Source organism: Homalodisca vitripennis, chromosome 2 (genome assembly GCF_021130785.1).
Source record: "Homalodisca vitripennis isolate AUS2020 chromosome 2, UT_GWSS_2.1, whole genome shotgun sequence".
In the NCBI taxonomy this organism is placed as follows: Eukaryota; Metazoa; Arthropoda; class Insecta; order Hemiptera; family Cicadellidae; genus Homalodisca; species Homalodisca vitripennis.
The window spans coordinates 14,679,497-14,967,854 of record NC_060208.1 but is presented as its reverse complement, the minus strand read 5'-3'; the positions used below and the strand labels follow the sequence as shown (position 1 = coordinate 14,967,854).

At 36.8% G+C, this 288,358-nt stretch overlaps 3 protein-coding genes across 5 annotated transcripts; all 3 read right to left on the bottom strand.

Moving 5' to 3' along the window:
• Positions 1 to 28,481: 28,481 nt before the first annotated feature.
• On the bottom strand, positions 28,482 to 35,658 carry LOC124353585 (renalase-like). Of its 3 annotated transcripts, none has more exons than XM_046803490.1 (2): positions 35,405 to 35,658; positions 28,482 to 30,330 (listed from the first exon to the last, which is right to left on the bottom strand). In XM_046803490.1, exon 2 carries the CDS (start codon positions 30,186 to 30,188, stop codon positions 29,163 to 29,165), a length of 1,026 nt encoding a protein of 341 aa, XP_046659446.1. In that variant the 5' UTR covers positions 30,189 to 30,330; positions 35,405 to 35,658; the 3' UTR covers positions 28,482 to 29,162. The 3 variants fall into 3 exon arrangements, with proteins under 3 accessions (XP_046659446.1, XP_046659445.1, XP_046659447.1); XM_046803489.1 differs by having other exon boundaries at positions 35,304 to 35,655; XM_046803491.1 differs by lacking the exon at positions 35,405 to 35,658 and adding an exon at positions 34,170 to 34,512.
• Positions 35,659 to 56,678: 21,020 nt separating this feature from the next.
• LOC124353584 (unconventional myosin-IXb) lies at positions 56,679 to 190,279 on the bottom strand. The gene is made up of 19 exons (XM_046803488.1): positions 189,411 to 190,279; positions 102,763 to 103,053; positions 100,192 to 100,352; positions 89,059 to 89,230; positions 86,217 to 86,389; positions 84,686 to 84,845; positions 82,615 to 82,731; positions 80,479 to 80,714; positions 78,023 to 78,172; positions 76,629 to 76,769; positions 75,662 to 75,835; positions 73,613 to 73,802; positions 69,577 to 69,748; positions 66,897 to 67,108; positions 65,159 to 65,363; positions 63,696 to 63,856; positions 61,195 to 61,382; positions 60,359 to 60,458; positions 56,679 to 58,424 (listed from the first exon to the last, which is right to left on the bottom strand). The coding sequence occupies exons 1-19, from the start codon at positions 189,499 to 189,501 to the stop codon at positions 58,267 to 58,269; spliced, it is 3,252 nt and encodes a 1,083-aa protein (XP_046659444.1). The 5' UTR covers positions 189,502 to 190,279; the 3' UTR covers positions 56,679 to 58,266.
• A 73,862-nt stretch (positions 190,280 to 264,141) lies between these two features.
• Positions 264,142 to 266,556, bottom strand: LOC124355543. The gene is made up of 2 exons (XM_046806706.1): positions 266,447 to 266,556; positions 264,142 to 265,193 (listed from the first exon to the last, which is right to left on the bottom strand). The coding sequence occupies exon 2, from the start codon at positions 265,186 to 265,188 to the stop codon at positions 264,142 to 264,144; it is 1,047 nt and encodes a 348-aa protein (XP_046662662.1). The 5' UTR covers positions 265,189 to 265,193; positions 266,447 to 266,556.
• Between the last annotated feature and the right edge of the window lie 21,802 nt (positions 266,557 to 288,358).

The following is a 288,358-nucleotide window of genomic DNA, read 5'->3' as shown; positions in this document are numbered from 1 at the left end:
TGCACTATCATAAAACGGGTGAAAGGATTTTATTTTCAGAATTTGAGTAAGGAATAGACTACATCCAACAGGCAATAATAACTATCACCGGATTGCACATACAGCTGTATTCGCCTATTCTTGGCGATGATGTTTGCTCATATTTTTACCTTAATGTATACATTTTTTTGTTCAGCTTTATATAATATTAACAGTATAATACTTTTGGATTCCATAGAAGCTTTTTTGTACAGAATAGGATGAAATGTTTTGTTTTAAATAAAATTGACTACCAAAAGATTTGATTTTGAAGGAAAATCTGGTTTAAAAATAAATATGATGTGAGAGGACGTAGAAGTTTATAACATTGTCAAGTTTGTATATATCTGATCTTCTTAATTGAGGTTGTCACTTAACACAGTAAACCTAGATTCATGAACTTCAATTTAAAAAAACTATGTTTGTTAACGAAAACGAGTACATTTTTTGGCTATAATGTCCATGAAAATATTAGTCAGGCTTTGCACGTAGATTATATACGCAATAAATATGTTTTAGCTGTTTTCCTAGGTATTCATCCCTCAGTTGCTTTCTCGAAGTTTAGTGCTCGATATCTTGGTAAAGAAGTTCAGGTTAATGACGATTGCTGGGTTGATGAGGAATTTCGTTTGTACATTTATAAAATAAAATAGTAAATTATTTTTCAGAATTGGTGCTTTTTGATTATGCCCTGAAGCAGGGGGATAGTTTGTTGTGCCTGTACATTCTTCAATTCGGAAAGGGGAATAAAGTACAAAAAGTGCTGAATTATATTTGATAAAAAGGTTTCCTTTTAAAAAGTTATGTTGCACGTTTATAAATTAATACATTTTAAAAGTTTTTTATTCTTAAATATATTACAGTCCATGCTATTTAGAGTTTTAATTAGGCAACTGATGTATTTCAATGTTACAAATTATTATACTGTACAAAATCTATACTGTATATTAATAATCAAATTAAAAATAACTGTAAATCAAATTTTGGTGATTATGTATTAGACAGTGACCATTGCTAGACAAATATTGATAAGAAAATGAAAATTCTAGATAGAAAAAGGAAAGTAGATGCATTAAGCGGAAAAGAAGAATTTATTACTACATATCTAAATTATAATGAAGAGCCTCATAACATTGTAGGTAGCAATATGAAAAAAGATAAAAGGACTTTATGAAAAATAAAAAATATTAAATACAGAATAATAATCACAATTATTATAAACGGTTGTCATACACATTTAACTTCTGTTAATATAGTCCAAATTTGTAAATTTAGTTGTTTATTATTTACTTAGAGGTTAATTTGCACTGATGATGATTGAATACCGAAACACGTGTTTGGTAATAAAATATTTAAAAAAGGGTTTTCGTTGATTATTCGTCATAGTATACTGTAAAGTATGAAGATTTAAAAATTTAAGAATTTGGCGAATGAATAAAAATAACTTATTATAAAATATTTAGGAGCAGACTTAATGAATATTCATAATTGATTGTCTACTGTTAAATGCCGTGAAATCCTTTAAATAAAAGATCGAGGAAACCGCACAGAAATCTGAAACCCAGAAACATTTCCACTGTAAGATCTGCTGCATTTGCCATGTATTTGGGGACATTCGTGTAACAGAACACGAGAAAGCCATTCTGATCTGAAATGGATCGGAGAACTCCATTAAAGAAACGCCAACGTTCCTCACTTTCTACTTCAATTTTAATGGAGTGCTATTGAGTGGTACAGAGTAATCAGCAAACACACTGTTCACGGAACACATTGATTTGCTGTCTTTAGCGGTACTTGTTTTTTAAAACGTATCCTTTCTTTGGCAACCGTCACGACAGAAACAAGATGGTGGTAAAAAGGAAGGGAACAGGAGTGGGCCTTTTTATTATTGTTTCATGCTAGATGAACTTCTTAAAACCATACTGAGACTCCGCATTGGTTTATCTAAATATCTGATCTGTTTAATACTTTTGGTTTTCTTTTTAGTTTTTTTTTTCAGAATGGGCAACCAAAGCAGGCTAATCTCTACTGATGATTGATTGATTGGTTGGTCTGCAAATTTAATATCTGTAGCCTCGATTTCCTTTTAAATAAATGGGGTTCCGGATGTATTATGTTAGCTTCATCTCAGTTCATATGATGGTCTTCGGACTAACAATAGTGTGCAATTTTTTTACTTTTCTGTTAGACCCTTTCTTTTGTTTTCTTTGCCTTATTTTATCCTTACGTTTAATGGTCTAGTTAGTTACAGAAATGTTATGTTAATGATTTTTACACTTAGCACACATGATCCTACTGCTCCTATATAAGACATCTAGGTATGATGTATTAACTATCTGAATGATCTATATTAACGACGGCTTACTTCTGTACGAGTCACGTAACCATTCTTCTGCTGACCAAATTTAATTTCAAAGAAAGGATACGTTTTAAAAACAAGTACCGCTAAAGACAGCAAATCAATGTGTTTCCGTGAACAGTGTGTTTGCTGATTACTCTGTACCACTCAATAGCACTCCATTAAAATTGAAGTAGAAAGTGAGGAACGTTGGCGTTTCTTTAATGGAGTTCTCCGATCCATTTCAGATCAGAATGGCTTTCTCGTGTTCTGTTACACGAATGTCCCCAAATACATGGCAAATGCAGCAGATCTTACAGTGGAAATGTTTCTGGGTTTCAGATTTCTGTGCGGTTTCCTCGATCTTTTATTTAAAGGATTTCACGGCATTTAACAGTAGACAATCAATTATGAATATTCATTAAGTCTGCTCCTAAATATTTTATAATAAGTTATTTTTATTCATTCGCCAAATTCTTAAATTTTTAAATCTTCATACTTTACAGTATACTATGACGAATAATCAACGAAAACCCTTTTTAAATATTTTATTACCAAACACGTGTTTCGGTATTCAATCATCATCAGTGCAAATTAACCTCTAAGTAAATAATAAACAACTAAATTTACAAATTTGGACTATATTAACAGAAGTTAAATGTGTATGACACCGTTATAATAATTGTGATTATTATTCTGTATTTAATATTTTTTATTTTTTCATAAAGTCCTTTTATCTTTTTTTCATATTGCTACCTACAATGTTATGAGGCTCTTCATTATAATTTAGATATGTAGTAATAAATTCTTCTTTTCCGCTTAATGCATCTACTTTCCTTTTTCTATCTAGAATTTTCATTTTCTTATCAATATTTGTCTAGCAATGGTCACTGTCTAATACATAATCACCAAAATTTGATTTACAGTTATTTTTAATTTGATTATTAATATACAGTATAGATTTTGTACAGTATAATAATTTGTAACATTGAAATACATCAGTTGCCTAATTAAAACTCTAAAATAGCATGGACTGTAATATATTTAAGAATAAAAACTTTTAAAATGTATTAATTTATAAACGTGCAACATAACTTTTTAAAAGGAAACCTTTTTATCAAATATAATTCAGCACTTTTTGTACTTTATTCCCCTTTCCGAATTGAAGAATGTACAGGCACAACAAACTATCCCCCTGCTTCAGGGCATAATCAAAAAGCACCAATTCTGAAAAATAATTTACTATTTTATTTTATAAATGTACAAACGAAATTCCTCATCAACCCAGCAATCGTCATTAACCTGAACTTCTTTACCAAGATATCGAGCACTAAACTTCGAGAAAGCAACTGAGGGATGAATACCTAGGAAAACAGCTAAAACATATTTATTGCGTATATAATCTACGTGCAAAGCCTGACTAATATTTTCATGGACATTATAGCCAAAAAATGTACTCGTTTTCGTTAACAAACATAGTTTTTTTTAAATTGAAGTTCATGAATCTAGGTTTTACTGTGTTAAGTGACAACCTCAATTAAGAAGATCAGATATATACAAACTTGACAATGTTATAAACTTCTACGTCCTCTCACATCATATTTATTTTTAAACCAGATTTTCCTTCAAAATCAAATCTTTTGGTAGTCAATTTTATTTAAAACAAAACATTTCATCCTATTCTGTACAAAAAAGCTTCTATGGAATCCAAAAGTATTATACTGTTAATATTATATAAAGCTGAACAAAAAAATGTATACATTAAGGTAAAAATATGAGCAAACATCATCGCCAAGAATAGGCGAATACAGCTGTATGTGCAATCCGGTGATAGTTATTATTGCCTGTTGGATGTAGTCTATTCCTTACTCAAATTCTGAAAATAAAATCCTTTCACCCGTTTTATGATAGTGCATGTTAAAAAATTTAAAGTTAAATTTAAAAAATTGGTATGGTTATGAAAAGTGCACAGGGTGCGTACTATTTAGTAATTTTCATACCAATTCCATCGGTATCTTTTTCAAAGAAATTCGTCAACGCATAAGGGAGCACGATTACTTTATAGCTATGCTTGCACAAGCCGGGAGAAACTAAGATTTTTTCCTTTGATACGCATCAGCTGTTTTAAATAGGTTATACAAACTTTACATTATACCAACTATTTTGAAATTTCTAACTGTATTTTTTCCAACAAAATCTGTCAACGCGTAAATGAGCGCGGCTACTTTAAAGATACACTTGCCTAAGCCTGGAGCAACAAACAACTGATACCTCTCAACTGGTACATGTTTGGTGTTCCCAAGTAATGTTTGGTGCTTTTTTAATATTTTCTCCTTCCGATAAAATTTATAATTAGCTATGACAGTAACAATTAAAAGTCACACATTAACGAACAATGATGATGTTTTTGGAGTATTATAGAGATATCGCCTACATATAAAACAGCTACGCAGTATTTAATACAAAACTATAATTTTCTTGGTGAAACATGGGAGGGACCTTATTTTAGAAGAGGTTTTCTACAATTCCAATAACCACAGAGAGACTTAATTAAAATATAACACTAAAAGGTCAAAGTGATTATAAAGTGTGTATAAAGTCACCATCACAATAACTTTTAATATTATTGTATTCCGTGTTTAGTAGTTATTATTATTGTACGACAAAGTAACCAAAGTTCCTTTTAAGTTCGGTAATGTTTTTAAACAATGTTACATAGTTTATGAGCTTACACGTAATTAACCTGTTTGTTATTTAATCTGTGTGCAATGGATTCAATATAAAATACTCTTATATAATATTTCAACATCAATTCTTGTATTTTAAATCGATAATGTATGCCCGCATTCTATGTTCAGAGACTAAATTAAATTAAATTTAATAAACTTTCTGGACTACTTTAAGTACAATTCGTTTAGTTCTTCTGTATGAAGATCTCAGCTTGAGGGTAATTTAGAAGATTATGTAAGTTCTTGACAGTTTTTGATAATGGTTTCAATATAAAAATACTAGTATTTAATATTTTAACATCAATTCTTGTATTTAAAATCAATAATTTATGCATGTATTCTATGTTGAAAAACTAAATTAAATTAAATTTTATGAGCTTTCTGGACTACTTTAAGTACAAATCGTTTAGTTCCTCCGTATGAAGATCTATCTGAGCTTGAGGGCAACTTAGAAGATCCTATAAGTTCTTGACAGTTCTTGATAAGGGTAGTGATAAGCTTTCTTGTGTGCGCTGCATCGCCTCGGGTCACATCGTGTTATAACGTGAAACAGGGCATTTATAGGCATGATAATTCCCATTCCTTTATTGGGTTTCCTTAATTAAACTACGCAGATTTCAAATACTGGTAGCGTAGTTTTATAACTTAGTTCAATGGTCAAATCCGGTTAAATATTTAATTTTACAATTTACATGTAAAGTAGTCTGTGACTTATATAGAAAATTATTTCGGAGGGCGTGACGCACTGGGTGGTTTAGGATGTTTAAAAAAATACTATCCAAAAATGGGGCTCGAGATTCCCTCCAATGAAATTCTTGAGTTTTGAGACTTTATAATTGGTTTCTGGCTTTAAACATTACTAAGAGCAATTTTAATGTTTCTCTTTGAAAATTTCTGGAGGGGTCTATAGCGCGCTGAGCTCTCTCCCTTATATACGCCCATGAAAGTAAGTGAGTGTTCATCCTACACTTTCCAATCATTGCAACATAACTTTGTTATAATGATTTTTAATAATAGTTTGATGTACTCACCTTTATGTTTAGTGTATTATACACAACTGGCTGCGCAGCATCTCTTCGTATTTTTTGTTTGGCTAACATTTTGTTGGTAAACATAACATGAAAACCTACTTAGTTTATTGTTCTTTATCATAGTACGAGGAACTTAATATTTAAATAAGAAAACAGGGATGCACCAAACTGTGAGTAAGAGGTTTCGCTAAAGTTGCATGCAATATTTATATTCATGCATGCTCATTACATTCTTCAGATGTCCTGCGGAGAGACAATGAGACAGAACGGACATTTTATACCCTACCGCAGACTAAGTAGGAGTTGTGCAAGACTTATGAGTGATAGGCTTCGATGACGGTCAGCCAAATCGCATGGTTGGACATGCACCGTCATTAAACTATGCAGATATTGAATTGCTTTCAAAATATTGAAACCTACAGATGACATCGTGCTATGTCAAATGATAAATCTCATATCATTGTGCTCTACTCTGTTAAATAAATTATTTATTGTGCGTATTCCCGTTCCCATCATGACTACCCATGAGACCAACGCTCAACCAAATTCCATGGAGTGACTTCCACCAACATCGAAATCGATTTTGTCTACATATGGAAAGGAAGACTACCCATGAGACCAACGCTCAACCCAATTCCATGGAGTGACTTCCACCAACATCGAAGTTGATGTTGTCTATACAAGGAAAGGAAGCTTAGGCAAAATTTCAAGTTGAAGGGTTAAGGAATATACAACAACTTGAGCCAATGAGTTTCAGCTATTCGACTAAATAAAATCTCACCACTGAATGGAAATTAAAACATATAGTTTATCAACTATTATAGTTCAGTTGGTTTTGAGAAGGTAAAGATTTGTTTTGCTATTTCAAATTTAAAATTCTACGGTGGAGCCTGCATATGTGAAGATTTCACAAACTGGACTTGGGTTACTAAAATACTGGCTCCATAAATTATAAGTTTGAATAGTTTGATACGTATTTCTATTCAATTACCGTATTTTATGCCAATAAAAGTAAATATCCAATGCTTATGCTTGTATTAAACCATTCAAAACTTTTTTCCAAATTTTGTATTAATCAAAATACTTATCCTCCAAACAAAATTGACAAATTACACATTTTAAATATATTCATAGTCCTTAAAAATATAAACAAATACAATATTTGGTTTTGAAAATATGTGTGTATAGTAAATTATATTTCAAATTTTGTTATTTGAGAAATATGCTCACATGGGTTGCAAAGCCTGTGTGTGAGAACAAGTCAAAACAAAAAATGTTGATGGACCTTGAGCCAGTTTTAGTATAGCTTAAAAGAAATTATTAAGTCAATACAAAATAAAGTCAAAATAATTTTTTTATCAAAATAAATATGAAAGTAAAGTGAAAAATTATTTGGTTAAAATAAGTGAATGGAAATTATCGCAAAAAGGAAAAAGGGACAAAACTAGAAACTGTTGGGGACTATGACCTCAGATGGACATTGGTGCAACTCTTTGTTAACAAACGGACATTGGAAAAACTGTGTAAAATATTCACAATGCCTTATCATAGAGGAACGTTATCTATATTTATTGCATCATTATATTGGTTCGCACATGACCTTCCCCCAGAAGATACACACACACGCGCGCACGCACACGCACACTTGTTACATGCGGGATCTCCACTCTCACTATATTACTTCTTCACAAAGACATACTTATACAAGCCAAAAATACGAAAAATAAACCTTTAAATAAATTTAAAAATTCATAAATTCCCCAGTATTGCAATAAAGAGCCCTAATAACTAACTAAAGTAGCATTTTAACCTAAAAGTAATTACATACTTCGTTACAGACTACAGATTAATTAAGGCAGTAAAAAAAACGCTGTTGGATCATTTTTAAAGCCCCTTTATTTAATTCCTTGTTTAATCACATTGTTTTTACCAACAAACATTTTTAATTAATATTTATCTAAATAGCTTAAATAGTTTTAGAAAGTTAAATACTAAATAAATTACTAAGTTAGTTTATTTTTTACTATTCAGTTTTTTTATACTCACGAAGAAATTCTTGATACCTTTAATTAAATCTTAGCAATCTAGGCAAACTTAATTATCATTAAGCACTATACTCGTTTTCTTCTTCGTGTCCTGTCAGCAATTACTGGATTCTGAAGGAAGTATTGCACCCTTGATAACCCATTTATAAATATATTAAATACTAAATTTTAAATAGCTGTTTTACCTTACAACAAAATGAGCTGAGTGGATCGAGTTGAAAATTTTAACGAACGGAGGTTAAACATGGGATTATAAGCAAGCATGTATCCGTTTATATATTATGATAACTATCTACACGCTCTTGCTTCAATGTCCTATTTAAATGCATGTAGGAAAATAAATTGTTAAAAGTGGCTATAATATCTTGTTTATATTTGCAGTCTTATTAATAACGGTTTTTATTTACACCAATTCCAATATCACTATTAAGCCCAGAGTCTATCCAGGTGTAAGAAGTTTGATTATGTTTGCAGTATGTGATTAGTAGTCTATTGTGCTGCAAATAACAATGACAAAATTGTTCTCTTACTGTTACTGCAGATAGCGTCAGCAAGAAACATAAAGATTTGATTTAATGAGGATATTAAATACGAGTACGTTAAAGAATATACCACAAATCAGATTAATTAAAAAAATTCAAAAGGTATGTTATTGTTTATATTAAACCACAGACTGTCTTAAGATGTGTAGGTTTCAGCGAAAATTTGCTGCTGCTTCTCCTTAGCTGAAGAGACGAACGAAGTTGAAACGGAAAGTCATCACAAAAAGCTTGGCTTCTGACTGCTTTTCCTCAAAGAACAAGTTTGCTTTAACATATGACCTAAATGCGTTTTGATGCTTCAGAGTGACATGTCCTAAAAGGATGAGCGAGCTCTGAACGAGTTTCGGGTCCCAAGTGAATAACCGACCTCTGTGTGAGAAAGCCTTTTCGCTTGATCGAAATGTCTTGCAAAATGAGAAAAAATATATAGATCCAGCTTGCGACTGATCATGTTTTAGTTCTAATACAGAAAACATCAGCATATTGAAGTAGCCATGGAACTTAAAAATTTGTTTTACAGCTGGTACTGTTTGTTTTTTCTCACCACCCGTCCTGATCCTCACGGAGTTGTGGAGCACAAGCGGGTGACCGCTCTCATGCGAGCTTTGGATACCTAAAGAGTTTTCCTGATCTGTTTGTGAAAACATGTTCACAAAGTCTGAGATTATCAAAATACGGTATTCTGGCAAATGTAATGTTATTGTTACTTTGGGTTGTTATAGAGTTCAGTGCTGCTACATTGATAGCGTGGTCCCTAGAGTAAAGATCAAGGAAATACGAGAATTCGGCGAAGAACTATTTTAATGCAGACACCTTTTTTACAGAGTTGTGAGCTGTGAAACTGATAAGCATGGCTGCTAATGTGAAATTCTAGAAAACTAAGTATAATGTAAAATTGTTCTGCTTGCCATCAAGGTCGGCAAAAAGACCAACGTAAAAGTATTCGCTTACGCTTAGCCAAATCCCAAAGAGTGACATGAACCATCATGGTACTCATACATACTGTTCCACATATAGAAATGAAACTTCTTGCAGAATTTTAAGTCTATAGGTTAATTCGCTTTCGAGATATCGTGTCTAACAGAATACAGGCAGTCAGAAATAAAGTTTGTTCGTTTATACAATTGATAAACTTCGTTTAAGCTCGGCTATAATATACTTTTTTATATTTTTACCGCAAACTACTAAGCTATAGTTTCGAAATATTGAATTAACTTAGTATAAACAACAGACTGATAATTATGTTAATTAATATCAATAGTTAAGATTACAAAATTGTGCAAGGCTCCATTATGTAAGTTGGTGTATACTAAAATATGGCTATGGACCCTGCCTCACAGGACATCCCCATAGACGTCATCTCTGCTGATACTGGGTTCGCTTACCTAAATGGTTACTATCCAAGTACTAAAACGTAAATTCTGTGTCCTTCCTGAACTAAACAAACTGCAAGGGTGGTTGTACTAACAAGAGGGGGGTGACAATAGGTTTGTCCCTCTCCTTTTATTCAGAAACCATAAAAATATCTTATTACATATTGCAATATTTTTCCTATTGGGTTCTTAACTAAAATTTGAATTTAAAAATAAAATCTTTAAATAATTTTCGGATCTATTGCTCGTTTTTAAAGGTCCAATTATTTTTCTGCTTGAAAGTTTTACTGAAGATTTTAAAGAAATAAAGTGTTAATTATAAACAAATAATTTTTAATCCTACACCAGAACACATTTTTTAAGTGGTATAAGTTATCTAAACCATGCTTGGAAAAAGAAAAATTAGTGTCACAAAACTTAACCTTTGGTAAACAGCAGAAGAAACTTATTCAACTGGTAAACAAATAAACTTAAAAACTAGTCAAAAGAATTTATTACACATTTATTTATCTTTACACTACCCCAAACTTCAGAAACTTAAACCATGCACTATTTTTAAAACAATCTTAGGGCTGCGATATAGAACAAAGAATGGAAAATATATTCCTTTTTAATATTTTTAAAAGTGATTCCCTAGAGGTAACTTATTGAAAACTTTTCAATATACAAATGTTATTTCCTCTGCTTGAATAAAGAAACTGATTAATTGGTTACAAACAAACCAATTGGCTCTGATAAATTCCTAAATTACTGCATAAGGAGAAAAATCTGCTGGCGGTGACGTCACATTTGTTAAAGTACAAATACGACCTATCAACACCACTAATCTATGTTAACCGTTAGAATTTCAAAAGTACTTCATATAATACGATTTAAACACATTAAGTGCATCCACAACTTTTCAAACTACGCATTGCAATACAATAGTTTTCTAAATCTAAAAAAACATGAATAAATTAGGAATTTTGTTACATCTGTAATACAACGAACAGTTAAAATGCAACAATAATCGGTTAAAGTTCCAATTATATAGTATTTAAATCAGTAATTGCAAATATTTGTAACACATATTATATTTCAATAGAAAGCAAAACGATATTAAAACTGTATTACGCAATTGTTTTACTTTCTCTCTCTATACGTGGTATTACAATACGGAATGAATTGAAAGTGGTATAACGATATGGTCCGTACCGATGTCTGTAGCACTGGACTTTCATTCCAAGCGAAAATTCAGCTCTTAGACTGGGGAATGAATGTGATAAGAGAAAACTGACAGGGAGGACTATATTAGTTGAAAATGTTTAAAATTATTTAAATAAATGAATTTTACTACAGTAAAATAATACTAGTAGTAAATAGTATTTCAGTCGAATCAGTTCGTTGTACTGAAAACGTTTTCTTCACAACGTGTTAAGGTCAAAAAACCAGATTGTTTACGTGTTTACCAATCGTTTTCACTCAACTGTGCAGACAACCTTCCTCCAAGTGTTCTTTGACTGAGGTATGTAAACTACAGTTTGATCAATCACTCATGCTTTGTCTACCGAAGGGATTCAGATTGTTTACGTGTATGCCACTCGTTGCACACAGATGTTCAGACAACCCTCCCCCATGTGTTCTAAAACTGAGGGATGTAAACTATAGTTTGATCCATCTCTCATGCTTTGTCTACCGAAAGGATTCAGATTGTTTACATGTATGCAACTCGTTGCGCACAGCTGTTCAGACAACCTTCCCCCATGTGTTCTTTGACTGAGGTATGTAAACTACAGTTTGATCAATCACTCATGCTTTGTCTAACGAAGGGATTCAGATTGTTTACGTGTATGCAACTCGTTGCACACAGCTGTTCAGACAACCTTCCCCCATGTGTTCTAAAACTGAGGGATGTAAACTACAGTTTGATCAATCACTCATGCTTTGTCTACCGAAGGGATTCAGATTGTTTACGTGTATGCCACTCGTTTGCACACAGATGTTCAGACAACCTTCCCCCATGTGTTCTAAAACTGAGGGATGTAAACTATAGTTTGATCCATCTCTCATGCTTTGTCTACCGAAAGGATTCAGATTGTTTACATGTATGCAACTCGTTGCGCACAGCTGTTCAGACAACCTTCCTCCATGTGTTCTGAAAACTGAGAGATGTAAACTACAGTTTGATCAATCACTCATGCTTTGTCTACCGAAAGGATTCAGATTGTTTACATGTATGCAACTCGTTGCGCACAGCTGGTCAGACACCCTTCCTCCATGTGTTCTGGAACTGAGGGATGTAAACTACAGTTTGATCAATCAGTGATTCTTTGTCTACCGAAGAGGTTCAGATTGTTTACGTGTATACCACTCGTTGTACTCAGCTTTTGAGACAACCTCCTTCATTGTGTTCTTTAACTGACAGATGTAAACTACAGTTTAATCAATTGTCCACAAAAGGGGATCAAGTTGTTTACGCGTATGCCACTTGTTGCACAACTCCACCAACCCCACTAAGGACTTAACAAGTTTTTTCCGGAGTAGTATGAAGGACTGAACATTTTTCTGCGTTGAGCCTAATAACATTGTTCACAAACCATGTTGAGATAGTTTGAAAGTCTGTGTTTTTCTGATTAATGGTAGTTGCCATTTTCTCAGGTTCAAACGCCAAATATAGTTAGTAGTTACCTGCATATAAATGAGGAGAAGTGTACAAACTGAACATTACTGTACTGAGACAAATACCTTGAGGTACACCTCGCTTTTCAAAGAGAGGTTTAGAGGTCTCGCTGCTAAGCTTGGTGATCGGCTGTCCGGCTTTTAAAGAAGGAATATAGCCAACTTATCAGCCATTCACCAATACTGTAACTATCCATCTTAGCCAACAACATTTCATATTTGAACGAGTGAAACGCTTAAAACAACGAAGCAAAAAAAAATTGCTGTATTTGTCTTTACCCTGTGCTTCAAATAAGTTATTAAACAAATTAGTGAGGGCTGTGCAAGTAATGTGGTTTCTCGTAAATCCTGACTGCAGATTTGGCAGAATTTTTTCAGTAGCAGGACATAGTAAGTAAAAACCGTGTACAAATGGTTGCCTTATACTCGTATAAGTGCTATAGCCTTACGTTAATACTTACCTTACCTTAGCCTTAAGGGATGTTTACATATTCTTGTCACTGTCCAGGTACACCGTCGCTATCAACCACTACACAAATTATATCAGCCAACCAGTTATCTCCCTTTTTATCTCTTCCAATTTTGATGACTAGCCAGATTACTGCTATACTGTACTGCGCATGTAATTAAGTAAGACATGCCCCATTTAGGAAAATGAATCACTGCACTAAGTGTAATATTCGAATACGATTGACAGCCTATTTTATATGCCAATAAACCAATAAAGACGCCTTCCAAACCACAAACCTTTTATTTATAAGTCGTATTAGAGACTCATTAAAGTACTCTTTTAATGAAAGAATGTACATATTGTATTTATTTACATGTGCAAAAATAAATGTGTTTTCCTTATGTTTCATTTGTTCGAATGATTATTATAGTGAGCTTCAATATATTAGCTAGTAGTATTTTAATAAAGTAAGGTTATATGGTTTTACGTTAAAACTGTCGGAAGAAAATTTCCTACTTAAAAATATAATAGTTACAATAAAATAAATTTAGGATATATACGGGTATTCGAAACAAACGGCATTGATATATTGGTGTTTTCAATCTATTAGCCAATTCAATGTAACGAGACTATTGTCAATCAAACGTGTTTTATTAAAACTATAAGAAGAAAATTGATTGCTATTTTGGGTTTTATTTGTATTTCGTTGAAATGCATTTTTATTGGAGCGAAATTCTTTTCACTCTTAGAATGGAATAATATAGTCGACATTTGACATAATGTCTGTTTGACCTTTATAGACTAAGAAATTATTTGACTAATCAATTTCAAGTTTGGTATGTAGTATTTTTCCACGTAGAAGGTTGATATGCTATGCCCATTGATGTAAATCACCATCAGGTGGCGCTGCAAAATCTAAAAGTTATCAAAGCGTCTGCATATTAACTGCAATCAAGAGACAGTTAAAAGTAAAGTAAGGCACAGTTACCTATATTATATTGCCAACACTATTAAAAGTTTAGATGTATATTTGTTTACAAATTAATTTCTGGTTGAACTTAAAACTTGAGTGTTTAATAGTACATGTAAGTGTGCAATAGCTATAATCATACACTTTTGACAAATTTTCCTCAACGAGGCAACAAGGTAAACTCTACTTCGGCGTTGGAAATATTATTTACGTGAACCAGAAGTGCTCATATACGTGCAAAGCTTACTAAAAGCGTGCGATGATGTTGTTGTGTGCGTGTGCGTGTGTGTGTGTGTGTGTGTGTGTGTGTGTGTGTGTGTGGTGTGTGTGTGTGTGTGTGTGTGTGTGTTCAAGCTCAGATCACGTGAGCGCTCGTAAAGGTTAGCTGTAACTTTGTTACTATGATAATCTAATGTTAATTTAAGTATATCACGTAATAACATGTAATAGATAAGGACAGGGTGTCCTCCAACTAAAAAGAAATAAAAAGTTATCTAATTATAGTTATTTAATTAGAACTATTGGTAGCTACAGAACGATTAATCATGGATGAGATGTGGTGAGCTGCCATTGTTATCAGCCAGCGACAAAGCCACGTCAGTTTTCGGCATAGCAGCGCTGAGATAACAATAGTGACTGGGACTGAATGAGTGATCATCCTTCTATTGTCATTTATGGAACGGGGGATTAGAATTATTCTGATGTACGAGTATGTCATATGATAATAGTTAGACGTTCTCAACTTTCATCTATGTTAAAAAATAATAAAATACACTGCTGGTATATTTCGTAGTGGGATTATTTTTAAAGCATTCTTTTCTATGACATTTTTTCACAAACACCAAATTACTCTATGTTTTCAATAACTGTAATACGAGGTCCGTTTTTTTTCAACATCCGATCCAACGCAAACTCGTCAGACGGATCGGCCAGCAGAGGAGCGAGAGGTCAGTCTGTACTATCCTATCACCACGATAAGACCCACGGTGCGCTGAGATCTTAACCTCACTTCTGCCGACTTGTTCGTGAGATATGGACATATCGAATACTTCTTGCTATTGGTAATATATTACTTCAATTACTATACTTATCATAATTAATCGTCCGTTCATATTCTGTATCGTTTTTTATATGTTGTGCCACACTAAATTTACTTTATAACGTATTATTCTTGGTATTCTTTTACTTTACTTACTTTCTTACTTAATCTATGTTCGTACAATACGGACCTAACGTTTAAATTGTGTGCTAGTAGTTCTTTTACTTTAACTTTACTATCTTACTTAATCTATGTTCGTGCAATACGGACCTGACCTTTAAATTTGGTATTAGTGGTTCTTTACTTTACTTACTTTCTTACTTAATCTATATTCGTGCAATACGGACCTAACCTTTAAATTTGGTATTAGTGGTCTTTACTTTACTTGCTATCTTACTTAATCTATGTTCGTGCAATACGGACCTAACCTTTAAATTTTTATTGGTATTAGTGGTTCTTTCCTTTACTTACTTTCTTACTTAATCTATGTTCGTGCAATACGGACCTAACGTTTAAATTTGGGTATTAGTGGTTCTTTACTTTACTTACTATCTTACTTAATCTATGTTCGTGCAATACTGACCTAACCTTTAAATTGGTTATTGGTATTATTGGTTCTTTACTTTACTTACTATCTTACTTAATCTTTGTTAATATGATACTGACCAAACATTATATATTGTTCTTAGTGTTGATATTACTTTTGTTCATACTATTTTACATAACATACAGTGTGTGTTTACGGTTTGAGATAGCTTTTATTTAGATAGAGATCTAGGTAGTTACGCTTTTGTGTGAAATCCTTTTTGTTAATTGATGATAGTAAATATCTTACACATCTGTAACATTTTATTTCTAATTCTCAATTTTGTTCGGTAATGATGATTTACTAAATGCTTAAACTTTACCACCATCTTATGTGATAGCAATATATCTGAACCAAACTAACATACATAATCCATAATAATAAAATTTAGACCCCTGGATCGAATCCCCGCTTGATTGGGCTCATCTAAGGTATGCGATAAGTGTAATTCTTAACAGTAAATGGTTGTGTTGAGAAAAGACACGTCACAGAGTGGTGTTGTACGTGAGTAGATGGTGTTGTACATGAATCGTGTCAAATTGTACAGATGGCTGAATGTCAAATTCAATAAATAGCAAAGCTGAAGCCATTCGGCTATTTTTGTGGGTGGCAGTCAATATTGTGAGCATCCAGCAAGTAAAAGGCATTTTGTAGCCTAAACGTTCTAAAACAATAAAGAAAAGGTCTTGACACTTTTGGAAATACCAGAGAAAAAGCAGTTATTGTGAATTTACCCATTTCTCTAATCACTTTGTCAATTTGTTCATCAAGGCCATAACGAACGTGCGTCCTTGGCCTCCTTGCATCTTGAGATCTGTTGGTTGGCAAAGAAAAAAATTCCAACTCCAATTCGAATAATATTTTACTGTATCTCTGAAAATGTCTTGTGAACATTAAAATTTAGAGAATTTTAAAACTGCTAAAAATGCATAAATACTCATTTTAGATATTCTAACGAAGTGACATGGGTTTTAGAGTCTTTTACTTTGTTCCTACTATTGTACTATCAATATAGAATGCAGGTTAATTGATTGGCAGTTTCGTTGTAAAAATGCTTGATTCTTGCGTGAGAATGTTTAGTGCTGTTTGACTCATGACAGTAATGATTCTTCACTCCCTATATCGGTAATGTAGATTAGCGTGGCAAACCACTATAATGGAAGAAAACGATATTTCATGTCATCAGCATTACATTTGTTGTACAATGCCACTCACTGCAAGTATCGATAAATCTATATTAAACTGCTTAATGATTCCGTGAAATTCGACATCTGTTACGTACTGTTTGATTTATGGCAATAATGATTCTCCATTCCCTATATCAGAAAATGTAGATTAGCGTGAACAATCAACTATATTTCACGTTACCGGTATTAAATTTTTTGTACTATGCCACTCACTGCATATATTAATAAAACTACTGCATATTAAACTTACTCGTTTTACTTCAAAACGCCTATAAGTAAAGCCCGTAATCGTCATGAATTAAATTCCCTAGATAAATCAGAGTAACACACACAACGCAATGTTGAAATTGTGAATGAAATCTAATATGGAGCATATTTTTATATTCTCTATGAACTTGAATACAGGTTTCCGTCCTTTAAATGTTGATATCTTAATTGGTTATCTAGCATTTGATACATAGGCAATTTAAATTTTATTTTTTTAATATTTATGGAGAAAATATAGGCTAAAATATTTTAGAATTTAATTATTGATGTCAAAGTATAGGTAAATTATTATATGAAATTTCTCAAGAAAGAGTTTTTTCTTAAGTCAGTATTGTACAACTGTTAAAATATTTTTTTTATTTTGCTTAAAAATTAATAAAAAACTAAAATATAACAAATAATATATTCTAAAATATTCTGCGAATATCTGATCCAATTTGATTCTGCGCGTGGAATTTACATAAAACTTAATCATCACTAAGTTAGAATATTTGTTCAAGCACAGTATGTGTAATAAGTCTGCTTTAAAAGAAAATTGTAAACATAAATAATTGTTGTTTTGGGCCATTTGAATCTTATATTACTGAAGAAATTAACAATAATAAAATATACGAGTTTGAATAATATTAAAAAAATGTAGTACGAGAATTTTCGAACTAAGTAACCAGTGAAAATGTTCTACTCATTTCTGTTTTGAACTATCCAACCGTACAAAGCCAAACTTGCTAGAACATCCACATGAACACAGTTCAGCGCTGAGAGTGAGTAGGTCAAAACGTCAGCATCCATTGTTCTGTGTACAAGGTCTGCTGACTGAGCTCGGCCTTTGTTGCTAAAGAACTGTTTGTATTATTGCGTATAATTGTGATATAAGGTGTTTCCGTTATGCAAACAGCAATTTATAAGCTTACTCTGCATTCAGTTTTGAGTTTGTAATCACAAGTGTAAAACTTAACAATCATAAAGCGACGATTAAATTCTGTCAGTTACTAAAAATCTTCAAGAAATAAATCTTTCAAGTTTATTTATAAATATAATTTTTTAAGGTAATAGCTACAATTACTAGCTGGACCAATACATATTCAAGTTACTCCTTTTTTAGAAGGCAAGAAGAACGCTTGACGTAACTTCTGGCTGTCGTCTTTGAAATATTACGGTAACGGTGCCTTTTACAGTTTTGATGTTTAATTTTGAATATAATTATATCCGTAAGTGATCTGTGTTTGGGTGCCGTTTTAAAACGTTTGAATGCTTGGAGTCCATGGAAAATTACATAACCAAGTGAGTCATTGAAATTATATTTGTAAACATATCCATTGTTGGAAAATGATGTTTCATATTGTGTTAGCACCTAATTTTATAAAACCTTTACCGTTTTATTCTACGGTTTAAAAGAATTGACAAATTTACACATAATTATTCCCTTTGGGACTTTGAACAGACGTTTATCATCATACTTTTTCAGATATAAAAAGTAGTAGGCATTTTTTAAATCGGTCGGAGTTTATTTTGAAGTTTAAGTTTAACGTGGTAAGTTCGTAAAAGAATTCTCCAATATAAAACAGTTTGCTCCCAGTTTCCATCTCTAAACGATTTAATTATTGACACTGACTAACTAATGTATCATGTGAAATTTTTGTATGCTTAAATTATATATATATATAAATACATTTTTGCACAATAGTTAGGTGTTGGTATCTAAGGTACATGATCTGAGAAATTGTACAAAAGAAGTTGCTGCAGACAAATTACTTTACAAACTTGTATCCTGGTCATAGAAAAATTTTGTCAGTGATCACCTGTAACGATGGAGTTTTGATGTCACCTTCCTGTAATCATATAATTCAACGGTCTATATACCATCCACAAGGGTTGCAGAACTAGATTTATAATTTAGTAAGCATTATATGAAGGAGACTGTGACAGTGCTACGAACGGTCTTTAATAACGTCAACATCTGTTGGTTCTAAATCAGCTTATATGTCTGTTGCATGGTGTACCGTAGAGATAATGTTTGGTAATTTCACAGTTTTTCAACGGAAAGTACACATCAAACATGGCACTTTAAGAATTGTATTTGCTCATATTTAATTATTTATATATAATTTATCGATATCTTATAACACTAATTGGCGTTTATAGCGTCTAATGGCAAACTATATACAGAGTGTCCGGGAACTTCTGGACAAAGGTATACCAAGTTATTACTGAGTTCAAGTAAAGAAAAACATATCTTACCATACGAACATGAGTCTCCATATCCCACCATATGATCTAAGAGATTATTTAGTTTCCCATCTGACTGTCTGTATGTGTTTTTCATAAAAAACTAATATCTCAAAAACCTATAAGTTAAATTATATTTGATTAAGCTCACATGTCCTATGATAACAAAGCCAGTTTCTGAACAAAGTATCATGAAAATATCTGTAGTATTTTCAAAATGTTGGTCATAACAACTTTTAAACTTTGAACATCTTAATAACTAGCAGTTTTTCATAAGAACTACAAGAACAACAGTTTTAAAGGATAGTATCATAAATATAATGACATTCAACATGATTGAAATTCAAATAATAAGTAATTTAGAGCAGAACTACTAGCCGAAGAAATATGGCCCACATTGAGAGATGATGTTTATTAAGTTTTTGTATTGTTGGCTATTCGCTGAAAACCACTAAATAAGCTCTGAGTAAATTTTCTCTAAATTAAGTTAATTATTACTCGATTCAAATAATGTAGGTGTCATTAGATTTTTTTAAATACTCTAAAAACTCGTATTTATGTAATTATAGAGAAAAATTGCTGGTTTTTAAGCTAGTTAAAAGTTTAGGACTTTTAATGTTCGCTATTTTGAAAAAACTAAAGATAATTTTTTGGGCAGTTGTCATTGTTGCTGATATCCCAAATACGAGGGTCTACCTTCCATTATAGGTTAAGAAGAGGTTAGTGATACAGGGGCTCCTCTTGTTATTTTCTTTAAAAATAATATTTAACATTTGTACGAGTAGCATAGTTCCAGTAATGATTTTATTATTTTACACAATACGCCAGACAGGACATTAAATTAATATTAAAATCACATATGATTAACAATTATTAAAATAAAATTCACTTTTTGTATTTAATTTTGTGATGTGTACGACTAAGATAGAATTGCTATCGAAAGGCAATCACAAAAATAAAAGTTTTAAGTATTGGTTTGTGTGTTCTAAGTGCAATTGAGATATTCAGTGTTGATAACTTTGAAAACTCGTACACATTTGTAATCATTTAAAAAATTATATTTTGAAAATACTAAAATTTTACACTAGGAGCGTAGGTGGATATGTAAAGATAGAGAGACCTTTCATTTATTAAACAATCATTGCCTGTTGAAAGCATTGACAGCTTGAAGTTGGCGATCTTCTTGGCGAGAAATCACAAATATGGGATCGAGTCATATCGGATAAAACGTTTTGCATGGAGCTATTCAGCTTATCACTTTACAGAAAATGTTGGTAATGTTTATTGCAGCTACATATGCAATCATATTTCTCTTTTTTGCCACCGACACAAATTTACTAATGTCGTTAAATTAGGCTCCCCGAATACTTATATATTAGCTTTTATATTGAGAATAACATATGCTGTATACGGTCAAGAAATTAAATAGAATTGAGCTCTTCATGATAAGAAAAAGGAAACATTAATTTTATTGTACAATAATATTTGGTCAATGGCAGAGTCTGTTTTAATACTTGGCTGTAGAAACTACCAAGTTGGTAACAGCCTACATCGATATGGCAAAAGCCTTCGACAAGGTCGACCACACAATTCTTGTGGACTAAGTTGCTGGGTTACGGAGTGGCTGAACCTCTTTTGTCATGGATTTCTAGTTATCTTCAAAAACGTTCTCTTGTCGTGAGGATCGGTTCCACCACTTCCAGTCAGTTCTCACCCGTCTTCAGGAGTTCCACAAGGTTCTTTGCTGGGACCTTGCCTCTTAAATGTCTTTGTCAATGACCTACTAGACAGATTAACTGTAAAGGCCTTAACAATTTTTCTGACGACCTGAAGATTTTCATTACTGTGTTCTACACCAGAAGACTCTCAAGAGATTCAAAATAGCCTTTCCGAAATTGAGGATTGGTGTGTCAGGAATAACATATCTGTAAATCCCAGTAAGTGCTTCTTGTATAACCTATCACCCGCATCAAATCCCCAGTCATATACGTATACTCCATTTCTGGTACATCCATTCCACGGTCCCAGTGTATAAAAGACCTAGGGCGTTATATTTGCCAGCGACATGGGATTTTCTGGACATATAGACCACATCAGTAGCAAAGCAAACAAGATGCTTGGTTTCATAGCAAGATTCTCCAGAGGCATCGACAACCCTTCTGCTCTTCGCTCTCTGTATTGCTCCCTTGTGAGACAGCTTGTGGAATATGCAAGTCCCCGTGTGGTCGCCTTACACTGTTGGCAATAGGACGAGACTGGAGGCTCTACAAAGGTGCCCTTTTCTTCGGTTGATTGGTGTCCGGCTGGGTTTTTACCTAATCTTGATGTGCCTGTGGAGGAACTGTCCAGCAATCTGAACTTGTCAACTCTTGCCCTGCGACGTGACGTGGCTGATGTTTTTCTTCTCTGGAAGATAGTGAATGGTCACATGAAACTGTCCAGATCTCCTAGCTGAAATCGACCTCAGAGTTCCTGCAAAACACAAGATCTCGAGATCTGCTGGGTCGAAGATACCACTCAACCAACTTCGACTTCAACAGTCCTTTTGCAAGGTTTATTCGCCTGGGAAATCGGGTTGCGTCTGGGTGTGACCCTGTTCTTCGATGGACTTCACCCAGGTTTCGTCGGCAGGCCTCCTCTCTTCTTTCTTTTCTGTGAAAGACTAGAAATTTTGAGACCTAGTTAGCTTTAAGCTGTGTTAAGTGCATGTTCATTGTATTATATGTTGTATTTATTTAATTTCTACTGTTATTTATTAAATGTTATATATTATATTTTTATTTATTAGCACTATTTATTTATGTTCGCTCTTATCAATCTTACAATTTCGTTAGCTAGTTTGATTGCTTGTTTCCTGTTGCACAGAGAGTTTTTATAAATATTCTTTCCTTACGTAATTATTTATAATTCTACTTTTGTTGATATCTACCTATACTTTAGTTGTTTTTTTTATTGTTTTTTATGTAAAGTACAATTTATTTGAATCATTTTTTCTGAGTTGTTTCCATACTTGAGTAATATTATTGTTGTTTGTTAATCTTTATTTTTTATTTTTTGTTATGTTTTGGATATTTTATTAACTTGTTATATCTTTAGATACTTATTATTTACTATCAAATTTTTTGTATAGGCCTACCTATTTTTGTTACCTTTATGTAGATTTTTCATCTGATTGTATTAATTTTTTTTCTCCCGCTGTATTCTACCATCTATGCTTTGTCTTTGTAAATTGGCTGCTGCCGTTGGAAATAAATAAATAAATAAAATAAATAAATAAATACAATAAAGTGGACATAAATATCCAGAGTTTACGTACTTCATTAAACTCCCTAATTACGAAAATCAATTATTTACCAAAAATCTTAAATTAATTTGAAAATGTTTTCCAAAACATCGTGAAAACATATGAGAGGAATAATAAAGCCGATTCGCCAAGTTTTCAAAATAGTGGTAGAAAATCCTTGAAGGACTTAACATTGTAAATATTGGAAATAAATTTGAAAACACAAACTATTTGACATTTGAAGTTACTTCTGGAGCCGTAATTATTAACAGAAAACAGGAAATAGAGTAATCCCCGTGGAGACGAGTGCTGCCGGATGGTTTGTAACTCGTCAGATTTGCATAAACGGTAGAATTTAATAATTAGACACTGGCACCCGCTGCAGATCTTTCTGCTAGGTTGGCGGTTAAGCGACTTTTCAGTGTTTTAATATACTATGGGGGTGGGGGGGGGGGGGGGTGGGGGGGGGGGGGGGTGGGGGGGGGGGGGGGTGGGGGGGGGGGGGGGTGGGGGGGGGGGGGGGTGGGGGGGGGGGGGGTCAAGTTCTGGTGTCTGGGCGCTCCTAAAACATAGACACACGCTTCAGGTTTGTGACCCAGGAGAGCTGATTGTTGAAGCAAAGGTCTAGTGTGTAGGTTGGGTCTAGGACTTTTCCTCAAGCGTGACGGGAGCAGCTAGGAGTTAGCAGGAACTAGTAGAGGGCTCACCGAGTTCGGTTGGGGGGGTGTGGTCGGTTTCTTAGGATTTCTTTGCTAGTATAAGCCGGAAGAGATAGTTGTTGAGTCAAAAATTAATTATGAAAACCAATTTATCACGTTTAGTATATAACCGGATTGACAATGTGTTAATACTGGTTTATTGTATATGTAATAGCTAATAATGGAACAGCTCACTCTAAACCGTTTTACATTATATTAACCAAAATGTTTTGAATGCGTTATTTAGTGACAAGTGAAACCATTTTAAATTCTTAAAAAATAAATGTATTAGATTTTTTCTTAGCTAACAAAGCTGTAAGTGTAATTTAATCCTGTGACAGAAAATTAGTCTATTCTGTTTGGTACTTCCGTGTCATAACTATAACCTTTACTCAAGTTACATTGGGCCTTTTTATATTCACTTCAAAATTAAAATTAACAGGATTATCAAATTCTAGATTTTCATTTGAATTTTGCATAAGAAACGTTTCCAAAAACAATTAGTTGGACTTTATTAAAAGATAAATTAAATTTAACACTGTCGAATATGAAAAAAAAAAAACAATAGAGTAGATGCGCAATGAGATTTGGAACAACAATAGAATCTTTGTTTACAAGATATTTAGCAAGATTTTATTCCAGAACTTTTATTTCTTTTTCAATTATTATAGAACCCATCATTTCATTTTTACAATATAATAACAATGAAATTGAGGTAATTATTTCGGAAATACAAGATTGTAGTGAAATTGATACTGAATAAATAATAGGAAGTAGAATAAACAATAATAATATATAAATATTTATTACTTTGATATTTAGAAGTCAGTGATCATTGTAATCTATGAAATGTAACAAATATTACAAAAATTAATATAAAATATGAAATTTTTTATTAAAGTATGTCATATTATTGGAAAATATAAAAAATAAGTATTTATTAATTATAAAACTTGCCCTACTTTTTGAAGATATATATTCACAGCCTCTTAGAAGAAGTAGTCACTTCTGTAGTCAGTCCCGCAACTGCCTTTCCATTATTTATTTATTTTTTTCTATAGTATATTTTTATAGAACACATATTTTTAATAAATACACAAACTATATTTGGTCTGGATAAAAATTTAAAATACATGATTTAATTTATACCCTAACATAATCAATCAATCAATCAGTAGGCTTTATTCGTGAACAATAAAAAAAAAAATAAATCTAAGTAATACATAAGGTTATGTCTCTTCTTGGGATGTTCTACAGGCATGTCACAAATTCTTCCAGGCTGTATTGTGGGCGTCCCACGTCCTGACCTCTGGGCGGGACCGTTTGAACAGCCGTGTATTGAGGCGGTAGTAGTAAGTTTATGAAGGCGTTCATTTTACCGTAATAACAAATACTATTGAAAAATATTGATAATACATTTTAACACAAATAAATGTATTAAAATATTTATTTTTCAATAAACGGCACAAAGAGAGCTGTTTTTTTTGTTTAAAGCATTATGGCATAATGACACTTATAGACGTAATACAACAAGTTTCATAGGTTACTGTATTGTAAACATTTACGTTTATATGTAAAACGCTGTCTGGTAACTTGTTCTTCATTAAATCTTTGTCTTACTCTAATTAAATATTTTATTTATATTTAATCCTAAATTTTTAGTCTTTCTTTAACTAATAAATATATTTCATGCTGTCTAGGCCGGTAATTAATGTATTTTGTTTATCATTGAATAGTTCTGAAAACATTTCGATGGTAAATTGGATTCTCCTTCTTCGATAACAATTTAAAATTTACTTGGAAAATTTCAACAGATTTCTGGATATTGACGTTTACATCAAGAAAGGTTACTTGCAACACAAAATTAATGTAAAACCTACTAAACACTTTTCAATATCTACACTACAACAGTTGTCACCCTGTATATGTAAAAAGATAAATTCCCAAAAGCTTGGTTACACGAGCAACCAAATTATGCAGTGAGAGTGAAGATCTTAAAAATTACTTTAGTAACATATGATGCTATTTTAAAACGAGGATAATCCTGAGAAGCTATTGAATGAAAAGCTACAGCTCAATAAAAGTAACCTTAATAATAATTATGTCAAAAAGAAATATTATGATGAGCCTAAATTAATAACACAAATATCATGCTGGTCTCTACAAAATTAACAACATTTTTAAAGTAGCTTACAAAATTTCTTCAAAATTCTCCACTGATAGATCTCATTTCTAAAAGGTATTCCACGTATTGTTTTTAAAAGACCTCCTATCTTAAAGGACATTATATCGAAACCAAAATTACCAGCTGATTCTGATGTGGAAAACTAAATTTAAAGGAGCACATCCATGTAATAAATTGTTAAATTTTTCTTTTTGCTTTATTTATTTATTTAACCCGTACTTTGCCCTTGCTTTACTAGCCATTGATATAAATAAATTAAACGTTTGATTTACAATAATTGCTATTGAGTTTATTTGTCACATACAGGGTTTTCGTGGATTATACTGCCGTGGGGCACATAAAACAAATTATATCCAACATAGGAAAAATTGTGGTACATGTTAAATTTGAATTTATACAAAAATTGGTTTAGATTTTGAAAATTTGGAATCATAAATTGGGTAGATCTTACTTGAGTTCAAATCCAGTTTTACTTTGTATGTTCCATTGACACTTATTCATCTTCCAATCATCCTTGTCAGCTTAGTGTACATTTAATATTGGTAGTAGTAATCTTTGCAGATCTGAGAGTTCTGGTTGTCATCCAATATTCAAGTGTTCATCATCTAGTAAATGTCCTTTCTGTTCTTGGATTCAAAATCGAGATTCACCAATTTAATACAAATAATAAAAGTATTACTGAATTTAATAACTCAAATTTTTATTAACTTTGATGATAAAAGCTTCTTCTCAGTCTCCTATTAAGCCATCATTCAAAAGAATAAAATTCCATTATTGTAAAGTCACTAGCTGATCTAAATTCACTTTATAACTCCAGGTGTTGTAAACTTACTTTGCATAACAATCTCCTTGATATTAAGATTTAATGTATTCTGTGGTATTTGGTCTAAAGAAATTATTATATATTTTTTTGTCTGATGATTCAATTTTACAATAGTTTATGTATTTCTATCTTAAATATATATATATATATATATATATATATATATATATATATATAGGTATAAAAGAAAACAAAAACACGTTTTCTTTCAACTCGAAAATGCTTAATATTTTACGCTACTTTTCAGTAACATTATCAAAAGCATGTATAAAATAAAATATAAACAAATATATATATATATATATATATATATATATATAATACATATACAATATATCACTATTCCCATTTCAAAATAATAGACTAATATCTACATTATCTTCAGTTTTAATTTTGATCCTTTCAGGATTATATGAATGTATCGCATATAAAAAAATGTGGAACATATTTGGTAACTACAAGGCAAAGTGAGAGTGTTTTTAAGACTCAGCCATAACTCACCCTAGAAGTGGCAATGCTAAACTTCCAAAGTGGCAAGCTCTTTTTGGCCACTTTGCAGAGTATTTTTTAGAAATTCACCAAAAATATATTTTTTACTCTAACCTAGTTATGTTGCATACTGAATTCTTCAGAAAGAGTTGAATTTTTATATTATGACAAAGTAAAATGATTTCTTGAACCCTGAATTGGACTTATCATGTGAAAAACCAAAATATGTTGATTGACCGAACTAAAAAAAAAATTGTAACTTTGACACTTTGTAAAAAATAATAAAAACATAGTTACAGAAAATCCATTATATACCAAAGGTAGAAACAATAATTACCTACAAATACCAAAGGAAAAAGTTTGAAAATTATAAAAAAATAAATAAAATAAATGAAAAAATAAAATTTTTTTGCAAAAATAGCAAAAAAAGTTGTTTTGTTTGAAACTGGTAAAAAAAAATATATATATATATATATATATATATATATATATATATATATATATATATATGCTGTAGAATCTTTGCATACTATATTTTATTTTGAAGAGAAAGTGTTTTTCTACAGATCTACCACATCAGTTTATTACAGTAAATTATTATTTTTTGTTTTTTGTTTGTGATCAAACTTGAAAATGAAATTTGGTACCAGGAAACAGTGAATAAACAAACTAACACAAGATCGTAAAAACAATGCCAAATTTATTACAAACCAAAAAGATAGACCAATGTTATAATAATAAAGAAAAATATATAGCTATATGTACAAGCCAAGAGAAACGAAACAGTCCACGTAGGCCTACTCAGCTAGTTTTGCCACAGACCGCGGGAGAAAACTTAGGATTATTTCAGTTAGTACAATTGGATTATTTTCATCGTGATGTTGATGATGGATACTATATAAAATGTATTTAAAATTTAGTGGTGAACACAACTGTGCAAACTAGGCATAAAAATAATTATCGGTTGCCTAGCAATAAGCGGCAATGTGAAGCGACTTCTAAGACGTCGCTTGCCACGTCACGGCGGCGTAAATAGAACGTCTCAGACGTCGCTTGCCACTTAGAGGGCTAACCACTTAACTGCACTTTCTGGTTATTTGGCAAGGGCTAAAAGCCAGGAAGTTGTATGATATGGAATGGTATGATGTAGAAATACGTGCTGGCAAGGGCTTATATGTGAATGACGTATAACCTGGTTTGTGGTGAGAGTTTGTGTGTGGGATAATATGTTACAATGGCTGGTGTAGTTTTGCATAGAACATATAAAAAAACAGGTACAATAGTACCTAAGATAAAACGTAATCTAAATTAAATGTTAACATGATTAAAACTTTTCTATTAAAAGTAACTAATCTGTAATATCTAATTTCAACCCATTTCGAGACTTCAGACATTTATCCATATCAATAAAATCAAAATAAACATATTTCAATATTATAAATTTTGGAGGTCCTAAGTTATGCTTAAACTGCTAGCATCTGAAATTTGGACTATTAATTAAAACGTAAAACTTATTACAACAGTTGATAACTTGTCATTGTGAACATATGGTGTTGGTTTCAGAAAACTAACCTCATACATTCACATCTCATCTATGAAACATGTTATCTCTGTAAACAATATATCCATAAGCAATCTGTAAAAAACAGTGTTACTAGAGCAGCGCGAACCAAAATACTGTAGACGAGTCATGAGAAGATCCCTGGCCCAGTACGGTTCAGCTGTGTATTGTTGTGGTATCACCTTATTTTGCAGGCACTTAAGTCAGTAATATCATCTGCAACAATAATTATAGTTGGAATCACAAGAGATGTGATTAGCGCCTTGAATTTGCTGGTATGCAAAGAGACCAGGGGTCATCTCGTGACTCGACTATAGTAGTCTGATGAGGTGTTGCCTTATCTCTGTTGACCACCAGCTGTTCCCTGTCCTTGAGATGGATCATTTTCTCTTACACGTATAACTAGCACCAGTGTTGGGCGTTGGGTGCAGAGGGAAGATTAAAACTTTTCAGCCACCAATCGGACTATTTTGGTACGGGCGGCTCTAGTAAATATTTACACACTTTGTTTGTGAACTATGGTTGGACTGTTAATACTACCATGAGGTAGATTAATTATCACAACCAGTAAATCCTTCATTCAGCATTTTAGGTTACAGTAAATTTTACCCCTTGTAAACCCTTTCCAATTGAAGAGATGATTTATGAATCTAATTAACGATACTATGATAATTGTAGTATTTCTTTTAATTTCTTGCACATTGCCTTTGCTGACTGAACACAGTTGTCAAAGTTTGATCCGACAAACCCATCTCCACCAACAAGCAGAGGAGGGGTGGACGAGAGCAGTAGGTATCCCGGGGCGTCCGGATACGAGTTCGTCACTTGTGAATATCTCCACTTATGGCACTTCACTGCTTTCGGTTCTGGCCAACTCGGAAACAACATTCTCACCTGTGACATCAACAACTGTTGAATGTCTTCAATATTGTCATCAACGTGTTTCAACCCAAATCCCAATGATGTGTGAAAAACCACAGCACACAAACCATCAGGCTCGTTCCGCTTTACGTTATCGATCGCAATGTATCTAAATATTGGATCTTTATCAATGTATTGTGCTCCCCATTCTTCATTAATTTTATCCAGGAAGAAAAGTACTAATACGTACCTAGAACTGTAAGTAACACTTTTTAAGTTATTAACAACATCAGCATTTAGTTCAGATTTTATTGTCCCTTCGAGTAATAGCAGTTGGGGTACTGGCATTGTTAAAATCACGATGTCAAAATCCTCCTTTTCTCCAGTCTTTGTTTCAACTGTCCATTTATCGTTTACTCTGTCTATTTTTGATACATGGTGATGAAACTTGGTTTCATTCAACTTGGCTCTCCCAAAGAAATTCTTTACCAAAAATCCAGACCCTTTAGGTAACACATAGTTCCTGTTGTTCCCTTGAGGTCTCAATCCGACAACTAAACATTTTAAAGGTTCTTCTAGTACACCTTCACTGATTAAATCATCATATATGTCACAATTCGATTTCATGTATTCTTCTGTTGTTGTAATGTACTGCGCACCTATGTCTGCAGTACAGTCACTGTTCAGAGGACACCTGCTTGTTGTCATTCTGCCACCTGTACCCCTCGCTTTGTCCCACATCTTCAAGTTACATTCCGGAAACATTCTTCTCAATAATGTTCCGGTCACTGCACTGGTTATACCGCCTCCTACTAGTAAAATCTTCATAATGAGTGACAAGTCCAGTACGATGAAGTTTATGAGGACAGTCTATCTAATTAAATAAACCTAATATATTAATACTTCATAGATATTTTTAATGATGATCACCTCTTATCTGATCAGTAGTGCAGCTTTTTTAAACCAATACCTGAAAATCACACAAATATTTCAATAAATAGTAATTTAGTACATAAATACATATCACAATAGAGTAGTTTTTGCTTTATAAGAGTTATTTGGAAATTAAAATTAGAAGCGCAGTAATTGACGTAATTTTAAGTTACATGAATATCAAAACACTTGTGCACCAATTCCCGGCAAGTTAAATGACATTATTTGTCGTTCGTTGACTATTACTTTTCAAACTAATGGCCAGTCCTAGTAGAGCCGTGCAAACAGCGCCATGCCAAGTGCTCACACTCAAGCACATAAAAAAGTCTTCAGTGTTATTTTACATACTTTTCATATAAGGTTATTTCATTAAAATGGCCTCTGTTAACTGGTGCCTTTAATTAACGGTAACTCCAATTTCTACTACAGTAAATTAAATATATATGGTTTTATAAAAAATAACTACAACATGACAATATCAATTAAATAAATTTAATTAATACATTCAACAAAATTAATAAACAAAACATCCATATGAATTAAACGGAAATAAATTCTTATTATTTTCGTTGTACAAATTCTTCCCCGCATTTAGGAAATTGTACAAAATGATGGATTCTCACCAGATAACTTTGTTTTGGTTATGTCAGTAATCTTCCAAATTGAATGTTATTTCTGTAATCAGGGAAATTCCACACTGAATAATAACACTTAGTTTCCTTTTTAATTCTCAACACATTTTGCTACTTTTTGAGTAAAATCTTCCTATTTCAATAAAAAAAACATTCAACACTTGTATAAACATGTTCAAAAATTGAACGATACATAACAAGTCTTTGTATTTAACAGCTATTTTCAATATTTTCATTGTATTCGATTTTATTAACAAAGGTATCAGTTGATCATTCCTGTTGTTGAATTTGCTTGAGTTCACTTTGATTCATTATTTTAGCCTCTCTTGTACAGTTAAATAATTTTGCTTTTGCATAGCCCATCATTAAGTGATCCGTTGCGTCCAAATTGGATATGTTTTTCCCTTGTAAGTATTGACCAACTTTGTCAACGTTGTTGGTCCCTGGCTGTAGTTTCCTTTTTTCCGTACTTGGTCTTGAGACAACACTAGCACTATTTTCGAATCTTTCTCTTTCTGGTGATTATTCTCCACGAAAGTTTCCTCGATTTCTTCCTGGATTGAAAATTTCTCCAGAGTCATTTACGTTTGAAATAGTTTTTTGCCATTGGAAGCAAAGGTTTAAATATCTCCATCTGGGTGGCACAGGGCCTCGCTATATAGTTTTTTCTAGTCTGTCCAGTTGTAAGTTTTCGTTCTCTTAAGTATTTCATCAGAGCAGGGAAGCCGTAGCCCACGTTGATAATTAGAGGCACTCTTATCACCCCGATATGAACTTTATTTGGTACTTTGGGATTATACCGACCACACTAGTATGAAGAACACAAAAATATAAATTTATAGAAACAAACATGATAGAACGAAAAAACAACCTCTTCAATTACAAAATTACAAACTTACAAGCATTTCCAGGTATTGTGATCGCTGTTATCTTATCTTTCTCGAGAATCCTGATTACGGCAGGCCGCGCGGCATCACGTGATTTGCACGGTACATAATTGCCTTTCCATTACAATTCAATTTATATTTCTGATTAGCCCCTCTAGAATTTGATATTTTACTGATAGGTACTATCTCGAAGGGATGTTTTTCTTTCGTCGACATCAGCGCGGGGCAGCACCGAAGGTGCTGTCAATGCCCGCGCTGATGGCCGGAGGCACTCGCATTTTGGGTGGCGGAATGTGATCAAGAATAAAAACAAGTTTTTTAGTGTATTTTTTAATAAAGAGTTTAGTTTGGTAAATGATTGTTTTTTTGTTGAATTTTTTTTGTGTTTGGAGAAATGTAGAGGTAAAACACGGAAGTACAACAAAGCGATGCACCAGCTGAACGGCGGCGAGACTGCAATCACGTTATCTACTAGACGCTCGACTTTGACCTCTGTCTGAGGATGGGGAGGGGTTTGCGATAAGACAATTCCTGTTTTATATGAACGAAATATTGTTCTACGCTTAATCTAGTAATCAGTAGAAACGAAATGTGAAATAACGATTCATGTCTGGGTGTGGTCGGTAATAATCCCAAAGTACCCTTTATTTATTCTTAGAAGGTCGTTATAATACTATAGCCTACCGTTGTTCTTTCAAACTAAAAACCAAAAAATTTCCTCAATACACTATTATTGTTATTTTATCTATTCAATGTTGGCAAGATGGCTTATGTCAGTTTTTACTAATAGACTAAAGGAAAATTTAAAAAATATAAAAAACAAAACAATTGTTTTGGAAAGCCCCTAAAATTGTTCAACTACACCAAGTTAAAGAAGTGATTCTTAATTCTTAAGCTAAATGGGCTGTCAGTAAAGTCTTTGGCCATCGGCGTGGGCTATGGCTAGGTAGTGCCCCACGCTGATGGTGATGAGCAAAAACCACTTCTTGAGGTAGTACCGATAAGTAAAATATGAAATTTAGAAAGGCTGATCACTAATGTTTGAGAACTAAAAATATTACCAACAGTTAGGCGAGTTGTAATATTTTTAGTAATAATTCTACAGCATGAGGTCAATGACCGCCATAATTCAATTACACAACGAATTTGAATTCCCGTTAACAAATAATAGAAAAAAAACACCTGTTTCCCAAAACAACACAAAAGAGAAAGAACAGTGTGTATCTCTTGAAAGTAACTATGCAACAAGACCAAATTATTTCGAAATTAATAAATTTCATCATAGATATAAACTATGGCCAGAATCTTGATAAACAGGAAATCATACCAAAAAACATCTTAAATTACCCTCTCAAACACAGTTGGTAACCTACATTCTCCTAAATTCCTTGTCCTATTTTCATGTGAATGATGATAAACCATTTATACCCCTCCTCTTATATCTACCGGTACCACTCCTTAGATTGCAATCCTGAGGTATAACCTGAATTTAAACAAGCTAATAATTTCTATTCAATAAATGGTTTCTCAGTGCCTAAAAATAATGTTCACTATTTTAGAAAATTGTTAAAAGTAATTTTAGTTTGTTTTAAGTAATATGGGTAAAGTAAGTATGCTGTAGGCTATTCTTTACTATTATTTTAAACAATAATAATAATAGCCAAATCCGCTAGCCTGAATTACAACAAGGCAACATTAAGCCTCTAACAAATTAAAAATTAATATTGTACTTTTACCTCACATTACTAATATTTAAAGGGGCCTCTTCACACTATTTGTTAATTTCTCAAATACTTATTAAATGACACATATAGGTAGTAAACTAATGGTTGTAGACTAATGAAATAAAAGGTAGGAAAGGCCTAAGAAGCTAAAAAGTATATTCCTCCCTAAAGGGTGAAAATCCTTGGTAGGGTGGTAAGTCCTCAGGTGCAGACGACACTTCAATAGAGCGTTGAACTCTCAGATATGACAGTTAGCTCTTGGGTGAAATGTAAACCCTTGAGTAATACGTTTGGCTCTACAAAGCAATAAGCCCTAGGGTAGGCAAGAAAGTCAGGTAGTTACATTAGGTAAGTTAAGTTATTGTAAGCTTCATGAACAAAATAACATTTCTATACTTTTGTTCTCATATCTTTCTCAATAGTTCTTTGGTTTAAATATAACTATTACAAGTCTAAATTATAGGATTAAGGAATTCCCTGCATTGGGGAATTTACTTCCTTTTGCAAGCATCTTTCTTGTCTTGACTTACTTTTTTGTATTTAATATCGCTACACTATGACTAGGCCTACTTTTCACAATAACATAATAAATAAATCAGTGAAGTGGAACTTGTAAACAATTATCTAACTCACCTTAATTGTTGTAAATTAATTAATTTACTTTACTGGAAAATTGGTATCAGTGAGGTTAATAGCAAAAATAGCCAATCAAAATTGCAATGTTATTAACATATTCTGCTCATCCTCCTCAGCAAAAATATAAATGGCTTTGGGAGTTGCAAGTCACAAATAACTTTAGGTATTTTTATGATTTGAAATGTAAATGTCAATTTCTGGTACTGTACTTCTAGTTATAAATTATTTTCAGCGATATCTGCTCTCAATCGCTTATCTGAGTATTCTGTGATTAGAATGTTTTAGCAAAGCAGTACCCTTCACTGCCTCTTCAATAACAATGGTGTCTATTTACTCATATGACGTTATCGTTATGGTACATTTGATTTGCTTATTTATTAAACTTCTTTGATTTTTACACAATTTATTCGGTGCTGCCCCCCGCTGATGGCCAGAGGTACTTGTGTCAAGCTAATATGAACTTTTATTCTAAGGACTAAATTAATAAATGTTTTTTTATCACAACGTATTAAGCAAAATATATTAATAAATGCCTTTTAATAAGGTCAAATTCTCCTGATTTCAGAATTATTGTTATTTTACATATCCAAAGATTGCGTAACGATAGATGTCAGCAGCAACCAATATGAGGTTGACGGTCATAACAAGACCGTAAAACAATCTAATATAACTCCGCACAAGAAAAGTTGTGTTTTATTTTTAATACTCTATAACTCTATCATTTGTCATTTGCACCCCAAGAAACCTTGTATCGTTTTGTTCAGGAGGATTATAGCAATACATTGATAATGGCACTATTTGTATTTTGCCAGACGAACATTAACTTCACAATTACCAGAAAATTTTAACGTTGTTACACTAATTTAATTTTTTTTTAGTTTTAACTTTGTGTATAGAAGAGTTAACTAAAATAATAAAATTGTGTTTAATAATAACCTCAGAGTCCAGATCATTAAAGCCTGTAAATTCCATTCACAGAAAACTAGTAGGTTGTGGACATTTTTGAAATTGTAGAACATTTGGGTATTAATAAAACCGCAATCTTAAAAATTATATGGAACTTTAAATTATTATAATAATTTTATCCAACTCTAAAATTTACTTTTCAAATTTAAACCAATTCGTCCTTACCACTTTAGATGTATTAGTAAAAAAGAAATAATGGCGATACGGAATATGAAATTTACAGATATCCCACTTATAAAAACAGATTCAGAACACACTTTTCAAACCTTTTTTATCTCCGTGTTGGTGCCAATACCAATATTATGATGACAAAGGCTAATACGAAAGCCTAAAAGCTTCTTTGGATTGAACACTTGAAACTTCTGTGCTGAACACTTGTTTGTTTTAGTGTTTCCTTTTTCCTCTCTATTTAGAATAGTGTTGAGGAAACCGACTAGTCGACTACCTGTTTGTTCGATTAGTGCCCAAAGTAGTCGATTGATTTGACTGATCGTAGATAAACCACTAATTATTAGTCAAACGAATTACTTTGCGTTTTCAATTTACTGTAAAATGTATCAGCTGACTTTGTTATTTGGTGAACATGTATTGTATTTGGTTCTGTGAAATTTGTTATAAACTTGCTTTTTTCTCGTGAAATAGTTCACAAATTGATAATAAGGACTGTTATTAATTGATTTCGTTTATTTTGATAATAATTTGATGTAGTTTATTGTTCGTAATGTAATGTTTTTTGTTCTTCCTGTTACATAACCTTGTCTTGTTTGTGTTTATGTTTTGATTGTTTACGTTTTTGTAGACTCTTATGAAGCAAACAGGTTCCACTTGTGAAAATGCTTTCACTGATGATAGTGCTCATGTTCTACATGATCACAGTTATAATCAGACAGCAGTAATATCTACAGGTATTCCAAACTCCCGAAACTCTGAGGAGAAAGAAAGTAATGACGGCATCCACTGGCAAACAGTGACTGGTTCATTCAAAAGACTTAGGAAATTGGTTTCAAACGGTCCCGACTTATCGAAGGAATTGTGTTTCAAACCCAAGTAGCTTCTCATTAACTACAAATAATCGTTTCGATGCTATTGGAGGGTCAAATACGATGGATGAGAGCACCACATCGACGCCACCGTCTCATGTTGGCGAGGATAAACCACCTCCGATCTTCGTACCCAACGTTTGTAAACGTTAAGAGCATGATAAACGGCTATTGAAACTGTTATCCCAAATGACAACTACACATTTAAATGCCTCAGCCAAAACAAATTCAAAGTTAATATTTTATATAATTTACTCCATGTAAACATAACTAGATCATCTGTTATTTTTAAAGAAGATGTTAAGTAATTGTTTATACATTCTCATTGAATATGTAAGGTTATCTAGTTGAATTTTGTTGATTAAATTGTAATGAAACTAAGAAAACCTTTTTACAAACTAAGGCTTTAATCAACAAAATTCAACTAGATAACCTTACATATTCAATGAGAAATGTATAAACAATTACTTAGATTGTTGGGTTGTTGGGTTGTAGATTTATTGCGGGGGGTGACTTTAATGCGAAACACACCATGTGGGGCTCTCGGCTGTGCAATCCCAGAGAGGCCGTAATCTCCTTAAGACTATCAACGACAATAACTATCAATATTTTTCTACGTGAGAACCGACTTATTGGCCTACTGATCCCTTAAAAATTCCTGATTTGCTTGATTTCTTCGTGACTAAAGGTATTTCCCAAACGTACACACGTGTAGAATCTTGTCTTGATTTATCCTCAGACCATTCTCCATTGATCTTCACTTTAAGTTCATCTGCCATTACTACAGAGGGTCCACTGCGGTTAAGTTCTAAATATACTGACTGGGACCAATTTCGATCTCTTCTTGATGAAAACTTGCATTTACACGTTTCCTTGAAGACAAATGGTGAAATAGATGAAGCTGTTGAATTGTTTAACAGGACAGTCCAGAAGTGTGCTTGGCAATCAACGCCGTATCAACGAAATGGAACCACTAATGGCCTGAACTACCCTCTTAGCAAGAAAAACATTGCTCAAAAAAGAAGACTTCGTAGGATTTGGCAAAATTCCAGGAATCCTCGTGATAAAAACAACTTCAATAGAGCGGCGCGGGATTTGAAACGTTTGTTATCTATCTTCAATAATGAAAGGTTTCATGTTTTTACTGCATGTCTAACTCCTACAGAAGACACGAAATATTCAATGTGGAAAACTACTAAACACATGACTAGTCCAAGAGTGCCGATTCCTCCGATTATCTTGCCAGGTGGTGGCTGGGCCAAGAACAACAAGGAGAAAGCTGAAGTATTTGCTACGCATTTACGCGATGTGTTCAAGCCCAGTGACTCAGCTCAAGCTCCTGACCCAGAAATTGAATACTTATTAGAATCACCTACCCAACTATCACTTCCTGTTCAGCCCTTTACTCCCTCTGAAGTAACTGAAATAATTGTGAAACAATTGAAGCCGTACAAAGCTCCTGGGTATGACCTCATTACAGGAAGGATTTTAAAAGAACTGCCGAGGAAAGCTATTATGTTTTTGACTTTTGTCTTCAACGCAATATTGAGAATCGAGCATTTTCGAGCACAGTGGAAAACTATCGGAAATTGTCATGGTAGCTAAACCTGGGAAGCCTCCACATCAGGTTAGTTCTTATAGGCCCATAAGTCTATTGCCTGTGACTTTAAAAGTTTTTGAGAAGCTTTTTCTAAAACGACTTCAGCAAATTATTGATAGCGGCAACCTTATCCCCAACCATCAGTTTGGTTTCCGCCAGAAAGCACTCTACCATTGAGCAGATTCATCGTGTGGTCAATGTAGTGAAGGAAGATCTGGAAGCAAAAAGATACTGCTCGGCTGTCTTTCTTGATATCAGTCAGGCTTTTGATACAGTTTGGCATGAGGGTCTCCTCTATAAATTAAAACTACTAGTTCCTCATTCTTTCTTTAATGTCATCAAGTCCTATTTGTCAAACATGTTTTTTCGAGTCAAATTTCAAGACGAATACTCCGACCTCCACAAAATTGAGGCGGGCGTTCCACAAGGCAGTGTATTGGGTCCCATCTTCTACACCCTCTTCACATCTGACATACCTGTACGAGCCGATGTCACCATGGCCACCTTTGCTGATGATACCGCTATACTAGCCTCTCATGAAGTCCCAGAAACTGCATCCCAACGACTACAATCTGAGCTGGATGACTTGTCGGAGTGGCTTGTGAGATGGAGGGTGAAGGTTAATGAAACCAAGTCCACTCATGTAAACTTTCACAACAAGGCCTGCTAACTGCCCACCTGTCTCTCTTAATAATGTCCTCCTCCCCCAATCTGAAGAAGTGAAATATCTGGTATGCATCTAGACCGAAGACTAACTTGGCGTTCTCATATCTGGCACAAAAGATTATTTTATTAAACTCAAAATTCAAAAAAATATCCTGGCTTCTAAACAAGAGGTCGAAATTAATCATTAAGAAATAAGTTGTTAAGTATACAAGGTGGATTTTGAAACCTGTTTGGACTTATGGTATACAGCTTTGGGGTACAACCAGTAACTCCAACATCGAAATTCTCCAAACGTTTTCAGTCTAAAAAACCTTTGGAACATCCTGGAAGCTCCGTGGTATATAACTAATCAATTAATACATCAAGACACCCAAAATTCCCACAGTAAAAGAGGAAATAACTCGCTACAGCAAGAAGTACCAAGACAAGCTGTATTCTCATCCGAACTATCTTGCGATGAACCTGTTGGATGATAGTGCGTCAGTTACACGTCTGAAGAGACACTCAATCCTGGACTTACCTCTTAGGTTCTAATTTCAAACTTTCTTGTTTTATTTGTGTTAGCTCTATCGCTGGATAGAGTCTAACTCGTGTTAATTTATTATTTTATCTAATTTACTTATTGTTCTAAGAATGTCTGAACAGATTGTAAATAAAATTGTCAAAAAAAAATACTGTAGCTTTTTGCAAGAGCTTGCATTTGTAATATTGACGACTACTACATTTAGTCGACTAACGACTAGTTATTTATACATTAAAAAAAAGATGTGAACTTGTTCATTTGATAGTAATGTTAACCTTCAAATATCACAACAGTAGACCGTAAAACTAACTATATAGTTTAATTCAGTTTAAATTTAGAAGTTACTTTTTCTACCTACCAAATAATTAAAGCCCTTATATTAAAAGTATAAATTAGGTATTAAAGAGAATGCTCAAGTTTTGTAAAATGGTACTTGTATTTGTCTATGTTAAATTACAAAATACCTGTGTACTCACTTTACAGTAAGCTACATTGGTTTGAGTTATACTAATTGTATTGCATATTAGAATGTAAAAACAATATTTATTAACATTTTGTGGAGCAAGTCTACTACTATTATTTGATACTTTCCCGTCTACTGAAAAAAGACTCTCAGAAGGGACTGCCGTTGCTGACAACCGTAGTAGTACTCTTTTGCAAAGCAATACATTTCTGAAATTACATTATTTTTAAATTTCTTAAAATGGAGGAGAGCAGCGTGTTTTTATCAGTTAAAGGTTCCGTAAAGTTAAAGGTTTCTAGTAAGTTCCAAATACTATAGAACAATAAAACAACACAATATGCAACGGTGCGGTAAACTTCTTTTCATGTCAAGACAAGAAAAACTTCTGGAGGATGTCAAATCAACCAGAATAAGAGCCATCTCAATCTTGTTGGAGAAATACTATAGAACCATAACAACACAATATGCAACGGTAAACTTCTTTTTCATGTCAAGACAAGAAAAACTTTTGGAGGATATCAAATCAACCAGAATGAGAAGCCATCTCAATCTTTTTGGAGAAACCTGGTTGTAGGAATCATGTTGAGTTGATATAATGAGTCGTAGGGCTGACGTGCCTCAGCATGAGAGCTACCCATATTTTTCAATAAATGACACTGTAATCGTTATTAATGAAATTACTCTGTAATGCATTATAACTTACCTTTTTTTACAAGAATAAGGTCTGGTAACGCTCCTATATATTATATTTTCTACTAATGCTTCCGACGCAATGGCGAAAGAAACCACTAAAAACCTTTCTATAAGTGTGTATATATTATAATATTTTATTGTTCTCTCAGGTATTTGTGATAAGACTCTTATAGAATTTTTATCTCTTACATGATACTCGTAGCTATTTCGAGAGCAGTGATTAGTGTGGGCCTGAAAGACAACAATGCTCTTCCATTTCGTTCTGGTGTGAACACTATAGCGTAATGAAGCTCTAATAACTTTTTCTTTAAAGTAAACTTTAAGTGCCTTAGTAACACATTTTCCATCGATTAAATCTGGAGAGAGTGATTTTGTTTCGAAAATGTTTGTAGTGGCTATAGCTTTATAAATTTTAATATAGTGAATACTAACTAACATTTTCTTTTTCATTTGGAATGAAATGTGACAATTTATCAACTATAAATAAATGAATAACCGTTTTCCATGATAATACACGGTAGTGACTGCCAAATATGATACTATGAACAAGTCCCAATTGTGTCATAGCTTAGTTACTTTTCATATTGTGAGGAAATGTGGTTGATTTACATTCCAAAAATAAGGCCCACAGTAGGATTGTTACAGTTTCCAACAAATTCTTTTCATCTCACAGAACCTAAATTTTAAATCTCTATTTACCGTAACTATTATCACCGAACAATTGAATATGGTTATTTTTCCTGTTGCTTATTATGGAGTTTTTTCATCAGTATCGTAGGCTATGTTCGTATATCCACAGGCAACAGTTAATTTCTAAATATTTACTTATGAAATAGGTCAATATTTCACCTGACAAAATTTTGTAGGTTTTTCTGTGTCCATAATCTGATATTGTAGAGCTTTCGTTCTTGCACCTACATACATTATAAGAATAAAGAAAACTGGGCGATTACTGCATCAAACAAAATAATTTATTAAACTCAGACTCAAGAAAATCACAAAAAACACGTGATGTTTCTCATTTGGGTTTTAAATTGGAACTTGACATCCTTCCGATATTTCAGCATTCTCTTACAATCTGAGTGCCGATGGACCAAAACTCGTCGACTCTTCTTCAATCTTCCATCGGACACTTCTTGTAATAAAGCAAAATTATAGTACTTAGAGGGATCTGTATTAGAAGTATATTATATGAACATGTTATTTTGTATAAACACTTACAAACTAACACTTATTGTAATTTTCTCAATAAGATTATACTTAAAAATAAAATAACTGGAAATTAAAATAACTATAATTAACAGTCAGTTATCGTTGTGCACCACTATACCCAAAAAAACGTGTAAAAATGATTAATAGAAAAGAAAAAGTTATCATACAAAGAGTATAACATGGTACATGTGTGAAATTCTATTATTCTTTCAAAATCCATCGTCAATAACAAATTTTAAACAAACAAAATGTTGTTGTAGACCTATTTCATTTTATACTTACAAGAACATTCTGTATTTTGCGTTTAGATTCTAATATAGACCCTCATGAAAAAACAAAAACAAATAAAGGTTGACGTTATATTAAATTATTTGAGATAACCCAGATGACTTCGATTTATTAAATAAAAATAATTATTTATTAATCCATTAAGTGCTATAATATACAATAAATCGTACATATGTACTTATTGAAAAACTACTCGTCTTCGTATTTTGCCCCAGACACTTTTCTTGATCCAAGGCGCAACGGCGGCTACGTCGGCCATGATGGAGGGTCCAGCTTCTGAAGAACACACTGTTCCTACCACACTCAATGCTAAGCCCCATAGAACACGTTCTTTTACAACAAATGGATCACCTGCGTCAACCCGTTTAATGAGGTGGGGGGGGGTGGGGGGGGGGGGGGGTGGGGGGGGGGGGGGGTGGGGGGGGGGGGGGGTGGGGGGGGGGGGGGGTGGGGGGGGGGGGGGGTGGGGGGGGGAATTGATAAAGATCCAATATTTAGATACATTGCGATCGATAACGTAAAGCGGAACGAGCCTGATGGTTTGTGTGCTGTGGTTTTTTCACACATCAGTGGGATTTGGGTTGAAACACGTTGATGACAATATTGAAGACATTCAACAGTTGTTGATGTCACAGGTGAGAATGTTGTTTCCGAGTTGGCCAGAACCGAAAGCAGTGAAGTGCCATAAGTGGAGATATTCACAAGTGACGAACTCGTATCCGGACGCCCCGGGATACCTACTGCTCTCGTCCACCCCTCCTCTGCTTGTTGGTGGAGATGGATTTGTCGGATCAAACTTTGACAACTGTGTTCAGTCAGCAAAGGCAATGTGCAAGAAATTAAAAGAAATACTACAATTATCATAGTATCGTTAATTAGATTCATAAATCATCTCTTCGATTGGAAAGGGTTTACAAGGGGTAAAATTTACTGTAACCTAAAATGCTGAATGAAGGATTTACTGGTTGTGATAATTAATCTACCTCATGGTAGTATTGACAGTCCAACCATAGTTCACAAACAAAGTGTGTAAATATTTACTAGAGCAGCCCGTACCAAAATAGTCCGATTGGTGGCTGAAAAGTTTTAATCTTCCCTCTGCACCCAACGCCCAACACTGGTGTTAGTTATACATGTAAGAGAAAATGATCCATCTCAAGGACAGGGAACAGCTGGTGGTCAACAGAGATAAAGCAACACCAAATCAAAATACTGTATGCGAGTCACGAGATGACCCCTGGTCTCTTTGCATACCAGCAAATTCAAGGCGCTAATCACATCTCTTCAGACTCCAACTATAATTATTGTTGCAGATGATCTTACTGACCTGCAAAATAAGGTGATACCACAACAATATTCAGATGAACCGTACTGGGCCAGGGGTCTTCTCATGACTCATCTACAGTATTTTGGTTCGCGCTGCTCTAGTAACACTGTTTTTTACAGATTGCTTATGAATATATTGTTTACAGAGATAACATGTTTCATAGATGAGATGTGAATGTATGAGGTTAGTTTTCTAAAACCAACACCATATGTTTACAAATACAAGTTATCTACTGTTTTAATAAGTTTTTATTAATTACAGTGTCCAAATTTCAGATGCTAGCAGTTTAAGCATAACTTAGGACATCCAAAATTTAAAATATTGAATATGTTTATTTTGACTTTTATTGATATGGATAAGTGTCTGAAGTCTCAAAATGGGTTGAAATTAGATATTACAGATGAATTATTTATATTAGAAAGGTTTTAATCATGTTAACGTTTAATTTAGATTACTTTTTACCTTATTTACTATTGTACCTGTTTTTTCTATGTTCTATGCAAACCTCCACCAGCAATGTGGTACATCATCCACACACAAACTTTCACCACAAACCAGGTTATACGTCATTCACATATAAGCCCTTGCCAGCACGTATTTGTACACCATACCATTCCATATTATACAACTTTCTGGTTTTTTGCCCTTGCCAAATAACGTGAATGTGCAGTTAGGTGGTTAGTTATGGCTGAGTCTTAAAAACACTCTCACTTTGCCTTATAGTTACCAAATATGTTCACATTTTTTTATGTGCAATACATTCATATAATCCTGAAAGGATCAATATTAAAACTGAAGATAATGTAGATATTAGTCTATTATTTTGAAATGGGAATAGTGGTATATTGTATATGTATTATTTTATATATATATATATATATATATATATATATATATATATATATATATATATATAGTTTTTGTAGGGAATCAGTAGTACTTTGTGTTATTTTATGTTATTTTGTATTCCTTATGTTTTATTTATCATATGTTTAATACTATTTGTAGTTAGTATATAATCAATACTTTAACCTTTTCAGGGGTTTGGATTGTCATATGACTGTTTTAAAAGGGTAATAATATATTATATGATATTCATTGTGTTTTTATTACTAGTGTATTTTGAGTAACTTCAGAGAAATTGTTTTCTTCAACACCTACGCCATTTCATGTTTGTGGTGATGACCTGTTAACACAAAAATAAACATTGAAAGTGAAAACAATATTATGAATTTAGTGAGAAGTATTTAAGTATATACAAAATGTTTTTAACAAATACATTATTGATACATTAATTTTTGAAAAATTGTACAGTTTTTTGTTTTAAGTTTGTTATTGACAATGGAAGGTTTGAAAGGATAACAGAATGTTGGACATTTGCCATTACTATATGTTACGAAAAGAATAACGCAACACTTCGAAGTTTGGAATCTATCCTTTTCGTCAGGTGGGGAGGTATACATATAAAAATAAAGAACAGAAATAAGAAAAGGGTTGAACATACATATCCAAAAGCTGCTTGGAGTCCAGTCTAGACGTTGTCATTGCACAGTATACAGGTCCCAAGCACAAGTCACGAGTATGAGAATCACAATCGCACATCACACCAGCACAGGCTACAGTGGGATACTAACAGAATGGATACTAAAGTGTTCTTTATTTTTGTATGTATTAATACCTCCTCCACTTGACGAAGAGGATAGATTCCAATCCTCAAAACGTTGTGTTATACCCTTTATTACAGTTTATTAGTTCAAAGTGCACTAATACCTCAAAATACTCTTATAATAATTAATCAGCCTTTAAATTAACTAAATGTCAAATTTGTCCTAGTTAAAATTGGTTTCTGTTTCACGGATAAAACCACAGATATTTGTCTCATTTGATATAATTTCCTTCAATCAGCCATTTCTTACCAATGGATTCTGTCTGTCAATACAGATGGCGATAAAGGTTTTATTGTATAATTTTTCTTCTTGAGTGGTTTTAGACTGTCATTCCGTTGAGCATTTTATTTGTATTTAGCCAGTTTCTTCTTAGTATCATCACTTCAGATTTAACATTTATTTTAGCCTGTTTCAATTCCACGTTTTTTTGTTTGAGTTGGTTGACATAATTAATATTTTACTGTATGTTTTGGTGGTCCTTGAGTTGAGCCAACTCCTGCCCCCTGTTCTCATTATCTTTTCCTTGTTCTAACTTAAAGCTTATTCTTGTTTAGTCAATATCTCAAATTTTATTTTCTTGTAAAATGACAGAACTTTTCATTTGAAATGAGATTTTCAAACTATTCTTTTATATATATAACATGTTTTTCATGGAGCTCCACAGCTCTTTCATCAGTTTCGGATATTTCAATAGCAATATTTGAGATCAACTTCAGTTCTTCTTGTGTTTCTTTATGGTTGTGTGTAATTTACCAATTTGTGACAGACTTTCTTTAAAGATAGCCTATGCCATAGTTAACTAATTTGTTAAGTTATTGATAATCGTATTTTTATTTTGGAGTCTGGTTTTTTATCAGAATTTTTACTTAATTTATCTGCCAACTGAAGGCACAAACTGTCTTTCTCTGTATCAAAGCATGACATTTTTGTTTCATTGTCTTTTACGGTTTCTTCAAGACTATCAATTGTCAATGATAGTTCAAGAATAAGTTCAGCTTTATTAATGTAGTATATGTTCAGTATTATTTCTGTATAATATCTATCGTTGGTTTTTTGTTTAAAGTTTGTTATTAACGATGGCAGGTTTGAAAGGATAATAGCATTTCAGATATAGCATTTTCCATTATAATATTGTCACCAAATCCAACTGGTGCATTTTATAGCAAAATTGCCAAAACTCTTCATAAACATAGAGAACATTTTTCAGACGAATTCAGATCTAAATTAAATCCTCATTATTTCAAAGTCCCATATATGTATGACCTTCCTAATATCCACAAACCTGACATCTCTCTCTGATCAATAATTAGTTCTCGGAATTCATCGTGTCAAGAAATATCTAAAGACTTCTTGGGCATCCTAACACCACTTGTAAGAAAAATTGACTCTTATTTAAAATTCCAAAGGCTTCATTGAGAAGTCAAAAACTTTAAAAATTACTGAAACCAAAAGGCTAGGTAACTTTGAAGTTGAAAGTCTGTTCACTAATGTACTAGTTCCAGAACACTCAAAATAATTGAATTTCAAGCTAAAAGATGATCAAACATTAAACGAGAGAACAAAACTTTCCATCCAAGTAATTATGGAGCTATGCACTCAATACGATAGGATATGTATCATGAACTAGAGGGTAGAATTTACAATGTACAAATGTACAATTACTCTTTTGATTGGGCAAAATAGGATGCCATTTGATGATTCATACTCCTGAACTGGTTAACGTACTTAGTATAATCAACTGTATTATTTTAAACATTGATTGCATCTTTGTTTTGTTTCATGTGGATGTTATTTAAAAGCAGGCACATGTAAAATTACAAATGTATTATACTAATTGCATGCAATAGAACACTTATTTTTATACCTTTATAATACAAGTAAACATAAGGTTAATTAAAATGATGTGAACCAGACACTATGATTTTTTTTATAACCTTGTTTTTCATTAAAAAGTAACTAGATTTCAGTGCTGCTGCATTTATTGCTGAGTGTTGGTAGATTAGTTTATTTCATATCCCCGTTCTTTATACTCCCATAAGTTTTGACAATAACATAAAGTAATTAGTTTCTGAGTGAATAAAAGCTTTTTACTCGTGCAAAAATATTTTCTGCATGTATTCACCATCAAAATGTGTTTCACCAAGTGTATCCACCATCAAAATCAAGAGCTTTTGACTATTCTCAAGAATACCTGCAAGTCCAAAAATTATCATTATCTGTTAATACTCTTCCCCAGTACTTTGATTGTTCACTCTATCTCTTGTTTGGTCTCAGCTGAATGATTTACAACAGTGTGTGTTCATTGTATTGTGAAACAATGGTCAATCTTGAAAAGCTGGTCAGTGCTCTTAAAAGTGCTAGTCAAGTGCTGCTGCTGGCTAGAGTGCAGTGATCATGAGAGTGGCTACTATTGAAACCCTCATTAGTGCGTGATCATAACTTAGCATGCTGCTCGTATTTTTTACATAGTGAGCAGTGGCTACTATTGAAACCCTCATTAGTGCTGTGATCATAACTTAGCATGCTGCTCGACATGTGAGCCAGTGGCTACTATTGAAACCCTCATTAGTGCTTTCATTATAACCTTAGTGATCATAACTTAGCATGCTGCTCGTATTTTTACATGGTGGGCCAGTGGCTACTATTGAAATGCATAAGTGCTTTCACTATAACTTTAGTGAATCATTCCTTTGCATTTTGCTACAGTTGAAACAAGTGCTCGTATTGTTACATAGTGAGCCAGTGGCCACTATTGAAAAGCTCATTAGTGCTTTCACTATAACTTTAGTGGTCATACCTTGGCATGCTGCTACAGTTGAACAAGTGCTCGTATTGTTACATAGTGGGCCAGTGGCCACTATTGAAACCCTCATTAGTGCTTTTACTATAACTTTAGTGGTCATATCTTGGCATGCTGCTACAGTTGAACAAGTGCTTGTATTGTTACATAGTGGGCCAGTGGCCACTATTGAAAAGCTCATTAGTAGTGCTTTCACTATAACTTTAGTGATCAATCCTTGGCATGCTGCTACAGTTGAACAAGTGCTCGTATTGTTACATAGTGGGCCAGTGGCCACTATTGAAATGCTCATTAGTGCTTTCACTATAACTTTAGTGGTCATACCTTGGCATGCTGCTACAGTTGAACAATTGCTTGTATTGTTACATAGTGGGCCAGTGGCTACTATTGAAATGCTCATTAGTACTATCACTATAACTTAAGTGGTCATACCTTAGCATGCTGCTACAGTTGAACAAGTGCTTGTATTGTTACATAGTGGGCCAGTGGCCACTATTGAAACCCTCATTAGTGCTTTTACTATAACTTTAGTGGTCATATCTTGGCATGTTGCTACAGTTGAACAAGTGCTTGTATTGTCACATGGTGGGCCAGTGGCCACTATTGACACCCTCATTAGTGCTTTCACTGTAACATGAGTGGTCATACCTTGGCATGTTGCTAGAGTTGAACAATTGCATTTATTGTTATGTAGTGGACCATTAGCCACTACGGACATGCTCACCAGTAGATATTTATGGATTTTCAAATGTAAATGTATATGTTAAGGGAGTTATTTATATATTAGATACTTTATTATATTTGCATAACGTCTTACTTTAACAATGTGTCTTTCCTAATGTATCGAAGGTGGTTAAAGTAAGACCTGTTTACAAGAAGGGAGACAAGCTGAACTCTACCAGTTACCGCCCCATATCGTTGTTGTTAATATCCAGCAAGGTATTTGAATACTGTATAAGAACACCTATCAATTATATTTATGTATGTCAAACAAAGGATACTTATATAAAGAACAGTAGCATTACCTCAGAAGAGTACTGATAATACAATAGAGAGCTGTAGTCAGGGAACTAGGAGATATAACAGTAACAGTTACATACCGGTACTCAAAACAGTTCTAAATTCTCTTCCGACAGAGCATAGTAGAACTGGAGAGCATCACTGTTATAACACAAGAAATAGACACTACTTCAATGTCACAGCACTTGACCTATCCTTGTACAAAAAGAAAACATCATATAAAGGAGTAGCCTATTTTAACGCCCTCCCAAATTACCTGAATAAAATCCTAGTAGAACATTTGAAAAAATCCCTTGCAGCTTGGCATATTTTACACCTCTCAGAAATTCCTGGACTGGATAACACACTTTCTTTAAATTTATAAATAAGTACAAAGTGTTATTGTAAGCTGACTTCATTCCTGTATTGCTGAATATTCTAGACTTGGATAACACTTTTTTTGTCATCACCATTATTGTAACCTGTCAAAAACCCAAGTGCACTACCCAAGTATTATACGTGTTCTTTGGTATTTTTGGTCTTGATCAGACTCAAAGTTTACAAAATCGTAATTTGTGCTAACGTAAATGATGTTGAAATTTGTGAAAATTCCACAGAATAAGCAAATATTTTGTCTTTCTTAATTTTTAAAATTTAACACATAAAACAAAGAGTGATGCTCATTTCATTTGACATCATGGAACAGTCTCACCCATCTTCTTACCATTCAGTCAGATTGTCCACATCACAGAGCTAATTTTACAACCCACTACATACAAGTGCCACAAGAAAACTACAAGAAGTGCATTCAACTTTATAATTAGTCAGGGTTACTGTCATGCATGTTTGCAGTTGCAATTGCAATGGTGTGACAGCCCTAAAAAAACTTACTTAGTCTTAGATTTATTGTCTTTTTGTTTTTATTCTTTACTTGAACGTTCTTAGTTTGTAATTACAGTTTATATTACAACATTTGTTTTGTGTTGTTTGAATTAATAATACAGTGGTCTAAAAAAATTATATGTACTTGGTGATGATTTTTAAATATCGCTGCATGATTTAATCAAATTTGTCAAGTACAACAAATCTTAGGACAGCACTTTCTTCAATAATATGTTCGTATGATTTCTTGAATTGATACCATTTTTATACAGTTGGTTATTGTTAATAAAGTTTCATTTTTGCATAGCAGTCATTGCATTTCTCACACTTAGCTGAACATTATTTATGAGAACATAATTATTAATTATGAGAAAATCCCTTTATGATAACAGTTCACGGTGTTATTGTTGATTGAGTTTTCCAGATGTATGACATACGGATGCTATAGTGAAGACCTCTTTAATAGTACGATGAAATAATTTTAAGTTATGATCAAAATTGTTTTTTTCCATAACATTGCAATACATCATTAAATGTTACATTAAAAGTTTATTATTGTTATATATAATTTAAAGACAGCATTACGGCCAATATCTTTTATTTCAAACATGCTTTTACTCTTCATTCCCACATATATTTACAAGGGGACAACCCATAGGCAGGTGCGAACAAGGTCCAACACTACGAAAGTATTTAGGTTTGCAGATCAATATTATAAAATATTTTTATTATTATGCTGTTATATATTTCAGAGCATTTTCATAAATACATCTGCTGTTCCAGCAGTCTAGTTTGGTAGTGTTGCTACTACACCTATATAGCATACACAATATACTGTCATTTACATTCTACTCAAATTCTACATTCCAACTTAAATTAAGGCTCGTACTAAAAGTTTTGCACCAGAGCTAAGGTTTTTATATTTACAGACAGTTATTGCTAGGAAAATAATGAAATTCAAAATTCTTTAGCACTGCAATTACTACAAAAATGAACTATCAAGAAATATTGTAAGTGCCTCTTGCAGACATTAGCCTACTGAAACGATAATTAGCGTCTGATCAAATTAAGTTAATACACTAAAACTTTGATGTACGCTGATAACACAACTGTCATCTTCGACAACCATTCACTTCTATGCCTGAATACATTCATTGCTGTTAACATGGCATATCAATATTGCAATGGGAGCGATTTAGTAGTAAATTCTTCTAAAAATAGCCAATTAGGATTTGGAAGAAGAGCAGGGCAAATCAATTGTATGTGATGGAACAGAAGTCAACAAGGTTGATCAAACGAAATTCCTTGGGTTCATAATTGACTATAGGTTATCTTGAACTGCTCATATTGATCAACTATGTAGTAGACACAAGGCACATTCAAATAGATCAAAGGAATTGGAGACCTAACTAATAGACTTACTCCCTAATTTACACTGTTTGAAACTTAAAGATATGGTCGTATATTATGAGGAGGAACTTCAAAAGCCAACATGAACAAAATTCTAACGCTAATAAAAAGCAATTAAAATACTGCGAACATCCATAATCTAGAAAGCTGTAGAGGAGCCTTTTAAACCCTAAATATCTTAACTGTGACAGCTCTCTACATCCCTATTTGCTTATTGAGAGAGCAGAACAGCAATTTCATAGATTTCCAGGTTGAAAACCAAACCTGTTATGCATTGTATGACAGCTATCATAGTGCATTAGTCTACTGATAGCAATCATATATCTCCACTTGCTATGTATTGTATGACAGCTATCATAGTGCATTAGTCTACTGATAGCAATCATATACCTCCACTTGCTATGTATTGTATGACAGCTATCATAGTGCATTAGTCTGCTGATAGCAATCATATACCTCCACTTGCTATGTACTGTATGACAGCTATCATAGTGCATTAGTCTGCTGATAGCAATCATATACCTCCACTTGCTATGTATTGTATGACAGCTATCATAGTGCATTAGTCTGCTGATAGCAATCATATACCTCCACTTGCTATGTACTGTATGACAGCTATTATAGTGCATTAGTCTACTGATAGCAATCATATATCTCCACTTGCTATGTACTGTATGACAGCTATCATAGTGCATTCATTAGTCTGCTGATAGCAATCATATACCTCCACTTGCTATGTACTGTATGACAGCTACCATAGTGCATTAGTCTGCTGATAGCAATCATATACCTCCACTTGCTATGTATTGTATGACAGCTATCATAGTGCATTAGTCTGCTGATAGCAATCATATACCTCCACTTGCTATGTATTGTATGACAGCTATCATAGTGCATTAGTCTGCTGATAGCAATCATATACCTCCACTTGCTATGTATTGTATGACAGCTATCATAGTGCATTAGTCTGCTGATAGCAATCATATACCTCCACTTGCTATGTATTGTATGACAGCTATCATAGTGCATTAGTCTGCTGATAGCAATCATATACCTCCGCTTGCCCAATACATATAGACAGATTGTGAATGGGTTAGTTAATAAGAACAAACAGGTGGGTACACATTTGTTTAATAAAAACATATAAAAATACAAAACTTATATTGAGCTATATGTACAAAAGTCGAGTTTTATCCACTAAAAACAGTTACACAGTTGCAACAATTATAATACTAAATAATGATTGTTCACTTGAGCTGTTACAAACTACAATAATACTTAACAAATTTGAAGTGACAACGTTGAACAGTTAATATTTTTTAAATTTTATTTTACAGTTTGTACTTTGAGAAACCTTAAACTTTATATTAACATTATTAGAGCAGGTCATTTGTTCAAAATCGCTGCCCAATTCATTTTGCAATGAATTATTTCTCTTTTATACCTATGTATTGTGTTCTTAAATATATTTTATTTTCAATACATTTATTTTATCCTGTGCAGTAATATTAAATGATGCCAATCGTTAAAGATAAAGAACTATAAACTATAAAACTTAATCATATTTAGTTTATTGAAAAGTGAGGTTTTGTGAGTCTCTTCTGAATGGGTTTCTGACAAAAGTCGTAATAAAAGTAAACTTAAAATCGTCCATAATACTTTGTCATTAATAAAAGCTTCCTCATTGTAATGGTACAAGTGATTCAGTACATTAATTTTTACCAATGATCAAGGTATGTGAGTTGTTCCAAATTTTGATGACCAACTAGAGCCCTGCTGCCCTTCACCATTCTCTGCTTAATGAAAATTAAGAACCGTTCATTTAGTTTTAAGCTTGTTTGTTAATCGCTTTCATTAATTTAGGAGCTACAGTGTCAAATCAATGCAGTTTGAATTGAAATTTTGGAAAGACAATTCACTTGATACAATAAAATTGTTGGATTGGTTCTGTAGGGATCACTCTTAGAGAATATGAGGCCTTTGATAAGAGTATTTGCCAACAACATGGATTTATGGAAGCCTTGGAGGAAAATAAATGTATCCTATGACAAGGATATACGTACTCTTGATCATAATTTTACAATCACAGAAAATAAACTTTATGCACTTACAGAGTTAAAAATGAAATAATACCAAATACACTGCCTTAACAATGATGCCTAAGATAGTTCAATGTCAGTGCTGTAATTGTAGTATATTAAATTACTTGGTCTAACTTTTGAGTGTGGCTGAACAGTCTTATAATGCCACTGCACTGTAAGGCTTCTCCTGCCGTAAACTTTTAAATACTAATATCTAGTTTATTAGTTTAGCCCAAGATGGTGTAGGAATGCTTTTCTGTTCCTATTGATGAGTAGCATCTTGAAATTTTCGTTTCTGGTATGATAGGGATACAACTATCTGGAGTTGGGACCAAGCCTATTTTATTTCAGATAATTGAAATTTTGCCTAAGACAGACCACCATTAACCCGTTGCAGAACAATTTGTGTGAACAATTTTGTAAAATATAATGATAGCAAATGTCCGAAAGCTTATTATCCTTACACTTCTGGTAATCGCATAGGCCTCTGAGAGACAGCAATGGTGAGCTGTTATCTTGCGTTGTTTTATTCTTTCGCTAAATAGTATTCCATATTTTAATCGAATGACATATTTTGTTCTAAAATAAACACATTTTTTAAATTGATTTTCAGTATTACGAGAACACAATACAAAGATATAATTTTGGCAAAAGAATATAGAATCTGTTGTGAAAAATAATACTAATTATGATTCTAAATAGTTCGATTTATAAATTCAGAACACTTGTAACTACAAACCCAGGGCAGATTCTAAACTTAGCAGCTGTAATACTTATACTGCTAAGTATTTATTGTCTTGAAAATTTTTTTCGTTATGTACCAGGAATATCTGGCCTCTATACATTATAATATGAGTACAATTCTGACAATGACATAAGAGACAAGTTGTTTTTTATAATGGTAGATTAATTTTTATATTTTTGCACAAAAGGCAACATATTAATTGAATATTGAATGCTTAATTAATGGTTATATTTCCAGAAAATTCAAAGAGCAAAAATAGTTTCCCCAGGACATTGATCAATATGTTATATTGCTCACTAACTTTAAAATATAGTGGTACATGGATAATTTAAAACTTAAAGAACTGGTAGAAAAATTAAAGGTATCTACGAAATTTATTTTCTCAGTGGGTTTTGATGAAACAAGTGAATTAATGTTGGAACCACAGTGAATTGCTTTTAAATTGCTGCTTAATGCACTGTATCATTATACTGTAATAACAAAATAATCAATAGTGTTAGCAAAAAGAAAATCATTACATGCAGATCGTACAAATTCACTCTGGCAGGTACAATACATCTGTGATGGGTAGACAAAGACATGGTGTGGGGGATGGGACACTGACCATATTGTGGTGAGAGACCCAGTGAGTAGCATGGTGGAGGGGACATACTATTATTATCCATTATACTCAGTGTGACCATTCTGACAGAGTGTGAAGTACAATACACTTAATACTTCTCCCAAACATTCAAACTATCTACCCATCTGTAAAATTTGAATTATCCACACCACTGTAATCTATGAATGTACAGATTTGATGGACATTTTTCTTTCTATTCAATAACGTTTTTTACTTTTAACAATATCACATTTTTTACTTCTAACAATATAAAATTTGTCTATTTGTAAATTAATGAGAGCACCATCGAAGTGACAGCCAAACTCTTGAGTGGTATACCTCTCTCTACTAATTCTTGAATTCGTATGTTAACTTGTAAAACTTGCTTATGGTAAGAGGCTAGTTATTTACGCAATTTCAGTTTTAGGAAATTTTTGGTCAGAAAAACTGTTCTGCTCACCTAAGAAAAGGGAAAATTAGAAATTTAGTTTATGATTTAGTATGAAAAGGGAAAATAGTTTATGATTTGCCTCTAATTTTTAAAATCCATATAAATGTGTCTTCCAAGCTTAAGAAAGTTTAATTCAGTTTTTAAACTGTTAAAAATAATGGAGGGATGCTAGTAGGACTGTCCTAAATTGCAACAAACACAACTTTTTTTAGAGGTTAGGATCACTAACCTGTTCTAAGTGGTCTTGTAAGACAACACACAGCATGCATGCTAGGGCACGTTGCACATTATTGACGTACTAAACAAATTAAAGTTTGGGAGTCAGCTCTAGTCACATGACTTCCTTTTTGCTGTGATAAAAACACTAATTGTTTAAATTAACACTAGCGGTTATAAATCCGCTTGAATAGAATATCTAATCATCTATACTAACTGTTTAAGATTTCACAATTTTGATTTGATTTAATGTCCAATCTGTAAATTATCAAATAAAGTTAAACAAGTATAAATTCATCAACAATGTATAAACTATATCTATCTAAACATACACTTAAAGTCTCATTTTAAACATAATAAATATATACATAACAACTGGATAAGACATATAACTATTTATAATGGTGTTGGTTCCTAAGTTAATAACTTATGAGAAACTTATGGCAATTTCTTTGACAATTACAACTAAATAAAAAAAAACTAATTTTAATAAGTACTCTACTTAAACCTAAATAGTAATTCGTTTCAGCAATATAATTTGTTTAATGCATGTTACGGAACACCGGGACAAAGTAACTACAATTATGAAGCTGAAACTATTAATACAAAATTTGCTGCTGGCTGAAATTTCACTACTTTCAATTTTTTTCACTGGTTCTTTTTAACTGGTTTTTCCAGTTAAATAAGGAACTCACTTGGCTAATTTATTGGGATCATTCTGTAAGGATTACCATCTTTATTAGTTACTTTTAGTCTTGCAAAATACAAATTACTATTCCATTAAAAATAAATGTTAAAGCAAACCTATAAAGAATGTATGACTTATTAGAAGCCAATGTAGGAGTAACAAAAGAATAAAGACTATGGCACTGAACCTTTATTTAGTTTAGATGAAGTTTAATAAATTATAAGCCTTGTTTAAATTCCGAGTAAAATAAAAAATAAACCACTAATTAATAATGATGAGACAACATTTTTTTCATCTTTTCAATTGGTAAATCAGAAAGAAGTATTTAAAATTTCAAAAATTATAGTTAAAGAATGCTCTTTCTTAGATGGACATATTTTCAGCATTTATAACATGACATATAGGTTGAGTGGTAGAGAGGGCTAAATAGCCCTAACTCCGCCTCTTAAATAAAGGCATATTTCATTTCATTTCATATAGAAGTAGACCAATAAAAATAATCCTGGAGGTATCATCTCTTTATTATCTGTTTTTTAATGCAACATTTCTTTTACTTACGTATTGATATGATATTCAGTTTTGAAGTAAAATAGAACCCAACTACCTTATGTAGGCCTGACTATGTTTCAAGAAGCCTACTTTGATCAAGAGAACACACCAACAAATCTACTTTTACAGTTTACAATGTAATTAGTATTACATACTTTCATAAGCTAAAAAGTGGGTATTTTACTGAATCAGATAAGTGGTACATGTAGTACATTTTATATTTTTATATGACATGTTTCTTAAGCCATGATTTTAATTATGTATGCATTTAGAACATGAATAATACTTCTATGGGTACTTCCTTTTACAGGTTTAACTCAGAAAGAAATAAGGTAGGTAAAAAAACCTGAACAAAAATGTATTTTTACTTTATGAAAAAAATAATGAATACAGATTTTATTTTGCATTACTTAACTTTTTACAAGAATGGTATAAGGTTCTTCCTGAAAAAAAAAACAAGAGTGTATTCAATTTATCATTTAAAATTAATTGGACTTGGTGAGTCAACCCAGTGGGGAACAAATGGACCCCAAAAGGTTACGATATCATTTACATGTAAATAAATCCCAAAAGATTTCTTAATCACTGAAGACTGGTGAAAGAAATGCTGTAAAGTTCAAAATATGTACAAAAAATTATAAATATCCCAGCCTCGTTCATGGACCAGCTTGGTATGCCATTGCATTCCAATATGGCAGATTTTAATTTTTTTTAAATTTACAACCCTGTTACTTAAATACAGAGAAACAATTTTTAAAAAGTTATGGAATGCAAATAGCTAATATTTTTAAAACGCTTACTTGATTCAAAAGGGCTCTCTACAGATTTTACAGATTAATCCGTAATAATTCAAAATGATGATAATATTATTATTATTAACACTTTTGAGTGCAGATCACGTTTAAAACATTACAGTGAACATCAATTGATGCTTACAGTATAATTATAATGCAAAGGCTATTTCTGAAGAGATTTTGCTAACTTTTAATGTCCGTTTAAAATGTAGAAGCTTTTGGCTGTGTGTGTTTGTATGTTGTTACCTGACATAATCGTTTACAAACAAATACAAAGTACCCACTAGTAACATGTCCGTGAGAAGGTACGAATAGTTGTTATGTGCACATAAAACATGTTAAATATTACAATAAATATTGAAGGAAACAGGATTTTTCCAGACATTTGTATCATTCAGTGATACAAAAAAATTAGTAACACTTTGTACACAGGGTCTTACTGATTTTTTTTCGTATCACTGAACAATGGCAAATGTCTGGAAAATTCCTGTTCCTTTCATCGTCAAAAACAAACTACAAACAAAGGACAAATATGTAAAGGATAAATATGTTTAAAATATTTAGTTTGAAATAAAATTGTTTTGTAACATTTAAGTTATATTTTATAAAAGAATATTTTAATTGTTTGTTCAAACCTAAATTTCTAATACAAGTCTTACAAACTTTAGTATCCCTAGAACAAAGAAAGTAAAAGAATTTCATCAATGTAAGTTATTTATTGTTATCAAATATATTAACTGAATAGTAATGTTTTAAAAATTATAAAAAACTAGCATTTTTGAAAAGAACTAAAGATTTAAGGGTAAGTACTCAATGTTATACTTGTAGTTCAACTCAGTCCAGCTTATTTATGTATTTCAAAATTACCCTAAACAAAATAAAACATGTCCATTTAGTACATGCACTAACGATATTACCTCAACTTAATAACTTCAACAGAAAATACAATTAAAAATTTAGACAGTTTCAAACGATTAACCTTATACAACTAATTATTTTATGTAATTAAATAAACTTAACATAGATCTTATATTCAGTTTTATGTTTTACTTTGACTTATAAAACGTAAACACTCTCAAGACCTGTATTATGTACAAACTAATAAAATCTATAAAATACCACAAAATATTGCATGTTGTCCTTGGACATAGTGTAACAAGATAACTTTGTACTATTTTTATGGAAAATATTCTATGAGTAAAACTATGATGACTTGATGGGCATGATATAGGAAACATGTTACAATCTGTGCTGGGCTGAATATCTAGAGTCTCTCACTCACTGGTTAAAGCTACTTGTTTTGATTTCCATCTAACTATGAGATTCACGGGACCGTTAGGTCCTGAGTCTGTGATCTGCGTTATGGAACGGCACTGACGAATCTTTGGATGTGTTCTGCTCTGAGTAGCAAATCTGCGTCTGCGTGATACCTGCTAGATGCTGATGGAGCTGGGTTTTAGCTCCAGAAACTGGAATGGCACGTGAAGACTGTGGTTGCAGTGTTCCACGACGAGGTGCCCCCGTCGGGGGGAGGCCCCCACCACCACCACTGTGTCACCCTTCAGTAGCGATACTTCTCCTGTCCCATCCTCTGCAACACATAACAGCCTCATTCTATCTGTTTTCCCTCTACCCTTAAAACCCTAGGCACTCGAAGGCATTATTTATAATTTGTCCTTGAAGCTCTAGTGGCCACTGCCATTTTGTTGAAAGCGTGAATTACTTTTTGCCGTAATGTTATCTCGGCTCGTATGTGCAGTTGTACTGGCCAAGTTATATACGTTCATAGCTCGTAAGGCCACTGGCCACCAAACATAGCAGTTATTTTCTAATATTCTCTTTGTTTTTTAATGAATGGGGAGTGCTGAAACCTATCAAGCAGCTGTTTTTTAAAGTATTGTAGGTAAAGTAGTACATTTTAATTAGCCTATAATTCTTTTCAAAACATTGGCTGTGCAAATAAGACGAATGACGTGTAGTGGGCCTATACACTGAAGTGATAGAAGGCATAGAAACTTAGAAAATTTTATTAGAAGATGTTTGCTAACTATTCTTGACTACACATAGGTGTATATTTTTAAAGTTTTATTCCGTAAAAAAATGTAAAGGCTTAGAAAATGTAAAATAGTTCATGTCTGAGTATAACATGACTATAAATGCCCTCTTTATAATATTTTATTTACATATCTTTTTAACAATATACGTATCGGAGTTAAATTTCCCAAATGTATGTTTATCTTTGTATTAGAAAGATTCATTAAAAATAAATTTTAAATTACTTTTAATTTCTTCACTAAACATTTTAAACTGCCATGCAAATAACATGGAGGACTTTGAAAAATAATTCCGATCTGAAGAGGTAAACAACAAATATGGCCGCTGAGCTGTCAATGAAAGTAGTGCGGCCATCTGTGCTGGCCATACGAGTTGCGAGGACAAACTATGGCAGAACTTGGTGTGGCCAGTGCTGCTGGCCTTTCGAGCGCAAAGGGTTAAATTATGAATGTTACAGAAATAACTACTTATTTAAGAAACGTATTATCCTCGCAAACTTTACAAAAGTACTGAAACTTGTATACACAAGAGAGTAGATTGTACAAGTTCCAACTATCAGTGTACCGGCAGGTGATAAAAAGCCATTTTAGACAATATGAATGTATGGTGTTTTTTTTTAATCTTAAAAGCCATTATTATGCTTTTATTTATTATGCTTACTGCATCAGCAATAATAAATGCCTATAAAATAAACATAAATAAAATGCTTTTTTTAATAGTGAAGGCAAAAAATGAAAACGGGTGTTTTGGGTCTGGTACACTTATATAAGAAAATCACCGATCCCATCAACTTCCACCCGAGCTGGCCACTATTAATTTAAGGTGGGCCCTCCCACTACAGACCAGTGACTCTCATAAGTGTACACCAGACTGCAAAAATCCCTAACACAGGTGCATTAAATCGAACCTGTGACTCCAAGGCTAGCTCCCACGTCTGAGAATAGTGCTTTAGACCACACAACCATCCTTACGATGTATTTCAAGTGCGGATACCTCACTTAGTGATTTATCAATCACAGACTGACAAAATATGAAGTCTATGCTTTACGTATTTGGTAAAATAAGTGGCCTATAAAATAATAAAAATTTTACTGGTAAATAATATACGGATAATTTTACTGAACGCTTACGTCAAGATGCGTTGGCGCGCCAATGGGATGCTAACGAGTCAATGCGCACTCCACACTGACATGCCCATGGGTCTTAAAGAGGAGATAAAAGCACATAAAAAACCTTTATTTTATAAGAATTCATATTGCAAGTTTCTGTGTATTGACAATGCGTTAATACTTTTTTCCATTAATTTCACATGGTGTTGATAAAGATTTTTTCAAGTCAGTATTTATTAAATTTTGAAAAGGAGACTGAACCTTATCACATTAGTTAGCATAACATAAGGCAATATGTGGATTAAATTTTTTATTTCGTTATGAAGAAAGAATTTTTTTTAAGATTGTGATGAATACTAACCTGGAAATGGCATCTTCATAATTCTGGTTTGAGGGTATCCAAGCTTGGTGTTGCCAGCGACAGTGTAAGGGCGACTAGGGGGCACCGGAGGCGGTCGTTCCTGCAAATAGTTATGTTACTTTACCAACTTCCAAAGGGAACTCTTAAAAAAGGTTTACAGCTAAAATTAGTTTTACACTTTACAGGGTGTCTAGCAATTATGATAACGTAAATATTGAGTTTAGCTCCCATTCAGCAGTCAGATTTCAGATGCTGCAGTAAGCGGAAGGTAAACTAGAGCTAAACTCGACGTATACATTTAATTAACCCTTCCCTTAAATTCAAAACCCTAAAACTTTATATAAAATAATCTATAAATGTAACACTTTTCTGAGTGATATTGCTGAGTAGTCAGCATGTTCTGGGAGCAACTATTACGGAAATTACAGGACTTACGAGTATGATGATGGTAAATAACAAATGATAACAACACATTTGAATCTGGATATATATAAAAGGGTATCATCATCCATCGTTCACTTTTCCTGAAACCGGAACATAACCCAGAAAGTAACAGATTATTTGCCTACTGCCTTATGAATGACTTCAAATTCTTTTCCAAACTTTTAATGCAAAATTTATATTATACTCCGCTTCTCATGACTTTAATACAAATTCCGGACTGCTAGAAACCCTGCTTGAGTAAATCATGTGGAATTCCACACTCCTGATTTCAATCTTTACTCACACACGTTATCTAATACTTTGGCCATGAACCACATATCCTGTAAATGTTTTTGTTAAGTGGGAATCGGACCTAAGTTCACTAGGCTAGTTAGTAATTTGCTTTTATTTACCAAATCCAAACCGAAGAGCGTACAGGTCTGTTGTATCATCTTCTGATCATACTTCTCGTTGGGGTCAGGAGGGGGCGTACCAGCGATGGGCTGTGGCCGTGGTCGCGTCAATGTTGCTCCTGCGACAGCGGGTGGGTTGGAACTAGCGGGTGCAATACCAGCACTAGACCTTCCCAGCACATTCACCCCTGCAATACACAAGATCAATATTGAATTAATAATAGTTCTGTAACAATACACCCCAACATCAATGTATACTATCTATGGAATTACTCAATTACATACATCTTAGAGATGGGTCATTTGTGATATTCGATACTGCAGCTGTATTCCCTTTATTCTAATACCAAAATTTTTAAAGTTTTTTTATTAAAAAATATTGAATAAAATTAACAGAAGTCTCTAAAGTACTCTTGGTAAGTCAAATTTTTACAATATCACAGACACTGATATACGAGGTCCAATCAAAAAAGTATCCGACCTCGTCGTGTATCGCGGCTTCTGCTGCCAATAATGAGATAAGATTTGTTACGACAATAGTTCCTACTATGATAAGGAAAGGTACAGAGTCTTATCTTGATCTCCCTACTGGTTCGCCGGAGACGGGTCAGTATGTACTGATAAGTCAAGTGCGCGTATCGGTTTTCTCTAACTGTGAAGATGACGGAAAAAGTGGAACAACGTTATTGCATTAAATTTTGCGTGAAACTCGGAGAAAAACAAAGTGAGACCATTCGGAAAATTCAGCTAGCATTCGAAAATGAGGCAATGAGTGTTACGCAGATTAAAGAGTGGTATAACCGTTTCAAAAGTGGTCGAACCTCGGCAGAAAGTGACGTGCGTTCGGGCCGACCAAAAAACAAGTCGAACTCCGGAAATCATCGAGAAAGCAAAAGTTTTGATCTGTGAAAATCGTCGAATGACTGTGGAGGAAGTAAGTACTGATTTAGATGTCAGTTTCGGATCAGCTGAAGCAATTTTAACGGATGACTTGGGATTGCGCCGGGTAGCCGCAAAATTTGTGCCAAAATTGCTGACAGATGAGCAGAAGCAACGGCGATTGGATGTTGCCGAGGACATGCTGCAATGTTGTGAGGATGATGCGGACTTTTTGACATCGATAATAACTGGAGACGAAAGTTGGGTCTATGGATATGACCCTGAGACCAAATTTCAGTCATCACAATGGCAGTCTCCCCAGGATCCTCGGCCAAAAAAAAGCAAGGCAAGTTCGAAGCAATGTCAAAGTGATGCTTACTGTTTTCTTCGACCACCGTGGAGTTGTGCACCATGAATATGCCCCTGAGGGTCAAACTGTGAATGCACAGTACTATTTAAGTGTCCAACGTCGTCTCCGAGATGCGATTCGCCGCAAAAGACCTGACTTGTGGGCGTCTCAAAATTGGCGGCTACACCACGACAATGTGCCAGCTCATTCTTCCCAGCTCATTCAAACTTTTTTGGCAAAACACGGCACTCCGCAAGTTCCTCAGCCTCCGTACTCTCCAGATATGGCTCCATACGATTTTTTTGGCTCTTCCCCCACCTCAAAAAACCATTGAAAGGCACCAGATTTGAAAGTCGAGAAGCAATTATGAAAAAAACAACGGCTGATCTCATGGCGATGCCGAAAAGTGATTTTCAAGACTGCTTCCAGAAGTGGAAACGTCGCTGGAATCGTGTTGCTTCTCAGGGTGCTTATTTTGAAGAAAATTAACGCCAGCTTTTTTCAGGTAACTTCAGTTTTACGTTGCACCAAAAGGTAGGATACTTTTTGATTGGCCCTCGTATAAAGGTGAAACCCAAATCTTCAGATGAGTCTATTCACGGACAACAGTGGATCAGTAGAACACAAATTAACGATTTCTTAAACGTGTTTTCATCGTATTTTGTGTATGAAAAGACGTAGATAGAATAAATAATTACCGTTTTATTAAAAATATTTATGCTACAGTCTGTATTTTCCATACTACTTATTTTCACTCATTACCATAAGTCTGCAGAGTTTATTCGCGGACAACAACTGATGGGCAGTACGCAAATTACCATTTACCAATGAAAACATATAAAACTAAAATAAACTAACAAACTATTGTACTTTTTTGTTTGATTACTGTGGAGGATTCTTCATCTTAACTTTGCCTGGTAAAATAAAACACTTTACTTTACTTTATTTGTACTTTAATAATATTTAGCTTCCAGTTCTTATTTCCTATGTCTAAATTTGCCAGCATATATCTGCCCATGCATGGACATATGTGTAGTGTATAAATATGTTCTCTATAAGAGTATGTGTATGTTTATATTAAAAGTGTTTTATCATGACTAAGGGCGGCTTACTGCTCGTGCTGACAAATAAAAGTTTCAAATAAAAGATCTATCTAAGCTGTTTATTATACAGCTTTTCTGAACTTACTGTACCACTCATATATTGACCGAAACACCTTCATCATATTTTCCTTCCTTATCCTTAAAGAAAACTAATGTTCATTATCACTGACCGACACTGTTGCCGTTAGATGCTTGATGTAGCTCCAGGTTACGTTTTAGGGTGGGCCACCGTCGCCGCAGCCGCCAGCCCCGCCATGTGGACTGTATCAACACTGCTGCCACGTGGCGGGTTTCCCATCGTACACTCTCTAGTTGCTGTCTCACTCCCTCACTGTCAAAATACAAATATCATTTTGCTACCTTTCAGTAATAACATTAATATTATTCTAAAATATGTAATAAATTAAATATTCTTGGCTGTTTACTGATCTGAAATTCTTTCACTGTAACAATTTCACAGTAATCTGATTTTGGATTCAGAAAATATTAATAAGAATAATGGGAATTTCAAAATAGATTTAAATTTAACGCTTTTAAGGCCTAATGGCCGTAATATATATCCGTCAACTGTTTCCTATATTACTGGCTAGCTATAGTTCCAAATGCTATGAAATTCGAGATTCTTGTACCAAACTGTATATGCAATAGAGAAATCAATTTTACTTTTTTTTAACCTCTATGCAGTTGCTACTCTGGCATAAACAACTTTTTGCAGAGGTTAAGGTTAACATGTACTGCTTTGTTCGGCTGCTACGAAGTTAGTATGTTTTGTGTTCTTAAGTTAGTTCTTTTACAGTTCCGTCTAAAAATAAGTACATTATGAGTAGAAGAAAACACAAAAGATCCCCAACCAGTGAAAACACGCTAATAATACCAGCACAGCTGCTGGTGTCTCCAGAAAAAGCAGCAGATATAATTGTAAAAAGTACAAAAGAGGTATACACCCTCTGTTTTGGTGAACACCATTGTTTACTTTAAATGTAGACTATGTAATTGTAAACAGTGTTCAATAACTTTTTTTATTAAGTTTTTTGTGATAGTTTAAATTTCTATTGCTTTTCACTTTCATTTTGATGATGAGAGACTCAGTAAGGAAGACAGGAGGACATTTCAGAAGACTTTGCCGTAAATCAGGAGCAGTGTTAACTTTTAAGAGATCGGCCACATCTAATAAAGGTAGGCACTTCAAAATTGGTACATTGACTATGTATTAAGTCTATTTTATGACTATATATATGTGAATATAGTGTAATATTAAGTTTAGTATTTATTACGTTTTGTCAAACTTAAAAAAATAATACAAAACATATGCTTAAAATTTGTTTATTTTTTAAAAGAAGTAAAATATTTTTTCCTTAAAAGATCAATTAGTAGTGAACAGAATCAAAAAATAATTGTTAATTTTCAACCAGAAATAACAATATGATTTTTTTCTGTAAAACTCTACTCTGAGGCTGAAAATGCCTTGGCCTTTTTAGTAGACCGGCATTTAGGAGGATAGTATTTTTAGCACATCACAAAAAAATGTGTCGGCCTTAAAACGGGTTAATTCATTATTTATGTTAAGTGATATGATTGTAGTGACCGATAGTACATATAGCTAATCTATCTATACTAAGGAGTAAAGACTTACCTAAGAAAGATGTGCCGCTTGCCAAATGCCCAGCTGGTGCTGACCTGGCTCGCTGGCTGTTTGAGGTCCTGCTTCTCGTCGAGACACGTCAAGATCAGCCGACAATCCTCCATCGTCTTCTCCTCACAACGCCGTAACTTACTGAATGGTGCCAGCAGTCGGTAGCGAGAGTTGAAAGCCTTGAACCTCATGCGATGGGGGTAACCTACAAACAATTTTCTTCTGTAGTAAACAATTTTGAAAAGTTATATGCTTTGGACATTGGCACCAACATACAATCAAGGACGGATCCAGTACTGATTTTTGGATGGGGCCATCTTGATTTCAGTTTACCATGATTATCTTCACTGTACATGTGATTTTGGATTTCAACACAATAAAAATCAAATGAACTAATTCTTGAAGTTTAGTTAGTTAGTGCCAGGGAAGCAAACAGAGATCTAAGAGCTAGATTGAACATCCCACTGCATGTTGGTAAGGTTGTCAAGACCAGGTGCAAGTGAGCGAGGGATCTTAAGAGGAAAGAATCTCATCCCAAATAACCAGATCCCAGATAAAGAAGAAACTATGCCTCTGAGGCAAACAACTAATGACAGCGAGGATGTTTGTACTTGGCACCTGATTTAGGCAGCAATGTTGGAGATCACATATACAGGACTTCAGGAAAGTGTTTCCACCAAGAACAGATTCCAAATGTTATCCACCAAGAACAGATTCCAAATGCTATCCACCAACAAAGGAAATGAGGTGTCTCAGCTGTTTTCAGGTCCTGAGCATTGATAAGGATTCTATCCCGAATTGTAGTGTACAAGGAATTTACTGATTGTGAAAGGTTTTGGTTAGTTTAAACTCCCAAACCAACAAGACCTGTGGGGACATCAACAGGATCTGGTATTGGTGAGTTTGGATTTAATATACATTAAGAAGCCAGTGGAGGATTCAGAGAGCCTTGAGAGGCAGGCCACCACTCTGGCTCAACCATCTGCATCTGCCTACACTGTCCCCATTTAAAAAGCCAAAACATTCTATGAACTTGCTTCAACGTACACTCCAACTAGAAGATGCAGATAAATGATAAGCCATGGTGGCCTGCACTCAAGCTACAAGATTATAAATAGTCCCATGCTAAATCTTATAAAAACTTTTAGGATCCAACCAAAAGCTGTTAAAGTGTACACTTCCAAAGCAATTGAGCAAGGAATAGCTTCAGTCATTGGCATCAGATGGATATAACACTTGCTTTGAACAAACATACACCATGTTAACAATATGGTAGGTTGTTGTGGTATGGATCTATCTGCTCTGTTTTGTTCTACGAAAGCCACTGCAATGGTGGATGTTAAGTGATGTTATGTATATTTATTAACTACACATAGTTTTCACAATAATCTTAAGTTCTTCCTTTAATCTGGGTTAATAAATCAATTACCTTTTCCAAGGACTAGTAAGATACATTTCTTTCATACAAGTCTGTGATTTTATGTTGAACAACTTTATTACTATTTTGGGTTTTACTTTGCAAGAGTTGGTATCAGTGCTTAATTTTAATTATGAGTCTAAGACAAAGAATTACGAACTTTGAATTGTGTCATCAAACTGTGTTGATTTTAATTCAAAATTTAATGAGTTGCAACCCAAGCAGAGAATTTCTGTTGTTTCATTCATTTGTTTTAATCCTTGTGACCTGCAGTCTTCTTCCAGGCTGTAATAAATGAAAAGCATTTCAACAATGACCTACCTCCAGCCATTAGATTGACAGTTTCCAGTACTTGTAGGGAACGGATCTGCTTCATAACTGTGGCCTTGTCGAATCTCCCAGGCACTTCGGCCGCATTGGCTCTCAGGCAGCGCACAAAGTGAGGCCGAGCGTGGACCAGGGTACGCAGCAAGTTGTCCAGTCGCGTGTGGAAGTCTTGAGTCAGAGTGGATACCGGCTCGTCACCATTCAATCTGTCAGACATAAGATCCTACTTATTAACTATCAAGAGTAAGTTGAATAATTATGATTGAATATAACTCGTAAAATAAACAATAGAAATTTGATATAGAGAAAGAGATATTTTAAAAAAAGCAGATTACAAATTAAGGTAGTTAGAATTTTTCATTTGTATCCATTGTCAAATGATTGTTTCTTTATATTTTATCAATGGTAATAAAATCTAGTTAACCTATTGCTTGTTTAGAAAATTTACTACAATTCCCTTTGTGCGAGAATTTTTTTAAATTTTCCATTTGGTCATGGTGTATGTGTTGTATGTAGGTCAACTCCTTTTCTTTATCAATGTCTTATTCTGCTTCTTTGCTGTTTGAGTACTAATAATGCTGCCTCTTATGCTGTGCATAAACGCTTGCCTTAAAGAGGGTGTGTTTCCTACTTCACAGAAAGTGTCCAGAGTTGTGCCGGTGTTCAAGAAGAATGACAGAAACCAGGTCTGTAACTACCGTCCTGTATCTCTTGTGCCTTGTATTGGTAAAATCATAGAACATGTTGTACATAGGCAATTGTGTACCTTTTTAAGTGAGAATGATATTTTTTCAAACTCACAATTTGGTTTCCGTAAAAATAGATCGACAGTTGATGCCCTTGAGTCCTTAATTTCAAAAATGTTACAGGCTTTCGAAGACGGACGCCTTGCTCAGATCACAGCTTGTGATCTGAGTAAGGCGTTTGACTGTATTGACCACCAGATTCTTTTGGAGAAACTTAATTATTATGGTGTTTGTGGTCACCAATTAGATTTCTTTAAATCGTACTTACTTGGAAGGTCGCAATATGTAGATAATGGTAAGGATCAATCTAAAAAAGTTGAGGTAAATGAAGGTGTGCCTCAGGGATCTATATTAGGCCCAACATTGTTTCTTTTGATTATGAATGATCTGCCAAATAATATTAGTCGATCCTTTACCGCTATGTTTGCGGACGACACTACTTTTTTAAGTGTTGACAGTGATGTAAATAGTCTTTCATTAGTAGTAGAAAACACCATGAAGCAAGCAGTAGATTGGTTTGCAGCAAACAGTTTAACACTGAATCAGGGCAAAACCCAAAATCTTTTATGTAGCTTAAAAAATAGTGTAAGCCTAGGCCATATTGAATCCATCACAGAAATTAAAATATTAGGAATAATAGTAGATAATAAGTTAACTTGGACTCCCCAAATAGAATCAATGTGCACAAAGTTAGCCAAAGTAATTTACTTGCTCAAGAGTCTTTCTTCCATGTTACCATTACAATATTTACGTATAGTTTATTTTGCCTTTTTTCATTCTGTGATATGTTATGGTGTTCTCCTGTGGGGAAACAGCAGTCATGTAAATAATATTTTATTGCTTCAAAAGAAGGCCATTAGGATTGTTACCAAATCTCTAGTCAAAGCTCATTGCAAACCCCTTTTTGTAGATAGTAGAATTTTAACTGTGATAAACCTGTATATATTTGTCTGTGTGGTAAATGTGAAAAAAAACTCAAATTTAGTTTCCGTACATAGTGATGTTCACAATCATGACACTCGCAATCAGTCTAAGGCAGTAATCCCACTTTGCAGATTAAGTAAGAGTACAAATAGTTACAATGTTGTTGGCCTCAAGTTGTACAATAAACTACATATTGCATCCAAGTCCTTACCTCTTAGTCTATTTAAGGTCAGATTTCACAAATGGTTAATTGCTAACCCTTTTTATGACTTAAAAGATTTTTTAAAGTTTGATAATATTATAATTTAACTAGGGCCTACTTGTTATATAGACTATTATTTTAGGCTACTTATGTTTCATACATTTAAATTATTGTAATAGCCTAACTTATTGTTACAAATTGACTATGTCTATCACATTTTTGTAATGTTTAATGACAATAAAGAACTTATGACTTATGACTTATCGATAATTAATTGAATAACACGTCACATATTATAAACATATGTATTTTTAGAAGATTAGCAATTCTCACTTATTCTATAGTAATAAATATTGCTATTGTAAAAAAATAATTTCTAGTGAAAACCTACATTCTTCATTACCAATGTATTATGCTCAAGGGGATAAACATAATTTACAGCTTTTCCTCAGATGTCAGACACCTTCCAAATGTGCCCAAAAAGGTCGAAATGCATTTTTAAATTGTCCACCACTTAATTTAGATTTCTCACATTATAGGAAATTGAAGCATGCTAACCCGATATCTGAGGCTACACACTCAAGAATCATGACTGTAGAGATCATAGGCAATGATATCAGCTAGCCTGAAACTCGTTCTCAACACTGAAAAATGAAATATTTAAATACATCCAAATCTTCCTTGCCTACTGAATGTATTGTGTATATTGCAGATAATTCAATAGAAAGTTATGAAGTGCAATGAGAAATAAAAAGTTTTAAATGACAATGCTTCTATGTATAGATATAAAGACTTCACTTACAAGTCAGAATGAGACGTAGGAGAGATCCTGAAGCTGACTCCTCGGGGAACTGTCTCCACAGAGTATAAAGCCTTTAGCTCACTGCCAAAGAGGTGTGTGGCAAAACCGAAGTTGCATGACTGCTTGTGAAATACTGCGACTAGATCGTCCGGCACCACATCTTTGTTGGTATCTGTCAACAATTGTTATTGAATCTCAATTTAGTTTATATAAAAGTTTTTTTACCAATTTCAACTGTAACTTGATTACAGTACAATTGTAAATTAAAAACATGGTCATGTCAAAAGAATTAAAACTATTGTAGTTGTATTGTTCATCAATATATTAAAAAATTTAACCCTTTTTCTACTAGACAATTTGATCATTGCCTGTTTCAATGCAGGTCATCTACCAAAAGCATGTCACTGCAAACATTTTGCACTGTTTTACATCCATATTAATATCATTTATGGTCATATAAAGCTAGAATTAGTTTTGATGTGTTTCTAAAAAAACCATATTGTTAGGAAACAGTATGACTTGTATTAAAATGTTTTTTCCACATTAATTAGTAATGGGCATAGTTATGCAATAGGGAATCAACCCACAACATATTTAAATATTTATATTTATTCCCATTTGATAAATGAAATTCTTACTTTTGTTTTGCAAAAATGATCCAACCCATACAAGCCCTAAAAAACATTATAAATCTCATAATGAACCAACCCACACACAACGGATTCTCTACATTTTAGTTATACAACAAAGATCCAATCGACTGGATCATTATTGCCCAACAAAATTAAACTATGCTCCAGTGGATCCAATCATATTGGAAGTGGGATGGATCCATTTTGCAAAGCAAAGCTTCCAGAATAACAGTGCATTGTATTGTTATCTGCCAGTGATTTTATTATTGTGGAGTGCAAGTACTATTCCTATGTTACATTTTATCAGTTTCTTAAACCATAATGTATGGTAATTATTCATCTAGAGGTTACGTGTAACCTAGAAAAGATACGTGTAATATATGCGACTCATTGAAAGCCAGAATTTGATAGTGAGAAAAAACTAGATGTGAAAATCCCAATTGATGGAAAAGAGAGATGAACATAATTATGTGTGCACAGGAAATGAGCTGGGAGGCCTTGAGAAATGACATACAACAGGCAAAGGCAAGAGATTATATAGAAACTATCACTTTTGATTTGGAAAAAGACTTTATCTCTGCCCAAAATTCTGAATAATGTTGTATATTATAAGAGACAGCTTTCTGTCTACAACCTTGGAATTCATTCTGCTAAAGCTAACAAAGGATACTGTTTTGTGTGGTTGGAAGGGGAGGTTGGATGCGGTGCGCAAGAAATCAGTTCATGTTTACAGCAATATATTTTAAAATATTTAGACAAAAAACAAATGGTTACCCATATTAATTTATGGTCTGACTCATGTGGAGATCAAAACCGAAATATAAAAGTATTTTTGATGCTTCACAGAATTTTGATGAATGAACCTCCCAACTCAAATCAGTATCTTTAACATTTCTAGTGCCAGGTTCACTCTTCCTAACGGCACTGATTTTTCATTCATCGAATTAGCGCTAAAAGATGCAACAGCGTAGGTATAGTCTGGAAGATTATATAAATTTGATGAGGAAATGCAAAAAGAAGAAACCATTAACTGTAGAAAAGTTGAAAATGAAATGTTTTTCTCAGCAACATTAGAAAGAGGCATCACGAACCAGAAAAAAAGATATACAGGTACAAGGTAAGCCTATAAGTTGGCTGAAAATGAGGGAGTAAGTATTTTCAAACAAAGCCCATTTATTTTGAATATAAAGACAAGTAGTGACTTTGTTACACCCTACACAGAAATTGATATTCAAAAGAAACAAATAAGCCAGGTCAATGGGAATAAGCCTATTCACTCAAAGATTTAGAAAAATTCTGGCCTAAAACCCTTTAGCATCAAAAAATTAAATGATTTGAAGTCCATCTTATACCTTATACCTACAAAATGCTAAGCCCTTTTACAAAAACATTGTTGGTAGTGGAATCGATAATCGATGACATAGATGGATATAATGTGGAAACTTTAGATTTTGATTACGAGGAAGATGATTATTTAAATGAACAGCGTGAAAAAAGTGCTTTACAAAAAATATGGATAAATTAAGCGTTTAAAAAGTTTAGACTATAGTCATAAGTTAATAAAGTAGACGATGTACAGCAATAGTGTTTGATTTAACCACTTATTTTAGTGGTTTTAGCTACTAAACCAGTGTTTTTGTGGTAATTATGGTTGTTTTATTAACCAGAAAGAGAGAAAACCTACCTACAATATAACAAACAAAGTTCATAAACTATGTTGATTAATGTTTATTGCAATTAAAAAGTGTATCTAACCATTAATGTTTTGTTTTGTAATATAGATTCAACCCACAATGATCTTTGTTTGCAAATTTCCAATAGACGATATCATAAAATTGCAATAAGAATCCAAGCCACAAATTAAAACAAAAACTAAAAATATAGATTATTTGGCCACTAAAGCTAATTAAAATTAAGTTTAGAATATTATAATACAATGTTAAAAGAAATCCCTACAAATTGTACTCTGAACATACATTTTTTTTTTGTAAAGGTAAAGTCAATTGTATTTTTTCTCAAAACCAACATCGTGAGGAATGGATCCCTATTGCATAATTATGCCCCACCAGTTGATACACAATAAACAGTATTTATGAAGCAATTAAAAAATTGTAAAAATAAATTTTTCTTTGGGGTTTTATGAAATAATACAAATAAATTTAATCTACATTTACAAATATGGAGATTACATACATAATAAAGTAAATAGCTTTTTTTATTAAAATAATTCAGTCTTGTTAATCTACAAACTAAAAAATGAACCTGTCAAACACTAAAAAAGTGCAAGCTATTTTTAAATTATTCACATTTTTCCAAGTCTTAATTCCAGACATTTACCTGGAGTGACAAAGAGGGTAGCACTTAATGTGTCCTGCCTTTTTGCTTTATGCACACATATTGTGGATTTCATTCCATACAAGAATTATCTATATATAAAGTGTTTCCCAGAAATATATATATATATATATATATATATATATATATATATATTCTATATATATATATATTTATATCTATATCTAAGGATTTCCCTGGAAAATTACCGGATTCCAAGGGTAAATATGTAGCTCCAGAGAATTTTTGGGTTAAAATATCAGTTCTCTTCTTTTTTTTTTTGAACAAAAATTAAACATGTTCTACTTTATATAACACAAAAATGTTGTGTAGAACTCGTAATTAGAATCAAAAGTATAAACTATTTGTGACTATATTACATCATATAATCAATGCCAAAGCTAAATTCACTTTTTCCTTTACACTCAGTCTATTATTATAATCCTGTAGCTTTCTTTCAGTCTGTTATGAATTGTGAAAGTTATAAGAGACAATGCAAAATAGGCAAGACTATCAAATGTAAAAATGTACAGATTTCTTTACAAGTAGTTTTTGCAGAAAGATTTTATAATTTGCATATGTAGAAAAAGTGTTTTATATTGCTTTCTCAATTGACAAAAAAAGAATACACTAACAGTCGAGTAATTTAAAAGAATTTCATGCTTTAAAGATATCTTTAAATTATATTCTCTACAGACTCATAACAACAACTCAACCACTTAATATTGGCCTCTCTCAGACCCATGCTCAGACCGGTTTTCTCGGACAATTTTGCTGGAGCCCACCACACTTGTTTGGGGGAGGGTGGTGATACATGATACATGGTGATACAAGCGGAATATCCTTTCCTTTTCAGCCAAAGCTGAGAACCACCCTGGCCTCTCTACTGATTAATAAATGCTACAGGACAAATATTTTTGCTAAAAAGTCTGGAGAGCTCGTAGCACTACAAAAATGTCTATCCCAGCTTAAACTCTGGATATACAAGATATTAGGACTGTGATTGAATTATGTAATTTACATGAGGCCTAAGTGTTGCTGGTTAGTATGGAATGTAAGAAGTAGCGAACCTAGGAAATCCGTGGCATCGTAGATGACTCGTCCAGCGAAGTGTTGGATGCCGAAGCTGCGAGGTTCCAGAGGCTTGGGCTCAATGAGTCTTGGATTGTGTCTGTGCTGCGCTTTCACTTTGGCGATGTAGGATTCTGATGAGCCACGTATCGAACACTCCACGTCCAGCATGCTGAGGAGGCCTGTGCGCTGTACAGTCAAAATGACAATTTATTAGTGCTTAAGGTAATTCCCAACACACCCTGCATATATTAGATCTTGGGCTTAACCCTTTCCACTCCATTTATATGTATACTGTGTATTTCTCAACTATACTGGATGAAAATAATTGTATTTGTATGTTCTGGTTGTTGGAGTTTTATATGCTGTTACACTTACGTTTACACTATGCACATTTTTCTCAATACAAAACACATATTATCTATCCATAGTTATTTTTTCTATATTGTAGTTTTTTTAACAAACTCTGAAGTATAATTCAGATAATTCCAGGAGTGTTTCACAGAAATAAGATTCTCTTTCCTTCCACCCTTTAATGACTTATTACGGAATACTGCGCAATCTTTTGTAGAATTTTTAAAATATTGTATAAGAAAACTGCAGAGATTTTTTACTTTTTTGCTCTACCATAGGCATTGGTTGATTGCACGGTTTGCATAAGTAAAAAAAAATAGCTGAAAATATCCTAGGTCATTTAGTTGTACGAAAATCTGAATCACCAGTGAAATTAAATACTTTTATAGTGTGGCACACCATTTTTTAAATTATCCAGCGATATAAAGGATAAAGAAAGTTACTGAAATTCTCTAGATGTTCTGAAGGTTTAGAGAGAGAAGAAATATAATACTATAAGCCAACAAAAGTTAAGATAGAATGAGGGTGAGATTATGAGTTGGCTATTTTAGAATATTACTTTATAATTCACCACAATATTTTCTCTCTTGTCCTCTTCAGCCCTGAGGATTGTGATATTGTAGATCAAACTTTCTCACTCAGGTTCACTTTAAAAAGATTGTATTAATGAAAACATAAAAGATGTGATAAAGACCAGCAACCACGTAACATCTGTAAGAACGATGTTTGAAAGCAAAGAAGATTGGCAAGCTTTTGCAAATTTCATGTAGTAATTGAATCAAAATAGTAATAAATGTAATGAAATATATTCTGTTTTTTTTTTCCGAGGGAAAGAGACAATTGTCCCCGCACTTAGTCCTAAAAAGGACATTTGCGCCTTCCTAACTTATATTTGTACCCTCAGAATCTGAGACTTTTTACAGAAGCCGATCAGATTTGGGGGACTTCTGTTCTCTAATGACCTTGGGACTGAGGAGATATGCCCCTAGGAATATTTTCCGAATTGTAGATATGGCAGGACAGTTTAACCATATGTGCTCCGCTTATTCCTCCGCTTCTCTGCAGAGTCTGCATTCATCGGTCTGGCTAATGTCCACCTTTATAAGGTGTTTTCTAAAGGGGCCATATCCTGTCAGCATTCTTATCATCATTCTTATATCCTCCTTACTCTTGTCTAGGAGAGATGCCCACCCATTAGCATAAGGAGATAAACATTTTTTATTGTCTTAATCCTGAGGCCCAACAGCAATTAAAGTATCTTATCCTTTTTTCCCAATCTTTTACAAGAGCTTTGCTGTAGGAGAAAGCTATCCTGCAACCCGGCTCTGGCACCACCATAAAGGACTCTGTTCCCTTTTTTGGCGAGGGTATCTGCTTTTTCATTACCATGAATGAGAGATATTTAATGGTCCAGCACCCAACCGATATTCTGTTCGAAAACAGATAATTAGGATTTAATTTTAGACATACCCAGGGAACTGTTAAAAGACACTTCTCTATTAGGATTCAGTGAGTCATGTTATAGAACTGACAGAATCCATAACAAAAAATGTATCTTGAGAATAAATTTTGAACTATTTTTGCAAAAGATTACTCAAGAACTTAAGAATATAAGAAACAGAGTTATTGAGGAGCACAGTAAAAATACTTGTCCTTATTCTCATTAGCCAATTTCAGAAAAAAATAATTCTTACAAGTGAGGATATTAGGTCGATGCAGGGCACATTGTCCACGTAATCCACCTCAACGTCACAGTGAATGCCCTCATCTCTGCAAGACTCGATGCTCGACTTGAAGATATGGGTGTTGTAGAAGTGTTGCATTGTTTCGGCGCAGAGGTTTATACACAAGTGCTCCAACTGACTTGGCTGCAAAAAACATTACGTAGGTACAATAAATAAATAACAAAAACTTAGATAAAATGTTGTATTGATAAAAAGAGTATGGGAGCATCGGAGACATACAAGTACCTCACGTATCAAGGCTATTTTCCGTTGGTCGTATTCAAAGACAGAGTACATGCAGTTATGTGCCTCAAACAATGGACGGTGACTTTTTGTCTTGTAGGATTATGTTATGGTCGATGAACTAAATGGTTACTCGATTCTGTTACTGTGAATATGTAACTCGCTTGTCTTCCAGCGGAAACTGTTTACTGTATGACCGCCTAATACGTGCGGCATCCAAACAGGCCCTTACCAATTAGTCTAAAAAGGAATAGCTACATATAGTGTAAAATCAACATGAAGTACAATAGCATTCAAATGACTCCATTCTATCATGAAAGCTGTATGAAGAACAATAATTGTTCAGGAAACTACTAGAATACCTCTCTAATACATGTAAGCTTAACCAATGTCCACCCTAGATGCAACAAGACTGCACATTCTGCCTTATTTGAACTGACTTAAAACATAACACAGCATCTTGGACAGGAAATACTCCTACAAATTTAGATAAAGTCCTCATTCAACACTGAAAGAGCTATCACATACAAATATGATAATTTATACGAAAGCTAACCTCAAACAATATAACAAATGACATTTTTCAAACAATGATCAGATCAGCTGATATCAGACAGAGGCCGGTGGATGTATAATATACTGTAACTGACCAAGCATTTGAGACTCAATGCTGCTTTTACAAATAGTGACTTACTTTGGGCTCTTCAAAGCCGAACATGTCTAGGATGCCAATAAAACCGTCTGTGGCATGCCTCACAGCGTTGTTGAGGGCTGCCATGGACTTGCTGGACTTGGAGCCGGCTGTGCCCACCGTTGACGCGTGCTGACTCGCCACCTGCACAACATCAAACTTAGTTTGTAATTTTTTAACCTTAACCTCTTAAAGACTTATGACAAGTTTGCTTAACACTGGATAAGGACCACTGATGAGTCATCTCATCACGCACCAATGTCCTGTTGAAACTAAGTTATACACGATGCTACAACCAACTATAATGTAGATCAATTTTACAACAGAAGAGGGCACATGTGAAAACTAAAAAGAAGGGTTTCTGTGGAATACTTATAATAATAAAGTCGATTGGCATAACTTAGATTTTTTTTACTGACTTGTTACACTGGAACCAAATATATGAGGCAACTACCAAGTAATTTTATTTTAGAGCAAAACTTTAGCAAGTTTAAAAAACAATGAAACCAATGTTTGCTTGCAAGACCTTTCTATTGCAGGAGTTGGCTGAAGGAAGGACTAATGTTTGTCAATAGCTTTGGCTGGTGACATATATAATTATTATTCGTTTGTAGTTCTAGAACTGAACTGAATGGTTGTAAGTTTAATATTCTTGATGCTATTCAATGTTTTAAATGTAAAACAACAGTTCATGAATATATAGACATTTTATTTTATTTTCTGATTTATTGGGTTCTTTGGTGAAAAATGGTATACTTAGTAGTGAAACACCAAAATAAACATTAACCCTTCTAGTATTACTATGTCTAGTGTTGTCATACTCCAAGTAGTCTAAGGAAAAATATCTATTTAAAGAGGTAATTTTGTTATTTTTAATTTGTTTTTTCATTATTGAATAGTAAATATACATACATAAAATGTCTTGACCCAATAAAAAAATATAAGACCAAAAATATAAAGTTTTAAAAAGTTCAGCAAGCAAAAACATTTGAATTTTATAGGTAATACATACAAACACACACACACATACATACACATGTAGAAACTAGTATTTTAAATAAAAAATTGTTATTGAAACATATCTTTTTTACAATACAAGTACAGTTTTCAAGAGTGTTTCGTCATAAGATCTTGGAACTTCGTAATCTCAAAAACTAATCTTGACTGATTAATTTAAGCAAGAGCCTAATTGTTTGGGATCAAAATCCTAGAGGTCTATCTCTCTTTGTATTTGATGACGTGCTACGATAAGTGGAAATTTTCTTGCTCAGGGAGCTAATTAACTGAAGGGAGTATCAAATCACATAACACACCCAAATTAGAATGAGGTTTATTATTTTATTAAAATGAATGTGTTTATCATATATAATATATAATGATATACTGATAGTACTTGCCTCAGCTTGGTTGTGGACAGATTCATTGGAGTCCGAGCTGAGCGTGCCGAGCGTAGAGCCGAGGCGCTTGAGACTATTGGCTCGCCTCACGATCGTAGCAACAGTACGGCAGTACAGCGCCTTAGCTAGCGAGTCTCTCGTCATGTTCGACTGGAACACCAGTGCCTTCATCTTAGAGTTATTGTTTCATATGTAATAATAAAGTTGTTTGAAGCCATAATATTTGTAATATTTTATATTACATTAGTTTACATTAGAATGGAATGATATGTGGAATGTAATGGTCATTATTGTCAAGATTTAACCCTTTAGTGCCAATTTCAGTACATAAGAGCGATTCAAGAACGGATGAATGATGACAATCTCCGTACATACAAATGGCATGAAAATTACTGAAGAATGCCATTATTACCTTTTCTTATTTTTAGTATAAAAAGTGAACTATAATCCATAGTTGTAGTTTTTTAATTGAATTTAATTTTTATATTAAATGAACAATAGTACAATTTGTAGTTTGCTTCTTACACTATGTCAATTATAACACAACCCTACATTGTCGAATTAATAATATAATACATTGGGTTTTTTTGTTTACTATAGAACAATTTTTGTTATAAACATCATATTAGTTTTTAAAAGCATCTGCTTTTATGTATGTTTTTAATCAATACCAGTGGACACATATATGTAGAAACATTGAGATTTTCTTATTGATTTTAGGCTAATAATACTGAACAGGGAATAAAATTACTCACAATAAGTTTTGTTTTTTAATTTGTACAGTTTTGAATGTGGACTCCATTTTTTTTGGCCATAACACTTGTTTTGGATTGCTGAAAGACTTCAGAAGTGATAGTCATACCATGTTCCATAAAATCAACAATTAAGATGCTCTTAGCATCCCAAAAAGTAAAAAAAAACTATAGCCATGACCTTCCTCACTGACAAAATTTCGTAGGTTTTCTTTTTCTTGCTTAGTGAAGCGGTATGTCCCCATTACATTTACTGCTATTTTGACTCAAGATTAACATGAGCAAATTTAGTCTTATACCAGTAACAATCCTGACCAAAAATTCTTTTCCTTCAAAGTCATACAGAGAAAGAGATGTCCAGGGCAGAATTCATTCTTTTGTTTTGTAGTATGCAATTCTGGTACTTAACAGGCACCAAACTTGTGGTAGCATAGTTTTACTGTCACTAACTTATGTGAAAGACTCTGAGAAACTTCAGGAAAATGATTGGAAAAAATCCGGAACTGTGACGTAATGGTTATACTGAACTTTTTCATTTACTTTGTTCATAAGCTTATGAATGTTTATTCTTCCACTTACAAAATGTGCATTAAGACACATTAAGATCTGGGAATCAATTTCCAGTTCCAAAACAAATTCTAAATTTTTACAAGAACATTTTATTGCTCCAAGACATTAAAAAAACAATATTAGAGAATCAAAGAATATTAAAACTTTTTTGAAAAGACTTAGAGAGTGGCTGCCATCTTTGGACCACCTTGACTTCCTGATATTTACAAGTTTTATAATGATTAGACGTGTAAGAGGACTAAAATAGAAGTTATATTAAGTTACCATTAAGTTATTTTTAAATGTAAATATATAGTTAAGTTTTAATTTAATGTATTTAGTTAGTATTGGCAAGTGTAATTATATTGTTTATGATTCATAATTATATAAGATTTTCATTTATTTGATGTATGTTTTATGACAGAGTGAGAAATTAAATACATTTATTATTATTATTAATTATAAGTCTGACATACAGTATATACCAATGTCAACATTGCTATACTCTCTACTTCTTCTTCTATACTTAAACATTGGTTACTTTTTCGATATCCTTTATACTGACTGAAGAGGATTAACTGAAGATCCATGAATTATTTGTAATTATATCCAAATCAAATTAACAAACAATAGAAATATATTTTTAATCGCCTACATCAAGAACGTAACCAGGAACAAAATTTGGGGGGGGAGGGTCAAGACAACTGTTATTTCCCCAAAGTGGACAGACAGTAAGGCCCCATTTTGTTCCTTAAAAAGTTCTTGACCCGTATCTGTGTTGAGAACGTGAGATATTTCAGCAGTTCATATAATACTGAATTATTAAAATAATAATAATCGTTAAATGAAAATGTAATTGAAACAATTGAAAATTTGGTGGGGAGGGTCCAGACCACTTGGACCCTCTTGCTGGCTACATCCTTGGCCTACATGTTTTGTTTTCACCTTTATAAAATTTCACTTTTTTGCTTACTATAATATTTTAAGAGTAGTAATATATTTATTTTATTGTTTTCTCAGAAATGTGTTATTGTGTCTGACACACACAATATGCTGTAACATGTATGTCTATTTTCATTAAATATGTCTACAACACATTGGCTAAAGAATTCCTCCTTGTTATTAAGGCTTGGACTCAACAACCTAAATGCGTACCATATTAGCATCACACAAGGATTTGACCAGCTGACCACGGGCGTTGTGCGTGCGCGACGTGATACCTCGGAAGAGTGCAGCGCTAGTGACCCCTAGCAGCCCTGAAACTGCTGTCAGTTCCGTGTCTCCCTTCACAGAGACCTCAACACCACCCGAGTCCACGAATTGGACATTGCCGAGAAGCAGCACTGCAGCCAACACACGCACCACGTCCAGGAACGGAATCCCCAACACACCTATAGCAACCACAAAGGTTAATGTTCATAGGAGGATAAGCTTAGAGTAACAGTAATTAGGAATGTACAAGTCCATGAACTGGACATTGCCAAGAAGCAGCACTGCAGCCAACACACGCACCACGTCCAGGAACGGAATCCCCAACACACCTATAGCAACCACAAAGGTTAATGTTCATAGGAGGATAAGCTTAGAGTAAGAGTAATTAGGAATGTACTAGTCCATGAACTGGACATTGCCAAGAAGCAGCACTGCAGCCAACTCACGCACCACGTCCAGGAATGGAATCCCCAACACACCTATAGCAACCACAAAGGTTAATGTTCATAGGAGGATAAGCTTAGAGTAAGAGTAATTGGGAATGTACTAGTCCATGAACTGGACATTGGCGAGAATCAGCACTGCAGCCAACACACGCACCACATCTAGGAACGGAATCCCCAACACACCTATAGCAACCACAAAGGTTAATGTTCATAGGAGGATAAGCTTAGAGTAAGAGTAATTGGGAATGTACTAGTCCATGAACTGGACATTGCCAAGAAGCAGCACTGCAGCCAAAACACGCACTACGTCCAGGAACGGAATCCCCAACACACCTATAGCAACCACAAAGGTTAATGTTCATAGGAGGATAAGCTTAGAGTAAGAGTAATTGGGAATGTACTAGTCCATGAACTGGACATTGCCAAGAAGCAGCACTGCAGCCAACACACGCACCACGTCCAGGAATTGTCTTTTCTATTAAATTCTTCATGTTATCTGAATAAATATACTAGTTTCATTAGTATGTATTTTATTACAATTATTTGGAAATTATTCAAATGCTTTTCTAAAATTTTTTGGAAGTATGAAAAAATTCATTGTTTCAACACTAAAGACCTCCGTCTGGGTAACCCGGCAGCCATCCAGTGTAATTTATATGAAAAGGTGTTCTCATTGTCTCGTTGGGTTCATAATTGTCAAAAACTTTTAACGAGTTATTACAAAATTTAAATTTTTGTCTTCATTTATATACCATAAAAACCAGTTCGGATTTTTGGAGAAAGTTTATGTAAAGGAAAAGGAAAGATATTAAGATATTAAGATAAGTTTTTCTGCATTTAATAAAATAAATACTTCACAGGTTTTTAGAAAAAAAGACATCCGCAACACATGAACAGCCCAAAGAAACTGAACCATTATAAACTATACAATGGTTAACTGCAAACTAGCAGAACAAGTAAAGGACACAACGGTTTACCAAAAACCACATATTGGTTCAGACTATTTTCTAGTCAATAGTACGATTTTTGATTAATATTTACACAAAGTGGAAACATTCCAAAACACAAAATAAATTTACAAAATGAAAAACAAATTATCAAATTTAATCTATTAGAACAAGATAGAGTCATTTGTCTATACCGAAGATGACTGAAGCCAAATAATATAGATGAAGAATTGGACAACTTCATAGATACAAAGTTGTAGAAAATAAGGTACTAGAAAAGAAAAAGAAATACAGAAAATTAAAAAGTGTACTATTTGGAAAAATAAAATAAAACAAGCAGTTGAAGAGAAACAAATTGTGTATAAGAAATATATAATTAATTCTACCAAAGAGAATTATAAAATGTACAAATAAAAAGAATTAGAGCTAAAAAAGTTACCAGGGAAGACAGAGAATCTTGCAATTATAACATAAGTCAAATAGAAAATTATATTCATGGCAGACAAAGCTATATTAATACTAAACAAGCAGGAATGAGACAATTCCCAAGCCAATAACATTAAGGAACAGGAACAGGACTATTTAACACTACACAGAGCTATGATATAGTACCGTGCTGCATTAGTTCACTTCTTTATTAAAAAAGTCACACAGAACAGTATTGGAATTTTTCACCTTTGGCTCACCTAAACACGCTTTCCACGCTTGAAACCTTGCGGCGTCATCGGCCTCGTCTTGTCTCGTGTCACCATGCTGCAGGTAGCTCAGGTTGCTCGGTGAGTAGCCTTCCAGGTTCAGCTTCACTGGAACACAAACTTAAGTAAGTGACAGATACAATGAAGTACAGTTCTGAGCAAGCAGGGGCTTCTTATTTATACTACTATTTGATAGCATACATTCTGATTAACATGAATGTTTAGTAGTACACCTTCTGATTAACATGAACTTTAGTAGTATACCTTCTGATTAATATGAACTTTAGTAGTATACCTTCTGATTAACATGAACTTTAGTAGGTAGATCAAAGTGCAGAAGGTGGTTAGTTGAATCACAGGAAAAAAGGAACTTGGTGAATTAAGATTTAACCCTTCCCACGCGGAATTTATCTTTCAATTTTGACTCATACAGCGTAATTAACTTTAAATTTTTTTCACATTTTACCAACTCTAATTTTTTTTAGTTAGTGGTGGCTATTAGGAATAAAAATAATACAGTATCACAAATCAGACCCCTATATTTTTTTACACATTTTTTAATTTTACAAAAAATTGTCAGGATTCGCCATTGCATAGAACAATATAGGCCTATAACGACACAACAAATAAAGTAATAACAAAATAAAAAGATAATATAATGCTAAATACAACAGGAACAGAAACAGTAAATAAGGAAATATGGCAAAACAGCGTTAAACACTAAAATTTGCCGTGCCGGAATATATCCGTTTACTGCGTAATGGATCGCCGTAGACTGAGGCTAAATCACGCCACGAGGGACAAAGCCACGCCCTCCCACCACTGCGACGCGCAAATGAGGTTCAAACTGATATATCCGTTTGCCACGTGGGAAGGGTTAATTGCCAATTCCAAACATGAGATGCAATTGTAATATAGACATTCTGAAAGGATCCTTTCAAAAGATCCATTGTCAATAATAAACTTTAAACAAAGAATATATATTTCGTCATAACATCTATATATGAAGGTCATTCAATAATTAAAGAGACAAACAGGTCTAGGGAGGAAACATTTTACAATTTTTTCCTGACAGGTGAGCTGGTGTGTTTCCACAACGTGGGAAGGGTTAATTGCCAATTCCAAATATGAGATGCAATTGTAATATAGACATTCTGAAAGGATCCTTTCAAAAGATCCATTGTCAATAATAAACTTTTAACAAAGAATATATATTTCGTCATAACATCTATATACGAGGGTCATTCAATAATTAAAGAGACAAACAGGTCTAGGGAGGAAACATTTTACAATTTTTTCCTGACAGGTGAGCTGGTGTGTTTCCACACCGTGCTTTGCCCTTTTGATTCTGGTTCATAATAGTGATCCCAAGTTTCATCACATGTTAAAATTTTGTTAAGGAAGTGCTCACCTTCTCTTTCATAATGTTCCTGTAGCTCTGTACACACTCTCAACCTTGTTTCCTTGTGTAGCCATGTCAACTTCTTTGGGACCCATCTTGATCATGTTTTATTGTACTTCAACTTGTTTTTAATTATGTTATGAACTGTACCCATACTCATCTGAACTTTTTCAACTACAGTTTCCACAGTGACTCAGCGATCAGCACGAATTACGTCATCAATTCGATTTTCCAACTGTTCAGCCAGGACGGTGTTTGTCAATCACTGAGTCTCGGCCATTTTGAACTGTTCTACCCAGATATAAAAATTTGCACGATTCAATCAATTTTCACAGTACACTTTAGTCAATCTAGAGTATATATTCACTGGTTTTTCACCTTCAGCAAGTAAAAAACGAATAACAGAATGTTGTTGAACTAAAGTGGAATTTTCAAGTAGACTTGCTTTAATTAAATGTATTTTTGAGGTTATAAAAACAACAATGTTAATCAATCAGCTGATCAGGGCTTATCCCAGTGATGTGAACTTAAAGCTATAAAAGTACCAAAACTACCCTATCAACTGTTTTCTCCCCAGACCTGTTTGTCTCTCTAATTATTTAATGACCCTCATATATCCAGATCAAATATTACTGTAATTGCGCTGAATCAGAAACTGACCTCTTTCTTCAGGTGTGAGCCCAGCAAGCATCTGGTAGAATATATGATAGTTCTTCTCATCGGCCAATGGCCTGATGACTCGGGTCTGGTCCAGGAAGTAGCAGTGTATCTTGGTACGGTACAGCGCTCCGTCCGTCACCTGGACCTCGATAAAGTGACCCTGCAACAGTAGATTGAAAACATAAGGTATTTCATTAAAAAATTACATCTTCTTACGAATTGCTGTCATTAAAAAGTACCTACTTAACTATCTAGTAGCAGAAACTTGTGGCTTTGCACACAATTTCTTATTAAAAAACAGGAAAATCGAGGGCATATTTCTTCTGAATGACATTCTTAACTCTCCTAAGATAAGATATAGTCACAGAAACACCTCAACTCTCCTGAGATATGTGATAGTCATAGAAACCCCTCAACTCTCCTGAGATATGTGATAGTCACAGAAACCCCTCAACTCTCCTGAGATATGTGATAGTCTCAGAAACACCTCAACTCTCCTGAGATATGTGATAGTCACAGAAACCCCTCAACTCTCCTGAGATAAGTGATAGTCACAGAAACACCTCAACTCTCCTGAGATATGTGATAGTCACAGAAACACCTCAACTCTCCTGAGATATGTAATAGTCACAGAAACCCCTCAACTCTCCTGAGATATGTGATAGTCACAGAAACCCCTCAACTCTCCTGATATAAGTGATAGTCACAGAAACACCTCAACTCTCCTGAGATATGTAATAGTCACAGAAACCCCTCAACTCTACTGAGATATGTGATAGTCACAGAAACCCCTCAACTCTACTGAGATATGTGATAGTCACAGAAACCCCTCAACTCTACTGAGATATGTGATAGTCACAGAAACCCCTCAACTCTCCTGAGATATGTGATAGTCACAGAAACCCCTCAACTCTCCTGAGATATGTGATAGTCACAGAAACCCCTCAACTCTCCTGAGATATGTGATAGTCACAGAAACACCTCAACTCTCCTGAGATATGTGATAGTCACAGAAACACCTCAACTCTCCTGAGATATGTGATAGTCACAGAAACCCCTCAACTCTCCTGAGATATGTGATAGTCACAGAAACACCTCAACTCTCCTGAGATATGTGATAGTCACAGAAACACCTCAACTCTCCTGAGATATGTGATAGTCACAGAAACACCTCAACTCTCCTGAGATATGTGATAGTCACAGAAACCCCTCAACTCTCCTGAGATATGTGATAGTCACAGAAACACCTCAACTCTCCTGAGATATGTGATAGTCACAGAAACACCTCAACTCTCTTGAGATATGTGATAGTCACAGAAACACCTCAACTCTCCTGAGATATGTAATAGTCACAGAAACATCTCAACTCTCCTGAGATAAGTGATAGTCTCAAAAATACCTTAATCAACTATATTCTAGTCAAAGACCAGTGGGAAGGTTAATAATATTTTAAACTTTCCCAAACACCACTATAGTGCTTCTTGATTTTGTACAATCTACAGTAATAGTGAATTTGTAGTTATCTACTTACGATTCGACTAGATTCAGAGTTAGAGGAGGTCTTGGCGGAGCCGAGGGAACGAAGGACAGTGAAGGCGGCGGCCAGATGTTTGAAGGCATCGGTCTCTGGTCCCCCGCCTGCGACGTCAAACAGTTGTCGTAGCAACAGCATCGAAGCATAGGTCTTACCAGATCCACTCGTACCTGAATCAGTATTTTTCTTGTCAAAATCTAGGTCAGATTATGACACATCTATTCATAAATAAATATTCTATATAAAACTATATATATATATATATATATATATATATATATATATATATATATATATATATATATATATAGTTATGTAATGAACAGTAGAAGTGAACACCAAAGGATAAAATATTTTCATTTTCAATAAAGTCTTGATTGAAATAAACTTTTTTTAAATAAATAAGTTATAAATTAAAATTCCTTTATTCATGAGAGTATTTCAGCAAGCAACTGTTTTTCAAATCAACACTAAATACTAACTAAAACTAACAAACCTAGCCAACTCATAGCTCAGCATCCACAAACTAGTTAGTATTGATTAAAAATTCCTTCATCTTATCTTTAAAAGACAATACTTGTAACATGTTCTTGGAGGCCATAGCAAATGCTGGGATCAAAATAAGAGAAGCCTCTTCTTCCAATTTCCAGCCTCACTTTCGTAAAGTGAAGCCTTCCATTTTGTCGGGTGCTTCGTTGAGAGACCTCTTTCCGATACAAGGTTCCTTACTGAGATATTGTGGTTATCTACATTTGAGATCAGCCTGCACACTGCCTCCACAGGAAGTAACTTGATAGCATCCCAGAAAGGAGAGATATGATCAACCCGTCTCAGGTTGAAAATGAATCTGATGGCTGAGTTCTGCAGTTTTTGGATTCTGCCAACTTCCTCCCTCAAAATGCTGTTTCATAAGCAGGTAGACAGTGGTACAGGACTAACAGGACTAATGTCTTCATTAGCCGCAGTTTTGCAGTCTCCGGCACTAATATTCTGAATCTGCACAAGAACCCTTCAATCTTCCAATCGTATGCTGTGTGATCGGAAAAAGAGAGGTCACGATCCAACACGATACCAAGAGTCTCTATCGCACACGGCCAAATTCTCACAGTCGAGCACCACCGTCACCCCACTCTCACTAATGGTCTCTAACAGATTGTGCGGAGCAATATGCAGGACTGTGCATTTGCTTATATTGAACCTGAGTCCATTTTGGATTGACCAAGTTGACAAATGGTACAGGTCAGCAACGATCTGATCAATGGCCATTTCTTTCATATCCGGCTCATAAGCAAGATGCAGTTGACAGTAATCTGCATACAAATTGATGTTGCTTTGCACACACAGCAGGAAGTCAGATGTGTACTAGTTGAACAAAATTGGGCCGAGGCAGCTGTCTTGAGGTACACCACGCAACTTGAAAAGGGGCTGAGATGTCTCGTTGCCAAATTTGTAACTTCCTGTCTTCCTTGCAGATATGATCTTAGCTGTGAAATCACTCCCTCACGAAAGCCATAATAGTTTATCCTGGCCAGGTAGCATTTCTTATCACAATAACTAATAAGTAAATGAGTCAATTACAGATAACTCATTGCAAGTTAAATGACAAGCATCATATCAAACTGAAAGGCGACAATGATGAGGCTACATTGCATATGCTCCTTACCTATTGGATATACCTGTTTATTAATTTAAAATCAAATAATACAATATTAAAGATTATTTTTATAAGGCCTTTTGCTTTCAAGGATGTTGTTATCTACACAAAACACAGAATGAAGGAGACCATCAAGTTCCTAAACTCTTTAAAGCCTAAGAAGCAGATGCGGTTTTTTTACTGTGCTACTAATGTTACTCAATAACTGCAACTTTAAAACAAGTTTCTATTTATAAAGGTCATAGGATGAGTCTTAAGTCATATGGAATAGGAAATGATTTTCCAGGGAGGGTCTCTCAGTCCTTACACACTTTCATTAAAACAATTAAAAAGTACTGATTGGCTATGGGGTAGTTGAGATGATCAGTAACATCATTATTTACCAATCAGCATACTGACTCATATAATATGAGGACCAAAGAAAATCCTAAAAAACTTTTTTTATATACATTAAATCTCAGGTTTGTTGTCTCCTTAATTTCAGAAAGGGATGTGTAAAGAAGTTAAAGAGATAAGTTACAACATCATTTTAAGCTCTCTTCCTTTTCTTAGCACCTTCAAAAGAGAAGTGGATGTGGTCTTGCTCTGAGTCCATGAGGGTGCTCCAAATGTCCAAACTTGCTAATTTTGAACAGGCAAAAAAAAAAAAAAATTGGCCTGGTTAATATCGTACATGGTTAGATACACAATTTACCTTCCAATATTCCCATTCCAGTGAAACCTGCTTCAGTTTCTGATCATTCAGAAAGTTTCAGTCCATTTAACTCTTGTTTCTTGTCACTAACCTTCCAATATTCCCACTCCAGTGAAACCTGCTTCAGTTTCTGATCATTCAGAAAGTTTCAGTCCATTTAACTCTTGTTTCTTGTCACTAACCTTCCAATATTCCCACTCCAGTGAAACCTGCTTCAGTTTCTGATCATTCAGAAAGTTTCAGTCCATTTACCTCTTGTTTCTTGTCACTAACATTCTTATTAGTCCAACACTTCTTCTTGGGTTTTGAGACAGCAAGATAGAATTCACTATTGACAGCCTTCGACAACAGCCTTCGCAGTTGATTTGGATATTACCCAGTGAGAACCAGTTATTTGGGGAGCATCTCTCCTCTACACTACCGATTCTGTCTTTAGTGTTTCCTGTCTGCCCTTATCTCACACCCGAACATGTGAAACAAGACAAACTTACCTGACAGAATGATGGCCTGAGGGTACCCAGTCTCACTCTGTTGTCTCACAGCTTCCTGCACAACCCTCAACAGTTTCGGACTGAGGGTGACCCCTCTCGTACTAGTCAGGGTCAGAGGGTTGCCCACATCCGTGTAGGGGTTGACTGACAGAAGGATAGGTCCCACGTTTGTCTGCAACCATATCATTTACAGGTTACCATATGTTTCAGCAAAAATGGAGCCGAATTATCAAAGTAATGTTGACAAGGGGGAGAAAACTTGAGAGCCTATTCAGGATGATCATAAAGTCCACCCCTTTTGCTGATTTTGAATGGTTTAAGTTAGAAAAATAAAACTCAAAAGTGATCCTGGGCATACAGAAACTACTTTAGAGTGTATTTCAAATTTTCTAAAATTGTACTCAAAAGGAGGATGCCTCCAAACTCAAAAATTCCAGATTAGAACCCCTCCTTTATGATAAATGTTTTAAAATGGTAGAATAATAAGAATCTCGGTGTAAAATTTAAGTCTTCATGTTTGTTTATGGATAAACAATTTCAATCACAATTTATCAATGAATCATCACATTTTAGTTGAATGTTCCCGATACTAGAACAAGCTCAGGTGACCTAGACAAATCATTTGCCTTAGCACTGATATAACGTTCTTATCAGGGGCTTTATATCTAATCTAACTTTAACAGATAAAAGTTAAATCTAATCAGGATTACTGCCACGGTCGAGCCTAGTATCCCAACTCCCTGTCCTTGTGTACACCAACCTCAGTGAGCGAACTTCTACTTTCAGCTGAGTAATTTGTATATTCGATTTAAACTTTATTATTCAATTTAAAATAGGCCGAAAAGTAGTTTTTATTTCTTTTTTAGGAACACTCCTTGAGTTTAATTGCTCTGACGTAAACTTTCAAAAAATTTCCGAGGTGGCAGCCGTAATGACCTTTCTGTATGCATAGTGTTTCTGAACACGTGGATCTTCTTAGACCAAACCCTGAAGATCAAAACGTCCCCATGAAGCTTTATACTAGAAGCAATAAGCCACCAATTTAACCTGCAAAATTTACTCTATCGTTAAGACTACATTTCATTAGAGCAAAAAATAACTTTCCTATATACTTTTGATTTAAAAAATTAAAAACATCTTTTTTAACATAAGTTGTCATCATAAACTTTTTACACAGATCTTCGAAAATCACTCAACAATGATGAAATATGAGAATATTGGTTGTCACCCCTCACCGTTGCCAGTGCGTGCGTGCGTAAGTGCGCGCGTGCGTGCGCGCGCGTGCAATTGGAGAGCTGAGGAGCGGAAAGAGATGCAGGAGGAGGAACATTTCTTCTTTGCCAAAAAAGGGCAACAAAATGGTCTTTATAATCATATTGACATTTAAATATCTCACTAAACCACCAGACGTCGAGTTCACAATGACAAAATATGAAAAGATTGGTTGTTGCCTTTCTCCGAAGGAAGTATCTCCGGACACGCCATTGCCCGAGAGTGTGTATACATCAGTCCGGTGGGCAGAGGAATGGAATGCGGTGCCCGCGGAGAAACATCAATCCTCGGCCAAAAGAGGGCAACATCAAGATGGCCTCTGTAATGGTAATGACATTTAAATATCTCAAAACCGTCAGACGCCGAGTCCACAATGATGATCATTAGGCAGAACTAATCGTGAAATAATTGTACAGGGATTCAGCTCACCGTTAGTCGTCTATCCGGTTGTGTATATCGTTCGTGACAGGTATCGATGATACGTTAATTGTTTGCGACTGTTTAACAAACGGACACAAACGAGGGTGAAATGGTTTTTTTAGTTAATACGAGACTTTTAGGGAAACCGGTCTTGAATCATTCTCATGAGAAACAAACTGCGATAGTTGTAACCTTTCCATCCGATCTTTTGCTTAAAAGGTTTGATTTATAATAACGACTGTACACCATGTCCAACTTGGAACCGTTGTGTCAGATTAGCACGCGTGGAAACAAACATGATCCTATATTAATAATATCAACAAATGCAAATGTAAAAAAATATTGCATTGTATGATTTTAAATAGGAATAGAAGATAAATATAACTTTCCTATATACTTTTGATTTAAAAAAATTAAAAACCTCTTTTTTAACATAAGTTGTCATCATAAACTTTTTACACAGATCTTCGAAAATCACTCAACAATGATGAAATATGATATATATTTAATAACCAATGGGAGCTTCTTTGAGCTAGGTTTAGCCATTTTAATATTAACATTTTACGGATCCATAACGTCTAGTATAGCCTACTTGATAGCTAAGTGTATTTGTGCAAGTTTTTGTAAATATAATATCAACGGGCGTCCAACTTTTCTGACGTCGGATAACGCTGGACGATCTGGTACGTGATCTGAGGTCAGGAGAGTACCGAAATACTCCTGGCCATCAGTGAGAGCTTCGGTGGCGCCTCCACGCTCTTCTAACAACATCCTTCGAGATAGTACCTAATTTCAAGCTCAGATCTTGTGAGGGCTCTTTAAATTTTAATATTTGAAATACATGCGTACGTAATTGCCTACATATATAGCCTAATAACAAATGGTAGATAGGGATAGAGTGGCTTCCTTCGTGCCGAAATCGCTTCCTTTCGGGAAGTGGAAAACCAGAACCGATCGTCATAAAAACGAGTTATTTTCACAGTAAGTAAAATACAGTATATTTTTCTAATGTTTTTAAGTTTCCGGTAAAAGAAACACTTCAAAAAATATTGGCCTCCGGAAATCCTTATATGAATAGAGGTTGGTGCATACTGCTATGAGTAGGGTCGAATGGTCAGACTGACTCTTCCAATCTTTCCTGAGTTGATGGTTTTGGTTGGGAAGCCCGATGGAACATGAAATCGATTCCCCAGATAAATTAGGGACCGTGATTCGGAACCAGTCTCGTGAACGACTCCATGATCTGCTCTGTGAACGCCAAAGTACACACCAACAAAACAGCTGCGCATAAGCTCTCACTAAATGCTGCATATTAACAGAAGGTTTAATCAAGCGAAGCGTGCAGTGTCAGAGGTGTACCGGTGTATAACGGGAACTTTGTGGTTGGCGGAGAGAGTCGAACAGTCGAGTGCAGCGGCGGTCGCGACACCGGAGGGCAGATGGCGGTATACTGAGGCGATATACTGACTCAGGGCCAGACAAATCAGTGGCCTTGTGTTTGGGGAAGACCTAACCTTCTAGAGAGTGGGGAAGACCTAACTTCCAGAGAATGGGCCTAACCTTCCGGATAGTGTAAGGAACGTCGTCTCCAGTGCCCAGCGATAACACACCCAGACCATACAGTGATTTTGCGGTTGTCTTTATAGAAGTAGCTGGAAATTTGTAAAATCATGGGTACTAAAATTCAATTTGTAAACACTTCTATCGATTAAACAACAGCTACAGTACAATTTTCCTAAATTCTTTCCAAAATACTCATATATCACGGTTTGAAAACTTCTTAATCGTGACAAAGTGTTTTTTGTTTGTTTACCCATACTTCGTTCTTGGGTATAATTGTATAATTTTGGTGATAAATTTACAATACACTAAAATAAAGGACGTATAAAATGGCCGTATGTTCCACCGTTATTTCTAGCCCTTTAAAAGTGTGTGCTGTGTTTATTGTCGGAAATATGTTCATTGTTACGGAATAACACTAAAACAATCGTATCATTCAGAATACAGGTCCAGTGCCACATATCCATGTGCCTTTACAGAGCTCGACGCATAATTACAGCGGATACTATCCGAAACAAGCAGAATAACCCTACAACAATCGTGTTATTCCGATAGAATATCCAGGTCCAACACCACATATCCATGTGCTTTTACACAGTTCAACGCGTAATTACAGCCGAAACAAAAAAAATAACCCTACAACATTCGTGTTATTCCGATAGAATATTCAGGTCATGCACCACATATCCATGTGCCTTTACAGAGCTCGACGCATAATTACAGCGGATACTATCCGAAACAAGCAGAATAACCCTACAACAATCGTGTTATTCCGATAGAATATCCAGGTCCAACACCACATATCCATGTGCCTTTACACAGTTCAACGCATAATTACAGCCGAAACAAACAGAATAACCCTACAACATTCGTGTTATTCCGATAGAATATCCAGGTCCTGCACCACATATCCATGTGCCTTTACAGAGCTCGACGCATAATTACAGCGGATACTATCCGAAACAAGCAGAATAACCCTACAACAATCGTGTTATTCCGATAGAATATCCAGGTCCTGCACCACATATCCATGTGCCTTTACACAGTTCAACGCATAATTACAGCCGAAACAAACAGAATAACCCTACAACATTCGTGTTATTCCGATAGAATATCCAGGTCCTGCACCACATATCCATGTGCCTTTACAGAGTTCAACGCATAATTACAGCGGATACTATCTGAAACAAGCAGAATAACCCTACAACAATCGTGTTATTCCGATAGAATATCCAGGTCCTGCACCACATATCCATGTGCCTTTACAGAGTTCAACGCATAATTACAGCCGAAACAAGCAGAATAACCCTACAACAATCGTGTTATTCCGATAGAATATCCAGGTCCTGCACCACATATCCATGTGCCTTTACAGAGTTCAACGCATAATTACAGCGGATACTATCCGAAACAAGCAGAATAACCCTACAACAATCGTGTTATTCCGATAGAATATCCAGGTCCTGCACCACATATCCATGTGCCTTTACAGAGTTCAACGCATAATTACAGCCGAAACAAGCAGAATAACCCTACAACAATCGTGTTATTCCGATAGAATATCCAGGTCCTGCACCACATATCCATGTGCCTTTACACAGTTCAACGCATAATTACAGCCGAAACAAGCAGAATAACCCTACAACAATCGTGTTATTCCGATAGAATATCCAGGTCCTGCACCACATATCCATGTGCCTTTACACAGTTCAACGCATAATTACAGCCGAAACAAACAGAATAACCCTACAACATTCGTGTTATTCCGATAGAATATCCAGGTCCTGCACCACATATCCATGTGCCTTTACAGAGTTCAACGCATAATTACAGCCGAAACAAACAGAATAACCCTACAACAATCGTGTTATTCCGATAGAATATCCAGGTCCTGCACCACATATCCATGTGCCTTTACTGAGTTCAACGCATAATTACAGCCGAAACAAGCAGAATAACCCTACAACATTCGTGTTATTCCGATAGAATATCCAGATCCAGCAACACATATCCATGTGCCTTTACTGAGTTCAACGCACAATTACAGCGGATACTATCCGAAACAAGCAGAATAACCCTACAACAATCGTGTTATTCCGATAGAATATCCAGTTTTAAAGGTTATTTTTGACGATGGAAGGATTGTGAAGGAAACAGGATTTTTCCGGACATTTGCCATCGTTCAGTGAAACAAGAAAACAGTAACACTACGTTTCGAGATCTGCAATCTGATCTCTTCTTCAGGTAAAGAACTAACCTAATACATAATTACAAAACTAGGTTAAAATAAACAAATCTTACTAAAGCGTTGTGGCACGCCTAAGTCAGGAATCACAACCTACATGTTGTTGTCAACTTCACTAACACTAAAGACATGCACTTAATACAAAACTATATAAAACACCTATCATTAAAACTAAACTACGGAATACAGGTCACAATACGTCTTCACTCGTCTACTAACCACCTACGACTGACCAGAGGGACTAGCCAATGGCAATCGTGACGGCTGGCTAAAACAAGATGGCGGAAATACAAGGGAAGGGGAACAGGAATGGGCCCTTTCGTTATTATTGGTTCATGCGAGATGAACTTCTTAAAACCATATTGTGACTCCGCATTGGTTTATTACAAAATATCCGATCCGTTTGATACTTTTGGTTTTCTCTTTAGTTCATTTTTTAGAATTGGCAACCAAAGCGGCCTAATCTCGACTGATGGTTGACTGATTGGTTGGTCTGCCAATTTAATGTATGTTGCCTCAATTAATTTCCTTTTGAAGAAATGTGGTTCCCGATGTATTATGTGGGCTTCATCCCAATACATATGATGGTCTTCGGACCAACAATGGTGTGCAATTTTTGACTTTTCTGTGAAACCCTTTCTCGTGTTTTCTTTGTGTTCTTTTATCCTTACGTTTAGTGGTCTTTTTGTCTCGCCTATGTATTCCCTATTGCAGCTACATTTTATACTGTAAACACAGTTTTTGGAATCCTGTGTGCCATTTTTTGGTTTTGTTTTTACGAGACTTTGTCTAAGAGTGTTGTGTGTTTTAAAACGCGGTTCTAATGTTGTACTTTCTACCTACTCTTCTAATTTTCTCCGATAATCCCGGCACATAAGGGATTGACATAAACGCAAATTTATCACAATTCTGTTTTTCTGACTCAGAAATTATTCTTCTGGTTCGTTTGCACTTATTAATTACTAATTGAGGGTATCCATTGCTTCTGAGATCCGATTCAATTTTCTTAAATTCTTCTTTTAGTCCATCTTTATCTGAGCACAAGCTCTTTGCTCTATCAAACAACGAGTAGGCTACTCCTTCTTTGACAGATTTTTGATGGTTGGATTGATAATTTAAATATTTTCCTGTGTGTGTTATCTTTCGAAAAACAGTTGTCTTAAGGACATCCCTATCTCTTAATACACACACATCCAAAAAGGGAAGCTTGTTTTGGACTTCCACTTCCATTGTGAGGCGGATGGAAGGAGAAATACTATTAATGTGATCAAAAAATTATTTAATTAAATCTCGAAACGTAGTGTTACTGTTTTCTTGTTTCACTGAACGATGGCAAATGTCCGGAAAAATCCTGTTTCCTTCAGAATATCCAGGTCATACACCACATATCCATGTGCCTTTACAGAGTTCGACGCATAATTACAGCCGAAACAAGCAGAATAACCCTACAACAATCGTGGTATTCCGATAGAATATCCAGATCCAGCAACACATATCCATGTGCCTTTACTGAGTTCGTCGCATAATTACAGCAGGTATTACCACATGAATGTTAAGCTTTTTACAAGGTTTTATGAAACCCATTCAATTTGCACTTAAAAATTTCCATAAAAGTAAACTTTCTGATTTTTGTTCGTTATTGTTCTTTTCGCAATACCGACAATAATCTAAATAATACACGTGTGATTATTACTAGAAGCATTCATAAACACTATGCGTCCTAAAAGTAACCACTTATACTGACTGATTTAGCAACATTATCCAGTAGGTAAACAAATTAATTTGTAACTACAGTCGGAAATGTACAACTTTGGTTCTACGCCAAATATTAACTCTAACCGGTAAATAAATGTGATGATTTTTTTCAGTCTGTAGTTTGTGAAACTATATCTTTCAATAAAAACAGTTCGTGCATCTTCTGAACAACGTATTGCCAATCGGTAATAACGTTGAACATTTCATATAGGCACCTTTAAAAAGTACAAGTCCACAAATGGACACTAAACGTGGTCTGCCACATTTGGATCTCATCTTATAAAAAAAAAAAAAAAAAAGAGAGAGAGAACAGAGTGTTCAGATCACTGATGTCATACCAAATAAAGTCAATATGCCCTATGGTGTATCTCAGGGATCTATCCTTGGGCCAGTTTTGTTTCTAATCGTTGTAAACTCGTCAGTACAAACGGACAATACGACTATGATTTTTAAAAGCTTTCGAGATTTGGACATTAGATAGTACAACATTAGATAGTAAACGTACACCAAAACATTGATGGTAAAGTTTACAATAAGCAGTAATTGCACCTCCGATGTAATTTCACGGAAATTTATCTTCCAGGACTTGAATCCTTTCACTCTCTTTCTCCTCATCCACCACATTTTTTGAAGACATCAACCTTGCATTTCCTCGAGAAACTATACACGCGATATATTCGATCTCTATAGAATATGAATGAATACTATAGACAATCAATACTAATAACCTAAAGAACTGAGTTTCTTCCTGGAAAACCAAACATAACGACCCCAAGCGAAGGTACTTTGATGTACCAACTTACGTAATTATTTTTACTTGACGACAAATACGCGTAGTGATAATTCCATATGGATTGAAAATCCACAGAAAAGATGTTCCGTTAGAACTAAGAACACTTCGAGTTGAAACGCAGAAATATCTGTCCATGTTACACAAGCGAATGAGGCCTTTTCAGTTAGCAAAATACCTCCTGTTAGAAGTAATACCTTCAACAACAATTCTTTAGATTAAAATATTACTCTTGCTGATATTTCGTGGATGAAATATGACGGGGTTTATCACTAACACATTAAACACAACTTTTAAGGCGAATACGAAAGATGCATTTTAAGTGAATGTGAGTGGTGGAAAAGAGTGTTTGGTGGTAAGACGAAACTTTATTATTTAAAATGGAAGGGTTCGTTAAAAAGAAAACCTACCATTTCATGTTCAGATGGTTTGGTTTGGCCTATATTATGCTGAAATTCGTTTCAAAGTATAACAAACCCGTCCTTTCACTACCTGACAGTTATCTGAGGAGTTAGTTCAGACATGAACTTTGAAGGAGTTAGTTCAGATGTAAAGTGACATAAGGGGAAGAACGGTTCACCAAACTCCGACTACCCGGTAGCGTAACCGATCCTATCACGTCGGGGACAGGAACAATCAGAAAGAATATTAAACTGAGGAGCAAACAAAGAGGAGTAAACTTACTTGACATTCTTGCATTACAGTCCAGTGCACCATTATAAAGTTCAGGATATTACGGCTGCGTTCAAACACCCGAGGAACGGCAATAGTAAGTGGACCAGTAAAACGGCATGAATCATGTTCTGCGTCGCGGGACCGGTTCTTTCTAGTTCCACTCCTAGCTGGAGTCGCACCGTGTAGGCCGAGCGGCCGCGTCACGCCATGCCGTAACATGCCACGGCACGCCACGCCATGCAGCGCCATGCCACGTGCATTATTGAAACTCCTTTCCTGATAACACTGATCTTTGTTATGACTTTGCTTGCTGCACTACGTTTTCTTCGACTCATAAAGATGGAATGGATTTATGGAGAGTGGTTGTTACGCTGTAAATGTGTAGAAGCGGTTACGTTGATTGGGAGTAAGGATGGGCCTGATGATGAATTTAGAATTGAAGAATGGTTCAGTGAAGCGACCGTACTTGATGAATTGTTTGAGAGGGAGGTTGTGGATCATGGAACCTTGGTGAGTCAGCAGAGTGTCTGGTCGTACAGAACCGACTAATACCCTACTCGCCAGACTGAGTGTAGGTTACGGATGTGAAGGTCGACTAAGGAGAGTGTGAGGAGGTGTATGCACGTATGGAGGCTGAGAGAACTGAGCAAATCGGTCAGTTATTGAAAGTGAGGTAATGAGAGTATAGAGAAGTAGGCGTTACTCCGCGTGGAGATAGAAGTACGAGTATTGTAGGTGTTCTATTCGCCCTGTCATGAAAGTGACAATGTGATGATAAATGCAAAATATATAATGTTATAACAGGTATAACACAACGTTTCGAGGATTGGAATCTATCCTCTTCGTCTTAATATCTCCCACACCTGACGAAGAGGATAGATTCCAATCCTCGAAACGTTGTGTTATACCTTTTATAACCTATAACGATGACAAATTTCCGATCTTCCTGTTATCATTTAAAACCTTCCATCGTCAATAACAAACTTTAAACAAAACAAAAAATAGAATGACTTATTGGCAAAGTAGGCAAATTTAACGATGACCTGAATATTTGCCAATGAGGATCTTGCACAGTTTAATGACTCTGAAAGTCCTAAATCTATCTCTTACACAGTCTAGAAGAAGTTAACAGCGCCGTGTAATAAGTCTAAAACTACGAAAGTGGTTATACAACGTGTAAAAAAAATTAAGACCTTGCAAAACAAAAAAAGCCTGACATCCAAACAACGCTTTACTTAATGTATAGACCACATTATATGTTAATTCACTTCAACGCAACCCAGATTAAACCCTATATATTATACACTATATATTATACACATCGTCTATAAAGAAGACATTCTATTTTTAGGCTGAATGTGTTTGGTTTTCTAGTCTCGAAGAATAGAGATAGTGAGAGTATCGGCATCGGACAATCGTCACCAGTATATTACTTATATTGTGACATTTATAGTAATGCAATATTTTCTCTATTTGTTGCAATGTGGACAAAATATACGAAGTATTACACGTGTCTAAGCACTTTACCATAACATCAGTATGATGGGAAGGGTTGAATCAATGCGAATGTTGTTCAGCTCCAGTTTACCTTCCTCTTAGTGCAGCGTCTGGAATCTGACGCTGTTACAGACTTGACTCATAGAATTTGGAGTCATGTTCGTCTGGAGAGGTAAAAAAAGTCGGCGAAGAAAAAGTTCAAATCGAGTTGGAGATAAACTCAACATTCAAATTGATTCAACCCTTCCCACCATAGCTACATTATGTGTAGAAAACCCATTTGCTCTACCGTGCTTAGAGATCGTGTCTAAAACGTCGTAGTGCACTCAATCGTGTAACCTGATGAGAATACCTCATCACATAGAGTACACTATATTTTGTAGAATGGGTGTATCTGATGTCGAAACGAAGTAGAGAGTTCATTTTACAAACCACCGTCAAACATAATAAACTTTGACTATTCCACCCGATGATGATATTAACTTGGGATAGAAATTGTCTGAATTACATCATCTATGATGATTTATAAAATAGTAACTGTCACTCTAATATCACTCTTCACATTAAAGTCACCAAAACTGGAATTTAAGATCACTCACATGTGGACGATTGTTAACATTAAAGTTATCAGAAATAAATCTATGATCACTCACATGGGGATGACTCGTCACATTAAAGTTATCAGAAACAAATCTATGAACACTCACAAGGGGATGACTCGTCACATTAAAGTTATCAGAAACAAATCTATGAACACTCACAAGGGGATGACTCGTCACATTAAAGTTATCAGAAACAAATCTATGAACACTCACAAGGGGATGATTTTTCACATTAAAGCTATCAGAAATCTATGATGACTCACATAGAGATTATCCTTCACATTAAAGTTATCAGAAATAAATCTATGACGACTCACATAGAGATGACTAGCGCTGAACCTCGCATGAAGACACTTGAGGACGGCGTCCTCAGTCAGCGGACCCGCCAGGTGAATCAAGTCCTCAAGTTCTGCACAACCAACAGGCCTCATCGCCGCCTTCTCTGACACGGGAGGCCCTCGTACTGTCGGCTCCGCCACTGCAAAGGGTGAAAGCAGACCTTGAGTTTGAGCAATCGAAAAGGACTTAGTAAAGGTAACACACCTATCGGTTAAGCAATCACGAGTACAGGTTTATCGAATTGATTTGTTTTTCATACATTTATAAAATTCAGTGTCAGTGGTTTAAGGGTTATATTACACTGGTACACGAGAGCTATCCAGAAAGTAACGGACGTTTTTAAATAGTGCGGCAGTGGGCGGGGCTACAACCACCATCTTGGTGTCAAAACACCCTGGCGTTCAGTACGCATCGAGCTGTTAGTAGCCACGTGTGGTCTGTATCTCTTTTTCTTTTCTCACTCTGATTAATTAAAATGTGTGCTGCAATTGAAAATCCCGCCACTTGTGAAGTGCGCTCAGTGATGAGGTTTTTGTTGGCTAAAAACCATAAACCAACTGAAATCTATCGCCAACTGTGTGAAAACTATGTATATGCCTAGTGACTGAAGATTTTATGCTGAATATCAATGACAGACAAAGTTCGTGAAAATCGCCGACTGAACTCTCGGAACATTTCCCACAAATTTCACCAAGTTTACTTCATACAATTGTTGTAGGAATGGTTGGATATCACAAATGTGCTAGGCGAGTCACAAAACAAGCCAGCGATACAAAACAGGAGGAGGAGAAAATTGGGCTGGAAAAACATTTTGTTTTTTACGACAATTCACGTCCCCATACAGCCATTTTTCCAGCGATGAAGACCTGGCTCGAAACGCAGCGCTTCGATAGTGACGCAGAACTTCACGCTGGCATCAACAACAGTGGTTATGATGGAATCGAAAAACTTGTGTCACGATATGAGAAATTTCTCAATTTGAACGGGGATTACGTTGAAAAATAGCATGAGTGTAGCTTACAATTGTATATAATAAAGTGTTCCTATTTCAGTTGGTTAATATTTTATTTAAAAACGTCTGTTACTTTCTGGATAAACCTCGTATTTTGCAAGACTATAAAGTTGCACATCATTATTACTTAATCTTATAAGTCCAGGTAGACGGATTGCAACCAATTACGAATGGAACAACTGTCCAGTAGTGGTACTGCAGCATCAGGAAGACTCTCAGACCTACATCTTGAGTGTTAGTTATTTTGAACTTGTAAAGATCCAAATGCGGTACTTGAGAATAGTAGGTTTAGGGCTAGGTATTCCCTACGCGAAAGGTGGCAAGACTTTAAGATTGTCCTGACTCGAATAAAAGTAGAAAATTCTTATTGTAATAAATGTAATAAACTAGATGTAATAAATTATGGCATTTTACTGTAGTTAATTAAAATCCCAATAAAAACAAAGCTAGAAAAAGAAAAGCTTCTGGCCGTAACATGACATTTTCAAAGTCTAACTGACTGTGAAAGATAAATAAAAACAAACATTTATAGGTAAACCGCTTACAAAAAGACACAGGGCGATTTTAGTTCGCGCAGGGTGGGGTAAATACCCCTCCGCCGCTGTGATGCCGCCCTCTCCCAGTATCCCCACCAATGCTCGGCACTCGCCCGCTTGCTCTATCCCCTGACCTGGCCACTGCCACTTAGCGACTAACTTCACACCAAAACGCAAGCTCCTGGATACGTCTATGGCTACATTAGTCTGTTAAATTTATATTTTACGGTTGTATAGGCCTACACATAAAAAAGCAATATACTTATAGAAAAGTTAAGTAACTGCAGTGTAAACAAAATGACGCGAGCGAGACACGATGCACACAGTTGATAAAACAGAGACGATGAGATGCTTGTCCCACTCCCCACCACTGGACGGGCCCCTTCTGTGCGTGGCTGCTCAGACATTTGCTTCTGCGCAGGTTTCTTTGAGAGCGGTTTATCTATAGTATCGCCTACATAAATGTGTATACATTAGTAAACTTATTATTCTTGACATTCATAACTGATACCCATGTATTATTTGCTTATTGAGTCAAATCTATAAATATAAAAAATAGACAAGTTTTAAGGGAGTTTTCAACGCCAGTGGGGCGTGCTCCAGAGGAATTTTTGGAATATGAATAGGCCTATTTGTTAATCACGGACCCCAAAAATGTCCATGTAAAATGTCAGTGCAATCGGTCCAGAAGGATAAAGAAGTTGTAGAACTTATTTCAAATATGAAAAAAGAATGTTTCAGAATTTGCAGGATACTCTAAACCTGCAAACATCTTACTTTTTGTGGGATTCCGCAAAACTCAGAATGATTTTTAGTTACGACTTTGCCTTTGCCAATGCCTTGTATTGCATTTCGCTAAGAAGTCATAACATTAGTTTCTGTAACTACAGCCAACTATACTTTTCCGTAAATTAAAACATATATACTGTACTTGTACTATTTGAATTTTGAATACACCAATTTTAAAGTTAATGTGATCTTATCACATATATAAATCTTACCTCCAGTCAGAGGGGGGCCGTTGTTCACCAGTTGAGGGAGAGGGTGGGGCTGGTGGCGGGGGAAAGTAGGTGGGGCGTTGGTCGTTGATTGGTTCAACGAGTTGGTGGTGGGGAGAGGCGTGGTGGTATTGGTCGGCAAAGGCTGGATGGTGGGGGGAGCCGGATTCTGATTGGCAGGAACACTGTTGGGCTGGCCTTGGACGTGGAGGCGGTTGCGCAGAGTCACCAACTCCGTGCTTAGACTTCGCAGTCGCTGTTGAAGATGGACCGCCTCATTGGAAGATGATGCATCTGAAAAAAAACACAGTACTTATTAAATAAATAACACAATTAACCGAACAGTTTCATTAGTTCTAAAAGCTAAGAAACTATAGACGAACTGCTTTGAAAGCGACCTGCGCGAAGATTTCTTGCGCATAGAGGAGGGAGGAGCAGGAGCTTGACCACGCCTACCGCCACCCCCTCTTTCACTACTCGATCTTACAGATACAGATATTAAGTCAACAGGTATTTCTATAACATGCTTTTATCTATTCTAGTACTGATAATTTTAAAAGTAAATAATTACTGCTTACAGACCCTAGGAGCAATATTTGTGTACAAATCCAAAGCAAGCCATTTGAAAATAACTTTAAAGAATGAAATATGATCATACAATCGAAAACTGGCAGCCTGCGATAGAGAAGATAAGATAAGATAAGATAAGATTTTTATTGATCATTAGACAATACATGCAATAGATCACGTCAGAATACTTATACTAACAGTAAAATTAACAATTTAAATTAAACACTCATTATAGAAGACACAATAGATTTTACATTAATTTAATAACAATAATGTTAGTGAGACAAAGGTGTACTATTTAGCAGACAATACACTAAAAAAACTATATCACTGATGTCAGATGAATAAAACTCTGATAAGTCATAAAACGGCCTCTCTACCAGCCACTTATAAATAACAGTTTTAAATTTATTGAATGTAACACTCTGAGCATTCAGTGGTAGTTTATTGAATAGATCTATTCCAACGGCCTCATATGAAGTTTGAATTTTTGAAAGTCTTGTGAAAGGTTTGTTGATCAGGTTAGCGCCTCGGGTATTGTGAATATGCATGTGCTTATGTCAGTGTCAGGTTTTGAAAATTATTTTTGACATGGATCAAGCAGTAAAAAATGTAAAGATTTATAACTGTCAAAATGGCTTCTTTTTTAAAAATCGGCTTACAATGATCTTTGAAATTAGCATCCGCTATAACTCTCATGGCTTTTTTCTGAGTCAATAAAATTTTATCAAATACCAGATGCATTGCCCCACAAGAGCAGACCATAACTAATGATGCTCTGAAACAGTGCAAAGTAAACCATTCTTAGCGTATCTTTGGAAACATAAAGTTTTAGTTTTCGCAATAAATATACCACCCTGCTCACTTTTTTATGAACATAACCAACATGTATGTGCCAAGACAGCGTAGGATCTAGAAAAATTCCTAATAGTTTTACACTCTCAATTGTCGTTTCATTCAAAAATTGCTCTATTAAGAGTAAAATACCAAGTGTTGGGTCTTCTCTCTGTGTTCATAAATAACATATTGGCTTTATACCAGTTATCGGCTTGATTTAAAATAATTTAAAATCATTAAAAATTAAGTCTAATGAAGGTTGAGTTGTAAAAAAAGTAACGTCATCAGCAAACATAACCGATCTGAAATTGACATTAACATCTAAATCATTAACTAAGACTAAAAACAAAAGTGGGCCCAGAACAGATCCCTGTGGTACCCCATGACAAACCTCAGCATAATTAGAGTAGGTATTATTGCTGAATACTGTTTGAAAACGATTGCTGAGATAGGAATTAAAAAGGGAATTTTCAATACCAGTTATTCCATAATACTCCAACTTCTTCAACAAAATTCCCCGGTCGACGCAGTCAAACGCCCTAGAAATATCACATAATGTGGGCTCCTGTAGGCAAACCTAGTTCAAACTTGGAAAGTATGGTGGGACACAAGTCCCTCGACCGCGTCGATCGTGGACATTCCACACCTAAATCCGAACTGACTCTTACTGAAAAGACTGTTAATTTCGAAAAAAGAAGTTAATTGAGTTTTCAGGTCAGGACTTTTTCGAAACACTTTGGAAAAACAGGGGACCAGAGAGATCGCTCTGTAGCTGTTTATTTCACCGTAGTTACCTTTCTTAAAAATAGGTACTACCTTAGACATTTTTAACTTAGCGGGAAAACTTCCCTCCAGTAGACAAGCATTTATACATTTAGCCAGTGGATGAGCTATTGCATCGATTACACCTTTCACAATTACTGACGATATGCCATATACGTCACAGCTTGCTTCCCGAGGATTTAAACCCTGAAACCAAACGACTCACTTCACCACCAGTCACTGGATGCCAATTGAAGAGCCGGGAATTGGGCCGCCGGGGTACTGCGTTGCAGCAGATCGACAGCAGAAGATTGATGGAAGAGAGAGGCTCTGTCGAATCTCGTCCACAGCACTGATGCAGTACTTACTGAAGTCCTCAGGCATCGGTTGCACATGATGTGATGGTCTATCTCTGCCGGTTTCCCGATTCACAATAGTCCAAGCAGCCTTACACTTGTTATCCGTTTGTATTAATGAATTCTTCATTTGGACTCCCTTCTCGCAACTTGTAAAGCTTGTCTGTAGGTCCTCTTGGCTGCTTTATATATGCTTCTATGTCAGCATTTTGTCCAGATAGACGCGAACGATAAAGCAGTGCCATGACACGGTCTTTCATGAGTTTTAGATGAGGAGAATACCATGAGTTGCGCTTTCGTCTGGGCTTAAAAGTTTTTTCGCTTGACTGGTAGATGGACATTCATCCAACAGATAAAGATATCGTGAAATTTATCATACATAGCCTCAGATTCCAAACCACTAAGAGCAGAGTCCCAATCTATTAAACTTAAGGTGCGTGAAAAATCGGCCAACAGAGTTTGGGAAGTCAGTCGATATTCAATGGAACGATTTTCATTTGTTGAGTTCCGATTTCCAACAGACTCCGTGTTCAATTTTTGGAGTATGCCTCAGTTATCTCCATACTCAGAAAACTGTGATCCGATATGGACCAGACATGAACTTCTACTTTGTAAGAAGAAGGATCCAGGTTGGTAGCAATGTTGTCGATGCAAAGCTTTGCCTCTGGTAGGTTTAAAATTAGTGCAGTATAATCCTGCAGACCGTAGTACACATTGTGCCAACTAGAAGCAATGTTCCCAGAACTATGAACTTCAATGTTGAAATCGCCGGTCAATACCAGGTCACAACCAAAATGAACAAAGAAATCTAGAAGCAAGTCAAGTTGTTCAAGGAATATTTTGTCATTACTACCACTTGGCTTGTAGATAGATACAATTATCATTTTATGGTTCAATAGTTTAATCGCACAGACTCAAAATTCTTCTCAATACAGAATTGCTTCACATTAATTACACGAAAGCTAACAGAGTCTTTAACATAAATAGCAGCACCCACCATGTGTTGCGTGCTCTCTGACAAAAAATTGACGCTAGGGTGAAACCACAAAAATTATATAACTCATAATTATTTTAAGTCTAGCCAATGTTCCACGAAGCAAAAAACGGAGAAGCTGTCATACGAGCAAAGCATTTCAATGTCTAACACTTTGTTCGTGAGACATTGCACGTTACCGTATAAGATCCTTAGAGTAGAATGCTGGCCATTAGGATCAGGAGTACCCATGTCCGAAAAGTTGAGAGGCAAAGGGTCCTTAGGAGACCCTGCACTATATCCAGTATGAGGAGTAAAAGTATTTATGGGAAGTAGATTTAAATTATTAGTGCTGTTTTTATCGCATAGAGACTTATTTAAGTTTCTCCACTGGCTGGAATCGGATGGGACAAAAAAGGTTCCCCTGCAGTCAGAAGAGATTCAGGCGTGAGCGAATAACTTGAACAGACTAAAGATATAGGAGACGATGGAACAACAGGTTGATGGTTGATGAAGCAATGCAACGTCATTACGACCAGGCAGAGGCGGGAAATCGGTCAAAACTTGAGAATGACGAATCGCCAGTCTGGAGGCCCAGAAGGACCAGACACTGACAGTAAAACTGGATCAGGAGCCCTGGATGGTGTTGTTGCCTTATTTCTTTTCTGTACTGCCCATTTTTTCAATAATATGAAATATATCGTTGGCTATGTTCTTTTTACTGCGTGATTAAAATGCATGCCTCGGAATAAGTGACGGTGTTTGGAACCCAAGTTCAATAGCTTCAGCTTCATGTTTGGGAAATTAAATGCTAGTTCCTTAAAATGTTTGTTGACTGTTCTTATATTGATATTTTCTCTACAATAAGGACTAAGGTCAAATCTTGTGGGGGACTGTAGAGACGAGGAAATTCACTTTGGGGAAGGATTCCAACATAGTTTCGTATGCCTCAACGACTCGTCGAATATTTTTTTGTCGGGGCCGGTCCATGTTGTTAGTCCCAGCAATGCAAATCAAAAATTCGTTTTCCTTTATGTATTCCTTGTCGGCACTGACCGATTTGACAATTTCTTCAATGGGGGCACCTGGTAGAACTGAACTAGGTTTTATTAAAGTTGTTTTAGAATTGAACTTTTTTTATCAAGAAGTTGATTTAGACCTCTCCCGTGGCTATCACTGTACAATGATACAGATATATTAAAATTTCTCTTCTGCTTTATAATTTCGCCGTCTTTTAATGGTCTGCAACGAACAACGTTTTTTCCAAATTTTCATCGTTACCTACCACTTTTGGAGACATACTTTCATGACGTTCAGATATATTAGCGAGAGGGAGGTATTTGTTAGATGTGGGCATCGCTCATTCTGAATCCATATCGATGCCTGTTTATTCAGAATGATCGGTGATTGGTTCAGTTTCAGAAATCACGAGGAAGCTCCGCCCCCTCCACTCAACTGTGGAAGTGCATTACTGTTCCTACCGGTATTGTTTACATTTGCTGGCTGAAATGGCTTTCCACAGTGAAGCCAAATCTTTTACCGTAGTAATTTTGCGTCGCTGTGTCCCTAAACGATGGTCATAAGCGTGGATTCTTCGTTCATTATTAGGCTTCAAAGTAATATTACTGTCGATAAATCTTTATTCAGACAGCTGTTTAGGTACAACATTCTTCCCTGCACAGAAGCCGCGGAAATATCACTTGCGGCTGGTCGTAAACAATCTAACAGCGACACGCAGTTATTAGGTTACATCTTGGCTATATTATTACAAGCAATATAAGAAACCACTTCATAGATCCATTAACTCCAGGATGTACGCTCATTTAAAGCGAATAGATCTAGTAGTAACAGAAATTCCCTGAGACACCAGTGGAATAATGAGGACCTATTTTATGGTAGCAATTTAAGATGGCAGTTGGTGGTATTAAATTTTACAAGCTATTGTTGGACATCGTGTTATGAAGCCAAGGACTTCTCCATCATTAATAATGTAAATTCCGGGGTCTCGCCCCACAAACGTGTAGAGTAGCACACACCTCCACCACGAGAAGCGCCGAACTCTCTTTCACATAAACTCTGCGGTATTATCAACCGACCTGATTACCTAACTTAATATAGAAAATGTATCCAGGCCTAATATAATCAAGAAAAGTATTTGTAGTCAGCAATAGATAATGTAAATGAAAACAAAAAATCTATTAAATAACTAACATGAAAATACAAGTTTACTCCAATAAGCATTATAATTCATTATGATCTTTTGCTCTTTGAACATTGTATACATCCAAACAAAGGTATAATAATCAGAGAACTGTATTGTCACTAAAACACATTTAAAATCGTTAAAGAACACACGCGTTAAGATAATATCACATATCTTTTCATTACCGGTCTATAAGAAAAGGTCCACCGATCCATTCATTGTTAGACCTTACATTGGTCATAAGTGGAATCATGGACATAAACTACCCGCTTGCCATTACCGTTCGAGAAGAGATTGTCTACCGACTCATTCAGAGTTAGACCTTATCTTGGTAGTACGTGGAATCACGAACATAAACTACCCGCTTACCATTACCGTTCGAGAAGAATGGTCCATTGATCCACTCAGACTTAGACCTTACCTTGGCCATGGGTGGGATCACGAACATAAACTACCCGCTTGCCATTACCGTTCGAGAAGAGATCGTCCACCGATCCATTCAGAGTTACACCTTACCTTGGCCATGGGTGGGATCACGAACATAAACTGCCCGCTTGCCATTACCGGTTGAGAAGAGATTGTCCACCGATCCATTCAGAGTTACACCTTTCCCTTTCCATGGGTGGGATCACGAACATAAACTACCCGCTTGCCATTACCGTTCGAGAAGAGATTGTCCACCGATCCATTCAGAGTTACACTTTACTTTGGCCATGGGTGGGATCACGAACATAAACTACCCGCTTGCCATTACCGTTCGAGAAGAGATTGTCCACCGATCCATTCAGAGTTACACCTTACCTTGGCCATGGGTGGGATCACGAACATAAACTACCCGCTTGCCATTACCGTTCGAGAAGAGATTGTCCACCGATCCATTCAGAGTTACACCTTACCTTGGCCATGGGTGGGATCACGAACATAAACTGCCCGCTTGCCATTACCGTTCGAGAAGAGATTGTCCACCGATCCATTCAGAGTTACACCTTACCTTGGCCATGGGTGGGATCACGAACATAAACTGCCCGCTTGCCATTACCGTTCGAGAAGAGATTGTCCACCGATCCATTCAGAGTTACACCTTACCTTGGCCATGGGTGGTATCACGAACATAAACTACCCGCTTGCCATTACCGTTCGAGAAGAGATTGTCCACCGATCCATTCAGAGTTACACCTTACCTTGGCCATGGGTGCGATCACGAACATAAACTACCCGCTTGCCATTACCGTTCGAGAAGAGATTTTCTACTGACCCATTCAGAGTTAGACCTTACCTTGGGCGTGGGTGGGATTACGGACATAAACTACCCGCTTGCCATTACTGGTCGATAAAAACAGGTTCATACATTTACTTAGTGTTGGACTTAGTGCATCAAAATTGAACTGTGATTGACTCCCATTTGTCACCCTCGGCCATTGCACAAATTGTAAGAATTTAGATTATTTAGATTATTAGATTTTTTGACAATAACTAGGATTGTTTATATTATCGTAATTTCTGTACTGCTAAGTTTCCTACAATATTTTAACGCAGACAGTATACTTATATCCAGAGGCATCTGATGTTCACAATAAAGTCTTATATAGTAAAATTGAGTTTTATCTTTTAAGAATTATGACCAATATGCAGCGAAACGCTAATTGAAAGGCATTGTAAAGTAAAAAGATTCGTGATTTCCTCAGCAACTGTTAAGAATATCGAAAATAATCTAAGCAGCGTTTCAGTCTGTACTAGTCGATACTTTAAAATTATACTCTTCCATACTTGTATGACCAAAATAAGGGGCGTAAAGTTATTAAGTTCAATGCTGTTCTTAAGAGATTAAATTAAGATAGCCGAGGTACCAGGCTCCATAGTATCAGCAATTAGGAATTGCACCAGGCCCCAGGTAGTAAGTAATACTTAGACTGATTCAGAGGCCACACAAAAATTTGTAATATCATCTGAATGTGATGTATATTATGTCAACACACATTGAATCACAACAAGTAATTGCTTATATATTCATTGCTGATATACCGAAAAATATCAAAAATGCCGGGTTAGTCCCAAAATCCCAACCCTCTCCGAGGCAGTCACCTGGTCTTCCATCCGCAATCACTTGTTAATTCTATAGAGAACAATAAGATTTCAGTAGATCTACACCGGGAAAACCATACAATCTCATTACCAATAAGCAATACGCGTACCGATCTGCTTATTAAACTAATACATTGGTATATTTCTAGAAAGATGATGAATAGACGTGTAGTGTGTCTGGCTGGCATGACTGTGCATGTTGGCAGCGGGAGGTCACATTCCTGCGAGTAATTAAGTGTTGTTGGGTTGGCAGCGGAACGTTATGTATTGAACTTCTACACCTCTCAGCCAGCAGTGGCCAGTGTACTTGTGCCGACAAGGGACGTAGCTACTGGGAGGACAAAAGGGGCTTGTTAGATATAAGCGTTAGAGAAAAAATACCCAAAGCGGAGTTACAAGGGTGGCGCTGAGTTAAGGACAACGCATGTCTGCTAACAACATTTGTATACCTCCTGCTGCTAACAAATCTGCAGACTCTTTAGCACTTAAATAGTTGCCATAAACTATTCTGTTAATTTTACGCGATTGTAACCAGCACTGCTCCAATCAGCTGTTGGGGAGGGCAAGGCTCAGTCTTAGAGCCAATTATTATTTTAAGAGCCATTATTTCAAATTACGACATTTTACAGGCGATCACAAATCTGAAGATGAGCCATGGCCCTCGGTCACCTAGATACGGCCCTGGTACCGCTATTTGGTCGCCAGTGATTTCTACGGCACTTAAACAGTTGCTTTATACGGTGGAGGCGATTGTGAGTGTTAACTACCGCTCCTGGAGCGGACTGAACTGCAGCTCGTTTGTTAGAAAATGACGATCAATTAGAAACGACCTTAGAGAGAAAACCTTTCAGGAACAGTCGTTGAGTGGAAATAACAGAAGGACGACGGCTTTGTTACAGAAATTGAAAGCCTGACAATACTTATTGGGAGACTGGGGTGGCGTGTGGAATGTCTCGAGTTTTCCAAACCTTGAACTTTCGAATTGGTTTTGATTAATCCCAGTTTTCACCAAATTGCTTGTTGTAGCGTGTGTACTATGTGTTTATTTCTTTCGACCGGGCAGCATCCTATGTGTTTACTTCATACGACCGGATAGAATCCTATGTGTTTACTTCATACGACCGAACAGCATCCTATGTGTTTACTTCATACGACCAAACAGCATCCCATGTGTTTACTTCATACGACCGGATAGAATCCTATGTGTTTACTTCATACGACCGAACAGCATCCTATGTGTTTACTTCATACGACCAAACAGCATCCCATGTGTTTACTTCATACGACCAAACAGCATCCTATGTGTTTACTTCATACGACCAAACAGCATCCTATGTGTTTACTTCATACGACCAAACAGCATACCATGTGTTTACTTCATACGACCAAACAGCATCCTATGTGTTTACTTCATACGACCAAACAGCATCCTATGTGTTTACTTCATACGACCAAACAGCATCCTATGTGTTTACTTCATACGACCGAACAGCATCCTATGTGTTTACTTCATACGACCAAACAGCATCCTATGTGTTTACTTCATACGACCAAACAGCATCCTATGTGTTTACTTCATACGACCGGACAGCATCCTATGTGTTTACTTCATACGACCAAACAGCATCCTATGTGTTTACTTCATACGACCGGACAGCATCCTATGTGTTTACTTCATACGACCGGACAGCATCCTATGTGTTTACTTCATACGACCGGACAGCATTTAGGCCCTAAGAGCCGGTCCAATGGGGTGATTTCCCCTATATTTAATTTCGATATATGGACATGGGGTTTCATATCAAATTTAAACGTTTTAAATTAGTTAATTCAAAAGTTATCGTGTACAGAGATGGAAAAAAATATCTGCTTTCGTTATAAAAAATGCGAATATTTTATATATTGACTTCGTGAAACATTCGACCAATTAAACTTTTATTTGGCTAATTTGAATGATCTGAATATGCTTTACGTCATAACCCTAGATTTTACGATTACTAAATGTATTGCGACGATTCCTTATACGTCTACTGTACACAAATGGACACACCGAGTTCACTTACGTCTGCAAAACCATGCATATTAATAACAATTGAATTAGTTATTGATGAATATTCATTAATTTTCAAGCAATTAAAGATATATTCTCTGTTTCAAGAGCACTACCCTTGGTTTGTGCAAACACTCACATGAGTATGTATATACGAGAGTTCATTATGTAAATTAGTAAATGATCTAATATGGTTCTTTAAATGTGTCGAAAATGTACAGAAAATGTCCTATAACTAACTTATACATTTACTCAGTTTACTTCTTTGGATTCCATTACCAACCATAAGGTCAATGTAACCAGTCACTTTTTGACAGTATAAATCGAGTCTCTGAATGAAATTATGTTTACCATTTCCAATAGCGTTGTAGGAGTAGAGTTTCACACCCAATTGAATCCCCCCAGGTCAACCCTTTCGACACTTATCGTTCATATAGACAGGTGAAAATCGGATTTAGTCATCGGCAAGTGGTGGGAGTGCCTTCGCTAAACACTCAAAAATACTTTATGCTCATCATTGTTTGTTCAAATATTTTTTTCAAATATATTATTTGCATACATTTTAAAATTTGTTATGATGGTCAACATACCGGTGATTAATGTTTAAATTTTGCTACACATAACGTAACTACTATGGTAGGAAGGGTTGATTCAACTTGAATGTTGAATTTAGCTCAAGTTCACCCAACTTTTATTGGAGCCAAGTCTGAGATAGCGTCAGATACTAAACGTTAAAATAAAAGGAAGGTGAACTGGAGCTAAATCTTCCTGGTACATTAATTGTTAAATTGTCTGATCTCAAAGTAATAAGACTTCCTTTACCTCAACAAACTACGGTTATTAAATTTTGCACGTTTTTAAACAAATGGCGTACTGAATTAATCCAGTTATAATTAGGGAATTGCATTCAGCTTTGAAATGTTTTAGTTGATTTAACGTTATTATGCTAAGAAATATATTTGTTTGAATTTTTTTATAATACAACGATAGAGAAGACTATTTTTAATTAGGATTCACGAAATAATAACCCAAATAAAGTTGTTTCGGTCCCGAAACCTGTTTCAGAAGTTAGGTTGGTAGGACTGAGCGCCCTTTGGAAACTGCCACGTTCTCGTTCTAATTAATCACATGATTCCCGTACTAATTAAGCGTACAAATATATCTGTTCACGTTCTGAGCGTATCTAATATTTAAATTTCACCCTGAATTGCTCGCCCAAATGAAGAAGAATTGCTTTAAACGTAAACACTATAGACTTGTAAGTACTGTATTAACTTCATATAAATAACAAGTACGGGGTGAAGTGAAAAAACCTACTTCAATCAATCAATCATATTTGTATTGCTTTCAAACAATGTTACATTGTATTTGCAAACGTCAATAAATAAAGCTTAGTAGTAGTAGTCAAATACTTACTCCTCTTCTTCAGTGAATAAACTAGTAAATAGTCTGCACGAGCAAGTGCTTGGTTAGCAGTTATTAAGATTAGCTACAGTTATTTACAAAGGAATCTTCACACATTACATCAAAGGAATGTGACAATTTCATCAATCTATAGGAATGCATTATAAGAAACATAGCCTACTTCATAAATCCTGTATAGGGCAAGTTCTTCCTGTCAAACAAGTTTGGCTCTTGAGACCAATCCAATAGAGAGTTTATTACTTACACATCACACGTGGACTGTGCGTTAATGCAGGTAAAAACACACAAAGGTATGCCGGTTTATTTACATACTCATCGCAGTGGATTTTTCAGGCTTCCTAATTTCCACATGTGTAGGCCTACAGTCCAACGCTACTAACTCATACAGGTAGGCAGGTATGTTTACACATTCATCGTCGTGGATTTGAGACTTCATAATTTCCACATGTGTAGGCCTACAGTCCAACGCTACTAACTCATACAGGTAGGCAGGTATGTTTACACATTCATCGTCGTGGATTTGAGACTTCATTATTTCCACATGTGTAGGCCTACAGTCCAACGCTACTAACTCATACAGGTAGTCAGGTATGTTTACACATTCATCGTCGTGGATTTGAGACTTCATAATTTCCACATGTGTAGGCCTACAGTCCAACGCTACTAACTCATACAGGTAGTCAGGTATGTTTACACATTCATCGTCGTGGATTTGAGACTTCATAATTTCCACATGTGTAGGCCTACAGTCCAACGCTACTAACTCATACAGGTAGTCAGGTATGTTTACACATTCATCGTCGTGGATTTGAGACTTCATAATTTCCACATGTGTAGGCCTACAGTCCAACGCTCCTAACTCATACAGGTAGTCAGGTATGTTTACACATTCATCGTCGTGGATTTGAGACTTCATAATTTCCACATGTGTAGGCCTACAGTCCAACGCTACTAACTCATACAGGTAGTCAGGTATGTTTACACATTCATCGTCGTGGATTTGAGACTTCATAATTTCCACATGTGTAGGCCTACAGTCCAACGCTACTAACTCATACAGGTAGTCAGGTATGTTTACACATTCATCGTCGTGGATTTGAGACTTCATAATTTCCACATGTGTAGGCCTACAGTCCAACGCTACTAACTCATACAGGTAGGCAGGTATGTTTACACATTCATCGTCGTGGATTTGAGACTTCATTATTTCCACATGTGTAGGCCTACAGTCCAACGCTACTAACTCATACAGGTAGTCAGGTATGTTTACACATTCATCGTCGTGGATTTGAGACTTCATAATTTCCACATGTGTAGGCCTACAGTCCAACGCTACTAACTCATACAGGTAGTCAGGTATGTTTACACATTCATCGTCGTGGATTTGAGACTTCATAATTTCCACATGTGTAGGCCTACAGTCCAACGCTACTAACTCATACAGGTAGTCAGGTTATGTTTACACATTCATCGTCGTGGATTTGAGACTTCATAATTTCCACATGTGTAGGCCTACAGTCCAACGCTCCTAACTCATACAGGTAGTCAGGTATGTTTACACATTCATCGTCGTGGATTTGAGACTTCATAATTTCCACATGTGTAGGCCTACAGTCCAACGCTACTAACTCATACAGGTAGTCAGGTATGTTTACACATTCATCGTCGTGGATTTGAGACTTCATAATTTCCACATGTGTAGGCCTACAGTCCAACGCTACTAACTCATACAGGTAGTCAGGTATGTTTACACATTCATCGTCGTGGATTTGAGGCTTCATAATTTCCACATGTGTAGGCCTACAGTCCAACGCTACTAACTCATACAGGTAGGCAGGTATGTTTACACATTCATCGTCGTGGATTTGAGACTTCATAATTTCCACATGTGTAGGCCTACAGTCCAACGCTACTAACTCATACAGGTAGGCAGGTATGTTTACACATTCATCGCCGTGGATTTGAGACTTCATAATTTCCACATGTGTAGGCCTACAGTCCAACGCTACTAACTCATACAGGTAGGCAGGTATGTTTACACATTCATCGTCGTGGATTTGAGACTTCATAATTTCCACATGTGTAGGCCTACAGTCCAACGCTACTAACTCATACAGGTAGGCAGGTATGTTTACACATTCATCGTCGTGGATTTGAGGCTTCATAATTTCTACATGTGTAGGCCTACAGTCCAACGCTCCTAACACAGAATACATATGATCCTTTGATTTATTTACTACCTTCGCCGTTGATGGAAAATGAATTCAGTTAGTTATTTCACTCATTAAATGTGTCACAGTTTTGCATGCAGTACTTCTGTGGAAACCGACATGACTGCAATCTCAGGAAGACTTCCATTTTATACCTCGGTGAAAGAGCTCCCCGACGTGTCCGTTTTATTTAACTGCAGCTAAAAAAGATTACGCTTTCACTGTCAAAACTTAATAACTCTATGCAGCTTGTTATTTCTCGGAATGCTGTTTCCGCTGACGTATCTGTAAACACGTAACCGTGTTGGAAAGTTACCAACGATTAAATAAACAGCTAGCATGCCCTGGACCAGACTAGACAATATCTTAGCAGTTGCTAACCTCAAAGGTTAGAAGTTTCCTTTATTCACTCCGTTTCAATTTCGCAAATGGCGCAGTGTAGCGGGTCCAGCACTTATCGCAAGATAACCGAATCAAGCAACGTCGAGCGTGGCTGCTGCTTGGATGAGTGACCGCTGAGCGATCCTGTCCTTGCAAGCAGCCCGCCTGCCCGGCTATTGATGGTGGTTCGGAAGTCATCTTTAAGCCGTTGGTCTCCAGGTTAAGTGTTAGAGAGGGCTTCTTAGCCCTAACTTCGCCTGGTATAAAAAGACATTACTTTACTCTACTTTCCAAACATAAACTATGGCGGAACGACCTTAGCTACAACTAGGCCCAGTTGGAGTTAGCCCATTTCAATCACACAAATTTTAGCAGTTGCTCAGAAACATTTTGGTCCTAGTAATAGCTAGTTATTATTAAATTCATCCAATATTGAAATTGGCTGATAATAATTAGAAGGTGGCAATAACTTCGTGATTGCAAAGATAGTTCAAAATAGATTAAAATTCAAGAGATGAAATTTAAGAGATATGATAATTTTTTAATATCTTACACAATATATTTTGTACAGATAAAGCAGCTATGGTGGAAAGGGTTGATTCAATGAAAATGCTGAATTTAGCTTCAGTACACCTTCCTCTCAGTGCAGTGTTTGCAGCTGATGTCGAACGATGTAAAGAGCTTCAGCGTCGACATCTTTTTTTGCATCTCTTCTGATGACTTGTACCTCGTGACAAGCAAAACGGTGGTTTGGGGCGAGAATCAGGTGTGGCTGCGGTGAGGGGAGTCCAAGTCCCACCTGATGACCTGTACCCCGTGACAAGTAAAGCGGTGGCTTGGGGCGAGAATCAGGTGTGGCTGCGGTGAGGGGAGTCCAAGTCCCACCTGATGACCTGTACCCCGTGACAAGTAAAGCGGTGGTCTGGGGCGAGAATCAGGTGTGGCTGCGGTGAGGGGAGTCCAAGTCCCACCTGATGACCTGTACTCCGTGACAAGTAAAGTGGTGGTCTGGAGCGAGAATCAGGTGTGGCTGTGGTGAGGGGAGTCCAAGTCCCACATGATGACCTGTACCCCGTGACATGTAAAGCGGTGGTCTGGGGCGAGAATCAGGTGTGGCTGCGGTGAGGGGAGTCCAAGTCCCACCTGATGACCTGTACCCCGTGACATGTAAAGCGGTGGTCTGGGGCGAGAATCAGGTGTGGCTGTGGTGAGGGGAGTCCTAGTCCCGACCTTGGCCTTGGCTCGGCCCTTTCAGTTTTTTGTGGTCGGTCATTAGTAAACAGAAGTACTCTCTCCCCTCTTGCGTCCAGGCCTTCTGTCCCGGCTCCTGGGCAGCACATGCGCCTCTTGCGTTCTCAGTTAGAAAACTTACAGCTATTCCTTATTTATCTTTTTGTACTGTAATTAACAATAAAATAACAATAACTGTAATACTTAATTCAGTAAAAACATTCTTTTTTTTATTTTTTATCGTGTTGGCAAAAACGTTTTTGATGTTTTTGTAATAATGTTAAATGCTTGCTAATTATTTTCTTTTGCCACTTCGCACTAATTGTCAAAATTTAAAATAAAAAAATAAACGTGTAGGATATTAGCAAAATAGATATAAAATGTGGGAAATCCTAGATAACAACAGAAATTACAACGGAATCGGTGCAAGTAGATGAGAATAAAGTTTGGGTTTGGCTGGGAAATAGTGTAAATTTGCCAATGTAAAGTGCAACCATTTTTACTTCTTGATTATTATTTATAAGTTTTTACTTTCTTTTCTTTTGTTATATGTCTTGTTATTTTTAATTTAATTTAAATCATGTATTGTAACAGATACCGATGGCACTGTTGATCAGGGGAATTTCGGTTTAGCCTTTCTCACGTGATCTGAGCTTGAATTTAGCTTGTTATTCCCCCCCCCCTCCGCTTAGAACCCCTGACTCATCCCCGGTCCCCTAGATTGTTGGACTATTCGAGATACATAACCTAAAATTTCTACATAACCTATAAGTACAAACATCGATGGCCAGGGGAGTTTCCATTGTAATTTCTGTTATCATTTAGGCTCTCCTACCTTTTATATCTATCGTACTAGTATCCAATACATTTATTTTCTTATTTTAAGTTGAAATTTTGGCTAAAAGCGTAAATATTATACCAGTAAATAGATACCAAATTCTCTTCTGGTCCTGTACTTTGAAGAATTATTCACTATTCAATCACTATGAACTCATACAAATTAGTGCATTAACAAAGAGTACAGCAACACTATTTAATATGTGTAATTTTGAACCCATCATTCAAGAGTTTTCATTGTTCCCCTGAGATGAAACTTTTAATTGCAGTGTTAAATGTTGTTATGCGTTTCAAGAGTAGCTTCAAACGTTATATATGTTTTGGCTTTTAGAAAAAGAAAATACGGGTAGAATGAAAGTACAGCTTTTAAATCCAGTACAGAGGATGATTTGATATACTGACAGAACTTCCTGTACATCATGCGGTGAACAAGACTTTTTTAGTTTAACGGGTTCATCGTCATGGTATTGCCGATTTGCTGTTTTTGTTTATGTATGTTTTTCCAGATTCGATATACTGGAAGAAGAGAATAATACTGGTTCTCGTAACTGAGTCGAATTTGAACTTTACAAAGAAATTATTGTGTACGATTTTCTGATACCAGCGGACCAGTACAAGATGTATAGAGTAGGCCCTCTATAGTTGGATTCGCTATACTAGTCTGATTTCTCACAATCCGCAGGGTAGCATTAAGAAGCTCTCTATGTTTATGACAAAGGCAGTATAATTGTAGACAATTTTAATTTGAATTACCAGAAACATATTAGACACGCAAACTCAAGTTCAATGTATGATATTTGATTCATAAATACGATTAAACAAGAAGGAGCAGATATACAGTTGATTGAAACAGTGTGTTAAGTGGTTGCAAGCCTAAAATGTAAATTTCTATATAACCTAACCCGACAACTGATGCAATGAAATTGATGATCAAGCAAATTTGTAGGCATTTTGTGCGATTGAGTGCACGTGGTTCTTGTTATTAATAAACACGTTTTGTAAATAAAGGATTTCACATTTGATTGCATGAATCTCAGAGTTCACCTTTCGCAGAATCACAGAGTTCGGCTATCACAGAATCACAGTGTTCACCTTTTACAGAATTACAGAGTTCACCTTTCACAGAATACAGAGTTCACCTTTCACAGAATACAGAGTTCACCTTTCACAGAATCACAGTGTTCACCTTTTACAGAATTACAGAGTTCAGCTTTCACAGAATACAGAGTTCACCTTTCACAGAATCACAGTGTTCACCTTTTACAGAATTACAGAGTTCACCTTTTACAGAATTACAGAGTTCACCTTTCACAGAATACAGAGTTCACCTTTCACAGAATCACAGTGTTCACCTTTTACAGAATTACAGAGTTCACCTTTCACAGAGTCAATATTTGCCACTATGACTAGCCAATAATCTTCAATCTTTTGTTCCCAGGCAAGAGAGTAACTACTGAAATTCATTGGATTGTTGAACGATGATGTTAGTTTAAGTGATTGACAGCCTATCGAAGTTCACCCAAGAAGGTTTTCACAACTGTCCGAGCAACGTCTTTGGTGGCCCATCAGACTCATTTGATATGTCAGATAAAATCACGGCTATCCCGACCAAACTCTATAAAATATCCGATGTTATGTGTTTGTTTAGTTTTACGACCTAATGCTCGGACGATAAATGTACAGTAAACCCCAAGCTGGTCGGTACTAACATTATTATTATTGTATAAGACTTACATACCGGCCAGGCCTAGAAACGAGAACGGGGTTACGACAAGATACTTGTCGCATGTCTAGACTGTCAGTACAGGCGGCGGCCTTGTTCCCTCGATTAACAGGCAGGGATTGATAACATCGCCGCTGACTGATAAATAAAGGACTGCAGATCAGAACTGAGATAAGTAGAGGCGAGCAGCTTCTCAGAGTGCTACAGGAACATGTAATGCTTCGTTAGATTCCATTGACGTATCTCATATACTGAATTGCAACAAAATGCTTCCACGTTTGAACTGAGATACGGTAAAGACGAAGAGCCTTCGCCAATGGAAACGATAATTAGGAGTAACATCTTTTCGGATTTCTTTGAGTTATCTCATGCATTGTATTGCAACAAAACGCTTCTGCGGTTTGAACTGAGATACGGCAAAGACGAAGAGCCTTCGCCAATGGAAACGATAATTAGGAGTAACATCTTTTCGGATTTCTTTGAGTTATCTCATGCATTGTATTGCAACAAAACGCTTCTGCGGTTTGAACTGAGATACGGCAAAGACGAAGAGCCTTCGCCAATGGAAACGATAATTAGGAGTAACATCTTTTCGGATTTCTTTGAGTTATCTCATGCATTGTATTGCAACAAAACGCTTCTGCGGTTTGAACTGAGATACGGCAAAGACGAAGAGCCTTCGCCAATGGAAACGATAATTAGGAGTAACATCTTTTCGGATTTCCTTGAGTTATCTCATGCATTGTATTGCAACAAAACGCTTCTGCGGTTTGAACTGAGATATGGCAAAGACAAAGAGCCTTCGCCAATACAAACGATAATTAGGAGTAACATCTTTTCGGATTTCCTTGAGTTATCTCATGCATTGTTGTATTGCAACAAAACGCTTCTGCGGTTTGAACTGAGATACGGCAAAGAAGAAGAGCCTTCGCCAATGGAAACGATAATTAGGAGGAATTTAATGTCAGATTTCCTTGACGTCTAGCATACTTGCATTGAACTTGATTTTTCACTCAGCCGGCACTGAAATACGTTAATAATGCATAGCTTTCTCGTGGTGTTACCTTTCGGCCACTACAGCGTTGCGCGGCAACCGATTTCTTTGTCAATATATTTTTATTTATTTACATTCGTCATAAATATTCCTGATAAATAAGATTGATGAAAAATAAAATGTAAAGTACAGTAAAGATGTCTATTTTACTAGGCGAAGTCAGGGCTAAGAAGCCCTCTCTAACACTTAACCTGGAGACCAATGGCTTAAAGGTGACTTCCGAACCACCACCAATGGCCGGGCAGGCGGGCTGCTTGCAAGGACAGGATCGCTCAGCGGTCACTCATCCAAGCAGCAGCCACGCTCGACGTTGCTTATCTTGCGATAACCGTTGTACCCGCTACACTGCGCCACTGGCCATTGCAAAATGTTCGTTGTACGAGTTGAGATCTATTTTCCATAGTAAAAATAAATGTAGTTTTATCGAAATGTTAACTTTGTAATACGGTTTTGATGACCGAATGCCATAGTGGAGTCTCATGGGATTACGCAGGATTGATATGGAGTTGCTGAGTTCTCGATAACAAAGGTCATCGATGATTGCTTTATTGAACTCAGACCTTGATCAGGAAGCGATCAAAGTGAATTATTGTATTGTACTGCGGCTGTGTACAGTATTTGTAATTCAAACACCGAGCTGTGCGGCGGCGGTGCGGCTGTGACACATGAGGCGTGACAAACGTGCTGCGCGTGCGTACCGCGCGTGCGTACTGCCTGACCGGAATGGACTAGGACAGGCCACGCGTCAGCGTCACAGTCAACTGCACTTGGTCAGTACCTGTGTACCTGTATTGTACAAGTCTTACTTTCATAATGTAAGTAATACAAACCCTGTTAAAACAGCAATACGCATTACAAAACTTACGTTTAAACCACTATTTATATTCGTCGTGTGCGATGCACGTGGAACCACGCGTACTTAAACTGTACGTACATAAAACAGGCTGTTATATGAGCAGAGTTCATCAAACTAACTTGAACTGCATATACTTAAAAAGTTTAATTAAAAATATTTATAGATTGAATTTTATTGTAGAGTTGAAGGCGGACGCACAAAGCAGCAGAGTGATATATTTATTTATGTAAAGGGGTATCTAATTTGATTTTTCAATAAACATCGAATCACAAAAAGTACTTCCACCGCTGGACTCTAACCCGGATCTCTCACTTGACGGGTGAGTGCGCTACCACTAAATCACAGAGGCCTTACTTTTTACGATTCAATTATTTTGTATTTGGCCGTATCTGTCACAAAACGCGTTCAAATAACCAAACTAATATATGACCGGAAGACCAAATACCTGTCTATATTTATTGAAAATTTAAATTTGGCTATAGCTAATCATACATTTTAATAACTGTAAATAAAAGTCGTTTGACAGGTATTTGGTCTTCCGATCGTAATATGTTAGTTTGGTTATTTGAACGCATATGTAACAGATACGACCAGATACAAAACAATTGAAAGTGTTTTATTGTAATTGCTAAATTTGTGTATCGTAAAAAGCCGACTGCCAATTAAAAATGTTAAAATCTCTCTAAATATCTGAATTACTTAAACAGAAAAAAATAATAACACTGAGATTTTGTTTGAAAATACATGTATGTATACAAAGTCGGTAAGTATTAAAAAAATTGGAGAATCTGTTTAATCTGAGTAAAACAAATCCAAAATATAATTAAACCAAAGTGTTAAGAAACGAAAATTTAGTCCATAAGCGAAACACGTTATTGTAAAACTCGCTCCCGGAATCATTCTAAACACTCGCATGCAGACGGATGGTTTCTGTGTGCTTCGGCACATGTGATAAGCTAGGAAGCAATTTTCCATCTGTCCGTATATATTACATTCGTCTGCTGTGGTGTGTGCCGATCTATTGAAACCTTGATATATTATCAGTTTTATCGAATTTTTTATGTACCTACTTCGGTGTACATTTTGAAACCTTAATATGTCTCAAGAAAATATTTGTTTTTATTACGCATGTAGGTTATAACAACAGTTTTTGTACAAAGTGCTTCCATGGCTTGTGTAAAATAAAAAAAATTATACAAAATTGTGAAAAATAGACGTTGAATGTTTGATGTAACGTATGATTCCATATAACGCACAACAAAGATAAAGATTGGTTAAAACATAGCCTAATCTTGTTATTTTTATTGCTATTTTAATATGAAACACTCGTAAATAAATTGTATTACAAGAGAAATTTGTTCAAGGAAGCTATCAGTTCAATTGATATTGACAAGATATTCGACTGAATTCAGATTGTGTTACAGAAAAAGTAAATTAAGTTACTAGAGAACTTTGTTCAAGGAACATATATCTGTTCAGTTGATGTTGAGGTATTCGATTGCATTCAGATAGTGCTAAAGAAAGTGAGCTGGGTAGTTATTAAACGCTCGTAAGTAAATTGTGTTACAAAATAAATTTGTTCAAGGAAGTTAAATTGATGTGGTTCAGATATTCGACTGTATTCAGATAGTTACAGAAAATTTAAATTATGTTACTAGAGGACTTTGTTCAAGATATATCAGTCAATTGATGTTGTTCAGATATTCAACTGTATTCAGATAGTTATAAAAAGTAAAATTTGTGTTACTAGAACTTTGTTCAAGAAATCTCTGTTCAATTGATATTATATTCGACTGTATTCAGATAGTTATAGAAAAAGTAATTTGTATTACTAGAGGACTTTGTTCAAGAATATATCAGTCAATTGATGTTGTTCAGATATTCAACTGTATTCAGATAGTTATAGAAAAAGTAATTTGTGTTACTAAAAAACTTTGTTCAAGAAACACATCTCTGTTCAGTTGATATTGAGATATTCGACTGTGTTCAGATAGTGTTACAGAAATTCAGCTAGATGGTTACGAAACGCTCATACGTAAATTGTGTTACAAAATAAATTTGTTCAAGGAAGATATATGTTCAATTGAAGTTGTCCAGATATTCGACTGAATTCATATATAGTGTTACAGAAGAAGTAAATTTTGTTGCTAGAGAACTTTATTCATGGAACTTATATCTGTTCAATTGATGTTGAGATATTTGACTGTATCGATATAGTGTTACAGAAAGTGAGCTAGTTAGTTGTGTGCTAAACGCTTATATGTGAATTGTGTTACAAAATAAATTTGTTTAATGAAGATATGTAATTGATGAAAAGGGTCATACTCGTAACTGACTTGTGATTAAAGAGAATCGAGTTTGAAGAAAGTTCATGTTTGATAAGCTTATTGAGATCGATGAAAGGCTTGCGTTCGGATAGCGTATCAGTGTGTCAAGTTCATGAATGAAATGTATCAGGGAGTAAGATCTCTTTCCAAATCAATTTTGGGAGGACACTGTTCCAAAGAATGCACTCGACTGAGTACCTACTGATTTAATTCAGAGAACAGAAAGAAACAACTGGAAAGATCCTGAGGATTATACATAAATATCGATGAGTCCACTTACGCATGATGTGGTGAGGAGTCAGAGAAGGTCGAGCAGGCGACTAGGCAGCGCGGGTTAGGTCCGGCCAAAATAAGCTCATGTTTAGTCAAAATACCGGCCTCGTGACCTTGACGCGAACTTTTCACGGAGGTCAACGTCCGCAGAGTGTCCTTCCTTGGCGTACTTTCTCCGCACTGATTGACCGCCCGCTCGCCTGCCGCTGCTTCCCACGCCTGAATCTGGGAGTACAACATCCGTGACGTACTGCAGGATTTCCTACTCCTTAATTGTGTCGTGTGCCTTTCCACTAATTGGAGGAAAGTTTAATTTCCAACTCTACAGGGTTTTCACAAAAGGGTGTCACAAACTTCTGGGACTGATTCCAAACAGTGTGTCATATATATGACCTTAAAGGTACACTTGCACAAACATATTAGTTGAGAGGCATCAGCTGTTTGTTGATCCCGGCTTGTGCAGGCATACCTATAAAGTGGTCGTGCTCGCTTATTGGTTGACGGATTGCGTTGGAAAAAGTACCGTTGGAATTGTTACTAAAAATTTCAAAACAGTTAGCATCTATAAATTTTGAATAACGGATGCAAAACTGTTGATAACCTTTTAAATGACCTTTTTAAATCTTTGTTACTTCCGGCTTGTGCAAGCATGCCTTTAATGTTGTCTTGTTCGCTTATGGGGTGACGGATTTCGTTGAAAAAAGTACCGTTGGAATTGTTATACAAATTTTAAAATAATTAGCATTTGTAAATTTTGCATAGCGGATGCAGAACGGTTAATACCTTTCAACTGAAAAAATCTTTGTTGCTTCCGGCTTGTGCAAGCCGATTGTACTAGATTATGCGCTGATGAATTTCGTTGAGAAAAGTACCGTTGGAATTATTATAATAATTACAAAATAGTTGGTATCTTGTAAAATTTGTTTTAACTATAGGTACTTTCATTTTTTGTTATTTCACTTAAAACATTTTAAAGATCACCATTTAACTAATATTTAAGAAAATCATACCATTATTTTATCAATTATAGATTTACTAGTTATGAAGGTATTATTTTTTTAAATAAAAGAATACAAAATGTTGTTTAGCTGCTAAACGACGTACTTCTCGGCCTTATTATAGGACATTTATAGGACATTGTTTCGTTGGAATTATAAGAACTATCAACCACAGAAGTTCGTGTTACCCTTCTGTAAACACCATTATTAATATGGAACATTTTATTCAAAGAAAATACTGGTTACATAAGTAATTTAAGACAATTACACAATATTCGTGTAAGCTACTGTAAATGTTTCTTAGTAATCGTAAAAGTCCCAACACTGATGACAAGCAAGCGATATTTAACGCTAATGTTGGCTTGTGAATGTAAGAATCAAATGAACACAGAGGTACTTTTCAGTGGCAAATATTTCAAAGACGCCGCCGGTCCTCCATGTCACTTCCTACAAAGATTTGTGCGTAAAAAGTAACACGTAAAATAACGGGACGAGTTGGTACAATGCTAGATGGAGGGTACAGTACTAATAAAAAGTGCTATAATCAAGCCAGGTTCTATGATTTATCTTCAGTAAAAAATTATATATTCCAGGAAGGACATTTACAATTTTGCATCTCGCCGCTCTGGTGCTAGTGGTTGATGATCAATGGGTGTCAGCTGTATCGCGTGATCGATATCTTCAGTTCAACATTATGTATTCAAGGAAGGACAGGTACAATTTTGCATCTCACCGCTCCGATGTTATTGGTTGATGATCAATGGCTGCCAGCTGTATCGCGTGGTCGATATGTTCAGTTCAAGATTATGTATTCAAGGAAGGACATGTACAATTTTGCAACTCGCCGCTCTGATGTTATTGGTTGATGATCAATGGCTGTCAGCTGCTTATCGAGTGGTCGATATATTCAGTTCAAGATTATGTGTTCAAGGAAGGACATGTACAATTTTATATCTCACCGCTCTGTTGTTAGTAGTCGATGATTCAATTGCTGTCTAGCTGTATCGAGTGGGTCGATATAATTCATGTTCAGATTTATGTATTCAATTGCTGCCAGTCGTGTAATGGCGAGTGATGATCGATATCTTCAGTTTAAGATTATGTATTCAAGGACGACAATGTACAATTTTGCATCTCTCACCGCTCTGATGCTAGTAGGTTCGATGATCAATTGCTGCAGCTGTAGCGAGTGATCGATATCTTCAGTTCAACATTATGTATTCAAGGAACGGACATGTACCAATTTTATATCTCACCGCTCTGATGCTAGTAGTCGATGATTCAATGGCTGTCCAGCTGTAGCGAGTGATCGATATCTTCAGTTTAACATTATGTATTTCAAGGGAGGACATGTACAATTTTATCATCTCACGCCGCTCTGATGTTAGCTAGTCGATGATCAATGGCTGTCAGCCTGTATAGCGAGTGGTCGATATCTTCCGTTCAAGATATAGATTATGTATTCAAGGAAGGACATGTACAATTTTATATCTCACCGCTCTAATGTTAGTAGTGGTTGATGATACAATTGCTGCCAGCTGTAGCGAGTGATCGATATCTTCCGTTTCTACCATAGATTATGTATTCAAGGAAACGACATGTACAATTTTATATCTCACCGCTTGATGTTGTTGGTGAATGATCAATAGCTGTTAGCTGTGATTGCCGTGGTCGATATTCTTCAGTTTAAGATTATGTATTCAAGGAACGACATGTACAATTTTATATTATCGCCCGCTCTGATGTTAGTCGGTTGACGATCCAATGGCTGTCAGCTGTAGCGAGTGATCGATATCTTCAGTTTCAAAGATTATGTATTCAAGGAACGGACATGTACAATTTTATATTCACCGCTCTGATCAATGGTTGTCAGTAGTATCAAGCAGTGATCAATGGCTGTCAGCTGTATCGAGTGGTCGATATATTCAGTTAAAGATGATGTATTCAAAAGAAGGACATATGCACAGTTTTGAATCTCGCCGCTCTGATGTTAGTGGTTAATGATCAATGGCTATCAGTTTTATCTATCGAGTGATTGATGGCATTAAAATAATCGATGACTTCATTTGCGAGATAATGAAGAACGAATATGCCTGCCAAGCTCTTGAAACAAACTCCTTGCGAGGACTATGAGGATTCAGTGTATGGATAGGATTCATGAAATGTGGAGAAGGAAAAACATAGGAAAACAAATTACGAAATCTCATTACAATAACTAATAATGAAGTGACCAAAAACAAGTGTTAAGATAGATCTTGAATTACTGTCGTAGAGCCTAAAGTAAAGTTTTTTTCGCTGTATTATTAGGCACGTCCTTTGAAAGATACAAACGCCATTTATTTTTTTAAAACATATTGTGTAACTTCTGGATTTTTGCGGGTCCATACAGCGTCGTCAAATTTCAGTTTACACAGTTTTAAACTCTTGGAAACACTAGTATTTCGGATGTCGCTTTGTAGAGCCATCTTCAACCAGTAGACGTCACACAGAATATAATACATATTGCGCTTATACAGGTGTGTGGGGAGGGAGTGTAGCTGTATCATAATTGGCTGCATGCTGAACCGATAAGACTCCTTTATCGTAAGCTAAGCTACCAGTTTTTTACAAATAGGGTTTTGAATCTACTTTGTTGAGGATATTTTTATCCTGATTATTTTCGAGGGGCTTCTCTTATACTACTTGGATACGAAAATCTGTTTCCACGAAACTACCGGCCCTTGTGCATATCACGTTCACCAACTCGTGTATTAAACGCTTTGTTTCCTCAATGTGGACTGAGCCACAACTACTTGGCGTGACTTAGAATCTTACTTGGGGGTATAATCATAGTATATATACGAGTACTACCTAGTGTAGTAGACGGTGAAGATGATATGGGAAACGAACAGCTCAGGTCGATGCACAGTGTGCTTGGATGGGTGACCGCCAGTTGTAGTGCTTTATGCTTCTTAGTCTCAACACCACCTGGTAAAATAAGACTTCCTTTACACATTGAAGACTCACAAAATCATATGTTTGTGAAGAATACGAGTACACCTGACTCCCGACAAGGCAGATGCGTGATTGTAGTGAGCACAAAACCAGATGACGTCACGTGGAAAGTGGTCCTTACACGGGGACTCGCTCCTCAACTTCCACGACCGAGGCAGTACAGACGACTATGCCATGCCTCCCAAGGAGAGGACATAAACACTGTGGACAGAGTCGCGCATGCAGATGAGCCATTGTATGTAGATGACGGCGCGGCATGGCGGCAAGCTCTGTTGTTAGGACTGGACCGTTCGGTCCACCACGCCGGTCCTCGGACATCCACTGCACTCCGGGGAATCTTTAATGTGAACCTCTACAAGAGGTCATGGACTCTAGAGGAACGTGTATTACAGTGACTGAGAAAACTCAAACGTGGGTCTTTGAAATCCATGGATCATTTGTGACAAAATCAATTTTTATTTGCGATTCTACCGTGAAATGTTGTATTGCGTTGCCCTATGATCCAAGCATTTCTTACTGTAGATTCTGTATAGTACTTTATGATGTATTCACGTGGAGATAATTAATTTATACGTACTTGAACACATAAAAATATATCTCTAATATGTATTCCTTTCAAAGAAATCAAAATTTTAAATTTCTTCTAAAAGTAACAGCTCTTAGTTCTTAGGCTGCTATTATGACGAGGTATTCCACCTTCGCTATGAAGAATCCTTGAAGGCTCTTTATAAGGTAACCATGACAGGGGCGGAGCAACATTGTGCATGGCTAGAGCTTCACCAATCAGCTGTCAGTATGACTTCTTTTGCACCGGCTGTCAATTTCTTTGACAATCTAAGTAAAAGTGTTGTAAAAGAAAAATATCACAAAAATAACTTTCTGTTTTGATTTCTAAGGTTCCCTTCTTATCCTTCTTTAAAAAAATAACGTTCTCGTAAGATTGCATTAGTAGCTGTTTTCTGTTATTTCCCGTAAAATAATATATCCTTTCTATCTGAAGGAATACAAAAGTTATCTTAAATGAAGAAATTGTGATAAAGTGTCAAAACATTTATATTAATTGATTTATAAAATACACAGGGATTTAACTCGCCTTTAACCGGCCTGTAAGTTAAACATGTTTAATTGAATACTGACGTGGGTAAATAAACAACATGGGCACCTGCCGTTACAAATAACGCCTGACATCCCAGCATTCTACTTCGGACCGTGACTAAAGCAGATTGGAGCACAAAGCAAAGAGCGCCAGCCTCGGGCAACGATGTAGGTATCAATACGCAAGGAAGGTTACAAAAAGATACCTCATTGGTCTTTGTTAGGTGTTCGTTGACCCATTGCTTACAACAATCCCAACCTACTCGAGACTTGTGACAGTTTATTTACCCAGAGCCAAGGGCAATCCCTAATTGTCATAGTTTTGCAACAGTTCGTTGAGTTAGTGCTTCCAGTAATCCCAACCTACTCGAGACTTGTGACAGTTTATTTACCCAGAGCCAAGGGCAATCCCTAATTGTCATAGTTTTGCAAAAGTTCGTTGAGTTGGTGCTTCCAGTAATCCCAACCTACTCGAGACTTGTGACAGTTTATTTACCCAGAGCCAAGGGCAATCCCTAATTGTCATAGTTTTGCAAAAGTTCGATGAGTTAGTGCTTCCAGTAATCCCAACCTACTCGAGACTTGTGACAGTTTATTTACCCAGAGCCAAGGGCAATCCCTAATTGTCATAGTTTTGCAACAGTTCGTTGAATTAGTGCTTCCCGTAATCTCAACCTACCAGAGACTTGTGACAGTTTATTTACTCAGAGCCAAGGACAATCCCTAATTGTCATAGTTTTGCAACAGTTCGTTGAATTAGTGCTTCCCGTAATCTCAACCTACCAGAGACTTGTGACAGTTTATTTACTCAGAGCCAAGGACAATCCCTAATTGCCATAGTTTTGCAACAGTTCGTTGAGTTAGTGCTTCCAATAATCCCAACCTACTCGAGACTTGTGACAGTTTATTTACCCAGAGCCAAGGGCAATCCCTAATTGTCATAGTTTTGCAACAGTTCGTTGAGTTAGTGCTTCCAATAATCCCAACCTACTCGAGACTTGTGACAGTTTATTTACCCAGAGCCAAGGACAATCCCTAATTGTCATAGTTTTGCAACAGTTCGTTGAGTTAGTGCTTCAAGTAATCCCAACCTACTCGAGACTTGTGACAGTTTATTTACCCAGAGCCAAGGACAATCCCTAATTGTCATAGTTTTGCAACAGTTCCTTGAATTAGTGCTTCCCGTAATCTCAACCTACCAGAGACTTGTGGCAGTTTATTTACCCACACCTACGATTCTCTAATTATCCTTGTGACACTATGGTTTTACAATAGTATGTTCAGTTGCATCATCTCGTCTAGTACATAATAATGGACCGAGATAGACATGTAAAGAAACTGCTTATAAACATTTCATGTTGTCTTATAAAATTTGCAACAATAAAAATAATAAATTTACCTAAACTTTTTGTTTATAATTAAAAAATTCAGGAACAATTATTCCAATTTGCCTTATCAAATTTATAGTAGCTCATTTTAATATTAATATAATAAAAGAAAATATCCACAATAAATTATTTAAAATGTTCCTCTTGGACTGAAATTGTCGAGAAATACCGATTTATCTCGTTGAAGACAAATAGTTACAGTGTTTATGGTAAATTATTGCTATAAGTATCTTTTACAAGTGCATTAGTAGTTTTGAACAGCTTTATAGACCTGGGAGCCGACCACACAAATCATTTTAAAAACTATTTCAGAATTTTTTTACTTTTTTTGTATCTTCTTGTACTACAAAAATAAAATTTTGTACGAATCACTGAAAAAAGTTATTAACCATTTAAGAGTCGGCTCACAGGTCTATACAGCTGTTTTGGACGTAAACTTCTCTCATTGTAAAGGAAATTTTAGTGTTATCACTAGTTATACTCACATTTGAACACAATATATATTTAAAATAATGAACTAATAAAGGGTTACCATTTTTGAGTCCACGTATCATTTTCTCCTTCCGCGCCCTCTAGGCCTACACGGCAGCCCGGGGTACAGTGTGTGAGACGACAACAGTCAATCGCAATTAGATTAATTATACAGCAGCCTAACATAGTAGCTGACATGTCCCTCCACAATGCTAATCTACCGGTCCAATCAGACTACGACTGTTTTAATTGCTTGTGGGCCTTCGGGCGCTTCTGGCTCCGGCCCGAGCTGAGTCTGTCAATGCAATGTACGGCTTCTAGTCACTATATATCCGTGCCAGGACATCTAAGAAATTATAGGTGAAGGTCTCTGCACTACTTAACAAAAGATAGCTAGTTTCATAAGTGGACGTAGACGAGTCAAGCATAGCTATACTGCAGAGCTCCTTGTACTCTAACCATAGAACAGTGGTTTCTGTGCGTGCACAGACCTCTCTAATGGTCAGTTTGACCTCAGAATATGTAAAAAATAAAGATATACTGCAGAGCTCCTTGTACTCTAACCATAGAACAGTGGTCTATGTACGTGCACAGACCTCTCTAATGGTCAGTTTGACCTCAGAATATGTAAAAAATGCAGATATACTGCAGAGCTCCTTGTACTCTGACCATAGAACAGTGGTCTATGTACGTGCACAGACCTCTCTAATGGTCAGTTTGACCTCAGAATATGTAAAAAATGCAGATATACTGCAGAGCTCCTTGTACTCTGACCATAGAACAGTGGTCTATGTACGTGCACAGACCTCTCTAATGGTCAGTTTGACCTCAGAATATGTAAAAAATGCAGATATACTGCAGAGCTCCTTGTACTCTGACCATAGAACAGTGGTCTATGTACGTGCACAGACCTCTCTAATGGTCAGTTTGACCTCAGAATATGTAAAAAATGCAGATATACTGCAGAGCTCCTTGTACTCTAACCATAGAACAGTGGTCTATGTACGTGCACATACCTCTCTAATGGTTAGTTTGACCTCAAAATGTGTAAAACATGGATAGAATAATTATTTATTACAAACAGAACTATACAATAAAGTAAAAAAAACCTACAAACTTGGGTATTGACTGACCGTGTAACCAGTTATGTGGCCAGATTTTATAAATTACAATATTATTTACTTAACAAAACAGAAACATGACAGAGTCGCTCTGTGCAGTATTTGGTTTTATTTGAAAACATTTAAAATTTAAAAGTTTGTACCAAATAAACATAGTATGATTGATTGTCAGCTTAACACTGTTGTAAATTTAGAAAATACTTTAAAATATTAACTGATTACCGGATTTAAATATTCCACATCATACTGAGTCAGCAGCAATTTTTATAAACATCCATTAAATATATTACTTTTCCTTAAATTGTATGTAAGGTAATTAAACATTTAGGTGCATGGTAATTCATTATAGGAGTACCGTACATAAACTGGATCCGTTCACTAGAAGTGCTCTGACATTGCCTAAAGAGTAGCTCCCTGTTGTTAATGTATATGAACTTATTTTCTGTATTGCCTCTTAGTTTGTAAAATGGACTTCGATCTTTAAAAACAAAAAGAGTTGCAAAGGAAGTATTTTTTAAGTATAATGGAAAGGAGTTTTCCCATTTCTGTTTTTTACAATAATATGTAAAAAGACAATTTCGACAAGTTCGTAATTTTTCTATTAATTTTTCAAGATGTCCCCAAAACAAAAATTTCCATGCTGTAAATGTGAGCAAATCAATTTAAATAAAGCGATCTAAAACACTAATTATGAATCAGAGAAATTACTTAAACAAGAAGAATGTCCCAATAAACTTTTATAGATAATATATTTTTCCATTTAAATTTGCTACAAAAAAATTCCAACACACGCAAAGAATGCTTTTTACGATTCGAGTTTTTTTCACAGATACTGTACATACAAAATTATAGTCAATGGAACGGGATTTTATTTGAAAGGGTGTCACTTATAATTTGGTCAAATTGAATCAATTTTGTTTTACAAACACTAACATATATTTTGTTTAAACTAAACAAATTTTTGGACCAAATATTTTAAAATCTACAGTCTTAAGTAATTTCGAGTATTGAGTAGGCCTAGTTTTATAAATAATTGTTTTACTTTGACTAATTTCTGTTATTATTTTATAGAGAGTGATGAAACATTACTACAAGAAATTCGGGTATTACGTTGTCCTATTATTGATCAATTATTTGCATGAAGAAAGAGTTATTACTGTCGTACATATTTATTGATACCCGATAATTTGTAAACAGTACATTCATTGGCTCTCTTCCGGCGTTGAATATAAAATCGTGTTCATAAGAAGGAGGATAACCACTTAGACGATTAATTTTCTCATTCCATTTAATGGACTATATCCATATGGTTCCACAACAACTGTCTACTGCCCGGCATCGCGGTACAATAAACAAGAACAACAATGGTCCCAGAACTGAGCCCTGGGGCACCTCGCACATCGAACACGTGTGGGCTCGGCCTTTTTGGCAGCCACTTCACGCTCACGGTCACAACACAAATGGATGGTAGAGGCAGAGTACCTGAGTGGCACCCAGTTCACGGTCACAACACAAGTGGATGTTAGAGGCAGAGTATCTGACTGGCAGCCAGTTCACGATCACAACACAAGTGGATGTTAGAGGCAGAGTACCTGACTAGTATCATGTTCGCGGGCACAACACAAGTGGATGTTAGAGGCAGAGTTTCTGACTGTCACCCAGTTCACGGTCACAACACAAGTGGATGTTAGAGGCAGAGTATCTGACTGGCACGCAGTTCACGGTCACAACACAAGTGGATGTCAGAGGCAGAGTATCTGACTGGCACCCAGTTCACGGTCACAACACAAGTGGATGTTAGAGGCAGAGTATCTGACTGGCACGCAGTTCACGGTCACAACACAAGTGGATGTCAGAGGCAGAGTATCTGACTGGCACCCAGTTCACGGTCACAACACAAGTGGATGTTAGAGGCAGAGTATCTGACTGGCACGCAGTTCACGGTCACAACACAAGTGGATGTCAGAGGCAGAGTATCTGACTGGCACCCAGTTCACGGTCACAACACAAGTGGATGTCAGAGGCAGAGTATCTGACTGGCACGCAGTTCACGGTCACAACACAAGTGGATGTCAGAGGCAGAGTATCTGACTGGCAGCCAGTTCACGGTCACAACACAAGTGGATGTCAGAGGCAGAGTATCTGACTGGCACCCAGTTCACGGTCACAACACAAGTGGATGTTAGAGGCAGAGTATCTGACTGGCACCCAGTTCACGGTCACAACACAAGTGGATGTCAGAGGCAGAGTATCTGACTGGCACGCAGTTCACGGTCACAACACAAGTGGATGTCAGAGGCAGAGTATCTGACTGGCACCCAGTTCACGGTCACAACACAAGTGGATGTTAGAGGCAGAGTATCTGACTGGCACGCAGTTCACGGCCACAACACAAGTGGATGTTAGAGGCAGAGTATCTGACTGGCACGCAGTTCACGGTCACAACACAAGTGGATGTCAGAGGCAGAGTATCTGACTGGCACGCAGTTCACGGCCACAACACAAGTGGATGTTAGAGGCAGAGTATCTGACTGGCAGCCAGTTCACGGCCACAACACAAATGGATGTTATTAATTATCGGGTCCGGACCGAAGTCTCTCACAAACTCCATGTGACCATTGTAATTGCCTCGGAGATCACAGTTTATTGTCGTTAATTATTGTCGTTTCCAGCTGGCCCTCCATTAGCATATCCAGTCGCCCGTCCTCTGCTCGTCCGGCGTTCCTCCGCGGCCGCTCTCTTCCTATCGCGGCCATCTTCATCTCCTTGTCGATATTCAATCGCTGCCTGACCAGAGGGCGAGTTACGGGACGATGGTATTGCAAGTTATGTGTTCAACTTCTTAGCATCCAAGCAACTATTTTCTGCAACCTACACCGATCATTTTTTTTAATTCCTCGAAGAACACAGTGAAGTGTCCTAGTAAAGTGAGTTATGCAACTTATTCAAACTACTTATTTTAATACTAATTTTAAATAAGTGTGATTAATTAATTATAACACAGTGAAACAGACGAACTTATAGTTTTATTATATTTCGATCTTGATGTCTATAAAGACTAATGTATAGACTTTTCTCAAATTCAAATTCAAAATGAAATTATTTCACAAGCATTACACAATGTTTTCAAAAATAAACTTGCCTTATGAGCATTAAAACTTTTTTTAAATAGTATAAAATAAGTGATAAAAATAAAATAACATGTAAAATACAAGGAATATCCCCTAAGCACAAAAAGTTTGGGATAAACCTCCATATACAAAAAAATCCCAAAAGGCTACTCGGAAATAAAAGAAAAAAAAGTTGCTCCATAAAAGTATTGCAACAATATTTAATAACGAAATTAAATTTAAATTTATTTCTCTGCACTGATGTTATTATACACTAAAACTATCTTCAATCAAAGTGTTCTTACTTTGGAAACAGATACTTTTAATTAATGGAAATATACTAAACAATAGAGACAAAAGTGGAGGAGGCTGTGTACGACGACCCGTGATAACGGAAACGTCGGATGATGATGATGATTGATGATACTAAACAATATGTGACTGAAAATAACTTTTTAGTTGATACAAAATAACCTCTAATATTTGAAAAAAAAACAAACAAATAATGATAATTATCAGAAGAAACACTTTCATTCAAATTTATGCTTGATTGAACACACAGCGTGTGTACAGTTTGTTACCAAGAATGTACACCATAAGAGAGAATATCTAATGTGGCAATACCATAGCGGCCACTTCATAGTTATACCCGAGTGCCTGGGCTTCCAGTTACAGTAAAAGCCACGAATATACTGTACATAATTAAGCTCGCTTTGAATTTATAAAATATGTACGTAATGATTGAGCAACACTGATTACAGTAGGAAAATTCGTGTAAAACATGAAATGTAAGTTCTGGATTAAAATGTCCCGAATCGGTCTAAGAGATCAAGGAATTGATCTTTATTCAGCCAAAATACCAATCATAAATTAACATACCATTTACGTTATTCTTATTAACAGTTACTCACTACATATGTCAAACTATTGGAAGTATGGAAGGGTTTATTTTTAGAATAGACTTGGAGAAATTTACGTGGAATCTGTCGTACAGGCTATGTGAGAAATGTGCCAGCTAGTTAATTTTGAAGTCTGAGTCTGAAAGTTTAGTAAATTTTGAGGCAAGCGACATTACTAATATTTATTAACTAAGACTGTCATAGTGATAGGAATCAGGACTGAAACTATTGTAGTTGTTTCCGTTTATGTTCAATAGTTTTATAACTGTTTCCTCTGTGGTGATACCTGTACCAATATTTAATAAACTGCCTCAATGTATTGAGTACAATGTCTAATATCAAGTGATTTCCTCAAAATACTGTACTGTGTAATCTTTACATGGAAATGTAGAAACAACGCTCTCTTCTGTACAACCGGCCGCGGCCGCTCCGAGGGCCGTACCTCAACGTCGACCCACTTGCTCAATATTTATCTGAGTTTGCCGTGAGGCAGACAATAACTGAGCGGGTAGAGACAATTGCCCCAGCCCGGTGAAAGCTGGGAGGTTCGCGGTATAGCGCGGCGCGGGTCTGAATCGGTTATACACTCCATCTCTTCCGCTCTGGCTCAGTTTTAAGACCGCCTCTCACCGAACTTCAATCCATCCACTGGACGGATCTTGTGCCTTGGACGTCCACGGGGTACTACTACTTCTTCTTCTCCTCCTTCTATGGGGCGGCCTACTGCCATGCACTTAAGTCTCAAGGGCATTTTGCGCACCCCGGAAGCACACAATGAGGCCTACCAGTCTATGATTTCAGCAGTTCCACAAACCGCTGAAAAAACCTATCAGGTCCTCCAGGAGCAATTCACCACCCTTATCCAAATTACCAAAGATGGTATACCGCTCCCTTGCTATTGCTGGACAATCAAAGAGCACGTGTTTAGCAGTTTCTTCCTGCTCATCACACATTCTACAGAGCGGATCCTTGTGAAGGATGCCGCGACTCTGTGAAGATGCTTCCTCAGGTGACCATGTCCTGTGATCAGACCCGAGATGTCCCGCAAAAGTCTATCCTGCGGATGGACGGACGAATTTGTTTGCTCTTGTCTTTCAGTTGAGTTGCGATCTCCGTCAGGGAAACATTGAAATAACGGCATTTAGTTTATCTTGGTGCTTGGTGTAGCAGTGGAATTGTGAGAAGTATACCGTGGATTGCTGCTGACAGTTCCAGCAGTGATGACGAAATACCGTCCTGCAGTACTCAGTTAGTAAACAAAAACATTGGGTGCGCCCCTTTAATAAAAAAAAAAAACGTTTTTAGTGAATTTCACCATTTGGTAGCAGATTTTGAGAGTATTTTAGATTAAGTAAAGAACAGTTCGAAGAGGTTTTGGAAATTTGTCGATTCTTGTAACACCTTGTTTAATGATTTGGTGTCGTAAGTTCTCAAAATAACTAGTGACGGAAAATTGTATATGCGTTACAATAACTTTAAATGCAATTTAAACTGTGGGGGTTTTATAAAACAATTCAAAGTTTAATTGGCCACAAAATTTGATATAGAGTTTTAGTTTGTGCAGTTCTTCTTCTTTTTAGAATACCTTTAAAACGAGATGTCACTTGCTAGGAGATCCTATTTTAAAATGCGACATACCTCCAAAATACCCCATTTGGTGGGGGAGGGGAATCAAAAATGTTCATATATCAAAACATTTTACAGTTGGTCATATAAACATCCCCCAAAGTAAATCACTCCATCTCCATTCATTAGAAAGTTAGTAGGGGGTGGAATTTTAAGATGCCCGGTATACTAAGCTGTTAAAACACCTCCTAGAATTCTATTCCCTAATTGAATGCGTTGGCTAATGTAGTTACCAACTCTTCAGTAACTTCATATAACGAATGTCAGAAAACCGCGCAAAACCGATTGCTATAATCCTCTTCCTAACACAATAACAATAACAATGACAATAACAATGTGACTCATCAAGAACAGTCTGACGGCCAGTCTATGTAACACTAGGGCACTTTCACAAAGCATTGGAATTCTACTAAGCAATGTAAAACAAATCTCCACTAGAAATATCATTCTAGAATAGTACGGTTTCTATCAAACTGAGCTATGATGTTAGTTTTAACGTTTATGTAATTAGTTATACCATAGTATATTTGGAGACTTTAACACTAGTAAAGACAGAAGTCTCTAACAGAAATATCATTCTAGCGTAGTACGGTTTCCAATCAAACTGAGCTATGATGTTAGTTTTAACGTTATGTAATTAGTTATACCATAGTATATTTGGAGACTTTAACACTAGTAAAGACAGAAGTCTCTAACAGAAATATCATTCTAGCGTAGTACGGTTTCCAATCAAACTGAGCTATGATGTTAGTTTTAACGTTATGTAATTAGTTATACCATAGTATATTTGGAGACTTTAACACTAGTAAAGACAGAAGTCTCTAACAGAAATATCATTCTAGCATAGTACGGTTTCCAATCAAACTGAGCTATGATGTTAGTTTTAACGTTATGTAATTAGTTATATACCATAGTATATTTGGAGACTTTAACACTAGTAAAGACAGAAGTCTCTAACAGAAATATCATTCTAGCATAGTACGGTTTCCAATCAAACTGAGCTATGATGTTAGTTTTAACGTTATGTAATTAGTTATACCATAGTATATTTGGAGACTTTAACACTAGTAAAAACAGAAGTCTCTAACAGAAATATCATTCTAGCGTAGTACGGTTTCCAATCAAACTGAGCTATGATGTTAGTTTTAACGTTATGTAATTAGTTATACCATAGTATATTTGGAGACTTTAACACTAGTAAAGACAGAAGTCTCTAACAGAAATATCATTCTAGCGTAGTACGGTTTCCAATCAAACTGAGCTATGATGTTAGTTTTAACGTTATGTAATTAGTTATACCATAGTATATTTGGAGACTTTAACACTAGTAAAGACAGAAGTCTCTAACAGAAATATCATTCTAGCGTAGTACGGTTTCCAATCAAACTGAGCTATGATGTTAGTTTTAACGTTATGTAATTAGTTATACCATAGTATATTTGGAGACTTTAACACTAGTAAAGACAGAAGTCTCTAACAGAAATATCATTCTAGCATAGTACGGTTTCCAATCAAACTGAGCTATGATGTTAGTTTTAACGTTATGTAATTAGTTATACCATAGTATATTTGGAGACTTTAACACTAGTAAAGACAGAAGTCTCTAACAGAAATATCATTCTAGCGTAGTACGGTTTCCAATCAAACTGAGCTATGATGTTAGTTTTAACGTTATGTAATTAGTTATACCATAGTATATTTGGAGACTTTAACACTAGTAAAAACAGAAGTCTCTAACAGAAATATCATTCTAGCATAGTACGGTTTCCAATCAAACTGAGCTATGATGTTAGTTTTAACGTTATGTAATTAGTTATACCATAGTATATTTGGAGACTTTAACACTAGTAAAGACAAAAGTCTCCAACAGAAATATCATTCTAGCATAGTACGGTTTCCAATCAAACTGAGCTATAATGTTAGTTTTAACGTTATGTAATTAGTTATACCATAGTATATTTGGAGACTTTAACACTAGTAAAGACAGAAGTCTCTAACAGAAATATCATTCTAGCGTAGTACGGTTTCCAATCAAACTGAGCTATGATGTTAGTTTTAACGTTATGTAATTAGTTATACCATAGTATATTTGGAGACTTTAACACTAGTAAAGACAGAAGTCTCTAACAGAAATATCATTCTAGCGTAGTACGGTTTCCAATCAAACTGAGCTATGATGTTAGTTTTAACGTTATGTAATTAGTTATACCATAGTATATTTGGAGACTTTAACACTAGTAAAGACAGAAGTCTCTAACAGAAATATCATTCTAGCGTAGTACGGTTTCCAATCAAACTGAGCTGTAATGTTAGTTTTAACGTTATGTAATTAGTTATACCATAGTATATTTGGAGACTTTAACACTAGTAAAGACAGAAGTCTCTAACAGAAATATCATTCTAGCGTAGTACGGTTTCCAATCAAACTGAGCTATGATGTTAGTTTTAACGTTATGTAATTAGTTATACCATAGTATATTTGGAGACTTTAACACTAGTAAAGACAGAAGTCTCTAACAGAAATATCATTCTAGCGTAGTACGGTTTCCAATCAAACTGAGCTATGATGTTAGTTTTAACGTTATGTAATTAGTTATACCATAGTATATTTGGAGACTTTAACACTAGTAAAGACAAAAGTCTCCAACAGAAATATCATTCTAGCGTAGTACGGTTTCCAATCAAACTGAGCTGTAATGTTAGTTTTAACGTTATGTAATTAGTTATACCATAGTATATTTGGAGACTTTAACACTAGTAAAGACAGAAGTCTCTAACAGAAATATCATTCTAGAATAGTACGGTTTCCAATCAAACTGAGCTATGATGTTAGTTTTAACGTTATGTAATTAGTTATACCATAGTATATTTGGAGACTTTAACACTAGTAAAGACAGAAGTCTCTAACAGAAATATCATTCTAGCATAGTACGGTTTCCAATCAAACTGAGCTATGATGTTAGTTTTAACGTTATGTAATTAGTTATACCATAGTATATTTGGAGACTTTAACACTAGTAAAGACAGAAGTCTCTAACAGAAATATCATTCTAGCGTAGTACGGTTTCCAATCAAACTGAGCTATGATGTTAGTTTTAACGTTATGTAATTAGTTATACCATAGTATATTTGGAGACTTTAACACTAGTAAAGACAGAAGTCTCCAACAGAAATATCATTCTAGCGTAGTACGGTTTCCAATCAAACTGAGCTGTAATGTTAGTTTTAACGTTATGTAATTAGTTATACCATAGTATATTTGGAGACTTTAACACTAGTAAAGACAGAAGTCTCCAACAGAAATATCATTCTAGCACAGTATGGTTATTTCGTCTCAATGATAAGGTATAATAGTGGTGTTGTACTTGACGATTGAAGGTCATATAGCCCTTTCAATGCGTTTCTATCAAGACGATACAGTTAATAGAAAACGAGGAGGACAGTGGGTAAAGAAATGTTTGTTTATTGAATCCTCCCTGAAATCTTCTTGACGTATGAGTCCACATCTGCCAAACATCCTAATCTTGAAAATTATACTATTCAGAAAAGGAATACAGGTAAAAATTCACATTTTTACAATAAAATATGGAGTTATAGGTTTGAACACACATTTCTTGCTGGATAAAACACAACCATGCTTGTAGGCACAAACAAACACTAACTTCACATTATTAGACATTACACTTTCCTAGTTTTACTTTGTTTGTAAAAAGCAAATTTTTATTGTTTTTATTTTGAGATATGCATGATAAAAACCTAAAAAACATTTAAATAAAATACTGAAAATACGAACTGTAATAAACACAGTTCCACAATCCAATATGATTTAAATTAAGATAAATCAATAACAATTTATCTTATAAAAATTCATTTGATTACGCCATGCTATTTCACAGAAATAAATAATGATGGCTTCAACTGTTATCTATCGCATTGTAGTTATCACTCAATGTATAAAATTTTCAGTAAAACATACGTACAGATTATAAAAGGAATAAACAAAATATTCCGAACAAGCTACATATAGACGAGTACCGCTGCGTATCCATAACAGATATCTCATACAAAGTATTAATGAACAATTGACTTAGATAAAGTGTGAGGGCCAGTAACGAATGATAAAAACTTTTTTATCACTCTGTATTATAATGGAAAACAGCTGAGATTCGCGAAAGACATCGTTTCTCTCGTAGCTAAATCAGCTGCTCCCCCTTACAAACATTATTTTCCCTATTCAACAAATCTTTCCCCGTCCCCCTCCGTAGACTAACGGTTATAGTCTCGGCTCTCTAACCGAGAGATCACGGTTTCAAATCCCGGGGAGGTCCAATCATGTACTTTGTAATTTGAAAATAAAAACCAGTGCAATTCGAAGCCGGCATAGCTGGCGCTGAGGCCTAAATGAGATTAAAAAAGTCTTTCCCTTTATAAACAATTTGTTATTCGTTTTGACAGCCCTATGTTCAAACAGCGATTTCAACGCCAAAAAGAATTATAAAATATGTTACATATCCTTAAGCTTACTAGACGACAAAATGTCATATATATCTATTAAAAGGGTTAGTGTGTTTTTTGCATTACGATGAAAAGTATCGTTCAGTACACGCCCAATTTGCAACTAACAATTAAACATACATGCATAAATAAATATATTAATTTAGAGGTTGTTTCCTATGGCACTCAAAATGTGTTAGATTAATGAGTTTTCCTAAATTGATGCAACTTGTGTGTTAGCAAAAATAAGTTATTATATTATTAAGTTGAGGTCAACAATAAAGTGACTCCAAAAACGATTAAAGACTTCGCAGGTTTTAACTCATTGTTTGATTCCAACACGCTGTAAATATATGTTGACGTTATAACCAGTGTTCGCTAACTACAGACCTTTTATATTTAGGGAAAATAAAACTATATTACAAGCAAGCGTAACAGGCAAGATAACTCCCACCCACAAGAGGACTTACCTCCTGGCACGCTGGGTAGCGTAGTGTGTTACCTACCTCGGACGTAGACTTGACTTTATAGGGGAAAACACATAAAATGAGCTGTACAAAGTAGCTACAAGGCTGCGGCGGTTATTATCGCATTTAAAGCGAGCACTTGCAACAGCTGAGCGAAATGGAGTGACCTTGAGTGTGACCTTGGCGTGATTAATCGTATTTCTGATTGGCCTAACACGGCCTAGGCCAGTGACCGCGCATACGACACGTGGACGCCGCCGGTCGTTAGTGTAAAATTAGAGTGTGAAGCTGAGTAATTTCGTACATGACAAAGGAGTTCGTTATAAAAAAACGAGCATGAATCATCTATGTTCTGATGCCTCAAAGTTCTTTGATTACGCAGGATTAGATTGAAGCTTCTTTACACCTCTTCGACACAATGGCCCAAAAGATCTTCATTGTTTATTAGAAACCTCGATGAATAGGAAGGGAACAAAATACTTATAAAAAAGATTGTTCAAACTACGAGTGTCGGTTGGGGTAGACTCATTAGAAACCTCGATGAATAGGAAGCGAACAAAATACTTATAAAAAAGTTGAGGGATTTTGCATCTGCTAACTGTGCACCAATGTGATATGAGAGACGTCTGCCTACTTGGATGGGCGAAGGTTGCGGAACGCGAAAGGTGATGGCGTGAGCAAAGGCGAGAGATTGCCTACTTGCAAGTCTGTACTCTGCTAACTGTGCACCAATGTGATATGAGAGACGTCTGCCTACTTGGGTGGGCGAAGGTTGCGGAACGCGAAAGGTGATGACGTATGCAAAGGCGAGAGATTGCCTACTTGCAAGTCTGTACTCTGCTAACTGTGCACCAATGTGATATGAGAGACGTCTGCCTACTTGGGTGGGCGAAGGTTGCGGAACGCGAAAGGTGATGACGTATGCAAAGGCGAGAGATTGCCTACTTGCAAGTCTGTACTCTGCTAACTGTGCACCAATGTGATATGAGAGACGTCTGCCTACTTGGGTGGGCGAAGGTTGCGGAACGCGAAAGGTGATGACGTATGCAAAGGCGAGAGATTGCCTACTTGCAAGTCTATACTCTGCTAACTGTGCACCAATGTGATATGAGAGACGTCTGCCTACTTGGGTGGGCGAAGGTTGCGGAACGCGAAAGGTGATGACGTATGCAAAGGCGAGAGATTGCCTACTTGCAAGTCTGTACTCTGCTAACTGTGCACCAATGTGAGATGAGAGACGTTTGCCTTCTTGGGTGGGCAAAGGTTGCGGAACGCGAAAGGTGATGGCGTGAGCAAAGGCGAGAGATTGCCTACTTGCAAGTCTGTACTCTGCTAACTGTGCACCAATGTGAGATGAGAGACGTTTGCCTTCTTGGGTGGGCGAAAATTGCGGAACGTGAAAGTTGATGGCGTGAGCAAAGGCGAGATATGGCCTACTTGCAGGTCTGTACTCTACTAACTGTGCACCAATGTGATATGAGAGACGTTTGCCTACTTGGGTGGGCGAAGGTTGCGGAACGTGAAAGGTGATGACGTGGTCAAAGGCGAGAGATGGCCTACTTGCAAGTCTGTATTATAGTAACTGACTTGTAGTCATACCCCCTTTGATCATTGCAAGAGATTGATTATATATTTTTATGGAATACAATATTTTATTATCTTTATTTAATTCTAGGACTTAAAATCACAAAAGAAAAATACTAACTTTTGTATTTGTTTTTTATGGAATTAAATCAAACATATATATTTTGTTCGAAAATCAATTATTCTAAGGAATGTTTTTATAATTATAGTAACTTATTAGATTTTTCCCACAATGACGGTCACGACACCGTCTACAGTTCTCCCATAAAGCTTGATGCTCTGTTACAGTAAAAGTAACAGTAGAGCGAGTATAAGTGGCTTTCATAACTGATCGATTCCTATAAATTCCAAGTAGAGTTGCGGAGTTTTTATGTAGGTTTAGTTTTGTTGTGAGTGATTCTTGGCGGCAGCTACAAAGCCTCATCCCCTCGATCTTCTCGGAATCGGCTCGGCCCTTTCTGCCACTCCCTTCCAGCTCGGGGCATCCGACTTTCAGCCCAGGACCTTTTAACACCGACTCCTGCCTGCCTCTGTCCACCGCCTCAGCTACTGCTCAGGGACGTGACTACTAGGGGGGAATTCGGGATGTCTAACTTTCAACCCAAAACCTTTTCGAACTGGCTTCTTCTGCTTGCCTTCGTCGACCGCCTTTGCTATTGCTGAGGTCGTGACTACGAGAGGAGAAATTTCGGGGTATCCGACTTTCAACCCAAGACCTTTTCAGATCGGCTTCTGCTTGCCTCCGTTGACCGCCTCAGCTACTGTTCTGTACAGATGAAGGGCTGGCATCAGGGCCAGATGAGAGACATTTACTAAAAGGACACGTGTTATCATCGATCTCGATCTTGCCTATGTAGCGATGAAGATTCCAAACTTCCAAACCCATATCTTACATTGTTCCCGATATATTTCCGCCTGGTGATAGAATTCAGCAACGCTCAATTAATCACGTTACGGAACTTGGACCATCATTGAACTAAAATTTATAGCCTATAGCATACCAATTTCGTTCTCCTGCGGAAAGGTTGGCTTTGCTAAGGGTCCAGCGCCACGTACGACTATAGCCTAATGTGTTTGCTGATAGATTCCTATGAAGGGGTATGCATGATAATAAAATGCATGTTGCCTTTACAGAAATAAATCGCCATGCAAAATTTCAAGTCAATTAGATATCTTGCGGACAGAAAGTAAAAGTTTTCCAGCTCCTCAAGTGACGTATCTGTGTGAATACCTCAGGGTGAGTCCTTTAAGATTATGAATGGGGGTTTTGCTTAACACAGCTCTAGCGTCGTCTGCGAACCAAACAACTGTGATAGGAATACGCTCGTGACTTTTATCTCTCACTTTTAGTAGATTTCCACTAAACCACGCGTGTTTAAATGTTCGCATTTATTGTTTTACTAAATGTCTGTGTTACTCTACACCGTTCTGTGTACCTTGATTGTACAATATGTAGAAATACTATTATTTAAACACTAACCCTCATTCGTTTGAAAGGGTACTTTCCCACCCAAATTCCTTTCGAGTGGGATTGCTATTGTCACTACTGACCTCGACCGAAGTTCCTTTGAGTAGCTCCACAGGTCATTATGGTGTGGAATTCAACCAGACGCAGGCACCGAATAAGTTAATTAATATTCATAATGTTTCATTGAACTTGAAGTAGCATTTTAATAGATAGATGAACCGACTCACAAGTTTAATACTTGTCTGCCAAAATAGTTCAAGTCGTAGGTGTGCAATGCAGATGCCTAGTTAAACTTTTGTAGATAATATTTCAGGTCAGTACGTATAAAATAGACACTAGTACATACCGCTACGCGGTCCAGTAGGCTCTTCAAACTCACCTGAAACAAAACATTTTTAAGGTTAGCGAATATAAGATGCCATTGCCACATTTTAGGTTAGGTAAGATTTGTAAACAATTAGGAATATACTGAACAGTCTATACTGAACATAAATAACAGAATTTGTAAGTTCCAGAATATGGTCACATGTTTATGCACATTCCTTCATCAGCCATCATCACTTTTGCTGTTTGCATTCTGGATGGATTAATTGGTCAATACGATGGTAGAAGTAATTCCAGAGTTTGGTCACATATTTTTTGCACATTCCTTCATCAGCCATAAACAATTTTGGTGTTGGGATTCTGCTACTGCCTGTGTTCATGCGCCGTGTGGCTGAGGCTACTGCGGGGTTTCAAGCTGCTTACAAACAAGTTATTAATTTTACGAGTGCTTCCTACATGGTGTGGCCTTCCATTGACCTCAGTACTACTTGGCGTTAGATGTCCTGCATGCAACCATTCCTTGTTACCATCTTCATGGAACAATCGGTTTGACATACATACATCTGTGCACCAACTGAAATTTGTACTTCTCTTGGCACTCAACTTCTTTGACTGGGCCAGCTTCACGGCTCATGCTGCATTTAAACAGTTGGGAATCGGTCGAAGTTTCGTTTTAAAATCCTTTCTGAAGAGTAACATTAAACTAATACACCATATCTTGAATACTTCTCTTGTTACTAGTTGTCTTTCTCTTAATTGTTCTACGACTCGGTTGAACCATACCATGTCCACTCGTCCTGATTATAACCTAATCCTTGTTCAGCAAAATGTTAATCAAAGCTTTTAAAATTTGTACATAACTAAGCTATGGTGGGAAGAATTGATTCAATGCGAATGTTGCGTTTAGCTCCAGTTCACCTTCCTCTTACGTGCAGCATCTGAAATCTGATGAAAACTGGAAAAATAGCATCTGCTATTTTCTTGGATCTAAGTAAAGCTTTCGACACACTGGGACATAATTTACTTCTTACTAAGCTGATGACTTTAGGAATCCAAGGTAATGCAATAAACTGGTTCAATAGTTATTTGAAGAACAGGACTCAACTAGTAGAGCTGAAATATACAGCTAATAACACAGTTTACCATGCTAGGTCAAAACCCCTCAATATAACAAGAGGGGTCCCTCAAGGCTCAGTACTGGGTCCAGTCTTGTATGTATTGGTAACAAATGACCTCCCAGATTACCTAAAGGAGCAAGCCCACACCACAATGTACGCTGATGACACAGCTCTTATACTTGCTGAAAAAGGCCCTAATGATTTAGATTGTCAGGCCTTCATTGCTTTCAATATGGCAAAACAATATTGTCAGGAGAACGATCTTGCACTAAATGACAGCAAAACTAAACAAATCCTGTTTACAAGAGCTGCAAACTTAACCGAGGGGTTGCCAATGGTAGAAGTAGAGGACGAGACCAAATACCTGGGAGTGATCATTGACCAACATCTGTCCTGGACCCCTCATGTGGACATGGTGTGCAGGACACTGAGTACTGCCCTGTATGTTGTAAAAAGAATAAGGTCTGTTGCAGATCTGTCAACGGCCAGGGTCGCGTATTTTGCCCTATTTGAGTCTGTTGTGAGGTATGGTTTGATAATATGGGGAGGGTCAAGTATAGGAATATGACTAAAGTTCTAAAACTTCAAAAGAAAGCGGTAAGAATATTGGCAGGTCTAAATCATCTTGACTCGTGCAGAAGTGCTTTCAAAGACCTTGGAATTCAGACAGTGGTGGCTCTTTACATACAACAAACCATTCTACATGTATTTAACACTGATTACAATAGACTGGGCGAAATTCATTCATATGGAACACGCAATGTGAGAGACTTCGTCTTACAACCTCATCGACTCACCATGACTACCAAGAAGCCATCTTATGCAGGTGCAAAATTTTACAATCTCCTACCAAGACACCTCAAGAGCATAACAAGAGAGTCAGCGTTGAAGAGGAATCTCAGTGCATGGCTTGCTGACAGGACGTTTTACTCCATCGAGGAATTTTTAAACTGGACATGACATTTTTATCTTTATCCATGTTTTAAACTAGATAAAATTTGTACATACATATTGACACATATTCTGTACTCGATGTATATGAATAAAGTTCTCTTTGATTTGATTTGATGCTGTTGCAGATTTTACTCATGAAATCTGAAGTCAAATTCGTCTGAAGGGATCCGAAAACAGTCGGCGACGAAGAACAAAGAAGATAAAAACGAAACCCCCTGCATCGTTTCGACATCAGTGACACCCAGACTACAAAAAGTAGTGCAATCTGGATGAAGAGGTATTATCATTGTCTCTTCAGGTGCACAATTGAGTGCACTACGATGACGGTCCCGATCTTATGTCGACAAGATGTGGAGGCTTTCGTTATGAGCTTCTTCGTTCTTCGTCACCGACTGTTTTTGGATCCCTTCAGACGAATATGGCTTCAGAATTTAGAAGTCAAGTTTGAAACAGCATCAAGTTTCAGATGCTTCATGTAAGAGGAAGGTAAAATGGAGCTAAACGCAACATTCACTTTTAAAATTTGTTCTTCTTTCCATTGGAAAAATGCAAAACTTACGGAACCACAGCCATATGAGATACATCTACGCCAAGTCTCTTTACAATATAGTAACCGAGTTGCTAAATATCAGATGTGATCATCATGTCACTGTCATTTGTTACTTTCAAATTAGCTGCGTTATCCAAAACGGAACGAAAAATCGAATGGAAATGAAATCGCACACTCAGTCAACCTAGGAAATTTGACACAGATTCAAGACGCTGAACGTAAACAAGTACAATGCTGGTATATATTCTACAGCTTCACTAGTCCCTGTGTGTTAGAAGAGATGATGACGCAAGTTGCTCATTGCGAGCATATCAAATAATGCTAATTCCGTCTTGCAAAACATTCAGAGAAGAGAAAAAGTGCAAGCTGAACCTGGTGAGAACACTGGAGAAGGCAATTAAATCTTTTATGTATACAAAATTCGAGTGTTACATACATGTCGTTAGTCAATTAAAACACGCGTTGGACTTATCCGATTGTTTAACTCACTTGGTATAACTGACTTAAAATAGCTTTTATTAGACGCGATGGACATTATAAACGTGATCCAACTCAGAAAAGGTTAGGACGTAGCCTGCACGTAGGCACGGCCCCGGTAACCGGGCAGAGTGGTTCGCGTAAATCAAAGTAACAAACGGCGTTGTACGTGCGGCCAGCCAGCTACACAGACACTGTCCGTATCGCTCCATACAATCTGAGCGCTGCCAACACTTCGATAATTTGATACCTTACCCTAAAAGTGAAGTCAACAAATAGTAAACTCTACTCAAACACCTACCATGCGATCCCGTAATAACAGAATAACCACAAAGTCAGCTCGAACGACCGAAACAAAAATATGAACGTTAACGCAATTCAGATTTTGAACCTCACGAGTGTTTGTTAACCTCAATTGTATCTGTTACGAGACTAGGGTATTGTATTTATTTCAGTTGAGTTTACTGTTTATTTTAATTAATTTATTTATTTTTGTACAATAGCTACAGGAACATTATCCCAAAACAGCTATATTGAAAATACAAGTTAATAATAATTATTTACAATATAATATACTATAAGTACGTATATGAAGAAACTAAATTACAAAATCATTATTAGGCTGAGTAAAAAATTAACTGTTTCTGTTACAGCACGAGAAAAAATAAAAATATAATACAATACATAATAACAATTTAAAACTTTAACAAAACTAGGTTACTACCTTAAGTTAAAAAAATTATATTTTAGCTTATTTACAAATGAATTAAAATTATTATTAAATATATCCAATTCATTTTTTATACTTGTTTAACAACCTAATACCTTTAAAAAATGAAAAATTATAAAACTGCACTGTATTTAGAACGTGGTGTAAAAAAAACCAAAGAGGGGTCTCAGATTATTTCTTGGGACGTGCAGAAAAACCTTACCAACTAAACAAGAACTATCAACTAAGTTATGTAAAATTTTATAAATGTATAAAATAATAGATCGGTTTCGTCTCTTGTTAACAAAGTTTCAAAAGAAAAAATACTTCTTAAGACAAGTTGTTGACAGGTTTTCGCTCACAAGAAACATGAAATCTTTTAAAATATAAATACCTTAGAAACTTGTTTTGAATTAGCTTTTGGAATGCTATGTAATGAATAAGGGGTCCAAATTATTGCACAATACTCCAGCCTACTTCTTACGAATGCATTGAATAGTTTAATGATAAGATTATTGAATGAAAAATCATTCGTGTTTCTAATTACAAAACCCAACATCCTATGGCATCCATTAATGATAAAATTAAGGTGATTTTCAAACGTAAGAGCCGACTCAAAAAATTACGCCAAGATCTTTAACATGAGTCACTAGTAGTAGCTTAGTGCCATTTATAGAGTATTCTGGTAGAGTTAAATATTTTTTTCCTAGTCATCGCAAAACACTTCTTTACATTTAAAAATAGGTTGTTCTCTAAGCACCAAAGGCTAAGTAAATTTAGCGTTGATTGCAGTTCAGCAACGTCGTGATTGTCTCGAATCCTTTCTATATATTTTCAAATCATCGGCAAACAAAAGGCATTTAGACCGTGTTAAATAATTAGGAAGATCATTAATATATATCAAGAATAGTAATGGGCCTAAGTTAGATCCCTGGGGAACACCCGAAGTGCTAATGTACTTTTTAGACATAGTGTTAGACACCATAACAAACTGACTGCGAAGCTTTTAAATAAGTCTCAACAAAACTAATAAATGGCGGGGATAAATTAAAACAAGATACATTTACTTAACAAAATATCGTGATCTACTTTAATCAAACGCCTTAGAAAAATCTGTATACACTACATCAACCCTGCCACCCAGTATCCAATTCAGATGCTACGTCAAAAGAAAATTCCATTAGATTAGAGGACTGTTGATTTTACAAGGAAGAAAGCCATGCTGCTGGGGAGATATATCAGATTTTACGTTATAAAAAATATATTTATAGAGAAGTGATTTCAAATATCTTAGCGAATGTATTTAACAATGAAATCGGACGGTAATTTTCAATGTTTTCAATGTTTCCTGATTTAAAAATGGGAACCACCCTTAGCTTCCTTCCATTTCTCCGGGAAAATACAGGTTTTTTAAAGATAGATTGAACAAATAGCACAAAGGATCACACAGCACCTCAGCACAACCCTTTACTATATATGTAGGAATACAGTCAGGTCCAGAAGATTTCTTTGATTTCAATTTTTTGATCGCTGCTAACACATCTAGAACTGTAAACAAAACCCCTTGGCTGTTTTCCCTATATAAGTTTTCAGTACTAATATGTAATATTGTTAGGTTTACTTCCGGAGTTAACCGAGAAAACTGAAGAAAAAAAAGTCTGCAAACGAATTGGAAATGTGATCAACTGGAACCACTTTGTCTTTAAATTTCATTTCGAAAGAGCCCAAATCTAAATTAGAAGAAGAGCGTCTGGACTTTATAAAACTCCAGAAAAACTTAGAGTCTACATTAATGCAATACTCAACGAACTTAACTTAACTTACCTTCAACAAAAACGAACAATGATTTCCGTCTAGATCATGGACAAAGTTAGTTTTCCATGGACTAAAACAGAGTTTACAAACTCTTGTACTTCATAATTTAAGAGCTTTGAAGAACATTTTCTTGATATCAGTCATTGAGAAAAACATATGGAGTTTTCGGGACTCCCTAATCTGAGCTCTGCCAATATTTCGATAATTTGATACCTTATTCTAAAAATGAAGTCGTCAGATAGTAAATTCTACTCAAACGCTTACTACGTGATAAATGGTCGCATAACAACACAGGTCGGACGACAGAAACAGAAATATGAACATTAACGCAGTTTAGATGTTGAACCGCACGAGTGTTTGTTAACGTCAATTTCATGTTATTGGAATTATCAGTTTAGTTTACCATTTATTTTAACCTACCTTCAACAAAGACGAACAATGACTCTAGTCGCTCTGAGTAGACCATGAACAAACGTATAATTTAAGACCTGCGAAGAACATTCTCTTGATTATCATTCATCGAGAAAAACGTTTGGAATTTTCGGGGCTCCCTAATTACACCTTGATTAAAATCGGCCGGAATGCAAATAAAACAAGAGCAGAACGCAATTAACACGGCAATTAGCAAGTGGGGCGTGTGCAAGCGCACGTTTTTGTGGGTGTAGACTGGTCGCCTATCGGTGTGGTTTGTCATCGGGATCAAAAACCGGTTGCTAATATCTTCATAATCGATAAGCCCGTGCTACCAAGGCCCGTCTCTTCCTGCACTCGCATTATGCAACCGTTTGCGTCGCTCGGCGCATTATCCGTGCAATAACGGCGCATGCGCAATCCGCCTGGAGCGGCGGCGGCCAGTCTGCGTCTGCGCACCTCGGGGTCCAGGAATTGCTCGCTCTTCGCATGTGCCCCAGACATGCGCACGACTTTACTCCACACTTCGCTCAAAACAATCCTACTTTCACCGACCCCGTTACTAACACTGTTTTACTTTTCATACGTATTAAGTACGAGTACATGGAAGAAACAGTAGTTTTTCAGATAACGTTAAACATTGTTTTCATTTAGTACAAAAACAACACCTTTTGGCTCAATAACCACTAGCAAGAGATGGATTTCCGTTGCTCTACATTTTTATGAAGTTTATGGATATTGAACAGTTTGATAGATGAATATCCAGCACACGTCTGGAACAACCGAACCTCTTGAGTCCTATGACTTTAACTACGAACGGGTTATCCATGCATACATTAAATTAGGATCTAAAATCCACTAAGTAATTCTATGGAATTGCTTGATCATAGCTAATGAGGCTCTCAATCTAACTGGCTGCCTCTTAGAGCCTGTGATATCTCGCTACTTATATGTGGCATACCTTAGAGCCTTTGATATCTCGCTTTGTAAGTGGCATATCTTAGATCATTTGATGGCTAGCTACTTGTATGTGGCATATCGAAGAGCCTTTCATGTTTCGTTCCTTGTATGTGGCATATCTTAGAGACTTTGATGTCTTACTCCTTATATGTGGTATATCATAGAGACTGATGTTTTACTCCTTGTATGAGGCATATATTAGAGCCTTTGATATATCGTTCCTAGTATGTAGCATATCTAAGAGCCTTTGATGTCTTGCTCCTTACAAGTGGTACCTCTTTCTCTAAGTTAGGCAGCACATTTTTATTTGTATACAGCGTAAATAACAAAATACACAATGACATGTTAAGACAAAATCAACAGTTATGAATAACACTAAGTTCAATAAACTTTAAATAAAATGTTTACCTTTGTTAATTAATGGGTCAATAATGCTTTGGTTATAAGAGTTAACGGTAATCAATTTTATTGGACTCATATCCAGTTTTAATTTTTCATAGGGTTTTACCACCCACGCCATTCTGTATTTTAGAATGATACAATTTTATTTGAAAGGTAATTTGTAAGCAAGTGTTCAAGATAAAGATTGATTTAATGTCGAACATTTAAGATGATATTACGACCAACAGTTGAAAATGCTCCGTCTTTTGGTAGCCTGCGGATTTTGAGTGCTTCGATAGCACACTATAATTAATAGTTTTGGTGTCTTTAATAATGATGAACTATTTACTTTTTGAAATGTAGAAGATAGTTTTCTTCAAGTTTTCTATGAATAAGTGTACTAAATTAATTACTCTAAGATGTCAAGATCCCACAACATCTTTAGAAAATTCTTACAACCCTCTAAGGCTCATTTATCAACACATCTGTGTTGATACCATCGTTCTGTGACGAGTATATCGATATAATTATATTTTACATTAATTTATTATAAAACAGAAAGTAGATTGTACATAAGCATCGCTTGTGAGCCACCTGCTTAAAGGAGTGGTGTATGTTTTATCTGTGAGTGGTAAAGCTTTTCTCTGGCAATGTGGCGAAAAAAATACGCGAAGTTCAGTAGAATAATTCCCTTTGTTATAATTGGAGGGCTGAAGGTTTCTATCTTCAGGGACACAAATTCCAGTTCCTTACTGCATTTTTCGGACAAACTGGCACCACTTCATGAATGGCCAATTTCCCACCACTAGAAGCACGTGGGTGTACGGCTGCTTCACCTGAGTCCACAAGGCTGGCCGGACAGGTTCTTACATGAATGAACACGCCGCACCGCCTCCATCACGTGTGACCCTAATGGGCCTCTAACAATCGATATACCATCGGTTGATTTGCCTCATTCGCCCTCATTATCGAATAAACACCGCTACATTCTAGGTTTCTCCCTAGCAAGGCTACGTGAAAATAAGACAACTGTGAGGTGATCAGGTACATTGTAATACCGTAATCTTATTCTATTATTCTTATACACGAGCTAAATTATTTCAATAAAGACGTCAAACTGAAAATTTGATAACCATATCATCCGCATGTCTTACGAGCACCACGAGTAGTTTGATGAAGGAAAATACACACCTCAACGTCCATTATTTGGAGCCAGCCATTAATCCAGAGTGAATTACAAGGCGGCTTGTTTTAAACTTATTTTATATAGATTTGCGTAACATCTCACGCTAATCTATGACCCTAAAATGTGGTAGTTGATTTCAACATTGGTTTTTTAGGGGTTGTGTCACTAGACGCCCACCATGAGCGTATCTCACGTCAAACTGTGTCAGAATAAAGTAAGGGTATTTCAGCTGGCAATTTTTATATAATAAAGAAATCAAAATTTTTACACCTTAACTTAATATCTAAGCATACCAACTATAAAACTAATTCGTCATAAATAAGAAACCTAAGACATAGACTTCGGCTAATTGGATAAGTAGAAGGTATAATATTAAAACATGCTTCATTGGCTGAGCGATAGCGAAGTTTATCACTCGTGGGGTTGGATCATTTTTTGTCTGTCTCTCTTTTCACACAATAACCCGAAAACTAACTGATCGATAGACTTTAAATTTTTTACGAAGCTTCATTTATATGTAAGCAACACTGAATTCGATGATGGCGCAAGCCGAACCCCATGTATTGGGGTTCGGCTGAGCGTTAGCAAATATGTTTACATATTTTTTTCCGAGATCATAGTGGAATAAATAAATTTTGTATAGGATGAGAATAAACAAACATGATTTTAACGTTTAATCTATGCAAAATATGTAGCTTATTCATACGGTATATAGAAAAAAGTAATAGAGTGGAAAGTCAAGGTCAGTCGATGACAAGATTTGGCTTCAGCGCACTCTTGAATTGCAGTACGCACTAGAATTTTTATTAGTTAAACACAGCTAAGAAACCTAACACGATAAACAAAAATATATTATGTGTATCATATGGCAAAAAAAATCGAGAAAAATCATCTGTAGAATTTAACTTTTCACTTCCAAAATTAATTTGTGCATTGACAAGAATTAGTTCTATGTTTGTGCATATCCAACCATGGAGTTTGGCTGAGCGTGATTGATGCCTATCACTTAGTAGGCCGAAACAAAAATGGACAATTTTCAAATGGCTTCAAATGTGGATTGGTACAAGCTCTTGTGCGACATTTATACGTACCTTGTAATAAATAATAATAATACATTACAGTTGTGTAGTATCCTATATTGTTTATAAAGCAAAATACATCGAGCTATTTTAGTAGAAATTTGTTTATATCATAAAATGTTTTCACCATAAATTTGTATGGTATCACGGTCAGGCGAACAACAATTTGAAGAATCGTATTTACATCTATACCACTAATACGCAATGGCGCAGTGTAGCGGGTACAACGGTTATCGCAAGATAAGCAACGTCGAGCGTGGTTGCTGCTTGGATGGGTGGCCGCTGAGCGATCCTGTCCTTGCAAGCAGCCCGCCTGCCAGGCCATTGGTGGTGGTTCAGAAGTCACATTTAAGCCGTTGGTCCCCAGGTTAAGTGTTAGAGAGGACTTCTTAGCTTTAACTTCGCCTGGTAAGATAAGACTACTTTACTTTATCTTGTTTTTACTTTAACCTATTACCAGGACATTGTGTTACCAGTAACTCCCTGTTATTTCAGTAACAGGTGGACTGAATTATTTGGCGTTCTCATAACGTCTTTCTGGTATTAAGTTACTCAGTAACCTCGTTACTGAGACTGTTATCGTGCAGGCAATGAGGCTAGGAACGGACCAGTTCTGATAACGCTTTTCTGGTTTTACGTTACTGAGAAACCAATAACGTGTAGATTCAGCCGGATGGTGCGGGAGGGACAGATAATAAAATATGACATTGTAATAAACAATAATTAATAGATAAAATACATTTATCAAAATAGAAAACATTGACTTGTTTCTGTAAAATGAAAACAAACCAATTATAAGTTGGCTATTTAAAAGTAAGCTACTAATCTAAATAATTATTACTTTGTAGTGAGATAGTTCAGTTATGGTATACTAAACTATTATACAAAAAACTTCATTGTATTGTGCAGTGAACATTTTAAATTACCAGTTTATAATTACTATATTTCAAAATTAGTCTAAAATTACATTGTTAGTGTCAGATACATTTTCATATACTATGTGTAAATAGCCTCACACATATAGATTTAGTCCGACTCAGTTTATTTGCAATTAAATAACGTCAATAACAGCATGAAGCTAATGCTGAGCGTGGGTCAGCTGGTAACATGTTACCACGGTAACAGGTGGACTGGAACGTAATATCAAGTAACCACGTTATTTTGGCATTCTACTTTTACTAATAGCCTGAGACACACTAACAATTTAATTTCTAAAAATTAAAAAATTTCATTAATTCTACCGGAAGAGCTGATAAAGGATATATTTTCCACGTTCCTGGGATGCTGTAAACAGTATTGTCAATCTCCGAGGAGACACTATAGCTGGGCCGAGTGAGCCTCTCGCTAGGACGAGGTGTAACGAGCCGTGGTTGTCGTAAACAGTATTGACAGTCTCCGAGGAGACACTATAGCTGGGCCGAGTGAGCCTCTCGCTAGGATAAGGTGTAACGAGTCGTGGTTGTCGTAAACAGTATTGACAGTCTCCGAGGAGACACTATAGCTGGGCCGAGTGAGCCTCTCGCTAGGACGAGGTGTAACGAGCCGTGGTTGCCGTAAACAGTATTGACAGTCTCCGAGGAGACACTATAGCTAGGGCCGAGTGAGCCTCTCGCTAGGACGAGGTGTAACGAGTCGTGGTTGCCGTAAACAGTATTGACAGTCTCCGAGGAGACACTATAGCTGGGCCGAGTGAGCCTCTCGCTAGGACGAGGTGTAACGAGTCGTGGTTGTCGTAAACAGTATTGACAGTCTCCGAGGAGACACTATAGCTGGGCCGAGTGAGCCTCTCGCTAGGACGAGGTGTAACGAGCCGTGGTTGCCGTAAACAGTATTGACAGTCTCCGAGGAGACACTATAGCTAGGCCGAGTGAGCCTCTCGCTAGGACGAGGTGTAACGAGCCGTGGTTGCCGTAAACAGTATTGAAAGTCTCCGAGGAGACACTATAGCTGGGCCGAGTGAGCCTCTCGCTAGGATAAGGTGTAACGAGTCGTGGTTGTCGTAAACAGTATTGAAAGTCTCCGAGGAGACACTATAGCTAGGGCCGAGTGAGCCTCTCGCTAGGACGAGGTGTAACGAGCCGTGGTGGTTGTCGTAAACAGTATTGACAGTCTCCGAGGAGACACTATAGCTAGGCCGAGTGAGCCTCTCGCTAGGACGAGGTGTAACGAGCCGTGGTTGCCGTAAACAGTATTGACAGTCTCCGAGGAGACACTATAGCTGGGCCGAGTGAGCCTCTCGCTAGGACGAGGTGTAACGAGCCGTGGTTGCCGTAAACAGTATTGACAGTCTCCGAGGAGACACTATAGCTAGGCCGAGTGAGCCTCTCGCTAGGACGAGGTGTAACGAGTCGTGGTTGTCGTAAACAGTATTGACAGTCTCCGAGGAGACACTATAGCTAGGCCGAGTGAGCCTCTCGCTAGGACGAGGTGTAACGAGCCGTGGTTGCCGTAAACAGTATTGACAGTCTCCGAGGAGACACTATAGCTAGGCCGTGTGAGCCTCTCGCTAGGACGAGGTGTAACGAGCCGTGGTTGCCGTAAACAGTATTGACAGTCTCCGAGGAGACACTATAGCTGGGCCGAGTGAGCCTCTCGCTAGGACGAGGTGTAACGAGCGTGGTTGTCGTAAACAGTATTGTCGTCCGAGACCGTAAACAGTATAGCTGCTGAGTGAGCCTCTCGCTAGGACGAGGTGTAACGAGTCGTGGTTGTCGTAAACAGTATTGACAGTCTCCGAGGAGACACTATAGCTAGGCCGAGTGAGCCTCTCGCTAGGACGAGGTGTAACGAGCCGTGGTTGCCGTAAACAGTATTGAAAGTCTCCGAGGAAGACACTATAGCTAGGCCGAGTGAGCCTCTCGCTAGGACGAGGTGTAACGAGCCGTGGTTGTCCGTAAACAGTATTGAAGTGTCTCCGAGGAAGACACTATAGCTAGGCCGAGTGAGCCTCTCGCTAGGACGAGGTGTAACGAGCCGTGGTTGCCGTAAACAGTATTGAAAGTCTCCGAGGAGACACTATAGCTAGGCCGAGTGTGCCTCTCGCTAGGACGAGGTGTAACGAGCCCGTGGTTGTCCGTAAACAGTATTGACAGTCTCCGAGGAGACACTATAGCTAGGCCGAGTGTGCCTCTCGCTAGGACGAGGTGTAACGAGCCGTGGTTGCCGTAAACAGTATTGACAGTCTCCGAGGAGACACTATAGCTAGGCCGAGTGAGCCTCTCGCTAGGACGAGGTGTAACGAGCCGTGGTTGCCGTAAACAGTATTGACAGTCTCCGAGGAGACACTATAGCTAGGCCGAGTGAGCCTCTCGCTAGGACGAGGTGTAACGAGCCGTGGTTGTCGTAAACAGTATTGACAGTCTCCGAGGAGACACTATAGCTAGGCCGAGTGAGCCTCTCGCTAGGACGAGGTGTAACGAGCCGTGGTTGCCGTAAACAGTATTGACAGTCTCCGAGGAGACACTATAGCTAGGCCGAGTGAGCCTCTCGCTAGGACGAGGTGTAACGAGCCGTGGTTGCCGTAAACAGTATTGACAGTCTCCGAGGAGACACTATAGCTAGGCCGAGTGAGCCTCTCGCTAGGACGAGGTGTAACGAGCCGTGGTTGCCGTAAACAGTATTGACAGTCTCCGAGGAGACACTATAGCTAGGCCGAGTGAGCCTCTCGCTAGGACGAGGTGTAACGAGCCGTGGTTGCCGTAAACAGTATTGACAGTCTTCGAGGAGACACTATAGCTAGGCCGAGTGAGCCTCTCGCTAGGACGAGGTGTAACGAGCCGTGGTTGCCGTAAACAGTATTGACAGTCTCCGAGGAGACACTATAGCTAGGCCGAGTGAGCCTCTCGCTAGGACGAGGTGTAACGAGCCGTGGTTGCCGACGCGAGAGGCCAGTCCTGCTGCGGCCGCGGCCGGAGTCAGTGACCCGAGGACCAGCCCATAATTAAAAGAAATCCAAATGTAGTGTGGCGGCTCAACGTCAGCTGTTATTAATACTGGCCGGCCGTTATTTATATGCTCAGTTCGCGCCGACTGACCCTAGCTCATCGCTGATTTGACTGGACTTCGCCCGAGAGCGGTGAGAATACATAGCCTTGCAGTGAGGCCTCTTCATTCAAGTTCAAAACTCCCTATTCACGTAAAAAATCAATACATGAATTTCTCGGATTCCAATGCGCCTTACAGGGCGCGTACGGGAAAAGTTGTTGACAGAAATATAAGTTCACACGTTTTGAAACTATTGCAGTCTATTTCTATCTTCCACCACTATTAATGTTTGACCCAGTAGAGAAAACAAAAATTGTTAACAAAAAAGTGACACTCCATATTAACAATAAAACAAAACTATATATTTGGCATGGCGAGTAATAAAAATATAATAATATGTCATAGTAATGTCTATAACAGTAAATAAATTATTAAAATATAACAATAAAGGTGAGTATAACAGTAACATTAATATGATAGTAACAATTTTATCATGCTATAAACTATGGAGCAGAAAAGGCACATAACGATAAAATAAACTATAAATACTAAACATTTAAATAAAAATAACAATTTAATAAATTATAAAACTATGAAGTAGAAGTGCATATAACAATAAACTATAAAAGACTAAAATTAAAAATAATTTCATATAACTATAACAATGTAACAAATAAAAATTATAAAATAAAAATGTAAAACTAAAACATTGACAATGATTTTCCATCAGGAGGAATGGAATTAGCATTTTTCCATGGGTAGTTGAAATCAGCTACTGTTCCACTCACAGTTCTGGCAAACCCCATTAACTTGGATTGTAGGACTGTAGGTCCACGCCTAGTTTGACGAGGGTGGCTGACGTCACTTTTCTGCAGGGTAGGACAGTTAGTCCACGCCGACACCTGTGGACTAACTGTCCTACTTTTCAAAATTGACCTGGCCGTGCATTAGTTTTTCTACCTGCACTTATTCTTTATTTTGGTCAGTGATGCTTCCACTACATTCGCACATCATACTGCTAAAGCAGCAAATATTAACAACAGTTTACTCAAGCTATCACATATGAAGTGGATTACTAATAGGGATTATATCTTAACGAATTCCATATAGCATTATATTACTATCTGATTAATTTGGTTGGCATTGTCCTAATGAATTATAAACATCTACAGTAAGTTTGTATTAGTTATTCCTTATATTGGACCATCGTTTGTATAATACTGTATTTACCAGTAGACACTATAATCGTTACAGACATTCTTAAGTTAGAAATGGCGTAACTAACCTGACTTTATTTTATGCATATAATTTCGTTTCATTCTTTTTGCAGCTGTCTTATGTAGTGTACTGAAAATTATTTAGCAGATATAGAGTTTAGATCTCGAAACATCCATTCAAGTGCTGCAGTGTGAGTACGACGATCCCTTATCAACCCCTCGTCAAAAGAAACCCGGGAGTCGGACAATGGGTCCCAGGCCGGGACCGTGGACCTGCTGTCCACCCCTTAAGAAGTAGGTAAGAAATGCTTCCGGCAGTTTTATGACGTGGACATACAGTCCGTTTACCATTAACTTGTCTTCCTCCGTAGACTAGTGGATATAGATAGTCACGGCTCTCTACTTGAGAGATCACGGGTTCAAATCCCGGGGAAGGCCCATCATGGTGTAACAGGGATGATAGTCAAAGAGACCCAAACAAGCCAGCATAGCAAAGAGCTGAAGTTTAAAAAAGCTAAAAAAAAAAACATTGACTTGGGCTGTTTCCGGAAAAAAGACGTTTCAACATTGGTGACGTGTACATCGATGACTATACCTTACTTAATCTCATTAACAGATTACGACCCTGACTTCATAGCCTGCAATAAAGTTGTAAACTCGTTGTCTTGAACGCATAATTACTTATGAGCATTTTAAACATCATCAACGACTAACTGAGGTGTTTTTGTAAACAAAGCTGATTTTACACTACGTTGACTTCACGTCCCTGACTTCATAGCCTGCAATAAAGTTGTAAACTCGTTGTCTTGAACGCATTTAATTACTTATGAGCATTTTAAATCATCAACGACTAACTGAGGTGTTTTTGTAAAACAAAGCTGATTTTACATACGTTGACTTCACGTCCTGACTTCATTAGGACTGCAACAAAGTTGTTAAACTCGTTGTCCTGAACGCATAATTACTTATGAGCATTTTAAACATCATCAACGACTAACTGAGGTGTTTTTGTAAACAAAGCTGATTTTACACTACGTTGACTTCACGTCCATGACTTCATTAGCCTGCAACAAAGTTGTAAACTCGTTGTCCTGAACGCATAATTACTTATGAGCATTTTAAAATTCATCAATGGACTAACTGAGGTGTTTTTGTAAACAAAGCTGATTTTCACACTACGTTGACTTCATCGTCCCTGACTTCATAGACTGCAATAAAGTTGTGAACTCGTTTGTCCTGAACGCATAATTACTTATGAGCATTTTAAACATCATCACCGACTAACTGAGGTGGTTTTGTAAACAAAGCTGATTTTACACTACGTTGACTTCACGTCCCTGACTTCATAGACTGCAATAAAGTTGTGAACTCGTTGTCCTGAACGCATAATTACTTATGAGCATTTTAAACATCATCAAACGACTAACTGAGGTGGTTTTGTAAACAAAGCTGATTTTACACTACGTTGACTTCACGTCCCTGACTTCATAGCCTGCAATAAAGTTGTAAACTCGTTGTCTTGAACGCATAATTACTTATGAGCATTTTAAACATCATCAACGACTAACTGAGGTGTTTTTGTAAACAAAAGCTGATTTTACACTACGTTGACTTCACGTCCCTGACTTCATAGCCTGCAACAAAGTTGTAAACTCGTTGTCCTGAACGCATAATTACTTATGAGCATTTTAAAATTCATCAATGACTAACTGAGGTGTTTTTGTAAACAAAGCTGATTTCACACTACGTTGACTTCACGTCCCTGACTTCATAGACTGCAATAAAGTTGTGAAACTCGTTGTCCTGAACGCATAATTACTTATGAGCATTTTAAACATCATCACCGACTAACTGAGGTGGTTTTGTAAACAAAGCTGATTTTACACTACGTTGGACTTCACGTCCCTGACTTCATAGACTGCAATAAAGTTGTGAACTCGTTGTCCTGAACGCATAATTTACTTATGAGCATTTTAAACATCATCAACGGACTAACTGAGGTGGTTTTTTGTAAACAAAGCTGATTTTACACTACGTTGACTTCACGTCCCTGACTTCATAGCCTGCAATAAAGTTGTAAACTCGTTGTCTTGAACGCATAATTACTTATGAGAGCATTTTAAACATCATCAACGACTAAACTGAGGTGTTTTTGTAACAAAGCTGATTTTACACTACGTTGACTTCACGTCCCTGACTTCATAGCCTGCAACAAAGTTGTAAAACTCGTTGTTCCTGAACGCATAATTTACTTATGAGCATTTTAAAATTCATCAATGACTAACTGAGGTGTTTTTGTAAACAAAGCTGATTTCACACTACGTTGACTTCACGTCCCTGACTTCATAGACTGCAATAAAGTTGTGAACTCGTTGTCCTGAACGCATAATTACTTATGAGCATTTTAAACATCATCACCGACTAACTGAGGTGGTTTTGTAAACAAAAGCTGATTTTACACTACGTTGACTTCACGTCCCTGACTTCATAGCCTGCAACAAAGTTGTGAACTCGTTGTCCTGAACGCATAATTACTTATGAGCATTTTAAAACATCATCAACGACTAACTGAGGTGGTTTTGTAAACAAAGCTGATTTTACACTACGTTGACTTCACGTCCCTGACTTTCATAGCCTGCAATAAAGTTGTAAAACTCGTTGTCCTGAACGCATAATTACTTATGAGCATTTTAAACATCATCAACGACTAACTGATGTGTTTTTTGTAAACAAAGCTGATTTTACAACTACGTTGACTTCACGTCCCTGACTTTATAGCCTGCAATAAAGTTGTAAAACTCGTTGTCCTGAACGCATAATTACTTATGAGCATTTTAAAACATCATCAACGACTAACTGAGGTGTTTTTGTAAACAAAGCTGATTTTACACTACGTTGACTTCACCGGTTGTATGAAGACAATGAACGTGGTAGGTAACACTTCCTGATACAGTTGGTGAGAGAAACTGTCTATAGAATGACACGAATCTCTGCACAATATATCTTTCCGTGCTGGATTAATTAGTTCTTGATATTTTACTAGTAGTTGTTACATATTTGTGTCAGTTTAGTGAATCCTGGTTTGAAATTAAATCCATTTCTTATGAGGTAAAATGACAGCCTACCACTAATTTATATAAAAGTCCTCCACTAAAATGAGTGTTACTAAGGATAGGTCAAAAGTGTTTAGCTGCAGCTCTATCATGTGATCTAATTTTAAATTTATTGGTAAAAGTAAAAGAATGGTTAAAATAAAAGACATCTAAGTTGGCTTTAAACAACAAAATTCCTGTTTATGTTTGAATTTTAAGATTGTTCAAACGGATTCCGAGTCGGTGTGAATTCTCAGAAAGCAGTTTCCCTAATTTCGTTGTTTTTGTTTATTGATTTTCTTAATATAAGATATACACGATGGGACTAAGGGGCACCGGATATAACTTACAAAAATGTTCTTTTATAATTTTATAGTGGGATACTCTTTGTACAAACTGTTTAACCCAAACTTCACAAAAGAACATAAAATAAAGAATGACTTTTACAGTGTCAACTATTTTTAAGTTTAGTTGCTTTTAAAAGAATAAGATCTTTTTGGAATTTTCCCTCCACTGAAAGTTAAAAAAGGTGAATTTTTAAGATTTAATATTTGGTACATAGTGTCTCTTTGAGATAGAAAACCTATGGAACTAAATATGTTTCGAATAAAAGACATGTAAAGAAAGGTATCGCTAAAAAAAGTTTGTTTTCATCGCCTAATATACATAATTTACACGAAATATAAAATCAAATATGCAAATTAAAAACTACACGAAGTTTTCTATCTACAAGTAGATCGAGTCTAAAGTAGTACTCTATCTACAATTACAGATAGGCAAGGCCCAAGTTAGGTAGTTTTACCTATTAGCTCAGAGGTTCAAAACAGAGGACGAACACGATATCGGACTTCTTCTAACACAAACCATTTATATAACTCTGTTATCCTGATATATCGTACGTAACAAAATTAACGTAGCCAAGAATTCAATCAAATCGGAATGAACTAACGATACAAAACCGCAAACCTCGCCTGATCCTGAACCTGGCCCAGAAGGTGTAATCACTCTCCCCAGATCGCTCTTGAACTTCACCAGTTTTCCTCCTCTAATGATAAGTTCAGTGGATGGAGATCTGCAGAGCACATCCTCCTGGCATTATCACGTAGGATATTGTGTCTGAAGCGTAATGTTCCCGGCTCTGTAGTTTGTACAGGACATTTGGCTGCCGATGAAATTCAAGTCATTAACGCCGGCGAGCAAAAACAGGCGTCTGAAGCCGCAACCATTAGAGGGGGGTTAGTCGCGGTCAATTCAGTGCCCGGGTCGGTCAACCTACGTGCCATACACTACGCAGTCAGACCCGGGAGGGAGATTAGTTACAGTCACTGCAGCACACGGGTCGGTCAACCTACGTGCCATACACTACGCAGTCAGACCCGGGAGGGAGATTAGTTACAGTCACTGCAGCACACGGGTCGGTCAGTACGTGCCGTGCCATACACTACGCAGTCAGACCCGGGAGGGAGATTAGTTACAGTCACTGCAGCACACGGGTCGGTCAACCTACGTGCCATACACTACGCAGTCAGACCCGGGAGGGAGATCAGTTACAGTCACTGCAGCACACGGGTCGGTCAACCTACGTGCCATACACTACGCAGTCAGACCCGGGAGGGAGATTAGTTACAGTCACTGCAGCACACGGGTCGGTCAACCTACGTGCCATACACTACGCAGTCAGACCCGGGAGGGAGATTAGTTACAGTCACTGCAGCACACGGGTCGGTCAACCTACGTGCCATACACTACGCAGTCAGACCCGGGAGGGAGATCAGTTACAGTCACTGCAGCACACGGGTCGGTCAACCTACGTGCCATACACTACGCAGTCAGACCCGGGAGGGAGATTAGTTACAGTCACTGCAGCACACGGGTCGGTCAACCTACGTGCCATACACTACGCAGTCAGACCCGGGAGGGAGATTAGTTACAGTCACTGCAGCACACGGGTCGGTCAACCTACGTGCCATACACTACGCAGTCAGACCCGGGAGGGAGATTAGTTACAGTCACTGCAGCACACGGGTCGGTCAACCTACGTGCCATACACTACGCAGTCAGACCCGGGAGGGAGATTAGTTACAGTCACTGCAGCACCAGGGTTGGTCAACCTACGTGTTATACCATGTGTTCTATGGTACTCACTGACATAGGCAATGGATATTGACTTTCAGCAGCTTACCGTCGTCACATTCTCACACAATAACATCACTTGCTGACAAAATATATTAAATTCATCCTAAACTAATATTCATTTTAACTTAAGTACTTAAAATGTTCCATGGTGTTTTGAGATGAAGTAGGAGAAATAGATTTAGTTCAGATGTATCCTGAGATATCTGAGGGTACCGGAAGCAACGGAACTGTAATTTCTTGACTAGCAAGGAGTGGAAGAGTGTATTTCAAGTTTCCTACAGTCCTACATCATGAATGCGTGCTCGGCTGTAATTTAGCCAACAACTTGATATCCCAGGCGATAGCCGTCATTCCAGCCGGCTAATGTGTCTATTGGCCATGGGAATAGTAATAACGTGGGCTGAGCAGTTTGGCCGCGCAAATCACCAGCTCTACCGCGTAGCGACAGGATGTTCTCGGCTAATTAAACCGGCTACTGGCGTTACCTCGTAAACTTCGCAATCAGGGCGGTAATGCGTTACTGATCTCATTCATAACAGCGCATTAGGAAGAATTATGTACGCAACTCAACTCTACTATATTAGAAGAATTACCCTAGAACAGTTTTCTTGTTAACTACAGAGTTTACACTTCAGGTTTCGCTATAATTTAAGAGATTGTGGGGGGTTTCGGGGTTTAGGTTACATTTCCACTGCATTTAACTTTATTTCATACCACTGGATTTGCCGAGCGTTGGCAGTGATGACATTTGTGAGGTGGATGTACCTGGTTGACGTGCGGTTCAGAACGGCTTCAACTCAACTGGGTCGTTTGTAATAACCTCCTGACGATAACCTCATTTATCATGTCACGGATCACTCTTTTGAAGGGAAAAGATGAAGGTAGAACGGGTTGTGAACTTGGGTAATCGCTCAGTCCATGTGAACTTTCCGCCGGTTTTTCTCTCTAGGGACTCGCCGTGCTATGGGCGGGGAATCAATTTCTCTGTATATACAGTAGAGCTTATCAGCCGAATGGTTGTATCTTAGTCGTGCGTGTAGAGGCTCAACAATAATCCTGACAACCCTAAAAGTAAAATCTATTTCAACTACCTACTAGTATTGGACTACTCCCGGGGTCGTTTGAAGCTAACTGCATAAGTCTTTGTGGCAATTCAAAGTTCACTGGGACCCAAGATGATTGGTTGCCTTAGATCTGCACAACAAATCTCTTTGGGAGAGAGAGGAGATCAACCATTGTATTGCAATGCGAGCCAGCTCGAGGCATCTCAGGCAATCTAGAAGATGAGCTGGCTAACGCAATCGATTGCTTAAGTCACCTACATAGTGAACACATTGTTCACTATTACACGCTAATACACTATTACACGCTAATACACTAACTCAGCTCCTATGCAGAGCCATCTTCAGTCACCATATGTTAATCGAAAACTCCAAACATTACACATCCGCTGGTACAGGTGACGAGAATTGTGATTGGCTGGACCTTGACCAATCAGCGATCGATATGGCTACTTTATCACAGGTTGTCAGCTTTTCGATAATCGGACGCTTACTTGTTTGTTGAAATCACTTTTCTTTCTTGATTATTTATTTATCTTATTATTGATCTTATTTTCCTTGGTTAATAGCATGGCATGTTTGCAAATTCTATGGTTTTGTAACCGCGGCTAGGTTTGTATCTGGAGTATCGTGTACCAAATGTGTTCACTGACTCTTGTAGATAATAACGTTTTGCTTACCCAGTGTAGAATGTGGTACAACTAAATGGAATTCCGTACAATCCAAACGTACACAGTGAAATCGTACCCTACAACCATCTTAAATAGTTCTTTAACCATCTCTTGCTGAGGTCGTTAAGCATTTCTAAGACACAAAGAATACAATTTCAAATTTAAATCTAAATGCTTAAGTTTTATCAGATTAAATGTTTTTAGTATTGTTAAACACCCTTAATGAACAGTAAATATTAGGTGACTAATGTGAGTAGACACAGAGGAACATTACTGATCCTGCATAATCATTCTGCACTATTTTATAACTCGTTATAATCATAATCGTACTTTGACCTACTGTGAGCAGATGCAGGGAAATATTGCTGATTCTGTATATAGATTTTGTACTATTTGATAACTTGTTATCCCACCTGACGAAGAGGATAGATCCAAATCCTCGAAACGTTGTTATAACTATTATAACCTATAATGATGTGCAAATTTCCGAAATCATGTTATCTTCTCAAACCTTCCATCTTCAATAACAAACATTAAACAAAGAACTCGTTATAGTTATACTTTGCCCTATTACATGCAGCTGCAGATAAATATTTCTGATCTTTTATAGAGATTTTGCACTGTTTTATAACTTGTTATAGTCATACTTTGCCCTACAGTGTTTAGACGCAAAGAAATATTATTGATCCTGTAGAGTCCAAAATGAGCAGTTGACACTTTGTTGAAGACGTATGAAGTCTTGAAGAATTTGTGTTCATATCACTCATGCGAAATGGTTTTTTGCTTCTTCCTACGGCAATATACACAAAACGTGGAGACCCCAGAAACATTTGACCAAACGGTGTCTAGAACGGCGGAGTGAGCAGCTACTCGGCAGTAAGGTCGGTCTTCCGCCGGACCGCCGCGGGCAAAAAGAGAACCTAACCTCTCCAGTCTGCCGGCGTCCCAACGACCTTGCTCCCGCCCAAAAAACACAACCCGTCAGACAAAGGTTTGATTGTAAATTCTTTTCTTAGAACTGAAAAGAAAGGAGAAGGAATTAAGCTATATGACGCGGCCATGATTGAGACCCAGGCCATTATAAAGTGCGCCAAATTCTGTTTAACTGGTCGGGTGTCACATGGAGAGTATTGTATACCTGAAAGCAATATTGTATAGTTCGAGAAGCAATGTACCTTCCGATGTAACCAGAATATCCTCTCCTTCATCTTTTCCCCAACTTCTTCTTAATCTGATGTATTTTACTAGTATTGAATGCAATAATGTCATGTATTGTAAAGTTGAACTGAAAATAGTAAAACTCGAAAACTACAAAAGAATTTAGGAATATTGTGAAATCTAGTATGGAACTATATATTGTACCTAACGAACGTAAACCACCACGAAAACAAAATTACGCATAAAACATTTGGTTTTGTCTGTCTGCAAGTGTTTCGACCAAATATTTGTACTTAAATTATACAGAAGCCTTTTATATTAAAAAAAAAACTAACAGACAAACTTAGTTTTTTTCGCAGTTTCCTTGTGCACATTCTAAACGACATTCTATACACTCGTAAAAGAAGTTATATTTATAGCTTGATAGAAAAATATCAATAGATCGATATAGATTATACTACGTACAACAAAGCATGTGATACAACTTCCTAGATTAAAATATCATAAAGTCGTCCTTAGGTAAAATCCCCTTGCTAAGTTGTCAGTACTGTAAGCAGTATTGTAAATCTAATAGATACGTCACTACAAAAGTAATTCGTTGTTTAAAGTTTGATGATTTGAAAGGATCATAGAATTTTTGATATTTGACATCATAATATATTACAATAATGTACAACACAGTAGTACTTATATGTATAATTTGTTTGTATATATATATATATATATATATATATATATATATATATATATATATATATATATTTTCTGCGAAGAACGTCGATAATTCAGAATATCAATATTAAATTGTTTGCTTATATAATTTTTAAGTCGTATTTATTCACTTATTGATTGTTACATCTCAATAAACTGAAATCATCTTCATCTTCTCTCAGTTATCTAGACTCGAAGAATGTTTTGATACTAAGAGAAGCTCAAGAGGTGGCACATATAGAACATCCTCGGATTCGGCGAAGACTTCATCACGGCAGGTCCCGCTGTCGTGCAGCGGCGTCGACTTTGTAATCAAGATAATTGGCACAAATGACATCTCACAGCATTAGCACTTGGTGTAACGCACACGAGGCTCGGCTCGGTGCGGCAACCCGCGGTGCCAGTCTCCTCATTCACAATCTCGAGTTAGCATGGTGAACTCCCCTGTTCCACTGCTGTGAAATATTATTTCACAACATTAGCACTTGGTGTAACGCACACGAGGCTCGGCACGGTGCGGCAACCCGCGGTGCCAGTCTCCTCATTCACAATCTCGAGTTAGCATGGTGAACTCCCCTGTTCCACTGCTGTGAAATATTATTTCACAGCATTTAGCACTTGGTGTAACGCACACGACGCTCGGCTCGGTGCGGCAACCCGCGGTGCCAGTCTCCTCATTCACAATCTCGAGTTAGCATGGTGAACTCGCCCGTTCCACTGCTGTGAAATATTATTTCACAGCATTAGCACTTGGTGTAACGCACACGACGCTCGGCTCGGTGCGGCAACCCGCGGTGCCAGCTCTCGTCATTCACAATCTCGAGTTAGCATGGTGAACTCCCCTATTCCACTGCTGTGAAATATTTCACAGCATTAGCACTTGGTGTAACGCACACGACGCTCGGCTCGGTGCGGCAACCCGCGGTGCCAGCTCTCGTCATTCACAATCTCGAGTTAGTATGGTGAACTCCCCTATTCCACTGCTGTGAAATATTTCACAGCATTAGCACTTGGTGTAACGCACACGACGCTCGGCTCGGTGCGGCAACCCGCGGTGCCAGCTCTCGTCATTCACAATCTCGAGTTAGCATGGTGAACTCCCCTATTCCACTGCTGTGAAATATTTCACAGCATTAGCACTTGGTGTAACGCACACGACGCTCGGCTCGGTGCGGCAACCCGCGGTGCCAGTCTCCTCACTCACAATCTCGAGTTAGCATGGTGAACTCGCCCGTTCCACTGCTGTGAAATATTATTTCACAGCATTAGCACTTTGTGTAACGCACACGACGCTCGGCTCGGTGCGGCAACCCGCGGTGCCAGCTCTCGTCATTCACAATCTCGAGTTAGCATGGTGAACTCCCCTATTCCACTGCTGTGAAATATTTCACAGCATTAGCACTTGGTGTAACGCACACGACGCTCGGCTCGGTGCGGCAACCCGCGGTGCCAGCTCTCGTCATTCACAATCTCGAGTTAGTATGGTGAACTCCCCTATTCCACTGCTGTGAAATATTTCACAGCATTAGCACTTGGTGTAACGCACACGACGCTCGGCTCGGTGCGGCAACCCGCGGTGCCAGCTCTCGTCATTCACAATCTCGAGTTAGCATGGTGAACTCCCCTATTCCACTGCTGTGAAATATTTCACAGCATTAGCACTTGGTGTAACGCACACGACGCTCGGCTCGGTGCGGCAACCCGCGGTGCCAGCTCTCGTCATTCACAATCTCGAGTTAGCATGGTGAACTCCCCTATTCCACTGCTGTGAAATATTTCACAGCATTAGCACTTGGTGTAACGCACACGACGCTCGGCTCGGTGCGGCAACCCGCGGTGCCAGCTCTCGTCATTCACAATCTCGAGTTAGCATGGTAAACTCCCCTATTCCACTGCTGTGAAATATTTCACAGCATTAGCACTTGGTGTAAAGCACACGACGCTCGGCTCGGTGCGGCAACCCGCGGTGTGTCAGCTCTCGTCATTCACAATCTCGAGTTAGTATGGTGAACTCCCCTATTCCACTGCTGTGAAATATTTCACAGCATTAGCACTTGGTGTAACGCACACGACGCTCGGCTCGGTGCGGCAACCCGCGGTGCCAGCTCTCGTCATTCACAATCTCGAGTTAGCATGGTAAACTCCCCTATTCCACTGCTGTGAAATATTTCACAGCATTAGCACTTGGTGTAACGCACACGACGCTCGGCTCGGTGCGGCAACCCGCGGTGTCAGCTCTCGTCATTCACAATCTCGAGTTAGTATGGTGAACTCCCCTATTCCACTGCTGTGAAATATTTCACAGCATTAGCACTTGGTGTAACGCACACGACGCTCGGCTCGGTGCGGCAACCCGCGGTGCCAGCTCTCGTCATTCACAATCTCGAGTTAGCATGGTGAACTCCCCTATTCCACTGCTGTGAAATATTTCACAGCATTAGCACTAGGTGTAACGCACACGACGCTCGGCTCGGTGCGGCAACCCGCGGTGCCAGCTCTCGTCATTCACAATCTCGAGTTAGTATGGTGAACTCCCCTATTCCACTGCTGTGAAATATTATTTCACAACATTAGCACTTGGTGTAACGCACACGACGCTCGTCTCGGTGTAGCAGCAGAGTCGATAAGGGAAGTTCCCGGGGCTCCAGATAGAGAGCATTTTTACCTGGGGAGCTCACGTTATCAAAATTGACGATCCTGACGTAGTTCTTATGGTTTATCATGGTTTTGTATATTCATATCATTTTCTGGGGTTTTAGAATCACATTATTTTATAAAAGTATATGATTGGCGATGGCGCTTCAAATGTTTCTAACACATGATCCTGTCTTTTTCAATCTACAATATTCTTCCGTTACCTCCTACCTATGTACGAAATACCAACTTTTGTAAAACGGGAGCCTTCCATTTTCCTGCTATTCTTTCTTCCCACACTTTATATTAAATAAGAAACAAATTTAGTATGATCCTCCCATTTACCAAAAGAAATTATTGTGATAAATTAATGACCGAAATCTTCAATAAACTTCCACTCCGCCTCAAACACATCCAAGCTCCTCGTGTATAGCTTCTTCTCAGAATAACTCAAAGCAGACCAAACACAAATGGCCATTGAACCGAAGGTATTTGTTCTGTGGTATTGACTGTCACCTGTCAAATAATGAATACATTTTTGATTCTTTATAGTTTACAAAAAGTTCAATTAGTAATGAAGTAATTAAATATGATAGCTTGTAGAATTATTATAGTGTTAATTGTTTTTACATAATTGATTTAGATTTTTAAGTTCGATCAGTAGCCTAAATTTAAATTTTTTTAAGGAGAAGCCAATCCCCTTTTAAGCCTTTTTCTGCCCATTCTCATGGGCCACTAGCCTGTGCGAGGATCTTATCAAACAGAATAAGGGGGGGGGGGAGTTGTCGATACAGTTCGAGGTTGATGTTACTGATAAAAAGTGCAAGGGTCACAGACAAGATTCGAACCTGCGTTATCTCTAACTCAAGTCCAACGTCTCAGACCGCTCGACCATCGGCACTCTCCAGAATTACTAGAAAATAACTAAATACGTAATGTACCTGTTTAAAACACTCAATATAACGTATATGAAAATAAAGCAATTTGAATTTTAATATAGCGACGTAGTTCTAACATGTTTCAGTAAAAAACTTTTTAATTGGGTTTTATTTTTTTGGGATTTTGCAGTTTTTATGTAGAATCTTGATGCTTGGCGTACAATTTTTATATTTCCCCCTGGCTATACTTTTACATTTATTTTTATCATAATTCAACAATGCAATCTGAGATCAATTATACCAGTCGGATGTCAATATACAGGGTGAAAAAAAAGTATGGAAACGCTTTCACTAATTTTGTATGGCTTCACTTATACAAATTAAATTTTGTACATCACCACTTGTATTAAGAACCTAGTTTTTGAGACCAGTGGGGACATTTTATCTTTTCAGGGGGACGGCCCGTGAGGAGTCGGACGAAAATCTTAAATGTAAGCATAATAGGCCGAGTTTGGTATCAAATTAAAGGTCTAGTAAAGAGGATTCATTACCGCAAACCGCATTTAAAAAGGTTGACCTATCCAGAGTACGGGCAGTTTGAATTTCATAAGTAAAACGTTTGATTAATTATTATTTCTCCGCAATTTTATAGTCTCAAGTAACTGTTTCTGACTGAAAATGACACTTTATGGAACACAATTATCCAAAAGAATTAAATTAAAAATTATCTATGTATTATAAAAAATAACCATACCTTTTAAATGAGGTGCTCAAACTGCTCTCCGAACACTTGTTGGCAATGAGCTAGTCTATTATAAAAACCTACTGCAGTCACATTTTGAAGCATCTCGGGTGTAATTCTTCTTGCTTCTTCTAATGAACGATTTGTCAGCTCCTCAATGTTGGCTGGTTTAGTTTTATACACATTATTTTTTTAAGAAGCCCCACAAAAAGGAAATCTAGTGGATTAAGATCCGGTGAACTAGCCGGCCACTTCAACGGTACCCTGCGACCAATCCAACGGTTAGGAAAACACTTCATTCTAACAGATTGCGCAACCCGCAAATAGTAATGGGGCGGTGCTCCCATCTTGCTGAAACCATACTGCATTAAAAAATTTGCCCCAAGAAGAGCACGCACTGCTGGCAAAATGTTATTTGTCAACATATATGAAATAAATTTCGCCTGTTAGATTTCCATCTATCACAAAACGGTCCTACAATGTTATTGTTTATTATTCCCAGCCTAATCATATTCACTTTCTGAGGCCTTTGTGTGTGGCCTTCTATCATCCAGTGTGGATTATGGTCGGCCCAGTAACAGCAATTATGCCTATTAACTTGTCCATTAACAAAGAATGTAGCTTCATCTGAAAACAATATCGAACTTAAAAAAATTTTGAATTTCGTCACACTTTTCTATCATTATTTCGCAAAAAATTCAGTCCTTCGGTCAAAATCATCCTCTGCAAGTTCTTGGGTTTTAGGGTTACTTTAAAAGGGTGATACTTGTTTTTGTGTAAAAACATTCAACACTGAGGTATGGCTCATTATCAAGATCTTCTGCAGCCACTCTGGCCGAGCCCGGTGATTTTTTTTAGCTGGGATTTTCAACAAATGTTTGGAGTACATTCCAAGATTTTTGTTCATTTGTTGCCGATTTAGGCCCTGCCACTTCTTTCGCGATCTTCTGACTGTTCTAATTTCTTCAAATCTTTTTATGTCTTAAACACTGTTGACTTACTAATTGGGGGGTCTATCAAGAAAAGTGTCATTAAACAAATTTGCTGTTCCCTGTTTCTTCATAGGGACGAACTAGATATCCATACCCCACGCATCATAAGGAGCGTGATTCTCTCAAACTCACTAAGTGACATTGCTTTTAAAACTAGTAGAATAAAATGTAAACACTTAAGTAAAAAAATTTATAACTATCGCAGTACCTTCTAGTGAAGACTTTCAACTTTATCTTACGTGGACGAAATTATAACGTAGACCTAAAAAAACCAAGCTGATATTAAAAATACAAAACTGTGGAGTTTTGCTGTGACAGTACTGTTTGTATTGCCTAAAACCAGTTTATGTTTGCCTGAGATAAAAGGGCTGGAGGGACTGGACCTTGACCTCATGTTGATAAGGAGTTACGGTGGTATTATTGAATACTCTCAGTTTCTTGAAGGACAAGACAGGGGAAAACCCCTATTTTCTGTTATCCAACAAAATGTAGAGGTAAAAAAAAAACATTTTTTTTTGAAATTGTTTTTCAAATTTTACATAAACCGACATAAAACATACTACTGAAAGTAAATTAGTTACTTCACAAGAACAAAATTACTAAATTTCTTTGTCATGAAATTCATTACGGCCCGTACTCTGGATAGGGTCAACCTTTTTAAGTGCGGTTTGCGGTAATGAGTTTTCTCTTTACTAGACCTTTAATTTGATATCAAACTCGGCCTATGCTTTACATTTAGGATTTTCGTCCGGACTCCTCACGGGCGCCGTCCCCCTGAAAAGATAAAATGTCCCACTGGTCTCAAAACTAGGTTCTTAATACAAGTGGTGATGTACAAAATTTAATTTGTATAAGTGAAGCCATACAAAATTAGTGAAAGCGTTTCCATACTTTTTTCCACCCTGTATATTAAAGCCTTGACCCTATTTTCCTGGAAATCCTCGAACTGCGCACTCTCACTAAACATCACTTTACCACAAATGTCGTCTTAGATGGTAGCTCAGAATGGTTCCTGTAACGACATAGCATCGTTAGCCTTCCCCGTCGTTAGGCTATTGGCCACCTCAGGCTGATGATTGTCTTTTGGCCATTTTTGGCCTGTTTGGCCACTTTCGAACATCACAGAGTGCCTTATAGAACAAATGTATGTATTGCAAGTGTGTATCTTCGCCTAATGCCACTTGTGTGTAGTAGAGTGGTAGACCTAACGTTGTTAAAGATCTACTGGAAGACATGGATTTCATCTTCTCTCGTTGCACCATCAAGGTCTCAAACTAGTTCGCATTGCAATTGTGTATCTTCGGCTAATGCCACTTGTGTGTAGTAGAGTGGTAGACCTAACAATTGTTCTAAATCTACCGGAAGGCATGAATTTCATTTTCTCTCGTTGCACCATCAAGGTCTCAAACTAGTACGTATTACAAGTGTGTATCTTCGGCTAATGCCACTTGTGTGTAGTAGAATGGTAGACCTTAAAATGTTCTAAATCTACCGGAAGACATGGATTTCATCTTCTCTCGTTGCACCATCACGGTCTCAAACTAGTACGTATTGCAAGTGTGTATCTTCGGCTAATGCCACTTGTGTGTAGTAGAATGGTAGAACTAACGTTGTTCAAGATCTACTGGAAGACATAGATTTCATCTTCTCTCGTTGCACCATCAAGGTCTCAAACTAGTACGTATTGCAAGTGTGTATCTTCGGCTAATGCCACTTGTGTGTAGTAGAATGGTAGACCTTAAAATGGTCTAAATCTACCGGAAGGCATGAAGTTCATCCTCCCTCGCTGCACCATTAAGGTCTCAAACTAGTTCGCATTGCAACTGTGTATCTTCGGCTAATGCCACTTGTGTGTAGTAGAATGGTAGACCTAACGTTGTTAAAGATCTACTGGAAGACATGGATTTCATCTTCTCTCGTTGCACCATCAAGGTCTCAAACTAGTTCGCATTGCAACTGTGTATCTTCGGCTAATGCCACTTGTGTGTAGTAGAATGGTAGACCTAACGTTGTTAAAGATCTACTGGAAGACATGGATTTCATCTTCTCTCGTTGCACCATCAAGGTCTCAAACTAGTTCGCATTGCAATTGTGTATCTTCGGCTAATGCCACTTGTGTGTAGTAGAGCGGTAGACCTAACGTTATTCCAAAGTAGTCAGTCCACGTCTCGTGAGAACAATCTCCGCGAACTTTTACGTTTTTATCTGTCCTTCTAGTGTATAGGACTTTTAAATAAAGACAAGAAAAAACACTGAAAATTAAAACAAACAAAACAAGGAAACGATAACCAGTTATAATGAATAGGAGTTTTTAATGTCAACCAGCAGAAGTCCCGTCGTATAAAAAAAGTAATACTTTAAGGGAGGGTGCAAAGTTATCGCGTTAGTTGTGGTTGTAAACAAAACACATTGTAAAAAATAATTTAAATTGTGTGTGCTGAAGTAGAATTCTGTGTGTACAGATGTATGTGATACCTATGTTAGGTGAACTAAGACAAAATTAAAAACTCGATATTCGTCCGATGTGCGAGGGTCGCCGCTGGAATATAATCTGAGGTGTATTACATCTGGATTATTTTGAGATTTTACATAAAAGAGAAATGTTCCATCGGTTGTAGTTAGAGTATTGTAGTGACACCAATACTTCATTCTAACAAGATCTAAAGTCGTCTGACGGTGTCACAATCAGCGGGACTGTGTGCCAGCATCCTCCGTATATAAATAAACAAGAGAGGTCCTATGTTACTACCTTGGGTAACACCATATTCTTTTTTCCGTTATGTTACTTCCAATTAAATTTATTACTACTTTCTGGAAACTTGTTTTAAAATAACTAGTAAACAATTCCAAAGTATTATTTTAAGCCCATCGTCTTCTGTTTATGGCACGAGGTAGAAAGAAACAATTGTTTAATTGTTGCGATGGAAAAGACTATTAATGAACAGGGTTGTGTTGCAACCAGAATACGTTTGGACCGGTCGTGATTCGTGACCGCGGGTCTGGAGTTCGAGCCTCTGCATGTCAACCACCCAGAGCTTCACCTTGGGCACGCCCCCTACCTTCCACTCTTCTTCTTTTTGTTGCGCCATCCACTGAGGCCCCGGACAAAAACTTGTTTCGATGATCTATTGAGCCGTTTGTACACTGATTAGTTTATATGGCAAATGGGAAAATAATCAGTCACTTCTTGTTGATTTATTTCTCTCAAACCCATCACGGAAAGCCATTTTTTAAATGGCATCGTAATCACCAATACAGTAAGTTTTACATTTTACACTCAAAACATTGAGGCTATTAACGTAATTCAATATGGGATTGTTCTGTCCGAGGTTAACCGACTATCCATTGAGTAAAGAAACCAAATAAAAAATTAAACAAGGCAAATTAAAAGTGGAAAAGACCTTAATACCTAATTAGAACTATTAAAAAGTTAAAACTTAATACAACATAATGTCGTTTATTCTTACAACATATATATATATATATATATATATATATATATATATATTTCGCAAACCTCCAAATTTGAAAACCAAACTTGTTTCCTAAATTACACCAACCACGTTGCGGTTCTTGCACAATTATGAACCAATATAGGAAATTCAAAAGCAGCATACTGGTTTAACATATCCCATCTTTGGCAAAAAAAAAAAAAAAAAAAAAAAAAAAAAAAAAAAAACTGTGACTCTAAGAATGTAATTTATCAAATCAATTGTTATTTTCGTCTAAAGCTTTAATGGAAGGGGTAGAAATTTGTTCTGTCCTTCATTAAAATAGCATGCTTCCTCCTTCAATCCGTGAATTAGATTATAACTTACAAACATTATGGATCTTAGGGTATAAAAGTATATCTTCTCATTCTCGAATACTGTTATGTATACTACAAGTGGAATCCCTTCACAACAACGAAACAGGCACGTATTATTGCCGGAATCAAAGCGAGCGTTACACAATTCCCGGCCCGGTGCTGCTCGACCATGTACAGTTCATATAGTATCGTGCGAGAGGTTGAAGGCATGACTTACTCTATGGAAAGCGGAGTTGCATCACCGTACGTACACGACCACTTGTGCAACACACGACTATAACTCGACCTGTAATTGGCGCTTTGTTAATCAGCTGTTCGACCGTTGGGTGAGTTACAGAGATCAGCTGTTGACCTTTTCTGCCGTTCTCACACCAGTTCCCGCCCTCCAGGTCACCGTCTCCTTCCTGGAAAGAGGCACACGACGTGGTGGCTATAGAGGTTATGAATTCATCACACCGTTCCACTGCTTGTGAGTGTGATTCAATCCAGCTCACATCTGTAATTAAGGATTATGACCGAATTCACTACAAATGTGTTTTCGAGCTATGAAAAGGTTACCCGACTTCGTAATCCCAGGAATTGTTCATTACAACAACGTTCATTTTTCAACACTGCGTGTACTATTCCAATACTAGACATATATCATAATCTTTTTTATCGATTATATCTAAACAACTGTTGTTATGGTTACTAAATAATTAACTTGCATAAAAAAGAAAAAGAACTAGATCTAAATTGACGAATTGAAATTCTATTATGAATACTTTACGTCATAATTGAATACCAAAAGTCAACTCATTTAATAAACTATATCATCCCATCGACTTGATATCTAATTGCTTTTCAAATAACCAAAAAGTGGAACAAGAACTAATTTATGAGGGCATACAAACAAATAGGTGTACAGCCTTGTAAATGATCTCCTGGTCATTTATATACAACATAACCTACGTAACATGATGTAGATGATTTTTTCATATGATGCCTACAGTACTACGTTATACTTGTTTATTGCAATGTCACTGCTTTCTTGATCAAAAGTTCAATGTAGAGTTCTTGAACTATGAAATACACCGCATTATACATTATTGGCATTATGCAGCAAAGACTTTTTGGAAAGGAAAAGAATATTATTATTATTATTATTTCGCCACCTTGCCATGTTGTCGGTTTCTCATAGGTCATCAGTGCACACGTCACCACACCACCTTGCCATGTTGTCGGTTTATCATAGGTCATCAGTGCACACGTCACCACACCACCTTGCCATGTTGTCGGTTTATCATAGGTCATCAGTGCACACGTCACTACACAACCTTGCCATGTTGTCGGTTTATCATAGGTCATCGGTGCACACGTCACTACACAACCTTGCCATGTTGTCGGTTTATCATAGGTCATCAGTGCACACGTCACCACACCACCTTGCCATGTTGTCGGTTTATCATAGGTCATTAGTGCACACGTCACTACACAACCTTGCCATGTTGTCGGTTTATCATAGGTCATCGGTGCACACGTCACCACACAACCTTGCCATGTTGTTGGTTTATCATAGGTCATCGGTGCACACGTCACCACACACCACCTTGCCATGTTGTCGGTTTATCATAGGTCATCAGTGCACACGTCACCACACCACCTTGCCATGTTGTCGGTTTATCATAGGTCATCAGTGCACACACGTCACCACACCACCACCTTGCCATGTTGTCGGTTTATCATAGGTCATCAGTGCACACGTCACTACACAACCTTGCCATGTTGTCGGTTTATCATAGGTCATCGGTGCACACGTCACCACACCACCTTGCCATGTTGTCGGTTTTCTCATAGGTCATCAGTGCACACGTCACCACACCACCTTGCCATGTTGTCGGTTTCTCATAGGTCATCAGTGCACACGTCACCACACCACCTTGCCATGTTGTCGGTTTCTCATAGGTCATCAGTGCACACGTCACCACACCACCTTGCCATGTTGTCGGTTTCTCATAGGTCATCAGTGCACACGTCACACACCACCTTGCCATGTTGTCGGTTTCTCATAGGTCATCAGTGCACATGTCACCACACCACCTTGCCATGTTGTCGGTTTCTCATAGGTCATCAGTGCACACGTCATCACACCACCTTGCCATGTTGTCGGTTTCTCATAGGTCATCAGTGCACACGTCACCACACCACCTTGCCATGTTGTCGGTTTCTCATAGGTCATCAGTGCACACGTCACCACACCACCTTGCCATGTTGTCGGTTTCTCATAGGTCATCAGTGCACACGTCACCACACCACCTTGCCATGTTGTCGGTTTCTCATAGGTCATCAGTGCACACGTCACCACACCACCTTGCCATGTTGTCGGTTTCTCATAGGTCATCAGTGCACACGTCACCACACCACCTTGCCATGTTGTCGGTTTCTCATAGGTCATCAGTGCACACGTCACCACACCACCTTGCCATGTTGTCGGTTTCTCATAGGTCATCAGTGCACACGTCACCACCACACCACCTTGCCATGTTGTCGGTTTCTCATAGGTCATCAGTGCACACGTCACCACACACACCACCTTGCCATGTTGTCGGTTTCTCATAGGTCATCAGTGCACACGTCACCACACCACCTTGCCATGATGTTGGTGTCTCATAGGTAGAGTATTTACAATGCAGGGCATAGCCTTCGTATCATAACCTACAATATGCTGTAACCTTTACAATGCAGAGTGTAATACCCCCCTCAGTAGTACATCTCACATTAGCTCATTATACTGTTTGTGATTTATGGACCATATAATATACACCGGAAACGCATACAAAGATACATTAGCTTAATTTTGAACCTTTTCTAACATAATTTTAACGAGATAAAGACACGGGGGGTATATACCACGTTAGCTCAACTCTCTAGCTCAATGTTTGTTTGGCGGTTGTCTCTTTGATATTTTAAACATTTAATATATATATATATATATATATATATATATATATATATATATATATATATATATGTATATAAATTAAGTTCCTGTTTTAGTCACTAAATAGATATATGCGTGATATTTGAAATTAAAAACAGTTTAGATTTAATACTTGTTGACGTGTGTGGCATCTGCTTAGCATTGATGTGTACTGCCCATAAAATGTTCTGCGATAAAATGAACCGGTATTGACCATTATTCTCTTCATCAAAGTCCCGTTATTGCATCCACAAAAGCGTTTATGCGCGTACAGTGATTACAGTGTTCATGTACAACAGAAACACGAGTTGAGCATTTATTGTTGTTTTATTATTGAAATTTTGTAATGCATTTAAACAACTTGAAGTACAAAATGTGGTATAAAACAAAAACGTGCTGTTAATGTTGACATCAGATACACCTAGACTACAAAATATCTGGTTGAAGAGGTATTCTCATTCTCTCATCACTATATTTTGTAGTCAGGGTGTCTCTGATTTCGAAACGATGTAGAGTTAATTATGAGCTTCATCTGTACCGACATTTTTTATGTCTTAAGAAGGACATCATTCCAGGTTCCTGGAGTCAGGACCGGCGCTGCAATAAGTGGAAGGTGATTTAGAGCTAAACTCAACATTCACATTGAATCAAAATTTCTCACCATAGCTGCGGCATGTGAGTAAAATGTTGTTTTTACAAAGAAAAGCGAGATAAGACTATTCTACTTTGTACGTGTCTGAAAGGGACCAAATCTGAGATTTGGAAAAATGGAATACTTATAATTTTAGAAGAGGCAATTTCCACCTAATCCCGATTCAACGGAAACAAAAATCCTTGCAGACAAGTATTTTTTCTATTTTCACGCTTAATAATTTGTAGTTTTATTTGATTTTGTACGAAATAATAATATTAATGTAAAGCAAAAACCGGTGGTTAGTTGGCATTTAGTTAACATTGAGTTTTATGAGGGCATTTGAAGGGAGTAGTCAATGTGCACCGCTGGCCACTTTTCAAAGACAGTCAATGTGCACCGGTGGCCACTGTTCAAATACAGTCGATGTGCTCCGGTGGCCACTTTTCAAGGATAGCCAATGTGCACCGGTGGCCACTTTTCAAGGACAGTCAATGTGCTCCGGTGGCCACTTTTCAAGGACAGTCAATGTGCAACGGTGGCCACTTTTCAAGGACAGTCAATGTGCACCGGTGGCCACTGTTCAAAGACAGTCGATGTGCTCCGGTGGCCACTTTTCAAGGATAGCCAATGTGCAACGGTGGCCACTTTTCAAGGACATATGGCCACTGTTCAAGGACACTCAATGTGCACTGGTGGCCACTGTTCAAGGACACTCAATGTGCACCGGTGGCCACTTTTCAAGGACACTCAATGTGCACCGGTGGCCACTGTTCAAGGACACTCAATGTGCACCGGTGGCCACTGTTCAAGGACAGTCAATGTGCACTGGTGGCCACTGTTCAAGGACAGTCAATGTGCACCGGTGGCCACTTTTCAAGGACAGTCAATGTGCACCGGTGGCCACTGTTCAAGGACAGTCAATGTGCATGTGCACCGGTGGCCACTTTTCAAGTACACCAATGTGCAACCGGTGGCCACTGTTCAAGGACAGTCAATGTGCACCGGTGGCCACTTTTCAAGTACAGTCAATGTGCACCGGTGGCCACTGTTCAAGGACACTCAATGTGCACTGGTGGCCACTGTTCAAGGACAGTCAATGTGCACCGGTGGCCACTGTTCAAGGACAGTCAATGTGCTCCGGTGGCCACTTTTCAAGGACAGTCAATGTGCACCGGTGGCCACTGTTCAAGGACAGTCAATGTGCACCGGTGGCCACTGTTCAAGGACAGTCAATGTGCACCGGTGGCCACTGTTCAAGGACAGTCAATGTGCACTGGTGGCCACTGTTCAAGGACAGTCAATGTGCACCGGTGGCCACTGTTCAAGGACAGTCAATGTGCACCGGTGGCCACTGTTCAAGGACAGTCAATGTGCACTGGTGGCCACTGTTCAAGGACAGTCAATGTGCACCGGTGGCCACTGTTCAAGGACAGTCGATGTGCACCGGTGGCCACTGTTCAAGGACAGTCAATGTGCACCGGTGGCCACTGTTCAAGGACAGTCAATGTGCACCGGTGGCCACTGTTCAAGGACAGTCAATGTGCACCGGTGGCCACTGTTCAAGGACACTCAATGTGCACTGGTGGCCACTGTTCAAGGACAGTCAATGTGCACCGGTGGCCACTGTTCAAGGACAGTCGATGTGCACCGGTGGCCACTGTTCAAGGACAGTCAATGTGCACTGGTGGCCACTGTTCAAGGACAGTCAATGTGCACCGGTGGCCACTGTTCAAGGACAGTCAATGTGCACCGGTGGCCACTGTTCAAGGACAGTCAATGTGCACTGGTGGCCACTGTTCAAGGACAGTCAATGTGCACCGGTGGCCACTGTTCAAGGACAGTCAATGTGCACCGGTGGCCACTGTTCAAGGACAGTCAATGTGCACCGGTGGCCACTGTTCAAGGACAGTCAATGTGCACTGGTGGCCACTGTTCAAGGACAGTCAATGTGCACTGGTGGCCACTGTTCAAGGACAGTCAATGTGCACCGGTGGCCACTGTTCAAGGACAGTCAATGTGCACCGGTGGCCACTGTTCAAGGACAGTCAATGTGCACCGGTGGCCACTGTTCAAGGACAGTCAATGTGCACCGTTGGCCACTGTTCATGGACACTCAATGTGCACTGGTGGCCACTGTTCAAGGACACTCAATGTGCACCGGTGGCCACTGTTCAAGGACACTCAATGTGCACCGGTGGCCACTGTTCAAGGACACTCAATGTGCACTGGTGGCCACTGTTCAAGGACACTCAATGTGCACCGGTGGCCACTGTTCAAGGACACTCAATGTGCACCGGTGGCCACTGTTCAAGGACACTCAATGTGCACCGGTGGCCACTGTCCAAGGACAGTCAATGTACGCCAGCGGTCACATTTTACCAAACCGTTTTGTCACTCCCGATTAAAATGTGCCAAAGGAACCGGAAGTAATTCCATCGGAACGTTCTGGAACAGGAACGGACTTGGAATAGTTCTCTTCCTCGGAACTCAATGTTCTGCCGGAACGGTTTACTAAACGTGCTAGAAGTTCCGACTCTGTGAAGCGGAACGACTAGGCTAATAAGTGTTCCACCTCCGATCTAGTTTACAGGTAATTTCAAGTTGCAGCCTGTCGTTCTACTGGATTATTTAGAGATACTTAGAGGTACTGTAATTTGGGATTGACAATGGCTATTAATCCTTCAAATTGTTTGTATTAAAGCAACGGGATCCTTAAATATAGCTGTTTATTTTACTATTTTAAGTTTCCCAAAATTTAATTGTGTTTTAGCAACTGATATTGTACTTGTGATATAAGACCCTTCTTTAATTAAACGGTTTAGTTTAATTGTAATACTAATACTGTAACTTTAATAGGGGATTTAAAGTTTAATTGCAATAAGATGCAATGGATCTTCAATGGAAAAAAAAAAACAGATGAGCAGAAGGACATTGTGTTTAAAATATATAAATATCATTAAGGCATCCATGTAGTGGAATAAATATCTGTCATCTCAAATATATTATCAAAGCTTCCCGGAACTTATTATGTTACTATCGTCTCGAGACGAAATCAACCAGGAATATTGTAAAGGACCTGATGGAACGGAACGCCTGTAACCGCCTCGAGGAACTAGTTCCGAGACCGGACCGTTCCGGTCGGAACCATTTCAGTTCCGGAACGGCTCGGCACACCTCTTCTCCCGATCCTTCTGTTTACAGTAGAGACTGTCTATCCTGTCTCAGTAGCTCAAGCTATAAACATGTATTACGTTTTATTTAAATGGCAACACTGACTGCTAGTTAAAATCATGTATATGTACATGCTGGCTTGTGAGCAGTAAATAAATTATTCATACATGATAATCTAATAATTTAATAAGATCCCAAAATCAATAGAGTTCTTCCTTAAAACGAACCTATGGACCAAGTTCCATGCCTCTAGAACTTTTACGTCAAAAGTTATCGTAGGGCCAGACTGACAGAGGAACAGACGACAGATTTTAAAGGTCCTTTCAGACCATAATAAAGACCATTTCAGTTTGATATTTACATTAAAACTATCGTAATTATTAATTTGTAAATTTCATCGCAGGAATGACAAGCGTTATTTTTCTTTCTATAAGACTGTATTTGTGCGACTCCCACCTAATTAATGATATATGTCGTAATATAGAACATCCATTTCAATTATAACAGCAAAACTTCTATCATTATTTGTATTTCACAAATTTATGTCATATATTAACTGATAATAGCTCCTTGAGATTAAATAATAAAATATAAATTACCAAGAGTATGTTCATACAAGATTGTCAATAGTTAATTTATTGTTAAACCGTTTTATTTGAAAATATCTACCCAGCACAGTAATATAGTAAGCACTTTAGTGACAGTTTCGAAAAAAGTTAAATAATAAGCTATTTAATCCTAACACTATGTCAATGGCGCAGTGATGCGGGTAAAACAGTTATCGCAAGATAACCAGATCAAGCAACGTCGAGCTTGAATGGGTGATCGCTGAGCGATCCTGTCCTTGCAAGCAGCCCGCCTGCCCGGCCATTGGTGGTGGTTCGGAAGTCACCTTTAAACCGTTGGTCCCCAGGTTAAGTGTTAGAGAGGGCTTCTTAGCCTTAACTTCGTCTGGTAAAATAAGATATCCTTACGTATATTTACTTTATTTACAGTATCCTAATATTGGATGCTTAAGTGTGTAAGTGTTATTAGTAGGTCTATTAGTGGCAAAGTATCGTCCAGCTGTGAGTTTAGAGCGTTATTTAGTTCGTTTATGCTGACTTAGACAAACTGTACTGAGCACCCCATTCCAAAATTGCAACGGTTTTCGCCCGTCAAATAAATGAGATGGGGAAAACGGGTGGAGTAGCCGCCTAAAAAGTACACAATAACGATTATCTAACTTGGTATTAAATATGTATTACAATAAAGAATTTCAACAGAAATAGTTTTATTTTAACTAGAGCGAAATAAATTTTATATTATCATTGTGAAAATAAATTTTGATTACACTTGCATTTTGATTTAAACGTGTTATTTCATATTTGTAGTACAAAGCCTGCTTGCGTTTACTACAAACATTTGTCATTTTATTTATATTCTACATCATTTATGAGCGGTCTAAACCACGTGGCTAGTTGTTCAGACCTGAATTGTCACCCTGGCAAAATCAAAAATCAAAAGTGGAAATATAACCTGAGAACCAGAGAGATTTAGGATGTAATCAATATTTCAGCCAACATTTGTTTCGGAAAAAGTTGGGATGTAACCTTAACCTAAGCACCAGAGAGTCTTAAGAGGTAGGCAATGTTCATAACTGATTCAGCTAAAGTGGAAATATTACCTAAGTACAGTATCATAGAGACTTAAGAGGTAAACAATATTTTAGCCAACATTTGTTTTTGCAAAAGTTGGGATGTAACCTAAGCACCAGTCTTAAGAGGGGGGCAACGTCTCAGCCACAATTGTTTCAGCTGAAGTGGAAATATAACCTGAATCCCAGAGAGATTAAGGAGGTAAACAATATTTTAGCCCCTATTTGATTTAGCTAAAGTCTAATAACATATCTAGAGGGCTAAGAATTATTAGAAACTTTCTAATAAGAAACATTAAGGTACTTCTTAACAAGACCACTTCACATTTTCTGTCGATTTTTCGAATGGAAAGTGTTCAATGAGTGACTAGGATAGCAATATCAATTAAACAAAATTAAGGAAAGGCCTAAAAACAAAACAATCGTTCCCCTAAAAAGAGTAAACCATTCCTGGGTAGGGTGTAAACCTCCAGGTGGGGCGGTTGGTTCTTAAGTAGGACGTTTTAGGACGATTGGCTATCGGTAGGGCTTTGGCTCTGAAGTAGGACGATAGGCTTCAGGTAGACGAGGCAGTCAAGTATGAAACAAAACATGTTCTAACCCGAAACCTTCAATTTTAACACAATTTTCAGATTTAGGTAACCAAAACTACTTCAAGGAAACTATGGTAACAGTATAATGCTGATAATATTATTATTTATCCTTATTACTAAGTATTTTACATGTTTTAGTCATAATGTAAAAAAACAAGTTAAATAATATGCATACAGTTTCTCAGTCACTTAAAAATTTATTATTGTTTGGCAACAATGTCAGGACACTAGTATATATCCCGATTTTTCAATAGCAATTTAGTATCAGGAATATGAGAGTAATTCATCTATCGAGCTTCTAGTCTATATAAGCCTGTTTAATCTAAGTGTGTATATGATTTCGATGCGATGTATTACCAAAACTGTTCTACGAGGTGAAAAGGTGTAAAATGTAAACATCCTGCCTACTTTAATTACTGCTCGCCGTTACTGAAAATAGTAAAGATAATGTGTTGCCTAGTATGTGTTACAGAATGGGTTGTAATAAAATACTGGACAATGTCAGAAAACAATAAGAACACAAAATTATACATGCGCTAAATCATACAAGAAACTCAACAGACAGCTTCAAAGCAAAGAGAAACACGAACAGTATCCAAGTGGTTGGTAATTTGATGTCAATGTTTTATGACAATTTATGATGATGACTTATGTTCTACTTCGTTTAGTACTATGTGAACATAAACGAAGGTCATGCATGCTATTATTATAAAATGCTCTGGTAAATATTTGTTTTGATGTTCTACCTTGCAACTTCTTTTCCGTCTCCCAAAACTTCTGCAGCTCGGTGAAGTACTTGTCCAATATGAACACCTTTGAGAGTCCAAGAGTGGCCATACCTGTCACATGTCCTCCTCCAATCTTGTCTCACATCACAGCACTCGCGATCATCACACCCGTAATCAGCAACAGTGAACAGTCTCAGTCCACAACAACACTGCAGGAGATTCCAACACGACAGCCGCAACACTCACAACACCTGCCCAGTTACCAAGCAACAGTGAACAGTCTCAGTCCACAACACTGCAGGGAATACCCAACACGACGACCGCAACACGCACAACACCTGCCTGGTTATGAAGCGACAGTGAACAGTCTCAGTTCACAACAACACTCCAGGAGGTCCCAACACTGACAACACCGGTCCAATGATCAAGCAACAGTGAACAGTCTCAGTCCACAACAACACTCCAGAGAATACCAAACACGATGACCGCAACACTCAAACATCGGTCTGGTCATCAGCAACAGTGAACAGTCTGAGTCCACAACAACACTCCAGGAGATACCTAAAACGACGACCGCAACACTCACAACACCGTCGCAGTTATCAAGCAACAGTGAGCAGCCTCAGTCCACAACACTACACGGTATACCCAACGCGATGACCGCAACACTGAAACATCAGTCTGGTCATCAGTAACAGTGAACAGTCTCAGTCCACAACAACACAACAGGAGATATCAGACACGACACTCGCGCCAGACCGCAACGCTCACAACTCCCTGCTCGACACGGCCGCTCGCCGGCCAGAGCTGACGGCCGCCCACGTGATCACATTCCTGCGCTCCCATTGGTCGGTCCCGGCGGCACAAACAGGTTCTCGCTCAAAGCATCATCAGGTCGTTTTCAATCTCCTTTCCCCTCCGCCCTACTCACCTTCTCACACGCAGGCTTTTATTTTTCTACCACTCACTCCACTTTGCCCGCCGAGCGCCGCTCCTGCCAGCCACCCCGAGGTAAAACGCCTCCGACCGCCGTCACGTCACTCCCCACATCCACGGGCTCATCTACAACGCCCTGGCCTTTCAAATTATCCAGTGTCGTGGCAGTAGCCGTGCCATTCACTCGACAGAACTTACAATACACCTTTCCCAACATCAAAGGGAATTGTTACATTTGAATTAACCGATTTTTTGTTCAGGTGGAGACTTGTCAGGAACCAAGTTGTGTAGTTTACAATATTGTAGGAATTCACTTAAGCCGTTCGTCAAAGTCTCCATCTTAACAATATTATTAGTAGTCCAGCTATGTTGAGTTAAGTATTTTAATAGTAAACACGCACTACTCAAATAAAGAAACGAATTGTGTAGTTAGCTTTGCAGAAATGCACTTGAACCGTTCGTTAAGTCCTCATCGTAACAATATTATTAGCAGTCCAGCTAGGTTGAGTTGAAGTATTTTAATAGTAAACACGCACTACTCAAATCAGGAAACGAATTGTGTAGTCAGTTTTGGAGAAATTCAATTGAACCGTCTTAACAATATTATTAGTATGTTGAGCTGAAGCATTGTACTAGTAGAATACACAGTTAAAGTTTTCTTCATAACAATATTATTAGTGGTCCAGTTTTGTTGATTTGAAGTATTTTACTAGTAAACATGCACTACTCAAATCAGGAAACTAGTTGTGTAGTCAGCGTTGCAGAAATTTATATGAACCGTTCGTTAAAGTCTTCTTCATAACAATATTATTAGTGGTCCAGTTTTGTTGATTTGAAGTATTTTACTGTAAACATGCACGACTCAAATCAGGATACAAGTTGTGAAGTCAGATTTGTAGAAATTCATTTGAATCGACCGTTAAAGTCTCCGTCTTAACAATATTATTAGTTAGATGAGTTAAATTATTGTACTAGTAGAACACGTACTACTGAAATCAGGAAACGAGTTGTGTAGTAGGCATTGTAGAAATTCACTTGAACAGTTCGTTAAAGCCTCCGTCATAAATAATAATATTATTAGCAGTCCAGTTTTTTGAATTTGAAGTATTGTACTAGTTGAACACGCACGACGACTCAAACCAGAATACAAGTTGTGTAGTCAGCGTTTCGGAAAGTCACTTGAACCGTTCGTTAAAGTCTCCCTTCTTAACAATATTATTAGTTAGATGAGTTAAAGTATTGTACTAGTAGAACACGCACTGCTGAAATCAGGAAACGAGTTGTGTAGTAGGCATTGTAGAAAGTCACTTGAACCGTTCGTTAAAGTCTCCCTTCTTAACAATATTATTAGTTAGTTGAGATGAAGTATTGTACTAGTAGAACATGCACTACTGAAATCAGGAAACGAGTTGTGTAGTAGGCATTGTAGAAATTCACTTGAACAGTTCGTTAAAGCCTCCGTCTTAATAATATTATTATCAGTCCAGTTTTTTGAATTTGAAGTATTGTACTAGTTGAACACGCACGACTCCAACCAGGATACAAGTTGTGTAGTCAGCGTTTCGGAAAGTCACTTGAACCGTTCGTTAAAGTCTCCTTCTTAACAGTATTATTAGTTAGTTGAGATGAAGTATTGTACTAGTAGAACATGCACTACTGAAATCAGGAAACGAGTTGTGTAGGCAGCATTGTAGATATTCACTTGAACAGTTCGTTAAAGTCTCCGTCTTAATAATATTATTAGCAGTCCAGTTTTTTGAATTTGAAATATTGTACTAGTTGAACACGCACGACTCAAACCAGGATACAAGTTGTGTAGTCAGCGTTTCGGAAAGTCACTTGAACCGTTCGTTAAAGTCTCCCTTCTTAACAATATTATTAGTTAGTTGAGATGAAGTATTGTACTAGTAGAACATGCACTACTGAAATCAGGAAACGAGTTGTGTAGGCAGCATTGTAGATATTCACTTGAACAGTTCGTTAAAGTCTCCATGGTAACTGTATTATCAGTCCAGTTTGGTTTAGTTGAAGTACTTTGCTTGAAGTAATTTTTCTATTTGGATATTTGTTTATCCTATCAGGAGGCTGGTTATTTGTTGGAAGCTTGAAATGATTCATTGTACTGAATTTTTCTCTTATTATCCATAATATGTAGGATATGTGCCCGTGTAGAGAAGAGATTAAAAAATCAAGAACTCATGTTGCGTTGTCTCAACTATGTCAGAAGCCTGTGAAGAATAAATTTTCGACGACGCAGAATTATATATCATGAAATTTAATAATTTCAAAGCACCTCAACAATTGTTTATAAATACTACGTTGGATCGTTAATTCCTGGTCAAAATACCCTTGGCGACGTAACGTTACAAATTTGCTTCTCTATTTAGTGTTATTCTTCAATAGTATCCTGGAATAACATAGTACAAGATATCGAGAGCTGTGGTACAATCGAAGTTAGCAATATTTTAGTGTCTGATGTTGTCTCATCAGTAAAATGTTGCTTATTTATAAATGGAATGGTCTGAACTGAATTATTGTAAATAAAACATGTCACTTGCACACTACACTGTGGCCGAGTGTCTCAAAGTTACTGAGGAAAGAATCAACCGTTCAGAAGTGTCATCCACAGACCTTCACCCCTCTCCCCTCTATAGTTTTAATTCACTATAGTTTTGGTAAAAATAGTGGACAAATTAGTTTGAAGAAAAGAGAAAAAGAAACATTTTAGCACCATTTGGTGCTTTGTGAAACCCGAGGTTACGGTAGCGAGACTTAAAAATAATATAAAAGTTTTACCAGTGGAAGGGATCAAAACAGTGTATGACAATAATGATCAAAAATAACATTTACTTCGATTACAAATAGGTATTGTTTTTCTCCCCCTCTACAATACCCCTCTAACCCCAAACAATGTGTGCGGTGAGTGGTCGAGCTAATTAAATGTAAGGTGCTTTTTACGGTCGGAAATAAAACGTGCTTTATGGACGGAGCGGGAGGGTGGTGCCACGGCGACAAGCCGTCGGACAAAGCGGTGAATGGAACAGGCGAGAATGTTGCAACATGCTCCGTGTAGGTGTTTTATAGGATACTAGCTTATAGTGGAGTTCTGTAGAAACCGCAACTTAATTAAACATCTGATATTAGAAACAATCACATAAATTTACGAACCCATAAGATTGACTTCTCCTACGTCTGATGTAAATAACACTCATAATGTGTGTTCCAACCTGCATTGTCTACATATAATCCTGGCAAACTGACTACCGAAAGACGCGCGCTTTGGTTGAAACTCATTGGAACACACAATCTGCATTGTCTACATATAATCCTGGCAAACTGACTACCGAACGACGCGCGCTTTGGTTGAAACTCATTGGAACACACAATCTGCATTGTCTAGATATAATCCTGGCAAACTGACTACCGAACGACGCGCGCTTTGGTTGAAACTCATTGGAACACACAATCTGCATTGTCTAGATATAATCCTGGCAAACTGACTACCGAACGACGCGCGCTTTGGTTGAAACTCATTGGAACACACAATCTGCATTGTCTACATATAATCCTGGCAAACTGACTACCGAACGACGCGCGCGTTGGTTGAAACTCATTGGAACACACAATCTGCATTGTCTAGATATAATCCTGGCAAACTGACTACCGAACGACGCGCGCGTTGGTTGAAACTCATTGGAACACACAATCTGCATTGTCTAGATATAATCCTGGCAAACTGACTACCGAACGACGCGCGCGTTGGTTGAAACTCATTGGAACACACAATCTGCATTGTCTAGATATAATCCTGGCAAACTGACTACCGAACGACGCGCGCGTTGGTTGAAACTCATTGGAACACACAATCTGCATTGTCTAGATATAATCCTGGCAAACTGACTACCGAACGACGCGCGCGTTGGTTGAAACTCATTGGAACACACAATCTGCATTGTCTAGATATAATCCTGGCAAACTGACTACCGAACGACGCGCGCGTTGGTTGAAACTCATTGGAACACACAATCTGCATTGTCGGACTTGGTTGAAACTCATTGGAACACACAATGTGCATTGTCTACATATAATCCTGGCAAACTGACTACCGAACGACGCGCGCGTTGGTTGAAACTCATTGGAACACACAATCTGCATTGTCTAAATATAATCCTGGCAAACTGACTACCGAACGACGCGCGCTTTGGTTGAAACTCATTGGAACACACAATCTACATTGTCTAGATATAATCCTGGCAAACTGACTACGAACGACGCGCGCGTTGGTTGAATCTCATTGGATCTCGACAGGTTAGTTTTCTAATGATATCTGAGGAATTAAATCAATATTATGAAATTGTATTGTAAATTACGTGCCATCTATACATATGTCGAAGCCAAATACAACACAAGTAAAATAGGTATGGTGTTAAGGGTTGGATCAATGTGAGTGTTGAGTTCAGCTCCAGTTCACCTTCTTCTTAGTGCAGCGTCTTAAATCTGGAGTCATGTTCGTCTGAAGAGATCCACAAAAAAGTCAGCGAGGAAGAAGCATAAAATAAACTCTGTACATCGTTTGGACACCATATTTAAGACTAAGAGGAAGGTGAACTGGAACTAAACACAACTTTCACCAAATATAATGTCAGTATCAACCGACGATATATTTGATTCTGGTATCTTCAAATTCCACCTTTCCCCAACAAACGAGCCTCGCCTACATTTACCTGACGATGTCCCAACAGGAACCAAATTGTTAAAGTAGTACATCGGTATGGTACATTGGGGCTGGTGTATTTGATATAATTTTCCAATTAAGGTTTCAATATACTCATCATTTTTTTATGGCTGGTTAAAATTAAATTTACTACTTAATCAGAAAAGTTGACTTACAATTGTAAATCATTGCAGATAGTTACATTAGGTGTCGGATATGTTTCTTCTGTTCTCTTAAGTTTTAATTTCGAAGTGCCGGTCATCCGGTTTTATAGATTCCATTATTGTTTTCAATTTAAGTTCGTTATATTACAAGTTACGTATTAAATCTACCAGTACAATTTTGTCTGGTTTGTACCAGCCCAGGCTACAAACAATGGGTACAGTAAACAATGCTCAGATACTTATATCCAAAAGTCGTTATCAGTCGGTATTGACCGACTAATAACGACTTTTGGATAACATCGACTTGAGTCAACATCGCTTATTGCTAGCTCATATCTGATTGCAAGTTTTCTTTGGAAGTATCTTAACCTACTTTATAATAATTGTTCTATTAAATGTCTTACACAATCATTTAAAAAATGTGTGAAATGTTCGTCTGATGCATAGGTGATTAAGTGACAGTTTTTTTCATGGAGTGAAAGTTGTCGTTTCACTGTACGTCCAGTCAGAAACTAACTGAACACAAAAAGGGGATTTGGAAGTGCGATAGGTGGAAGGATGACTCGGAATCTAAAACGTCAGTGAACATTATACGCTGGAGAATGGGAGATTGATCCTCGAAGCCCTAAATAAGCTTAAGAGCGACGTCGGTCAGGTTCCGTTATTTCACCGCATGTTTTTAAATCGCTACTATAGCCACGGAATTGATTGTTTTAACTATTTATGATCATAGATGAGTACGGAGGTACTAAACTAGATAGACACTGTTTGTTTTCCTTGACGACGTCTTATCTTATCAGCATCAGGCATGCCCAGACTGTTCTTGTTATCGAAATGAGACGAGTGCCTCCGGCCATCAGCGCGGGCTTCGGCACGGTGCTGCCCCGCGCTGATGTCAATAAAAGAAAAACATCCCTCGAGATAGTACCTATCAGTAAAATATAAAATTCTAGGGGGCTGATCAGAAATATAAATTGAAATGATTAGTTCACCTCAAACAATCAATTCCGTGGCTATAGTAGCGATTGCAAGGGGTGAAATAACGGAACTTGACCGCGACGTCAAATTCAGTACCCAAGGCAAGATTGGAACCCTTGAAAGAACTGGAAACAATTAACAATAGGTTCGGGATGTTGGAGATTAGTTACTTCCCACGACAGAATATGACAGAGATGTCAACAACTGGAGCACTACAACATAGATTTCGATAAGGAGGTACGGCCACTGAGAGCAAGTCTTTTCCTTGTATTCTAAAAAATTGGTACAATCTCCTGTTATAAATATTGCTTAGAACATTTACTTCTTGAAAGTTTCGCCAACACTGTGGAGAGTCATACTCAGTCAACAGATTTGGTTTAACATTTGCTAATTGAAGAAGACTCCACCGTTGTGGATCCAGGAATACTTTAAACAGTAACAAAAGACAACGGCTAGTAGAATGGTGTTTTATTAAACGTTGTATATAACGGTTTTATCATTGTGTAAAATGTTTCGGAAAATTGCGCCCGTAACAGATTAGTTAATGTTTTAATAACAATTTACAAGGATTTCTTACTTCAATTCGGCTTGATTACTGTAACAAGTAGAAAATGCTGGCGCTTAGGTATTTGATTTTAATATCGATGAAGCTGCAGTTTACATTCTTCCGTTTAAGTAAGACATAGTAATTAAAGTTGTAGTATTACAAGAACATGCTGAAGACTGTTGTAGACAACTTACTTTAATCAAGATTTACTTATATTTAATTTCTTCTTACAAATGCACACGCTTATTAAAAATTTAAGTTTTACTTGCACAGCAGAGGGATTTCTGGGACATTTCCTTTACACTAATGGCGTTGTACAATAAAATCTAACGCAGTATACTTGTCCAGCAATGCTAGGGCCAGCTGCGAACGTAGTAGACAGAGGTCAAGTGACGCCAGGGCGGCAGATACCACAGATAACCTTCATTAGCCGTTGACCCGAGCTGAAACCTTAACGGTGACTGGAACTCTACTTCGTACTTATGCAGACTGCAGACCGTAGCAGTGACAGACGTTACCAGCTGTAGAACTAGCGAAATGTAGGACGAGGGGACAAATACCACAGATAACCTTCATTAGCCGTTGACCCGAGCTGAAACCTTAACGGTGACTGGAACTCTACTTCGTACTTATGCAGAGGTGAGCAGACCATAGCAGTGACAGACGTTACCAGCTGCAGAACTAGCCCAGAAAATATAGGACGAGGGGACAAATACCACAGAAAACCTTCATTAGCCGTTGACCCGAGCCGAAACCTTAACGGTGACTGGAACTCTACTTCGTACTTATGCAAGGACTGCAGACCGTAGCAGTGACAGACGTTTACCACCCCAGTTTAGAACTAGCGAAATGTAGGGACGAGGGGACAAATAACCACAGATAACCTTCATTAGCCGTTGACCCGAGCCGAAACCTTAACTGTGACTGGAAACTCTACTTCGTACTTATGCAGACTGCAGACCGTAGCAGTGACAGACGTTACCAGCTGTAGAACTAGCGAAATGTAGGACGAGGGACAAATACCACAGATAACCTTCATTAGCCGTTGACCCGAGCTGAAACCTTAACTGGTGACTGGAACTCTACTTCGTACTTATGCAGACTGCAGACCGTAGCAGTGGCAGACGTTACCAGCTGTAGAACTAGCGAAATGTAGGACGAGGGGACAAAATACCACAGATAACCTTCATTAGACGTTGACCCGAGCTGAAACCTTAACGGTGACTGGAACTCTACTTCGTACTTATGCAGAGTGCAGACCATAGCAGTGACAGACGTATTACCAGCTGCAGAACTAGCGAAATGCAGGACGAAAGGACAAATACCACAGATAACCTTCATTAGCCTTGACGCCGAGCTGAAACCTTAACGTGACTGGAACTCTACTTCGTACTTATGCAGACTGCAGACCATAGCATGACAGACGTTACCAGCTGCAGAACTAGCGAAATGCAGGACGAAAGGACAAATACCACAGATAACCTTCATTAGCCGTTGACCCGAGCTGAAACCTTAACGGTGACTGGAACTCTACTTCGTACTTATGCAGACTGCAGACCGTAGCAGTGACAGACGTTACCAGCTATGTAGAACTAGCGAAAATGTAGGACGAGGGGACAAAATACCACAGATAACCTTCATTAGCCGTTGACTCGGGCTGAAACCTTAACGGTGACTGGAACTCTACTTCGTACTTATGCAGACTGCAGACCGTAGCAGTGACAGACGTTACTAGCTGTAGAACTAGCGAAATGTAGGACGAGGGACAAATACCACAGATAATCCTTTCATTAAGCCGTTGACTCGGGCTGAAACCTTAACGGTGACTGGAACTCTACTTCGTACTTATGCAGACTGCAGACCGTAGCAGTGACAGACGTTACCAGCTGCAGAACTAGCGAAATGTAGGACGAGGGGGAACAAATACCACAGATAACCTTCATTAGCCGTTGACCCCGAGCTGAAACCTTAACGGTGACTGGAACTCTACTTCGTACTTATGCAGACTGCAGACCGTAGCAGCAGTGACAGACGTTACCAGCTGTAGAACTAGCGAAATGTAAGGACGAGGGGACAAATACCACAGATAACCTTCATTAGCCGTTGACCCGACTGAAACCTTAAACAGTGACTGGAACTCTACTTCGTACTTCGTACTTATGCAGCTGCAGACCGTAGCAGTGACAGACGTTACCAGCCTTAGAACTAGCGAAATGTAGGACGAGGGGACAAATACCACAGATAACCTTCATTAGCCGTTGACTCGGGCTGAAACCTTAACGGTGACTGGAACTCTACTTTGTACTCATGCAGACTGCAGACCATTGCAGTGACAGACGTTATAAGCTGTAGAACTAGTGAAATGTAAGACGAGGGAACAAATACCACTGATAACCTTTATTAACCGTTGACCCGAGCTGATACCGTAACGGTGACTGGAACTCTACTTCGTACTTCTGCAGACTGCAGACTATAAAAGTGGCAGGCATTTCTAATGGTAGAACTCAACTAATTCCGATTGTCTAAAACTTTTATATTATTATTTTGTTATGTCACGACTGTAGTAATCACCCCTAATGTTTCTTAGAGGAGGGGAACCATTGAATATTATATTATTATATACAAACTCCATGAGAAATAAAGTAATATATACAATCTTTCTTTATCGGTATAAGTATCAACATGCGGATGATTACACTTTTTTCTGAGCGATAACGAAAATGTAGGAACAAATTAATAGAAATTGGTAGCAGAACCTTGGATTGTTATTTGAAGGTCACCTGGCATATCAGATTACCGACCCATCACAACTTTACTCGCAATTTGAAAATCAATTTAAAACTGTAATTTATGCGAGGAGATGCTTGGAATGTACTCGATGGCGGTAGAAATAATAAATTTGAATTGTAAGCAATTCTTTGCGACACGGAGGAAGGAATTTTCTCATTAAAGCGAGAATAGTAAAGTTTCTTGTGAGAAGCAAAAACTGACGATATTAGTCTTCAAACTGAACATTGTAACGAGTACCTTTACTGCTAAAGTTATTTTTTCAACGAGAAGAAGTCACAGCTGACGATATTTATAGTTTGCACCTGTGATAGCTATTCGACTGGCCTCTTGGACGTCGGTCATTGCTCCTGCCAGTGGGGCGGGTGCCGGCTTTCTTGATTACTACTTACAATTGTTTATGGCGTATTCCCCGCGTTATCTTCTGTTCAGGTGTTCCGCAAGGATATTGCTTGGATTCACATAACGTAACAAACATAAATAGACAAGCCAGGGGCAAAGGAATGTACACTCTCTACGATAAAGTAAACGCACGAAGAATTTAATTTTTTATATACAATATCTTAGTAGTGATTCGCGTAGAAACCTCGTTTGAAAAGTACGTAATTCGGACTAGTTAGTGGTCAGAATTTCTTTTCAAACGAAGTTTCTGCAGAATGAACCCTTGTTTATTTGACTATCTGTTGTTAACAAGGTGTTATTTTAATCACAAAAATTAATTGAACTTAAATATGGTTGTTTAAACACAACCAGTATTACTCATAAACAAATGTTTACAATATACGTACATTAGTAAATCTCATGTTTCAGCTGTTGGCTGATTCACATGACTATATTCGGTCGTCGTAAAAACACGAAACTTTGCACTTAGCCGAACCTTATTATATGAACGAAATATTGCTAAATCGTGTCGTTAACAACACAAGTAAACGCTATAATTTTTGATTATGCATTTCGTAGACGTTTTTAAAGTGAAGCAAAACCAGCTAACACGTAACGGGCATTACTTAATGTTTTACCGAATACTTAATGAAAATAAACAACAAGTCTTCAAACCATTTATACAACAAATTTGGAAGCAAAAACCAAAATTGAAACTAGGATCTTCACAGGTTTGTAAAAACTTATCGTGAAATCTGTAATCTTAATTATTTTCCCAAGAAAAGCGCAAATGTACGGAGAATTAACAGGATTTCAGAAATTTAGGGGCTTAAAAACTTAGTGACCTGGCCAGTTATTTACCCAAGTGGGGGAAATTTATGAGAATCAAGAAGTTGTAAAGAAGTTCCCTATTAATACGAGGTAAAATGGATTAGAAAACAATTGATTCATGAAACAAAATCAGCCAGTTCGCCTAATAATTACAGTTAACAAAATTACAATATACTTCATGAAGGATCACTAAATCCAGGCGTTGGTTTCAAAGATCGGTATAGTTTTATAATGATACTATAATTATAATTGATTTAAAACATTTACTTGTTAAACCTTAGAGATACATTTAAAACATTTATTTTAGAAACGTTATAATATTTCAAAAACCCATTCAAAGAACACTTGTGCGTATAACCATCTCTGAAGGAGCCAGTGCAAGAGGAACAAAACAAGACTGAGGAGACGAGCCTAGGGACAACAATGGGTTTAACAATGGCTATTGAGGACGGGTCATTGTTCCGATTGTTCCCATCAGGACAGACTGTGCTCGGCGCCCCCTCAAGGCTGATACTCGCTACACCTCACTACATCACAACTGAGATATTTACATATCGAGTAGTATTAATACTTAGTAAAATAGCTATTGAGGACGGGTCATTGTTCCGATTGTTCCCATCAGGACAGACTGTGCTCGGCGCTCCCTCAAGGCTGATACTCGCTACACCTCACTACCACTACACACATCTATTATAAAATAGTGATTATCACTACATGTAGTAGTATTAATACTTAGTAAAATAGCTATTGAGGACGGGTCATTGTTCCGATTGTTCCCATCAGGACAGACTGTGGTCGGCGCTCCCTCAAGGCTGATACTCGCTACACCTCACTACATCACAGCTGGGATATTTACATATCGAGTAGTATTAATACTTAGTAAAATAGCTATTGAGGACGGGTCATTGTTCCGATTGTTCCCATCAGGACAGACTGTGCTCGGCGCTCCCCTCAAGGCTGATACTCGCTACACCTCACTACATCACAACTGAGATATTTACATATCGAGTAGTATTAATACTTAGTAAAATAGCTATTGAGGACGGGTCATTGTTCAGATTGTTCCCATCAGGACAGACTGTGGTCGGCGCTCCCTCAAGGCTGAATACTCGCTACACCTCACTACATCACAACTGAGATATTTACATATCGAGTAGTATTAATACTTAGTAAAATAGCTATTGAGGACGGGTCATTGTTCCGATTGTTCCCATCAGGACAGACTGTGCTCGGCGCTCCCTCAAGGCTGATACTCGCTACACCTCACTACATCACAGCTGGGATATTTACATATCGAGTAGTATTAATACTTAGTAAAATAGCTATTGAGGACGGGTCATTGTTCCGATTGTTCCCATCAGGACAGACTGTGCTCGGCGCCCCCTCAAGGCTGATACTCGCTACACCTCACTACATCACAACTGAGATATTTACATATCGAGTAGTATTAATACTTAGTAAAATAGCTATTGAGGACGGGTCATTGTTCCGATTGTTCCCATCAGGACAGACTGTGCTCGGCGCCCCCTCAAGGCTGATACTCGCTACACCTCACTACATCACAACTGAGATATTTACATATCGAGTAGTATTAATACTTAGTAAAATAGCTATTGAGGACGGGTCATTGTTCCGATTGTTCCCATCAGGACAGACTGTGCTCGGCGCCCCCTCAAGGCTGATACTCGCTACACCTCACTACATCACAACTGAGATATTTACATATCGAGTAGTATTAATACTTAGTAAAATAGCTATTGAGGACGGGTCATTGTTCCGATTGTTCCCATCAGGACAGACTGTGGTCGGCGCCCCCCTCAAGGCTGATACTCGCTACACCTCACTACATCACAACTGAGATATTTACATATCGAGTAGTATTAATACTTAGTAAAATAGCTATTGAGGACGGGTCATTGTTCCGATTGTTCCCATCAGGACAGACTGTGCTCGGCGCCCCCTCAAGGCTGATACTCGCTACACCTCACTACATCACAACTGAGATATTTACATATCGAGTAGTATTAATACTTAGTAAAATAGCTATTGAGGACGGGTCATTGTTCCGATTGTTCCCATCAGGACAGACTGTGCTCGGCGCCCCCTCAAGGCTGATACTCGCTACACCTCACTACATCACAACTGAGATATTTACATATCGAGTAGTATTAATACTTAGTAAAATAGCTATTGAGGACGGGTCATTGTTCCGATTGTTCCCATCAGGACAGACTGTGCTCGGCGCCCCCTCAAGGCTGATACTCGCTACACCTCACTACATCACAACTGAGATATTTACATATCGAGTAGTATTAATACTTAGTAAAATAGCTATTGAGGACGGGTCATTGTTCCGATTGTTCCCATCAGGACAGACTGTGCTCGGCGCCCCCTCAAGGCTGATACTCGCTACACCTCACTACATCACAACTGAGATATTTACATATCGAGTAGTATTAATACTTAGTAAAATAGCTATTGAGGACGGGTCATTGTTCCGATTGTTCCCATCAGGACAGACTGTGCTCGGCGCCCCCTCAAGGCTGATACTCGCTACACCTCACTACATCACAGCTGAGATATTTACATATCGAGTAGTATTAATACTTAGTAAAATAGCTATTGAGGACGGGTCATTGTTCCGATTGTTCCCATCAGGACAGACTGTGCTCGGCGCCCCCTCAAGGCTGATACTCGCTACACCTCACTACATCACAACTGAGATATTTACATATCGAGTAGTATTAATACTTAGTAAAATAGCTATTGAGGACGGGTCATTGTTCCGATTGTTCCCATCAGGACAGACTGTGCTCGGCGCTCCCTCAAGGCTGATACTCGCTACACCTCACTACATCACAACTGAGATATTTACATATCGAGTAGTATTAATACTTAGTAAAATAGCTATTGAGGACGGGTCATTGTTCCGATTGTTCCCATCAGGACAGACTGTGCTCGGCGCTCCCTCAAGGCTGATACTCGCTACACCTCACTACATCACAACTGAGATATTTACATATCGAGTAGTATTAATACTTAGTAAAATAGCTATTGAGGACGGGTCATTGTTCCGATTGTTCCCATCAGGACAGACTGTGCTCGGCGCCCCCTCAAGGCTGATACTCGCTACACCTCACTACATCACAACTGAGATATTTACATATCGAGTAGTATTAATACTTAGTAAAATAGCTATTGAGGACGGGTCATTGTTCCGATTGTTCCCATCAGGACAGACTGTGCTCGGCGCCCCTCAAGGCTGATACTCGCTACACCTCACTACATCACAACTGAGATATTTACATATCGAGTAGTATTAATACTTAGTAAAATAGCTATTGAGGACGGGTCATTGTTCCGATTGTTCCCATCAGGACAGACTGTGCTCGGCGCCCCCTCAAGGCTGATACTCGCTACACCTCACTACATCACAGCTGGGATATTTACATATCGAGTAGTATTAATACTTAGTAAAATAGCTATTGAGGACGGGTCATTGTTCCGATTGTTCCCATCAGGGTGTGCAGTTAGATCTTAGAGAGTGTTTTAATTTTTATTTGGTTATAAATGGGATTCTTAGATATATTTTATAATCTCTCAAGACCATATAAATGAAAAATATTATGAAAAATCATACTGTTTACGAACAAAAACCTAATAGCTGGGCTCAACTTCCGTAACAATAGGCATACAGTTTCGAAATACAAATTCGAAATATTAGTTTCTTAGTATTTAAAAATTAAATTGTTCCATTGTTATTAAGTGAGTTTAAATTGGAACCAACCCCTGTGTTTTTTTTTTATTAAATGGTAAAACCTTCTTATACAGTACTAGCATGTAATCACGGCTTCGTATGCAATTTAATTTTGAAAAGCAGGGACACCATGAGCATTTTCTTCGTAAATGCATTAAAAACAATTTTGAGTTAAATCACAAAAAAATATTTAAACCTCTTTATCCATTTGAGATTTTAGTTTAATGATATGAGGGTCCTTAAGTCGAAGAGTGAAACTGAGAAGTACCTCTGAAATTTCTCGAATATCTCTAAAATATTTCGTAATAATTTATTGATTAGCTCCAACAGTTTCACCGATGGGGAGAAATCCCAAGTCTAAAGGGAGTATAAAGCCCTTGACTTTTCAGTTAACAATCTTATGATGTATTAAATGATGGCATTTTACTGCAGTTGATGAAAACCACAATACATACAAACCCGGTTAATACATCTTCTGCACGCAACGTACCATTTGTAGAGCGTAACTGACTTTGGCAGATGAATTCACTATTAGATTACTGAAGGAAACAAGACTTTTCCGGACATTTGCCATCGTTCAGTGATACAATCAGTAACACTACGTTTCGAGATCTGTAATCTGATCTCTTCTTCGGGTAAATGATTAAACTAATGCATGACTACAACCTTAAAGTTAACAGGTTAAAGTAAACAATACATACCAGAGCGTTGTGACACACATAAGCCAGGAACCACAACAGCCATGTTGTGGCTGTTCCATGCACTTTAATAACTATCACTTGTATAACTGAACGATGGCAAATGTCCTGTTTCCTTTACAATATTTCCGTTGTCAAAAACAAACTTCAAACAAAGAATTAGATTACTGTCACCTATATAAATGTGTATAAATTATTATATTATATTCTTGACTTTGGCAGGTGATTAAAACATTTATTACCAGCTGATTAAGCCAAGGCCTTAAATATAATGAATAATGGAGTTTTCAAGACCACTGAAGTGTAGACCGGAGGGAATTTCAAAATATGAATAGACGTATATGTTAACCTGGAACCTTAAGAGTGTTCATGTACAATTTCATGACAATCGGTCCAGTAGTATTCACGTAATTGAGTAAAACATACAAACACTCAGAGACACGTCTATAATAGTATAGATAGGGTTCTAGATTAGCGTCTACGAATATACAACTCCAGAAACCACTAATATGTCAAAAGTGGACGCTCTCACTGGAATATTATGATACGGAATAATTTTAATAGAAGACTAATACTCTTGATTCTTGTTATAATTATGACACATACTATTATAGCATGGTAATTACACTACACTGGTACGCTAACTTATTGATAATGTTACGTCGTTTACGAACAAATCTTGAAGTCACAAATATATAAAAACACGTTTAAGTAGAAAATAGTTCTACCAACACATAGAGAAACATATTGTATAATAGTATATATGGGGTTCTAGATTAGCGTCTACAAATATATTATTACTCCAGGAACCACTAATATATCTCCAGGAACCACTAATATATCAAAAGTGGACACTGTCACTTAAATATTGCGATACGGAAACGTTTTAATGGAAGACTAATATTCTTAACTATTGTTATAATTATGATTCATATTCAGTTTCAAGTCAAATTGAAGTCGAAAATCTATAAAAACAAGTAGAAACGTCAACCAAAACCCAGTTAATCACTATTTCTATTTCACTGTGTCCCAAATTATCAGAAGAGGAAGGCATTCAAATAATTCTCTTCTACAAACTAATTCCGAGACGACACGCTCATAAATAAGTACGCCATTAAGGCTGGCGTGATTACGGGTAGTTGGGGAACGCTGAGCCGCCTTCGGGCCATTCAGTTTCGGTGTGTCCGGTGGATCGCGTTGCTGTGTAACAAAATAATGTCCACTCAAATCAGAGAAGGCTACTTCCCAAAATCTGATAAGAGTTGGATTTTACTAGTTTTAACTGTTTTAGGGATTTATACATAATGTAGCTGTGGTGGAAAGGGTTCATTCTTTTTTAATGTCGAGTTTAGCTGCAGATCACCTTCCTTTACTGCAGCGTCTGTCGTAGACTTGACTCCAGGAATCTGGAGTCATGTTAATCTGAAGAGATCCAATGAAGTAGGTGACGAAGAAGCTCGAAACGAGACCGTACATCGTTTCAACGTCAGAGACACCTGTAAATAGGTGAAGTGGAAGTGGTCTCATTGTCTCATCAAGTGCACAACTGGGTGCACTACGACGTGATAGACACGATCTCTAAGCACGGTGGAGCAATCAAATCAGATCAGATTTCTTCCCAAAATCTGATAAAAATTTGATTTTACTACTTTTTAACTGTTTTAGTGATCTACACATAACGTAGCTATGGTAGGAAGGGTTAATTGAGTTTGAATGTTGAGTTTAGCTAAAGTTCACCTTAATTTTATTGCAGCGTCTGGTATCTGACGCTGTCTCAGACTTGACTCCTGGAATCTGGAGTCATGTTCGTCTGAAGAGATCCGGCGACGAAGAAGCTCAAAACAAAACTTTACATCGTTTCGACGTCAGAGACACCTTTAAATAGGTGAAATGGTAGTCTCATTGTCTCATCAGGTGCACATTGGGTGCACTACGATGTGATAGACACGATCTCTAAGCACGGTGGAGCAATCAAATCAGATAAGGTTTCTTCCAAAATCTGATAAAAATAGGATTTTACTAGATTTTATCTGTTGTAGGAATCTATACATAACGTAGCTATGGTGAAAGGGTAAATTCATTTTTAATGTCGAGTTTAGCTCCATATCTCATGAATCAGGAATCATGAGATCAGGAGGAACGCTGTCAGGCCTTGACTCCTGGAATTTGGAGTCAAGTTCGTCTGAAGAGATCCGAAAAAAGTCGGCGAGGAAGAAATTCAAAATGAACTCTTTACATCAGAGACACCTAGGATTTCAGATGCTGTACGTTTTACTCACTAAGAAGCATATAATTTTTATATAAAATCTAGTTTCCAAATATTAAAAAAAAAGGAAAAATTAAATTATAGGTTTATTTTTTTTACATGTAAATCAGTATAAAAGTTTACACAACTCAGATCAGAACGGTAGCTAACTAAAGACACATAAACTACACAGGAGATACCGGACAAAAATACAAGTCGGATCCACCGTTACCATTAGTTAGTCGGTGTGATAAGAATGCAAATCGGGTAAAGACAAAAACATGATGAGGGCTATTTAAATAATCGATTCAATTTGAAAGGTATAAATATTCAGAGCGGCCGCGCCCACAGAGTGCAAGGCCTCGCTGTGAGGCTCAGTTTTAGGCCTCCCATCTTCTGGTTTTCATATTTCAACTTTTCGTATAAAGAACCATACAAGTTTATTTCATAGGAAAACATTTTCAATTCTCTGCCGTGTGTCTCTAATAACATTCGTTGTGTTTCAAAAAATACCTTATAATCCCCCCAAAAAATTAGGGGTATCTTAAGTAGTAACTCGAAAATTCCAAACAAGGAGGCCTAAAAGAGTCACTGGCGTAAATGGAGCACAAACTAGCTGTTACCAGCAGCTCCACAGGTATTTTCTCTCCCGTACGAAGAAGGTATCGTGGATTTGATACATCGCAACCATTTGTGAGGCAAGTCGATGATATGCCAATGCTCTAAATCTACTCGTATTTCGAACCAAGCAATACTTAAGCTTAATGATCGCTAATGAATTTGGAGGGAGAACAATTTTTAGTGAGTAACTTTTAATTTCCGTACTCGCTATTGAAGTATTTAAGATCATCTGACCGAGGCCTGAAACTTAAGAATACATAGAAATGTGTTTTAGTGCCAACTTCTAAGATCAAATTAAATTAAATTGTATTTTTTTTAAACACCAGAGGGGCCAAAATCTGAAATCGGAGAGTACAACTGCTTCAAAGTGACATGCTTGAAGTTTTTAAGTATAAATAATAAATAATTGCACAGTTTTTAAGTATTTAGTTAGTAAGTAAGTAGTCAGTATGCAGATTTATAAAAATTGAATGAGTAAATGTAAACGATATTATGTATCATCATGATTACAGCTACAGTTTTCAAAGCATCTTGACAAAACCTGGTAGACACGTTGTGCACGTGAATGATAAGGTCAAGTTCGTTGTTGGGTGAAATGAGTTGTATGGGATGGAGCTCCAAGGTCAAATCCTTTTACTACAGAATTACTACAGACACCTTGTGATGTACTGCATCCAAAATAAGAATGTACATATATAATAAATGTAAACCCATGACGGCGTTTTAGAGCACTTTTGAGGAAATAGGGTGGAACCCTAGGTTAAAATTATGTTAATACAATTGGGCTACACGCCTTGTAGTTGAATGCATATTACCTAAAATTAGCAGGGATATTCCATAGGACAAATAATAATCGAGGGTAGCTCATAGATCAAGGAGGCGGAGCCTCCAGACAAAACCCGTCTTACGGACAGCTACTGTAGGCACCTTGAGGTTGAATGTATTTAAACAAACCTGGCTCGGACGTTCTGAATGTTGGTTGTCAAACACCCTTCGAGACGAGAGAACTGAGCCTTAGGATAGATGTAGATATAGCTATAGATGCAAAATTTAACCCTACCAATGGATTAGAGGGTCATCTTAACTACACTACGTGGGTAATTGGATGAGGGTATACAGGTTACTGAGGAGCCCAGAATATCAAAACTATCAGAGAGTTTGGACAACTAATAGACCGCAAAGGTATCTATGAGAAAAAGTTGAAATTCAGTAGAAACAGAGAAGGAAATGCAGCATAAAACAAAATTCATTCAAGAAATATGTGAAATGTTATGGATAGAATCCTATACCATATAAAGTACCAACGATGGAATCAACAGGATCTTCAATCCGACGAATCAAAAAGTAGGAAGGAATGAGTATAAAACAATACAATGGAAGTTTTGACGGAAGTTCAGGATATTTTATGAAACAAGAGGTTGGAGAGCAATATTGCAGATTAATCGAGATTCAAAGGGAGGGAGAAGAAAGAAGAAAAACAACGATCAACACACCTAGAGGGAAAAGTGTATTTCTAGAAGATGAGGCCATAAACATGAAGGTCCATCATTGTAAAATAATTTTAATTAAATTAATAATACTAGTTTAAATTTAGATACCTTAGCGTGATATACATCTTTGACATAATAATATAAGTATTAATAATCTTGGAATTAAACTTCATAATAACAATAACTTAAGGCCGGGAACTTTCAGAAGCCGGGATTTTCCTGTGGCTAAGAGGCTTAGTCCTATCAAGGTTTTCGGTTCCCAAAGATAGGGAGTTGGTAGAAGCCAGAATCTTCCTGTGGCCGAGGCTAAGTGCTATCAAGGTTATGGGTTCCCAAAGATAGGGAGTTGGTAGAAGCCAGAATCTTCCTGTGGCCGAGAGGCTAAGTGCTATCAAGGTTTTTGGGTTCCCAAGACAGGGAGTTGGTAGAAGCCAGAATCTTCCTGTGGCCGAGAGGCTAAGTGCTATCAAGGTTTTTGGGTTCCCAAGACAGGGAGTTGGCAGAAGCCAGAATCTCCCTGTTGCCGAGAGGCTAAGTGCTATCAAGGTTTTTAGGTTCCCAAGACAGGGAGTTGGTAGAAGCCAGAATCTTCCTGTGGCCGAGAGGCTAAGTGCTATCAAGGTTTTTGGGTTCCCAAGACAGGGAGTTGGCAGAAGCCAGAATCTTCCTGTGGCCGAGAGGCTTAGTGCTATCAGGCTTTAGGGCTCCCTAAGACAGAATGTCGGCAGAGATTGAGAATTCTCAAAGTTCGAACGCCCCCATAGAATGACGCTATCATCGTACGGTAGCTTAGAGTATTTAAGAGTCAGTTCCGTGTGCATTATTGAGCTTTTAAGGATCCAGGTTGTTCAGTGACGTAAATGTCAATTTACTAGTCTTCACAGCAACATAAATCTACCTGAATCTTGTGACGGGTGAACCATGAGGTTTAATTTAGTTTATACGATTTCTAGTACTTAAACATACTGAAACAATTGAAGGCTTTTTAACTCACTCACGGCATGTAAAAAATGAGCAAATACTTGTGTAAACGTAAATTATAGTAATTACTTCCCATATTTAGTCAAAACATATTTAAAAAACTAATTTTTCATGAAACATGGTAAAGTTTGATCAAATGGTTTCGACACACTTTGTATAAAGACATCCAGAATAGTAGAATCAAGGATATTGTGTTAGTGTTGAAGGAATTCTACTCAGAAAAAGGTGTTGGAATTTTAAGATTGTTATAAATACATATCTGACTAAACTTTTTAGTGTACTAGTGTTTCAAGAGCACACAGTGACTTATAGTAACAAAAAGGAGTTGGAGTTTTAAAGTTGTTATAAATACATATCTAACCAATCTTTTTAGTGTACTAGTGTTTCAAGAGCAAACAGTGACTTATAGTAACAAACATGATTTCGAGTTTTAAGGTTATTATAAACATCGAACCAACCATTTATGAGTTTACAAATTAAATCAATAAAACCGAAATTAGATTATTTATACTCGTAATTTGAGAAATAGCTGGGTGTAGCACGAAATCACAAATATTGTTTGAATAGCACCATTAGCTTTTGACTTCACATATTGTTGGAGAATTCATAAGGATTAATGTGAAAGACACTTGTGGCCACATTGAGGAGGACGAATCGCCAGATCCTGTGCAGCACCTACAGCCCTGGCTCCGATCCGTTACCCCCGCCTCCGCTGCCTCCAGGGTCCCAGTTATAGTTCTCTTCCTCACCCGAGAAATACTTCATTACAGCTGATTTAGTGCCGTTCGGGTGGACACACTGTTACACATGATGTAGAGTGTCCAACCGGATAAATACGTCTACCGGTTACCTGTTTGAGTTATGTACCTCGTTAGACACACATTTAACAGTTATAGTGTACAACGCTTTTATACAGTTTATATTCGTCATACAACAGTTCAAACCTTGAAAAGTTTTATGTGGGAAACCATCACAACCAAATCGTTGTTAACGAGGTTTTATATTCTGCGAAAGTATAACTGATTGACCTAGTTTAACAAAAAGTGGCTGGGGGTAACGTACCAATGTCTTATTGGTTCCTGTCCCTAACTAAAATATCACGCAAGAAAATAAAATTATAGAACGTCTAATCAAAAATGCTTAAGAGAAAGATCAAATATCTTTAATCTTATAAGCCCAGGAATTGAAGTGAGAGTACTACACTGAGGAGTGAATTACGTACTACTGACGTGTCGACATGGCAACAGTGATATTTAATCTTATAAGCCCAGGAATTGAAGTGAGAGTACTACACTGAGGAGTGAAGTAAGTACGCATTACTGAAGTGTCGACATAGCACCACTATGTTGTGATGTGTGAAAGTAAAAAATGTGGGTCTTTTTTACAGTAGTACACAAAATTCAGAGACATAACCATGATATAGAAATTTTTTTATATTTTGTTTCCAAAACGTTTTCTCAGTATACCTAATATTCTAACCACCGTATTGAAAATAAAATAGATTTTCAACAGAAAATGTTTTTTAGAATTATATGATTGCGTCTTTGGTTATGACGTGACTTTTAAGTGAATATTTTCTAATATATTAAGTAGCCTTTGTTAATCTAAAAACGTAAAATTATGTACAATGTTAATATTTTACGAATATGCAGATACGGTAATATTTTTGTTTGTTTAAAATTTACGTTTAATATTATATTATGAGATTAAAACAACAAACGTAATCATATTGATAGCCAAAAACGCATTAAATTCTTTGAACGCCATTTCCTGTAATGATAGTAATTTGAGATGCACAATCATAGGCTATTTTGGAAAACATGATCATAGTTTTTGATACATAATCACTTTTTTCTAGCCAACCGATCTTCTTTTCTCGCTCGTTAAGAAAAATGTTGCAGCAACACAAATTCATTATTATTTTTCAACTTGATTTTTACACGTTTGACGCGTTCAATCTATCAATTAGTCAATTGCAGAGACAGGATACACACTTATAGCAACCATCTATATCAAAGTATCAGAGCTAAAATTTTGTAAATTCTCGCCAAATCAGGATCATATTCAAACACAATTCTAGATTCATGCAACTTTCATCTATTTTCGAACTTTTCATCTACATCGCTGATGTCAATTTCCTGATTTGGCAATCTTCCAGTCCAATGCCAAAAACTGTAAAATTATAAAATTCTTGCGACGCTAAAAAGCGTATACAAAGTTACTGAATAGAATAACAGTGAATAATAATTAAAGTTTACATTTTACAACAATCAATTATGCAATAAAGCTTTAATGCATTTGCGTATTTATGTTATTTAAGTGTACCTGACACAAACGCCCTCAACGTATGTGTTTACTGATATTGCAGTAAAATGTATCGTTTGTTTTCTACTGATGAAGATAAACAGTTCATAATAACTCACTGTTCACCCATACACCTACCACATTCAATTTTTACATACTTTGCTAAGGTGCAATAAATATATTAGGTTACAATGTAGTTTCAGCCCTATAACAACTTTTCTACTGGCAAAAAAAATGTAAAAGATTTTTCATCATTCCACGAGAAATGGTAGGCACTTCAAAGCTTTCAAAGCATTTATACATTAATTATATTATTCTTTAACCCTTTCCGGGCCAGGCGGCAATATATTGCCGCCATAGATCGCGTCTGAAAAGTGCCAGGAGGCAAAATATTGCCGTCGGTGACATACGCGAAAAGCGCCAGGCGGCAATATATATCTCTCCTTGATATTCGTCGTTTTCTTAAATAAATACGACGTCAAATGATTAAAGTTTTATGTTTTTTTATTCCCTGGTATATTTGTAGATAATTAGACCTAATATGAATAACATTTTTATTTTGGAGGGCTATGCATTTTTATCTTGTAATTGTCACGTGACATTATCAGCTGACTCGATCTATTGTTGTTAATTCTTTATGCTATAGTGTAATCGTGCTATTGTATGCTGGATTCTTCTTCATTATTTTATTTTGTGGTTGTAAATATTAGTAGTGTTAGTTGTTACGTGCTTAGCTATTGTGTGTAGTAGTTACAATGACTGACAATTTGCGATCTCACGGGAGTGAAATTGTAAGTAGCACATTTGTAAATAAAAAAAGTGTAAATAAATTTCAAATACAATTGTGTGAATATTTCTTGGTAAATAGTGTTTTTAACTCTATTGAAACTGTTTATGGACCCTACAATCATCTGTTTACCAGTACATCCATAATGTGAATATTTATTTTAAGTTTCTTGCAATGTAAGTGTCAGTTGCTTTAACACTTATAAAATGTTGCGAAGTACAATTATGCGTATTTATTCAAAATGTGTCATAAAAAATTTATTTATGAGAGAAATAACACAAAATTTTGTATGGTTGTTCCTTTCTAAATGTACAATATAATAAAATAGCTTCCCACACTAAAATTATTTTTCCTTTTTTGAGTTATTTGAAAAAAAAAAAAACATTTTGTATGTAATTTATTAAAATATTATTTTTTTAATTTTAAATTACTTAAAACTACATCTATATATTTTTTTGTTGATAGTATATATCTATACGAGTAATTTGGTGCAACTTTTAGGACATTCTCTAATTTTTATGAAAAATTATAAATTTTAATCTAAGAGACTGCAAAATCGCTAATTTTAGCCTGGCACTTTTGACTAGTCACAAGGGGATATGAGATGTGAAAAAATTTTGCAACATCTCATATTTGGTCCTGGCCCTGAAAGGGTTAAACCTGGTCACATAATTGTGTAATACAACAAATAATGTAAAAAGTAACACAAGGTGTAAATCCTGTACGAAACACTGCTGTACTGTCCTGAACACTCTGAATGAGCCTATTTTTGACAATTAGATCGATCATGTTTTGCACACGCGCACGGGCGAGCGAATTCTGATCGAACAAGCGGGTCAGGCGTCTTTGATAAAGTCCCGTTAGTTAGCAACAGATGGTGTGGCAGTTGAGTAGTTACGAGTATATGGAATTGGATACGGCGCTGTCGCTTCGTATTTTCACCAGCACTGCCCTTCCACAAGTTATCGAAAATATGCGTGTACGCGCGCGCGTGTTAGAGATTGGAAATACCGTCATCAGTCAATAACCTATACCAAAATAACGTGGTTACTTGATATTACGTTCCAGTAACCTATTACCGTGGTGACATGTTACCAGCTGACCCACGCTCAGCATTAGCTTCATGCTGTTATTGACGTTATTTAATTGCAAATAAACTGAGTCGGACTAAATCTACATGTGTGAGGCTATTTACACATAGTATATGAAAATGTATCTGACACTAACAATGTAATTTTAGACTAATTTGAAATATAGTAATTATAAACTGGTAATTTAAAATGTTCACTGCACAATACAATGAAGTTTTTTGTATAATAGTTTAGTATACCATAACTGAACTATCTCACTACAAAGTAATAATTATTTAGATTAGTAGCTTACTTTTAAATAGCCAACTTATAATTGGTTTGTTTTCATTTTACAGAAACAAGTCAATGTTTCTATTTTGATAAATGTATTTTATCTATTAATTATTGTTTATTACAATGTCATATTTTATTATCTGTCCCTCCCGCACCATCCAGCTGAATCTACACGTTATTGGTTTCTCAGTAACGTAATACCAGAAAAGCGTTATCAGAACTGGTCCGTCCTACCCTCATTGCCTGCACGATAACAGTCTCAGTAACGAGGTTACTGAGTAACTTAATACCAGAAAGACGTTATGAGAACGCCAAATAATTCAGTCCACCTGTTACTGAAATAACAGGGAGTTACTGGTAACACGTTATCCTGGTAATAGGTTAAAGTAAAACAAAATAAAGTAAAGTAGTCTTATCTTACCAGGCGTAGTTAGGGCTAAGAAGCCCTCTCTAACACTTAACCTGGGGACCAACGGCTTAAAGGTGACTTCCGAACCACCACCAACGGCCGGGGCAGGCGGGCTGCTTGCAAGCACAGGATCGCTCAACAGTCACCCATCCAAGCAGCAGCCACGCACGACGCTACTTGATCTGGTTATCTTGCGATAACCGTTGTACCCACTACACTACGCCATTGACCACCACTGACCAACGATGTTACCGACACTAATACGTTATATACCGCCCATCTCTAGCGCGTTTCGATGAAGCCATATTCTAAAGTCCAACTGAAACTTGCCTGTTGATCACCAGAGACCAGAGTCCACCTGACGAAAGAACCTGAATACCGCCAATAGGCAGGTTAATGCTGACAAACTATTGACAGGACTAAGGACAATAATGAACAGTCCTGCAGTGTATTAGCATGCCACCATCAGATATGCACGGCTGCGCATTCTTCCTAGAAGCCGGATCCTGGCAACACGACCTCCGACTGTGCGGACCCTGCACCAAGCGCTGTGCGGCTACAGCACATTATTCTATTAGGCACTGGCTGTGCTTGCATTGCAAACGTTTATTATTAATAGCATTAGAATTTGATATACACACAATTTTTAAATACTTGTACCGTTATTTAATTGTATTATATATAATACATATTTTCGCAACTCTGTTACTCGTTACTGGTTAATATGTTACATCCGATATTCTTGGAACTATACAATACAATATACTTTTATTGCCAGAAACAATTTTAACATTGCATAGCATGCGTCACATAATAATAATAATTGTATATTCATTAAAATAATGAAATGTCTTATGCTAACGATTTAATTTTTAAAATATCGTAAACAATATCGATTTTAGTTAACAATAAAAGTTGTTAAATTAATATATAATAAAAATAACTTTGGATGTCAGCGCCCCTGTACCACCGCACATTGAAGCTAGTGAGAAGGTCCATGAATTCACCAACTGTATAAAAAGAATGAGACACTAAAAAGTGTCGCAATGTAATTTTCGAACCGATTTAGATCATTTATTGATTTTATTCTTCAGAGAGCCCATTTAGAAACTTTATGCCGGCTTGAGAAGGAAGTTGCTCGTATCTTCTCAATCTATGCTGAGCAGGTCTGACATTTTCTCGATACCTCGTATCGTAGTTGTGAATGTCACGACCTCGAACCATTTGGCTCTTAAACCGACAATGTACAGTAGTCTCCAGTATATACAAACATGGCAATGTTAGTATTTTGAGCTCCCTAAATGAATTTCTACACGACTCTCTAAAGTTTAATTTAGTAATAATTCTAATAGCTCTCTTCTGTAAGACAAAAAGTCTGTGGAAGTCGCCATTTGAACAGCCACCCCACAATATAATACCGTAGGATAAATGTGGGTGGACCAAACCGTAATATGCAATTTTCATTATTTGATCTGAACAGTATTCGGCAAGACCTCTCAAGAGATAAATATTACTTGATAGTTTCGGACAAACAATGTCCACATGGTTCCTCCAAGTCAACCCTCTATCGAGGTGTATTCCCAGGAGTTTCATACAGTCAACTTCATCCAGGACCTTGTCGTCCAACATCACAGTAGGTCTGTACTGAAATGGTGCAGTGCTTCCACCAAAAACCATGTAATTTGTTTTCGAACAATTAAGATTCAAGTTTATGTTTTCAAAGTATTGTGTACATACATTTAATTCTTCGTAAGCTTGAATTTCAACTTGAAATTTTGATTTGCATGTGAAAGAGAGAGTCGTGTCATCTGCATATTGGACTATGTGTCCTTTATGAATCTTTGAATTCAAATTGTTTACGTACACCAGGAACAAAACTGGTCCGAGGATGGATCCCTGAGGGACCCCATATCTAAGACTGGTTGTACGTGAAAATGAATTTTGAACTGATACTTGTTGTTTTCTATCGGAGAGGTATGACTGAAGCCACTTTAGCGGCAAACCTCTAATACCGTTACTGTGCAATTTGTTGAGGAGAATGGTGTGATCCACACAATCGAAAGCCTTAGTCAAGTCAAGGAAAACGCTGAGCGTTACTGTTTTCTTGTCCAAGCTATCAACAATCAGCTCAATTAAGTGCGTGATTGCATCGATTGTGGATTTACCTTGTCTAAAGCCAAACTGAACTAAATTCTTGACGAATTAATAACCTAATTGGCACGCGTATTAATTTTTTCTCTCGTGAAATTTGAAGCTGCCGATCCTGTTGCCGAGCAACACCTCGCGCGCCTTATCCGTAAGTCAAATTTATATTTTCGTATTATAAACTTGATCTTTCATGCGAACCATCTAATTTTGAATGTGATATAAAGTAAAGTTGTATAGAATAGTAATGTAACTTTCCTTGGTTGATGTTTTATTTGGCATATTATTATGGATAATAGTGTGGTGATGTCCTTTTGACGAGACCACGTTGATGCATATCCTAGTTGTCTCGATAAATGGCTAATACCGTCGTGATTTCGTTTTAGACGAGTTTAACTTCGAGTCTCAGAGTTTGATTTTAACTATGAGTACAACTTCGAGTGCTTCCAGCACTCATGTTTTACACTTCTAGTCTTCTAATCTTCACTTTTTCCGACTACAGCTGCAATGTAGAGCCAAGACGTTGTCGCCCGCGCTTGTGAGTCGACATCATTGCGAAGGGAAGTCAATTTTACAATCTTAATTATTATTAAGTTCGTATGTACAATTCCCATAGAACATTGGAACCATTAGGACCACCCCCATGATATCATTTAGTTCTTTATCATTCTATTTGACAGCAACGTAGCAATACATTATTTTATTTTTTTACATCTAAAAGCGGTGCTTTTATATTTATTTGCCACAATTAAACATATAAATAAACTTTGAATATCGGGTATTCATTATTACGACCTAGTGGGATCGAACCCGATGTGTTTCGTCAATTCGGTACATATAGTTAATTCAATTTTCCTCCCAATTCTCTTCTGACTTTGAACAACTATCACTGTCTTCGACTCTCCATTCGGCGCCTTGTCCTATGGGAATAAATTGTAACATTGGTCACATCACTAACCGCAAATTTCGACATTCTGGGATGGAAGGGTAATTCGAGAACGGGATATGACTGTTCGTTCCCTAAAAGTCAAAGGTTCTTGTCAATGTTCTAGACATAAGGGTGTGCCATCCTCTGCCTGCTTTGACTGGAGGCTGGTTCAGAGCTGGCTTCCCCTTCTTCTGAGGGGACATGACTTGAGATTAGTGTCCTAAATTCCTCCTCATTGATCTCAATAGAAGAAAGCCTCTTCCCCCAACTTTACCCAACCAGAATATCCTGTCACTCCGGAAGCAATGCAAAGGTCTTTATATGACTAGTTACGATCTTGGTACTATAAGTTCTTATGGTACTATTGGTATTATAAGAACTTTAAGAGCAAGTCATATTATGTTACTTGGTGAGGGAAAAAGTACTTGATATGGGATTGTCACCAAAAGGAATCGTATTCCTCCATGTCAACGAGTGTATAAATACATTAATTATTTGCGAAAGTGTATTATTCAATAAATAGTGTTATGTGTATCAGATACCAGAATTACACCACTTTTAGGTAGATTTAATAGAAATCTGTGTATTAATATAGCTCTCAAACTGTAGTGTAGAGAGAGAGAGAGAAAAAAGTAGGAGAGCAGATTCCATTTACGGCGAGAATGCATGGTATGAGCATATAACTCGACTGGCTGACATGTACTCATAGACTATCGTGTCAAACTGTAGTGTAGAGAGGGAGAGAAAAGTAGGAGAGCAGATTCCATATACGGAGAGAATGCATGGTATGAGCATATAACTCGACTGGCTGACATGTACTCATAGACTATCGTGTCAAACTGTAGTGTAGAGAGGGAGAGAAAAGTAGGAGAGCAGATTCCATATACGGAGAGAATGCATGGTATGAGCATATAACTCGACTGGCTGACATGTACTCATAGACTATCGTGTCAAACTGTAGTGTAGAGAGGGAGAGAAAAGTAGGAGAGCAGATTCCATATACGGAGAGAATGCATGGTATGAGCATATAACTCGACTGGCTGACATGTACTCATAGACTATCGTGTCAAACTGTAGTGTAGAGAGGGAGAGAAAAGTAGGAGAGAGCAGATTCCATATACGGAGAGAATGCATGGTATGAGCATATAACTCGACTGGCTGACATGTACTCATAGACTATCGTGTCAAACTGTAGTGTAGAGAGGGAGAGAAAAGTAGGAGAGCAGATTCCATATACGGAGAGAATGCATGGTATGATCATATAACTCGACTGGCTGACATGTTCTCATAGGCTATCGTGTTAAACTGTAGTGTAGAGAGGGAGAGAAAAGTAGGAGAGCAGATTCCATATACGGAGAGAATGCATGGTATGAGCATATAACTCGACTGGCTGACATGTACTCATAGACTATCGTGTCAAACTGTAGTGTAGAGAGGGAGAGAAAAGTAGGAGAGCAGATTCCATATACGGAGAGAATGCATGGTATGAGCATATAACTCGACTGGCTGACATGTACTCATAGACTATCGTGTCAAACTGTAGTGTAGAGAGGGAGAGAAAAGTAGGAGAGCAGATTCCATATACGGAGAGAATGCATGGTATGATCATATAACTCGACTGGCTGACATGTTCTCATAGACTATCGTGTCAAACTGTAGTGTAGAGAGGGAGAGAAAAGTAGGAGAGCAGATTCCATATACGGAGAGAATGCATGGTATGAGCATATAACTCGACTGGCTGACATGTACTCATAGACTATCGTGTCAAACTGTAGTGTAGAGAGGGAGAGAAAAGTAGGAGAGCAGATTCCATATACGGAGAGAATGCATGGTATGAGCATATAACTCGACTGGCTGACATGTACTCATAGACTATCGTGTCAAACTGTAGTGTAGAGAGGGAGAGAAAAGTAGGAGAGCAGATTCCATATACGGAGAGAATGCATGGTATGATCATATAACTCGACTGGCTGACATGTTCTCATAGGCTATCGTGTCAAACTGTAGTGTAGAGAGGGAGAGAAAAGTAGGAGAGCAGATTCAATATACGGAGAGAATGCATGGTATGAGCATATAACTCGACTGGCTGACATATACTCATAGACTATCGTGTCAAACTGGAAGGAAATGAAGGGGGGGAGGGAGAAATATTACTGTGACTGATAGACACATAGGCGCACACTGCTTCAGGAGGATATAGATTGTTGGCATTCTTCTTTCTGCAAGTACTGTACCGATTTTACATCTGTGTAGAGTGGGTTTTTGTGTATTTTCGATCACTGTGAAAAGAACTTTTGGTTTTGTGTTTACGATAGTCGCAACAATGAAACTAAAATATGTTAAATTTTAATCGCATTAGCAATGTTTTGACTCCTGTTTTTTATGACGCTTAGGCTTTAGGAATTTTCATTGGCCTACCGCTACGCTATATATTATTTTAATATAAAATTTAACCTAAATTACATTGGAAGTTCTATTCATAGGGCACATAAATTACTTCTAATACGAAATTAAAACTATAGAAAACTATAATATCAATATTATCCATTCACCTTTCCTTAATTTTAAATTTACACCAGATAACATATGATTTTCGTACAGTATTCTCGACTATTCATTTTAAATTGTTGTCAACAAATTTTATTTATTTCACATAAATTACCATTTTAATAATATATGAACGAGTAATTTAGCAATACAAGTACAAATGTGATAATGTCAATATATTATTCATCATAGATATTTGTTAACTACATTTTCCATGACGTAGTGTCAGAGTCTTTGCCAATCAGACCTCAGGATTTATATTCTATTACACTATATTAAGTAACAACCATCACATATTTGCCAATCAGACCTAAGGTTTGATATTGTATTGAGTAACAATCACCACCCACCCATTTATTAAGTAACAATCATCACCAACCCATTTGCCAATCAGACTTAAGGTTTGATACTGTATTAAACTGTATTGAGTAACAATCATCACCCACCCATTTTCCAATCAGACCTAAGGATTGATATTGTATTACACTGTATTAAGTAACAATCATCACCCACCCATTTGCCAATCAGACCTAAGGTTTGATACTGTATTAGACTGTATTGAGTAACAATCATCACCCACCCATTTGCCAATCAGACCTAAGGTTTGATACTGTATTAGACTGTATTGAGTAACAATCACCACCCACTCATTTGCCAATCAGACCTAAGGTTTGATACTGTATTACACTGTATTGAGAAACTCCATCCGCACCACAATCTACGCTCCAGATCAGAATCGCGAGCTCGTTTTGGATATAATGTCGATTGACATTATAATATTTTCTAATTTTATTATCCTTTACAATTTTTTACAATCACAAAGATACGTTTCTCAATCTAAAGCCACAAAAGAACTCCACTCTGACATTCCATATGGGCCCATGGAAATGTATTGTAATCTCACACAAACCTAACACCTCTCCATCTATTATTTTTGCACCGATCCACTAAGAATGTCCTGAAGAATACAGTCATATTTGAAGCCATTTTAAAATACTGTAACATAAAAATACTTTCAAATTGCTCGCTTAATAAATTTCAAATATACACTCGTGTTTAAATGATGACCATGTTAAAAAAAATGAAGCGACCCATTGTCATCAAAACCTCCTAATTTATCCAGACAAAAACCATTAAAACTGAAGATTTTATTGAAATTTTGACTAAAAACTTTTAAACCGTAATAATGTCACAGATCGACGAAAATTGAAGTGTACTCGTAATGCTAATTTTATTAATACATGGAGTTTAGTTTAGTTATTTTTGTTTTTCATTTTAAATAGTCACAAAGTTTCGGTGAAAAGTAGTTTAAGGTAATAAAAAAAACCCTTTAAGAAAATACTCACAGTATTATGGTAATGGTTGTATTCCTTTTGCGTCCTGCCATGCTGTAACGACGCCTATTGTTGTTTACACGATGATAGTTTACGATGACAAATTTCTTACTAGAGCTGTTTCCAGTAACACTGCCCTTTGATGGCCGTGACGAACTCGGTTATCCTCTACGGTTGCGAGATCTGGGCGGATGCCTTGCGGCAGAAGCGCTACAGGGGGAAGGTCGTGGCGGTGCAGAGGAGAAAAGCTCTCCGGATTTCAGCTGCCTATCGTACCGTTTCGGAGCCTGCCGTCCTTGTGATTGCGGGGGTAATTCCCATCGATCTTCTTGCTCTTGAGCGGAAGCGTGTCTACAATGAGAATGGCACTGTCAGCCGTGGTGCTGCCCGTTCGCACACAGTGGATGAGTGGCAAACTCGATGGGAGACGGAGAGTCGAGGACGTTGGTCTTTTAGGCTCATAGGTGATCTGAGGGGATGGACCGAAAGAGAGCATGGACAGATAGACTTCTACCTTACCCAGCATCTCACTGGGCATGGTTGTTTCGGCTTCTACCTTAACAAAATGGGGAAGATCCCGAGTCCGGAATGCCAGTACGGGGATTCGGATTCGGGCGATGCCCTGCACACCTTCTTCAAATGTAGAAGGTGGGAAACGGAGAAAAGAGAGCTGGAGACAGCTATCGTGCGTGTTTCACCGGAGACCCTTATAGAAGAGATGTTGTCCAGTACCGAATCGTGGAGCGCTGTCGTTGCTTTCTGCAAGAGGGTGCTAAGGCAAAAAAGAAGAGAGCAGCTATAAAGCACCAGAATAGCTCATGTCGGTGCATTTTAGAATGAAGTAATGCCCATTGGGCGAACGATGGCACCCTCTTGAAGTAGTTGCAGAGATGCGTTCACGAGAGGGGTTCCAATGCTTGGACCGGTAGGTTTTTAGTGGGTGAGAGTCCCACACACCAGGGCGAACATCTGTCCCTGACGGTACATAATGCATTTTCCTATCGTAAAAAAAACTCTTTGATGGCAGAACAGATAACCATGTTACTTGTATGGGCCAAAGCTGACAATGTTACTCATCGCCAAAGTTGCACAAAGACCACTCAGATAGGCTACTAAAAATCTTAAAGGCGTCACTTTTAAGTTGAAGTAACATATATGTCATCACCCCCGAATGATACATATATTTTTATCGTATGTTTTAAACCACTTAATAATAAAATAGTATCATTAAGTTTTTCTCAGTATTTAAATTATTAAAGTGACTACTTCTTTTTACGGGCTATGTATAAATGTTTTGCACGTGGGCAAAATTTCGTTTAAAACTCATCCGATTCCAAGTTGAATTTCTGCCACGGATAATATTAATTCCTATTTCAGTTCGTTCTGACGATATTTAAAAAAGATTACAAATAAATTTATTAAATCTTTTCTTGCTCACAAAGTCGTAGTTTAATTTAATCCTGGAAGAAAATTAGTCTTTCTGTTGATTATAATCATAACCATTACTCAATTATATTGGGTCTTAACTTACAATTACTTAAAAAATAAATTACGTAAAACAGATTTTAATACAGATTTTTCTGAAGAAACGTCAAAAGCATTAATTGGCTTTTTAAAATATACATTAAATTAAACAATGTCAAACTATAAAAACATAAGCACAACGAGATATGGAACGGTTGATGCTGTGTTTACAAGATATTTAGCAAGACTTTATTCCAAAATTTTTATATCTTATTTTAATAACGTATGATTTCATTTTTATAATATAATGACAATGGAAATGTAGTAACTATTTCTGCCTTTCCATTTCTTTTGCCCAAAATAATTTTCACTACAATCTTGTATTTCAAAGAAATAAAAATTAGTCTGGTCCATAGTGGCCACATTAATTATATCTGAAAAAACGAGAATGTAGTAAATATGATACTGACCAAATTATAGAAACTAATAAAAACGATGGTACAGAAAATGTATCTATCACGTTAAAATGTAGAAGTCAGTGATAATTGTAATATATGTAATTAAAAAAATATTACAAAAATATGAATATAATTATTAAGAAAATATAGGACATTTTATATAAAAGAATTGAGTGTCTCATACAATTTTAAAATGCCTTTCATTTTTTAATATGCCTTTCATTTAGCTAATAATCATATATAATGTATAGCTAAATGGTGAAGCATTTCCTGTAAAACACACATATCTCAGAACACTCGATTTATGAAAAAATAATTCTTTTTGTTTTTTATTTCCTTCAAATATTGTGTGTACATTCTGTAATCTGTAGCAGCTGCTGATATATTGCCTTGGACAGTACGTAAATACCGTGTGTGCACGAGACGATGTACACACTTACCATCAAAATACTTGCTCGAATGATAAGTGTGAAAATGAGCCGTTTATATAAGTAATTTGTATATTCTACCACCTAGGAGAGAAGCCAGGTAATATGTATTACTGTACTGACGCGTGATGTGGTCGCCCAGTACTTGTCACATATCGATCACGCTTAGTGTATGTTATATATCGTGACACACGAAATAAAAAAATGAAATCTCTGAATCGAAAAGATTTACGACTCGTTGAGGCTAGACTCAGTGCTCAGCCCGTGTCTTCAGCACAAAACCTTTTGATTGGTCCAAACTCCAGATCGCAGCGTGTGTGGAAGTGAATGCGGTAGCTGTGCCTGGAGCGACTGGCTCAAGCTGGAATTCCGGCCCGGAAATACCTCAACTGAACTGGACTGAACTCGAGCTGGAGCCTCCAGCAACGGCCGTGGTCCCTCCAGTGCTGAACACCTGTGAACCCCACGAGGTTCCGGAGTCACGAGGGGCTCATCAATACCACAGAAACCCCAAATTTGGGGACAGTTACCGGGAAAAAACTGACTTTGTAAAGTGTTGTAACTAAAAGCGCCCAGGACCTCTTACAGTATAGCTGGATACTTTCAAATTTTCACAAACAACAACCTGTTTCTTTGCGTTAAATTAAGAACATATAATTGAAAACTGTGTTATTAGATTTGTTGTTTAATTTTTTTAGAGCTGACATAAATTACAAATTATTAATGTTTGAATCGTTGATAAGATTGTTAGAATCGCTGTATACTGTAAAAGATTTGTATTAAATAAAGGACTACATTATTTACTACATCTTAGTTAACTATTAACTCATATCTGCATGTAAAGTATTGAGATTATCAAAATAAAAGGCAATACACGACACAGAGGTATCCTATATATGTACCAGTCCAGTAGGATAATGTGGGTTAACCTGTTGTCATTTACTATTATAATTCACATCTTCCTATAGAGTATTAAGACTAGAATTGTTTACAAGATATCTTGTAGTATCTCTGAGCTCAATGATAGACATTTCAAAATATCATATATCCGACATTACACCATGCTGCACCACATCGCACGGTCAGAGATCTCTGGGATATTCATGACATCAATGATGGTTATACTTGAAGATAGATTTCCTTGTGTCAGCTCCGTAGCTCTATTCCACCGCAACTAAACTCGAAATATCACACGAGGACGGTTTGATAAGTCAGTGACTTTTTGAATAAATCAATTTTTTCGGCAAATAAACATTTTATTTTGCAATATAATCTCCTTTTAGATCGATACATTTAGTCCAGCGTTTTCCTAATTGGTTTATTCCCTCCAAAAAATAGGTTTCTTCAAGGATCTCAAAATAGGCGTTTGTTTCAGTAATGACTTCTTAATTCGACCCAAATCCGCTACCGCCCAGCCATTTCTTTAGGTTTGGAAACAGGAAATAGTCACAGGGGGCTAGATCTGGAGAATTTGCTGGATGGGGTGACAGTTCGAAGCACATTTAATGGATCTTTGCCATCGTGGCTAGACAAGGGTGCACACGTGCATTGTCTTGATGGAACAGCACTTTCTTCTTCGCCGAATTTTCGCTTCAAATCAACGTCGAATCTTTCAAAAACTCTGAATAATATTCGCCGATGATCGTTTTTACCCTTCTATAAAGTAATCGATGTCAATGACACTCCGTGCATCCCAAAAAACCGTGGCCATAACCTTGTTGGCTGACAGACTTGACTTAGCCTCCTTCGGTCCACGTTCACCCCGAGCAAGTCACTGTCGATTGTTTCTTGGTCTCTGGCGTGTTGTGATGGATCCATGTTTGGTCCACAGTTACAAAACGGCGCCAAAACTCGTCCAGATTCCGGCTGAACATCGCTAAACTCTCTCTTGAAGTGGTCACACGGTTGCGCTTATGGTCGAGTGTGAGCAATCGCGGCACCCATCTCGCGGAGAGTTTTTTCATGTCCAAATATTCGTGTAAAATGTGACGTACCCGTTCAGTTGAGATACCTACAGCATGAGCCAACTCACGCACTTTCATTGTCCGATCGTCCAATATCATTCCATGGATTCTGTCGACGATTTCCGGCGTGATCACTTCATTGGGCGACCTGAACGTTCGCCATCACTAGTGCTGGTAAGACCGCAACGAACTCTGTAAACAACTTCTTAACCTCGAAATTGAAGGTGCCGAGTCCCCTGTAGTATTTATCAAGTCTTTCCTTGGTCTCAGTGATGGATTTTTACGTAAAAAGTAATGCTTAATCAGCACTCAAAATTCACTTTTCCATTTTTGTGAAAATTCACGAGGTTGAGTGCTTTGAACGGCTAGTATACACAACTGTATGACGCAGTTTGCCCAAAATTAGAAGTTGTCCACTGACTGCAGCACTGTTGCTTTTATAGTTACTGCGCGGGAAATTTAAAAAGTCACTGACTTATCAAACCGCCCTCGTATATCCACTCAATCCACCACGCTGCATCACATCGCACGGTCAGATATATCTGGGATATTCATGACATCAATGATGGTTATACTCGAAGATAGATTTCCTTGTGACAGCACCCGATATCTATCTCCCTGCAACCAAACATCTCCCCAAATATCTCTATTCTGGGAAGACCACTGCAGTAACTCCGTATATCTGCACCACATTCCATCAGCCCTGCAAGTTCGGAATCTAAAAAAGAAATGTCTTTGGCCACCGTCATATGCTATTGGAACAACCTCGGAACAATATATATATATATATATATATATATATATATATATATATATATATATATATATATACTGTATAGATATACAGGTAGGATAATAAAGTACAAGACTCTTTTTAAGTCTATTATTATCAACCGAAGGCCCACCTGCAAGAATATTGCTTGTACGGACATCGCATAACAAACAACTTTTGTACACTCGGCCGTCGTAAGTTATTATCAAAACAATAATATTATTATATTTTGATTTAATATTAAATAACGTTAGCAATCTTTTGAAGTGGTGAAAACCGATAACCTTAAAGAACGTATCTAAATTGTTTTCTCCTCAATACATAAATTACAATGATCACAAAGTATCATCAGCAATAATAACCTAAACATAAGTAGCAATGAAGAAGCACGCACATTCTAGCGGGAATATGAAGAACTACTAACTACCCATTACGGCGGCGCGATACGAAGCTATAGTTGCGACGATCTCTGCTAGAATGCGTGGCAAGTCTGGTTACAGAAGGAATAGACCTATCTAAATCGTATTGTATCTAGATTGTACGCTTTGATCGTAGCTAGTGCTGTTTATTCTTTCCGTTCGCCGATAATTGAAACATATTTATGTTGTTTCTAATATATTAAAATTTATTATAAGAGGGAAATAATTTTGTAATTTAAATCTTTTTATCAATTAAAGTTTTTAAATCCCTATAAGAACAAAAAAACAAACAAAAACAAATAAAATAAAAAAATAAATAAAAAACACCAAAAAGAATATTCGTCAAGGTTCAAATCCTTGATTAATAATAATTTTTGAGCAATTAGTCAAAATAATTTAATATTAGTTTTTAAATTTAAAAAAGTTAGGCGAATTAATGTTTTTCGTAAAAACTGTTCAAGATTCTTTCAATCATGAGAAATTTAATATATAAATAGATCTATAATGTCATCATAGATTTGATATAACTGGTTTTGATGAGGATAAACATAGACAAAAACCAATGTGGCAATCTCCCGTGGCGTAGCCAGAGAGAATATCGGTATGTATCCCCGAAATTTTGAAAAAATAAATATTTTTATTACAGTAAAAAGTTAAAAGGTGGAAAATAAATCAGATTTTAAAGTAAAGAAAGCACGCTATAAATTATAACTCAATAATAGAAGTCAATAGCTATAACAACTATATTTCATTGGTTAATGTATATAGTAAATACGGAAATAACCCAAACAATTCGAGCGACGCGTGATCCAGTGGAAGTCTATTTAAATTAAATAGCCTTATTTGATTTTCTCCACATTGTGAGACGCGGATCTAAGATTTGTACAAGTCATTATTATGAGACGTATGTTACATAATTTGTTCTATTGTCGTAGATGAGTTACATCAAAGGTTGCGTTTCAAAAAATGGCGTATTATATGAATAATTTTAAACCTCCAGTTGACGATCAATGGATCGTCATGGTAACGAATGTTGTATATCACGTTCTTTTTACAGTTTATATGCTGTAAGTAATTTATTTATTAAACCAATAAATTAGCCCTCAAATTGTAGATCAATGGATATTCCGTGGTTACGAATGTTGTGTATCGCGTTATTTTTACAGTTTATATGCTGTAAGTAATTTATTTATTAAACCAATAAATTAACCCTCAAATTGTAGATCAATGGATATTCCGTGGTTATGAAAGTTGTGTATCACGTTATTTTTACAGTTCATATGCTGTAAGTAATTTATTTATTAAATCTATAATTTAGCTCTCCAATCGGCGAGCAATGGATATTCCGTGGTTACGAATCTTGTATAACACGTTCTTTTTACAGTTTATATGCTGCAAGTAAAGTAATTTATTTATTAAACCAATAAATTAGCCCTCAAATTATAGATCAATGTATATTCCGTGGTTTCGAAAGTTGTGTATTACGTTATTTTTACAGTTAATATGCTGTAAGTAATTTCTTTATTAAATCTATAATTTAGCTCTCCAATCGGCGATCAATGGATATTCCGTGGTTACGAATCTTGTATAACACGTTCTTTTTACAGTTTATATGCTGCAAGTAAAGTAATTTATTTATTAAACCAATAAATTAGCCCTCAAATTGTAGATGAATGGATATTCCGTGGTTACGAAAGTTGTGTATCACGTTATTTTTACAGTTTATATGCTGTAAGTAATTTATTTATTAAATCTATAATTTAGCTCTCCAATCGGCGAGCAATGGATATTCCGTGGTTACGAATCTTGTATAACACGTTCTTTTTACAGTTTATATGCTGCAAGTAAAGTAATTTATTTATTAAACCAATAAATTGGCCCTCAAATTGTAGATGAATGGATATTCCTTGGTTAAGAAAGTTGTGTATCACGTTATTTTTACAGTTTATATGCTGTAAGTAATTTATTTATTAAACCAATAAATTAACCCTCAAATTGTAGATGAATGGATATTCCTTGGTTAAGAAAGTTGTGTATCACGTTATTTTTACAATTTATATGCTGTAAGTAATTTATTTATTAAACCAATAAATTATCCCTCAAATTGTAGATCAATGGATATTCCGTGGTTACGAAAGTTGTGTATCACGTTATTTTTACAGTTTTTAACTCAACACAATTTAACTCTCCAACTGTCGAGCAATGGATATTCCGTGGTTACAAATCTTTTGTTTCATGTACTATTTACAATTCATGTGCTATAAGTAATGTATTTATTAAATCAACAATTTAGCCTTCAAATTGCCTGTCAATGGATATTCCGTGGTAACGAATGTTGTGTACCACGTTCTTTTTACAGTTTATATGGTGTAAGTAATTTATTTATTAAATCAATAATTTAGCCCTCCAATTGGCTATCAATGGATATTCCGTGGTTACGAATGTTGAGTTTCACTTACGATTTTCAGTTTATCTACTATAGGCTAAGTACGTAATTTATTTATTAAAACATGCAACTGTATATTTTTAAAACTAGAATAATATCTACTATAGGAAGAATGTAAGTAGTTTGGTAACTAAATAATTCCTTAAATTTTTCGGACAGACTGAATGGTTTATAATGTAAATTAAATTTGAAAACTAATTTTTTTTTTTCAAATTTACTTTTTAATGTCGGTGGCTATCAGGAAAGGAATACAAGACGTGGGGCTTAGAAATTCAACTGACATTGGATCTGATTGTTTTAAAGTTCAAGTACAAATTCATCGGTACATTTCTGATTTATTACCACTAAATGGTGAGTTACCCTCATATGGCGAGTTATACTTCATTAAACCCTTAGTTGCAACTTATATCTTCATTGGGTGGACTAAATTAACAGAACTAGTACTGATAATCACTATCCTAGAAAAAAATAGTAATTGAGCACTAGGCTTAGAAATTCGTTTTATTGACAAAATATCTATGGATACAATTGTCTCAATTGTGCACCTGATGAGAAATTGAGAATACCTCTTCACCTAGATTACAGTCTATTTCGTAGTCTAGGTGTCCCTGATGTTGAAACGATGTAAAGAGTCCTTTTTGAGCTTCTTCGTTGCCAACTTTTTTGGATCTCTTCAGACGGATGTTTAGTCCAGATTTCAGGAGTCAAGTCTGTGACAGCGTCAGATTATATTCAAGACGCTGCACTATGAGTAAGATGAACTGGAGCTAAACTCAGCACTCACATTGAATCAACCCTTCCCACCATAACTACTACGTTCTTTACGATTTATTCGAGCAACGCAATGTAAAATAGTGTTACAAATTTAGGAAAGTTTTCCCTCATGCAAAAAATACATCCATAGACCGCCAAAAGTAGTCACTTCAATAAACTATCAGTTATCGCGAATTTTCACGCGATTTTCCATTGAATAGCAGGTACGTCATAGACATACCCTTATTCAATGGACCAGACTTTAATGTTAAATAGCGATGCGTTGGGGCTCTGAAGTCGAAGGGTGAAACAGGTTTTATAAGTACCTGTAACATACCTCGAATTTCTATTCAATACGCTATGGCTTTTTTATTAAATAGCTCCAACAGTTTCAGTAACACATGATCTGTTTTAGGCCGCAGTATAGGAATACAAGGTACGTACTAATCTTAGTGAAACACTTTTTGTTATGTAAATAATTTTGAATTGTAAATATACATATTTGAGATACATATTAATTTAAAATATTATTAAGAATGACAAAGAAGAAGCTTCTGGATACAGAACAGGAACAGGAAAATAATTATGAACCTGGAATGTTTTGATTATGATTAAAACTATGTAACAGTTTTATTCCTACACAGATGACCGAAAACCGTGTTTTTCTATATATATATATATATATATATATATATATATATATATATATATATATATATATATATGTTCCTTTATCTCAGGAAGTATATGAGGGAAAGCTTTCAAATTTTTACCACATATTTAGGATAGAGTATTATACATTCCCTACCAAAATTTAAAACATTTTCCTACATAAAAAAAATTAAAAAAAGTGTTTCCAAAAAAACATGTTTTACAAAAAAATCAAGAAAAGTATATTTTCTTTCAAAAATGTTTGAAACTGGTAGGGTATCTACAAAACTATATCATAAACATGTCGTAAAAATGTCATTGTCCTAACTTAAGTAGTTCCTGAGAAAAAGGAACATGAATTGTGTAAATTTAACATGTAGCTCTTATGGGCGTACATCTCCCCTTAATATTAATATTTTATAATTACCTATGCAATGTAATTGTATATAAGAAATGAAGGATTTGAATTTGACAGTGGAGTATACATTTTGAAGGATAGAAGATTTTTTCAGACATTAGCCATAGTTCAGTGATACAATACAATCAGTAAAACTACGTTTCGAGATCTGCAATCTGATATCTTCTTCAGGTAAATGACTAAACTAATGCATAACTAAAATGTAGGTTAAAATAAACAAAACATACCAGGGCGTTGTAACACGCATAAGTCAGGAACAACATGCCCAACAACAAGCAGCTGTTTTAGAGTTAGTGTGCTTGGAATGAATAGGCCTACACAGCATGGCTGTTGTTACTGACAAGTGTGTCACAACGCTCTGGTATGTTTTGTTTACTCGAACCTAGATTTTAGTCATGCATTAAATCTGTTCATCTTTATTAGTAATATTGTATTATATGCGTATATTATATTTGTCATAAATATTTATATCTTATAACTGTAGTACACGTTAACTTTAATTTAATAAATTCAAACAAAGAGGCATTAAGGTTTTAGTCATTTACCTGAAGAAGAGATCAGATTGCAGATCTCGAAACGTAGTGTTACTGACTATTGTATCACTGAACGATGGGAAATGCCCGGAAAATCTTCTTTCCTTCAGAATTATTCCATCGTCTAAAACAAACTCTAAACAAAGAAGTGTACATTTTGTTAGAATACTATAATACCTTACATTACTTAAATAGCGCATTAGTAAATTAGCCAAAACGTTTGAGTTGCCCCTCATTCCCCACTTTAGGCAAGTGGGAGTTGACTGTGGGATGTCCACAGTTTTATGTTACTTTGAGGGAGGACGGAAGATTTTGTAAACACGGTACTCCTTATTATCACAAGAGTTGATTGGTAGCGAACAATAATTTGACAACAATCAGAACTATCTTCATTTGACGAATCAAAACAACCCAAGCTGAGTATTGTTAGTACAATCTACGAGTGTATAGTTGTTCCCGCGCTCTGTGCACGCGAGTTTAGTAACGCACGCCTGAACCTCGGTCACGGCCTCCTCACGGACCCAAGCGCATTACCAGAGCTTTGTTTGTGCACCTCAACTTTCGTCATCATAGCCGATTCATTCTGATACTTCAGCACCCAATTATGTTGTTAAATTTACAGAGTTTACAATAATAATAGAGTCTATTTGACTTGGATCCTTAGACATATTGTTGTTTGGGGCATGGTAGTCTCGTAAAAATGCCATGGGAACGAAAGCAAAGTATATCTAAGATTAGCCTGTATGATCTCGACACAACATCAATGTTACAGTTGTATATGCATGAAACTGTTCCATACGTCTGGTTCGAAGTCGGAGTATCCGCATAGGGCGTTGAGGATATTTCAGGTCTTCGGTCAGATTCCGTTATATGCCCCTAACGCTTAAACTTTTTCAATGAACTTACAACGTTATAAAACGATGTAGTTGTGTAACAGAAACTAACATTATGCCCTCAACGCTAATGTTTTATTTACGGATGATTATAACGAATTACAATTGGTTACTAGCTAAGAAAAAAGGGTAGGTACTTACGTATTATATCAACCACACCCCTACATTTCTCCAAAAACAAAAATTCAACGAAAACAAACATTACCAAACAAAAACTAAACTCTTTATTGAAAAAAAAACACACAAAACTTGTTTTTATTCTTGATCACACTCCGCCACCCGAAATGCGAGTGCCTCCGACCTTCGGTGCTGCCCCGCGCTGATGTTAACGAAAGAAAAACATCCGTCGAGATAGTACCTATCAGTAAAATATCAAATTCTAGAGGGGCTGATCAGAAATATAAATTGAATTGTAATGGAAAGGCAATTATGTACCGTGTAAAAAACTTAAATAATCATGTGATGCCGCGCGGCCTGCCGTAATCGGGATTCTCGAGAAAGATAAGATAACAGCGACAACAATACCGACCGCAATACCTGGAAATGCTTGTTGATTGATGGAATGTTAGTTCTGTTACTCAACTACATCGTTTTATAACGTTCCAAGTTCATTGAAAAAGGTTTAAGCGTTGGGGGCATATAACGGAATCTGACCCAGGTCTTCTCAGCTCATATTAAGAAGGCACAGATAATTTCAAAATATCAGTCACAGCCTATCCACCAGCAGAGGATGAAGGATGTTTACGGAACCAGGATGTAGATGGGGTACGGTATGACGTAATTATGAAGTCACTACACGTGTCAGCAGCAGGGTTCACCCTGTAATGACGCCCATCCATCAGCCGCGCATGCGCGTGAGCCGTGAGAGGCCTGGAACCGGTAACTGGAAGGAAGCAACTTCTCTTCCTGGAGTTTGAGTTAGAGAATGCATACTGATTAGATGATGCTGAATTAGCTTTCCATCGAATATTTCTCTGAGAATTATTATCTGATAGGTAAGGTTCTTCATCAACGTCCACACGATATTTTTTATCTGACCACAAATGATTTGCCGTCAAAGTCAACCTGTCACGTATTAACTTTATAACTGAATCAGCTCGCATCAAATCCTCAGTAACTATTGGGTCATTCAAGAAATTATTTCGAGTTCTTATTAAATAACCGTTTTGTGGGTCTCAGTATTTTGAATACATCTTTATAGGCGCCTGACAGGTAGAGATGATATCTGTGAGATTTGGACGGCAGACTGTATGACGTCTAACATTTCCTTTGGTGGGAACAATATGTTTTGAGCAGTGCGCTTATTTTGAGTAGATATCGTTGGTAGTTTGTCGGACCGTTCTGGACGCTCAGGTAAATGCAATTCTTTTTTAAGTTTGACACTGGCGAATTCATCATCGTATATAAGTTTGTGTTTGGATTATTTTATCTAACGTTTTACACCTGAAGAAGAAGACTGCAATTCCAAAACGTATTGTTCTATTGTTGCTAAATTGACGTTGGCACACTATGATGTAGGGGGGAGGGAGGGAGAGAATTTCAAAATTTCTTTATTTTATATTACGCGACACAACTTGGAAATACACGATATTTGGTTTTCAACTAATTATTCATATTATAGTAAATAGTACACACAATTGTAATGTATTGAATTACAATAATAATTATAATAATAATTATTATACATATTATAAATTGTTACTGGCAAGTTAAAGCCACAGCCAAAGACCAACTGTATGATCGTATGATGCTGTGACGTCATATGGGGTGATCAGTTTGAATAAATGCCATTGGCTGTTTCCTCATCACGCCCACCAGATCATACCACCACTACCTACTTCCAGTGTCCTGGGCCCTTGTCCTCTCTCTCAGTTACCCTCCAACCTAACCGAGCACAGTCTATGATGTAAACTAGTTTCAGCTCTTTATTCCGATTCCCCGTAACACGTACACAACAATTGGCGACGAGGTATTAATGCGATCCCGCGAGTGCAATGCAACCTGTTCGATTGTGCGTAAATAATTTCTCCGAAAATTATAGTGGGAGGGAAGAGTGTGTCTGTAGTTTGGCGTCACGTGGACTCAAAATCGGTACATTTTGATGTTGGAAGACAAGGTCGTAAATTGGAACATTTTCGTCTTTATTTAGTGAAACAGTAAAAAATGGCGGGAATTATTGGCGGAATCGGTGACTTCGACAACAGTGCAGAAACTTGGAATTCGATGTTGAACGATTATTGAATTATTCGTTGTCTGTAACAGTATTAGTGACGACAAAAAGGTTAGTAACGTTACTAACAGTCCGTGGGTGTGAAAACGTACAGTTTGTTACGAGATTTATGTACGCCGGAAAAACCTTCAGTGAAAAAGTTTCGATGAATTTAGTGAAGTTAATTCAGGACCATTTGTACCCGAAGCCATCATTCATCAGCTGAAAGGTATAAGTTCCAGCAAAAAGAATCAGCAGGAAGGAGAATCAGTCGTTCCAGAGTACATCGCCAGCCTCAAGAAGTTGTCTGCATACTGCGAGTTTGGCGCATCCCTCAACGACTATCTCAGAGACAACTGGTGAGCGGCATCAGGAGTGAGTCGACCAAGCAGAGGCTGTTGGGAGAGACCACCCTAAACCTTCGACCAGGCTGTGAAAATCGTCTGCTCAGTGGAAGCGGCGGAGAAGAATCGGCGGCAATGACAGTGAACGGCGGCAGCCGGTGTCCCCAGCGGATGGCAGCGCATCACCACCCACATGTGAGAGTTGGCGGCAGCGCGAGCTACAACGCAAGGCACGAAGTCAAGGTGCAGTGTACGTGCTGTGGGCAGTGTGGTCACTATAGAAGCAGTGGCAAATTGTTTGGTGTTTGTGTGTCACAAATGTGGTAAAAGAAATCACATATCTAAGGTATGTCGATCTACTGAAATTAGTAAGTTACCAGACAATCAGCTTTCGAAAGTTAAGAAAGGTATATCTTATCAGTCAAATTTTCAAAAACAAGAAAAACAAAGATTATAAGAAACATAATTTTGTTAAATGATAGTTCAGAACTGTCAGATTCAAATAATACTAAGAATTATGTTCAGAGTGATGAAAATCTTGAGAGTTATGTCGAGGACATACAGAATTTATATTTAAAGTAAATGAAACTCACGGTGAAAGAATTAGAGTTGACCCAATTAAGATTAAAGTCCTAGTGCAAGGTCGAGAAACCATATTTGAAGTTGATACTGGAGCTAGTGTCACAGTGTGTTAGTGAGGATTTTTATGAAAATAATTTAGTTCTTGTAAATTGTTAGAAAACGACCTAACTTTGAGTTCGTACACTAATGAACCTATTATACCTGTGGGCAAAGTTAAAATGTTGATGTTTTGCTATGAGAAAATACATAAATGCTTAGATTTGTATGTGATTAGATAGAGGAGGTTCACATCCTTTAATGGGTCGTGATTGGCTTAAAGTACTGGGAGTTTGACATTTCGTTTTAAAAATAACTTGTGTGTTATAAACAGACCTATAGATAACAAGGCTAATTTCGAGACAATGACGTCCGAGCTAACTAATCAATTTCCAGAAGTGTTCACTGAGAAAATAAAGCTAGGGTCAGTATAACAGGCGAACCAGTAAAACTAAATCTAAAAGAAAATGCTAGACCTAGGGTATTTTAAGCCAAGACCGATACCATTCCTCATTGAAAAGTAAGGAGAAAAAAGAACTACAACGCTTAGTTGACGAACAAGTGTTTAATTCCAGTAAGCAGCTCGGAATGGGGAACGCCCATTGTACCAGTATTAAAAAAGAACGGTGAAATTAGGCTATGTGGAGACTTTTAAAGTTACTCCTAAATCAGTATCTAAAGTAGACAAGTACCCTATACCTAGAATAGAAGATTTATTTGCAAATTTACAGCATGGAGAACGTTTCTATAAAATAGATCTTAGTCAAGCCTATATGCAATTAAAGTTAGACAGTGAGTCACAAAAATTATGTACAATTAGCACGCATAAGGGTCTTTTCTCATATTGTAGAATGCCTTATGGAATCTCATCAGCCCCAGGCATATTTCAAAAAGAGTTATTGAACAATCTTTGCATAATTTAGAAGGCATGATCAGTGTTCAATGGATGATATTCTTATCACCGCACCTAATAACGAAACTCAAGAGGTTTGTAAACGCCTGAGTGAAAAAGGATTTACCGTAAAGAAAGATTAAATGTACGTTCTTTGTAGACAAAATCGAGTATCTTGGTTTTTAGTATCGATAAAGATGGACTGCACACCTCTGAATCTAAAATTAAAGCTATAAATCAAGCACTCCTGTACCTAAATCTGTCACTCAAAGTCAAAGCTTTTATTGGCTTGGTAAATTATTATGGAAAGTTTATCAATAATTTGTTCAACATCTTGAGTCCCGTTGTACAACTTGTTAAAAAAGGACGTGCCAATTTGATTTTGATGAAAAATGTCTCAAATCATTTAGCCATGTCAAGGATGTTTTTGACTAAAGCACCATTTTTGGCGCATTATGATTCAAAGTTGCCTGTAAAACTAGCAGTAGACAGCAAGCTCGACAGGGCCTGGGCTGCGTACTTAGTATCATAACCCCTGAAGGCGTTGAGACACCTATTGCATACCACTCTCGTACTTTATCACCAGCAGAATGTCAATATTCACAAATAGATAAGGAAGCTTTAGCAGTAGAATGTTGGAGTGAGGAAATTTCATCAATAATTTGTATGGCCGAAAATTCACATTGTGTACTAATCACAAACCTTTAATTAGCATATTGGACCGAAAAAGGGTTTACCTGTTTTCGCAGCAAGCCGATTACAAAGAAACGCATTATTTTTAAGTGGGATACAATTTTGATGTACAGTATGTAAGGTCAAAAAGCATGGTAACGCCAGACGCGTTATCACGCTATACCATTAAGCACTAAACACGTGTAAAATAATAACAATGAACCAAGGTGGAAAGGTACCTATTTACACTGTATCGCTGAAAAGTTCAGTACCTTAACTTTTGAAGATGTAAAAGCTGAAACCCAAAATGATCCTATTATAAAACAAATACATAACTATGTGATGGCCAAATTTTTGTTGTCAGGAAGAATAGGGAATTGAGTTACCTTATTTCCAAAGGAAGGACGAGCTAACAGTTTGAGCATGGCATTGTTATGTGGGGATATAAAAATTGTTGTTCCTAACAAGTTGCGGCGTAGCTACGTATTAAATGAGTTACACGCGAGTCACTTGGGAATTGTAAAAATGAAGTCATGTAGCAAGATCCTATATTTGGTGGCCAAACTATAGATGAAAACATTGAAAAGCCTAGCGAACAATTGCTCTTCCCTGTCTTATGGAACGTTCTAGTCCTAGTAAGAGTAATCTACATGTTTGGCACTATCCATCTATGCCATGGGAAAGACTGCATATTGATTACTTGGTCCTTTCAAAGATAAGACCTACTTGGTAGTAAATTTGATGCTTACACTAAGTGTTGGAAGTATTTGAAGTAGGCTCTACTTCAGCTAAGCTAGCTATAGAAAAGTTAAGAGAACTATTTTCTAGATTTGGATTACCTGTCACTATCCATAGTGATAATGGACCGCCCATTTTACCTCAGTTGAATTTAAAAATTTCATGCAACTTAATAGTATAAGACATACATTTTTTTTACACCAGCTTATCATCCTCATCTAATGGTCAGGCTGAGAACTCAGTTAAGTATGCTAAACGTAAAAATAAGATTGGCTTTTCAAGAAAATATTGATACTAAAGTAGCCTTGAATAGGATGTTATTTGATTACAGAAACTCCGTTCATAGTACTACTAACGAGACACCTGCCAAATTAATGTTCAATAGACCACTAAGATGCAGGCTAGATTTACTCAGACCTAATGTAGCCAGAACTGTGCAATTAAAACAGGGACATACACAAAAGAATATTTGGCGGTAGAAAAAACGAGAATTTCTATTTCCTAATCAATCTGTATTAGTGAGAGATTATCGCTCTAAAGACAAATGGATAGAGGGCATTGTAATAAAACAGTTAAATAATGTGATGTATTCTGTTATGACAAAAAACTGGTTTAATTTGGAGTAGACATATTGATCAGCTGATAGGACTACACAGTAGTATTGTTGACAGTGACAGTCAAATTCCACCATCTCAGGACCGGTACAGTTGCGGAGCGTGAGACAGGCGCTCAGTGTCCGCCAACTCCAAGCCCCAGTCAGAATTAGTAACACTGACCTCACTAGATCAGCTGGTCTCTCCCCCCTCCTCACCGCATCATAACCTCTCCATGTCACATCACTACCCCTCATTCTAGACCACGTCCTTTCTCTACCCTCAGCTTTCCTTCTCCTGTCACTAGAACAGCTGATCATACAAACATTTTTTTTTTTTTTTTTTTTTTTTTCTTCAAAAGCTTTATTTTCTGGTTCAATTACTACAAGTAAATAATTAATACACAGAAGTTTGAATCATAGAGAACAGAACCAAGAACATAGAAATATTAACATTAGTGGGTTTGGCTCCAATGGAGACACCCTATAACATAATACAGTTAACAGAAAATAAACAATAAAATTAGTACTTGACAAACAATGTAAGTTTCAAATTATAATAAAATGTCTTGAACAAACGTGCTTTCAGTCTTCTGTTGACAGTTCTTTGGCCAATGTTAAAATGGACAGCACCTGTTGATTGTCCAGAGTTTCTAGAAATGTAGCACTTAGTTTTTCGGATGTAGTCACAGATGGTCGGAAATTTCTAATTCATTATGAATCTGTCGGTTTCTAACAAACCATGGAGAATTTGTTGCGATTCTCAAAAACTTGTTTTGGAATACTTTGAAGTTTGTTCATTTTTTGATTTATGGAGGCAAGGACCCCAAACTGGACAAGCATAAGTTAAGAGGGGTCTGAATATTCCTTGGTAGATTAAAAAGAGCGCATTTAAGTTTAAGAGATGATTCTTCTATTGATAATTGGGTACATTTGTGCCAATCTTTGTGTTTGCTTGATTTAATTTTGAATTTATGTGCTGTTTATAAGTAAGTTTAGAGTCTAATAAGACACCCAAAAAATATTTAACAGTTTCTGGTCATTTTCATTCCCATGGTATGATGTTATCTTGAATTTCTATATTCCTTAAGGGATTGAATTTTCTTAAGCGAAAATATTTTCGCTTCACATTTTAGAGGGTTTAAGTGCGATTTCCAATTAACGAACCAATCCAACAGTAGGTCTGTATCAGTCCTGAAGCATGTCAACTGCTGTGTCCAATGTCTTGAAGTTGGGAAAATCAAGGCAGTGAGAACATCAGCGAAAAGAGCAAGCGTAGAAATGAGCTGGAATGGGTAGGTCATGCATGAACATATTAAACAGGATAGGTCCTAAAATTGGAGCCTTGTGGCACACCAGCCCGGATCTGTCGAACAGTGGAATGAGTAGAATTTATTTTTACTGAAAAAGTCCGGTTTTCCTAAAAATGATTCCGATGATGTTTTGCAAGTAATTTGGAAGTCCAGTTTGAAATAGCTTATACAGAAGGCCTTTGTGCCATACTTTTGTCAAAGGCCTGAGCAACATCCGAGAAACATAAGCAGCAGAGTGTCTTTTAATTTTCAAACCCTTGCACTATTGTTTTGTGTTAACCTCGCAAGTTGCTGCGCTAGTAGAATGTTTTGCCCTAAAACCGAATTGGTGGGAGGAATACATTGAGCATCTTCAATGAATCTGCATAGTCTCTATCTGTATTAGCTTTTCAAATACATTTTGCCAGAGTGGGTAGTAGGCTGATGGGTCTGTAACTAGAGGGATTTCTAACAGGCTTACCGGGCTTGTGGATAACAATAACTTCAGCATGTTTCCAGGATTTAGGAAAGTAACCAACGTGTAGGCATGCATTAAATAAAGTTTTTAATAGCTGATGGGCTGTTGGCGGGGTTTCCTTTAAAAATATTAAGTTTGTTATCAAGTCATACCCAGGAGCTTTCCTCAACGGTAGGTATTGGATAACATTTCTAATTTCAGATGTTGAGATATACTGAGTGGGAAGCTCAGCAGATAAGAATTGTGCTATTTAAAAACCTGTTGACTTCATCTTCAGTTTTGCAAATTAATCAGTAGGGTTAGGGAAAAAGCATTTTCAAAATAATTCGCAAAAACCTCACATTTTCAGAGTCACTCTGGTACAGTCTCCTGGCCTTGTTGAAGGGGAGGGATCGTAGAAGGCGTTCTGAGAATTCTTTTTGGTTGCCAGCCACATTGAACTATCGCCTGGGTTTTATTTCACTCAAATATTTCTGATAGTCATTAATTTTGAAAATATCTAATTCTGATTTTATTTTCCCTGATGAGCCTGTTAAGACTGCATGCGATCTTCTGGATGCCTGTGTCTCTGCCACCGTCTCCTAAAAACATGTTTTTCTTAATTAAATTAAGAATTCTTTGCGGAGGGCGATTAGGAACAAAACATGGTTTGTGATTTGTTTTGCGACTGCTTTTTTAACCGAATTTTTAATCAGCTCATGAATTGTAGTACACAGTTTGTCAATTATCTTCGAAAGACTGTAAACAATTCGGCAAGATAATATTAGTTTCTAATTCGTTATGAAATACAGCCCCAGTCAAATTTTACCATTTATTAGTTTTTCAATGGAGGATTTGGTAAAAATCGGGTTTAATTGAAAAAGTTACAATTACTGGTAAGTGGTCAAGTACTTTTAACTCGCATAAGGTTTGCTGTACTATCGGTTTCATTGAAATTATTAAACAAAACAATATCTAATATGTCAGGTTGCTGGTTTTCTCTGCCACGGATAAAATGTTGGTTCTACAGGAGCAGATATATTAATAGTTGTACCGCATCAAGTAGTCATTCAATTTATTACCGCTTTGGGTTATTAAGTGCGACATCCCCATAAAGTGTTTTTTACTGTTTAGATCTCCCCATTAAAAATAGTAGGACTATTATTTAGAGAATCCTATTAAAATCTTCATCAACAAAACGTTTGTTAGGAGGTAAGTATGCTGATACTAATGAAAAGTTGAGCTCCATTTTGTAAAAATATTTTTATGGAAACAGCTTCTAAACCTTTGTAACTGGGGAGCAAGAAATTCGTGGTGTTTTATGTTTCTTTGATCAAAATTGCGACACCCCCAAGGCATGAGGAGCCACTCGGTCCTGTCCTGATAAATAGAATAAGCCACTTATTTAAATTTATCATTGGGCAGTAAGTGAGTTTCAGTGACACAATGCAACATCTATATTATGTCTTACTAGGAAATCTGTAAAGAGATGTTTTTTGTCTTTCAAGCCATGGCATTCCAATTGAGAACAATTAAGTTTTTAAAGAGAGTTGGGGCCTGATTGTTAGTCACGGGCATTTTTTTAAAGAAAGAAGCAATAACCTGCTGAATAACCTTTTTCAACTGGGGTATGAGTATTTTTTACTACATTGCTTATTATTTTATTCCGTCAAGACCTGAGATGTTACCTGCTTCCAGAGATTGTGGATCCTCTACGGAGTTTGCAGTTGAAGGAATGTAATGTACGACGGATGATGCCACCTCAGCATAGCTGGGGGGAGTTCATATTCAACGGAGATCGAGGTGGAGATGATTTTGTGGTTGAGTTTTCCCTAGGTTCGTTTGAGTTTTCGGGTCGTGTCGTTGTAACTTGTGGACGAGATTCTTGGTCCGTTCCCTATGGAGGATTTCTTGCGACCCGGTCAATTTCTGCTTGATGCCCTGGTAGTATTTACACCTCCTGTAATTTTGAAGTATGTTCCTCCGCCGCAGTTAACACACACGGGGGGGTGGTTTGTTTCTTTACTGACCGGGCAGTCTGAATAGAGATGGGATTCCCGAGCACCGCACACAGCGAGGTCCAGTTTGCAGAAGTTTTTTGTGTGACCAAAGTCCTTGGCATCTCAGACACTGGTGGGATGTTTTTTTGACTTCCTTTTAATTTCCACTTTAAAAACTATGGCGTGAAACAATTGTTCAAGGTTCATATAATATCCACGACCACTTTCCGAATTCTCCAGCTCTACAAAACAGAGTGGCATTGGGACTTTTGTTTTTGTTGAACAATCTTGATACTTTAATGGTCGGGTAACCCATGTCCACATAACTCTTTGATTGATTTCTTCGTCAGTTAGAGAGTAGGGAACATTACGAATGATCACTTCAAGGTTTTTGTCCCTGGGAAGGTGTAAACGTGAAAAACTTTACTTGATTTGTTTTCATAAAAGTTAGTTTAGTTTCCTGTAGTCATTTATTTCTGTTAGGTTTTATCTTGATCGATTTAGCTTTGATTTCAGTTGTGAAACTTGATATTACATTACACTTAATATCTTTTATTATTTCTTGGTGGTTATTTACGTCACGCAAAAATATTGGTGGGATCTTAGATCGTGAATTTATTTTTCTTTATATCATCAGTAGATCCTTGTTCCATTTCATGTCCTGTTGTGAGGAAGGAAGACAGTAGCTATGATCTGCAACATTGGTATGGGTTTGGTTCAAGTATCTTGAATCGGTTTTTTTGAATGAATCTCACCTCACATCGAGGTATACTTCTTAGAGGTGGAGAAGCATTTGCAGTTTTAGTAAATATGTCGCTTTTTTGGATTCACGAAGTCCGTTGTTGTTATCGGGAAGAGGAACAGATAGCATTTCATTCATGTCCTAACGTCGAACTTTGTCCGAGCGGGAACAATTCATTAGCCTGGACTGGCTGTCATAGCGGTAGGAGTAGGTTTTAAAAACATTTTAGGTTAAGCCTTTGTTTTACAATAATTTGAATTGAACATCAAATTTCTTGTGTGAACGAATCTTGTGATTAATCAAACAAATACAATCTAAACACGGTAAAAAGTTAAAAACAATAATTAAAAACACTTAAATAAAACTTTTAGAACAAACAATTCGAAGAAAATAGCGGACTAGAAAACACTAGGTTAAAACTGTTTTGTCAGTCAGCTGTCGACTCTCATACAAACAGATACCCAACTCGTATTAGGAAACCTGTAGAGAAATTAAACTGTAAATAACTTACAGTACTTAAGGATGACATTTACTAATGATATGTGTTATTTATATTTAAATGTGTTTATTATATATTTATTATTACACTTGTATTGTTTAATTTATCTATGACTTGTGTGAATTCAATTTATTTTGGAATTTGGAAGGGAGGAAATGTAATGTATTGAATTATAATAATAATTATAATAATTATTATTATACATATTATAAATTGTTACTGGCAAGTTAAAGCCACAGCCAAAGACCAACTGTATGATCGGATGATGCTGTGACGTCATATGGGGTGATCAGTTTGAATAAATGCCATTGGCTGTTCTCATCACGCCACCAGATCATACCACCACTACCACTTCCAGTGTCCTGCCCTTGTCTCTCTCTCAGTTACCCTCCAACCTTAACCGAGCACAGTCTATGATGTAAACTAATTCAGTCTTTTATTCCGATTCCCCGTAACACGTACACAACAACAATATAAATACAAAAAACTATGAAATTAAGAATTGAATTCTTCGGATTTTATAATAACAATTAAACTAAATTACATTGTTTTATTACATGATCAATTAAATTTAAGTTATATTCTATTTTTAAATCTACTTCTTTATTATTATTTTACTACTAGGCACATTCAGTAATGGTTACCACTAAATCATAATTTTACATGAATCTAAAATGTATGTGTACTTTGTTATATTTTTTCTTATTGTACTATTTTTAAAGACTAAATATTACTTATATATTTTTCGTAACTCTTCTTTTAAAGCTTTATTAAATGTCCGTTCAGATGTTACATATTCTAATCAGTTACTTAACGTATATATTAAGTGTACCGATATAACATAACAATAATTAGTATATGTAGATGTTCTATGAATATGAAAGTACAAAATGGTGACTTAAAAACGGATATTTCTAACATTAACATTGATAAGACAGCGTATTCCAACCTTTCTCTATCTAACCTTTAACCATCCTACTCCCTTATAATGTACGGTTACATGATCATCATATTCTAGATTGAAAATAATATTTCCAATACAAGCATTCTGTGTCACGTGTAACGTATTAATCAAAGCATTATTTAAATGGCAATAGGGTGCTTGAACATAGAGTTCGTACTAATAGCTTTTTTTATATGTACAGAGGGAATGAAACAAAGTCCCTGAATTGGTACAAACATTGGTAAACCTTTGTTTGTATATAATTAAATTCATTTGTCCAGCACAATTTATTGGCAATTCTTAAGTGTAGATTTATTAAATTTTTCCATATTTTAATTTTCTTTTATTAGTTATATATTAAAGACAGAGTATTTCTAAAATCTACATTTTGACATCTTTCGAGAAGTCCCTATAATCATAGGATTACATTTTGACGTATTCAACTTAAAACCATGACGTTTACACCAATATTATTACCTAATCTAAAATAAACTAACCAAACCTAACCTAACACTAAATCAAGATTATATAAATTAATTGCATCATTAACATTATTTACAATCTCAAGTACAATTGCGTGCCATCAGCGTACAGCATTGTCCTACTAAACATGATTGCTTCATCAAGCAGTATAACATACATAGCTTAACATACAGTATATAAAGAAAGAATAGCAAGGCTGACAACATAGATCGCTGAGGAACACCCACACAATTAACTCTCCAATTAGAAAACAAACCATTACTACTTTAAATATAGTGAAGTATATTATGCAGATATGACCTAAACTATTAAATGACACTATCACCAAAGTTATAATATTCCATTATAGATAATAGGAGCTAATGATATACGCAGTCAAATTCTCGACTAAAATCTAAAAGTGTAAAAATCACTATCTCTCTCTTAACTATTGAAGATCTCATGTCATCATTAATGTCTATCTTTGCCGTTTGAGTACTGTAACAAGATCTATATTCAGATCGACATATATGTAACATATTATAATCATTTGCTTATTTACATAACTGTTGATAAACTAACTTGTCCATTCACCAGCAGGGCTGGTTTATACCTTCCAGTTGAACCTACCACTGGGCACAGCAAAAACCGATGTATCATTCAAATCTGGGCAACCTTATTGATTTCTAGGAGCGGTACATCACTAACAGTAAATTTCGAGATTCTGGAAGGCAAGGGTAATTCGATAGGTCTAGTCTAGTGGGAGATGACTGTTGGAGTTGGTGGGGTTCGTTCCCTAAGTTTCAGAGGTTCTTGCTAGCCTCAACAAGGATGTGCCACCTTCTGCCTGCTTTGACTGGAGAGGCTGGTCCAGAGCTGGCCTAACCATCTTGCGAGGAAACATGACTGAGATTAGTGCCTTAAATTCTTCCTCATGGATCTCGACAGGAGGCGGCCCCTACCCCCAACCTTACCCATCCTGAATATCCTGTCACTCCGGAAGCAGCGCAAAGGTCCTAATAGGACTAAGTGCAATGTTTAAGCTTCTAGCCCTAATGGAAAAAAAAAAAATACTTTTCCATTATTTTTCTAAAACACTCAATATATTTATGGCCCTATATTCTTTAAAAACCAAAGGACTCTTCAACTTGGCAGACTCTCCCCTAATTTTATTTACCTTTATATTTCTAATATATCTGATAACAATATTATTTTTAGTTCCATTCAACTTAGTTTTCAAGTTTAACTCTAAATATACAAAACTATGATAAGATATACCCAATATGTGTAATTAACCATGAGTACTCAACTTACATTGTTGGTTATAATAATATCAAACCCGTATTCAGAATCCGGCCTATGATAAGTAGGGTTCAGCGGCAAAATTGGGAAGTTACAATTTTTAACAGTATTTAACAAATAATCTTTCTCGAAAAAAAAAACTGTCAGAACTTGCATTGATATTAAAATTTCATACCATTATAAGATGATTATACAAAGATAAAAATGAGCTACTATTTAAAAACTTCTGAAACGTAACCCAATTTGGGAGGTTTATAAATAGCACACAATAATAGTGACCAATTACTATAAGAAATCTCTAAAATGATAAATACAGGTTTCATACAATATTTTGCTTAAGAGTTCGATACGATCTTATGACTAAAATATTTCCTTAAGTAGACAGTTAGACCTCCCCCTTCATTACCCTCCCTGTCCACAAACAAACGAAAACTGCCTTTCTATAGGAGAGAGTTAAGAGGAGAGATATGAGGTTAATTTGGGTTAAAGATTTAACTAGACATTGCACAACACGGAAGAAGTAATTCTTTTATTAATTAGATTTGAAAGTTTGTGGTCCATTCTGCGTGTTGGATGCCCTGAAACTGGAGTGAAGTAAAACATTATCATCAACGCGGTATTTATGCAGCAATTATTTCCTTCTTTATCGCGATAACATAAGCAGTTACACAACTTTTTAGATGGAGATCAATAATTAAGGCAACTGACAAATACTGAAAATAATGTGAATGTCATGGAAATTATCGTCTAAGGTTGCCTTGTCCATTAAGAGTTTTGTAACAAAGTATGGTAGTCTTAACCATTAAAACAAACACAAATTAAATAAAACAATCGGAGTTTTGTCCAATATGTCTACACAAGCCCTCTTGTCAGCAGCATTGAGCTTAGGTTAATGCAACAACATTAGCTTGGGCAGTGCAAATATTTAGTTTTTCGAATTTAAGAAAGCCTGTGGTAAATTATAGCATCCACTTGTGCTTTAAAGCCAATTTTCCTTTGGTAAATGAATTTTCTTCCATCCACTAGTACTTTGTCTTTGGTAAGTGAATCTTCGTCCACCAACTAATACTTTAAAGCAAATTTGTCTCTGGTAAGTGCATCTTCGTCCATCCACTAGTACTTTAAGGCAAATTTGTCTTTTGTAAGTAAATCTCCGTCCATCCACTACTATTTTAAAGCGAATTTGTCTTTGGTAATTGAATCTTTATTTATCATTCCTTCAACTTTTCGGGGCCGAGTTTCGACCTCTTCTTTCCACCTGATGACCTGGAGACCTTACTGTCTGCCCCAACTTGGATCGTAAATATTCAAAATCCTCTTGGAACGGAGTCCAGGTGTCTTCTCCGCGGTTGACTACTGGCGGAGGCTCAGCGTAGCTCTCCATTAATGGAACCTCGACTGACCGTGGAATACATTAGCTCGACAAGAACCAGGCCGCGGACAATGGAGGAATGGAGGACAGTCCGAGCGTCGTCCATCAATCCCCCTTTGCCAAGCCGCCAGATTAGCAGCGAGCAATTACCTCGCGACATTCCGCGACATTCCCACGACATTCCACGATATTCCTGCGACATTCTGCGCGATCCTAGAACTGCACGCGCTTCTGCTTCTGGTATTTGCATGTGTCGGCACAGAAACGCTGAGACGATAGCTCTAACCGCAAGCTCGGGTTAGGCGATGGTGCAGAAGTCAGAAACTTGTGCATTACTCCAGGGATAAAGCCATAGAGATACAAATCTCAAATATTCCGTAGGTTCCTTTGGTTTCCAATAACTACATTACAGCACTGGTCGCCGATATTGGGAATATTATAATTCCCAATATTGATACCATTGAAGTTTCTAATGTTGCTTTTGGTTTGGGATTACAAAACTTCCAAGGGAATTCCGTCAATGCCATATTAGCATCGAATATTTGGTAAGCCATTCCGAAAACCAAAAGAAAATAAATCGGAAACAAGGTGCATTATACAAGCGTCAGTATACCAAACAAGTGTAACATTCTTATAAAAATGAAAACAAGTGGAATTTGCGAACCAGCTGCTGAATCATGTAGGATATGTTGGAAGAGCTCATAGTCTACTGCCTCTTTCGGCGTATCATACTTCTCTGGTAGTCTGGCTAAGAGGATAAGGCATGCAGGATTCTCAATTATCTTCTGAAGCTTGACAAGAGAGTTCAATCATCTAAATCCTCTCCACCTCTTAACCCTTACATCTAAGTTCATTCTATGAGTCTTCCATCTAACAGCAGCATTTGAATGAAGCATTTAGCTTTCCCCGATTTTCTACATATAGCATTGTTATGGTGGGAAGGGTTGTATCAATATGAATGTTGAGTATAGCTCTAGTTCACCTTCATCTTATTTCAGCGTCCGGAATCGATGTCACAGACCTGTTCACAGACTATTCGTCTAAATTACAATACATTACATAGTCTAGGGGTCTCTCATGTCGAAATGACGTAAGGAATCAATTTTAGCGTCTTCGTCACCGTCTTGTTTTGGATTTCTTCAGACGAACATGACTTGAAATTACAGCAGTCACGTCTATGACACCATCAGATTCCAGACACTGAATTAAGAGGAAGGTGAACTGGAGCTTTCTTTTTTTCACGTAATTATTCACAAACATCAAATCAATATTATGTAAACAATACATCAAAGCCCTTTAGTTCAAATCGAGTAAAATTGTATCTCGTTCAAATGAACCAGATTGTTTTACTTGCGACCAGTTAAATCATTTCTTGTGAGCGGCGATCTGAAATATAACAAAGGAGTTTTTTGCACTACGATGGATTAAACGAGAACCACTTAGCCTCATCCAACCAGGGATATGCTGCGTTGCCAAACTGTCCACCCACGAACGCAGAGTTTGACACAGTCGCGTTCTCAGTTTTAAACTTTGGCGCTCCAGGAAATATACTACATAAAAAGGAGTTCGAAAAAATTGAGTTTGTACAGAAATAACTTTACACAAGCCGACATTTCTTAGTATTTATTATATTCTTTGGCTATAGGCAATTATTACATTTTATATTGGCTAATATTAATACGCATTTAGTGTGCAAAATGAGTGAACATTTTTTTCAGGTGACATAAAGTATTAACCTGATTTAAAAAAATTCCTCATAAATTTAAGTAATAGTTTTTAAGAATGGTTATTAAAATTCTTTAGTCCTTACTTCTCAGTGTTAAGCACTGATTAAACATATGTATTTAGACCTTATTTCTGTTGACAGTAGCATGTTAAACCCCAAAAAGATGTACTAAAATTATAAATAGATTTCAAGTAATACTTAATTATGCTTAAGTTAATTTAAAATATACGCAAGAATGTCAGAAACACTCGATACGCATTTTAACGAAATTAAAGCCACGACAATGAGAATGCTTTTGTCAGGCGTGAGGCAATATGGCAACAATGCATAGCACCATGATTGGCCGGACCCCAACCGTTTTCTTTCCTGCTCTAGGGTATAGTAATAAACATTTGTTAAAACAGCCTTCTGATTATAGGATTACGGTATTCATTTGTTTGAATCAATCTGAACTTACTAAAGGATGCTTGTTCTTCCGGCATAAAAATATGAATCCAAGATCATACTAACAGTGTATAATTTTTTATTACTTCACAACGGAACAATACTTTTAGCCTAAGCCTACCTGAGCCCGAAGAGGAAGAGGTTCGGCAGGCCGGGGCGGACATGAACCCTTGGCACTTGAGGGCGGCCAAGCGCTCGCGGTACCTGCAGAAGAATTCCGGTCGGATGCGATACTGAGCCAGGAAGTCATCGCAGAGCTTCGCGACAGTCAGGAACTCCCTGGAGGCCTCTTCGTAAGTCTGGTCGGGCAACAAGAGCATCTTTCTCTCTGGAGACCCGATATTCGAGGCGAAGATCAGTCTTCATTCACGCTTGAGCACACCACCGAGTCTCTCGTGTCATTAGCAACAACCATAAGGTCATCGCTGCAGATTTTGAGTCCACCATCTTGCCACTTCACATCGAGAACTCCCTTGTTCTGAAATCAACATTTTAAAGTAGCATTAGCAGAATCAATTAGATGTTTGTAGAAAGAGGTTATGTTATATACTGAGTGACAATCAATAACGTTTCATATGTTCTTTAAAATCTGTATTATTGATGGTTAATAAAGTACTTTTAAGTCCAATAAAGTTGTCATTTAAGAGAATAAGGGTTATTTCCTTACTGCTCCACATATAGCTTTGATATTATATATTCATATTCAGAAGATTTTGTCGAGGTATACAGACTGACTTACAAACATATTGCAGAATAAAATAAGAATACAGAATAAAATGCAAAAAGATCTTGGAGATCCAAAAATGTTTACACTATGTGAATAAACTGTATCCAATGATAGTATCGAAGGTTTTATTTGTGCAATTTCCATAATAGCCATCTGATTATCTCAATGAAATTTTGAGAGCATTTTAAAGTAATATCCTATAGGAATATTTTTAATCGCACACTAAATGTATATTGAAACTATGAACTTACTATTCTATAAAATATACGAGAAATAACAAAATATAGTACATCTTTAATCTTTGGTTTCGTTGTACTATTTTTCAGAATCTGGGTTGGAGGTGAGTGTCTCTATGTGTGTTTCAGACTGATAGCAGGTGTCTTGGTTGTGCAGAATTTGCTGCTGCAGGAATACAAGTCCTAGGAGATGTATAGTGGCTCCTCCAACAAGTTACAAAATTTCATATTTGGACGTTGAACTTAAAATTAGAAAATTATTATTTTTACACTTTAAGGTAATATTACGATAGGAAGTATATTTGGTATGTCTCATAGATCAAGCAAGATTATTTTTATTCTTCGTATGAGTAAAGTGTACCCTGTACACACAATACAAACTATCCCATGTTTCTATAGTGCATTGTTTGAATGTTGCTCATACAATAACTAGGAGCACAGATGTGATCACATCACAATACACTCAGAGATGGCTAATGGGCCGTGGCCAATGAGGTATAACGGCGGCGTAACGAGTAACGAGCCAATTGGAAGATTTACAACGAGACGGCGCACGTCAATTAACGACATTAAACGCTTAACGAGCGTGGTGATGAGTCATGTGCGTTACCACCGAGCTCACTTTCTTGCAGTGGATCTGGACGTTGGTAAGTGACCGGTGAGGTAAGGCGAGTTATCTTTGTGTATTATGTAAGGCGCGTAGTGGTCCGAAATTTTGCTGGAGAAATTATCTGACGAATTTGCGACATTTTTATTTGTTCAAGGCCAAAGGAAACCTAAAACAGCGCAGGGCAGTTGGACGGGACAAATGCTATTAAATGGTAAATGGTGAAATATGGACTCAAAATTTCATTATATTACGATAAGTATCTATATTTAAAGAAGTTAACGCTTTTAATAGATTTGCCAATGGCGCCGTGTAGCGGGTACAATTTTATCGCGAAATAACCAGATCAAGCAACGTCGAGCGTGGCGGCTGCTGCTTGGATAGGTGACTGCTGAGCGATACTGTCCTTGCAAGCAGTCCGCCTGCCCGGCCATTGGTGGTGGTTCGGAAGTCACCTTTAAGCCGTTGGTCTCCAGGTTAAGTGTTAGAGAGGGCTTCTTAGCACTAACTTTGCCTGGTAAAATAACACATTTTAATTGATTTTTAATACTTTTATTATTATTTAATGTTTATTTTGTATATTTTGGATTTAGTACAGTAATACCATCATAAGACACGGAGTAAATTAGGAGATTAGAGCAAATAAACCAATTTGAGAGGTTACACATTAGCAGTTTTGTTTCGTTTACATTTCTCGTGAACACTGTTCTTGTATTCTTTAAGTAGATTACTTTCTGGCGCTCTGATTAGGAAAGATGATTGTTGGATGTCAGCATAAAAGGGAAAATGTAAAAATCATCTTTATTGATAGACTATAAAAGATACGGTCTAATATACAATGATGCCAATTATATTCAAGTATCATATGTAATACAGAATATGGAGTTATCCACATGTTTCGTCCTCTGGATTACTGAATATTGTTTAGCTGTAACACATATTTATAATATCAAAATGCTTTCCCATTGATAGTTCTTTTTCTATTAAATGGAAAAAATAATTATGTAGATAAAAAAGTAGTTGTTTACTATTTATATTGTGTGTACTATTAGAATATATGTATTTGAATGAAAACCAAATATCGTGTATTTCCAAGTTGTGTCACAACTCATATTTGTATAGAATATAAATGATAAGTGTATAAATAAGTGCCTGTTGCAATATATATATATATATATATATATATATATATATATATATATATATATATATAATAAACAGATTGTAAAAATCTCTCTCCCTCCCTCCCTCCCTCTCTCTCTCCCTCTCCTCTCTCTCACTCTCTCTCTCTCTCTCACTCACTCACTCTCTCTCTCTGTCTCTCTCACTCACTCTCTCTCCCGCCCCTCTTTTTCAAAGACCTAATTAGAGAAAATAACCATTTTTACAAGATTAGCTCACTACAAAGTAAATAACTCTTCTATAACATCTTGGAAAATGGCAAACATGGTTGCACAACTCACTTTCTCCCCTTGTTTGACACAATTATAAAACCGCCAGTGCCAATCTTCATCGCAGGAGAGTTTCTTTTACAAACTCGTGTTGGATAGATGTAAACTATTACTCCAACTTGGTTGAAAATCACTTTTCAATTTCTTTACGCATTCCAAGCTCTATTTGAAATAATTCAAGATCTAGCAAGGTAAGAGGATAGAATTATTACTTAGCGGACAATAATAAAACAATAAAAAAATAGGGAGACATAATAGGAGTGGAGGGGAGGTAGATTCTATAAAATATTACGGTAAGAATAAATGTCTGAATGATAGAAGTAATTTCAAAAGTAAAATACAATTTTGATAGAAATGTTTAAGTAAACAGTTTCCAGTATACTCGTATTTTTTAAAGTTACTAGGAACCAGTGACGATAAACTTTGTGGGGGCAGGTCATGAATTCCCTATCATTCGAGAAGATTTGAGCTGATTGGGAAATTAGTGCCTGGTTCTTTATCGGATCAAATCAGTGACTTTTTTTGACCAATCGGACCACATATGATCGAGTCCTAGATGGGATCAAGAGTAGACAACGAGGAACTGGTTTGGCGCTTCTCCCAGCCTCAACAGGTTACGTCCCGTGACTAGCACATATTATTTAGCATTCGTCCTAATCACACACAAAACGTAGAAATTTTTAGGGATCCAGAAACTTTTGTTAAAACTTGACATTTTGTTATTTGCTTACTGCCGTACATACAGGGTGTAAATGAAGTCCTGATACGCCTGGATATATTCCAAATGAATTGAGATATCAATGTACAACCTTCACCAGACTTATTAAATTACTTTTTTGACTTTTTTAGGCTAACAAAAATTGTATCCCCCTTTTCAAAGGGGGTTAGAAGGGGGTAACTTTAAATTTTCAAACTGTACCCCTATCTTGTGACATGTCTATTCAATGGAAAAACAAAGGCATGATTAAAATATCTCTACAAAGATCCTCTACAAAGGCAAATAATCTCTTACATTGTAATGCCATCTAGAAAAAGACACCTCTTACCAACACTATGCAAATCAGACACATTAGATGCTACATAAAGAAATAAGCAGGGCTCCTCAAAATCTTACTAAAAGATATTGCATGCATTATGTTGATATGCGCAAGACATTGGCATTGTCAATACAGATTATTTTTTGCGTTACTTGCCCATAAATTTTGCTAGAAACAGAGTAGATGTGTTTTTTTTAGTGCCATTGTGTTTCTATTGCATAGACCTTTAGTATGGCATGTCACAAGATATGAGTGCAATTTGAAAATTTAAAGTTACCCCCTTCTAAGCACCTTTGAAAAAGGGGGTGAAATTGTTGTTTAAGACAAATCCAAAAATATAATTTAATAATTACGGTAAAGGTTATACATCGATATCTCAATCCGTTTGTAATATATCCAGGCGTATCAGGACTTAATTTACACCCTGTATATTAAGAACTATTATTTTGGTACATCATTTAGTAATTTCTGTTGACTAACCATGATTTTAATGCGTGTTGTGGTAAAAATACCAACGCATGACTGGGAATAAAGCTACTGTTTTGTATTTATATAACTATTCTTGTTATAGTGCTACTATACAATTTTATCCAGTCTTTCTTTTATTACGGTTGGTAACACTGTCACTTTCGTAGCGCTTTACTTAGCTGTACTTTTTTCACAACAAATGAATTAATGTGTTCGCAATAATTGTAAACAAAACTATGCATGCTATCGCGTGCTGTAAATAGCTAGCTAAATATTAGATTGTTGGGTACATAATGTACAATTTTTATTTAGTTAAATTTTATACAAATCCAAAGGCCCACGTTAAATTGTGTAAATAGAAGCCTGTGTTTGGTGGCGTTCGAAGATATTAAATAAAAAAGCTGTTCTCAGATTAAGGTTAGTGAAGTTAGTTAAGCCAAAGTATCAAAGCCTAGGCCTAAGTAAACTGTGAATAAAGCTCACCAAAGCAGAAGACAAGGTTATGTTTCATAATACGCTGTTGAAGGCAGTTCTCAAACAAAATTACTGCAAACTAAATAAGTGTTTTAATGTTGAAATTTATTACAAAGTTAAAAATTTTGATTAGATTCAAGTCGAAAACGGGTGTTAAAATTACGAATATAGTAATGATATATATATATATATATATATATATATATATATATATATATATATAGTATTTAAAACTTAAGATCTGCTGTCCCTTTATACTACATGTATTATATGATATATCAACTAAACTTTTTCATTCTTGAAATATATTTCAAAGAAAATTTATAAAACAACATTTGAGAAGATAACAGATGTCGGCAAGACGAAAGAAACCAAATATAATAACCAAAATATCGAATGAATAAAATAGTAATCCCTTATCACTATATATTATTTGTTATTATGCGATATAATAGGTATTATGTAATTACATAACTACGTATTATAGATAGAAAAAGTTAAATTTAAACTAAAATCCCCTGGCACGGGAAAACCCTGTCCATTACTACGAACATAGGTGCCTCCACCCCGCACTTATGGGGCAAAAATATATTAAAAAAACACTCTCCAGATAGTACCTACATTTATCCTCAGATCACGATGGACGATCTGGCTCGGGAAAGTATCGATCAAAAATGCCCTTGTCCGTCAATGCGGGTTCATGTGGGGCCACCCTGCACTTCTAGTGGGAAAAAGTAAACATCCCTCCAGATAGTACCTAAAAGGAAGCTCAGATCACGAAGACACTCGTAGCGGAAACTTTGCTTGATCCCAAAGCCAACAAAGACAAAGAGAATCAAGTTTAAAGTAAAGTGACTAGGACCTTTCTATCTATATTATCGCACATACAGACATACACCTATATGATTTATGTTTATTTATCCAGTCACAGAAGCTTGGTGTACCACTATTATTCACAAAGAGACATAATCATTTAAATATGTTCATATAATGTATAAAAGAGGCCTAAATATAATTTTTGACTGCAAGACTCAAATTATAACTGAAGGGTCACTTATCTCGAATTTCATCAAGAGATTGGTGTAAATTCGGTCTCTCCTTTTTAAAATTAGGTACAAGGTTCTAAGTACGAAATTCGCCACACCACGTATCATGTAAGAGGCTTCGTTTAAGTTCATAAAAAAATCGCAAGTCTGTAGCTAATTTCAATCTTGAAACATCATTTTGAGTTACATCTGCTGCTAACGCTCAGCAAAATCCCAAAATTCTCCGGCTACTCAGTTATAGGCTTTGCTAACGCTCAGCAATTACATCCACGATCTGTAGACAATCTTGATCCTAACCTTGTGATACGGTGATATTGATAAGGTTAAATCAAACCTTCTCTTACTAAATGCTCTAATTTGTTTTGAATAGCATCCGTCACTATGTAATATGCAGCAGTAACTAAACCTGAAGAACACCATGGTCATTGTATACTAACGTGTATGAATGGTGGCTTTTCGAGAAAATCCTCAACTCAAGGTTGTAGAAGATATTATATGCATTTTCTGCAAAAACAAATCAAATATTATTATAACCAGGAACGCAATGAACTAATAAGTTAACAGTAAAAATACTGAATATCTGCAGATTATGTTATATGATAATTATGAACAGATATATTTAAGCAAAGAAAATAGATTCATTATTGACAAGACGTTTTCCTGAATTAAAAAAAAAAATTAATTCACATAGAAAAATTTAATTTTTTAGTATATATGACCACTTTATTTTACACATCTCAGGGGGCGGGGAAAAGGGGGTTTTTATTGTCCCTGCTTCAGGTGTGGGTAATTTCTAAAACAGCATTTTTTTTAACTATACATCCATGAGCTGTGAATTAACGTTGTTAAAAAAGCACGAGATTGTATAAATGTTTTCCTCTAACGGTTTAGATGGGGGCCGGACCCCCACTGAATTACCATTGGATACGTCACTGGAAACAATGTCTATGATTGAGCCGGGGGACTATACTGCGCCCATACTGTGGACTAAAAGCGTCTAATGGACGCGAGGCGCTTGTCTTTGATAAGTCGCGAGCCTTATCACGGGTGCCCACTTCTCGCCAATTAACATACATTATATCAGCGGGGAGGCTGGGGGAGGGCGGGGCCCACAGTGCTAACTTAATTACCTCAGCAGGGTCCATTGGCTGAGCGTTAGCGAAGCATATGACTCGGGGGCTAAACAAATTCGTCAGTCCGTACGATATTTTGACAAACATAGGCAAAACTGAGTTGGTGATGGTTTTTTACATTGCTTTTATTGGCAACCATTGATGACACAGAGGAAATAGGAGACAATTCTGAGTTCAATCATATGAGATTATAAAATGTGATATTTTTATCCATAGAGTTAAGAGAAAAATAATAGAGTATAAAGTCAATTACTGATAATAACCACAGACCTGTAACATTCTACAGTAGTGAGATAGGTTCAGATGCTTACCATGTAACAGAATTGTAAATGAATACTAATTTAGTACTCATAATCACCTCAGACCTGTAAGATTTTTAATAACGAAATCGGTTCAGAATGGTAATAAGTAGCTGAATTTTAAATCAGTACTAATTTAGTAACGATAATCACCATGTGACATTCTACATTAGAGAGATTGATTCAGATGCTTACCATGTAACTGAATTGTAAATAAATACTAATTTAGTACTGATAATCACAACAGACGTGTAACGTTATACATTAGGGAGATAGTTTCAGATCAATAAAATGTAATTGAATTGTAAATCAGTACTAATTTAGTAACGATAATCACCATGTGACAATCTACAGTAGAGAGATTGATTCAGATGCTTACCATGTAACTGAATTGTAAATAAATACTAATTTAGTACTGATAATCACCACAGACGTGTAACGTTATACAGTAGGGAGATAGTTTCAGATCGATAAAATGTAATTGAATTGTAAATCAGTACTAATTTAGTACTGATAATCACCACAGACCTGTAACATTTTACTGTAGAGAGATAGGTTCCGATGGTCACTGCTCCAAACAAATCTGTTTCCACTTGAACAATTTTCAACTATTTCTTAAAAAAATTTGTTGCAAATTTTGAGCGAGTTAAAAACCTTTCATATTTTTGTCAGATTGGTACCCTAAACTGATAAGCAGAGTTAAGCTTTTTACATATTTAAACGACTGGAACATTATTAAGACAGTCTAACAACGGTAAAACATTATATTAAAATACATAAGGAGTCAGATTAAAAATGTCTAACCTAGCGTAAATATCGTGCCAATCACAATTTTTTTAACGAAACGGCAATACTCGTCCCGATAGAAGACTTAATTTTAAAGTAGTAGGAAATATGTAAATGTCAGGATAGTCGTGGACAGTCTCCTTCTCCTCCTACACTTTGACACTTTCTGTCGTAATTTAATCCACCCCCTTTTCTCATCCATCTAATTTGTAAAATGTCATCATTAACACGTTCTATAATAACAACGGCGTACTCTACGAGGTATTCTTGCAGCATGATGGAATGTCTCAAAACTACATTGCCGAGAATTAAAGAGGTAGTTTTGTGGCTATAGTGAGGAAACAGTTTTCTGTTAACGACCCAAAATAGTTCGTGAGTTATTTATTACATGACACACTCTTATCTAAATTACAGTATTATGGAATTAGGGGTAGGGCTATGCTCCTAGTTACCATTCAGGAAACAACGGATCGTTTACCCTGTGGTGATGTCCCATTCCGATCGTTATGGGAATTCCGCAGGGCTCGATATTGGGCCCAGTTTTGTTATACATAAACGACCTACCACATGCCTTGTCGAAAGCGTCATCCGTTCTCTTTGCTGACGACACTACACTAACAGTCACAAATTAAAAATTTAGACGACCTCCAAAATATATTACCTCAAACTACAGATGAAGCAAAAATTTGTTGGAATCGTTTTTTTATTTAAACTTTGGCTTTATCTCAGACGGTTTCGAAGTTCTGACATTTCAGACTGAAGCTTCTACTGGACGCTAGATTTATTCTGAAGAAATGGAAGCTACCGCATTTATTATTATTTCCACCATATTCTGTTTAGTAATATTGTGGCATAAACCATATACTTTCAACCTCACCCAAAGGTAGTAGTCCAAATAGGTCAGGTCTGGAGAACGAGCGGGATAACCGACTGGTGCACCCCGTCCTATCCATTATCAGGATAATGTGGAGGGGCGCCATCTTGCTGCAGCCACATTCTTTGTCTAACTTCGTTTCCGAAGACCCATCAGTAGGTTGGACATGACATTGTTGAGGAAATAATTGTGCATATCTCCATTTAAATTTCCTCCAAAGAGGTTGGGGCCAATTATTCTGTTTCCAATTATGCCACACCACGTCTTCAGCGTCCAGTACCTTTGATCGTCTACCTCATGCATCCAATAAGGACCAATAACGCATGATTCACCTCGCTGACGTCAGGGTCGTCATTCATTCTCTCTTGCGCCCATGAATAAATAGTTGATACGCTGAAGATAGTCAACTTCGCTAAGACCTTGATGTAAAGATATCTTTTAGGGTTCTCAAAACTGTCGTTTGACTCAACCCAGAGAGAGTCAGCCGCTTTTCATCAGCTTCAGTTTTGTGGGTTTTGTGGAGCAGCCGCTAAAATATTGGCAGATTTTTCGCTTCTAACTGGCCTCGAAATCTTCTCACCTTTTTTGTGATCACAGTGCACACTTTCAGTTTCTCGATCAGCTCAGTTTCAAAATACCTTTCGTGACTAGTGATGTCTACCATGAAAGCGTTCAGCGTACAAATCAGTTGCTCCAGTGAAGTTTTGTTAACACTCACCCAAAACCATGAACACCTCCGCACTGATGTAAGCCATTTAAAAATTTAAATAAATAACCTTACAAACGAAACAAGATTATTGTAATTTTACAGACAGTAAGTTTTCGAAATTGAGTATTAAAATTATTGCAAATTAACAAACATAAAAAACCAATGCTTCCTAGGTATTATTAGGAGGGATACGTCCTTATTATCTATTCCAATTCATCGAACAACTAACTACCTTTAGTAAGTCGTTCCCGCCTGTCGATTGTGGAATGCTTCACCTGTAAACATCAAAGCCATCGATAAGCGCGCTGGCTTTGGGGCGGAGGTCAGGGCCTTGATGCTGGGGGCTCAGTGGGTATAGCGGCTTTGGAATGTGGTACTTGGGCAATGGAATGCAAGTTGAATGAATGCGAGTGTGTCTTGTAATAGTAATGTAAATATGTATAAAGTTACATTATTTGTTGAGGCTTTTTCAAAGCTAAGGTTCATTTAATGTATAATTTAAATAAAATTATGTTTAGTTATAAATGTTAAACTTTTTGAGGTTAAGTGGTAGAGAGGACTTTATAGTCCTAACTTCGCCTCTAATAAAGAAATTTTTAATTTAATTTCATTTGCTTGTTCGGTACCGAATTGGCTGTTTCAAAATTAGTACACCAAGTTAAGTTTAATAGCAATGATGAAAAAACCTGCATTATTGTTATTGTTTATCAGAAGAACAATGCACACCTTATAAGCTGACAAAGTTGACGGTCAATTGACAGAAGATCTAAATAATTACTTAAACACTAACAAGCAGATAGGCAAATTGCTTTGTATTCTAATGGACAGACATTGAAATTGGACTGGTGGACTTTGTATTAGAGGATGATAAATGTTTGAGGACCTGAAACAGTTTTACGAGTTTTATAAGGACATTATTAGGAGATATTAGATTGTCTGTATAAGATTAATTGAAAATATATGAAAGAAATTAATTGAAATTGTTATTTTTGTCTATAGAACCGAGGCCGCTTGAGATAGAGCCAAATTAAATATAAAAGGTTTTTGCTTTACTGTTTTTCGGAAGGGTAGGTCCTTAACAATAATCACAACGTTCGGGGAATCTTTGGAGTTTCAATACAACTCTATACACAGTTGTTCAATACAATACAATAAAAAACCTGTTAAATCTGGATTTTGTTAGATTTTTAGCACCTTGTACATTTACAGCAAGATAAAATCACACTTTTTTAATTATCTGTGTCAAGAGATCTTTAAAATAAGACTAATCGTCTCTCCTTTACATTTAAAAATTCCCCAAAACAACAGCTCCCCCTTAAAACATCACTTACAGATTTTTTGGAGTTCAAAAAATGTTATCGAATTCTTTAGCCACAAAATAGAGGGGATCTAGTTGAAATGGAGTTTCTATTTTCACTTGTTATACCGCTACAATGAGTGGCTCAGGTGGTCTGGTTCACCATGTACATCACTTGTAATATAAAATGTGAGCAAGACATTACTATGTAATTTGAAATGCACTTCGATCTATGCCTTTAGTTTTTAAATAACAAACTATATGAGACAATGCCTATCCTGTTAATACGGTGGCATTTAAAAATGATAAGGTGGCCAATGTTTTGAAATTAATTAATTTTGTTACTAAAAACAAGGCTTACAGCTGATAGTAAAATAATAAATATCAAAACAAAACAAATTTAAAATAAACTCAAACTTCTGAAACATCAATTTCCTATTCTCAGAATTTAACTATCGTTTTTGGGACCCCATTGCAGTGTACACAACCTGTGATAACCAAAAAATAATGGATTAAAATTTGCATACTTCAAATACCGGCCACAGTTGTAAAAGTTTATTAATAGCTGAAACACATATTTCATCATATATTGTATAGGGTGTTTTATAGATATTTTTAAACTTGCCTGGAATCCTGCATTATTATGCACTCGTTAAAACATGTGCTACCGATTATAAAATATTATTTATTGTATCTATTTTTATTCTAAATATTGTTATTTTATTTGGAACTATTTGACTTTTTAAGGTGCAATAAAAAATAGAACACTGCATTTCCTAGGTGACGAGTATTTGGGAGAAATCTAATTATTTCGATTGTTGCTCAGTTTATTAATTACTTGTTTACAGCATTTGGAAATAGATTTTATACATCACATTTTTGAATATAAATTGGTCTGGTTGTTTTTTTTTATCGACTTTTAAGAATAATGCAGGTTGGTTGTCCTTTTATAAATTAACTGTTTTTATAAACTAAACCACGAATTACTTTAATACTGCCTTTCACAGCATGGTATTTCTATCCTCTCTAGATATTGTATTGTTGCCAGGTACACTAGGTTTGTTGGTTAATACAGAGGTACTGATCCACTCGCAATACACGACATTAACACTTCACTAATATATTAACGCCCACACAAACTAATATGTAACTACAAGCTCATGCATAGACAAATATACAGCCTCTGTACATATGTAGTACATAAAAATTCCATCCCACATTATTTTAAATAAATTTGCAAAACCACATTCTACAAAAATAAAGTCACGTATGCTCTACCTTTTTTAGGCTGAAAGTATAATCTTATTCTAATATTTTGTACATTTTTCGTCGTTTGTTATAACGTACGTACTCGTTCCTCTAATCCTGTCTTCAAAGGGTTGAATACCAATGATACGTTACACCAATAAATATGTAATCTGCCTTCGTAAGAATCTATGTCATCTCGAAGGGTCAAGGGGCGGACATCAAAGACCATAAGACACAACTTCAACGCACCACAGTCTCAAACCATTTTCCAATCCTGTCTTCAAAGGGCTAGGTTACCAATGATACGTTACACCAACAAAAATGTAATTTGCTTTCGAAAGAATATGTCATCTCGAAGAGTCAAGGGGCGGACATCAAAGAACATAAGACACAAAGTCAACGCACCCAAGTCTCAACCCGTCTTCCAATCCTGTCTTCAAAGGACTACATTACCAATGATACGTTACACCAATAAAGATGTAATCTGCCTACGCAAGAATCTATGTCATCTCAAAGAGTCAAGGGGCGGAAGTAAAAGAACATAAGACACAAAGTCAACGCACCCTAGGTTCAACCCGCCTTCCAATCCTGTCTTCAAAGGATTACATTACCAATGATATGTTACACCAATAAAAATGTAATTTGCTTTCGTAAGAATATGTTATTTCGAAGGGTCAAGGGGCGGAGGTCAAAGAACACAAGACATTACTTCAACGCGCTTTTAGTCCTGTATTCAAGGGGCTGGATTAAAATTGGATTTACACCATTAAAGATGTGCGTGCATTGTATCTTTTGAATTTTACACTGCTTTGAAACTGCTTTTACATTTAACCTCAATTTTGTAAATACAAATTCCATAGATATTGAAACTGGTTTTCTATAGATTATATGAAAAGTATTCCTCCATTACGAAAGGGTATCAGAAGTATAGTAGAATACATAACCAAATAACATGCTTTTATTTGTTTTTCCATCCAAAATACCAGAAATAAGGGTTAGTTTTCTACTGTACTGTCCCCTGGATTTTAAAAGCTGCGTAGCTGCCTGATTATTCTTGACAGTAATCGCGACACGGAGCACATCTTTATACAGTGCAATGGTTTCCCTTATGAATTTGAGTTGATCCTCAATGTTATCTTTCTTTATGGACGGCGTTATTTCCCTTCTTCGGCACATCGTCTGGTAGAGATCGTAACATCCGTGTTTTAAAACGAAGGACTGCTCTTTACTCGCTTGTATGTAAGAACCCAACCTCTTAAGAGTGCGATCCCAGTAGTTGAAGTGGTCATTTGCTTTCTTCTTGCGAACTGTCAGCATCGCTAAGGAATTTTTGAGTTTCTTGAAATAGCCAACTTTTTCCTCGAGGATACAGTTCAGCTCTCTCTTCATTTCCAGCATCCCTTTCATCTCGTCGGTCAGCAATCTTTTGCACTCGCTTCTGCAGTGCTCCAAAGTTCGGTAACTTTCCAGGACGCCTTGCACGTTGTTGATGTCCGGAGAGATTTCTACCACATTGTCCAAGAAGATCGAGAACTTTTCTGCGTGTTCTTTGATGTGTGAGTCGATTTCGTTTCTCAGTCTGCTGCTTCTCTGCTTCTCTTTGGCGACCTTTTGTATTTCAGAAGCCAGTTCAAATTGGAGAACTACGTGGTCTTTAATTTTCCCGTGAAAGCGGGACAGAGATACTTTGCTATCCTTTATGGCCCTGTTGGCCCTTTTCACTCGTTTTTGGAGGGACAATTTACACGATTTCACATCCTCCCAATTGTTCTTCTCGAATATAACGTCCTTCCTGTTGTCAATCTGCCTGGTGATAAACCCCTCCTTAGCTTTCTTGTAGCTTTTGTCGGCATAGAGCAGTTTCAGAGTTGATTTGAAAGGCGACGTATCAACTTCCTCTGGCAACCCTCCGTAGTATCCTTGCGGCAGCAATCTCTCCTTTGCCAACTCCATGTTGACTGAAAAAAGGAAGTCAAGAATTTAGGTTTAATTAAAAGAATTATTACCTCGAAAAAATCACAAAATACTTATTGAATACAATAATTTATCTAATTTTAATCGGCTAAATACTTTTATCACATCCTGTTTGTCGTATTGGTATTTGTTGGTTAAGCTTCAGCCAATCACGATACCGCTCCACTAGCTTCAACCCACCTGTATAAGCGCATATGTATTATTGGCAGTTTCGGTTTAACATCTCTATTCTGATAGGAAAAATATATTAGGAATTTAATTGTTTGAATACTGCAAAGCCCTGATGTTGGCTCTTTCAACTTGATCGTCTTTATTGAAAGTCGTCCTGTCTAGCCCGCGTTAAGGGAAATACAAATATCAGTATTTTTATTTTATTTCCAACGGTAACCCATTTTTACAATTATTGATTATATTATGGTAGAGATAGCATGCTTGAACAAAATATAATAATATAAAAGTAATTAACAATGTTTTCATAAATAACAAGGATACTAATAATAACATGAGTAGGGTAACAGTATAAACTATAGAAAGTAACAAGTAACAGATAATAAAGTATGAAGTAAGATAACAACAGATCAACAATGCAATTACGATATGAGAACTGAACATATTAAAGAAAAATCAAATAGTCGAGCTTAACAACAGTAGTAATAAATAACACATGGAACTAAACAAAAATATTAAGTACAACAACAAAGAACAACGCAGAACAAGAACTATTAAATAAGCTATGGGAGTAATTACATTATGTCTGTGGTGGAAAGATTATTTGTCTTAGGCACTTCTTGAAGGCAGCCGGGGTGGTGCTGAAGAAGTCCACCTCACCGGAGACTTCGTTGTATTATGAGTAAAAGGCTTTCTTCTCGTCGTTCTTTTTGTGTACTTTTCCATAACTTCAGTTCGTAAAATAGAGTTAATGTGAAAAAAAGAGTAGTACTGTATCTTTCAGTTAATACAATTTTATTTTCCGATGTTTTGCGAATAATTTATAATAGACTTGTGACCGTGTTATTGTTTAGTGGATACCTGCCTAATAAAACCCTAACATAGTCTATGTGTTAAATATAAATAATATAGCTATTCTCTGATCCAATTCAAAAGTAGTATTAGTGAATGATTTTACAGGTATACGTATGAAAATGCTAAATATGTACCCAAGCATCAGATTTGACATGGTGCTGTGTTTATAATACTTGATCTGAACAACTATAAAATGCAACACAAATATACTTACATTTGGTTTCATTCAATTAAATTTACACTAATGAACTTACTAAGATAAATTTTCATTTAAATTCAACTGCATTAATTTATGTCTGATAATTTATATTTGCCTAAGTCGCCATGGTGTAGGTAGTCATTGTTACATTTTAAATGGATTATTATTTTTCTTCTTTCGATTTTTTATATGTATAGAACGCCTTTATTTAGTTACGTTTCTCAGATAAAACTATAATTATTATTGTAATGACGTTTCAGTACTAATAATTTTAATAAGACTTGATGTTGGTTGCCATCCACATCACTCGATATCTCCGTCAACTCGCCAGCACGGTTACGGCTAACACAGAGTTAGCCATCGATAATGTGGTCACAAATGATCGAACATTTCTATGTCACTTGTGACAGCGGCTGTTGCTGACCACTACGTGATATCCTGCGACTCATTGTGAGCAGAGAAGGTGGCGTTATCTAACTGCGGATGGATATAAAGGACGACCAATGAGAGCAGGTAAGGTGATGTTATCTAACAGCGGATGGATATAAAGGACGACCAATGAGAGCAGAAACGGTGATGTTATATAATATTGCATGGATATAAAGGATGACCAATGAGAGCAGAGACGGTGATGTTATCTAACAGCGGATGGATATAAAGGACGACCAATGAGAGCAGAGACGGTGATGTTATCTAACTGCGGATGGATGTAAAGGACGACCAATGAGAGCAGGTAAGGTGATGTTATCTAACAGCAGATGGATATAAAGGACGACCAATGAGAGCAGAGACGGTGATGTTATCTAACTGCGGTTGGATATAAAGGACGACCAATGAGAGCAGGTAAGGTGATGTTATCTAACAGCGGATGGATATAAAGGACGACCAATGAGAGCAGAAACGGTGATGTTATATAATATTGCATGGATATAAAGGATGACCAATGAGAGCAGAGACGGTGATGTTATCTAACAGCGGATGGATATAAAGGACGACCAATGAGAGCAGAGACGGTGAACCTGGTTCTCTAGATTTTTTTTTATTTTTTTTTTATTTTTTTGTGGTTGTGATGTTAATCTAATATTGCATGAGATATAAAGGACGACCAATGAGAGCAGAGACGGTGACGTTAGCTAACTGCGGATGGATATAAAGGACGACCAATGAGAACAGAGGACGGTGTGTACGTTTATCTAATATTGCATGGATATAAAGGGAACGACCAATAAGAGCAGGACGGTGACGTTATCTAACTGTGGATGGAGTATAAAGGACGACTAATGAGAGCAGAGACGGTGTATGTTATCTAACAGCGGATGGATTGTTAAAGGACGACCAATGAGAGTAGAGACGTGATGTTATCTAAAAGCGGATGGATATACAGGACGACTAATGAGAGCAGAGACGGTATGTTATCTAATATTGCATGGATATAAAGGACCGACCAGTGAGAGCAAGAGACGGTGAATAGTTATCTAACTACTACGATGGATGTAAATGACGACCAATGAGAGTAGAGACGGTGATGTTATCTAAAAGCGGATGGATATAAAGGACGACTAATGAGAGCAGAGACGGTATTGTTATCTAATAATTGTGCATGGATATAAAGGACTATACCATGGAGAGCAAAGACGGTGATGTTATCTAACTTTGGATGGATGTAAAGGACCCGGACCCAAGTGAGAGCAGGTAAGGTGATGTTATCTAACAGCAGGATGGATATAAAGGACGACCAATGAGAGCAGGTAAGGTGATGTTATCTAACAGCGGATGGATATAAAAGGACGGAACCAAATGAGAGCAGGAGACGGTGATGTTATCTAACCTACGGATGGATGTAGAAGGACGAACCAATGAGAGTAGAGACGGTGATGTTATAACCTAACAGCGGATGGATATAATGGACGACCAATGAGAACAGAGAAGGTGATGTTATCTAATATTGCATGGATATAAAAGAAGAACCAATGAGAGCAGGTAAGGTGATGTTATCTAACAGCGGATGGATATAAAGGAAGACGACCAATGAGAGCATGAGACGGTGATGTTATCTAATATTGCAATGGATATAAAGACGACCAATGACAGCAGAGACGGTGATGTTATCTAATTCACGGATGGATATAAAGGACGACCAATGAGAGCCAGAGACGGTGATGTTTATCTAATATTGCATGGATATAAATCGGAAGACCCAATAGAGAGCATCGGTAAGTTGATGTTACTAACAGCCGGATGGATATAAAGGACGCACGACCAATGAGAGCAGAGACGGTGATGTTATCTAATATTGCAATGGATATAAAGGACGACCAATGAGAGCATGAGACGGTGATGTTATCTAATTACGGATGGATATAACAGGACGACCAAAGAGAGCACGAGACGGTGATTGTTTTATCTAATATTGCATTCATGGGGTGGATATAAAAGGACAGACCAATGAGAGCAGGTAAGGTGATGTTAACTAACAGCGGATGGATATAAAGGACGACCAATGAGAGCAGAGACGGTGATGTTATATCTAATATTGCATGGATATAAAAGAAGATCCAATGAGAGCATGTAAGGTGATGTTGATCTAACAGCGGATGGATATAAAGGACGACCAATGAGAGCAAGACGGTGAGATGTTATCTAATATTGCTATGGATATAAAGGACGACCAATGAGAGCAGTCAATGGACGGATGGAGATGTTATACTCGAATATTGCATGGATATAAAGGACGACCAATGAGAGCAGGTAAGGTGATGTAATCTAACAGCAGATGGAATTATAAAGGACGACCAATGAGAGCAGGTAAGGTGATGTTATCTAACAGCAGATGGATATAAAGGACCGACCAATGAGATCAGAGACGGTGATGTTATTATCTAACTGCGGATGGATTGTAAAGGACGACCAATGAAAGGAGAGGTAAGGTGATGTTATCTAACAGCAGATGGATATAAAGGACGACCAGATGAGAGCAGAGACGGTATGTTATCTAATATTGCATATGGATATAAAGGACTACCAATAGAGCATAGACGGTGAATGTTATCTAACAGCGGATGGATATAAAGACGACCAATGAGAGCAGAGACGGTGACCTGGTTCTCTTGATTTTTTTATTTTTTTTTTAATTTTTTTGTGTGATGTTAACTAATAATTGCATGGATATAAAGGATGACCAAAATGAGAGCAGAGACGGTGACGTTTATCTAACTGCGGATGGATATAAAGGACGACCAATGAGAACAGAGACGGTGACGTTATCTAAATATTGCATGGATATAAAGGACGACCAATAAGAGCAGACGGTGACGTTATCTAACTGTGGATGGATATAAAGGACGACTACTGTAGAGGCAGAGACGGTGATGTTATCTAACAGCGGATGGATTATAAAGGACGACCAATGAGAGCAGAGACGGTGATGTTATATTAATAATATTGCATGGATATAAAGGACGACCAATGAGAGCAGAGGAACGGTGATGTTTACTCTAACTACTGATGGATGTAAAGGACGACCAATGAGAGTAGAGACGGTGATGTTATCTAACAGCGGATGGATATAAAGGACGAATAATGAGAGCAGAGACGGTATGTTATCTAATATTGCATGGATATAAAGGACTACCAATGAGAGCAGAGACGGTGAATGTTAATCTAACTGTGGATGGATGTAAAGGACGACCAATGAGAGCAGGTAAGAGTGATGTTATCTAACAGCGGATGGATATAAAGGACGACCAATGAGACAGGTAAGGTGATTGTTATCTAACATCGGATGGATATAAAGGACGACCAATGAGAGCAGAGACGGTGATGTTATCTAACTACGGATGGATGTAAAGGACGACCAATGATTAGTTAGTAGAGGACGGTGATGTTATCTAACAACGGATGGATATAAAGGACGACCAATGAGAACAGAGAAGGTGATGTTATCTAATATTCGCATGGATATAAAAGGAAGACCAATGAGAGCAGGTAAGGTGATGTATACTAACAGCGGATGGATATAAAGGACGACCAATGAGAGCAGAGACGGTGATGTTATCTAATATTGCATGGATATAAAAGGACGACCAATGAGAGCAGAGACGGTGATGTTATCTTAATTACGGATGGATATAAAGGACGACCAATGAGAGCAGTAAGGTGATGGTATCTAACAGCAGATGGATATAAAGGACGACCAATGAGAGCAGGTAAGGTGATGTTATCTAACAGCAGATGGATATAAAGGACGACCAATGAGAGCAGGAGACGGTATGTTATCTAACTGCGGATGGATGTAAAGGACGACAATGAGAGAGGTAAGGTGATGTTATCTAACCAGCAGATGGATAATAAAGGACGACCAATGAGAGCAGAGACGGTATGTTTATCTAATATTGCATGGATATAAAGGACTTACCAATGAGAGAGCAGAGACGGTGATGTTATCTAACTGTGGATGGATGTAAAGGACGACCAATGAGAGCAGGTAAGGTGATGTATCTAACAGCGGATGGATATAAAGGGACACGACCAATGAGAGTAGGTAAGCTGGTGATGTTATCTAACAGCGGATGGATATAAAGGACGACCAATGAGAGCAGAAACGGTGATGTTTATCTAACTTCGGATGGATGTAAAGGACGACCAATGAGAGTAGAGAAGGTGATGTTATCTAACAGCTGATGGGGAGGTTCTGACATAGTATGGACCACGAGCTATAATAATGACCACGGTCCATTAGGCAAGGAAACACCTCTACAGATCTTCTTAGCGGCTACTTTCTATCTTGTCATGGTGAGTCCACGGGAATATTAAAAAACGTTTATTACATCTAAATTTATTAATACTTTATTTTTCACCTATTAACAGATTTTTTTTATTCATAGTACATTTGAGTTTTACTAAAATTAGCATAAAACAATCTAATTCACCAAATTGCAATGTGTTATTACAATAGTTGTTCTTGTTATTGAAACAGGCATTAATATTGAGATGTAGAATAATAATAACGAACTATAGTAGTTATTAGACAAATTTCCAATAGACTTAAAAGTAAATAAATAAATGAGTTCTAAGTTAAAATGCATCTTTTAACGAAATATATAATTGGCTGAGTTTTCAAGGCCTAACACTCATGAGAGTGGAAAAATTTGGCTTTTGTCTATCTGTCTGTTTGTCGGCAAGATATCTCATAAACAAACTGACCTGTAGACATGAAATGCCACATGAAAATTCATACTAGCAATAATGAGTTAAATGATGGTGCATAACACTATACAAGATTTGGCCGAGTGTTAATAAATATTTTACATTGATCTTACGGGGTAACCATGACAACAACGAAAATATATCAGGATAAAAATATTTTAATCCGGCAAAAGAAATTTAACGTGTGATATATTATTACATGATATTATTCAAACAGTAAAAGAAAAGTTGATAGCAGGATTTGATTTCAGCGCATTCTTGCGTACTCTTGTAGTACTCTTCTTAATTTACAAGTAACTTTATTATTTTTTAAATGCAACGAACTCAATGAACGATAGCCTGAATATGTCACCTAGAAAAACATGTCTAAAAGGATCATACGCAGATTCTAAATTATGAATTTATTTCTACTTAACAAGAATAAGTTCCACGAGGGTGCAAAACTAATTAATTTTGTGACTAAAATTAGAACATCTGTGTGCCGAAATGTTATAAGTTGAGTTGAAAATTGAAAAGTATAACTTCAAAACTAAGATTCCAACAGTGCTCGTGAACTGAGAGAAATGGAGCGTGAAGTCTGAATAAGGAATGGGATAAGAGGATAAGGAGAGGTCTGCGAGTGCTCGAGTACGTTGACAACAGATAACATCTGTAGAGATGGGCTCGTGTCGCGTCTGGACGTGCTCGTGAACTGAGAGAAATGGAGCGTGAAGTCTGAATAAGGAATGGGATAAGAGGACAAGGAGAGGTCTGCGAGTGCTAGAGTACGTTGACAACAGATAACATCTGTAGAGATGGGCTCGTGTCGCGTCTGGACGTGCTCGTGAACTGAGAGAAATGGACCGTGAAGTCTGAATAAGGAATGGGATAAGAGGACAAGGAGAGGTCTGCGAGTGCTAGAGTACGTTGACAACAGATAACATCAGTAGAGATGGGCTCGTGTCGCGTCTGGAAGTGCTCGTGAACTGAGAGTTGAGAACTGGATTTCCTTCTTGCCATTGTCTCTGCCATTTACTCGTGACATCAACATCCATTGATCATTCGTTTGTTTAGCAAAAAAATTCGTAATTAATTTATTGTTTAATGTTGCTACATAACTACTTTTTTCGGTCCAGACTTTTAAATTTCTATTTCATATCTATCTTATTATTAGCATTAACATCTTTCGAGCAATACATTTGCAATTAAGGGAATCTTTGAGAACCCCAGTTGTTGAGAGATGTACGAGTATGCCCGTCCTCTTTTGTACAAATATGATTAATAACAGTTATTGAAGTCTTTCTTTGTTGGAATCAATCTTAAATCTTAATAAATAAAGAATCTTAAAGTAGTGGAATGATAACAACGTCCTGAACTGTTCACGTTTCTCACAATTTGCTTAAACAGGGTGATTGAAAAGTAAGAAGTAAGTTAACAACCCCCCCCCTTAGTTATTTTATTTTTGCGGCACTCTTACTAGCTACAAATCACTACACTAATAATTTTTCAAATTTTTGACCCACTGGAGAAAAAGGGGTGGAGGCCAACTCAACATTTTTAAACAGCACTTATAGTCTTGTAATATATCATTTGAAATATCTTGGTTAGTAAATAAAAATACACTTATAGTTTCGAAATCGCACCACTCAAGAAATGGCAGCCCCAAACGTAAATGAGCATTATTGTGATTCATAACGTAGAGAATAATAACTAATTTAACAAATAATGAAAATTCAATTAAGATAAACCTTATTTGGGTAATTGCAGATAAGATTGGTCCTATTAGGGAGGGAGTAGTTGGGAAAACGAATACTCTCTTGTTTGTCTGATTCTTAAATTATGCAGTTTGATCCAATCAGTTTTCCAAATTTCTAACAGTTCGCTTTAAAGGTCTGACTTACTTAGTTACCAAATACTGAGTTTAGTTGTAGTTTTTAATTCAGAGTATGACGTAGGTACATTATTATAGGATAACACCCCAGACTTAATGTTTTAATGTGTAATTCAGTAACCCCTATTGATATTCTGGTTTATTAAAATCTTGGTTTAGGAACGACGATAAGTAGTGTGTACACTTTTGGTAATTGAGTGGTAATTTTGGTGAATTAAAACATGGTATTTTCAATATAAGAACGTGTAGAATTCGTCCTACTCTATGTACAAGTAGGAACTTAAAACGGTTCAACCTAGGCCAGTAGTCTCGAAATTAATTCAGAAGTTTCGGCGAACTGGAAGTGTTGCGGATAAACCCAGAACCGGTCGAGCCAATACAGCTGAAGCAGTTTAAGTAGGCGTTGTAGCAGAATTTTTGCCACCCCACAACAGTCGGCTAGAAGTGTTGTGCGTAAACACAACTTACCACTTTGGTCAGTGAAGAAGGCATTAGAGGTTCATAAGTTTCACCTTTATAGAACCACTCTAGTACAAGAACTGAATGAAGATAATTTAAATATAAGACTAGAATTTAGTGAGATTATGACGCAGAGGGTTGAACTTAATGGACAAGTTGACCGATATAACTGTAGGTACTGGGCACAATAGAACCTTCACTGGCGCCAGGAATGCCGTACCCAACACCCACAGAAATTAAACATATGGACCGGTATGTTTGGTGATTTTATCAAGTAGGAACATTTGTTACTGTTGGCAACTTTAATGGTGTAACCTACAACAACATGTTAAATACACAGATAATTCCATCTCTCAACAACTTGATAGAAACAACTATAAGACCAGATGGCAATCATGTTTTTAATAGAGTTTATGTATTATTTTAACAAGTCTGAGCCCCTCCTCATTATGCAAGAATTGTAAGGGATTCGTTAAAACAGCAATTCCCTAATCATTGGATTGGCCGGAGAGGAAATATTGAGTGGCCAGCCCTGTCACCTGACCTAAACCCACTAGATTTGTTTTGTGGCCATATTAAATAAGTGGTATGCATCTCAAAGCCACAATCTATAGAACAATTAAGAGTGCGAATAGAGACTGAATGCATAAGCATTAGCAATGAAACGTTACTAAATGTCACGTGTTTGAACAAAGACTGCATTACCGCATGGAGGGCCGCGGAGAGCAATTTTAATTAAGTGTTAATTTAATTTTAACATTTACTAACAATATTCAGTTTCCAGGACTCGCGACTGATTTGATTACAAATTTAAATTTTTAATAGTTTCATTTTCATTTTAACAGAAGGTATAACAAAATGAACAAAACAAGTATCTTCTTCAAGAAGGTTCCCTCTGTGGTGGACTACTATTATTGTTCTTGACTTGTAGCCTTTCACCTCATATTCTGAAAAATTGCAGCAAAATTTGAAATTGATTCAAATTACTTTTCAACATTATACGTTTGGGGCTGCCATTTCTTGTAGAGTGGTTCGATTAAAATTCTTTAAGTGCATTTTTTATTGACTAACCAACACATTTAAAATGATATGTTACAAGGCTATAAGTGCTATTTGAAAATATTTAGTTGCCCTTTCCCATGAGTGTCAAAAATTTGAAAACAATCAAAATAACAAAATAAGCTAAGAGAGGATGCAACTTACTTTTAAATGACCCTGTATAATAGGAACATTGGGGATTCACCACTGAAAATAAGGAAAAAATATGAAATTTTCAAAAAAAGTTTTTTTGTCATATTTTGTCATTTGGAACCTACTGAACAAAAACATAGTATCCTAAGACCTATATTTTAACCCTAAGTATGAAAAAATAACGTTTTTTGCAAGCGCGTCAATGTCCAAAATTTCACATTTTTACTAGATACCTTATTTTTTTTACTAAAAAAAATCATAATTTCTTTTATATATTTCATTATAAATATGTAAACCAGATATTTAAATCTAGTTTAATACGCATATCAATCATTGTACTGTTTTATTTTCATTACTCTATGCTAAAGAAGAAGAAGAAGTAGTAATAGAATAAAAACAAAACAATTTGTGTTCTGTCATCTGTCATTCTACTGTTGAGTTTCAGGCTGTTTGTTTTGAGTGAAGTTTAGTTCATTTTTATTCCATGAAATATGGGAAGAGTCAAGAATACAAAACAAAATGTTGCTAGAAGAAATAAGGACAATATTGCAAAGCGGTATGAGGTGCAACCTGCAACCTACGTCACCGACCGAACTCTGTTTTATTTTACAATTTATATATATATTTGTATTTTATTGAACACTGACATAATAATATGATCTAATATTGATGTATAATACAACCTTTTGACCTAATATATTGTGTAAATTTATTTCAGAACAATAAACTAAAAAATATACGTGATATATTAGTGTTGAACCTACGTTTACTTTTATTGCAGTTTTCCAAAAGTTTGAATTTCCATACATTTTCAGACAAAAATCGATATATCTTGGGAACTAATTGAGATAGAAAGTTCATATTTGTACCACATATTAAGTAGATCTTTTTCTAAATATTTAGGTAGAATTAGATTTTTAGGTATATATGATGAATAGAAACATAATTTTATATATATGCATGTTTTTTTTTAAAAAAAGTCTAAAGTTTACAAAATTATTTTATTAAAACGAATAATGCTACCATGATAAATCTACCTAAATATTTAGATTAGATCCATATCTTCAAAATTAGACCATGAGTAGTGCAATATATTGGATAGTTTCTTAGATATATCAATTTTAAATATGGTCTGAAAAACGCGAAAAACCCCCGTTTTTATTCGCTGTAGGCTGTATGTGACAACTATTTGGCCGTTTTATATTTTTGTATTTTTTGTTAGCCTACTAAACACTAGAAAAAAAATGGTTAAGATATTTTTATTGTGTATTTTAAAAAAAGTATGTTTTCAGTGGTGAATCCCCTTTATAGTAAAAAAACATAATGTTTTATTATTTTCTAATTAGGTCACTATTACTACTAGCACCCGCGGTTTTTCACGCGATTTCCTGTTTAATAACAGGTAAGCCATAGGAGTGTTCTTTTTATATGTCGTACCAAACGCCCCTGAAATGAAGAGATACTCTCTGAAAGATATTCCAGTCTCCTTGATGGAACTGATGGTTGGGTGCATGCATTTATTTGCCGTAACAACTCATACAGTCGCAGGCTTCCTTTACCTTGGGTTACATTGGCCATACATTATTCAATTAGTGGACCCTTAAATACGGCTTCTGCATTTATTCCAGTAAAACCTTTCCAAGGTTTTCACGTACAGCCTGCTACTTCAGGACACAACGGTTGATCCATTTCTGTTCTCTCAGATTGTTCAAAAAAGTAATCTCAAATAGCCCGTGATCGAATGATGTTTCAAGAATCGAAGATGTCCGGACATTTCTCTACATTACAAACCAGAGATTCGACTAAAAAGGACATGCTGGAGATTATAAAGTGCGCCGCAACCTAACTGAAGTTGGACTGGCCGAGCCAATATGTTCTCTGATCAGATAGCACTACCGGGTAGGAGAGGAGATGGTATCAGACATCAGTAACTAAAGATACGCCGCGGAGTTCACCAGAGCCTCGGTGTGTACGTGTATAACCGCTGACAACTGCGGCTTGCTAACTTCCGTAACTGTACGTGTTAGCAAACTCTTGCAGCAGATTGATATTGCTCCACTAACGGGTGGGAGAGAAGATGGTATCAGACGGCAGTAACTAAAGTTACACCGCGGAGTTCACCAGAGCCTCGGTGTGTACGTGTATAACCGCTGACAACTGCGGCTTGCTAACTCCCGTAACTGTACGTGTTAGCAAACTCTTGCAGCAGATTGATATTGCTCCACTAACGGGTGGGAGTGAAGATGGTATCAGACAGCAGTAACTAAAGATACGCCGCGGAGTTCACCAGAGCCTCGGTGTGTACGTGTATAACCGCTGATAACTGCGGTTTGCTAACTCCCGTAACTGTACGTGTTAGCAAACTCTTGCAGCAGATTGCTATTGCTCCACTATCGGGTGGGAGTGAAGATGGTATCAGACAGCAGTAACTAAAGTTACACCGCGGAGTTCACCAGAGCCTCGGTGTGTACGTGTATAACCGCTGATAACTGCGGCTTGCTAACTCCCGTAACTGTACGTGTTAGCAAACTCTTGCAGCAGATTGATATTGCTCCACTAACGGGTGGGAGTGAAGATGGTATCAGACGGCAGTAACTAAAGTTACGCCGCGGAGTTCACCAGAGCCTCGGTGTGTACGTGTATAACCGCTGACAACTGCGGTTTGCTAACTCCCGTAACTGTACGTGTTAGCAAGTTCCTGCAGCAGATTGCTATTGCTCCACTATCGGGTGGGAGTGAAGATGGTATCAGACAGCAGTAACTAAAGTTACACCGCGGAGTTCACCAGAGCCTCGGTGTGTACGTGTATAACCGCTGACAACTGCGGCTTGCTAACTCCCGTAACTGTACGTGTTAGCAAGTTCCTGCACCAGATTGCTATTGCTCCACTATCGGGTGGGAGTGAAGATGGTATCAGACAGCAGTAACTAAAGTTACACCGCGGAGTTCACCAGAGCCTCGGTGTGTACGTGTATAACCGCTGACAACTGCGGTTTGCTAACTCCCGTAACTGTACGTGTTAGCAAACTCTTGCAGCAGATTGCTATTGCTCCACTATCGGGTGGGAGTGAAGATGGTATCAGACAGCAGTAACTAAAGTTACACCGCGGAGTTCACCAGAGCCTCGGTGTGTACGTGTATAACCGCTGACAACTGCGGCTTGCTAACTCCCGTAACTGTACGTGTTAGCAAGTTCCTGCAGCAGATTGCTATTGCTCCACTATCGGGTGGGAGTGAAGATGGTATCAGACAGCAGTAACTAAAGTTACACCGCGGAGTTCACCAGAGCCTCGGTGTGTACGTGTATAACCGCTGACAACTGCGGTTTGCTAACTCCCGTAACTGTACGTGTTAGCAAGTCCTGCACCAGATTTCTATTGCTCCACTATCGGGTGGGAGTGAAGATGGTATCAGACAGCAGTAACTAAAGTTACACCGCGGAGTTCACCAGAGCCTCGGTGTGTACGTGTATAACCGCTGACAACTGCGGCTTTGCTAACTCCCGTAACTGTACGTGTTAGCAAACTCTTGCAGCAGATTGCTATTGCTCCACTATCGGGTGGGAGTGAAGATGGTATCAGACAGCAGTAACTAAAGTTACACCGCGGAGTTCACCAGAGCCTCGGTGTGTACGTGTATTACCGCTGACAACTGCGGCTTTGCTAACTCCCGTAACTGTACGTGTTAGCAAACTCTTGCAGCAGATTTCTATTGCTCCACTATCGGGTGGGAGTGAAGATGGTATCAGACAGCAGTAACTAAAGTTACACCGCGGAGTTCACCAGAGCCTCGGTGTGTACGTGTATAACCGCTGACAACTGCGGCTTTGCTAACTCCCGTAACTGTACGTGTTAGCAAACTCTTGCAGCAGATTGCTATTGCTCCACTATCGGGTGGGAGTGAAGATGGTATCAGACAGCAGTAACTAAAGTTACACCGCGGAGTTCACCAGAGCCTCGGTGTGTACGTGTATAACCGCTGACAACTGCGGCTTGCTAACTCCCGTAACTGTACGTGTTAGCAAGTACCTGCACCAGATTACTATTGCTCTGATTCGTCCATCCTACTACAAATCTGGGAAATGTAATATTTTTGATGACAAGGAACCATGTCAAACACATAATTGTGGTCAAAATTTTACATATCATACTATGGGTCCACTCAATTAATTATTCTTACAATGTAATATGGATATGTTTCTGATGACCATGTCCAAAATACATTATTTTTTGAATTCTGTCAAAATGTTATTAACAAATGTTAATCTTAAAACCAGATAGATCCTTAAAAATCCTTTTATCCTAATTAATACAAGCTACGAGTACGACAACCACGTGTTGCGTAACAAGCCTCGCTGAGGTTGCATGCAACATTTAAATTTTAAAGATCATTTTATTCTCAAGATGTTCTGCGGACTAATATATAGGCAGGTAATCATTCATGAAAGATATTTTTACATCTCCCCGGCAGACAAAAGGCAAAATTGTGTCAGCCTACCGTATGTTCAGCTTAAAAGACGTTTAGCCAAATTAATTGATTGGACTTGCACCATCTTAATTTGAAACTTATTTTTGTCTATTTAAATATAAAGTTTCATGCAAGATTTAAGCTTACCAACGAAATCCTTTTCAAAGATATCTAGCCACAAAATACAATCAGATTTTGGTTCATGAAGTTAGGTTTCAAAGAGGATTTTAATACAAAAGTTCCAGTGAGCTAGGGAGTTTGCTTCAACAAAGAGTGCACTAAAATGAAATCTTGTCACCGAATTTTCTCATTGAGATACCACCAATTTATTTTTGTTTAGTCTATGCTTAAAATGTAACATTTTAAAATCCTACATAATTATACTCAGTTTGGTACACATTTATTGATTCTACTATTTTCTCGTTGGTATAATGGCTACTCCTAAGTCCAGTGAAAAACCAAAGTTTTCCAGCTCCTTCGCTAATTGAAACAAACCAGAAGTACATCACGTCAAATGTAGCGTGACAGGCTTCACCTGCGTTCAATGCAACATTTCAAGTATATAAATAATTGTATTATTGACAGAGAGAACGACAGACAAAAAAATGTAAACATGCTCCGACAAGTAAAAGAGAAATTGTGTCGGCCTACTGAGTGATGCATGGTTAAATATTGTAGAACTCATTCTTGTTAATGTAGAAACGAAGTTTCATGCAAAACTTCAAGTCTACAGATGAAATCTTTCTCGAGATATCTTGCCACATGAAAAGTTCACATATCAGTATTTAAGTAATACAAGTCTACACAAAAATTCACTGTAAAATGAGTTGAATGTATTGGGGATACATGTGTTAATTGTCTCTTGTTAAAATCTCTAATGAGTGCACTTAGTTTGTTTATTATTTTCTGCTTTGCATCCCTGGTGGAAGTAGGAGGGTTTTAATGGAAAAGACATTTTTTAGATACTTCCACAATAAATTTAATAAAAATAGCGCTTTCGCCGGTTAAGGCATCATCAGTTTGACATTCTGTTTATTATTTATTCAGCTATTTTCTCGTTGCCATCATGGTTACCCATAAGGCCAATAAAAAGATCACCAACGCTCAAGAAAACCTCATTAAGAGGAACCGCCACGGTTATGGTGGAACCGTTGGAAATAAATAAATAAATGATAAATGAAGAGGCATGCACCATAACAGAACTTAGTCTTCCTCATGGAAATAAAGCTCCATTCATAATTTCAAATCAATAGGTCAGATTATTTTCGAAATATCGTGCAGACAGACTAGTGATTCTTCCAGCCAAACTAGTGATATGCTTCACTAACGCTCAGCCAATTCATTTTAATACCAACTACAATATAAAAAAGTATCAATTCGATTTCAACCTACTATATTATAGGTTATAGGTTTACTTGAAAATCATATTTGTGGAAATGCAATAGTCGTTGGAAATGGAGGAAAGCTTGTTTTATAAACAATAAACACCATGTCAACACAGATATCTTTCCAGTGTAACTTCAAAAGTGTAACATTTCTGGTAGTAACTTTTATTAGTAACTTGTTAAATTTTAAATATTTCATATACTATATCGATAAATAAACAAAAAAGAAACACTTGCAAAAGCACCCTTATCAATATTTAGAAATGAATATACTAATAGTCTACAGATGACAATATAATATAATTATACTGCAGTATAATTATTTAAAAGTATCACTACAAACAATAATAACTTGAGAAAAACATGTCTTTGCATGTTATTCATGTACTGATAAAGAAAGCTTTGCCATCGTCCAGTTATTCAAAAAATCAGTAACACTACGTTTCGAGATCTGCAATCTAATCTCTTCCTCAGGCGGATAACTAACCTAACACATAACAACAACTCTGTTCTGAAGAATTAAGAAACCCCCGAGAAAATGCAATAAATACTATATTCCTCACAATCTGCCTGGTGTAGACCATTACCATGTAACCTAGTAACAGCATTCCCTACTCTGCGAGGTCAAGGGTCAACTCCCCCAGACCTGTTCTGTCGTGTTCACACATCACTCATCTACCCGCCATTTTCGTTATTATCTCCAATCGGCGGCCATCACAAAAATGGCGCGGTTTCCCAGCATCCTTCACCTTCGTTGTTGATTTAGTGGTGTAGGCAACGTAACGTTCGAAAACTAACCTACAAATGGTTTCTTGTTTTCAATTATTTTCGTCTTTCGGTGTACCAGTAATTTTGTATCTTGACTACTAAGCCCTTCGTTTGAATTCACTTGGAAATGGTCTTATGATATTTGATAACGCAAATACTTGCTAATATTTAGAACATTTTTCTCCATTCACTTAAACATTGTTCTGACCCCAACTTAAATTTATTACTGAGTTACTTAACCGTGAATGTGATACAACCCTAAGAATTCAATATTATCATGAACCTAATCTTTGCAAGTAAAAAGAATAAATTAATAAGGTTACAGAAGGGAAAACATTTTATTAGTTTCTCGTTATGTTGTAAAAATGTTACGTTTTCATAACATGTGGAATTGCAAAGTTTAGGGCCCTAGTAAAATTTTGTAATGGTTCAATACACATAATAGGGATCTATAAATCAATCTAGAGTCTAAAGCTATTTTGATGCAATCGGAAATCCTTCATTTATTGATGAAGTTGTAGATAAGTAGCATAGCTTGAATGGCCTGACAATATAAGAAAAGTTGTGCTGAGTTTTCCTGTCAAACATACGAGTAGTTGTTAAATTTGGATTAAAGAAGCCAAGCCGAGCGCCAATAAATTAATTTTTACTAGTTGGGAAATCCTAATTTTCATTTATGCTCACTTTCTTATCAAATGGCGTTAAATGTTTGTATTACTAAGCCCTACTCGTAAAACGCCATTTTTGAAACTGTCAACTCTAGTTTATTTCAGTCTGGGTTTCTGCTTATAAATCTGAAAATTTCATTTACAGTGCTATTCTAACAGTTTAAAATTTCAGTTTGCAACATTTTCTAATAGTCGAGTTTGAGTTTGATAACTGTACGATGTATTTACTGAGTAACATTTAGTTCCTGTATAAAGAGTTTTCACATTCTTTGTCTAATTGTAACCCTCACTATTTATTTATTCGGAACCACCATTATTTACAATACCAATCAATAAAATGCAATGATGGCTATTGGCCAGTAATTTAAAGCTAATATTGAGTTAAGCTAATACTAAAGTTAATGCTAAATAAACAATAACATTATTAGATTAATGAATGTGATATGCAATCAATAATAACAAATAAATAATAACTGATAATAATATTCTAATAACAACTCAATATAACAAAAAATACAACAACAAATAATAAATAAATATTATAATAGACATGTAAGTATGGTGTATGACTAGAATTAATATCAGATGATTACAAGCAATAAATTAAACGGAATAAATGAAACAATTGGCACAACAAATAGACGAAGAACAAACAACAAATGTTAATACATAACAGCAGCCACCATACTAGATTAGAGGCATTCATAAGGAAAAGAAGTAACGGTAAGTCGTATAATCCACTAGACAAACAATTAATCAGATACATTCAAATTAAACTCAATAAAAGAAAGAAGTAAAATCTACTAATACTAATAAATGACTGCTACTAAGTAATAAATACCAATCGTGGTCAAGCAAAAATCTATATTTCCTTGAGGCTTCGTTTAAAAGATGACGGGACTCCATGGAAAAAGTCCACCCTGTTTGCCACCTCACTACCAATTATTTTTGTCTTACAAATCTTTTGACGACTTCCACATACCAGTATAACTGATCAACAACTGAATTGAAGATGCTCGAAGGAAACAAAGGTTTCTTTATGTAAGGCTTTACTTAAATAATTCACTAAATAAAATCATGAAATTATAACTATACTCCGACACTTCTCAATCCTGACAATACAGTGAGCTGAGTGTAAGTGGAGTGACGAGCGCTGATGGAGCACTTGGTAATTAATTCTAATTGGTGGAGAAGAGGCTGGCATCTTCAATGGAAGTTGGATAGACGCCCAGACTGTGCCATAATCGAGCAATCAGTGCAGATCCTCCCCCGCGGTCTTGTACACTACGACTTGAGTGGTTCAAAGACAATACAGTGAGCAGAACGTGAAAATATACAGCCATCGGTCTACAACTTTAAGGGCGCTCCCAGTCCGAGTGGGAGTGACGGAGCGCTGATAGAGCACCTGGCAATTAATTCTAATTGGTGGAGAAGAGGCTGGCATCTTCAATGGAAGTTGGATACACGCCCAGACTGTGCTATAATGGAGCAATCAGTGCAGATCCTCCCCCGCGGTCTTGTACACTACGACTTGAGTGGTTCAAAGACAATACAGTGAGCAGAACGTGAAATATACAGCCATCGGTCTACAACTTTAAGGCGCTCCCAGTCCGAGTGGGAGTGACGGAGCGCTGATAGAGCACCTGGCAATTAATTCTAATTGGTGGAGAAGAGGCTGGCATCTTCAATGGAAGTTGGATAGACGCCCAGACTGTGCCATAATCGAGCAATCAGTGCAGATCCTCCCCCGCGGTCTTGTACACTACGACTTGAGTGGTTCAAAGACAATACAGTGAGCAGAACGTGAAATATACAGCCATCGGTCTACAACTTTAAGGGCGCTCCCAGTCCGAGTGGGAGTGACGGAGCGCTGATAGAGCACCTGGCAATTAATTCTAATTGGTGGAGAAGAGGCTGGCATCTTCAATGGAAGTTGGATACACGCCCAGACTGTGCTATAATGGAGCAATCAGTGCAGATCCTCCCCGCGGTCTTGTACACTACGACTTGAGTGGTTCAAAAACAATACAGTGAGCAGAACGTGAAATATACAACCATCGGTCTACAACTGTAAGGGCGCTCCCAGTCCGAGTGGGAGTGACGAGCGCTGATAGAGCACCTGGCAATTAATTCTAATTGGTGGAGAAGAGGCTGGCATCTTCAATGGAAGTTGGATAGACCCCCAGACTGTGCCATAATGGAGCAATCAGTGCAGATCCTCCCCCGCGGTCTTGTACACTACGACTTGAGTGGTTCAAAAACAATACAGTGAGCAGAACGTGAAATATACAGCCATCGGTCTACAACTGTAAGGGCGCTCCCAGTCCGAGTGGGAGTGACGGAGCGCTGATAGAGCACCTGGTAATTAATTCTAATTGGTGGAGAAGAGGCTGGCATCTTCAATGGAAGTTGGATAGACGCCCAGACTGTGCCATAATGGAGCAATCAGTGCAGATCCTCCCCCGCGGTCTTGTACACTACGACTTGAGTGGTTCAAAGACAATACAGTGAGCAGAACGTGAAATATACATCGGTCTACAACTGTAAGGGCGCTCCCAGTACGAGTGGGAGTGACGAGCGCTGATGGAGCACTTGGTAATTAATTCTAATTGGCGGAGAAGAGGCTGGCATCTTCAATGGAAGTTGGATACACGCCCAGACTGTGCTATAATGGAGCAATCAGTGCAGATCCTCCCCCGCGGTCTTGTACACTACGACTTGAGTGGTTCAAAGACAATACAGTGAGCAGAACGTGAAATATACAGCCATCGGTCTATAACTGTAAGGGCGCTCCCAGTCCGAGTGGGAGTGACGGAGCGCTGATAGAGCACTTGGTAATTAATTCTAATTGGTGGAGAAGAGCCTGGCATCTTCAATGGAAGTTGGATAGACGCCCAGACTGTGCCATAATGGAGCAATCAGTGCAGATCCTCCCCCGCGGTCTTGTACACTACGACGACTTGAGTGGTACAAAGACAATACAGTGAGCAGAACGTGAAATATACAGCCATCGGTCTACAACTGTAAGGGCGCTCCCAGTACGAGTGGGAGTGACGGAGCGCTGATAGAGCACTTGGTAATTAATTCTAATTGGTGGAGAAGAGGCTGGCATCTTCAATGGAAGTTGGATAGACGCCAAGACTGTGCCATAATGGAGCAATCAGTGCAGATCCTCCCCCGCGGTCTTGTACACTACGACTTGAGTGGTACAAAGACAATACAGTGAGCAGAACGAGAGCTATACAGCCATCGGTCTACAACTGTAAGGGCGCTCCCAGTACGAGTGGGAGTGACGGAGCGCTGATAGAGCACTTGGTAATTAATTCTAATTGGCGGAGAAGAGGCTGGCATCTTCAATGGAAGTTGGATAGACGCCCAGACTGTGCCATAATGGAGCAATCAGTGCAGATCCTCCCCCGCGGTCTTGTACACTACGACTTGAGTGGTACAAAGACAATACAGTGAGCAGAACGTGAAATATACAGCCATCGGTCTACAACTGTAAGGGCGCTCCCAGTACGAGTGGGAGTGACGGAGCGCTGATAGAGCACTTGGTAATTAATTCTAATTGGTGGAGAAGAGGCTGGCATCTTCAATGGAAGTTGGATAGACGCCCAGACTGTGCCATAATGGAGCAATCAGTGCAGATCCTCCCCCGCGGTCTTGTACACTACGACTTGAGTGGTACAAAGACAATACAGTGAGCAGAACGTGAAATATACAGCCATCGGTCTACAACTGTAAGGGCGCTCCCAGTCCGAGTGGGAGTGACGAGCGCTGATAGAGCACTTGGTAATTAATTCTAATTGGTGGAGAAGAGGCTGGCATCTTCAATGGAAGTTGGATAGACGCCCAGACTGTGCCATAATGGAGCAATCAGTGCAGATCCTCCCCCGCGGTCTTGTACACTACGACTTGAGTGGTACAAAGACAATACAGTGAGCAGAACGAGAGCTATACAGCCATCGGTCTACAACTGTAAGGGCGCTCCCAGTCCGAGTGGGAGTGACGGAGCGCTGATAGAGCACCTGGTAATTAATTCTAATTGGTGGAGAAGAGCCTGGCATCTTCAATGGAAGTTGGATAGACGCCCAGACTGTGCCATAATGGAGCAATCAGTGCAGATCCTCCCCCGCACACTTGTACACTACGATTTGAGTAGTGCAATATTCCCGCCTTCTGTGAAATGCCACGTTTTCAAGTATGCTTCCTTTTGTGTAGTTTTTTTATATGCACGATATCCACCTGATTATTCAAAACCTATTGGGTTTAAAGCCTGAAATACCGCGTAATGGCATTACGTATATAATCAATGATGGTGCGATTGGTGTAGTTTGGCTAAGTCCAATTTAACACTATTTACGATGTTAGTGAAAGCCTTTAGATAACTTTCCTAAAGCCGAAAAAATACAAAAGTCCTTTTGGATCTTTCCACGAGGAACTAGAGTAGTACAATCATTATTCATTCTTTGCATTTTCAAATAGCCTACATATTGTAATAATTCGTATCTGTATCTTCGGCCGTTGGCTTGGGTTTGATTATGAAATATGGGCTCACATTCTCAGTGGAAGCAAGTAAATTATGCAATACCGGTGGCCAAACTAATGGTATTGACTAATTAAATTAACCAACTCATTTATATATTAGATTTAACCTGATTAACTAATAAAGAACCAAATTGTAACCCCAAGTGCTCTTAAAGTTTACACAGTTGTTCAAAAGAGCCTGTATGTTATTCGATTCTTTCTTGATTCCTTTGATGCCTAACTATGTAATAAACTAGTATTTATGTGTTTAAACTTGTTTTAACAAAATGTTAAGTAAAATGTTTACACACAACAGACAAAACTGGATATGACCTAGTAAAACATCGCGCTGTGTTACAAGTTACAACTCTTCAAAAGGATTTACAAGTAGCAATATTGAGCTAACGTAACCTATAAAACTGGTAACTTCACTCTAACTCCACTAATGTGATTTATTGATTTTATTATAAATTTTGTTCCAAATAATATATTAGCCAAACCAACAACCATTAAATTTACGAATTCGAATGACAGGGTATACACTTGATATATCTTGTAAAGAAAATTACTCACGACTGGCAACACACGACGTTATTGGATATAAATCATTCTGATGAATATAATAAGTCACATCAACTATAAAATATGGACACAATTTTAAATTGAAATGACAATATCTTTATTCCTTCTACAACATTACACTTCATGCATCATATAACATGGTAGGAATATACTCGACCATCCTAGACAGTTTTGATGGCCGGTACTCAAACAATATACACTATTATCAGTCACTACTTTTATGACACAGAATTGGTATTCGGCCTCTGTAGTGTTATCACTTTATTTGCTTACAAATTACTGGGGACAATCTTAAACCTTGCATATTAACATAAAACTAAGCAACCAAAGCACAATTACTAGAACAAATTGATATAAAAAAGTGTAAATCTAATAAAACATTTATAGCTGGCTGATAAACTCTGAGGAAACCAAACAATTAACAGTTATAATTGAACAAAACATTTCTGGAGTGCTGAAAAGGTTGTATTCATAGAGTAAAGGGAAATTGTATATTTCATGGTTAAAATAAAATAAATAAACTACGAAAGTAGCAGTATTTGATAAGAAGTGTGTATATATTGGTAACATATTAAAACACTTTGGGCCTAAAAAAACAAACAAATTTTAAAATTTTGGATTTATAACTGCTTTGTTTTTTACGTTCCGCGTCATGTACGTATACCTATATAAATGTTCTGTTCCATTGCTTCCGCTTCTTTTGAAAATAAATTTAATACTTTATAAATAAATAAATGTTGTAGTGGTAGAATATTCAGCCTTTGATAAAGAGGAAAAGATGATTCTGTCTTGTTCTTATACAAAA

Excerpts from the sequence above, each read along its gene's own strand:
- LOC124353584 (XM_046803488.1), bottom strand. The coding sequence starts at position 189,501 with ATGGCCACTCTTGGACTCTCAAAGGTGTTCATATTGGACAAGTACTTC. Across the intron at positions 82,732-84,685 it reads GCTCACACCTGAAGAAAGAG|TGAAGCTGAACCTGGAAGGC; the intron begins GTCAGTTTCTGA and ends TTTGTGTTCCAG. Across the intron at positions 63,857-65,158 it reads AAGCGGCACATCTTTCTTAG|TGAGGGAGTGAGACAGCAAC; the intron begins GTAAGTCTTTAC and ends GTATTTTGACAG.
- LOC124353585 (XM_046803490.1), bottom strand. The coding sequence starts at position 30,188 with ATGAAGATTTTACTAGTAGGAGGCGGTATAACCAGTGCAGTGACCGGA.
- LOC124355543 (XM_046806706.1), bottom strand. The coding sequence starts at position 265,188 with ATGGAGTTGGCAAAGGAGAGATTGCTGCCGCAAGGATACTACGGAGGG.